The 288,358-nt window shown below is 41.3% G+C and overlaps 2 protein-coding genes and 1 non-coding gene across 4 annotated transcripts; 1 reads left to right on the top strand and 2 right to left on the bottom strand.

Annotated features, from left to right (window-relative positions):
• Window positions 1-92,062: 92,062 nt before the first annotated feature.
• LOC124775846 lies at window positions 92,063-219,518 on the top strand. The gene is made up of 7 exons (XM_047250681.1): window positions 92,063-92,458; window positions 154,937-155,095; window positions 183,757-183,853; window positions 202,920-203,125; window positions 206,681-206,788; window positions 213,310-213,497; window positions 219,044-219,518. The coding sequence occupies exons 1-7, from the start codon at window positions 92,063-92,065 to the stop codon at window positions 219,075-219,077; spliced, it is 1,188 nt and encodes a 395-aa protein (XP_047106637.1). The 3' UTR covers window positions 219,078-219,518.
• On the bottom strand, window positions 144,946-145,017 carry Trnah-gug. Its single transcript has one exon. It is a non-coding gene; the product is annotated as a tRNA-His (tRNA).
• A 13,812-nt stretch (window positions 219,519-233,330) lies between the features above and the next one.
• LOC124777876 lies at window positions 233,331-279,378 on the bottom strand. Of its 2 annotated transcripts, none has more exons than XM_047253415.1 (5): window positions 279,102-279,378; window positions 268,193-268,309; window positions 254,601-254,708; window positions 250,748-250,896; window positions 233,331-233,517 (listed from the first exon to the last, which is right to left on the bottom strand). In XM_047253415.1, the coding sequence occupies exons 2-5, from the start codon at window positions 268,241-268,243 to the stop codon at window positions 233,352-233,354; spliced, it is 474 nt and encodes a 157-aa protein (XP_047109371.1). In that variant the 5' UTR covers window positions 268,244-268,309; window positions 279,102-279,378; the 3' UTR covers window positions 233,331-233,351. The 2 variants fall into 2 exon arrangements, with proteins under 2 accessions (XP_047109371.1, XP_047109372.1); XM_047253416.1 differs by having other exon boundaries at window positions 268,193-268,299.
• Window positions 279,379-288,358: the final 8,980 nt, after the last annotated feature.

Raw genomic sequence — 288,358 nt, 5'->3', positions numbered from 1 at the left:
CCTTCTTTACCTTACATTAGCATGAAGATACAATTTCTCGTCACTAGTAACGGTACATGATAGGAATGGTTGGTGTTGTTCGCGAGTCAATTTATCACGAGCAAGCAGAGGCGCACATATTGGCCCCCCACTTAGAGTATGTGGTACCCATACACCAGATTTTTTAACCTTCCTCTTGCATGTAAATATCACATGATGACGGAATGATCACTGATCAACAAATTCGTCAGTTCTCAAGTACACGGACGTGAATCATTGTGGGTTAACGCGTTTAAACGATCTTCATCAAACCCTGAAGATCTTCCTCAACGTGGAGAATCGCTAATGTCAAAACGTTCCTTCTTAAAAGGAGAAAACCATTTTCTTGCGGTGCTCTGTCCAGTGGCGTTATCCACACACACAACGGAAATGTTTCTGGCTGCCTCCGCTGCTGTCGCCACTGTACCGAACTCAAACAGAAGAACATGTCAGAAATGTTACGATTTCCCCGCTTGGCGCTCCATTTTATAGCGTCCAAAGCTCTACTAAAACGACAAAATGGCAGTATGTAAACTCAAACAGCAACAGTGAACTACAAATAAAAATAAACCTATAGCAAGTGGAATACCAACATGTAAAACTAAAACGCTACGAACTTATGCACCAGCCTAATACGTGCAATTGAACTGATATAAGATAAAATGATATGAATCAATACAAGCAGATACATTTATGTACATGTATTTATGGGTAACGAAGTATGCTGGAGAACAGGCAGTAGATAAAAGAAGTTGAGAGATCCATTTTTCGCCATAGCTGGAAGTCTGAAGATTACTACCAGTTAACTGCTGCAGGTGCTGCGTCTACAAAGCCATTCTAGGTACCCATCTATTGTCACAAGCTGCGACATGGTCGAGAATTGAACAGTGACCGAATATAGAATAAATTTCCTGTGGTGACGTGAAGTAAAGGAAATTTAACCCAGGTATTTCCTTCTTGGGCAGTCATGCGAAACGTGCTCCAGTGTTTGTTCCGATGTTCTGCAGTCGCATTGTTCATCGTTGATTCTCCACTTTCGAAGCGTTGCTTTGGTCACGGCGTGGCCAGTTTTGATACGGTTGAGTGAGCTCCATATTTTTCTTGGTTGTTGGATAGTGGATCTCTGTTGCCTAATTTATTATGACCATGGAAGGATGTCCACTGATTTCTTCATCTTTTACATTATAGCTTTCTGTGACGAAATGGCCTGTGTTTACCCAGATCGGTTCTCTAAATTTTAATCGAGTGCATGTGTTTCTGGATCTTCTGAATTTCACCCACTCATGTGTTAAGCTTGTTGTCGTCGCAGATTTGGAGGAACAATATTGACGAGTACTGACAGCTATGGGTGTGGATTTAAGACTTCCTGTCGCGATCATCATCGCATCATTTAGATGGATACCTATTTTCTTGACATGGCTACACCCACCCCAAACAGGAGATCGGCTTTCAGCGACAGGATACGCAAATACTTGTGCTGCAACTCTTAAAGATGCTTGCTTTAGGTTCCCAGATAGCACTGGCCACTTTCCTTAGTATGTTATTTCTTGGTTTTAGCTTCTGACCTGTTAGTTCTAGGTGTTTCGTAAATGTAAGAGATCTGACGAGAGTCACACCCAAATATATGGGGTGCCGAAAAAGTCTAATGTTTTGTTTTGGAAGATTCTATTCAATTCTCTATTTGCCTTAGATGGAATAAGCCGACTTGTTTGAGTGCGGTTAGGGCAAAGTCTCCACTTTTTTAAAGACTAGTCGAGCTTTTTTAGATCGTTAGTGTTTGTTATCCTTATTCGAATGTGTTGCTTCCCGCTGCACTAGCTAGGTCGTCGCTGTAGCTAAATTCTACAAAATCAATGATGACTATGTGGCTGGTGTACAAGTTTAATAAAAGCGGGGCCACAACCGAACCCTGCGAGAGACGATGCTTTATGGTGTAGAATTTAGTTGCGATTTCTTCAATGCTAACTTTAAAAGACCGATTTTAAGCATGTTTTCCATTAGTGTTGTGAACTTTGAGCTTGGAACGGTTATTACTGCGTAGCAGCGAGGAGAGCTCCGCCTACCACCCTAAGGGAGCCATGGGTCTGATGGTTTTGTAAAAAGAACCGAAACCGGTTACCTATATCATTAAAACATAAATGGTGTGATCAAGACTGAACTTTCGTCAAAATATAATAATTAATTGATCAGTGTTTTCCAAAAATGTTTATCAAAATTGAACTGGAGATTAATGTATCATACTTATCTCCTTGTGTTCTAACGCATTACGATCAATTTCTGCAACAGCAAACGAATTTATTTGATGTACTGACTGATTCAATAAAACAAAAGATCGAAACTATTAAAATGGTGGTACTGCAGATTTTTATTTAAGTACGCAACACAATTAATAATGTTTTAGAGTGCAGTAAAACTTGTGTGAACTGGTAATCTGAGAGGTACCAGAATCACCATAGGGTGACTAAACATTATTGTTCTGTAACACAGAGGCTCTGAAACTAACTGCCATATGACACAGAAGATTAATAAGCATGATCAAAAATATTTACACTCACTTTCCATCCCGAACCCACCATTTTACCGTACCCAAAACGTCTACCCACACCTGAATATCGACACTAAGGGGCGTCACCGAAATCTACACCATGTCTCCTCTCCAGAGTCCCCACGTAGAGTGTCTTTCAAAACTGCTTCACAAATCCTTCGTAGCTCGCCAGAACTAATCAAAACACTTGAGCGTCCTCGACTGCTCATGTCAAAATGTGCATCTTCCCATCGCTACTGTATAGGTTTACTAAAACTTTAATAAATGGGCAACCACTTGATTATTAACAAATATGAAGTCCAGGGAAAAAAGGATGAGGGTCCACTTTTTATGAAAGATGACCTTGCAGTGAATTTGTATTGTTTAATCCCAACAGAATATGTTGAAGTAGGCTAAAAAGATGAATGTCTGTGGATACACAGCCAATAAAAATACGTGGTTTAGGCAAGAAAGATGAGGGTGCCATTGTATGTGAGCTACAAGGATGACGGTCCGCTTCGTTGGCTGTGCTGACTGCAGAGTGCTCTGCTTTCAATTCACCCAGCTGTTGGTGCTTTAATGTTGTGTTAACCTTTGAAGCATGTTATCCCAGTGTTGGTTTATTGGTTGTTGTGCCTTGTTTGGTCTATAACATATTAATGAAAGTGTGTGAAAATGAAGAGGATACAACCCTTGAAAATAGTTCAAGGAAAAGAAAATCCTTTGGCCACATACAAGATGTAATGAAAAAGTTGAGGTTAAGTAGCCATGAAACAGGACCAGATTGTAAGTGCTTAAAACTAGAGTGTTTTAAATACATAAGTGCAAGTGAAAGAAGTGATCTTATTTCAAAGTTTAATCAGATTTAATTACATGAAAAACAGTCGATACATGTTTGTGGATTAATACAGTGCTCTCCTGTCACTCATTGGCCTAGGAAACCAGAATCTGAGACTGACTTTCACACAAATTCACATTCTTATAAGATGAGAGTAATAAGGAATGAACAGGTTTGTGAAATCCATGTATGTTACAAATCATTTTATCACTTCATTGCATTACAGCTAAAAGGCTGCAAAATCTACAACAGAGTCTTAAAACAACAGGTTTTCCACCATTGGATATGTGAGGAAAACGCAGCTCCAAGCCTAACAGGCTTCCTGATGATGTTGTATATTCTGCAACTGAACACGTTCAGTCCTTTAAAGGAAGAAAGTCTCACTATGGTTTAGCTAAGTCTCAAAAACGCTACTTGTCAGAGGAACTTAAAGTGAGTAAAATGTTTTGTCTCTACAAAAAGGCTTCCCCAGACAGTAAAATGTCACTGGAAAAATACAAAGAAAATTTCATTTGACCTTTGGCTATCGAAGGTGTGACAACTGCAGCACCTGTGACGAATTGACTGTGAAAACATAATCTGTTCATTCGAACACTACCCACTACTACTCAGAATGAAGCTATAAAACTTAACTGTGAAATAAAGAACCTATTACAAAAAAAAAATAATTACACTTAAAGTGAGCTGATTCCTCTTTCAAACTAAAGAAAAATGCTAGGCTTGCAGCACAAAAAGACAAGACCAAAGAAGTAATTGCCATGGACTTTCAGAAGAATCTACCTCTTCTAAATATCAGCACAAACGATGTTCACTATCGACGATAACTATCATTCTACATGTTTAACATACACCAATTATCAGATTCTGAAGCTATTTTCTACATTTATCCTCAAACCTCCGGCAAAAAAGGACGAGATGAGGTTTGTTCCATGCTGTGGGATTTCATTTTTCATCTTCTTGACTCTGAAGTAAAGGCACTTTCAATTTTTTTGTGACTCATGTAGTGGTCAAAACAACAACCAATCTGCGTTTAGAATGCTACACTACATTGTACATAACGCCAGACGACTAAATACGACACAAATTGGTTTTCCAAAAAGAAGACATTCGTATTCAGAATGCTATAAAAACATGGGTTTAGTTAACCAGAAGTCTGTGGTTGAACTTCCTTCTGAGTAGAACAAGGGTCTCCAGAACTCTAGAAACAAACCAAAACCATTAAAGTCATTTCTTGTGACAATCAAGAAATATTCAGATCGTGGACCACCTTTCTTTCCCTGATATATGTAAAACAATGTCCCTTTAAAATATGGCCAGTGAGGAAACTGAAGATCATCAGTCACCATCTTAGAATGATCTTACATCGGCAAACCTACAATGGCATGGGTGATGAAAGTGTTGTCACCAAACCAAAGAGGAAAATCTTATCTCTACCTAATGGTTGCTTTCACCTTCCTGAACTAGCATATGACAGACCTATACCTGTTCCAAAAGCAAAGTTTGATGACCTTCAGTACCTGAAAAAATTTTGTTCTGTCAAACCCCAAAAATTTTGTGCATCACTGCCTCGTTTGTGAAGCATATTGTGTATTTAAGAAGGCTAGTATTAGTTTCAGGGATGACGTATGCCAATTTATATCAAGTGATATTTTAAGTGTTTCAAAAACTACCACACAAACTATATACTCATAGATTTCACTACAAATGAATGGACAGTTATCCTTTTTGCCTACATTTTTGTGACATGAGTCAATTATAATGTTATTTTTATATACTACATTAATGCAAAAAGTCTGTCTACATAATAAAAATGTGCCAGATATGTTATTTATCAGTGTAACATTATTGTTTTTTAGGATTTAGTTATTTCGTTTCAAAACTAAAACAGCTGGTTTCTCAAAACTTTGTTCACTGGACCCTCATCCTTTTTTCCCTGGACTCTTCATATACAAATTAGACATGTTTTAATTCAGAACTCATTATATTAAGATTCTATGATACCAACCCCATATACTATATATAAAAGTTTACACGCAAATACTTTATCAAGTGACTAGCACATTCGCCCTTATGCAAATGAACGTGATAAAACATTTAGAATATCTAAACAAATGATCTTGATCTGTTCCATTGGAATGTCGTCTCACTCTCAGTCTACTGACATATCATACTTTTTGCATACTTCTCTGTTTTTAAACTGCAATATTTCTTTAGCACTGACCAAACTAATTATTTGTTAAATAAATTAGATATTAACCACCAGTCTTCACAAATATAATAAGTTAATGTGTAGTATGATATGAGACTTGGCCTACTGCATTCATTTACTGTGTGACTGTGGTGGATTCGATGATGTGACACATATCATTAATAAAGATATAAAAATGGTAATAGCTCAATAAATAAAATAGATATAAATGTGAGACGTGGGGGAATGATAGCTGTAGTGTTAGGCTTCGATCCCATACTTTGTTTATTAAGATATTATGCGATATTCAGCAGTTATTAACTTACACTGATTAGTGTGATACTATTCATTGGTGTCGACATCTAACTACTACAGCTTTCTAGATACATACAATATTAATATTCCAAAAGATCCACATCAGTGACTTCACTACGACCAACCATGGAATTATTACAGAACCAGCCGAGTCCCCAGCATTGCCCAGATACATGTTTATTTCAGTTCTACTAGTCAGTCTCCTCCTTACCCCTCTCTCTGTCCATCTCCTTCTCCCTTTTCTCTCTGTCCACCTCCCCCATCCCCCATTTTCTGTCCATCTCCTTCTGTCCCTCTCCCTGTCCATCTGCTACTCACCCTTCTCTCTTTCAATCTCCTCCTCCCCATCTCTCTTTTCATCTCTTCCTCTTCTCTTTCTCTGTCTATTTCCTCACCTCTCTGTGCTGTACAGTGATATAATGTTGTATGTACATTCAGTGTGATATGTGGATATCTCTTAACTGAACCTGTTCTGATTTTGTAGATCACATTGGTTGGGTGAAATGGCCCCAAGGCAGTTAGAGAGAGGGCAGTGTTCCCGAACCATTCCTTCTTACGATCGAAACAGGCCCACTTCAGTAATGTTTCACTTTTGAGGGATGATAGCAGACGTAGCAACTACAATGTCTTTGTTTTCAGTTCCTTTATGGGAGTTATTTATTCGTATTAGGCTTCTGAAACAACTGGAAGTAAACTGCTATTTGTCAAACAAATGTTAACCGATTTATTTTTGCACTTTGGCTGCGATAAAATTGACTTTGCATCAGTGATTAAGAAAAAATACGGATTCTGACATTAGTGGTGAAAAATTGCATACCAAGTTTAGAAATTTTGTATCAACAATGAAGGCAACTGTAAAGAAGTGCTGGGAGATTCTCAGTCGTTCATAAGCGAAAAGAAGTGGATTTATTTCAAAAACGTGAGTGCATAGCACATGCTAATATTCTGAATACCATTACAATTGAATAAGACGTTTAATTTCTGATCAGTCAATGGGTGAAAGTAGGGTAGAGGTTGACGCAAGGAATCCATGTGGCTTCTGAGTGAGCAGAAACAGCCTGGAGAGGCGAGCGTGAAAATTCTGCAATTCAGTAATTTATGTATATATACACTTACATTAAAAATTACATACAGATGTATTTGAAAATAAAATAAACAAGAAAACCGAATGTACATTCAGTGGTGGTTATTTTATTTGCCAATTTATCGCTCGTTTAACTCACTGCAAGAAAGAGCAGGTAGTAGTCATCAGACTCTCGATGAAAGGGATTTGAAGTCCAGTGTTAAGGGATTTGTATTGGACACAACATTGTAACGTATTTCCCCCGGTGACTATGGTAATTTTATTCCTTTTCTGATTTGGTGAACTTTATTCTGCCACGATTTCTGCTGATAAATTAAGAGCACCCAGTGTAGATGAAAATCAAACTCTATTTATTCATATATGTACATAACCACTATCACACATACATACACTTCCAAAATACATTTTCGGTGGTAGTACTGTGTTCCAGTAATTCAAACGTGAAACATCTTTCACAGAGCCCGCCTGCAAATCATCAAACCCAGACTTGCCCTTTGTTTTCCGAGTATGCTTGTTGGCTTCAGCGATTACGTTAAATACATCATACAGTGGTGCTGTACTCTTACAAACAGTATGAAATACGAACACTTTTAGTGGTGCATGAGTTTTGATTGAAAACCTTTTTGGAAAACATCATTTTCAAAAACTGAAGAAACGACTGTTCCACTATATCAGTTTTGTTAATTTCCAAAACATTTGGAAGAAAACAGCCCATCTCGAATCCTCGAAACTTTTTAGAATTAGTTGGGATCTGTCTTAAGAAGCATCATGTCGTACGCTATCTTCCCACGATCCAGGTTGTATCCATCACGAAAGACGAAAGCGAAATTTATTTATTGTTGGAAAATATTTATGTCTCTGATGAATTTCAATAATGATCACAAGAACAAAGGATAATACTATGTCCACATTTCCCTATCACTGTATTTGTCGAAGCATAGGTTATTCTGTAGCCCTTTGAATCCAAGGAAAAGTACCTATATGAAGTATCAGGTTGTCGATCACGATTTTCTCATGTGACTTAAAAGAAACTGCTGCAAAGTAATTAATGGTTCATTCATCCTCTTCTTAGTCTTCTGAATAAAAGTTGAAAATAGTCAATGCACTGAAATGAGGCAGAACCTTCAAACGAAAGGATTGGAGGGATACAAGAAGGAATCGTTCAAAAGTTAGAAATTATCAATATGGGACTCATCAATTTGTTTTTGATAAAATGAGATTACTTTATTACATTGTTTAATTTCAGTGGAATGCTGGTTTAAATAAACCCTGGGCACTTGCATGAAAATGAAAATGTTATCAACGCTCTGCACCTACTTATTTAACTGAAAATTATCTAGCTGAGAAATGCGTCAGCACATGGAGGAAAAAAAAACAGATAATTTACAAAATTCCAGAAACAGATGCAGTATGTGCTTCATGTTGTATCTGAGTAGCCACAGCATAAAATGAGACTTTATCAGAGAACAAGAATTTTTAAAAGAAAATATGTTTTGTTATGTTTGTTTCACAAATAATGGTCATAGTAGCTTTTGTAGATTATGTTATTCAAATTAATAAAGGGTCATCAGTCATTAAGTTAGAAGTAATGAAACTGTTGATTAATCAGCTACTTCTGAACAATATTTCTGAGACAAAAAAAAAGGATTTAATTATCGGTTTTTCCTCCTCTATGGTGGCCGTGAAAACATTCTCCTATTGAAAACAAATGTTAAAAAACCCAATTTTGGCAATGGAAACAAACTGCGTGATAGGATAAGGCAAAAATTAGATTTGAAAAACGAAAGCTTGCCCTATAACATCAGAATGGCTTTTTGGTAATTCTACCATTTTTTGCTTCCCACTAAGTTTTTTATCTTACATTCATGGTTATTGCAACATTTCTTCTCTACCATTTTCATATTTGTATTAATCAGTGGTACTATATTGAATGTTTCTTTGAAAACGATTATCTCTTTACAGAGAATGTATTTTTGTGCCATCTGAGCGTACTTTTGTGCTTTGACGTGCGCATCTTACGGTTCTTGGATATTACTTTTCCTGTGGAAGCAGAGGACAACTGGCTGCTGGCCATGTAAACTGTTGGCTGGGTGGCATTTGAAAGGTTACATTACTATGTTGCATTTTAAAACTCTTGGAACGATGTTTTATGACTATAAGGTGAGGGTCTAGAGAAAGTGCAGAAGGGGCTACAGTTTCAAAGGGTGTAGGACGAACACAGAAAGAGAGTAGACATAGGAACAATCATTAATGTAGTTGTAAACCGTCGTAGCTGTGCTGGAAAACAACCAGAGCTCCAAGCGCTAGTAGAAAGCACTGAATCTCAAATCGTTATACGTACGAAAAGCCGGATAAAGCCAGAAATGAGTTCAACCAAAATTTTTACAGAGGACCAACCAGTGCCAAAAAAAGATGGATTAAACACAGTTGGTAGTAGAGCATGTATTGGTGTCAGAAGTAGAGTACCTTGTAAGGAAATTGAAGTAGATGCATTTCGTGAATTAGTATGGGTAGAGGTTATATTTAACAATAGGAATAAATTAATAATTGGTTCCTTTTCCAGACCCTCCGACTCAGATGATACAGGTGCTGAATAGTTCAAAGGAAAGTTGAGTGTCATTTCAAACATGTAGGCCTATCATCTCAGTTGCGTGACAGGACCGCGGTTGTCCATCAGAAAGGTCACAGTTCGTAATAACTGATGGAAAGCTATCGAGAGAAAGAGAAGTAACATCTGGCGTTCCGCAAGGAAGTGTTGTAGGCCCTCTGTTCTCCTTGATCTACATAAACGATTTAGGAGACAATCTGTGGAGTTCTCTTAGATTGTCTGCAGATGATGCTGGCATTTATCGTCATGTAAAGTCATCAGACGATCAAAACGAATTGCAAACTGATTTAGACGAGAGGGTACGATAGGGAACAAAAAGTGACAGTTGACTCTAAATCATGAAAAGTGTGAATTCACCCACATGAGCACTGAAAAGAATCCGCTAAATTTCAGTTGCACAATAAATCAAACAAATCTAAAGGCTGTGTATTTATACTTAGGGATTACAGTTAACAACGTAAATTTGAACTGTCACATAGCTAATGTTGTGGGCAAAGGAAAACAAAGAATGCGATTTATTGGCAGAACACCTACAAAATATAACATGCTTTAGTTTAAGTTAGGTTAAATAGTTTGTAAGCTTAGGGACCGTTGATCTCAGCAGTTTTGTCCCATAAGGCCTTACCACAAATTTCCAAATTTAGGCTGTGGGCTCCGCATCAGATAGAATAACTTAGGACATCGAAAGAGTTAAAAGAAGGACAGCTCATTTTGTGTTATCGTGAAATAGGGGAGAGATTGCCACGGATACGATATACGAAATGTAGTGGCAATCACGAAAACAAAGACGTTTTTCGCTGCAGCTGGATGTTCTTCTGACATTTCGATCACCAACTATCTCCTGAGAGGTTGAAAATATTTTGTTAGCGCCCATCTACATAGGGAGAAATGATCATTATAATAAAATATGAGAAATCAGAGCTCGCACCGAAAGATGTAAGTTTTCGATTTTCGCTCGCGCTGTTCGAGATTGGAACGGTAGAGAAGTAACTTAAATGTGGTTCGATCAGTTGTCTGCCAGGCACTCAATGTGAACTGCAGAGTAATCATGTAGATGTAGATGAATTTCGTGAAACTGTTGCAGAGTAATCATGTAGATGTAGATGAATTTCATGAAACCCTACAACTTATTTTAACCATAGTTTTATAATATGGATGTTTACTGTTGCCCAAAAAGTTGGCCACTACTTCTGTAAACGAGGCCTAAGCCCTTTTCTCCACCTTATTCATTGTAATTTCAACCAAATATACTTTCATTAAATTTATGATCTGCAGTCCCACAAATATCCGATATTCAAGTTCCTCATAAGACACTTCGAAAATCATTTTACCAAATACAGGAAGCAGTAATCTTTAGGGAGTGTTTTACTGAACTGTTTTATTAATCCACGCTTGGTGTGAAGAGGTGATATCAGTATTTTACTTGGTTGAACAATTGGTTTATTTGCTGTATTCTGTTAACCGGGCTGGAAGCTTTTTCCTTAGGGACAGCTACTTACGCTTGCCTTTGGCTTGGCTGTCCCACTCACGTTTGAAACACGGTATTTTATGTAACCAGACTGTTGACAAGGTAACATGCCAACTACTTTCAAATTCCCTCATATTGTCCAGGGATGTTCTTCATAGTTCACTTTATTATATCAACGCAGGTGTGAGGTTTTCATACGTCTCCATATGTTATATTAAAGTACACCTTTCAAGTTACGTTTTCATGAGTCTATAAACAGTCTACAAAGGCTTGGACGTACGTGACGTTAAAAAATTTCGTTGCAGTTTGATACAGAAAACAGCCAAAGTTGCGAAACTCTGTTCTATTAATTTAACTGATGACCGGTTTCGGGAATATTCCGCAATTGCACTCAAACCATCTTAATATTGACATATTTGTGTCTAGGTCAAGTTTCTCAGTGACTATTGGCAGGACAAACTGGACTTAGACTCAAGCATGTACTGTATTAAAATGGTTTGCGTGCTATCACGGAATACATCATTTTTTCTGTTTCAATGGTTTCAAAATGGGCTCTGATACCCGAAAACGGCCATCAGTTAAATAAAGACTTGGACATTCAGTATATCCTCAATATCAGAACAAAAACCCATACGACCTTCTTCAAATAATTTTATTAATTGATTTTCTCTGTTCTTGTACCAAAAGAATGATACTCCAAACAGTAGATGTTTTGCTTTAGTCTTAACCCAACCAAATCGGTGGCATCTTTTGTCAGATTCAGGTCACGAGTTAAATCATTTAATTCATTCTGACTAAATACAGGTAATTCTGGTGGAGAATCTTCTTTCAGCTTGTAATCGTCACCATCATTGCATTCATTTTCTGAGCTGTTCTCCCATAGCAAATCTTCAAGAATGATATGTGGAAATGGAACAGGAAGAGATTCCCTGTGCGTAGCTGGTCGTAAGGCCAAAGAGATGTTAGGATATTTTATATCCTACGTACTTTTTGCATTATGATCTTCAATGTTAACCGTATGAAAATAACATGATATACATGATTTTGGGGCTCCCTCCAAACCTTGGGAATTGCAAAAGGCATTGGTTTCCTCTTCCCATTTTCCACACTCTCAGTGCCTCAATACAGGTACGGCGTACCTCGCACTGTGCCCACCATTTGTCTTGATCACCAAGCCTTATACCAGTGCATGCGTAGTAGATATTTTTCACGCAACTAATAATATCCTGTATTTGCTTAGCAATCACGTACTTACCACAGATATTACAGAATATTTTTGGGTTAATTCAAATACTTGCGGAAACTCATTTCTAAGCAACTGTAAAACTACATCTAACATCTACATCTACACCATGCGCCGCAAGCCACCTAATAGTGTGTGGCGGAGGGTACTTTTATACTGAGCCCTCCAATCCTGTTCCACTCGCGGAAAGTGCGTGGGAAGAATGATTGTCGGTGAGCGTCTGTAATGGCTGTAACTTCTCGAATTTTCTCCTCGTGGTCATTATGCGAGACATATGTGGTGGGAAGTAATATGTTGCCCGACTTTCCCGGAAAGTGCTCTCTCGAAATTACAGTAGAAAATCTCTCCGTGATGCATAACGCCTCTCTTATGCGTAACGTCTGCCAACGAAATTTGTTGAGCATCTCTGTAACGCTCTCGCACCGGCAAATGATCCTGTGGCGAAACAGCACTCTTCGTTGGATTTTCTCTCTATCTTTCTTCTATCAGTTGTGGATGGTAGGGACCCAGATAGATGAATAATACCCAAGAATCTGTCGAACAACGCCTTATAAGCCACTTCATCCATTGATCAGTTAATTTCCTTATGATTCTTCCTATAAATCTGGCATCTGCTTTCCCCACGGTTTGTTTTATGTGGTCATTCCACTGCACAAATATAACCTCAAAACACTGTAGCATGTCCACAATGAACTAAAGTTTCCCGCCTAAGAGCCTGATGTGTGTGGTAAGTGTGGTAAACTATTCCATATTACTAAAATAAAATTTCCATTATTGCAATAAAATTTCTCTCTGAAGAACTTGAGTTTAAATAAAAAACAAGTTTAACTAATTAGTGAAAAACTGTATGTGACAGAATATACTAAAAAGATCTGAAATCAGCGCAAAAACTATTCCAAGAACAGTTAAAATTAAGTAAACATCAAAAACCATGTCGTACGGCGTTGAGAATTGGCCGTCGCGATGACTTAAATGTCCGTCGCTTCAGACTGTGAGGTACTGGGATTCCGCCACAGACAGATTTGGAGCCCCTTAATTCTCAATCATCGAAGTGCTACAAGCCACTCTTCTAGATTCGAAATCTTATGTTAAAATTGCTCTCTTATCAAGTTCGAATATCATGACCGCCACTACGTTCATCGTTGGTTGTCTTAGTCATGACGATTGATGCTACCTCCGCCACCGGATCGCATTACGACAAGCAAGCCACCAGAATGAGGATATCATCTGAAATCATTGCTATGACAACAGCCACGCTCTACTCGGCACCATCTGCTACCTGGTAACAACATGGGCAACAATTGCCTGTTGGACAGACAGACACACAGGACGTTCATTTACATCTACATCTACATACATACTCCGCAATCCACCACACGGTGCGTGGCGGAGGGTACCTCGTACCACAACTAGCATCTTCTGTCCCTGCTCCACTCCCAAACAGAACGAGGGAAAAATGACTGCCTATATGCCTCTGTACGAGCCCTAATCTCTCTTATCTTATCTTTGTGGTCTTTCCGGGAAATACAAGTTGGCAGCAGTAAAATTGTACTGCAGTCAGCCTCAAATGCTTGTTCTCTAAATTTCCTCAGCAGCGATTCACGAAAAGAACGCCTCCTTTCCTCTGTAGACTCCCACCCGAGTTCCTGAAGCACTTCCGTAACACTCGCGTGATGATCAAACTTACCAGTAACAAATCTAGCACCCCGCCTCTGAATTGCTTCTATGTCCTCCCTCAATCCGACCTGACAGGGATCCCAAACGCTCGAGCAGTACTCAAGAATAGGTCGTATTAGTGTTTTATAAGCGGTCTCCTTTACAGATGAACCACATCTTCCCAAAATTCTACCAATGAACCGAAGACGACTATCCGCCTTCCCCAGAACTGACATTACATGCTTGTCCCACTTCATATCGCTCTGCAATGTTACGCCCAAATATTTAATTGACGTGGCTGTGTCAAGCGCTGCACTACTAATTGAGTATTCAAACATTACAGGATTCTTTTTCCTATTCATCTGCATTAATTTACACTTATCTATATTTACAGTTAGCTGCCATTCTTTACACCAGTCACAAATCCTGACCAAGTCATCTTTTATCCTCCTACAGTCACTCAACGACGACACCTTCCCGCACACCACAGCATCATCAGCAAACAGCCGCGTTTGCTATCCACCCTATCCAAAAGATCATTTATGTATATAGAAAACAACAGCGGACCTACCACACTTCCCTGGGGCACTCCAGATGATATCCTCACCTCCGATGAACACTCACCATCGAGGACAACGTACTGGGTTCTATTACTTAAGAAGTCTTCGAGCCACTTACATACTTGGAAACCAATCCCATATGCTCGTATCTTAGTTAGGAGTCTGCAGTGGGGCACGGAGCCAAACGCTTTCCAGAAGTCAAGGAATATGGCATCCGTCTGATACCCTTCATCCATGGTTCGCAATATATCATGTGAAAAAAGGGCGAGTTGCGTTTCGCAGGAGCGATGCTTTCTAAAGCCGTGCTGATGTATGGACAGCAACTTCTCTGTCTCAAGGAAATTCATTATATTCGAACTGAGAATATGTTCGAGAATCCTGCAACAAACCGATGTTAAGGATATTGGTCTATAATTTTGAGGATCCGTCCTTCTACCCTTGTTATATACAGGCGTCACATGCGCTTTTCTCCAGTCGCTCGGGACTTTACGTTGGGCAAGAGATTCGCGATAAATGCAAGCTAAGTAAGGAGCCAATGCAGTAGAGTACTCTCTGTAAAACCGAATTGGAATCCCATCAGGACCTAGCGATTTATTTATTTTCAGCCCATTCAGGTGTTTCACAACCCCAGGGATGTCTATCACTATGTCCTCCATACGGGAATCTGTACGAGACTCAAACGGCGATATGTTTGTACGATCCTCCTGCGTGAAAGATTTCTCAAATGCTAAATTTAAAATTGCAGCTTTCGTTTTGCTGTCTTCCGTTGCGAGGCCAGACTGATCAGTGAGTGACTGGATGGAAGCCTTCGACCCGCTTACCGATTTTACATAAGACCAGATCTTCCTTGGGTTTTCAGCAAGATCTTTTGCTAAGGTATGACGGTGGTAGTGGTTGAATGCTTCGCGCATCGCTCTTTTTACAGCAGCACGAATCTCTACCAACTTTTGCCTGTCCTCATTCTCCCGATCTTTCTTGTACCGCGAGTGCAACTGCCTTTGCTTCCTCAGCATTCTCCGACTTGCGCTGTTAAACCACGGTGGGTCTTTTCCGTCCGTAACCCACTTTTTCGGCACATACTTGTCCAATGCGTGATTTACAATGTGTTTAAAATTTGCCCATAATTCTTCCATGTCCATCGTACCGGAAGTAAATGAAGTCGATTCATTTACTAAGTGGGATGCTAACAACTGCTTGTCTGCTCTTTCTAGTAAGAATACTCTCCAAGCCTTCTTGACCGACCTTTCTAACTTTCGTAACCATAGTCGTAATGACAACATCATGATCACTAATCCCTGTCTCAACAATGACACCGTCGATGAGGTCTGGTCTGTTCGTGGCTGCCAGAACTAAAATATTTCCATTACGCGTTGGCTGTCGATTTAGCTGCTCAAGACAGTTTTCGGCTAATGTGTTCAAAAGTAATTCACACGACGGCTTGTCTGTACCACCTGTAATGAATCCATAGACATCCCAGTCTATACTAGGTAGGTTGAAGTCGCCTCCGACTAATATAGCATGATCCGGGTACTTCTGTGATACAGAATGTAGAATCCCTTTGAATGATTCTAGAACTGTCACGGTGGAACCTGATGGCCGGTAATAACACCCAACAATTAACTTTATTTCCCCTAGCCCTGTTAAACGTGTCCAGATAACTTCACAATCACAGTCTACTTCGACCTCAGTAGACACAATATTTTTGTCAACTGCAATGATGACATCACCTCTTACGGTGTCTAATCTGTCTTTCCGATACATGTTCCAACCCTCACTAAATATTTCAGAACTTCCAATCTCAGGGTTCAGCCAGGACACAGGCCCGAGAATAATTTGTGCGCCACACGCTTCCTGGAGGGCAGTAAATTCAGGAACTTTATTCCGAAAAATCTGAAAATTTACTGCTAATATCTTGATAGCCGAAGTGTCTTTACACTGAGTGCGTCCTGATTTCCCTGCCTACACGTCGACTGGTGAGTGTTCATCAGGACACCTCGCACTACTGCCTAGCCTAAAACAACCCCATGTGCACACCACAAGTACTCTGCTACCCGAGTAGCCGCTTCCTTTGCGTAGTGCATCCCTGACCTATCTAGGGGCGTCCAACAATTCCCCACCCAATAGCGCAAGTCTAGAAATCTGCAGCCAAGACCGTCACAGAGTCGACGAAGCCTCTGGTTGAGACCCTCCACTCGGCTCCAAACCAAAGGACCCCGATCCACTCTGGGAAAGATGCTGCAAATAGAGAGTTCTGCTTGCACCCTGCGTGCGAGGCTAGCGGTCTTCACCAAATCTGCCAGCCGCCTGTACGAATTGAGGATCACCTCAGAACCCAAGCGACAGGCATCATTGGTGCCGACATGAGCAACTACTTGTAGACGACTGCACCCCGTACGCTCGATAGCCGCAGGCAAGGCCGCCTCCTCATCTTGGATGAGGCCCCCAGCAGACAAACCGAGTGCACGTTGGATTTCTTTCCAGCCCTGTACGCTATTTCCCTAAGGGGCTCCATCACCTGCCTAACATTGGAGCTCCCAATAAGCAGCAAGCCTTTGCCCCCGTGTGCCTGCTCGGGCCCTGCTGAAGGAGCGGCCACCTGCCCACTGACAGGATGAACAGGCGAGGCCAGCCGGCCAGCCTCCACATTGGCCCTCTGCCTCGAGCGACGCGAAGGCGTTGCAGTCCGCCACTCACCCTGAGGTGAGGGCGGCCCCAACGCGCCGGGTACACTAGAAGGTGCCTCGTCGGCTGAGCCAGCAGACACAGCAAGCGACACCTGGGGTGTTTCAAGCGACGCGCCAGACCCTCCACCGTCGCTCCTCCTGCGCCCGCACACAGCACGCACACACCCTATCCATCCTACTGCTAATATCTAACGACTCCGCGAATTTATACCCTACGGCTATCAATAAGCAATTTTACTCCTCTCAAATACGAGAATACGCAAGGATTTTATGTAATTAAATATGCAAGCGCACAAACACTCGGAAAGAAATTAAGAATCAAACTACAAAACAAATATGAAAGCTAAATATGTGACTCGCTACTGCACTGCTGCTGCATTGATACTTCACCAGCGGCTGCTCAAGGCTCACGTTATCAGGGATTTGTCCATCTCCCCTGGTGTGGCAGAATATTAGCCGCTTCTCCTTACTAATCATCTTCGTATGTGATGCAATACCTCACTTTTTGTGGTGTCAGCTCAATTCCTTTCTAAGGTTAGTTGTCTTCTCATGGTCAGCAGCACTGGCACAGACGTCTTGGGAGGCAGCTGATATCTTTGCCTGCAGATCAGGCAGTGTGGCTGTCTGAACAGTTGGCAACATGGCTTCGATGGCTCATTCCAGCATCTCGGCATGGTGGCATACACACCCTGTTGAGGGTTGGGGACAGTGAGTAGACAAGTGCAGCCAGGTTGCCACTGGTGACAGCTGCTGTTAGTGAGTGAGCGGGCGCAGCAGCTGCTATGGACTTGGTGAGGCGTTGGAAGTGACGGCAGTGTTAGCTGCTGTGTTAGCTGCTTCTGTGTGTCGGCGAGTTTCCCCCCTTGGAAGACTTTGATTTGACCGTCTGCTAACTGCCTTTAGTGCCCATGACAGCTGTATGTGTTGTACAGGGGCAGTGCACTTAGACCCACAGACGTTCCTGCACATTCTACAACACTTCTGTAAGCCATAGCTCTCTTTTTGCAGCCAGTTGTGGAGGCGCTGACCAACCTTATCATCTGGGTGGACCTGCTTGCAGGCTGTGACTCCATCCTGAGCGACTTCTCTGCTCTTTGTCGAGGTCTTCACTTCCATACCCCCACGCAGAATCTGAAATTCTATATTGGCAGAGGAAGATGGTCTTATGCTTTGTTGTAATTCTCTTCTATTTTGTCCAGTTCCATGTCTGTATTCACAGGGCATGCCATCTTGATTGGGGGATCAGATGAAGTCATCAGCAAAGCCAGCTGCTTTGCTGCACTGAGAGCCTCAAAGAACAATGTGTGCACCAACACCACTTTTGAGGTTTTAGAATGAGGGGGAGCACATACTGGTAAGCCACATGGCACTTCAGAAGAGCTCCTGTCACCTCATTTCATCGCGTACACAGCAGCAATGGTGTCCACAGTCACACGTACACCATTGTGCAATGCCATCGCACCTCAGGCTAAAAATCACCCATCAGACATTTGCAACACCTCTCCACAACACTCCAGCATAACTCACGGTGCCACTGACTGACTAGGCAACAGCACCACAGCATCAGCCACAACTATTAGCATCATCAGCTGCAGTATCATGACCAACAGTAGCAGTGATGTCATCACTAGCAGCAGCCACTATGCCACCAGCAATAACACAAGCTACAATATATGCAACAGCACCTGCAGGTAAACATTCTCTACCACCAGTCATCTCACAACTTCCTTTCAACACCCAACCTAAATCTATTACAAAAATCAACAAAAGGCGCAGTACATGTGAGTGTCTGTGTGAAACCAAAAGGGTTAAGTTAACTGTATAAAACATAGATGACATACAGATTGAAATAACTCCAGAACATCAAAACCAAGTACCTTTGTCTTCCTCTTTATATATCAAAAGTGACCCCAAATTTGTAAACCACAGGAAAGTCTTCAGTCACATTCAACGGTGTATACCAGCACTGCAAATCCAGAAACTCATTCCCTGGAAAGCCATCATCACCATCAAAACCAATGACCCACATTATCATTCGTTCATACTCAGATTTGTCTCTTATTTAGGAGGAAATTCGACCATAATAATCCTTTTAACCCTTGACCAAAACAACTACAGCCTCCAGGCTGGCGCCCAATGTTCACAGCAGTAATTAAAAATGTTGACTGAGAACACACAGACAAAGAAATTAAAAGTGAACTGAACGCACTACCAGGAATCAGTGTACATAATGCACCACATGTTCAAAATGATAACAGCCTCAAAACTTAGTAAGAGTTTTTCAGAATGACCCGACAACATAGGTAGACTTATAAAACAATAGGGCCTTATTTACTGCAGGAAACAACTTGTAGCAGCATCTAGAACAATGATGACAATGTAGTGTCACCAATATAACAGCCACCTGACCAAAAACTGCAAGAACCCACCCAACTGTCTTCACTGCAAGCAACACCACCTTTGCAAACAGTGAGTGAACCTACAATCCCCACCTACCTGTAACAGCTGTGCCCAATCTCATCATACCTCCTCCCACAAGTCTAAATCCAAACCCCTTCCCCAAAAACCTGAACTCACCTTGGCCACATACATTGCTAATATACTGCTCCATGCTAACAACTCCCTCCATCCTCCACCCACTACTGAAAACAGCTCCTTTTTTTTAACCTTAGTCCTCCACAGCATCCGCTCTTTTGAAAGACCCCATATCCTGTAATATTAATAAAACTTGTCACCTGAACCATTTTTCATCTCAATACACACATCACATATTCCCAAAATTCCCCCACTTCATTTTTGATTGCTTTTAAACACTCATTTGAACCTAAACCTCAAACATCTCCCTGCCTAACTGAAAATAGTGTAACAGACGCACATCACTCTATACCAAAATATCTGTTCCCTCTGCTCCAATGAAAATGCTCTTACCCATGCCCTCAAACAACACAAAACTGATGCTCTCTTCCTTCACAATACCTTCCTCCAATCCCAACATTGCACACATGTCTCCATATATGCCACATTGAGCTGAGAATGCTAAGCCTATTTCCCATGATAGAGTAGTCATTGCCCATCTCCCAAATAGGCATTCTACACATTAACCCCTCTTAAATGTTCCAACTGAGCATCTCACCTGCCCCAATTTTCTCCACCACAAGGATCACATCACTTATGATTTTCTAACCTACATAGACCAAACCCTTAATACACACATAATCACTGCTACCATTAACCTGTGAAAAACCTGTTGAAAACTATGATGGTATTAGTTTATTAACATCCTGAGTAATGACAAAATCCACATCCATACCCACACCCAACTCGATACCCCTGTATACTACCTCTAATGACATTATTGCTCCAAATAACCCAGTGGTTGTGTATCTGCATGCTGCAAGCTGCATGTAGAGTGAATAAAGTATTTGTGTGACTCATGGTTCTCAACCATATTTTATAATAATATCCTAAAACGTCAACTAACACTGAAAACAAAAATACTTACAGGTACGCTAATATTTTAAGATATTTTTCATTTCAATTAATGTTGATGAATCCAGCCATGGGCAAGTTTGCCACTTATCTTAGGGGCAGAAGTGCAAGTACTGCAGCTACTGGGGGTTAGGGAATGTGATGGGGAGGAACATTTGATTGTTTGTCTTCCAGCAATGATAAATCACAGGTGGGAGCCACTCATATTGATTATCTGGTATGGTATAAATATGAAACAGAAATAACCAGGATTTATGAATGGGAATTATAGAGTTGATCACCTTCAAATAAAGAATATGAGTTTAAATTAAAGCTATTGTAATACAACAAAATAGTAGAGGAAAAATGGCATTCAAAACATTTAGTGAACATTTATGATCATGTCTCATATTGCATAATGCATTTAAATATAAATCCAATTAATGATCCACTGCCACAGGCAACTCAACAACGCTTCATAGGCAATTACAGGGTCACAACTTTGTTGCTGAGGTGTTACCCCACACTGTCAGTAGCAACCCTTGAGCAAAAGAGTTTGACTAAAACTGCTCTAACCTCTTGAGATGCAGTCCAGTAGAAGTTCTAAATCCAACTGGAGGTGATCATCTATCTGAACTTCTTCAGATTTCTTATTGTGTACCAATCCCAACACAACATACTCCTAATCTTCCACCATGAGGAATCCAGGATTTTCCTATGCAGACTGGAATGGCTGCCATGACCAAATTCCTGCCTTTATCGAAAGCCACAATTCCAAACTTCAGAATCCTGATGACATCCAGCAAGAGGCTGATTTCCTGTAACAAACCATCTCAAATGCAATTTCCAATCACATCCCACTATGAGCTATATACTACAACTGTCGCACTCCACCTTCACGTGCTCTTCCTCTGCTCCAGGAAATCCATTGGTTCTGAAGAGAATTGTTTCATACCTGTGACTGAGACATGCTCATACACTACCAATAGCTCCTGCAGTCACATACACCTTCCTACACAACAAGAGACTCCTTCCTGGCAGTCTCACCAAAGCCAAGCACTTTGATTCCTACTTCGCAGATGCTTTCACCACCATAAATAGTCCAGACTTTGATAACTTTTGATGATAACTTGATGGACCCTATGTGTATGAACATAAATACATATCCAACCCCTCACACCAAACTGCCTGTACTGATACAGCATTCCACAAGCAGAATAAAACACATCACTAACAGATGATAACACAAACTCTCACAAAAAAGTGAAACACTACACCTGGTCATGATACAGTTGCTGCCACCTCAAGGAATGTCCTAAAGTCTACCACAAACTGATTGCTATGCTTTACAATACCAACCTCTACACAGGTCATTAGCAGGGCTGTGAAAAACATCCAAATTCCTGCTGTTCCCTAAAGCTAATAAACTACCACAACAGACCTCTTTCTATTGCCCATTAGCCTCACATCGGTTTGCAGCAAAATCCTTGAAGCTATTCCTACTCAATGAACCCATTATCACCTTGGACCCCACGTACCCATCTCCAACACCCAATGTGGCCTTCATACCAACTGTTTCATTGACAACCAACTTCCTTACCTTATCTGCCTTACCTTCAATCAATTAAATTAATGAAAACCTGCCATATTTTACTCCATTCATATCCAAAAAGAACTGCTCTCTAAGCTGTAAATCTATGCACTCTCAGTTAAATATATCTGTCTTATGGGCATCCTTCCTTCACCATTGTCCTACATATATCACATCCAACCACACCTACTCCCATACATTTCACCACAGTGCAGATCTGTCCCAAGGCTCTGTCCTGTCCTCCCTCCTTTACATCCTGTACATTGCAGACATTCCCAGACCTCTACCCTCTGCCTATTTCCTGCAATAAGTTGATGAATTCACCTACCTAGCCACTCGCCACACCCTTCAGTTCTCCCATACATCCCTCCACCACCACTTGAATCTCCTGCTCAAGAAATGTAATATGCCAAAACTTCAGATGAATCCACAAAAGATCCTTTGGTCACACAACTTGATATTTCTGTCATCCAGACTGCTTCCACTTCTCCATTTACAACTAACTCATCCCTCTGACTAACACATACCTCCTTACCATCCAACACGAATCCCAAAACTGACTAAAATTACTAAACAGCCACACCTGGGGTGTACATCCTTCTACCTTTACTGTCACCTATAAATCCCTCATCTGCCTCATCCTAACTGCTTGTCCCCTAAATTCTGCAAGTCCCTAGAAGTCCTGGAAAGACATGCAACCTACCTTGTCTTCTGTATGACCGCACCTTCTCCAGCTCACATGCTACACCAACTCATCCATTTCTCACTACTTTTTCTCTTCATGAGCACCTTTGATCCAATACATTAATCGTAAAACCCAGCGCCAATTAAATGTCCCATTTTATCTTTTAGCTTTTATACACTTTTATTCTCTTCTTTATGTCAAATGGTTTAGGATTACTATGAGAACTTTCTATCTTGATAAAAAAAGTAGAATAATTTTTATTTAATTTTTAGTTTCCTTTTATTTATACAGTCATCTAATACAATTTTTAGAATCAATTTACATTATGTGTAAAATTATCTACTTGCAGTGTATCCACTCTTTGAAACAGTATCTCATAAGCAATCTAATGAAACAGGTTACAGGATGTCTGTACCGTGACCAGTCCACAACTCATAAGTCAATGGTAAGGTGATTGAATTCCAAAGACAGAATGTCATTCAGAACAATGTCAATTTAATTTTTATATTACTTCCTACTTGCCTAGCGTCCATTAGCAACATCACAGTTTTGGGCATTGCAGCACATACACACAGGCTGAGACAGAAGACAGCATTTACAGTTGGTCTATCCACCCATAATTCTTGTATTTTTCAAAGTGCTGAAAATACTCTGTATTGAAATGTTAAAGTTGTATTGAATCTGAATGTTGTCATTATTGACCCTTTAGAAAGCAGAAACATTCAGTTTACTACCAGGATGGAATATTGGTGACATTATGAAAAGAATGGATTCCTACTCACCATACAGTGTATATGTTGTGCAGACAGGCACAACAAAAGGACTGATAACCAAGTACACTTTTGGCAAAAAGGCCTTCTTCATAATTAGACAACATACATACATACACAGTCATGCAAACACAACTCACACATATGTGACCACTGTCTCTGGCTGCCAAGGCCTAACTGCCCTTTGGCAGATATGATCTTCAATTCCAGCTCAAGATGCTGGAGTTGGTGGTCATGTTTGCATGAGGCATGCTTGCCTGTGTGTATAAATGGTGTGTGTCTCTCTTTTACTAATGAAGGCTGTGGCTGAAAGCTTCATGTAAGTGTCTTTTAATGGTGCCTGTCTGCAACTTAACATCTCTTCTTTATGGTAAGTAGCACTCTGTCTTTTCCTTCATTGTTGTTATTCCAATATGGAGTTTCGATTGTTCATTTAGCAGCTTGTTTGTTGTGCCTGTCTGTAACTCCATGTCTCTGCTATGTGGTGAGTAACAATCTACCCTTTTCATAATAGTATCATTATTCCACCCTGGATTTTTCATTTACTAGTGTAGATTGTGAAACTTTAATCACATGTATTGGAAATGATTCCTCATGCTTAATTAATTTTAAGTAAGATGTCAAAAAACTGCATGGTTGAAGCCCATTAATATTTTACTCAGTAAATAATAACAATAAAAGTTATCAACTTTAACAGTACATACTAAACATCACAATTTTGAAGCAGCAATGGCAATTTTGCATCTTTCTGTACTGTTAGTAAAATAAATGCTTAATGAAATTTGTTCATACACAATATGATACAAATTATAACTTCAATAACAGAGTAGTCTGCAGTCTATTAAACACATTAAGATTATAGTGAGATATATAATCAAATTCTAGAAAAATCACACTGATATAAAAATTAATTGAAAGAAGTAATAGCTTTGGCATTTTGTGGTCAATGATGCCCTGAGATTTATTATCAGTTCATTGGTGCCCAGATGTGCTGCATCATATCGTTCAGCTCTCATACCATTTGCATGTTCTTTTTTCCTGAATATCTCTTCACATTCAATTACATTCAAACAGCAGCATATCAATCCAAGGTTAATAATCATGATCTTGAACAGAATGCAGGCTTGTTTTGTCTACTCTAAGATTTTTTCTTGCATCACATGCAGAACAGTTCTGTTTTTTCAAGAGCACGTACCATAACAACTGATATGTATTGTTTTTGTGTGCATGACAATGCAATACAGCTCTACATCACAGGAGATTCCCCAGCTTGTTGCATCCAGATCAGATTTACAAATTGTGTTTCTAATCAGGGTCAGATTACAAATTCTCTTTTATAATTACAACTTCTAATTATGTAACTACTACAAATTTCTTCTGATAAAATTTACACAGACACTAGCCATGTATCATCAACAAATACAATACATAGTGTTAGGCAAAAATGACATTTCACAAAGCAGATACAAAACTGTGTTAAATGTATGTCAGATGGCAGTGTAGTTACATTATACAGGCACCCAATACCCCTCCCACTAATCATCAATTCAGGTATGTTGCTGCACCATTACATCCACATTCAACCTTCCATGCACCTTCATGCCTTACCTATCCTCCCACTTCCCAGTGATGAAATCCATCCTGAAATATAGCCGCCTTTCCAACCCTAGTCACAACATTCCATCTCTCCACTCCTCCATCTCACTGACCTTTAGTGGCTGCCTGCAGTCCCACAGGTTCCAGTTTTCACACTCAACATTCCGCCTCCATCATATCATTACCATTTTCATGCACCATCAGGATCAGCATTGTACCAAGGCATCATTAATGTTTACCACTAGTTGTCATTTCTAACTAAAATTTCAAACTGTCTAAAAAGTTTTAAACACCTATTGTTAATCAACGTACTTTTTAAAGAACACCATTTATTGTCATCTGTTGTTTTATATGTCTCTCAAAATTTGTTTTAAATATGTATAATGTTTGGTTGGATGGTTAGTGGTTCTTATCCATTGCCATCTCTCCCTTCCCCCTCCCCCTCATGGGAGTTGCAATAGTTGCAATAACAATAAAGGAAATGTAAAAAGTAGCACTCAGAAGATTTCTGGAGAGTTTATGTCTCCTCAAACGTCACAGACACACTGCTACATAGCATTTTCTTATTTTGTTAACTATCCCATGCTATGACCATGGTTTATATTACAATCAACTTTCTCTTTTCTCTACAACATTTTGTGCCTTCCTCTCCCTCATTTTATACTCTTCTCTTGCTTCTGGGGTCTTCTGTAGAAACTGTACTCCAAAAGTACCATTCTTCTTCAAACCTACTTCTTTAAATATGGATTCCACCAAAGTGTCTCCCTGTGTCTCCACCTTTTATCAGTTCATTCATACAACTCATCCCCTTCTTTTAAAAAGTGTTCTTAACACTCCTTCATTCTTATTGCACAGTTTGTAGCTCAACCAGAAACTTTTTGTTTCTTATTTTCCTCTGATATTGTTCCTTTAGCTCTGCTCCTTCTAGTTTCATAGTATCATTTACAATTTCTGCTTTTCTTCTTCTTTTTTCTACTTCATTTCCCTGATTTTCATCAGTAGCATCTGGTGGCAGCTATCTAAGCTTCTGATTGTATTCCTTTGATAATTTCTACATATCTTATCATCTGATCATCTATTGTTGCTGTTATCTTCAGTACAAATGCGTATCTAATGCAACTTCTAACACCCTTTCTTTGTTTTCGTATTTGTTAAAATCAATGGTTGAAATTCATCAGGAGACATCAGTGGCATGCTTTGGTACAGTCTGGGTATGACAAAGCACAAAGGCAATGCAAATAAATTACAATGTGATGAAAAAAGATTATTTGAAAGAGAAAAAGTTACTTGAGTTGTGTTTTCTATGTAATCTCCACAAAGTTTCTTTTATTTGGCTCAGTATCTATTTGTTTGATTCCTGCTTTAGGAAGAGAGATCCAGATTTTGTAGTTCATTTATTATATTTTAGAAATGAAATATTGCATAGCTTTGCTCATTTTCATTACTTACACAGTTTGTTGCTTGTACAATGCATCACACAATTACAAGACTTTTTCAGATAAATATCTACCTTCTTGGATTTCCAGCATAGAACTGGTAGCACTCAACAGAATGTCCAGAACACAACTCCATCAATAGCATCAAAAAGTTAGACTATTTCGCAACACAGAGACATTACAACATATCAGTCTGTGCATCAAAAGATAAACTCTTATGTAATTCATACGTTACATAATTTGCTTTACACATGTTTTCAAATTATCATCCAAAAGTGATAATAGAAATAACAAATACAATAACAGCAATTTTGAACATATTTTCCAAATAAAAGAAATAGGTTTAACATGGCTTTTTAGTGTTTTAATTCTTAGTTTGAAATAGCTATTTATTGCATGTTCTTATGACTGAAAATGAATAAAATAATCCTTTAATGTTTGTTTACTCATAAATAAAAAAACAAAATTTTGCTATCTATATGTAGTGTCAGTAGATAAGGTAGTATGTTTACTTGACTGTATTGACAATCATGTTGAAGAAAAGTGTGTCATTGATCAGTCGCATTACAAGCTCTTCTTCATCTCTGAATAGCTACTGCAATCTACACCATTTGTACCTATCTACTGTATTCAGGCCTGGGTCTCCCTCTAAGCTTTTACCCCTCCACACTTCCTTCCTTTACCAGATTGACTATTTCTTGATGACTTAGGATGTATCCTACCAACTAGTTTCAGTCAGATTCTGCCATACATTTATTTTTCTCCAATTTTATTCAGAACTTCATCATTACTTAGTTGATCCTGATGTTTGATCAGTGTGCAGATTGAATAACACTGGAGGTAGTCAACACCCCTATCTTACGCCCTTCTTAAATTACTGCTCCCCTTTCATGTCCTTTGACTTACAACTGCACTCTGGTTTCTGTACAATTTGAAAATAGCCTTTTGCTACCGAAATAGCAAAACCCATTTATTACTTTAGTGTTTCATTTACTAATCTAATTTCATTAGCCTTGCCTGAACTAATATCAGTACCTTCCATTATCATTATTTTAATTTTGTTGGTGTTCATCTTATGATCTCTTATTGAGGCACTATATATGCCATTCAGCTCCTCTTCCAAGTCTATTCCCAACTATGACAGAATTATAATACTATCATCAAACCTCAAAGATTTTATTTCTTCTCCCTGAATTTTAATTCCATTTCCAAATTTCTCCTTGGTTTCCATTACTGTTAGCTCAGTGATCAGATTGAATAATATGGGGTATAGGCTACAACACTATCTTATTCCCTCCCCAACCACTGCTTCCCATTCATCTCCTTTGGCTCTTATAACTGTTTTCTGGTTTCTGTAAAAGTTGTAAATTACCTCTTTCCCCCTGTATGTTATACTTCTGCCCTTCAAAATTTCAAAGAGTGTACAATAATTGTCTTTATTTAAAGCTTCCTTTAAATCTACAAATGCTATAAACATAGATTTCATTTTCTTTACCCTATCTGTTAAGACAAATCATAGGGACCACAGCTCGTGGTCTCATGGTTGCGTTCTCGCTTCCCGAGCACGGGGTTCCGGGTTCGATTCTCAGCGAGGTCAGGGATTTTCACTTGCGTTGAGATGACTGGGTGTTTGTGTTGTCCTCATCATTTCATTATCATTCATGAAAGTGGCGAGACTGGACTGAGCAAATGTTGGTAATTTGTACAGGCACTGATAACCGTGCTGTTGAGCGCCCCACAAAGCAAACATTATCACAAGTCATAGGATAAACATTGCCTCATAGTTTTCTACATACCTCTGAAATCTTAAAGAACCTTCCCTGTTTTTCCATTCTTCTGGTACTTATTTGTGTCATTTTTTGCAGCTGTGACATATCAAACTGATAGTTTGATAATATTGATTCCAAACAACACCTGCATTTTTTGGAATTTGAATAACTACCGTGTTCTTGGAAGCTGAGAGTATTTCCCCTGTATTGTGTCTCTCAAACTTCAGGTGGAATATTTTTGTTGTGCCTAGCTCTCTCAACAATCTCAATAACTTTGAGAGAATGTTGTCTGCTACAGGGGTCTTGTTTCGACTTATGTCTTCATGTTCCCTGGCAAGCTCTTTTCACAGTATCATATTTCTAATCTCATAGACTTCCTCTTCTTTATCTATAATATTGTTTTGAACTCTGAGAGAATGTTGTCTACTGCAGGGGTCTTGTTTTGACTTATGTCTTCGTGTTCTCTGCCAAACTCTTTTCACAGTATAATATTTCTAATCTCATATAATACTTCCTCTTCTTTATCTATAATATTGTCTTATAGTTCAGTTCTCTTGTATAACAATTCCATAATATTCCTTCCACATTTCAGATTTTCCTTGTATGCTTTGTGCTGTCGTGCCATCTAGCCTCTTGATAGTCATACAGCTGCTTCTCCTTCCTCTAAAGCTCTCTTTAATTTTCTTATAGGTGCTCTCTATCTTCTCCCTAGTTATACATGCTTCTACAGCCTCACATTAGTCCTGTAACCATTTGTGATTAGCCATTTTACACTTTCTGTCAGTTTCATTTTTAGATATCTGTATTAAGTTTCACCTGCTTCATTTGCTGCATTTTTATATTTTCTCCTTTTGTCAGTTATATTCAATATCCCCTGTTTTACCCAAGGATTTCTATTAGGCCATATCTTTTTACTTGTGTGATCCTCTACTGCTTTCATTATTTCATATCTCAAAGCTACCCATTTCTATTCTGTGGTATTCCTTGCTATTGCTTCAGTCGGACATTGCCTAATACTCACTTTGAAACTCTTAAAAATCTCACGTTCTTTCAGTTTATCCACACTCAATCTCTTTAATTTCTTAATTAGTAACATATGATCATCTACCACTTTTTACACCTGTCATTGCTATATCATTTTATCTTATGATTGTGCCTCTTATCAAAGTAGTAGATTTCCCATTTCAATCCATCCCTTTTGCAAAAACTTAATCACCTTTGACCTTCCTTGTTTCTGCTTCCCAGCCATTTGCTCCAAGTACACTTTTGTATCCATGTCTCTCTACATCAGCTAGTGTCATTATTCGGCAGTACTGAAGTATTTAAGGATTACTTTACCAAATATTTAAAAAAATCTTTAGAAATGTAGTTAATGCAGCCAAAAAACTGCAAAATGATAACCTGCTCAAATTATCAGCTAACAAAAGTAAATGCATGTGGAAAATCATTAATGCACACAGTGGCAGAAATCAACAGCTGACAAGTAATATGAACCTAAAAATAAATGTGAAATCAATCACAAATGAAAAAGAAATAGCAGATGAATTTAACTCATATTTTATTAAAAATGTTGAAAGTCTCACAGACCACCCTAAAAATAATCACCTCCAAAACTTAGAACAAAATAACTGCACCGACACACTGTTCTTATTAACAACAGCAGAGGCAGAAATAAAAGAAATTATTCATACAAAAATTAAGAAAAAATTCTCTGCAGGACAAGATCAGATCTCCTGCTTTCTTCTCCTTAACTGCAGCAACCTCATAAGTAAACCACTGTCCCACATAATAAACTCTTCATTCCTCAACGGCATATTTCCTAATAAACTCAAGACCGCAAAAATCATAGCTATTCATAAAAAAAGGAAGTAAAGATGATATCAACAATTACAGGCCAATAGCAGTACTCTCAATATTCAGCAAAATATTTGCATATACTATGGCAGACAGACCAAATTCTTTTCTGAAAAAAAGAAGAGCCATATCACCTGTTCAGTTTGGTTTCCAAGGAGGAAAAACCACAGCTGATGCAACACAGCAACTCCTAGATTACACCTTAACACTAATAGACAAGAAGCTTCCAGCCATAGGCATTTTTCTTGGCCTAAAAAAAGTATTTGATATGGTCAGTCACAATATGCTACTCCAAAAAATTTACTACCATGGAATCAGGGGCACCGGCCATGACTGGTTTGAAAGCTACCTCAAAGACAGAAACCAGTATGTCCAAATGAATGTAACCAATCGACCAGGAATTTCTAATACTGTACAGTCATCTACCCAAATCATAGAACATGGAGTTCCCCAAGGCTCAGTGTTGGGACCCTTATTATTCTTACTTTATATAAATGACCTATCCTTAAATTTACACAATAGCAGTACTTTCCTATTTGCTGATGATACCACAATTATGACATCCCACTCAAATGAACATCTTCAAGACGGGTCAACAGGAGCACAGCACAACTAAACTCATGGCATAATTCAAACAGACTACTCCTAAATATAAAAAAGACAGCTGGTATTACTTTCCACCAGTACCAAATATATCACTGAGTGATGATAAAATCAACTGTGTAAAGAAAACAAAATTTTTGGGGGTTACTATTACTGACACGCTTACATGGAAAAGTCATATTGATATAACCTGCACCAAACTGAATAAAGTATGTTTCATGATTAGACAAATAAGGAATATTGTTAATTAATACCAGGACCCTCACATCAATGTACTATGCTCTATTCCATTCTATATTAAGCAACGGAATTATCTTTTGGGGCCACAGTGCCGAAGCAGTGAGGCTGTTTAAACTCCAAAAAAAGTAGTTAGAATAATATTATTCAAACAGCAGAAAAAATCTTGTAAACCACTGTTCCAGAATCTGAACATATTACCCCTCCCAAGTCAGTACATACTGGACCTCGTACTGGACCTACTATGTATGACCAAGAAAAATATTAGCAACTTAGATATAAACTCAAACTGGCACCAACATGATACAAGGTCAAAGAACTCTCTACAAGTAATTCCCTATTCAACAAAACTATACAGTAAAGGCATCAAATATATGGGAATACAACTCTACAATCATCTCCCAATAGCAGTGAAGAACATTACACAACTGAAGGATTTTAAAGTAAAACTGTGGTCACTTTTAATTAAACTGCCTCTACAGCATACAGGAATTTCTCGAAAACAACTTGCTATAAGAAACTGCTATAAGGAACTGCTCAACAAAACCATCAGAAAATGGATCCCAAAATATTGACCTTATGTAAGGCAACTGAATGTAAGTTTTATTAGTATAAATGCTAAATTCTGGTAGAGAATAAATATAAGACCTAAGTACATTACACATGTGATATAAATATGCAATCGTTTTATGGATTCAAAGACATGTATCTCTTCTTATAAAAGACTAATATATATCAAATGACCTGTCCTATATCATGACGTGCATTTCTGTACAATGTGTGATTCAGAGGATCAAAATAAATAAATAAAACACTTTCATTATAATTGCATTCTGTTCAATGTGAGATAGAATAATAGGTTTAAATATTTTATGATGGTGGAATTAGTGATATTGTTCTATAATTTGAAACTTCTACCTTACTTTCTTTCTCAGAATCAGTATCAAAATCTTATTATCTTATTATGTGTATATATAAATCATTTACTTAATGTACAGGAGACTCATCAATATAAATAATGCAACTGACACTCACTTAATATGCCAAAAAAACTAAAATGAGCATTAATTTAAAAATATAATTACTAGTTTTTTGTGTTACTCTACAAAGAAATCTTTATAATCTTTTAAAAATTCTATTACTGATTAACAACTATTTACACTAAGGTAGCATGTCATTTTATCTTCAGTACATCTACTTCCTCACCAGGATAGTGTCTCAGTTTTAAAAAATTACTACAAATTTTCATACTTATGTACTAAGGAGCCTGTGAGAGATTTTTAATCTATGAGCTGGTAACATAGCATTATCTTCATTTCTTGTGTCACACATAGATTGAAAATAGTTTCCTATAAACAATTCTGGAGTGGAGCACATAAAGATAAATAGTTCAAAATGTAAATACATGGAATAGTTAAAATATTTAGATCCCTCAATAAAGGTTGACATCAAAGCCTAGGCATCATATGACATATATTTCTAATAACAGTTTTTTTGAAGTGTTAATATTCTCTTTACACTGCTTCCTGAAGATTATTCTGTATCTTCCAACAGACCCAAAATAACTGTGGTAAACAACTTTCCTATCATCCATGTCACTTTCACAGGCCAATATTGTGACTGTGAATGCAAGACTATTTAGTTCGTTGCCAAACAGCTTATGTGAGAAATCTAAAATAAATTTTTTACTGGAAATATCCCCAAAATTTGACAGAATCAACTTCCCTAATTTCCTAATGTTTATGTATAGTTTGGAAGTCACTTGATTTTGATTGTTTGGTTCTAAACTGCATTAGCTGGGTCTTTGTCATGTTTAATTTTAATCTATTTACATCAAACCAAAGTTGTAAACTATTTAATTTGCCAATGACTCTTTGGGGAATTTGTTCTGGAGTCACACTTTCAATGAGCATAGTAGTGTTGTCTGCAAATAAAACTGAGCAGGATGTTGTATGTAGAGTACAGCAAAATAAAATCAGGATTAGGTCTAAAAAGAAAACTTGTGGGACTCCTCATGAAATAATTTTCCAGTCTGAGAAACACTTTCCTGTATCTGACATTACAGCTACTCTCTGCTTTCTACCTGTCAAATATGATTTGAACCATTTCAAAGCACTACTATCTTTCTAATTTATGTAAGAATAGAGAGTAGTTTGAACAGTCAAAAGTCTTCATAAAGTCACAGAAAATTCCTGTGACTTTTTTGGAGTTGTGCAGAGAGGAGCAAATTTTATCAACAAATTTGTAGACAGCACATATTGTACTCTTCCCTTCCTGGAAGTCAAACTGATTTAATGTGATGACTTTAGCTTTTGCTATGAAATTTTGCATCTGGATTGCAACAACTTTTTCCAAATACTTTTGAGAATATTGTTAGAAGACTTACTGGTTGTAATACTCTACACCTTCCAAATGCTCAAAGCATTTCTTGAAGACTGTTTTTATTACTGCAGGCTTTAGAGCAGCCTCTTTGGAATGACTTGTAAATTATTTGTGTTAGGGGCCCTGATGCTATACTATAAATTGTGTTAAATACCATAGTGGCTATTTCAGACATTTGCTTACTCACCCTTACTTTTATGTTTCCTGCAATACTAAAATTAACGAGTTGTGTAAGGGATTACTGATAGGCCTATTGTTTATATGGTTTTTACTATCACATTAAAGATACCTGCCTAAATAGGATTTCCATAATTAAGTTCCAATTTCAAAACACTGTAGAATGATGATGACACCTCAGAATGACATTAAATGTAAACGACTTATTATTGCCACACAGAGAAATATAAGAACATTTAAGCATAAGAATATGCACAACAACAGACATGCAGCACATGGCTATTCCTCAGTTTGTGTCCACATGACTGTTTTGATGAAGGATTGCATGATGGTGATGAAGCTCTTTTATAAGAATGGTGATTGTGTGTCAGTTGGCCTGCAGAAAACCTAGACACTCAAGTGCATGAAAAAGGCTAGGGGTCTGGAGGAAATGACAACAAAATGTGAAAAGACAGGTTGTCTTGAAGTGCAGTAAATGGCACAGGGAGGAAAGCAGTTGGTCTGACATCTGCTGGAGATGTGACCACAGCATTCCAGGAGGGATCAAGTGATGGTGTGCAAACATGCTGTGCATTGAGAGTTGCCTGAACATGGAAATGCCTGTGAGCATGATGCATAAAATCCTATGAAACATCTTGCATGGCTATTCATATAAAATCACCCATGTTCAGGAGTTGGTCCCTGCTGACCTGCCAGCAAGATAAAAGTTCATTCTAGAATTTCTTGCTCATGTAGAAGTGGAGTGTGAATAACTATGGAATGTTCTATGGCCAGACAAAGCTCATTTCCATATCCAAGGACATATCAATACACAGAATTGCAATATGGGCAATGGGAAATTTGCATACACATCAACCAGTACCACATCTACCTGCAAAGATAATAGTGGTGTGGGTTGATAGCATTATTTATCAAAGGACCATATTTTTTCAAGGAGATGAGTTCTGTGGGTCATGTCACCTGTACTATAAGTGGGAAACACATGAGACTCTTTTGCACACCAGTGTCATTCCCACCCTTCAACAGTGTGGAAGGTTGGTGTTTCTCAACACATTGCACAGCCAGTGAAGCAGCTGCTGCAGAATCATTTCAGAATTGCTAGAATTATCAGCCATCATTTCCCTACAGCCTGGATATCCAGGTCATCTGATCTTAATCTGTGTGACTTCTGGCTGTGGTGTTATCCAAAAGGTGTTGGATTCAGTGCACCAATTAAGAACATAGATGAATTGAAGGCATGCATTGTGCAGCAAATTTTGAACATGACCCCCAAGACACTCCAATCTCAATTTCAACTTGTGGCAGAAAATGGTGGTCAGCATATCGAATATGTCTTGTGCCAGTCTCACTACAACTAGAAACATGTCATTTTTCTTTTTATGTGGCTTTTGGCCCCAGGACAATTAAAACTGATGTCATTTTCTGTAAACTGAAGGTCAAGCTATGAGAAATGAAAGGAAAAGGAATAACTGCAGATGTAAGCTGCATTGGGTCCTTACGTAGAATCATTGGCGATGAGTTAAAATATGTGCCAGACCAGGACTTTCATGCAGGATCTCCTGCTTATTACACAGTAGTGTTAACAACTGCATCACCCAAACACAGTGTTTATCACAATTATTTGGATTATCTCAGCACACTTCTCTACTTAAGTATTCTAACAGTTAATGATAGTGACGAAAGTAAATAAAAGGATACTTCTGTAATAATGACCATCTTTTACATATCTCTTAATCTATTCTAAAGGTATTGATGCAGTTTCTCTAGTATCAGAGGTAACTATATTTCTGAATTCATATGAATGTAATGTATTTGTCAGATTCATGTAAATTATACTACATTCCAATAACTTTCTGTTTAGTTAACCCACTTGAGTGAAATTTTGTGTGGAGCATGGCACCAACCATTTCAATTTCTCCTTTATTGCTGTTCTGTTCAAGAAATGAAACTCTTTTAAATGGAATATGTTTACTAACAAATATGCCACCCCACCTCTTTTGTAGTGTAGCCTGCAGTAACTAATTGCTAATGGATAACCACCTTATTTATGATATATAAATTCACTATCCATCAGTTTAGGGTCTGTTATTACTAATAGGTGTAGTCAGTTCTCATCCACAGACAGTTTTACCAACTAAGTTTTTTTTAGATGCTGACATTTAGGTGCTTTAATCTAAGGGGGACAGATTTTTTACCATATTCTGTTCTCTACAAATCACGGCAATAGGTAAGGGATCTTGAATCATGAAATGCATCCATATTTAAGAGTATGGATAACCATCAGCTGTATAATGTAATGACGACAATGAAAATTTGTGCCAGATCAGGACTCAAATCCAGATTTCCCGCTTTAGGAGAGTGTTTGTCTTAACCACTTTGGCTATCCATGTACAACTCATGGTCAGAACCATACTCCTATATGTTATCATTCATAGATTACAACCTGCACTTGTGCACATTATGTAATTTCCATATAGAGGGGGGAGATTTTAATTGAAAGTAACTGCCTCGTATCAGTGGATAAATATGATATTGTGCAGTGCAGTACAGTGCAATATCCATTCAGACATGCATGCAAGCTGACAAACCAAGCAGTGACTTTCAATTGAAATATCCTCCCCTGAATACATGATGCATATGAGTGCAGGATGCAATGCATGAATGATCACACATGGAAGTTCAGGTCTGGCTATGAGTTGTGCATGGAGAGCCAAAGTGGTTAAGGCAATCCCTCATGTAAAGTGGGAAATCCAGGTTTGAGTCCCAGTTTGGCACAAATTTTCATTGTTGTCATTCCACTATACAGCTGATGGCTATTGATATTTTCAACTGCAAATATGTGATGGCTGAAGTCACTGTAGTGTCTGCATTACATCATACTTCTTAACAGCACAATCACTGAAATGTTGTATTTGGAATCTTTTGACTTATTACACAGATCATTCAAGCTGCACTACAATCACAAGTTACTCACTTCTAAGCCTTCCTTTTAGCCAGGAGAACAAGGTTCACTTACACTCAAGATTTTTAATTTAATAGTGTTATGTTACTTCTTGCTTCCAAAAGAAAACTTTAGGATGACCGGGTATTTCCTTTCATACATTTCATCACAGGGTCCTGTTTACTGGTTAAATGAGTGTAGCTTTCCATTCCTGTTTGAGTGAAATCCATGACTACTGTAACTTAACTCTTTTTTTAACATATTCCTACAGAATTTGAGTCTTATATTTTGCTAAAATAAAAACAGTAAAATTCCAGAATGAATCTTTGACTCTGCATTACAGCTTGTTCTCTGGATTTGATAAAACATTTTAAGCCCAGCAGTTACTGATCCCCTGTTTCTGCTTCTATTTGATTTTACCTCTGAAACTTCTTGGCAGATTAAAACTCTGTGCCATAACATGAGGGGAAGGGTACTGGATTTGTGTTTCTTCCTGGTATTGTTTTAATCTGTCAATTAGTTTCATTGGTAAAATTAAACAGTAGATGGAACAAGGGATCAATTAAAGTAGCAGTACATTCCACCTAAGTCAGAAGATCATCTATAGTCAAGAGTTAGTACCAGTATTGTAAATTCCCCCAGTCTGTTATTAAGTAGCTAAACACAAGTAGCATGTACATAACATTAAAAAAATCAATAATACAGCCAAAATAATTTGGAATGTTATTAAAAAAAGAACAAAAATAGTGGTATAAATGAAGTTTCATTTCTGGAAAATAGAAAAAGAGGACATATTGAAATCATTGACCACAAAATTCAATAATTACTTTCCTTAAAGTGGCAACAAATGTTAAACTGTTAATAAACAACCAATACAAATGCAACAGATTTACTTTGGTGGGTACTCTACCACCAAAAGATACTGATTTCTAGAATATAACCGCTAAGGTTGTTAAAAAGTAGTAATTATTTTAAGTTAAATGGTTTTTCCAGCATAATATCATAATCTAGGACTATTCTTAAACTATTTTTTAATCTGTCAATGAATCACAGCATATTTATTGGCAGGCTTCAATATGCTGCAGTAATACACACCTATAAAACTGAAGCTAAATGAAAGATCACTGATTACAAACACATTTCACTCCTCCTAGCATTTTCAAAAGTTTTTCAGAAAGTAGCCTGTAATATGTGTTGACTCATTTTTGTGAGTTTATCTTGTTAACTACCTTCGAGTTTGACTGCCACAAAGGATTCTCCACAGTGAAAGTCATAGAAGATCCATAAATGAGACTCTAGAAGAGCCAACAAAATAATAACAGAATGCTAATAGTAATAATAATACTACTGCCTACTATTTGAGTTTCCCAAAGCCTTTAATTCTGTAGACCCCAAAATTATATGTATGAACTAAAATGTTTTGGCACTGAAGTCATCCTCCTTACATGGATGAAATATTACTTTCACAGCATAAAAGAAGAGGGCCACACTGGCAGACTGTGTCACAGGAATAAAATTAAACTCAGAATGGCCAACATCATGCATGGAGTCCCAAATAATGGCATGACAAAATGGGTCTGGTAGATGACTAAAGAATGACATGATATGGTGGATCAGGCAGGTTACTAGAGAGTTTTGGTGTTTCGAGAACTCTGACAGCCAAATGGAGAGGAGTCGTCAGCACCCAGACCCGACAGTATCTGGAGCGGGATCCGGATATAGATAGATAGATAGATAGATAGAACTCTGACAGTGTCTAAAAGGGGCATCATTGTGAGTTCCCATTGGACCAGCTGGTCAAATCATGTAATATCCAGATCAGTGGTGCATTTGGATGTGACAGAGGCCTGATAGTGGACTGCTTGAGTACATAAGGGGAGGCACACTCATTGTCAAAACTCCAGCAGAACCCTCTGACCATGACAAGGGAGAATCACTATGTTGTGCATCAAGCACACTCCAAACCCTTCACATCTGTGACTGCCATCACAGAACACGTAATGGACTCCCTGAAACATTCTGTGACATCCTGAACCATTGGTTGGAGCCTAGCAGCAGCTGGACTAGCTGTAATATAATGGACTACTGAAACTACCGATACCACTGGCTAGCAAGGTGTGCAGTGCCGTCAATCAACTTGAAGGAGCAAGTGAACTTTAACTATGTAAACATAAACATATTATTACTTTGTTACAAACTGTTAATATGAGGATAATCATGAGGTATATTGCCACAGAACTATATTATAAACACTTTTCATTTTTCATACTATGTGTTTCATATATGTATACATGCGATGTGTAAAATATCGATATACAACCAAGGTTGGCAGTATTACACAGTTTGTAAGCTCTGTGAACAGGGGCCGGTTGTTGGCGGGTGTAGAGACAATGGGCAGTTGGTGTTGAGACGTCTTGTGATATGCCTGCTTTGAGAAGGTCAAGGATAGAGGGAACAAAATGATGTATTGGAAAAGCTGTTACATTGAAACTTATTGAATATCATCATGATCAGCATTTATAAAATAAAAGTTGGAAGTTTAAATATGTGTCAGTTCTTACGCAGCAAAATACACACCCTGGACCTCAAATTGATTTAACTAACAGCCGATGGCGAGATTCATCACTGGACCACGAGCATGCAACGACTAATAAAGGTAAGAAAATTATATTATTCTAAATTCAAATTGTGATGATACCTTTCTTTCTTCATGTCTTCAACCCTGTATGTACTCTGTTGTTAGAGTGAACAGCGTGATGGGGACTTGCGGTCGACTAGGCACACAAGGGAGACCACACAGGTTTAAAATGATAATTTGTAACTTAAAGTACTACTACTGATAATAATTAATATATGTCCCCTGGAGAAAGAGGTGTATTACATAGGGAATTACCATTTCATCCATAAGGTTACAGTTACCACCACAACACAAATGACTGTGTTTGAAGTGATGTAATAACTAGGAAACATGGACTGCTGATGAATGGTGTCGCATTGTGTTCAGTGATGAATTGCACTTTTGACTACCCCAAATGACCACCACTGATGAGTATGGCAGCAATATGGGGAGAAATCTCCTAGTTCCAATGTTCTGGAGAAGCATGGTGTTAAATTCCTGGTATCATGGTGAAGGGAGCCACTGGGTATGACTTCAAGTCACGACTGGTGGTATGAGAGAATACTAATGGCACTGTAGTACATCATGGACATCTCAATCCTCATGTATTTCTTCTCATGTGATAGTATCAAGGTGCCACTTTTCAACAGAACATTTGTCCACATGTGTCACATGTTTTTATGAACTGTCTGCATTCTTGGTTCCTAAATAACCATTGCTGTCTTGGTGGTTTATGTTATTGCCACTTTTCATATAACTGTAAAATGTCAAATACTCATAAATTCTTCATTACACATATTCTATTAAATTGACAGAGGACTATGTAACCTGCACTTTTGCTTAGAACATTACAACTTACATTTAACTTACACAGCATGACTATCATTTTACAATATATCACATGTTTTGACATACAATTTAAGCTCAACATTTGTTATTAGTAATGGAAAACTGTCCTAAATGATGGCAATGCATTTTCCTGTTAATTTTAGATTGCATCTGGCCATCACTGATTCTATAATGTCAGTGATTATAACAATATTTATTGATTCAGTTTTTCTTAGGTAGCATCCTGTGAGCCATCTTTGGGCTACTTGTAGCTGTTGCTATCTCCTACAGAGGGCAGGCCATGTTGAAATACTTTCTTCCTTTCAATTCTCTATCACAAATAAAAATTCTTTTCATTGCATAATTTATACATCATCTCATAATTATATTTTTGCTATTATGTTAATAGCAATTAAACTTTACTGCAATCTTATTATGAAATTACATCATACTCTGTAACCATTGGCTGTAAATGGTATTATGCTGAAGACAGTGGATGAAGCCTCCACTTCTGAAAAGCAGGTGGCCATACATTGGTCAGTAGCATGTGTTTATCATCACTATATAGCATACTGCTCCTTGCCACTCTCTCCAGCCATCATCATGGGTAGGTGTGGAATCATGGTTTAAATTAGTTATGTTATTTACATTTATACCTAGGTCTTGTTTTCTAAAACTTTGTATTGCTCTTTTCTCAGAGTTTTAATGGTCTGATGATTATCATATCATGATCAAAACTGGTCACCTGAATAATAAATTTATAATTATAATAATTTACATGTGGTCCTAGACAGTTTTTGTTTTAAGAAACAGTCAGCAGAAAGCAGTCAGTACCGTTTTGGTTAATCTACGTTCACTCATCATTATCACTGATTAAGGGAAATGTTGATTAATTTTAGCTGTTCCTCCAACTGTAGTATCAGAGCACTAACCCTAAAAAAATCAAACTACCACTCTCAAATCTCCTATGTAATGTATAACACTGCAAAACAAGTACTACAAAAATGATGATGAAAAAGAATATTTCAGATGAGTTTCTAATAGTTCTACACATATTCATGGAACAAGAACCAGTTTGGACTTCATTTACTTAGGAAAAACAAATAAAAATCCCAAAACAGCATTTTTATCAGGGAATAAAATTGTATAATAAATTCACAAAGAAAAGAGAAAGATTACTAAAAGGCATCTGTTTAAAAAGGCATCTAAAACATTATTCATAGGTAACACACCTACAAAATTTAAGATCCCTTTGAGGATTCAGAGTAGTGGGTAGCAATGAAAAAAGGGTAACTACAACACCCCATTGCATTTCAGTACACCTACATAATTGCAGTTTACTGCTTTCACAAGAAAATCATGTGTCAGGAAGTAAAACGCATTATAGTAATGTCTTGTCATTCTCCAGGGTTCAACATCTCACTCATCATGGACGGATGCTGACTCAGTTTTTCATTTGGGCTGAGGAACATAGCTGAATATGTGCAGGCATGAAATCTGCTTTCTGAACAGGCTAGAGTTGGCGCAAGGAGCACAGTAGCACCTTCACAGTACAAAAACCTCCAGTGGGTGTCCTTAGTGTGCTCAGAGATAAAGAATGGGACTATATCTTAAGTTACGAGTTACGTGAAATAAATTGTGTGTAATCAGGGAACATTGTACAACAGGGATGAGCTGAATGTGGCAATGCAGCTGTTAAGACACTGACATCATGTTCAGGAGATGGAGTTGCTCTGTCTGGCCATCCTGATTTGGGTTTACTGTGGTTCCCCTACATCACTAAAGCAAATGCTGAGATGGTTCCTTAATCAAGCCCATGGCCAACCACCTGTACTATCCTCAAGGACTACTTATCCTATCCTGATGAAGCAAATTATGTATTCTTTGTGTTGTATATGTTGAGTTATTGATCTGTATTGTATTACGTTCATAAATCCTACATCATTGTGAAAGTATTAAATGATCCTTGGATGAATAAAGATAATAATAATAATAATAATAATAATAATAATAGTAATAATAATACAAGGTCCTCTTTAATCAAAAAGTATCTTCCATGCTAGTAACTACAATTTCCAGCCTTACTAGTTGACTGTGATAAACTCTCATGTTGTCAGCAGAGCTCAGTGACTTCAAATATGGACTGATCAGCGGATATCACCTTTGTAACAAATCCATCAGGAACATTTAAACGCTTCTAAAGTCGCTTGAGTTGACTACTGGGGATGTGATTGTCCAGTGGAAATGCAAAGGAACAACCATAGCAACACCAAGACCAGAAAGACCACATGCACTGACAGTAAGGGACTGTCAAGAATTGTGGAGACTGGCTATAAAAAGTCACATTATATCAGTGGAAGGAATCACTTGTGAGTTCCAAAAGTGCTACAAGAAGTCCAGCTAGCACAAGGACTGTAGGGTGTAGGGAACTAAAAAATAATTGTGTACAATGGTCAAGCAGCTCCTCCCAAGCCATATATTTCTGTATTCAGTGCTAAGTAACACTTGAGGTGGCATAAATTGCAATGCTATTGAACAGTGGATGACTGGGAATGGGTGATTTGGAGTTATGAATTATGTAATACCCTGTAACAATCCAATGAAAGGGTTTGGGGTTGGTGAATTCGTAGATAATGTTACCTGCCATCATTTGTAGTGCTGTCAGTGCTTTTTGTAGTAAGGGTTTGGTCCCTTTATTGCACTTAAGAAAACACTAGGTGAGGAGGGATATGAACACATTTTACAGCTTTGTGCAGTAGAAGAACAGTTCAAAGATGATGATTGTTTGCATCATGGTGACAATGCACCCTGTCATAAAGCAGCAATATATGGACAATAACATTCCTGAAATGGACTGGCCTGCCCAGACTCCTAATCTGAAACCAGTGGATCACCTTTGAGATGAGTCAGAATGCCTATTCCACTCCACACACCAGCATCTAACATCACTATCTTCTCTGGTTTCAGCTGTTGAGGAAGAGTGGGCTACAATTCCTCCACAGACATTCAGACACCTCATTGAAAGTGTTCCCAGCAGAATTCAAGTCATCATAAAGGTAAAGGGTGGGCACAACCCATATTAATGTCTCCTAATGGGTATCTGGATATTTGTGATCAGATAGTGTACGTATGAAATATGTAGGCTCTCACTTTGAGGAAACAATCATTGATTTTGTGGCCAATAATTTCAATGTATCAACTTTTCTGTTGCAGCTATTTTATGGGAACTCCATGTATCACATTTTTTGTTTCTTTTTTGCTTTAATAATGTCCCAAGTTGTTTTTGCTGTATTCTTATAGTGTTTTACTTTTTGAGCATAGCACTTGAGTTTTACTTTTTAATAAACCTGGAAGAGTTTTAGAATACTGGAAATAATAGTGTTTCAGTTCTGATTATAGCTCTGAATTAGGTAGAACACTCTCCTACTAGTACACAGCCCTTTTATCAAAAGTTATCCATCCCTTGTCTTCATTTCTATTCTGTTTTACATTTGTTTGGTAAGGAGAAAACAAGACTTAAAGTGTTCAGCACTAAAAATATGAGTTATAAGGGTATAGCTTTGGTTTCTACAGCTTTCTGAAAGCAGCACTTTATTTTGGGAGTTGTTGCAATCTGTAATAGTCATAATTTACCATGATAACTTACAGTGCATCCATGGACTTGCACACTGATAGTTCATTCATGAATGAAATAAACCCTTTAACATTTCAGATTTGTTTCGATGCCTGAATGCAATCAGTGGTATAAATATAATTGCTTTCTGATGATTCTTTTGTAGTACTACACTTTAATGCATGTTTAATTCATATCAGAGTGACCAGATTATTATACAGGAAAGGTAAAAAAACTTCTTGAAAACTTTTACCAGTTGCTGACACACTTGGACTACGTATGCATGATAGGAGACATAACTACCAGAGCTTGCAAGCTTCCAGAGCCAGTGATTCCTTCTTCTGGAAGAACAATTGGAAGGGAAGGAAGAGAGGTGAAGGGAAAGGAACTGGAGTGCTTTAGGAAAAGGACTAGAGTTTGGAAAAGTCACCCAGAACCCTGGGTCAGGGGAGACCTAGCAGACAGGTAAGTTTCCCCTGAGCCAGGTTTCTGGCTCAATTGCTCATCGTGTTTTGTGAGACATGCAGCGACTTCCCTAGCAAGCACAATCTCTGAATATGTCTCCAACAGAGCACATTTGAGATATGATTGGATGAGATATGACTTGTGCAATGTTTGAATCAACAACTCTTGCAGGACTACATGAACAGTTTGAGCAGGTGTGGCATAACATATCCCAGGACAGTATTCACCAAATTGATCTGTACCTTCCCAGTTTAAATAGTGTTTTAAGAGTGGTTGGTCAAAACATTACTATCATCTGGTTAGTAGCTTGTTGGCCCAATTTTGGAACTCGGTATAGCAGCAGTTCTGCAAGGCATAGAGTCAGCAAGTCCTTTGTAGGTTTCTGAAGGTATGTGATAACCTGATGTATGTATATAGATAATGCAATGCTTGTAAATTATGGGCTGATGGATCACTGGGACAGAACTGGCACCTGATAACATCTCAGATATGTTCCTTTGAGTTCAGATCAAGTAAATTTGGTGGCCAAAACATCAACTTGAGTTCATTATCACAAACCTCAAACCACTGTTGAACAATTCTGGCCTTGTAACATGGACAGCTATCTTGCTAGAAGCTTCCATTGCTCTCAGCAAAGACATCAAGCATGAAGGAAAGCAATTGGTTCACAATAACGTTCAAAAAGTCCACATGTGATGAAGCAAGCTGGTATCTCTTTACTTCCTCTTGTTTTGTCATTTGCCTCCTCCAATTCATTTTATTTTCATTTTTGCCCGATTACCATTAACATACATGAGTATAATCTGCATTTTCATAAAAGAGAAAGGTTGGTCCTCAGTACAAAGGAATATAGCAACAGGTCTAATGTTACGCTTAGTTTTGTGTGTTTCCTAATTTATTTTGTTATAGGGAGAAATTAGTAATTGTTTCATGACTTAGATTCTATTGTTGACTAATAAACCTATATAATTTCTATACTAATTATAAGCATTTGGAAGAAGAACTACTAGGATTCTTAAAGTATTTATTTGGCACTATTCAAAAACTTATTAGCAAAACCAGCCCTTAATTAATTCCAAAATAATTACTATATTTGTCAAAAGTATTGTTTGTATTGCTATATCGGTTAATTTCATTATTTAAACAAATAATTTGGCCTAACTTCATGGTCAAAGTACCTGTTAAGAAGAAGGATTTTTTTGATAGATTCAGTTAAATGAATGAGTTATATTTTAATTGTAATTTCTATTACTTAAACATCAAACAACATATAGTTTTACTACCTATTATTGTGAGGTTATATAAAGGCCCAATTTTTGGTCCCAAGACAGTCAGTCCACACCCGATTTTCAGACAGGAGGTCTGTATCAATTACATTAACAACAACGCATCAACTGAGCAGTGGAATTAGTGTAACATAAATAGGCTATGTGTTAAAACAATGACAGTCTCTGTTCAATTTATATGAGAAATAGTGAACTATGTGGTTAGGTATTTCCTGTTCATAGACGTTCAACAGCAAAGTATTGTAGCAGTATGCTGATGTTTGACTGCAGACTATTAGTGAGGCTTTTAAAAAGTTAACCAATAGTGAATTGTCATACAACTGTGTAACTTCGAGGGTTGTGAACAGTGAAAGTAAAGAATTCTAAAATGCAACTGTGCAGCTGTCAGCTACTTACTCATTTACAGTAGTCAGTGTTGAACTTCCACCCCCCATTTTTCAGCCATTATAATATTGCTGTATGTTGACATCAATGAAGAAATAAAGCAGTTGAATGTCACATATGGAGCCCTTTTGGGTGAGGACTATTGTATTTTGCCACAATAAACTAGGACTTGCAAACTTTTAAAAGTGAACTCAAGAATGGTTTACAGTACAATGATTTTAACGAAGGAAATGCAACACCAAATGAGTGCATGGGTTTCATGGCCACAGTATGACAGCAGCCAATCAGCAAGTGGCTTCTATGAAAGCAGCCATTGAGTACAGGAGCAACCAATCAGCATGCAGTTGGACACAGCCAACTGGGATAAACAATTCGCCTTACTCAGAAAATTACACTTGCAGCAGCGGTGCAGACGACAAATCGAGATGACAACCGCAGCAGTGGCAGCAGCAGCAGGAGGCAAGTGAATAAAAATAAGGTAATTCATTGCAAAAGCCATTTTATATCAAGTGATGCATAATGAGTGGTCTTAATGAACAAGACAGTGTGATGGGGGAGAAGGCTCAATAGTGGAGTGATGTGATTGATAACAAAGCTGTAGAGGTTAAGTTTTCAAATGAACAGAAAGACATAATGGGGACTGGTTCTGTAGACGATAGTGGTTATAATCAGACATGAACGTAACTTTGATTGATGGGGATGAAAGTGCTATTGTAGATGAGATGATAAAAGTATCATCTACACTGTGTGGTGATGTGAGTGAAATGGACAAAAACAGTACTAAAGTGGGTGAAATCATTAAGACTAAGGGGGGAGGAAACTAGCAGCAAAAGTCAGCAAGGGCAAAAGTTTGTGGCAGACAGAAAATTGTAAGTGATGTTAAGGCAAATTATGAGTCATTTGAGTAGTATATGTATGAAAGAAGATATTAATAGGGTGGAAAAGAAAACTGGTAGCATTAAAACTGGCATGACTAGCTTAAAGGATGAACTGAAGAAAGAAATTGAAAAGGAAATTACGGTAATCAGCTCTAATATTTCAGAATTAAATAAGAAGGTTGAGGCAGTAGAGAAAGATCGTGATGAGAAGATAAAGAAAGTCATGCAGAATACTAATGAGACATTAACATGAATCAGTAGTAAATGTGTAGAAGAGAGAAAGAAACTTTGTGATGATTATAGTAGGAGGGCGGAGGCTTCCGAGAAACAGTGTAAAGATGAAGTTAGAGCAGCCAGGAAATTTTGTACTGAAAATAGGGTCAAACTTTAGAACCAAATCGATCAGATTAAAAATGATTTAGAAATAGAGGTAAAAAACCTAGTTTGCAGTACTGTTAGAGGAAAAACTGATAAAAATAAATAAAAATATAGATTCAAAATTGGCTGAAATGGAGAAAAACATGGGAGAGGTGAAAAATCAAAAGCATAGAATATGCAGTGTCCCGAACTGTCCTTCATTTGTTAGTTGTAAGAAATTTAATAATTTTGAATCATATGGGGAAGTGAATTCACTGGATTTCATTAGGGAATTTAATGATTTTCCTGAAACATGGAATGACAAAGAGAAAATGTCATTTGTGAGAGGTTTTTTGAAAGATGATGCTTATGGATGGGCAGCTCAGGTAGCTGTTAGTTGTGCTTCATGGCATAGCTTTAAGAAAGCATTTTTAGAAGCATATTGGTCCAAAGAGAAGCTGCAGAGAATTTTGAGTAAATTTTGGGATGGAATGAGATTTGACTCTAGGAAGGGTACTGTAAAATGTTTCTGTCAGCTTTGGATAAATAAACTGAAACATTTGGACAAAGAGCTAGGCAGTGAATCAATAATTATGGGTTTAGAAACTAAGTTACATCAGAAAATTGGAGAATTGCTTGTACCTGCCCCTAGGGGTAATATTAGTGATTTTTTTCAATTATGTTGCTAAAATGGTGAGGGTAAAGCCCTCAGTGGAATATCGTAGGCGGAATTTTGATGACAATAATCAATCAGGGAGAGGGTTTCAGGTAAACAGGATGAACAGAAATAATTATAGTACAAATTCATGGAATGGTTGGGTGGAGGATGCCAGAATAGGCACAGAAATGGTAGGAGAAATTCAAGTAACAGAAATGGAGGAGATGATTTTAATTCTGGATCAAACCATTTAAACAAGATAATGCTCCAGTTTTGGCTCACACTAGAGCAAGTAGTGATGAAGAGCCATGTGTATATAAATGTGCTGTAATCACAGGTAAGGGTAATGATAGTAGTAAGACAAGTGTAAATTCTAATTCTAGTCAGATGTTGACTGATGGTATGTGTAGCAATGTTTATCCTGTAAAAAGGGAAGAGGAAGTTACTATAATAAAACTAAGTGATGAAACAGTGTGTGTTGCTGTTGCTCAGGATGCCCTGAGTGTCAAAATGGATGGTAAATTTTTAAGAGAACATAGGGAATTCAGGTGTTTTGCTATGTGGTCTAATAATGGAAACAAGGATCAACTAATTATCCAAGTATTTGAGGAGAATGAAATTGACAGTGGTTCTGATTATGACAGTAGTTGTAATGGTGATAGCAGTTGTGAATCCAGTAGTGATGAGGACAAGGTATTTGAATTTATAATTGATAATGCTGGCAATGTGTTAAGTAAAGAAAGAATAAAAGAGGAGAATGCTAGGCCGAATGAAGAGCTATATTTTAATGAGAATGGTAATGAGGAACAGGACCATTCTGTCTGTCATTTAAGTGTGTCTGATAATTGTTTTGGTAACTAGGGTGATAGTTTTCCAGGGAAAGGATTATCAAAGATTTGTAGTTTCAAGAAGATCACATGGTAAGCAAAAAGGAAGTGTGGCACCCTGTAATAATAGCAAGTGTACAAGGTATACGTGTTAAGTGTTTACTGAACAGTGATAGTGATTTTAGTGGCATTTCACAAGCATTTTTTGAATCTATTAAGATCACAGAGGGTACAGTAGTAATGCATGTTACTGGAATAAAAATTATTGGTGCTACTGGTAAGCTATCAAAGAGTGAGAAACAGGAGCTACTGTTAACTGTGGGGTTAGCAGCATGGCTATTGGAGTGCAATTTCTTGGTGATTGATGTAATATTTGGGACTAATTTCTTGTGCAATTAGCAAGTAGGGGGTTCAACATTCTGTGTTGGATTCAATATGTGGCAATAATACTTATCCCAGTGGTCTGTCTCATTTTTTGTGCTTCCTGAGACAGTGAAACTCTTCTCCTATCCTATCTGTAGTTTATAAGTGAATCAGAAACATTCTCTCTTTGATGTGCATGTGATTTTGTACAGCAAGATACTTTAGTATAGGAATATTTTAGAAAAAGTTTCTCCAGTTATATCTATATATATATTACATTGTGTTAATGATAAGTAATCATAAGAGGATGGAAGAAAAGGCAAGAGAACAGCACTGGTATTTGGTTGAAATCTATGAGATACTGTATTTACTCTAGTTTTGTGAAATATGATGAAAGTAAATTGGTATCATGGTTAAAGAATTTCTATCAGACAAAGAGGTAAGGTAAACAGAAAATGAAAGGTGGCAGCATATGTGGAGGAGAAGGTGCAGATTATCTGAAAACTATAGTTAACATACGAAGTAATGAGCTCATGGGTGCAGCAGCAGAGACAGTATGCAGTAAACACCATCATGAATACTAGGTATTAATATTAATTGTGGTATAATAGAAGTGTTTGTGTTCAGTGCAATCAGTATATGGAGATAACAATCTACCTATAAAGTGTGTCATGGTACAGCCTCTTCTAACATTAAGGAGATAAAACTTTAAATATAGTTGTGTGGAGTAATGTGTGTGGAAAGAATAAGCAAGATTTGCATGTATATTGCCCTTCAGGCTATAATCTCAAGTAATTTGATGGAATAAAGTGAAATAATAGTTTTTCTAAGTGATAATTTTGTCTGATCAGTAATGAGAGTTATATTTGTGTTAGCACAAGGATCCATTACTGTGGAGTGTTTTTCAACAGAATCAATTCTGCATTGGATAAGCGGAGCTGGTGTTTATTTATTAGATGATGAAGCAATAATGAAATAATAAAATAATGTATAATGTTAGGGTCTTAATGGTTAAGGAGCCTGTCTCTGCAGTAGGGATGTTTTTTGAGAATGGACTCCACTAGCTAATGAGGTAAGAAATGTAAGTAAATGGTGGAGGTGACAGACAAGATGAGTAATGAAAAAGATAGCTGTATACAAACAAATGTGGTACAACTATATTGATGATCTGTTTTTGAACTAGGCAACATTGGGTACTATATATATTGTGCAATCCATGACAATGCGGCTGGGAAAGAGAGTTTGACAGAAAGAGCAATAATTTAGTTAGGTCCAAGTCATATAATGCTGCATTATTGAATTTGTAGGTTATCTGAAAGATACTAACACGAATTCTTTACAGATGAATGGAAAAACTGGTAGAAGCCAACCTCGGGGAAGATCAGTTTGGATTCCATAGAAATGTTGGAACACGTGAGGCAATACTGACCCTACGACTTATCTTAGAAAATAGATTAAGGAAAGGTAAACCCACATTTCTCGCATTTGTAGACTTAGAGGAAGCTTTTGACAATGTTGACTGGAATACTCTCTTTCAAATTCTGAAAGTGACAGGGGTAAAATACAGGGAGTGAAAGGCTATTTACAATTTGTACAGAAACCAGATGGCAGTTATAAGAGTCGAGGGGCATGAAAAGGAAGCAGTGGTTGGGAAGGGAGTGGGACAGGGTTGTAGCCTATCCCCGATGTTATTCAATCTGTATATTGAGCAAGCAGTAAAGGAAACAAAAGAAAAATTTGGAGTAGGAATTAAAATCCATGGAGAAGAAATAAAAACTTTGAGGTCCGCCAATGACACTGTAATTCTGCCAGAGACAGCAAAGGACCTAGAAGAGCAGCTGAACAGAATGGGCAGTGTCTTAAAAGGAGGATATAAGATGAACATCAAAAAAATCAAAACGAGGATAATGGACTGTAGTCGAATTAAATTGGGTGATGCTGCAGGAATTAGATTAGGAAATGAGACACTTAAAGTAGTAAATGAGTTTTGCTATTTGGGTAGCAAAATAACTGATGATGGTTGAAGAAGAGAGGATATAAAATGTAGACTGGCAATGGCAAGGAAAGCGTTTCTGAAGAAGAGAAATTTGTTAACATCGAGTATAGATTTAAGTGTCAGGAAGTCATTTCTGAAAGTATTTGTATGGAGTGTAGCCATGTATGGAAGTGAAACGTGGACGATAAATAGTTTAGACAAGAAGAGAATAGAAGCTTTCAAAATGTGGTGCTACAGAAGAATGCCGAAGATTAGATGGGTAGATCACATAACTAATGAGGAGGTATTGAATAGAATTGGAGTGAAGAGAAATTTGTGGTACATCTTGACTAGAAGAAGGGATTGGTTGATAGTGTTTGTTCTGAGGCATCAAGGGATCACCAATTTAGTATTGGAGGGCAGCGTGGAGGGTAAAAATCGTAGAGGGAGACCAAGAGATGAATACACTAAACAGATTCAGAAGGATGTAGGTTGCAGTAAGTACTGGGAGATGAAGAAGCTTGCACAGGAGAGAGTAGCATGGAGAGATGCATCAAACCAGTCTCTGGACTGAAAACCACAACAACAACAGGTTATCTGAAAACTTCTATTTGTGTTCTGAGGAATTATGAGCTTAAAATGGTAACACTGGAATGAAGAAAAGTAATTTTACTGATTAACTGATAAATGAGGTGCTAGAGTGATGTGAATATTTTGACAGGTCAATTATTTGGTAACATTTTGTGATCTTTTAATTTTATGGTTGAATGAAAGTAGTACTCAGAGCTGAGTGGAGAAGTAGGGCAATGATTTGGTACAACTACCATCTCCTTAATTTTGATTTGAGTAGTAATTAAGTTATGTGATGGTGACATTTTTTTGCATAATGTAATGGTTAGTAAATCTATGCTACTGCACATCTTGAGTTTTTACTGTTTTGCAAATGGAAAATAAATCCAAATCTTTCAAGTTGAGCCAGTTTGAGACAGAACTGTGACATAGTGTAATGTCTTGCAGTGTAATGTGCACTTCATTTTAAATTTTTATGCTAGTTTCCACCTTTCATACTATAGTCAATTTTAGTGCTGATTATTGTGATGTTATGAGAACTAGGGAATGTGTTTATTCATGAAGTAATGACTATTATTTGCCATTAGTGTGAAACATTTTTTCCTTATACTTAGTTAGAAATAGAAGTGAGTGTACTAAAGTAGGGTATTTTGTTTAACTTTTTCATGTATTGTGGTGGAGGAGAACCACCTCCATATTTCCATATTTCAGTTACCTACTTTATAGTGAAATTCTGTTGGTAATTTCTACCAGGTTTCTTCATGTTTTTCTGTCTACTCACATAAATTATCTATAGACAGTTTCTCCATTGTTAGTTATGAGTTGAAATTATCAGTACAAAAGACATTAATAAGCAAATTGCATTATACAGGAGATAAGCACATCAGTAATTTGAAAACAATTTTGCAGGAGTATACAACTAATGAACTTTTATATAATTTAAGATTTCATTCAGCAATTTCAATTACCCCTAACTTCTTTGGACTCTTGATACTACCATTTCCTTTCAAAGTTAACCAAACAATTTCTTAACTGTAATACCATAATCCTTAAATCAGTTAGCAAAGTTTTGTGTCAAACCACATAGACGTTTTACCACAACAAAAACTGCCTCTTGTACATATTCCTATATTGACATTTAAAATATTGGTTGTTTCAGTTACTTTTTTATTTACATCTTGTTATTTGAAGAGGTGAATTCACAAAAATTAGCTGCCACACAATTGGGTTCCTAATACATTCTCTCACCAAGACTGCATTAAGTAGTACCTTTAATATTCTCCACAATCGACACCATTATTACTTCATATACTTCATGAACACTAGTAATGGCAGCTGAGGACTTCCAGCATAAGAAGCTACCCTCATTCAACCAACAGTTTTGTCAAAGAGGACAGAGGAGTGGATAGAGATCCAGGGCATTCTCTTGTGTTGGCGTGAGAAACTGCCCCTGAAGCCAGAAGAAACACCAATACTTGACAGCATGAGGATGCAGAAGGCAATGGAAACCACTGCTTTAAAGACACGTAATGTGTACCGTATTTACTCGAATATAAGCTGCACTCGAATCTAAGTCACACTTGAAAAATGAGACTCGAAATCAAGGAAAAAGAATTTCCCGAATCTAAGCCGCACCTGAAATTTGAGACTCGAAATTCAAGGGGAGAGAAAAGTTTTAGGCCGCACCTCCAAATCGAAACAAAGTTGGTCTATTGTAATATGAGACACAATTTAGGTAGAATAAATGACGATACAGCTACAGTAGTTTGGTTCGAGTCGTAAGCTTAGCAGTTAAGCTTTACCAGGTAGCCATTGCTATGCGTCAGGCGTGCTTCGTCTGGTTTGAATTGGTTGCTTATTTTTCTTTGATCTGATAAGTGCCGTTCTCTTTGTTATAGGTGTTTACGTCACTCTAGGCTGAAAATGCATTATTGTACTGTGTCATGCATTGTTTGTCGCATTCTGATAATAAGTGTTTACGACCTGTCGCTGTTCATGGCATGGCTTGCTTTTGTGCGCTCTACCGCCACTTACAATAAAAAAAAAAAGAGAGGAACTGTCTCATTAGCGAAACAATGGGAAGAGACTGTTATTTGTTGTTACTTTCACTACTGCTTTCTTTGCTAATGATCAACAAGAACCAAATAATAGACTGCGTATGATAGATGTTCCGAACGAGAGTTTAGCTAAAATTTTTCTCTGTTTGAAAATCTTTGCAGACGCCTCTTTTGTACATTACATTCTGCACAGAAATTAGAGTCAAATTAGATTTAAAAATCTAGTCAATTGCCGTGCTTCGTTTCTGATTGTATCACTATTAGACATAAGAATAATACGAATATAAACATAACATGAAATGTATATTCTTCCGCATTTGCTGCTGTCTCACACTAGTTTCGTAGGTTATTAAGCAGACAGGATTTAAATGAGATAGCAGCAAACACGAAAGAATACATGGCAAAATGTTTATATTTGTATTATTCTTATCTTGAAGAGAATACTGCATGTGATTCACAATTCATAAAAGTTCCTATTAGCAACCATCTCTTCTCACAGGTAGGAAAAAATTCAGAACGTAGAGTTGGCCATATTGACAAACATCCCAAATAGTCTTGCCAGTCGGATTTTCGTAGTACATTGAAATGCTGCTACATTCGAAGATGAACAACACGGAATTTATATTAACTTCGTTGGACAATGTGTGAAAATGCAGTGGTCGAAACTCAGGGTGGAGAAAAAAGCTCGCCTTACACTTTTTTTTTTAATTTATTTACTGGCGCAGAGGTTTTGGCGCCTGTATTTATCTTTGTGCCTGCAAAGCATGCCTGTGTAGCGCTACATATATTCGATGGCAGAAGTTAGTTGTGGCGGCACCTACCACCATTTTTCAGAACTTCCGCTTACTTTGCACTCGATTCTAAGCCGCAGGCGGTTTTTTGGATTACAAAAACCGGAAATAAAGTGCGGCTTAGATTCGAGTAAATACGGTATCCACTAGACATGCGGCCTGCAATTGAAGATGTGTCATGATGACCTCTCCATTGGTAAAAGATTCCAGAATAGTTCCCCATTTAGATCTCTGGGATGGGACTGCCAAAAGTGAAGTGACCATGAGAAAAGATTGAATAACCAATTAAAGGATAACATTCTACAATTCAGGCCTTGGAATGTCAAAAATTTGAACAGGTTGGGAAGCTAGAAAATGTGAAAAGGGAAATGCTCAGCCTCAGTCTATATATTGTGGTGGACAGTGCAGCGAAATGGAAAGAAGAGAAGGATTTATGATCAGATGAGTATAGGGTAGTATCAGCAGCAGCAGAAAATGGTATAACAGGAGAAGGATTAGTTATGAATAGAAAGGTAGGGTGGAGAGTTAGTTACTGTGAACAGTTCAGTGATAGGATTGTTGTCATCAGAAACAACAGCAAACGAATACTGACAACAATAGTTCAGGTACAGATGGCAACATTGCAAAAATATGTGAGAATGTTGAACGGGTAATTCAGAACATAGAGGGAGATGAAAATCTAAGTCATGGAGGACTGGAATGTGGTTGCAGTGGAAGGAATAAAAGAATGGGTTGTGGAAGAATATGGGCTTTGTATTATGAATGAGAGAGGAGAAAGACTAACTGAGTTCTGCTGTAAATTTCAGCTAATAATAGTGAATACTCTGCGAGGAGGCTGGGAGATATGGGAAGATTTAAATTAGATTACATCACGGTCAGGCAGAGATCCCAAAATCAGATGCTGGATTGTGAGGCATAGACAGAAACAGATATAGACTCAGATCACAATTTAGCAGTAATGAAGAGCAGGCCGAAGTTTAAGAGACTAGACAGGAAGAATTAATGGGCAAAGAATTGTGATACAGGAGGACTAAGAAATCAAGAGATACAGGAGACATTATCTGGAGTTATAGACATTGTGATAAGGATAGCTCAGTAGGGAGTTCAGCTTAAGAGGAACGGACATCTCAAAATAGGGCATTCACAGAAGTTAGAAAGAAAAACTAGTTAAAAGAAGGCAACTGCAAAGAAACAATTGGTAACAGAAGAAATTCTTCAGTTGATTGGTGAAAGAAGAAAGTACAAAAATGTTCAGGGAGATTCAGGAATACAGAAATACAAGGCAGGCCCCTACGTAGGAGTGAAATTAATAGGAAATGTAGGGAAGCTGAGGTGAAATGGCTGTATGAAAAATGTGAAGAAATAGAAATAGAAATGATTGTTGGAAGGACAGACTCAGCATACAGAAAAGTCAAAAATCCTTCATTGAAATTAAAAAAAACGGTGGTACCATTAACAGTGCAATGGGAATTCTACTGTTAAATGCAGAGGAGAGAGCTAATAGGAGAAACAGTACATTAAAGGCTTCCATAAGGCTGAAGACTTGCCTGATGTAACAGAAGATGAAACAAAGTTGATACAGAAGAGATAGGGGATCCAGTATTAGAAACAGAATTTCAAAGAGCTTTGGAAGACTTAAAATCAAATAAGACAGAAGAGATAGACAACATTCCGTCAGAGTTTCTAAAATCATGGGGGACCGCGGGGGAAGGGGGGGGGGATGGCAACAAAACAACTATTCACTCTGGTATGTAAAATAAAGGAGTCTGTTGACATAGCATCTGTCTTCCATAAAAATATCATCCACTCAATTCCGAAGTTACAAGAACTAACAAGTGCGATAATTATTGCATAGTCAGCTTAACATCTCATGCATACAAGTTGATGGCAAGAATAACATACAGAAGAAGGGAAAAGAAAATTGAGAATCTGTTAGATAATAATCAGTTTGGCTTTAAGAAAGGTAAAGCCAGCAGAGACGCAGTTCTGACATTGCGGTTGATAACGGAAGAAAGACAAAAGAAAAATCCAGGCATGTATATAGGGTTTGTCGACCTGGAAAAAGCATACAATGGTATAAGATGATGCAAGATGTTCGAAATGCTGAGAAAAATAGGAGTAAGCTATAGGGTGAGACAGATAGTATACAATACCTACATACATACTTCACCCAGTTTAAATATAGATGTACAAAAAATACGTACAAGAGTCAAGAGGGAAAAATAAGACTGGAGAACCAAGAACAAAGTGCTCAGATTAAAAATGGTGTAAGACAAGGATGTGGTCTTTTGCCCCTACTGTTCAATCAATATATTGAGGAAGCAATGAAGGAAATAAAAGAATGGTTCTAAAGTGGAACTAAAATTCAGGATGAAAGGATATCAATGATAAATTCGCTGATGACATTGTTACCCTCGATGGAAGTGAAGAAGAATTACAGGATTTACTGAGTGGTTAAACAGTCCAATGAGTACAAAATATGGATTGCAAGTAAACTGAAGAATGACAAAAGTAATGAGAAGTAGCAGAAATGAAACAATGTGAAACTTCATATCAGGATTGATCATCATGAAGTTGATGAAGTTAAGAAATTTTGCTACCTTGTCAGCAAAATAACTTATGGCAGATGGAGCAAGGAGGACAGTATCAAACGTAGGCCTTAATTTGAGGAAGAAATTTCTGAGAATGTAAGTTTCATGCACAGCTTCATATGGTGGTAAGACATGGGCTGGGGAAAACAATAACAGAAGAGTGCCAAAGTGTTTGAGATGTGGTGCTACAGAACAATACTGAAAATTAGGAGGACTAATAAGTTAAGGAATGAGGAGGTTCTCCGCAGAATTGCCTGAAGGGTTACACTGCGATAAACTTTACTGGAAACACCCTTAATAATATGCAACAGCACTTACTTTCATTTTAACATGAAGACGTGAAGCATGTAAGTGGAAAAGGTCCTAACTGCCAAATCTCACATGTTGGTAAAATTATAAAACAATGTATATCTTTTTGTACATAACTTATTTGTAACCAAAAACTGAGAAGGTGTTCTGGTAACATGGAATTATGTTTCTATCTTGTAACTGCAAAAAAGAGTAAGACAATGGAGAAATATAAGTGATTGATTAAAAACATTCTAAGTGCTATACCAGGAAACTAACTGATTCTAAGTGCCAGTAAGGAAGTTTTTGTTATTGTTTTCCCACAGCCCATGTCTTACTACCATATGAAACTGCGCACAAAACTTACATTCTCAGAAATTTCTTCCTCAAATTAAGGCCTATGTTTGATACTGGTAGATTTTTCTTGGCCAGGACCACCCTTTTCGCCAGTGCTAGTATGCTTTTGATGTCCTCCTTGCTTCGTCTGACACAAGTTATTTTGCTGACTAGGTACCAGAATTCCTTAACTTCATCACCTTCATTAATACAGATGCACTACGCTTCATTTGTCATACCACAAGGACAGAAATACAGCAGTAAAATTTCGAATAGTAGAACTGCAGTCAACAAAAACTATTTCACATTTCTTTCAAATTCGATAGAAAAGAATAACATAATTAAATTCAAGAAAAAAAATCTCTCAGTATTGACTTCTGTTACTTACACAACACCACTCCTGAGATCAGCTGCTGTGAAGTTTATTGTGAAACTCCCTGTACTCTTCAGGAAGAATTGGCAACATAATCAACTGGTCTTTCTGTTTTTTATGACTGGTTATTCGCATGAAGTATGGCATGGCATATATCTGTCATGGTTCTCCTCTTTTGAATATATTGACATTTTTCACTCTTCCACTTCAGTGTAGCTATTTCATATGGATGAATATGAAGCAGTTTGATGATACTGCATTTGGAGAGATTACACACCACCACTGAGAACAAAATTTTCAGCAGCATATTTAAACTCAAGGAAATCAGTTGTACACAAGGGAGTTACATGGAAGGGGTTCATAGCGTTAGCTAATTGTAACAGTCTTGAGTAAATATTTCTTCATTTCTCTGTAACTGCAAAATCTCTGTTGCAGCTCCAAAATCTGTGCAACTTTAATAGTCTTAATGTGAACTGGAATAGACAAAATATACACTTAAAAAATGCACCACAAAGGAACTATCCAAATGAGATGAAAATCAGTAAATGTGATGTACACCTACAGACAAACAAATGATTACAATTTCAGAAAAACTGAATGATTTATTCAGGAGATAGAGCTCCACAAACTGTACAAGTGAATAAGGCATTGGTCCACTTGTGGCCCTTATGGAAGCAGTTATTTATCTTGGCAGTGGGTGATACAGCTGTTTGTCCTCCTGAGGGATTTCATGCCAAATTCATTAGATCATCAGAATCCCGAGATGGTTGGCTAATGCTCCAAATGTTCTCTATTGGAAAGGTATGTGATGACCTTGCTGGCCATGTTAGGGTTTGACAAACATGAAAAAAGCAATAAAACGCTCATTAAATGAGGGCAGGCATTATTTTGATGAAATGTAAGCCCAGGATGGCTAACCATGATGACAAAACAAAACAGGGCATAGAATGTTGTCAGTGTATCGTTGCTATAAAATCTGTGCTCTGGAGGACAACCAAAGGGGTCTTCCTTTGAAATGAAGGCATCCCAGACTATCACTCCTGGTTGTCAGGCTATATGGAAGGCAACAGTCAGGTTGGTATTCCACCACTGTCCAGGTCCTCTCAAGACACGTCTTCAGCCTGGAATCTCATTAACAGGAGTATAACCCTCTTCATGTTGTTGTTGTGGGCTTCAGTCTGAAGACTGGTTTTATTCAGCTTTCCATGTTACTCTACCTGGTGCAAGCCTCTTCATCTCCTATATTCATCTCTTGGTCTTCCTTTATGATTTTTACCCCCCACGCTTCCCTTCAGCACTAAATTGATGATCCCTTGATGTCTCAGAATGTGTCTTCCCACAATCCCTTCTTCTAGTCAGGTTGTGTCAAAAATTTCTTTCCTCCCCAATTCTACTCAGTATCTCCTCCACCCATCTAATCTTCAGCATTCTTCTGTAGCACCTCATTTCAAAATCTTCCAGTCTCTTCTTGTCTAAACTGTTTATCATCCATGTCTCACTCTCCATACAAATACTTTCAGAAAAGACTTCCTGAGGCATTAATCTATACTCTTTGTAAACAAATCTCTCTTCTTCATAAATGCTTTCTTTGTCATTGCTAGTCTACATTATAAATATCCTCTCTACTTCAATCATCATCAGTTATTTTTCTATCCAAATATCAAAGCTCATCTACTGCCTAAGTGTCTTATTTCCTAATCTAATTCCCCTAGCATCACCTGATTTAATTTGACTACATCCCTTTATCCTCATTTTGCTTTTGTTGATATTTTTCTTATATTCTCCTTTCTTCTTGAAGTTTGAGGGTATTTTGCCTGTTTCATACATTTTGACCAACTGATAGAAGAGTTTTGTCATGGCTGGCTCTCCCAAGGCTATCAGTAGTTCGAAAGGAATGTTGTCTACTCCTGGTGCCTTGTTTCAACTTAGGTCTTTTAGTGTTCTGTCAAATTCTTCATGTAGTATCATGTCTCCCATCTCATCAGCATCTACATCCTCTTCCAGTTCCATAATATTGCCATCAAGTACATCTCCCTTGTATATACCCTCTATATATGGTGAGTCACTACTATTGACACCTAGAATAACTCTGGAAGTATGACAGTAGCTGAATAGTTCGTGGGACAAATGTTGCATGGGACAACGGGGGCCATAATATGTTGTTTTTTCTTTTTGTTGGTAGGTGGGGTTGCGTCAGAGATATGGAGGTCAACTTTGTTTTTTTAAATGGGATGCTATAGTTTGGTACTCACTTTTTGATAGCGGCTATCGAGACAAATCCAATGATGTGTAGCAGTAAGGTCTTTGAAGGTCAACGAAGGTCAAAAAGGTAGCATGAACAGAATGTGTTGGAAGTGATGACCATTGGTATCAATGCAGTGCTGCAATCTTCTTATCATGGATTGAGTGGTATGCCTTATCACTTCGGCACTTATTGAAGCACATGCCCTGAAAATTCTCTCTCATATATGATGCAAATAGTAAATGGTCACTGAATACGGCATATCCATCTAACGTGCCATTGACATGTAAACATCATTTGACAGTAGCACAATACAACAATAATAAGACTGGTAAGACTAGTATCGTCAAATTAAGTGAATGTGAATGAAGTATTCCTTTGAAGAACAAGTCGATATGCTTCTCACTTATGGAGAATGCCAACGAAATTCAATGAGAGCTAGAGCCTCATACGCTGAAAGATATCCTCAACGTACTCACCATACACATCATACATTTATATTTGTGTATAATAAATTGAGAACAACTGGATCTTTAATGCATCAGAAACATATCCAGCAAAGAAAAGTTACTAACGAGGAAACAGAAATTGGTACTCTTGCCACTGTGGTTCGAGATCCTTGTGTTAGTTCACGTGAAATCGCAAGAGAATCTGGCATGAGCCAGAGTAGTATTGTTTGTGTTCTGCATTGCCATAAATGTCATCCTTACCATATCAGTCTCTACCATGAATTAACTGGAAAAGATTGTATGCATCGCATTGAATTCTGCTGATGGGCTAAACTTCAGATTCAGAAGGCTGACACATTTATTAATTTGAGTATATTTACTGATGAGGCTACATTCACGATCCATGGAAATGTTGAGTCGCATAACATGCATTATTGGGCAACTGAAAATCCATGTTGGTTGCGGCAAGTTGCACACCAAAACCCATGGATGGTGAATGTATGGTGTGGGATTCTGGAGGACAGAATTATAGGCCCCTATTTCATCGAAGGAAATCTTAATGGTACAAATTACACCATATTCCTGCAAGAAACATTGCATCCTTTACTGGAATAAATACCTTTAGGAACAAGGAACAGAATGTGGTATCAACATGGTGAGTGTCTGGCACATTTTTCGCTTATGGCTAGAAATGAAATGCAAATAGAATTCCCAAATCATTGGATTGAACATGGAAGAGATGTGTTGTGGCTGGCTCATTCAACAGACTTGAGTTGTGGAGATTGGTAAAAGACATTGTTTATAAAGGCAATCCAACTACACCTGAAGATGTGCGAGAGAGAATTGTCAGAGCATGTGCTTCAATAAGTGCCAATGTGTTAAGAAATACCACTCAATCCATGATAAGAAGACTGCAGCTCTGCATTGATGCCAATGGTCATCACTTCAAACACATTCTATAAATGGATGTTTAAGCCACCTTTGTGACCTTCGTTGACCTTCAAAGACCTTACTGTTACACATCACTGGATTCGTCTAGATGGCCACCATCAGAAAATAAATACCAAACTATAGCATCCCATTAAAAAAAGGAAGTTGACCTCCATATCTCTGAAGCAACAAAAAACCAACATTATATTATGGCCCCCGTTGTCCCACGCAACTTTTGTCCCACAAACTTTTCAGCCCCTATCATACTTTCAGAGTTATTCTTGATGGCAATAGTTAGTGACTCACCCTGTATACTCTTTTCACTTTTCTGCTTTCCATTCTTTGCTTAGGACTGGTTTTCTGTCTGAGCTCTTGATATTCATACAGATAATTCCCTTTTCTCCAAAGGTCTCTTTAATTTTTCTGTAGGTAGCAGCTATCTTTCCCCTAGTGATATGTGCTTCTAAATCCTTACATTTGTCGTTTAGACATTCCTGATCAGCCATTATACAGTTCCTGTCAGTCTCATGTTTTAGATGTTTGTAATCCCATCTGCCTGCTTCATTCACCGCATATTTATATTTTCTCCTTCCATCAGTTAAATTCAATATCTCTCATGTTAGCCAAGGATTACTACTAGCCCTTGTCTTTTTATGTAGTTAATCCTCTGCTGCCTTCACTATTTTATCTCTCAAAGCTACCCATTCCTTTCCCCTGCTCTTGTCAATCATTCCCTGATGATCCCTCTGAAACTCTCTACAACCTCTGGTTCTTTCAGTTTATCCAGATCCAAGCTCATTAATTTTCTACCTTTTTGTAGTTTCTTTGCTTTTAATTACAGTTTGTGGTGGATCCACGTGTCGAGTAATGTGAAATATATGAACTAAGATATGGGGCACGTGCTGAGCAGTCAGCTAGTCTCTTGATTACAGGTGTCATCTGGTAATGAATGTCTGAAACATTTGCCCCATGATTTGACACTTGCAATGAGGCTATAGATATGCAACAGAGTGCCAAGAATGCACTATCAATGCAAACATGCTTTGTGAAAACCTGCCACTGAGAATGTTTTCCATATCCACTCTTCAAATGATTTATACTAATGGCGCTAGATTTATTTGAAACATTTGCTCTACTGCTGCCGTTGTATACATCTCTAGTGCTTTAAAATACTTACAGTTTTCTATAGTTTTCCAATAATGCTTCCCAAGAATTTTACATTCTCTCATATTTTTGGCTTATCTCAACACTTATATTTGTTTTAGCTGAAAGAAATTCACTAATTTGAGCAACACTTCAACATTAGATTCATTGATGAAATACAACATTTTCCACTTAATTTTGTTGACATTTAAATATTACTTTCATCCTCTTAAACATTAATAATAATTTCTGTGATGAGAAGTTTAATTTGCATTTAAACTGAGGATAGTAGAAAATTATTACATTTCTTCTATAGTCTACAGAGATGATAACAGAATGGAATGAACCAAGGAAGGACTAATAGATTACCCAGCTGGGGAGGCATACTCACCAAGTAGTGTATTCACTAATGAACTCTTAATCCCTCCCTATTTACTTCTGGCAGTTTTTTCAAAGCTGCTTAAAAAATTATTTCTCCCTACTTCAAAAATAATTCAGAGTCCTGCTCTTGTACTTGAAACATTTCACAGATAGTATATATGGTTACAGATAAATAATATTCTTTACACAATGTACTCTTTTAGATTTTAGATGTGTTAGATTGTATGCATTATCATGGGCAGTCATGGCTATTGCAAACGGACCATTACATAGATGTAGAAATTTACTCATTTCTTCATTTACTCTTCTGGACTTTTCCTTGGTTTTAACTAAAATGAAATCTTACCACGATGCATTGTTTTTTTCCAATATCTTTATTTTTTTAGATAAACTTTTTTTCCATACTATTTTTCTTCTTTAGTTATTTCACCTAACATTGGAAATTATATTTCTTCACCAGTAATATTATTAGGCTTTTTTCCCAAACATTAATTCACAAGGATGAAAACCAACAGAATCATTTCATCTATTGTTTATTAAGTTTTCATTTTCAAAATCTTGTATATGATTTTCACCAAGCAATGTTTCTTTTTACTACAAAAGATGTGGCATAGTCCATTAGTTTCCTTCATTAGACTCTCACTCATATTTCCTTATGGAAAGCAGGTTTAAATCCTTATAAGCCTGATTTTATACATACCCATCCATTGCACAAACCTTTCTGAAATGAATTGTGGCCCAATGTCTGATAATAATGCTTTTTAGGAACCCCAGACTTGAAAATAGTCAGTTTTCATTTTTTCTACATTTGTTCTCATGGTGTTTTTTTATAGGATGTAATTTTAGATGTGTACAGAAGGTATCCAGTAAAACCAACATGGATTTTCACTACCACCTCCTCCTCCCCCACCAGGTAGAAGTAGCTAATAGCCCTAATACATAAACTACAAGTAATTCTTTTGGGACAGTGGAAATTAGAGAATTCATCAAGCCTTTTGATGGGACAGCTATTTTTACCCTCTGACATTTTTGACATTTAGCCACTCTTTGCTTAATGTTTCTCCACAAATTATTAAATATTACTGTTTCTTGTAACCTCGCTCCTGTTTTTGTAGTACCATAATGCCCATAGCTCTCATGTAAATAATCAGTCAGTTTGTCAACATGAAATTCAGTAAAACTTACCTTGCAGTCCTGATTATCCAATGACTTTCTTTGAATACCAACCCTTTGTGAATTATGTAATACTGTTTTATGTTCTGAAAATTATCAGAATTGTAATATTGTTTAATTTTTCTTAAGTTTGCATCCTCATTTTGTTTCCTATGCATGTATTTACAATTTATTCTAATTAATTTTTCATCTTACACCCCCTTTAAGCAAAATAATCTTACATAATCCACGTTTTCATTCTGATCACTTCCTTCCCTTTTTGCCATAGGCATTCCCGATAAAGTATTTGCTTTACCCGATCTCAATATCAAACTGTTGTAAGAACAAGGCCCATTTCGCCAGTCTTGGATATTCCAGTCTACACTTTGTTGAAAGAAAGTTAAATTTTATGATCAGTTTTTACATTTCTTTGTTTCAAACAAATACCCTTCATATTTCTGAAATCCATGTACCTTGGTAAATGCTCTAATTCTGAGATATGATAATGTTTTTCTGCATTCATGCACAGTTCTCCTCACAAATGCAATTGTTTTGTGTATCAACACTTATTTTGTTTGTAACAACTCAAATACCTCAGCCCCAGACCACAAAAATTGAATCTGTGCCCAAACAAAAAGGTAGAGAAAAGGAATGTTACAATAAATTATTGTTAATTAGAGGAGGAGGAGGAGGAGGTTAATGTTTAACATCCCATTCGTAATGAGGTCATTAGAGACAGAACACAAGCTCAGATTAGTGAAGGATGGAGAAGGAAATTGGCCATGTCCTTTCAAAGGAACCATCCTGGCTTTTTCTTCAGAGATTTAGAAAATCACAGAAGACGTGAATCAGGATGGTCAGACATGGGTTTGAGCAGTCATCATCCTGAATGTGAGACCAGTGTGCTACCCACTGTTCTACCTTGCTCAGTTTATTGTTAATTAATTCGCTTTTCAATTTTTGGAAGGTATCTTCATATTCTTTTGGCCAATTCCATACTATATTTTTCTTCAACAAATTGCTCAAATGTGAGCTGTTAAAAGACTAGTCAACAACAGATGTCCTGTAAAATCCAAATAGTTCAGTTTTTAGCAGCAAGAAAGCTCTCAACTACTTTATTTTTCTTTGGGTCTGATTGTATTCTCTTTGCATTAATTATATGGCCTAAAAATTATATTTCCTTTTTTACAAATTCTGATTCACTTAGTTTTGACTTCATTCCTTCACTCTGAAGTGCCCCTAGTACCTCATTTAAAATTTTGCAATTTTCTCCCCACAATATTGTTAATAGCCCTTACTAACACACAGACAGAAAGATTTAGCCCAAAAGAAAAGATATCAGACAATAATAGTAGCACTTTTCTTCATGTAAAATGCTCTCTATGGTGTGGATTCTTTAACTAAATTAATACTCCAATAACCAAATGTTACATTATAAAAGGTGAGAAATTTATAATCGTGAAATATTTGTAAGATTTTATCAATACTGACAGCCCAATCGTTTTCTCTTTTTACTACTTCATTTAATTTTCTAGCATCAAAAACCACTGTGACACCTCTATTCTTTTTACCAGTTATTAATAAGGAATTGTTGTATCTACTATTAGAGCTTTTATTTGTACTCCTTTCTACCATTTTATCTGTTTCTTTTCTAATAGCTTCTTTTCTAGAAAAATTAATGATATATGGTTTAAAGAAAAAAAATGTTCATGTGGTTTTAATCCCAATTTGCATTCAAAATCTCATACCAGCCCTGTTTTGTCTGAAAATACAGAACTATTTTCATCATAATTTCTCTAAATCTTGCCTTTGACTGTTTGCTGTAAGACTACCCTTTGTAATCCAAGGACTTTATTCTTGATCTTACAGTCTAATTTTTTCTTTTGGTTCTCATACATATTGTATATTACTCATCTTTCCCTATATCTAACATATATTTTCTTGAGAATTTCAGACATGTTGCTACATTTTACATTGTTGAGCCACACATCTTCTACCCTAGAGAATTTCGTTAACTAATCAAACAAATGAATCAGTGTATCAAGCATACATGACAACAAAGATGTCTCATAAAGGTACATGTAAGCATTAAATGCAATGAGAGAAATCTCACCAAGTATAAAGTGGCTGTAGCTAATAATTAGGGCAGTCATTTCAAGTCTCTACTATTGAAGGTAACAGATGTACACTGGCAGCAGAAATGTGTGGTGACTGTAATGCATTGACATCTTTGGTGGTGACTCATAAAGGGGAGAAAAAATGTAGCCAGCACAAGTACACTACCATGAGGACCAAAGGTTCCTTGTGAACTGGCTGAGAACTAAGAGCAAGACTACTATGACCTCATCAATGGATAGGTCTGATCAGCTCAGACTCCAAGTCTCACTGGATGCTTGAGATGCACCACGTACAAATGGTTCCCAGTGGAAATGCTTGGAAGCGGATAAAAAAAACCTGCTCTTCAGAGTGTTTTTTCCTTATTAGTTTCCAAGATAGAGTGTGGAAGCGGTAGTAGGAAGCCTAGAGTTGACTGCTCGCAAACTGAGTGACCACTAGTTGGAAACGACTGTTGTTGACGACAGGGTGTTGAGCTCCGATATACATTTCAGGACAAACCAGGTCCCTGTGACAATTGTTGGCACTGTTTCTTATTTCTTTCCATCTATTGTTGCTTATTACTAATTTTCCTGGGTAGTTAGGTACTGGTAATAATTTAAAAGAGGAAAAACAGTGTACTGGCTAAATGGATATGTGTAATACTGTTTCAAAAAGACAAAAATGAAGAACAATGAGGAAATAAACAAGCTGCCAGAAAATAACAAATATGTAAACAAAAAACTCTGACAACTATGAAAAATTAACATCAGAATTTGCATTAAGTAAAACAAAATTTTCTTGTTCATGACTATAGGAGCCTAGTTATTGTTACAGCATGCATACTGTATCCACATAGCTTTCAGAGCTTCTTTCTCTGAATACCAGCTCATCAATATATTTGACAAAACAACAATGTGGACATCCTGGTACCATGCAATGTTAAATAGAAACTCTCCTAGCCTTGGTTTCAATGCACCTGACTATATCCCTGAACTTATAGCAACGGCATATCATTTGTGGAATGGTAAATGTGAAAAACCACATTGCCACAGAAGTTGTCAGTACTAAAATCTGTGACCTACTGCTCCAAAAAGATATTTATTTATGCACTGAACATGCGGTCCCCATTGTTGTTGTTGTGGTCTTCAGTCCTGAGACTGGTTCGATGCAGCTCTCCATGCTACCCTATCCTGTGCAAGCTTCTTCATCTCCTAGTACTTACTGCATCCTGCATCCTTCTGAATCTGCTTAGTGTATTCATCTCTTGGTCTCCCTCTATGATTTTTACCCTCCACACTGCCCTCCAATGCTAAATTTGTGATCCCTTGATGCCTCAGAACATGTCCTACCAACCGATCCCTTCTTCTTGTCAAGTTGTGCCACAAACTCCTCTTCTCCCCAATTCTATTCAATACCTCCTCATTAGTTATGTGAACTACCCATCTTCTGTAGCACCACATTTCGAAAGCTTCTATTCTCTTCTTCTCCAAACTATTTATCGTCCATGTTTCACTTCCATACATGGCTACACTCCATACAAATACTTTCAGAAATGACTTCCTGAAACTTAAATCTATACTCGATGTATATACGGTTCCAAATAAGCTACAAATCAGAAAGTGGTGCAAATCACTTACTCTTTTCATGTGGAAACTATCTGTAACCTCATAGACCAGAAAAATATTATGCAAGAGTATTTATGACTCTAAGAAAGACTTTTGAAGGTACAGGCCACAAAACAATAGCAGAAATGTTAGGTGTATATAGTATAAGAGGGAAGGCAAAAGATTGGCTCATATAATACCTGAAAAACAGGAGCTAATATACAGAAGCTACAAAAATGGCAGGTGAGATAATAAGACCTGAAGCAAGAATTCCTATACTGCTCTGTCCCACAGGGTTCAACATTTAGCCCACTGGTCTTCATTTTATACACAAGTCAGAACCATATCGTAAACACTGCTAATTACAAGGGTGGTTTGAAAAGTTCTCAGAATCAACATGAGAGGTCAGCGGTCTCATACTGAGTTGTTCATGTGATGTTCATTGGACTATTGACTGTAAACATGTACCACACAAGTGCTCTTGAAAGAGAGCTGTGGTGGAGATGTGGCTCTGTCGTTCCAGCGTAGTGATTTGTGAAGTGGGAAAGATCGAGATTCGAGCAGCGATTAAATACTTCATAAAGGAAGGTATGTAAAACAAAGGACATTCACGCCAATTTCCAGAATAGACTGAGGGACTCTGCTCCTTCTTATTCAATTGTTGCCAAGTGGATAAATGAATTTAAATCTGGTCAGGAGAGCTTAGATGATGATCCGAGCAGTGCTCGGCCAAGATGTGTCACTATTCGAGAAATCATTGCAAAAGTGCACACAATGGTCATGGCTGATCACTGACTGAAATTGTGTGAAACTGCTCATGCTTGCCAGATATTATCTGAAATGGTATATCAAATTTTAATTGAAGAATTAGAAATGAAAAAATTATCTGCAGGATGGGTGCAGTGACATTTGATGCTGGAGCAAAAATAAGAGCCGTTGCCATGGCAAAATTACGTGAACTAAAGTATGAATTGTTGCCACACTCACCTTATTCACTTGATATGGCAATTTCAGGCTTCCATCTCTTCCCAAAACTGAAAATGTTTCTTGATGGATGAAGATTCTCCTCAAACAAAGAATTGATAGCCAGAGTTGACAACTATTTTGCAGCCTTAGACGAAACTCAATTTCAAGATGGGATCAAGGCACTGGAACATTGTTGGACCAAGTGCATTAATCTATAAGCAGACTACATTGAAAAATTAAAAAAAAAGTTTCAGTGGTGTAAGTACTTGTTTTCTATTCCATTCCAAGAACTTTTCATACCACCCTCATATTAAAATATAGCTACTTATGCAGATGACACAATGCCACTAATAAATGATAATGAGAGAGAAGATCTGGAAATAACACTTAAATGGAAGCAAATAATTCTATTCAAGGGTTGCTGAAATAAGTTTGCATAGACCCAATGCCAATGTGGAAGTAATTTGTTAAAATACCATAATAAAAGACCAATAAATGGAGATATCAATATTTGCAGAGATGAGTGCAGAGAAGAACCCCCCCACCTGCTCAAAAATTCCTTGGGGGAATAATTGATAAATAATAAAAATGTAAGTTGGGATAAGCATGTGGAACATATAAGAGGAAAACTCAGCTCAAACCTTTATGTCAACAAACTATGCTAACTAAGCACATAAGCACTATTAAAATGACTTACTATGCTCTAATTTATTGTATGTTACATTATGGCACAATTTTATGTAGAGGCTCCTCGAAAACATATACTAAGACTACTCAAAATACACAAAAAAGAATAGTAAGAATGATGTTGCCTTTGGGTCTTCAGTCGAGAGACTGGTTTCTTGTAGCTCTCCATGTTTCTCTATCCTATGCATGCCTCTTCATCTTTGAAAAACTACTGCAATCTAAATCCTTTTGAATCTGTTTAGTGTATTCATCTCTTGGTCCCCCTCTATGATTTTTTACCCTTCATGCTTCCCTCTAATACTAAATTGGTGATCCCTTAATGCCTCAGAACATGTCCTATCAACCCATCCCTTCTTCTAGTCATGCTGTGCCACAAAATCCTCTTCTCCCGAATTCTATTCAGTACCTCGTCATTAGTTATGTGATGTACCCAACTAATCTTCAGCATTCTTCTATTGCACTACACTTTGAAAGCTTATATTCTCTTCTTGTCTAAACTAGTTATCATCAATGTTTCACTTACATACATGGCTACACTCCATACAACTCCTGGTCCCCCTCTATGATTTTTACCCTACATGCTTCCCTCTAATACTAAATTGGTGATCCCTTAATGCCTCAGAACATGTCCTATCAACCCATCCCTTCTTCTAGTCATGCTGTGCCACAAAATTCTCTTCTCCCCAATTCTATTCAGTACGTCCTCATTAGTTATGTGATCTACCCATCTAATCTTCAGCATTCTTCTGTAGCACTACACTTTGAAAGCTTATATTCTCTTCTTGTCTAAACTAGTTATCATCAATGTTTCACTTACATACATGGCTACACTCCATACAAATACTTTCCGAAAAGACTCCTGACACTTAAATCTATACTCAATGTTAAAAAATTTCTCTTCTTCAGAAACGCTTTCCTTGCCATGACCAGTCTACATTTTATATCCTCCCTATTTTGACAATCATCAGTTATTTTGTTTCCTAAATAGAAAAACTCGTTTTCTACTTTAAATGTCTCATTTCCTAATTTAATTCCATCAGCATCACCTGATTTAATTTGACTACATTCCATTATCTTCATTTTGCTTTTGTTGGTGTTCATCTTATACCCTCCATTCTTCCAGGTCCTTTACTGTATCTGACAGAATTATGATGTCATCGGTAAACCTCAAATTTTTTATTCCTTCTCCATGGATTTTAATTCCTACTCCAAATTGTTTTCTTTTTTTTGTTTCCTTTACTGCTTGCTCAATATACAGACTGATAACATTGGAGATATGCTACAACCCTGTCTCACTCCATTCTCAACCACTGCTTCCCTTTCATGTCCCTTGACTCTTATAACTGCCATCTGGTTTCTGTTCAAATTGTAAATAGCCTTTCACTCCCTGCATTTTACACCTGCCAGCGTCAGAATTTGAAAGAGAGTATTTCAGTCATCATTGTCGAAAGCTTTCTGTAAGTCTACAAATGCTAGAAACATAGGTTTGCTTTTCCTTAACCTATGTACTAAGATAAGTTGTAAGGTCAGTATTGCCTTGCATGTTCCAACATTTCTATGGAATCAAAACTGATCCTCCTTGAGGTCAGCTTCTACCAGTTTTTCCAATCATCTGTAAAGAATTCATGTTAGTATTTTGCTGCCGTGACTTATTAAACTGATAGTATGGTAATTTTCACACCTGTCTGTACCTGCTTTCTTTGGGATTGGTATTACTGTATTTTTCTTAAAGTCTGAGGGTATTCACTTGTCTCATATTTCTTGCTCACCAATTGGTAAAGTTTTGTTATGGCTGGCTCTCCCAAGGCTATCAGTAGTTCTAATGGAATGTTGTCTACTCCCAGGGCCTAGTTTCAACATTGGTCTTTCAGTGCTCTGTCAAATTCTTCATGCAGTGTCATACCTCCTATTTCGTCTTCATCTATATTCTTTTCCATTTCTATAATATTACCCTCAAGTACATTGCCCTTGTACAGACCCTCTATACTCTCCTTTCACCTTTCTGCTCTCTCTTCTCTGCTTAGGACTGATTTCAATCTCAGCTCTTTATATTCATACAGGCGGTTCTCTTTTCTCCAAAGGTCTCTTTAATTTTCCTGTAGGCAGTATCTATCTTAGCCCTAGTGATACATGCTTCTACATTCTTACATTTGTCCTCGAGCCATCCCTGCTTAGCCATTTTTCACTTCCTGTTGATCTCATTTTTGAGATGTTTGTATTCCTTTTTGCCTGGTTAATTTACTGAATTTTTATATTTTCTCTTTTCATCAATTAAATTCAATATTTCTTCTGTTACCCAAGGAATGCTACTAGCCCCCATTTTTTTACCTACTTGATCCTCTGCTGCCTTCACTATTTCATCTCTCAAAGCTACCCATTCTTCTTCTACTGTATCTCTTTCCCCTGTTCTTGGAAATCATTCCCTAATGCTCTCTCTGAAACTCTCTACAGCCTCTAGTTCTTTCAGTTTATCTAGGTCCCATCTCCTTAAATTTCTACCTTTTTGCAGTTTCTTCAGTTTTAGTCTACAGTTCACAACTGGTAAATTGTGGTCAGAGTCCACATCTACCCCTGGAAATGTCTTATAATTTAAAACCTGGCTCCTAAATCTCTGTCTTACCATTATAAAATCTATCTGAAACCTTCCAGTGTCTCCAGGCCTCTTCCAAGTATACAGCCTTCCTTCATGACTCTTAAACCAAGTGTTAGCTATGATTAAGTTATGCTCTGTGCAAAGCTCTACCAGGTGGCTTCCTCTTTCATTCTTTATCCCCATTCTGTATTCACCTACTACATTTCCTTCTCTTCCTTTTCCTATTATTGAATTCTAGCCCCCCCAATTTCGACTCCCGTAACTATCTGAATAATTTCTTTGATCGCATCATACATTTCTTCAATCTCTTCATCATCTGTGGAGCTGGTTGGCATACAAACTTGTCTACTGTGGTAGGCATCAGCTTTGTGTCTATCTTGGCTACAATAATGCATTCACTATGCTGTTCGTAGTAGCTTATCCACATTACTGTCCGCCCCCGGTAGCTGAGTGGTCGGCGCGGCAATCCTAAGGGCCCGGGTTCGATTCCCGGCAGGGTCAGAGATTTTCTCCGCTCAGGACTTGCGTGTTGTGTTGTCCTAATCATCATCATTTCATCCCCATCGGTGCGCAAGTTGCCGAAGTGGTGTTAAATCGAAAGACTTGCACCAGGCGAGCGGTCTACCCGACGGGAGGCCCTCGTCACACGACTTTTTTTTTTTTTTTTATCCACATTACTATTTTTTTATTCATTATTAAATATACCCCTGCCTTACCCTTATTTTATTTTGTGTTTATAATGCTGTATTCTACTGAGCAGAAGTCTTATTCCTCCTGCCCCTGAACTTCTCTGAGTCCCACTTTAACTTATCCATTTCTCCTTTTAAATTTACTAACCTACCTGCCCGATTAAGGGATCTGACATTCCACGATCCAATCCATAGAACGCCAATTTTGTTTCTGTTGATGACGACAGCCTCCTGAGTAGTTCCTGCCTGGAGATCCAAATGGGGGGACTATTTTACCTCTGGAATATTTTACCCAACAGGATGCCATCATCATTAACCATACACTAAAGCTGCACGTCCTCAAGAAAAATTACGGCTGTAGTTGCCCCTTGCTTTCAGCTGTTCACAGTACCATCACAGCAAGACCGTCTTGGCTGATGTTACAAGAACAGATCAGTCAATCATACAAGCTGTTGCTTTTGAAACTATTGGAAAGGCTGCTGCCCCTCTTCAGGAACCATATGTTTGTCTGCCCTCTCAAAAGGTACACCTCCATTGTGGTTGCACCTACGGTATGGCTGTCTGTATCACTGAGTCACGCAAACCACCCCACCAATGGCAAGGGGGTCAATGATAAGAATGATAGTCAATATGAAATGAAGAGAATCGTGTATGTCAGCATTTAAAGCACTTAGGATCATAACACTACCAGGAAAGTCATATGCTGGACAGAGTTCAGGTATTTTCCTGATATTCACGATATTGAGACATGATGCAACCATGACACAATGTAATTAACTTCCTCCATGCACCCAGACACATCAACATGAAATTCAAAACAAAGTCATTCTATGGAAGACCAAAAGCTCTCAAAAAAAACTCCCTTCAAACTCGAGAGAGGCAAGAAATAAAATTATTTTCAAAAAAATCTCTCCAATCATTTTTGATAGAAAACTGCCCTATAGTACAAATGATTTCAGGTACACTATATTGTAAGATAAATTAAAATGTAATACTGTGTAAAAAATGAGACATAGCTTACATAATGTACAAGCTATGTTCTTAAACCATATGCAGTAGTAACATATACGCATATAGCACAGATTGTGAAAACAAAATTGTAGTTTAATATGTTGTAGTCCAATAATATTGGTGTATGCCATTATAATTTGCTGAAGACTGGTTATTAGAAATTTGTATACTTTTCTATGATTGTGATACAAATTTGACTCGATCCATACAATGTATGTTGTTTACACATTACAGCAGGTCACTTTGTGCAAGAGAGTAAGCAAGCTAAAACACCTATTGTCCACCAGTATCTCTGTTACCCATGCATCAGAAAACAACTTACGGCATCATCACAGACTATTTAGGAGGTTGTAACCTGCTCATATAATCGAATGCACATGCCTATGGAATGATTCTGTACCATTTCATGGACTGTCAAGCAGTATCAAAAAAATTCTTTACTCCTGACCTTACGTATACAATTGTCTAGTGAGAGAACTGTGAAGAAAATTCTGCTCAGAAGTAATCAATGAATTCTTACTGATCCTTACCCTTTTTTACCTTTGATAATCTAGATAAAAATGTGTTTGGTGGCAATTAATATGATGTGTCATTATTATCAGCTATTATATGCTTTTTATATCCTTAAACAATTTTAATCATATGATTTACTACCTTTGTAACGCCACATCAGATCTGAGCTCTGAATATATTCTAACATCATAGGTAACATGGTTTGTGTGCAATCTCCTTCTTAGACTGATTCCAGTTTCTCAGTTTCCTGACAACAAACTGAAGCCTGCCACCTGCTGCACTTATTACTGAGCCCATGAGATCATTCCATTCCATATCCCTCCAAAACTGTTACGTCCAAGTAGCCCTATTTGTATATATCAACAAATTCCTGTTATGACTCATTAATATTGTAGTCATAGGATACAATGTTTTTAAATGATTAATGGAAAAACCTCAACTCCTTTTCGAATCTGAATTTCACTTGGTCCTTCTCCAAAACCCAAGCCACCTTCCTGGATGTCGACCTTCACCTTGTTGAAGCTCACATCCACACCTCTGTCCACATCAATCCCACAAACAAACAACAGTACCTTCACTTTGATAGCTGCCATCCATTCCACATCAAACGCTCCCTTCCCTACAGCCTAGATATTAGTGGCAAACGGATCTGCTCCAGTGATGAATCCCTCAACAATTACACCAATAACCTGATCAGTACTTTCCTCTCCCGCAACTATCCCACAGACCTTGCCCACAAACAGATCTCCTGAGCAATACATTGCTCCCCATCCAACAACAATGTTCCTACCCCCAGACCACACAGAAGCATCCCCCTTGTCACCCAATATTATCCTGGCATCGAATACATCAACAAATTACTCCGCCAGGGATATGACTTTCTCAAGTCAAGCCCCACTCCACCCAGAGTTGCCTTTCGTCACCCCCCTAACCTCCGTAACATCCTTGTCAAACCCTACAATATTTCCAGACCACCTTCTCTACCCAGAGGTTCCTACCCCTGCAACCGACTCCGCTGCAAAACCTGCCCCATGCATCCCCCCCACAACCACCTACTCCAGCCCTGCTACTGGTAAAACATACACAATTCAAGGCAGGGCCACATGTGAAACAACACATGTCATTTATCAGCTGACATGCCTGCACTGCACAGCCTTTTACATCGGTATGATAACAACTAAACTGGCTGAGCGCATGAACAGGCACAGACGAACTGTCCGCCTATGAGATGTTCAATACCCAGTAGCAGAGCATGCCGTCCAGCATAATTCTAGGGACCTAGCAACCTGCTACAACGTACGTGCCATTTGGCTTCTCCCACCCAACACCAATCCCTCAGAACTGTGGAGATGGGAACTTGCACTCCAACACATCCTTTTATCCCGCCATCCCCCTGGACTGAACCTACGTTAACCAACCTCACTCCCATTTACTCTTCAGTCTTCTCCTTTTCCCTCTCCTCTTTAGCCATTCACGCATCTTTTCATCCTACATAGTTGTGTTTATCTTTATACTACATACCTCTTTACTTCAGTACGCAACCTCTTTGCTTTGAAGCTGGCACAGTACTTAACAGTAGAATATCTTTGGCTCCCCTCTGACAACCATGCCTCCATCTTTGCTACCCTCTCTGTTTACCTTTCCCTGTTGCTTCATAACCTGTGTTGTGAGTAACTGAATCCACTTTCCCTTCTTCCCTTTTTCCCCCTCTCTCCTCCCTGATGAAGGAACAAAGTTCCGAAAGCTAGGAATTTAAATTTTCTGTTCTGTTTTGTGTATCTATTGGCTGAAGTGAGCTGAGGTAAGTACTGGCCAGCCCCTCTATCTCTTTGTTAGTATTTGATACAATGTTTTTGAGTTTTGTGAAATGCATAATTTTACATTTCTGAACATTTGAAATAAGTTGCCAACATCTGCAGCAATTTGAATCTTAGAAGTTCTGTCTTGATAATTGTGCCACTTTTTTGAGATGGTTATTCATTATATATAACTGCATCATCTGCAAAATTCTGGGGTTGGTAGGCCTATCATCTGTCATGTCTTTCATATAACATGACTCACAAGAACATAAGAATTTTTAACATTGTGCAGCCCTGTCAGCAACTGTGATAATTGAACATGTAACAAGTCAGCCTCAGCTTCAAATAGAAACCAAACTTTATCCAGCTTTCAGCCAAAATAATTTGACCTTCTTCAGAAGCGAGTGACACTAAACTACTGCATGCAATAGTTTGGCCATGTTAAGTATAGAACTGTAGCACAGTAGTAACCAGTCATAATCTACATTACTTGGGCTGAAGAGAAACAGCAGGCCCCACTGGGTGGACGATGTCGGTAGGTCGCGAGAGCTGCACAGGAACTAAACACAGCGAGCAGCTGTGTACTGAGCAGTGCTGATAGCCATGCGCATGCACGTGTGGAAATATAGATCCATAACAGTAGCTATCTTTACATTAGGAATTAGATTAATATAACCATTAAAACCTTTAATGGCATAATATGTAAAAGAACTTACTTCTGAGGAAACTGATACCCCTATAACAGATTCTGAGCCCATGAGAAAGAATAGCTGTTACTCGGAAAAATTATTTCTCAATTCTGAATACATTGCTCAATCTTTATGTGGTTAATTAATAAACATATGTGTGGCTATTTACAGGAATTATCTGTAATATTGCGGAGAGTACATCAGTATGACTAAGCATCAATAAAGGCAACAGTGCCTAAAAATTTAAAAGTAGATGAATTTGAATTAATGTAGCATTAGTAGCAGTAATGGCAATAGCATTAACAAAAATTGCATAGGGTAGTTAGAAACTGGGTAGGCCTGGCAGAACATTAGGTAGTAACATAAGATGATGTAACATGTTAATCGTGGTACTGCAAAAGTATAACGCTAAGTGTTAAGTTTCCGAGGACCTTTTTATAAATTTGGCATATAAGGCCATAAATACAATGGAACAATGTACATGCAAGTATATTGTATCAAATTACATATCCTTAGTAAAACGTAATGGTTGAGAGAAAGAAAGGCAGCAGTGCCTTAATATTTTGTACTTAAAAATAAGTTAGTATACAGGTGTGTTAAACTGACATTGTCTAACACTGATTAATGAAAGAACAGAAGTTAACCATCAGTATCAGTAAGACTGGGTGTTCAACGCCACAGTCCTCAATTACATAAAAAAAAAAAAATTAACTGTCATTAGGTCAAATTTGCATTTAGACATTTAAACATGCATTTCTGCTTACGAATAATATTTAACATCAGTGTGATATTATTTGTAAGCAGATATTCATGTTTCAATGCCTAAATGCAAAATTGGCTTAATGTCAGTTGAAAAAAAAATCCAGTAGTTTTGTGGATCACTTACATTTTCTTCTTGTAGATGGATGTATTTTGTCCTTTCTTCCAACTATCAAGCACATTATTTTGTTCAAGGGACATTATGGTTAGAACTGTGGCTAACTCAGCCCCAGACTCCATATAGAATGTGCAGCTGGTTTGAGAACATTGTTCCATATGAGCAAACACCACTTGAGCAAACGCCTCCTTTCCATCAATCAGACATTACCTGACTGACTTTCCTTGCACTTCTTAAAAAATAAATCTAAATCTAGTGATGGTGGAAATAGGTCATTTTTCTCTTTTAAAGTAAGTACTACAGTGACATTCCATTGTAACATATATAAGTTTCTGAAGCTAATTCCAGGGCTAAAGATTAAAAGAAGAAACATTTCAATTTAAGGTAATTTGTGAGATGTTTAAAGGTCTTTAGTGAAAGCAGAAAGATGTAGATGTACTGTATTGTTGTAGCTTAAATAAAAATGTGCTAGCTATTAAACCAAGTTCAAAGACTAAAAATATAAAATTTCTGGGATTTTTTAGTTTAACAATAGAACTTTATAATTCTATAGGGTGTTCCATTCGAAAGAGGCCCCACAAATGTGTGTAATAATGCTGTTGAAATTGCACCATGTAATTTGTGACATTTGATGTAGCAACACTGCACTCTGCAACACTGTTTGACACAACAATGTGTTTTTGCGTATCACTATGGCTGGATCCCAGTGTTGAGTGTTTGATCACAATGTGTCACTATTCTGTCAAAGACCATGTGTTTCTTGTGAAACAGTATTGAATTACAGTTTCCATTAAGACATGTCAGTGAATGTTTATTTATCGGTTTGGTGACCAGCATATACCATATAAATGCTGCATACAAAAGTTACTGAACAAGATGAGGAGCAGTGGAACTGTGTTGGATCTTCATTGAAAAGGGGGAGGGGGGGGGGGGGGGTTCCACCATTATTGGAAGAAAAATTGATGTTAAACAACAATTATTGGCCTCTCTCCTGCAAAGTCTGTTTGACGTTTATCTCAGGAATGTGGAATGTCACAGAGCACATGTCACTGAGCTGCAAAGAAAGTTGGCATGTATCCATACAAGTTTACAAGTGTTCAGGAACTGAATGTCAATGACGAATATACATACACATTACATTTTGCAGTTGGTGTCAGCAATTTATTGCTCAGGGAGAAGAATATTGCAGTACACATGGTTCAGTGATGAGGCATGGTTCCACCTCTCTGTCTATTTAAAATCTCAGAATATGTATCTGTAGTGTAATGAAAATCCACATGATATGTACAGGTTGAGCAAATCCCCCATTCACAAAAGATTGGCATGTTCTGCGTAATATCACAGCATTGCATCATCAGACCGGTTTTTTCGAGTCTACTGTGACAAGTGCAGTTTACATTGAAATGTTTCAGGAAGTTGTGAACCAGTTGAATGATGAAGAACTTACCCCTGGCTGGTACCAACAGGATGGTGCCACATGCCACAGGTCTCGATTGACCATGGATGAGCTAAAATAATTTTTCACCACAAGAATGATTTCGAAAGGACTGTGGCCCCCAAGATCACCTGATTCAACACCGTCTGCCTTCCCCCACTTGGGTGGTCTAAAAGACAAGGTTTACAGGAACAAACCACACAACTTGTAAGATTTATGAGAGAATACCATCTGTGAAATCCAGGCAGTGAAAGCAGAGGTTCTGCCAGCAACATTCGAGAATCTACAGCATCATGTTCAGCTTTGTTTACAAGTTGAGGATGGTCACTTATAGCATCATTTGTGAGTCACCTTTATTTCCCCATGAACGAGGTGTGACATGTTCATTTCATTTGCTTTCCTGATTTTAATGCAAAGCTTTTGAGTGTAATTTAAGCAAATGTTTGCTTGTGGAACCTCTTCAAGTGAGATGCCCTGTATAATTTAGCCTACAAATTATTTCGCTTTCCACTTGCGAAAATGGGACACTAATATAAAAAATGTAACTTAATTTCATATTGACATGTGAAGCATCAGATAGTGTTTTGATGCATTATTTGTACAAAGTGTGTCTGAAAATTCAGTGAATGGCCTCATAAAATCAAGGAAACTAGGAATTAAGGCAACAAATTCCTTTACTAGCCTTCACAGTAATTACCATGGCTGCAAAGACTTCTGATATCAACTGTAAAGGTGCTGAAAACCATCAGCAAACACTTCTTATGAAATCACTCGAAGAAGCATGGTTACAACGAAGCTGGACACACGCAACATCTGCAAGTGTTCATGAACACCAACGCATACACTCCCTTCGCTTACCTTCAGCTCTTCTGCTCTAACTCTCATAGACAGGTGCCGATTATCCACAAGCATCCGTTGCGCTCATCTCATTGCAAAATGGAGCAACGTTTTAACATGAAGTTTTGCTTCCAGTCACGGGAAATGGCAATGGAGATTCATAGAATGTTAGTACACTAATAGGGTGTCAAAGCAGCAAGTAAAATGTATGTGTTCGAGTACTTTAAAAACTTTAAAGACAAACAGGATGGTGTCATGGATGAGCCGCATTTGGGTCAACATGCAAAGTTCCAGACAACATCGAACGAGTACGACAGATGCTTACGGATGAGTGGCGGCTGTCTTTGAGAATGAGTTGAAGAAGGCATTATTGTTTATGAACGTTGTGGATATCCAAAAACATGTGACCACAGTGCTACAAGCGATTCCACAAGAAGTGTTTGCTGACAATTTTCAACAACTTTACAACAGATGCCGGAAGTTCACTGTACATAAATTGTGATTTCTTTGAAGAATAGTAAAGGTATTTTGTCTGTAACTCTTGTTTCCTTTATTTTGCGAGACCATTCACCTAACTTTTCAGAAGCATCATGTATATTACATGTGCAGAAAACTCGTCACTGTATCAAAATTACAAATAAATTAGCCTCTGACTGCAACAGTAATTTATTTGAAATTTCAGCTCATCACACAACTGCACTCCTACTTTCATCTTGATGGAAAGTATAAATATCATCAATAAATAGTTAAATTTCAGAAAATTTCGCATGAAAGTAATTGAAAATTGGAAAATGTTATGTTGTCTCATTGTCACTGTAAGTTTGTGTCATGGCAAGCCAGAAGAGGATGTTGTTGGTGACCAGTATTGTCTTCCTGTAATACAACAGCATGCATATATTAACAGCGTTCTTAGGGTTCTTTACTAACCAGAACAAGAAGCTACTTATCTTAAGCTGGTTGTTGTGGTACAAGCTGTTCTGTAATCATCCACGTTAGCCTCTGCTGGTGAAGTACAAGTCCCACTATGTACACTACTCTGGTCGTTAGGTACTGACTGAGCTACAAGCTGAGCTAACTGTGATTGCGACTCCCACTGGGCTGTAACTGAAGACTCAACTGGGTGATTCACTGGATGACTGACTGGCTGGGTCCTCCGGTCTGTGACGGTAATCTATATACTGGCGGTGCATTTCTTGCGAGTCTCTCTTTATCCTCTCTTCTGATAGGCTCGTTGCTTGCGCCTACTATCAATCTTCTCACAACCTCTTTGCCACCCGGTGTGCTGGCGAAAGCTTACGCCAGCACAGAAAATATGGACAAAATTTGTATGTATACAAATGAAAAGAAAAATACAAATTTGTGTGTGATATGAAATAAAAATACTCTATTACAAGGGCCATTCAATAATTAATGCAACGATTTTATTTCTCAACCAGTTTAAGTTGGAAAAAATATGGAATTTGTTGTGGGACATCATGAAATATTCCCATTTCAGCCCCTTTAGTTTCAAGAGTTCCGATACGTGGCTGCACTATATGTAGCCTTCAAAATAGCCTCTGTAATGGAGGTGCATTCCAATCAGAGAGCTGTTATTGAATTCCTTTTGACCAAATAGCAGAGTATCACATATACAGGGTGGCAATTATTGAACTATATGAAATGAAATCGTTATAACTTCTAAATGGTTTGTGTTAGGACATTCAAATTGCACTGTTGGCTGTGGGCCATGTTGGGAATTAGTATGCAAATGCATGGTTTGACTTAGTGATGAAGCGCCCTTTCATATGGATGGGTTCATCAATAAGCAAAACTGGCGCATTTGGGGGACTGAAAATCAGCATTTCGCAATCGAGAAGTCTCTTCACCCTCAGTGGGTGACTGTTCAGTGTGCAAGGTCCAGTCAAGGAAAAATCAGTGCAATATTCCTTGATGGCACGGTGACTACTGAATGGTGCGTGAATGTTTTGGAAGAAGATTTCATCCCCATTATCCAAAGTGACCTTGATTTCGACAAGATGTGGTTTATCCAAGATGGAGCTCGACCCCACCAAAGCAGGAGAGTGTTTGATGTCCCGGAGGAAGACATTGGGGTCCATATTCTGGCTCTGGGGTACCCATAGGCCACTGGTATGGGCCCCGATTGGTCGCCATATTCTCCAAATCTGAACACAGCTGACTCCTTTTTGTGGGGCTATATTAAAGACAAGGTGTCCAGGAGTACAGCAATAATGCCAAAACCATTGCTGAGCTGAAACCAAACATTCAACAGCATCGATGCTCCAACATTTCAGCAGGTCACGCTCAATTTCGCTATTCGTCTGCACTCCATTATCGCCAATGGTGGCAGACATATTGAACATGTCATAACCTAAATCCAAATATCTGTAGTGACATTTACATGATGAATAAAGTTTGTACAGGGCGTAGTTTGTAAGTAATTTACGTTTTTTTTCATATAGTTCAATAATTGTCACCCTGTATTCAGGACACTTGCAGAATGTCTGCAGATACCTGACAGTGAACAAAAGCACGGTGAGTCGTAAGGTGAGGAGTTTGTCATCATCACAACAAGGTCGCGCAAATCTGTCCGATCTTCCACAAGCCAACTGGCGGCACACAGCTGTGACTCTTGCAATGTTGGAAAGTGCGGACACTCTCATTCAAGAAGATCGACTGATCACAATTAAACACCTCGCTGCTCAATTGGACGTCCCTTTTGGTAGTCCTGACACGCTAGTCGACCAATTGGGGTGGTCAAGATTGTGTGCCCACTGTGTTCCTCACTGTATAACAGGAGACCATAAAGATCAACAAAGGACCATCTGTGAGGAATTGCTTGTGCGTTACGGGGCCGATTGTGACGTTTTTTTTCAAACATCGTCATAGGCGATGAAACATGGGTTCATCACATCGAATCTGAATCAAAACAGAAATCGATTGGGTGGCGCCATACCATCTCTCCTTCGAAGGAAAGGTACAAAGTTGCATCCCAGCCGGGAAAGTCATGACGACGGTCTTCTCGGACTCTGAAGGGATTATCCTGTTTGATGTCTTTCCCCATGATGCAATGATCAACCATGAAGCTACTGTGTTGCCCTCTGGAAATTGAAAAAAGAACTTCAACGTGCTCGTCGCCACAAAAAGGCAAACGAACTTTTCATTCTCCATGAAAACTCACGCCTTCACACAAGTCTGCTTAGTCGAGAGGAGCTCGTCAAGCTTCATTGGACTGTTTTGCTTCATCCATCACACAGCCTGGTTGTCGCACCTTCCGATTTCCATCTGTCTGGGCCAAGGGAGGATGCATTTCGCTGGAAGCAGTACGTGTATGTGGGGGAGGTTATTGACGTTGGCTCCAACGTCGACAAGTGGAGTGGTACCACGCGGGCATACAGGCCCTCCCAGTAAGGTGGCGTAAAGCCGTCAAACTGAACGGAGATTATGTTGAAAAATAGGGTTTAGTAGCCAAAAGAGTGTGGAATAATATAGTGTATTGGAATCATGGGTGAAACCAACCTGCTTTCAGAAAAAAATGTGTTGCATTACTTATTGAACACCCCTCGCAACAAAGTGATGTGAGGATGACACCTTACTCACAAATGTAACATGTAATGTGCTCAAGTAGTATTGTATTTCTTGTTAAGGTGGATCTTAGGTGAAATGGTTCACATTTCAAATACGTCTGCGCTAACTAGGACAATATTTGACAGTGAAGTAAAGGCTCGTCTGAGGACACAGATTTACTTGGACGTTTTGGCTTCTATTATGGTAACTTTCACCCGTGTCAGTTTTCGCTACTAATTATGATCCTTCCCGTATACAAATTTTACACATGAGCGCCCCTCTTAGCTTGGCACCTCAAGCGGCCATTTGTATTGCTAGGGCCTTATAAGTTCCGAGACAGAACGTGGTAGGAATTCTATAGGGCCCTGACGCGCTGCTCAGTTTTATCTGTTTGTGGTGATGTGTAGTCCGCCGCGATAGCTGAGTGGTCAGCGCGATGGTCTGTCGCCCCCAGGGGCCCGGGTTCGAGTCCCCGCTTGGTCGGAGATTTTTCTCCGTTCAGGGACTGGGTGTTGTGTTGTCCTCATTATCACTTCATCATCACCATTGGAAGGCAACGGGAAACCACCACTGGAATCACTTCCCTAGACGCTCATACGGAGGGTCTCCCTGACGAGACTTCCCCATGACAAGACCTGCCATAAGGCAGAACACAAAGTTATTAAGTATGTGGTGTGTATTCGATCCATTTTGAATGAAAAACGCACGATACAGGTGTAATATTGCACAATATTTATTATTTTACAGACCAATTTTCGGCTGTTACGCCACCGTCACGTACGAAGACAAGTATTCGTGGCTGTGAAATTTTTGTCCGATCAAAGGTTTTAACATTGTGTATCTACAGCATAAGCAAGGGAGCCGAAGTATTTGGTGTTTCAAGAGGCACTGCATCGCAGATTTATACCCCATGGTTGGAAAGTGGAGTAACGTCACCCGCAAAGTCGCAATGCTAGCGGAAGTATATGTTGACTGCTCATGACAGACCGTCATTGAAGAGAATTGTGATGAAAAATAAAGAGGATGACAGTTCTAAAGGTCAATGCAGGACTGAATGTCGCAGTCGGGAAGCCTGTTAGCACCAAAACAACGGGAAGGGAGCTCCATAACCTGGGAATTGGAGGACGAGATGGAATTACTAAGCCACACATCAATTATGCAAACGCCCATAGCATCAACAACAGGTGTCGACGCCATAAACCCTGGACTAGAGCTAAGAAAGAACGTTATTTGGTCGGATGACTCTTGCTTCGTACTGTTTCCTACTTCTGGCCGAGTTTATGTACCCAAGAGTGAAACATGGCAAGGGTGCGCTGATGTTTGGACACCCATGTGCTGGTGTTCCATGGGCCCGATGGTTACCCTGCGAAGTCACATTGCTGCCAAGGATTTCGTGACAATTTTGGCTGATCAGGTCCATCTCTTGGTTCTCGTATAGTATTTGTTCTCCAGTGGTGACGCCTTGTTCCAAGACGACGTGCCAGACTGGTTTTATGAGCACGGAGATGAAATGGAGCAATTACTCTGGCCATCGGAGCCATTATTGAGCCCTATTGGTCTGCTTTGGAAAGAAGGGTCCGTGATCTCTATCCACCTCCATCATCTGAACGTGCCACTATTTAGCAGGAAGGATAATAACTTACAAGATTGGCTTGAAAACGATATAAGACTTGTATTTATCCATTCCGAGACGATTGAGCGCTGTTCTGAACGCCAACTTGTTTCTTACACCGTATCCGGAATGATAATGCGGTTGTGGGTGTTACCGTATCTTTGTCCACCCCCTGTATTTTATTAAAGTTAAATAGTTCCACACCGCATTTTTACTGAAATGGTAGCTCTCGTTGTAGTGCTAATCAAACATTAACAACTACCGTCTTTGGAAAGCAACTGAGGGAGATATACTGTAGATGCACTATTTTAAAATCTTTGATCCAAAACAAATATTTTACAGCCTCATATATTTATCTTTGGAACTGTTGACGGAGTAAAAGCTTTAAACCGGGTTGTAAATATTGTAGAATACTACACAAGTGTCAGGTGTTTCTTGATTCATAATGTATACAATACAAGGGGCGTTAAATAAATAATGCAAGACATTTTTTTTCTGAGAGCAGGTTGGTTCTATTCAACTCTTTGGCTATAAACCCCCTATTTTTCAAGTACTCTCCGTTCAATGTGACGGCCTTAATCCACCTTACTCGGAGAACCTGTGTCCCCGCACGGTACCCACTCTATTGTTCACTACTGGTCGACGTCGGGGCCAGCGTCTTACTACATCAATAACCTCCCCTTCACCCATGTACTGCTTCCCATGGACTGTATTCTTCATTAGACCAAACAGATCGGAAGAAATCGGAAGGTGGATGAGAAAGAATAGTCCGATGAAGTTTTGTTAGCGCCTCTCAGGTATGCAGACTTTTGTTAGGCTTTGCATTGTCATGGAGAAGTTCGTTTGCATTTTTGGGGCGACAAGCACGCTGATGTATGTGTATACCAGTCAGATTCCTCTCAGAGTATGCTGATAAAATAGCTCCAGATGGAAAGTCATCGAGTAAAACAGAAGTAATATCCGGCGTTCCCCAAGGAAGTGTTATAGGCCCTATATTGTTCCTGATGTATTCAGGGTGTTACAAAAAGGTACGGCCAAACTTTCAGGAAACATTCCTCACACACAAATAAAGAAAAGATGTTATGCAACAATTATATACAACCACTCGCTCACAGAACGATCCGTGCCCAAAGACTGGAAAATTGCTCAAGTCACACCAATACCCAAAAAGGGAAGTAGGAGTAATCCGCTGAATTACAAGCCTATATCACTAACGTCGATTTGCAGTAGGGTTTTGGAACATATACTGTATTCTAACATTATGAAGTACCTCGAAGAAAGCGACTTATTGCCACATTGTCAGCACGGATTCAGAAAATATCGCTCTTGTGAAACACAACTAGCACTTTATACTCATGAAGTAATGAATGTTATCGACAGGGGATGTCAAATTGACTCCATATTTTTAGATTTCCAGAAGGCTTTCGACACCGTTCCTCACAAGCGTATTCTAACCAAACTGCGTGACTAAGGAATATCGCCTCAGTTGTGCTACTGGATTCGTGATTTCCTGTCAGGAAGGTCACAGTTCGTAGTAACAGACGGAAAGTCATCGAGTAAAACAGAAGTAATATCCGGCGTTCCCCAAGGAAGTGTTATAGGCCCTATATTGTTCCTGATCTATTCAGGGTGTTACAAAAAGGTACGGCCAAACTTTCAGGAAACGTTCCTCACACACAAATAAAGAAAAGATGTTATGTGGACATGTGTCCGGAAACGCTTAATTTCCATGTTAGAGCTCATTTTAGTTTCGTCAGTGTGTACTGTACTTCCTCGATTCACCGCCAGTTGGCCCAATTGAAGGAAGGTAATGTTGACTTCGGTGCTTGTGTTGACATGTGACTCATTGCTCTACAGTACTAGCATCAAGCACATCAGTACGTAGCATCAGCAGGTTAGTGTTCATCACGAACGTGGTTTTGCAGTCAGTGCAATGTTTACAAATGCGGAGTTGGCAGATGCCCATTTGATGTATGGATTAGCACGAGGCAATAGCCGTGGCGCGGTACGTTTGTATCGAGACAGATTTCCAGAACGAAGGTGTGCCGACAGGAAGACGTTCGAAGCAATTGATCGGCGTCTTAGGGAGCACGGAACATTCCAGCCTATGACTCGCGACTGGGGAAGACCTAGAACGACGAGGACACCTGCAATGGACGAGGCAATTCTTCGTGCAGTTGACGATAACCCTAATGTCAGCGTCGGAGAAGTTGCTGCTGTACAAGGTAACGTTGACCACGTCACTGTATGGAGAGTGCTACTGGAGAACCAGTTGTTTCCGTACCATGTACAGCGTGTGCAGGCACTATCAACAGCTGATTGGCCTCCACGGGTACACTTCTGCGAATGGTTCATCCAACAATGTGTCAAGCCTCATTTCAGTGCAAATGTTCTCTTTACGGATGAGGCTTCAGTCCAACGTGATCAAATTGTAAATTTTCACGATCAACATGTGTGGGCTGACGAGAATCCGTACGCAATTGTGCAATCAACGTCATCGACACAGATGTTCTGTGAACGTTTGGGCAGGCATTGTAGGTGATGTCTTGATTGGGTCCCGTGTTCTTCCACCTACGCTCAATGGAGCACGTTATCATGATTTCATACGGGATACTCTACCTGTGCTGCTAGAACATGTGCCTTTACAAGTACGACACAACATGTGGTTCATGCACGATGGAGCTCCTGCACATTTCAGTCGAAGTGTTCGTACGCTTCTCAACAACAGATTCGGTGACCAATGGATTGGTAGAGGCGGACCAATTCCATGGCCTCCACGCTCTCCTGACCTCAACCCTCTTCACTTTCATTTATGGGAGCATTTAAAAGTTCTTGTCTACGCAAGCCCGGTACCAAATGTAGAGACTCTTCGTGCTCGTATTGTGAACGGCTGTGATACAATACGCCATTCTCCAGGCCTGCATCAGTGCATCAGGGATTCCATGGGACGGAGGGTGGATGCATATATCCTCGCTAACAGAGGACATTTTGAACATTTCCTGTAACAAAGTGTTTGAAGTCACGCTGGTACGTTCTGCCGCTGTGTGTTTCCATTCCATGATTAAAGTGATTTGAAGAGAAGTAATAAAATGAGCTCTTAAAAACAGGGAAAGTAAGCGTTTCCGGACACATGTCCACATAACATATTTTCTTTCTTTGTGTGTGAGGAATGTTTCCTGAAAGTCTGGCCGTACCTTTTTGTAACACCTTGTATAAACGACATAGGAGACGATCTGACTATGATGCTGTCATTTATCGTCTTGTAAAGTCATCAGATGATAAAAACGACTTGCAAAATGATTTAGATAAGAAATCTGTATTGTGCGAAAGGGGACAATTGACCCTGAATAACGAAAAGTGTGAAGTTATTCACATGAGTACTAAAAGAAATCAGCTAAATTTCGATTACGCGATAAGTCACACAAATTTGAAGGCTGTAAAATCAGCTAAATACCTAGGAATTACAGTTACAAATAACATAAATTGGAACGATCACATAGATAATATTGTGGGTAGAACAAATCAAAGACTGCGATTCATTGGCAGAACACTTAGAAGGTGCAACAGATCTACCAAAGAGACTGCTTACACCACGCTTGTCCGCCCTATTCTGGAGTATTGCTGTGCGGTGTGGGATTCGCATCAGGTGGGACTGATTGGATGACATCGAAAAAGTACAGAGGAGGGCAGCTCGTTTCGTATTATCGCGAAATAGAGGAGCTGGTGTCACAGACATGATACGTGAATTGGAGTGGCAATCATTAAAACAAAGGCGTTTTTCGTTGCGACAGGATCTTCTCATGAAATTTGAATCACCAGTTTTCTCTTCCGATTGCGAAAACATTCTGTTGCTACCCACCTACATAGGAAGAAATTATCATCACGATAAAATAAGAGAAATCAGGGCTCGTTTTTCCCGCGTGCCGTTCGAGAGTGGAACGGTAGGGAGACAGCTTGAAAGTGGTTCATTGAACCCTCTGCTAGGCACTTTATTGTGAATAGCACAGTAATCACATAGATGTAGATGACGTCGTTCTTCAATTTCCTGAGAGTAGCACAGTACACTTTAAAGTTGGTCGTTGGATCACGAGGGAGGACCTAAAACGGAATAACACTTTCAGAGTTCCAGAAGACCGGCTGAGGATGCGACTTTGAACTTTTCCTTCGAAAGAGAAGTGGTCTGGCGCCACTCTCTGGATTTCCGTTTTGATCCCGATTCGAAGTGATGAACCCATCTTTCATCGCCTGTGACGAGGTTTGACAAAATGGTTCAAATGGCTCTGAGCACTATGGGACTTAACTTCTGAGGTCATCAGTCCCCTAGAACTTAGAACTACTTAAACTTAACTAACCTAAAGACATCACACACATCCATGCCCGAGGCAGGATTCGAACCTGCGCCCGTAGTGGTCGCGCGGTTCCAGGTTGTAGCGCCTAGAATCGCTCGGCCACTCCTGCCGGCTGAGGTTTGACAAAAATTTGTCACAATCAGCCTCGTAACACGTAAGCAATTCCTCACAAATGGTCCTTTGTTGATCTTTATGGTCTTCTTTTGGGTGGTGAGGAACCCAGTGGGTACACAACCTCGACCACCCCAACTGATCGACTAGTGAGTCAGCACTACCAAAAGGGACGGTCTAATTGAACAGCAAGGTGTTTAATTGTGATCAGTTGTTCTAATGTGTGTGAAATCTTATGGGACTTAACTGCTAAGGTCATCAGTCCCTAAGCTTACAGACTAGTTAACCTAAATTATCCTAAGGACAAACACACACACCCATGTCCGAGGGAGGACTCGAACCTCCGCCGGGACCAGCCGCACAGTGCATGACTGCAGCGCCAAAGACCGCTCGGCTAATCCCGCGCGGCTCGAATGACAGTGTCCGCACGTTCCAAAAAATGGCTCAAATGGCTCTGAGCACTATGGGACTCAACTTCTGAGGTCATTAGTCCCCTAGAACTTAGAACTAGTTAAACCTAACTAACCTAAGGACATCACACACATCCATGCCCGAGGCAGGATTCAAACCTGTGGCCGTAGCGGTCTCGCGGTTCCAGACTGCAGCGCCTAGAACCGCACGTCCACTGCGGCCGGCGCACGTTCCAACATTGCGAGAGTCACAACTAGTCTGCGGCCGGTCGGTACGCGGAAGATCGGACAGATTTGCGCCACCATGTTGCGCTGATGACAGACGCCTCACTCAGCGACTCTCCGTGCTTTTGTTCACTGCCAGGTCTCTGTAGAGATTCTGCAAGCGCATACGAATATTTGCTATACTTTCATTTTTCACCAAACGAAATTCAGTGACAGCTGAACGCACCTCCGTTACAGAAGCCATTTTCAGGGTTTCGTATAGCACCGCCACCTATAGAAACTTAATGAAAATACATGTGCTGAAACGTGAATATTCCATGATGTCCAAGGACAAATTCTACATTTTTTTCAACGGAAATTGGCCGAGAAAAAAGTGTTTCGTTACTCATTTTTTTAATTTTTTGTTAATTTTTCGTTTTTTCTTTTCTTCATTTCTTTTTTCTTTTTCTTTTTTGTCTTTTTTATTTTTTCTTTTCTTTCTTTTGTTCTTTTTTTCTGTTTTTACTTTTTACTTTTTTCTTTTTTTTCTTATTTATCCGATGTTTGTTAACTTCGGTGATCGGACGAGAACCGGTGTATTTTTTTAATTTTTTTGTTTTTTTCTCTTTTTTCATTTTTTTTTTTACATACTCTCCAAGTGGAACCGCATCCTATTACTCAGTTACTCTCTCTCTGACTTTCCTTCTTTTTTTCCCCTAACACGCACACACGCGCACACACACACACACATATATATATATATATATATATATATATATATATATATAGAGAGAGAGAGAGAGAGAGAGAGAGAGAGAGAGAGAGAGAGAGAGAGAGAGAGGTGAGAGAGGTAGACATATAACAAATGTACACAGATACGTGGAGACTGATTCTATTTCACCACCTTATGCTAACTATATATCAAGACTTATCTTTGCTACAACAACACATAAGACGGAAGAATGAGATCGGTGTGTGAATCGTCGAACCTCGATTGCAAGACTAAATGTACAATTTAGGGAAATAAGAGGAGCTCGCACACGTCTTCACAAGGGAAATTAAGTGTAAAGTAGTTTCGCATATGCATGATGCAATGTAGCTGATAAGAAATTGGCAAAATATTCATGGTGTTTTTCACTGTTTTGATCTTAGAATATTGTTCCCAAATGTAAGTCAAAAAGGCGAGTCCATCATGAATTTGCCGATCGATGAGGGCGTAGACAATATGGCCCAACAACCACACAGCAGTATTGTGTTTTGCACGTGGGAAATATTTAAAGTCCGGTACAATGACACTGTCAACAGAGACGTGGACCGGCGTAGTTCGAGTAATGAGAGTTATCATTGACTGGCAAGTCCTCCACACATCGGAAACATGACATAGGAGGCTGTGTTCTTTGGTGTCAGGCACGCCACACCTGCCACAGTTGGTGGAGGCGAGAACCTGAATATCGGCTAAACGCTGATCGGTGGGCAGTGTGTTGTTAACAAGTTTGTACCACAACGCAGACACATCGGACGACAGAACACTGTTATTGATATTTGACCACACTTGCTTCCAGTTTACAGTAGGTAGGCGAACTTCCAGTTTATTAAGCGGAGGTTGTCCCATCAATTCGAAATAGTGTTGCTGTGCTGTCCTGGTTGGTTGAACGCCCGTCGTATTCTACCAGTAACCAACGGAACAGACGATTCGTTTTGGTTCTAGAAGACGAAAGTGATCGATATCGTGAAGTTTTCGACTTAGCCTATCGAGGAATTGATGTATGAGGAGAGCGCCGAGGTCGGTCCGGCCGAGGCCGGAAGATTGCCGAGGAGCCGCGACCGCAGCAGCGGGCAGCTCTGGCCTCGGCGTCGTCGCCGGCCCGGCCGCGTCTTTCCTGCGGCGCGCGCTCGCTTCCTGCGACAGCGCCCAGCGCCCACCGCCGTCGCCTTCCGCTTCCCGGGGCAGTCACTCGCGCGCGTCGCCTCACACGCTCAACCTGGCTGGCGCTGCACCGGCGCCCGCGCTTCACCTCACCCTCACCGCAGCTCTGCACACCTCCACCGTCGGCGACGCCATGCCGTCCTCTGCCTTGCCGCTGCTCTTGCTGCTCCACATACTGACGGTCGCCGTCTCGCCGTCCGGACACTTGCACAGAAAGGACTCTCATCGGAGCAAGGTAAGGGACCACGATACCCAGCGTGCTTGCCGGTTTATACAGGTTGGCGCACGAAAAATACCTTCTCTGCACGATAGCAATGGAGATATTATCGAAGACAGCGCTGCCAAAGCAGAGTTACTAAAGACAGCCTTCCGAAATGCCTTCACAAAAGAAGACGAAGTAAATATTCCAGAATTCGAATCGAGAACAGCTGCCAACATGAGTGACGTAGAAGTAAATATCCTCAGAGTGGTGAAGCAACTTAAATCACTTTTAAAAGCAAGTCTTCTGGTCAAGACTGTATACCAATTAGGTTCCTTTCGGAGTATGCTGATGCATTAGCTCCATACTTAATAAACATATACAACCGTTCGCTTGATGAAAGATCCGTACCCAAAGTCTGGAAAGTTGCACAGGTCACACCAATATTCAATTAGGTAGTAGGAGTAATCCACTAAATTACAGGCCCATATAGTTAACGTCGATACGCAGCAGGATTTTAGAACATATATTGTGTTCGAACATTATGAATTACCTGCCGGCCGGAGTGGCCGTGCTGTTCTAAGCGCTACAGTCTGGAATCGCGTGACCGCTACGGTTGCAGGTTCGAATCCTGCCTCGGGCATGCATGTGTGTGATGTCCTTAGGTTAGTTAGGTTTAAGTAGTTCTAAGTTCTAGGGGACTGATGACCACTGCAGTTAAGTCCCAAAGTGCTCAGAGCCATTTGAACCATTTGAACCATGAATTGCCTCGAAGAAAACGGTTTATTGACACACGGTCTACATGGGTTTAGAAAACATAGTTCCTGTGGAACACGACTAGCTCTTTGTTCACATGAAGTGTTCAGTGCTATTGACAAGGGATTTCAGATCGATTCCGTATTCCTGGATTTCCGGAAGGCTTTTGACACTGTACCACACAAGCGGCTCGTTGTGAAATTGCGTGATTATGGAATATCGTCTCAGTTATGTGACTGGATTTGTGATTTCCTATCAGTTCGTGGTAACTGACGGAAAGTCATCGAGTAAAACAGAAGTGATTTCTGGCGTTCCCCAAGGTAGTGTTATAGGTCCTTTGCTGTTCCTTATCCATATTAACGATTTTGGAGACAATCTGAGCAGCCGTCTTCGGTTGTTTGCAGGTGACGCTATCGTTTATCGACTAGTAAAGTCATCAGAAGACCAAAACAAACTGCAAAACCATTTAGAAAAAAACATCTGAATGATGCGAAAAGTGGCAGTTGACCCTAAATAACGAAAAGTGTGAGGTCATCCGCATGAGTGCTAAGAGGAACTCGTTAAACTTCGGTTACACGATAAATCAGTCTAATCTAAAAGCAATAAATTCAACTAAATACCTAGGTATTACAATTATGAGCAACTTCAGTTGGATGGAACACATAGTAAATATTGTGGGGAAGACTAACCGAAGACTGCGTTTTATTGGCAGGACACTTAGAAAATGTAAAAGGCCTACTAAGGAGACTGCCTACACTACGCTTGTCCGTCCTCTTTTGGAATAATGCTGGACGGTGTGGGATCCTTACCAGATAGGACTGGCAGAGTACATCGAAAAAGTTCAAAGAAAGGCAGCACGTTTTGTATTATCGCGAAATATTGGAGAGAGTGTTACAGAAATGATACAGGATTTGGGCTGGACATCATTAAAAGAAAGGCGTTTTTCGTTGTGACGGAATCTTCTCACGAAATTCCAATCACCAACTTTCTCCTCCGAATGCAAAAATGCTTTGTTGACACCGACCTTGATAGGGAGGAACGATCACCAAGATAAAATAAGGGAAATCAGAGCTCGTACGGAAAGATATAGGTGTTCATTCTTTCCGCGCGCTATACGAGATTGGAATAATACAGAATTGTGAAGGTGGTTCGATGAAACCTCTGCCAGGCACTTAAATGTGATTTGCACAGTATCTATGTAGATGTAGACATGTAGGTGTAGAAAAACAGGCCCTTAAATACACACGGCTCGCCAGTTACGCACGAATCAATTCGCAAAGATGACTCGAGTAAAGTTGATAGGTCGCATCATTTTGTTGAACCACAGCATACGCCATACGCATGTTCATTGGTGCGGCTCAGGGAGAAAGCAGGGGGGGGGGGGCAACTGTGCGTAAAATTCCTCAAAGATTCTCTTATATATACCAGAGTTTACTGTTGCTTCAAAAACTATGGGACCCACAATCATAGTAGTTGACAAGGCACAGAACACTCCGATTTTTTCACCGTGAAGACGTTGCTCGTTAATTGTATAGGGAAGGGATCAGAAATTGTAGATGGGGTCCGGATACTTTTGAAAATTTTTCTCGAGTCCAGAAGAAAAAGCTCGTATTCCTTACTAGTTTTTTTATTTTCACTCACAAAATACGAAATACAATAGATAGGCATATTTGTATTAAAAAATCAATGGGAGAAATTACATCTGCGGTCTTGAGCCAGTTTCTTAAATTTAGATTCACGTGGGGAGCAGCGTAAGCGAGCAGTGACTTCAAAGTGGGCGGCCGTTATCCATGAGCGAAACTTGTTTTCCAAAAAAATCCATTTTTGAAACTGGAATTTCATAAATATATGTGTAGCCAAACGTAGCAGCCAGGTATATGGCTAATCTTTTGCAACGTTCTTATTTTTCTGGGACATGTCTACTTCAAAATTCTTCAGGGGACATGGTTCATACGTTTGCAAGGAATGTCTTCCTGCCAGTCTGTTATCTCCATTTGGAGTAAAGGCTTTGAAAGGTAGAACAACTACGTAGCCACATCCGTCCATTCTGCCGCTGAAGAAATTTCAAAAGGCGATTTTAAGAACTGCGACAGCTTCTCTGTCTCCAAAATGTCTTGGAATCTTGCTGCAGATTCCTTCTTAATATTCGACATAAAATTTGAGAATTCTGAAATGTCTGTTTCAGATTTACTTTTGTATTCAAAGATTCAGCTTGCAACGGAAAGAGGAGACACTTTTGTCGGATCACACATTAATTTCCCATTTCCTTGTAGCGCGGTATTCAGCGCATTTAAATGTTTCAGAATCTCTTTCAAGAAAGCCACAGGTGGCGTACTGCGTTCTTTTGATAGGAACTCCAAATGGTTTCTCGGTTACTGTGAATCCTAATTTTATAAGGACGTTACATCTTCTTTTATTAGCATGAAACGGTCAATCACTTGACTTTTACATAGCCAACGAACATTACTGTACTGCAGTAAGTCAGAATGCGCCGAATCGCACTCAGAAAGAAACTCTTTGAACTGTCTGCGCTGCAGAGCAGAACGGGACCTTATAAAATTAATCAACTTGGTCAATCTGTCCATTACTTCTTTCAGAACCACACTAAGTTTTCCACAAAGGGCTGCCTGGTGAATTATGCACTGATAAGATATTAGCTCACCATTCTTATCTATGATTCTCTTTAGTAGTTCTTCTTCAGTTAAAAAAGAGACCATTTTAATATAACTAATGTTTCATAAATCATAAAACGTTTTGCATAAATCTTATCCGCGAGTCTTGCCTCTCAACGGCAAAATTGTTAACTGTTCTTCTCTAAATTTTTTGCTTTCAATATCCAAAAATCGCACGAAAATTGACATTTGTTCTTCATCAACGACGTCGCATGGTACAGCTAGTGCTATGGCGTAGCAAGGGGGCTTCTACAGAAGTTCGAGCTACTTTTATTGTCAGCAGCCAAAATTTCGATTCTTCTTGTATTACTCCTAGCCGACAGTGGAATACCTCGAATTGCGGCAGCAACATCCTGTTTCTCTTCAAAAAGTGCCACGGTCACTTCCGACATACACTTTTTTACTACATCAGAGTATGAAAATGGCTTCTGGTGTTTACTAATAGTCCAACATACACGCATCGCAGCTTGTGCAGATTTTTCTTGCTCGCAAACAGAGCGAGCTAGGAAGGCCGTGATTTTTTTGTAAGAAGCTAGATATGCCTCGAGTTTTTCTTGACGAGCTTCATGCCCACAGCAAAATTTTTATGGAACTGCTGATGAGTTGTTTGACAGTGTCGTTTTAAATCGACACTTTTAACAAGTGCGACAGTTCTGTTGGATATGAGGCAGACTGGAACAGCTCCAGGCCTATCACGCAGCGTATGTTCAATCTACTTAGCAAAAAACTTCCAATTTTCACTAGCAACTTTACGCTTCTTAGGGTTCATATCACTGCAGAAGAGAAGTTGCTCCTACTATATCGCAACAATTACTGAGAAGTCGCGATAAAATTTGTATACTTTATTTATATTCGTTCTTTATAAAAATACCAGCGCCCGGCACACAGCACGTGCCAACGCACCGCAAAGGAGCCACTTCCGTGTAAGATGTATGCTGTCGCACACCCAAGGAGTCGCACCGTAAAGGAGCCGCACTGCGAAGGAGGCGCTTTGTTGTGAAAGATCAGCCGCCGTCGAGTGAACTCGACTGAAGTTTCATAAAGTAACTTTAAACTCGTTCGAGTTACGAGCATAAAAAATGGTGTTTAAATGAATGTGCTTTCTCTGATTTAATGTAGATTTCAGAGGTTACCAGAGTGTGAAATCGATGTATAAAATTTTCTTGTTGCCGGCCGGAGTGGCCAAGCGGTTCTAGGCGCTTCAGTCTGGAACCGCGCGACCGCTACGGTCGCAGGTTCGAATCCTGCCTCGGGCATGGATGTGTGTGATGTCCTTAGGTTAGTTAGGTTTAAGTAGTTCTAAGTTCTAGGGGACTGATGACCTCAGAAGTTAAGTCCCATTGTGCTCAGAGCCATTTGAAACATTTTCTTGTTCATTAAATAAAATTCCTGTGTTTGCATTCGTTTGTTCAGATCTTTTATGTGGATCGACATAACACGTTGCGCCGGCCTACCAGCTTGCTCCCTTCCGCCCCCGCTCTTCAGCCCACTCCCCTGCGTAGCTACTATGTATTTAATCTACCTAAAACTAACCTTTAAAAATTCTAATTATTCAGAAGTTAATTGTACAGTACTAAATACGCTCAAACGAAGACTTATCTACAGAAAAGTATTTTTTAAAATAACTTGAGTACATAATTTATAATTTCAAAATATTTTTGGAAGGCCAGTTTTTGATCGATCGCGGTTCGGACCTGGACCGCGGTCCGCCAGTTGCCGACCGCTGGTATAGGGATTGTTTGTTGACCAGTATCTGGTGTTTTGGGAGTTCACGTGTCCTGTCGGATGGAACCAGGTTTCATCACTACAGAAGTGAATCCAACATTCCACTCTCAATTGTTTGACATAATATTTCACACGTTTTGCGTTACCTTCATCCATCACTTCTTGAATACATGCCATTTTGTAGAGCTTCATCCCTATGTGGTGTAAAACACGTTGTCAAGATCTACGCACAATGTTCACTTGTGACAATTTACGGGTCGATTTCTTTGGAGTCTGGGCCATTCTTTCTCTGATATCCACGATCACTGCAGTATTCCTTTTTGCGTTTGCAACTGACCCTGTAGCGCGGCACTTTGTCACCAGATCCTGAATACCGCTCTTCGTTGGTATTGAAACGCCAGGAAACTTGTTTGCAAAACCGTTCCGCGTTTCCTTAAAGGAACCGGTAGACACGCACGCCTCCACTACTGCGAATACTTTCTGGAAGAGCATAAATTTAGCTGAGACATTTACTTCACAAGTGTCAACCAAGTCGCAACGGCTTTCGAACTAACAAAGCAAAACTTAGTGGCAACAACTTGGAAACAACAGATTACTATTGGCGGGCGACAGTGTGTTGTCTGTCACTCGCGGCCGGATCTTCGTGTGCCACCCATCATAACAGCGTGAAACAGAACTCCACTGACAAACTTACCGAGGCTGATTACCTTGTGAGTATTTTAGTATACACGGTCCACAGTTACCAGCGGCTCGTTACAGAGCAATAATGTAACTGTGATTTATTCAGTTTGTTACCGCAATCTTGACAGCCATGAAGAAGTCTGTAATATGCGATAACACCGAGTAACCTAACAGCCTTGAAATGCCAAACTATGGTGATGGGGTTGCCGTCGGTGTGGCAACAATTCAGCGTAGCATCGTTGTCCCGCTCCCCATTGCATTCAGTGAACCCGTACACGAGGTGCCTATCGGTGTGTACTACTGGTAACTCACAACTGAAACTACCGAAAAACAAAACCCTACACTAAACCGAGCACTACTAAATGCAAACTTGAGGGCAACGAGTTAAAGAAGGCGTTACTGTTTCCAGAATGAGATTTTCACTCTGCCGGTGGAGTGTGCGCTGATGTGAAACCTCTTGGCAGATGGAAACTGTGTGCCCGTCCGGGACTCGAAGTCGGGGCCTTTGCCTTTCGCAGGCAAGCCATTTACTAGCAGAGCTGCCGAAGCATGACTCATGACCCGTCCACACAGATTTTCTTCTGCCAGTACCTCGTCTCCTGGCTTCAATTCGCGAGTCGTGCTTCAGGAGCTCAGTCTAGCAGGCACGGTAGCTCAGCGTGTTCGGTCAGAGAGCTGGTTGGCCTCTGTAACAAAAAAACTGAGTGGAAGAATCAACAAACGAACTTGAACGGATGTCTTGTGTCGTCCGCAACGACAAAAAATGGTTCAAATGGCTCTGAGCACTATGGGACTTAACATCTGTGGTCATCAGTCCCCTAGAACTTAGAACTACTTAAACCTGACTAACCTAAGGACATCACACACATCCATGCCCGAGGCAGGATTGGAACCTGCGACGGTAGCAGTCGCGCGGTTACGGACTGAGCGCCTAGAACCGCTAGACCACCGCGGCCGGCAACGACCAAAAACAACGATCAACAACGAACAAAATGAAATAAACAAAAAAGGTCGGTAGACTACTTGCCTGCGAAAGGCAAAGGTCCAGCATATAGTTTTAATCTTCCTGGAAGTTTTGGCATTACTGTAGTCAACAACATATACCGTGAATGTATAGAAACAAGACAAGTAGACACCCAAATTACCATCAACATTTCCACTGCCGGCACTATTTCTGGGCGGCCGGAGTGGCCGAGCGGTTCTAGGCGCTACAGTATGGAACCGCGAGACCGCTACGGTCGCAGGTTCGAATCCTGCCTCGGGCATGGATGTGTGTGATGTCCTTAGGTTAGTTAGGTTTAAGTAGTTCTAAGTTCTAGGGGACTGATGACCTCAGCAGTTAAGTTCCATAGTGCTCAGAGCCATCTGAACCACTATTTCTGTCCAGTATAAATACAAAGCTAATTACGGTAAGAAACCAAACGAAATGTTGTAATTGTGTAACGAGCCGCCGGAGACAATGGGTCTCTTATACCAAAATATTCAGAAAACATCCCCGAACTACCCCTGAAAGTTTGTTGATCGCATTCTGTATCACCCAGGTGTCTCTCCCAGACGGAGCATTTTCTCTGCCGTTTCGGCTGATACTTGCGGTTTAGTTTCTGGAATGTGTATCTAGTGTTAGCCCAAACAAATGCTGTTATATTTATTGGACGCCGGTCTCTGTTTACTCTTTTCACGATCAAATTCCTGAACGCTGCATACGTGCTACTACACCTAACGGGCGCGATGATCTGTGTAAAGTAACATTCCTCACGAAACATTGAAAGCATTTAAACGACCAAGCAATTGAAGAACGATGGCAATTACCCACTTTTTGCACCTTATTTTCTCAGCATACATTTCGGGCTTATTTTCCTATCTTCCGATCACTCAGAACCAATACAGTCTTTTCTTTCCATTCTACAGACCGATCCACGAACGATGGCGGTTCGCCCATGTTGAGGCACGGCCTGGGATTGCATTGTTGACGACTCCAAGCGACAGTTGCGCTTCTGGAAATCGTTTATCCTGCAAATTATGTCTCTCGCTTGCTTATCCAGAATTTATTACTTACCACCACAATCAGCGATGACAACTTGCAACAAATGGAATCGAAATTCACTAAACAACTCCCTACTATCACGTTTAATGCTCACATTAGCTACGGTATTTACAGCAGAGCGCTCGGAGTACTACTGAGCGCTTATTGGCTGTCGGAGAATACGTATCGTGGGCGTGCACAACAAGCCTAAACTCGACCGCCACGGCTGTTTTTAGCGGTTTGTAGCGCAGTAGTTCATTCTTCGATTGTTAAGCAGTTTCCGCTCATGCCTAATTGTTACATTGGTACCGGCATGCACCCTGTTAGAAACTCTACATTGCTAGAGCGATACATTCGCCATCCGGCCAGTTGCCACCTTCTCGTGGTCGCAAAACTAACATTTAATAAATGGGACAAATTGAAAATTGACAAATATTGGCGTCGTTGGCGGTCGTGGAGAAATGAGAAATGACCAGAGTTGGGGGAGGGGAGCGGGAGAATGTGTTATTACGCAGGGGAAAAGGGAGAAAAGGAGAGGAAAGGTCATTGGACACGGAGCTCTTGCTGGATGTGGTGGACAAGGACAGACGAGGAAATCGACCGTGTCTTATCAGAGGAATTATTCCGGCAACAGGCTTAAGCGTTTTAAGGAAACTACAGAGTCTCTAAAGCCGGTTATCTCGAAGGGGCACAGACCTCACTTCTTCCAAATGCGGGTCCAGTGTCTCACCACTACCCACCTTTCTTTGTACCTGTGTTCATAGTCGCTATTACTTTTTTCATAACTCCGTAGTACCGGCAATTGTTAAATTTTATTCTATTTTCGTACTGTTGCACAATTTTGGCCTATACCGTTTTCAAGTACTTGAGCAAATTTCTTACCTCTTTGATCACGATGGCAAATACTGACATTTTCGTGGAGGGTAATATTACAAAGAAATTCTGTCAAATTCTGTACACTGCAACATATACCAACACATGTACTTTATAAACATAAAAATGTATCTAGGTGCTTGAAAATTGTCTAAGGCTGAAATTCAACAATAACACGAAAGTAAAATAAAAACTTACTGTTGCAGGAATGGAGTTATTAAACAAAACTTTACAATTTACATGGGTGAGCCTGACCATCGTTTATCCCTTCCATCAGTGCCACCTCTGCATCGCGTCTTTCATTTTGTGTCTTAGTTTTTCATCATCTTTCCGCAGTACCTGTTCCGTTTCACAGCTCCGTACCTCGTTCTGCCCAGTAAGGTGGGCAGTGGTAAGATAAATTTTGAGGAGTGAGGTTCAATTCCCATTCGAGTTAACTAGTCTTAGAGTCGATGTGGTTTCCTAATGCTTAAGGGAAGGTTTACTATCTTTGGCCCGAAAAAAACATGTTCTTTGAGAATTTGTTTTCTCGGGATGTGTTATAGATATCAATGTCAAACTTGGTCCAAATGTTTATTGGTATTTCCTCTACAAACTGGAATTTTTTCGACCGGAAATGTCGAAGAGCAAAGGCGGAAGTGCCGTTGGAACGAAACAAAATTTTGATGTAGACTTCCACGCGGAGTATGTCACAGGTCAGCCGGCTCGTCTGAAATCCAAATTGAGTTGACGTTAGCGAAGTATATAAGATTCTTTAGGAATTGTACCTCGCTTAAGTTATTTGGACCATAGGAAACAAAATGGTGGCCATTTGAAACAAAATAGGGCTTTTTCATCGATTTTGATGGATCGGAATATAAGTGGTACAAGTGCTAAACAATTTATTTACCTTCATCGGAAACAAAGAATCATGCCAATGGGTTCAGTAGATGTGAAGTTACCATACCGCGCGATGAAAAAAAAAAGTCATTTCGAGAAAAAGGCGTTTGAAGTTTTAACTACATATAAATCCAATATTATGCAACTTCTATCTGCTATTCCGGGTCCATAAACTAGTCCATCCTCTTCCTCATAGAGGGCGTTCTGCTCGATCTGGGCCATCCTGCGATGGTCCAGAGCAGCTCGTACGGCCGGTGACAAGCAGTTTTCGACCGTTTGAATCCGGTGGTCGTCCGAATGCTTGGCGAACTGCGTCAAATAGTGTCCCAGGGTGAAGTCCATCATTGTCATGGTCTTCAGAATTGCTGAATACCCTTCACTGAAGCTGCTCACTGCCAGGAAAGTCGCAATCTCCACAGTCTTCTCACCAGAATGCAAATGCTTGGGGGCTAACTTCCAAACACACGCGTTCAAACTTTCATTTGAGTTCTGTGTGTTTCCTCCCAAGCACCGGTACAATAACTCGTCCTCCGAAAGGGCCTCGTAGATTGGATGAATCACTTTTTGAACTTTCTTGGAGAGCGGCTGGTCGTGTTGATATTCGTCCAGATGTCCGGTAGCCTCTTCAATGCGCCACTTGCACCAACTAGTTTCCCCAGCCGGACAATTTTGGTGTTGTGGGTGGTTATCCGTCGAACACTTGTGGAAATACATTGCCCAAGTTGCCTTCTTCATCTGTTCCACCGAATTGGAATGCCGTCGGATTGCCAAGCCGTAATACGTCATAAGCTCCTTGATCACTTGATCAATTGATCCTTGGGAAAGCACATAGAATAATTTTTCGCAGCTAAAAAGTCGAAATTCCCGAAAAAACTGTTGCGTGAAAAAGGCCGACTTCAGGCAGGTGCATTTTTTTGTTCAACCGCGAATAACAAACATTTCCCTTCCGTATTCGGAAAAATCGTTTCAGGGGTGGATCCTAAACACTTTTATTGATCCAAAAATGCAATTTTTAAAAAAATCGATTTTTTGAACCAAAAGATAGCAAACCTTTCTTTAAGGCGGATACCGGAATAATTACTTTGAAAAGACATAGCCGATTTCCTTCTCTGCCCTAGTCCATACCGACTTATTGCTCCGTGGTCATCTCGTCGTCTGCACGACATTAAGATCTCATCCTGCTGCTCCTTTTTCCTCACCTCCTTCCCCCTTTTCCCCGCCCGCGTAATCGCACATCCCCCCCCCCCCCCCCCCCACCCTTCGTTCGCTCCCACCAATGGCGTCAACATTTGTCACTTCGCAGTTGCCCCATTTATGAAGTAATTTTGCTGTCGAAAGAAGCAAGTGTACTGACCCGATGACAAATGTGTCACTGTAATAAGTGTACGGTTCGTAACAGTGCTCATAAAGGCCACTTGATCATAATCTAGGCCAAAATTTTACAAGAGTGCGAAATTGTAAAAAAAAAATTAACAGTCGCAGGCACCGTGGAGTTATTAAAAAACCGTACACCTGTGCTACTGTCACTTGCCTCTTTTTACCATACAGAAAATGATCGCTCTTCACCTTTTTGTCTCAGCAGTGTAGTAACACCATATCCACACTCAGGTCTACTTTTAACACACAGCAGCGCTAAAATTATGAGACTTCTGTACGTGTACGTGTTTTACCGATTACGGAAAACAATAGATTTAATACACACACATGACAGTCATTTACGTTGGTTAGCTACGCTCATAACATAACTCTCACATCTCCATAGGAAAGATGACAGTCGGAATAGAGAGGAAAACCTTTCCATGATTTTGTTTGCTATTCTGATAAAATAGTTAACTAACGTATCCAGGTACCTAGGGCCAAAATTGTAAAACAGTGAGAAAATAAAATAAAAATTAATATTTGCAGCATTATGGAGTTATTGGAGCGTTCACAGCGACTACGAGCACGATAATTATGAAAGAAAATCATGAAACGGTTTTCTCTCATCATTCCGACTGATATCGTTGCTTTGGAGATGTGAATGTTGTGTTTCGAGAGTAGCTAGTTAGCGTAAATAGCTGTCAAGTGTGACTATTAAATTCATTGTTTTTTGTAATTGGTGACACAGGTATAAATGCCTCCCAAATTTAGTGTTACAGTGTATGAAAAATAGACCTGAGTTTGGGTATAGTGTCGCTGTACATTGGGGAAATACAGTAATCAGTTTCTGTAACATAAAACAAAGCAAGTGACAGTAGTACAAGTGTACGTGTTAGCAGCATAATATAGAATACGCAGTATGTATTTAATGTAAAAATATACAACAGGTAACGTAAAACGAAATAAGTAGCAATAGTGAAAGTGCAAAGATTAGCAGAAAATCTCGAGCACCAATAACGTTCACTTAAACTGACGATGTGAATGAGCCTTCATAAAATTAAAAATATTACACACATCAAAAAAAGTTTTGCGTCACCCCAGTTCCCAGAACTCCTGAAGAAAGACGTTGACTTCGGATATTGTATCACAGACACAGTCCCTTTGACTATTCAGAGATGTCACTTAATCCACCCAAGGATGTAAATAACCATGCATGAGCAGCGCCTATTAGACGGAGGGGGTCCGACAGCCGATCAAGTCCAGTCATTCCAACAGGAAGGAGGTACACGGCTCGCGTTGCCTGTAGTTCAACCATGCCTAGTCGGTCAATACCGCGGTCCGATCGCGTCCGCATTGTTACTTTGTGGCACCAGGAAGAGCTCTCAACAAGGGAACTGATGCCGTGCTTCAACATGGATGGCGTCTCTAAGTGAACCAAAGCGATGTTGTTCGGACATGGAGGAGATACAGATAGACGGGAACTGTGGATGACACGCCTCGCTTAGGCCGCCCAAGGGCTACTACTGCAATAGATGACCGCTACCTACGGATTATGGCTCGGTGGAACCCTGACAGCAACGCCACTATGTTGAATAATGCTTTTCGTACAGCCACAGTTCATCGTGTTACGTCTCAAAATGTGCGCATTAGGCTGCATGATGCGCAACTTCACTCCAGACGTCCATGGCGAGGTCCATCTTTGCAACCACGACACCATGCAGCGTGTTACAGATGGGCCCAACAACATGCCGAATGGACCGCTCAGGATTGGCATCAAGTTCTCTTCAGCGATGAGTGTCGCGTATGCCTTCAAACAGACAATCGTCGGAGACGTGTTTGGAGGCAACCCGGTCAGGCTGAAAGCCATAGACACATTGTTCAGCGAGTGCAGCAAAGTAGAGGTTCCCTGCTGTTTCGGGGGGGAGGGGGGGGGGCATGATGTGAGGCCGACATAAGCCGCCGGTGCTCATGGAAGGCGCCGTAACGGCTGTACAATACGTGAATGCCATCCTCCGACCGATAATGCAACCATATCGGCAGCGTATTGGCGAGGCATTCGTCTTCATGGACAACAATTCGCGCCCCTATCGTGTACATCTTGTGAATGACGTCATTCAGGATAACTACATCGCTCGACTAGAATTGTCAGCATGTTCTCCAGACATGAACCCTATCGAGCATGCCTGGGATAAATTGAAAAGGGCTGTTCATGGACGACGTGACTCACCAACCATTCTGAGGGATCTACGCCGAATCGCGAGGTAGGTCACGGCCAAAGGCGCAGGTACAGCAGGAGCACAAAAGCTGACCAACCAAATAGAAGAAAGAAATACCGTGTAAGAAATTACCCGGAGAAGTCAGTTCTCCCACTACCCCTTGTTCCTATCTTCTGCCTGTGAGAATAAGGCATTCCCCCGGCCCGCAATCATATGCGCCCCCTGTTGTGACAGTGTCAGTGTCATTTCGGCCAAACAACATCGTGTAAAGAAGCGGCTTCTATCGGACGGACGTTACCGCTTATAAGTAACATTATTTATCCACAGTGAGTTTGGAGATGCAGCTCCTCCTACACAGCTGGCTCATGTCCTACTGTAGTCGCTACATCGCTACGTTATTGTATACTGCTTGACAGTTGCTAAGGAACGGAGATATTGTTGGACAGGAACAATCACAGGCATTACTGGGCCGCATGAGACACTAAATACGTAACAGAGGTGGAGTGGCAGGTTTATAACGAAAAACATGGAAAAGCACTGTAAGACGTAAATAACTTGTTTGACACAGGTCAGACTCCCAACAATAGAGATCGATATGGACTCTCAGTAAGGAACATCCCCTTCTCGGGCATTCATGCACATTTTGCACCTGGCTATCAGACTATTGAGCAGTCCTTTGGGGAAGTTGTCCGACTGCTCTCTCAAGGCGGTTATCAGGCTCTGCACAATTCAGAGAGGGGTATGTCCCAGGCATGCACTATAGGGTTTAGGTCCGGGGAGTAAGCAGGCGTTCAATATCTTCGCTTTCGAGTGTGTCCGACACCTCAGCTGTCCTGCGTGAGCGGGCATTGTCGTCCGTTAACAGGAAGTCGGATCTACAGTACCGCACCCACAAACGGATGGAAATGTCGCAGACTAATCTCCGTGCAATGCGGCAGTGCTGTGACGGTGCCTCGTGCAAAGATACGCAGCGGTCTTAGGCCGTTGTGCATAATCCTTGTCCACACCACAACGCCTAGGCCATTTCGATGACGTTCATGAACATTTTGTTGTGCCTAACGTGTTCAGCTCTCTCTCCATACGAACTGGCGGCCAGAATCACTTGCCACAGTGAAGCCGGTTTCTTCAGAGAACATCACTATAGACCGCTGTTGCTGACCCGAACCAACAAGCTTTCTACACCAACGAACTATTTTTCGACGATAGTGTGATAGAAGGGGGATGCAGAGTACTACTTATCGATCCTTTTGGGGTGTGGTTGTCCGTCTAGGTCCACCAGCATGCTTTCGCTTAGCATCTACATCTTCAGTGGCCTTTTTAAATCTCGAGATGACAATTTTGAACACGCCCACTACTGTGGCCACAGTGGTGATACTTTGGCTCCAGTCCGTCCAACTGCTCGTCCACAATTGTCTTGCAAACGTTTTACCGTACCACGCGGAATGTCGCACTAATCGGTTCCCCAGTAGCTTTCGTCAAACACCGTACTGCATGAAATATCGAATGGACACAGAGCGTTCGTGCACAGGCTTCGCTGCAGTAAACACGTCCCGCCATCTAAATTTCCTTTTATTATCATTGGCCGGGAGTTCTGTACAATTATCGATTGTTCCCTAGCAGTTGACAGGTGTTCCTTAGCAAGCGTCAGGTGTTACCTAGTAACTGTCAAGCAGTGTAGGATCTCAAAGACCGATTTTCGGAGAAGGGTGCTAAAGTAAATATGCTATTTGACCGAAGGCTTCCATTTTTGCCGAAATCTGTCGACAGGACTGGAGCGAGAAGCGACTGTGAAGGAAGTAAGCAAAAATGTACTGGAGATAAGTAATTCAGTTGCCCTTCAAGACAGTGCCTTTGCAGCTCCCAAGTCTTTTTGGTACGATCCGCTGTTTGAATCAAAAAGAATTCTAGAATAGACCTTCTGTGGCTGATTAATAACATTATAGGTAAATTCCAAGTCCGTGACCGGACCATCGGCCTGACTGCAGGTAGAGTGCGGGCATCTTATGCACTGCTACGGCCGCCTTTCACCTCCGAGAAAGCTCCCACATACTCATCATGGCAGCGTGATGAATGCACCTGGGACCATCCTGATGGGATTGGAACGAGGAAAACTCCTCGCCTGGATTGAACACGGGACCTCTAGAGCCGGATTCCAGTGATGTACTCACTAGACAACGACGGTAACGATTAATAGCACTGTAGGAGTTGCCTTTCGTTGTCTCTACAGACAGATGTACTCTGTTCATCTGAGCTGAACCCTCTTGTAAAGGTATGCTCTGCTTTTGGTCATCGGCTACAATGCTGATGCATTTGTTGTCGTAAAACCACTGGAAGTTGGCCTTACTTATGTATTAGATATTTTATTGCTATTCTAGTGCGAGTGAAACTATACACGCCAAAGCGTTGAGAGTCTACGTTTCTTTGCTAATAACTGTGATAAACGTTTAAATCATGTACTTCTTGTATCAGATCTCGCTGGTGAGTCGATTTCAGAGTGCTTCATTTAAATTAAAACTACTCACAAAGTTATTACACTTTCTAAGTTTCTCTAGAAACGGTAGTTTTATAAGGGCAGGGGGGGGGGGGGGGGTGCTTTAGAAGTTCTGCCAGGGCTGCAGGTAGGAAAAATTCGGTACGTTAGCCTTTGCAGCTCTCACTCGAAGGTAGGTTACGGAGCACACATGGACTCCGAGATGGGCTCTCTGGCGGCTGGCAGAAGCTCAGAGGCGCGATGGGTCAGCATGTATTTATGGTAGCCCATTCAGTGCCGCTCCATTGCGTGTCGCCCTCGTTTAGCACGAGGCCAGCCGTACGAGTGAGTAACGTGGAATGTCTGGGGCCGGACGTGCGGGCGCGTGGGTCGCCCTTATGACGCACTGTGACGGAAGTGCGCGCTGTCGCGTGTCACGTGCCGCAGGTGCACTTTATCGCGCGGCGGCGACTGTTCAGACACGGCCACTACCGTCTCGTCACGTCGAGCCTGCCCGCGCCAGACATGACGTCGTCCGGATGCAGGGTGATGAGCCAACAAAGAACCTCGCAATGCAAGGGATACTAGTCTACTGATGCGCTGCACAGTGAAAACCCCTCTCCTTCTCCTTCTTCTTCTGCCAGGCCAGGATTACGCGTGGCCTGTTCCGGCCTCACCTTCTCGTTCTCGGCCTTCCCACACGGCTTCTTCCAAGAAGATTGTTTTTCATCGCTTGTCGATGGATTCTAACTAAAGCGCCAAGAAACTGGTATAGGAAGGCGTATTCAACAACATCGATGTGTAAACAGGCAGAATACTGCGCTGCGGTCGGCAACGCCTATATAAGACAAAAAGAGTCTGGCGCAGTTGTTAGATCGGCTACTGTTGCTACAATGACAAGTATCAAGATTTAGGTGAGTTTCAACTTGGTGTTACACGACGCACGAGCGATGTAACACAACATCTCCGAGGTACCGATGAAGTGGGGATTTTCCCGTACGACCATTTCGCGAGCGTACCGTGAATATCGGGAATCCCGTAAAACACCAAATCTCCGACATTGCTGCGACTGGAAAAACATTCTGCAAGAACGGGACCAATGAGGACTGAAGAGGATCGTTCAACATGACAGAAGTGCAACCCTTCCGTAAATTGCTGCGTGCTGGGCCATCAGCAACTGTCAGAGTGCGAACCATCCAACGAAACATCAGCTATATACGCTTTCGGAGGCTGAGGCCCACTCGTGTACCTTTAATGACTGCACGACACGAAGCTTTAGGACTCGCCTGGGGCCCGTCAACACCGACATTGGACTGTTGATGACTGGAAACATGTTGCCTGCTAGAACGAGTCTCGTTTCAAATTGTATCGAGCGGATGGACGTGTACGAGTATAGAGACAATCTCATGAATCCATGTACCTTGCATGACAGCAGGAGACTGTTCAAGCTGGTGGAGGCTCTGTAATGGTATGAGACGTGTGCTGTTGGAGTGATATGGGACCCCTGATACGTCTAGATAGGACTCTGACAGGTGACACGTACGTAAGCGTCCTGTCTGATCACCTCCATCCATTCATGTCCATTGTGCATTCCGACGGACTTGGGCAAGTCCAGAAGGATAATGCTACACCCCACACGTCCAGAATTGCTACAGAGTGGCTCCAGGCACACTCTTCTGAGTTTAAACATTTCCGTTGGCCACCATAGTCCCCAGACAGAACATTATTGAGCATATCTGGGATACCTTGCAACGTGCTGTTCAAAAGAAATCTTCACCCCCTCGTACTCTTACGGAATTACGGCCAGCCCTGCACTATTCATGGTGTCAGTTCCCTCCAGCACTACTTCAGACATTAGTCGAGTCCATGCCACGTCGTGTTGCGGCACTTTTATGTGCTCGTGGGGACCCTACACGATATTAGGTAGGTGTACCAGTTTATTTGGCTCTTCAGTTTATGAAGTGACGTACGCAATACATGCTATTTCCAACCCTGCATTCGTTGTACTACTTTTTTAGTTAATGGCTGTAATCCCAATTATTTTCTTGTTTCTTGCTCTGTCTTTTCTTGTACACTCTTTCGCAAATCTAAGAAACTTCATTTCTGATGTTTCAAGCTGTGTTCCGTCTTTCGTATCTTAACTCCAACTTTCTGTTGCATACACTATTGTGGGTAGTGCCATGAATTCATAAAATTTCATTTGGGTCTCCCCGTTTTGCCCTTCCTGTTCTTCTTATTGTGCCACATTCTCAGTATGTCCCAGTTCAGTTAGGACTGCCTGTGTGCAGTTCTAAACTGCGATGCTATTTCATGGAAATTTGCAGCGTTACGATGCTTGAAGTTTCAAAAACAGCTGTGTAGAAAGTCAAAGCGCTAGCATCCAAGCAGCAGGAATCCTGGCTGCGAATGTAACAGCATGTGTCTGATACTCGGGGAAACATCAGTGGAGCTGCGAGATAACACACAGTTTTTTCCCCAGTGTTTGTGGGCGAATATTTGTCGAATTCTACCCGAATACCGACAGGCAGATTAATGGTTACTCCTCCAAGACGACACCCCAGACAGCAAAGATTGTGCACCACCCGACTTCTGTTTGTTCCTCAAATTGAAGTTTACAGTGAAACGAGACCGTTATGAGGCAGTTATGGATATACAAGAAAATTGTGCTACAGGACTAAATGCAACCGCAAAAACGGACTGCAGGGACTGTTTTAAAAATTTTTTAAACGATTTCAGGTGTCTTTTGAATCAGGGGAAGGCTGTATTAAATAAATACAGTGATTTTGCGAACATAATGTGTGACCTTTATTTTTCATAGCCACAGTCCTAACGGAACTGGGACACACTGCGTATGTATTGATAGGTATCAGTTTTCTTATTTATGTTTCCTGTTCTTAAAAAGTTATGTCACATCCTAGATACTAGAAATGGGACACCGTTTCTATTATTAAATTACCGATGGTTATCTTAGTTGTCACTGGGGTTTCCTAAAAAGTTGATCGTTTATGTTAGCTGATGGTAGCGTCTCATCAGGTTATAATTTAGGCTTTTATTGTTTAATCTAAGTATCATTATTTGCAGTTTATCTTCACTGTCCTATAAGATTACTTGGTAGTCAGCAAAAAGCATTATGTTTAGAAATTTTCCTGGCCCGGTTCTTATGCGTTGAGGTATTCTGTCCTCCATCGATTCCCTGACCAGGTCGTCGACGTAGATGTTGAACAGTGCTGGTGACATGCTACAACCTTGTCTTACCCCTGGTTTATCTGCATTTCTGCTGTCAGCACTTTGCCACTATCTACTCTTACTTTTGTATTCTTACGTAAAACGTAGTACACTTATATCAGGTGATTAGAGAAACCTCTGTTCTCTGTTACTGACCAGGACTTTTTTCTGTGGATGCCGGCAATTATGTTTTTCGTGGTCAATGAATGTTAGGTGTGTTTCCAAATTATATTCTCGTCCTTTTTGTGTAATATATTTGAGAGAAAAAAACCTCGTCGTTACGAGATCTTCCTTTACGGAAGCCCACTGAGTCGTCAGTCTTCTGACTGGTTTGATGCGGCCTGCCACAAATACCTCTCCTGTGGCGATCTTTTCATCTCAGAATAGCAATTGCAACCTATGTCCTCAGTTATTTTCTGGATGTATTCCATCTCTGTCTTCCTCTTCAGTTTTTACCCTCTTCAGCTTCCTCGAGTACCATGGAAGTTATTCCCTGGTGCCTTAACAAATGTCTTATCATATTGTCCAGTCTTCGTGTTAGTGTTTTCCATATACTCCTTTCCCTGTCGTTTCAACAGAGAACCTCCCCATTCCTAACCTCATCAGTCCACCTAATTTTCAAAGTTCTTCTGCAGCACCGCATCTCAAAGGCGTTGATTCTCTTTTGTTACGGTTCTCCCACAATCCATGTCTCACTACCATACAATAATGTGCCACAAACGTACATTAAGAGAAATTTCTTCCTCAAATTAAGACCTGTGTTTGATACTAGTAGACTGCAGCTGGCCAGAACGCCCTGTTTGCCAGTGCTACTTTTCTTTTTATGCCCTCCGTGCGCCGTCCGTCGTGTGTTATTTCGCTACCTACATATCAGAATTTCTTAACTTCATCTACTCCGATCTCCAATTCTGATGTTCAGTTTCTCTTTACTTTCGTCTTTCTTCAATTTACTCTCAATCCATATTCTATACACATTAGACTGTTCATTCCGTTCAGCAAATCTAATAATTCTTCTTCAGTTTCACTAAGGTTAGCGATGTCATCATCAAATCTTATCCTTTCATCTTGAGTTTTAATTCCACTCTCGAAACTTTCTTTTATTTATGTTCAAATGCGTGTGAAATCTTATGGGACTTAACTGCTAAGGTAATCAGTCCCTAAGCTTACACACTACTTAACCTAAATTATCCTAAGGACAAACACTCACCCATGCCCGAGGGAGGACTCGAACCTCCTCCGGGACCAGCCGCACAGTGCATGACTGCAGCGCCATAGACCGCTCGGCTAATCCCGCGCGGCTTTTGTTTATGTCATTGGTTCTTCGATGTATAGCTTGAACAGCAGGGGCGAAAGACTACATCTCTGTCTATGTTCATTTTAATCCTAGTGCTTCGTTCTCGGTCTTACCCTCTTATTGCTCCTTGTTGACTCTTGTACATATTGTGTATTACCCATATTTCCCTATAGCTTACACCTATTTTTCTCAGAATTTCGAATATCTTTGCCGGCCGCCGTGGCCGAGCGGTTCTAGGCGCCTCAACCGGGAACCGAGCTGCTGCTACGGTCGCAGGTTTGAATCCTGCCTCGGCCATGGATGTGTGTGATGTCCTTAGGTTAGTTAGGTTTAAGTAGTTCTAAGTTCCAGGGGACTGATGACCGCAGATGTTAAGTCCCATTGTGCTAAGAACCATTTGAACCATTTTCGAATATCTTAAATCATTTGGCATTGTCGAACGCTTTTTCCGTATCGACAAATCCTATGAATCTGCTTTGATTTTTATTTACCTTGCTTCTATTAAAACCGCAACTGCAGAACTGCCTCTCTGGTGCCTTTACCTCCCCTAAAGCCAAACTGATCGTCATCTAACACATCCTCGATCTGCTTTTCCATCGGCTCTTGCTATCCTCGGAATTGTGAGGATGATTTAGGGATGTTCATCTTATTGCATGAAGACAACGAGGGGTCAAGTTCAGACTCCTGATGAAAGCTAGCCCATGTGTGCTAGTAAAAAGGATCCCACAGTAAATGCGCCAAGGAAATCAAACATTCTTTTGGCAGTGGTGGGGCCAGATAGCGGTAATGTGCCGCCGAAAGAAGTCGTGTGATGGGATAAAGACATTTTCAAGATACAGTTGTGGTAGTACTTTTTCTCATACGTGCCGATGAATGTTATCTATCCCTTTTGCCTTCTTGGTTCTTCAGTCTCACAAAGCTCTATTAGATTTTGATTCTAATACTGCATCCCCTCTCTCTTCCCTGTCGCCTCCTGTTTCCCCTTGTATCACGTCATCAGACAAGTCTTCAACTTCGTAGAAGCCTGCTTGCTACTAAGAACTTAACTGAATCAGCGATGTTTCGAAGCCTTTCTTCAGTTATTTTTCTGTAGATTTTATAAGAAAACCGATACCCCTGTTGTTACTTGTGTTACTTCTGTGTCTTTTTTCAAACAATGAAATAAAGAAAATTAAACCACATACCTGTGTAAAAATAACTACTGCCACTATTGTGTACAACATTTAAAGGCCGCTAGCTACAGGCAGAGGGTACTTCTGGTACCACTGTCATTTCTCCCCTTTCCTGTACTATTCGCGAAGGGTGCGCCTAAAGAATGACTGGAAGTAAAAATCACATCGAATTTTATTGATTTTTCGTGTAAGGGTCTTTTGGCGAGATGTGTATTGCAGGACGCGATATGCTGCCTCACTTTCTTCGAAAGTACGCTCTCAGAATTCCAACAATAATCCTCTCCATAATGCACATTAGCTCTTTTGTAGCGTCTGCCACTGGAATCAGCATCTCTGTAACGCTCTCCCGATAACTAAATGCGCCGTCCTCCCTGTAGTATTAGTTAAAACTGCGTAGATGGAAAGTTCCTATAATTATATATGTGGGAGCCAATCCCTGTTGAGATATGAACCGCTTTACTTGTGACGAGTAAATTGTAGATAATATTCGGTGGTACAGATGAGACAGGATTCACAAGAGATGGGATAACAAATTACCACAATACTGACCAGTGAGCAGAGCAAATCGTCGAACAATTGTGGAGATGAGGCATCAGGGTCGCTTCAGTATCAATGTAGAGGCAGGAATTGTCGGTGACAGAGCCATACGGTCATATACTTTAACAAACGAATTGACAGGTGCTGCGTATCACTGATTGGACAACGCTACTTTTGCAGAAAGACAACGACTGCAATTTATTCATGATGGAACACCACCTTACCGCAAGGTGTCATGGGCGAAGGATTGGTTAAGGAAGACCGGCAGCATGGCCTGAATCCGTTGAATTTCTGACTAAGTGGACATTTAAAGCCATTGGTGCATGCCCAGCCTATCGGCAATCTGCAGACGATCCAGGTGCATGTGCTCAATACATGTGACACAATACGATAAACTAGGTCTATTTGAAACAGTGTGTTATTCACTGCGAAGAAAGGCTGAAGGATTTGTCGGGATGCATGGTAACGGCACGCATCACTGCCTATAATGTCTGCTTCTACGTAACAGGCAGATGGAAATGAGAGGACAGATTGGTCCATATCTCATTGGTTTCCAGACATATCAGTATAGTCTTGGCCAGTAAAAGTGTTCAAATGTGTGTGAAATGTTATGGGACTTAACTGCTAAGGTCATCAGTCCCTAAGCTTACACACTATTCAACCTAAATTATCCTAAGGACAAACACACACACCCATGCCCGAGGGAGGACTCGAACCTCCGCCGGAACCAGCCGCACAGTCCATGACTGCAGCGCCCTAGACGGCTCGGCTAATCCCTCGCGGCTCTTGGCCAGTACTACTCTCTGTTTAGTGTACAGTATCGGCCCTATAACAGCTCTTGAGATACTCTCGATTTTTTACATCTGACAGGTTCAGACCGTTAAGAATGAAGTGTTGACTTCTGTGTACTAAGAAGTCCTTAATCCAATCACCAACCTCATCCAACATTCCGTAATGTGTTGTATTCGTTGTGTAACATGTTGTAGTGAATGCCTTCAAGAAGTCAAGGAGCCTGACATCAACTTGGAAGCTGTTTCCTATGCACTCTGGATGGCAAGAACGAACAGAGTGCGTTGAAATTCGCAAGATCGTTGTTTTCGGGGTTCATGTTAATGCTACAGAGGATTATAAAGCGTGTTTCAAATTCCACAGTGGAATTACGTAGCGATATTGACCTATAATTATTTGCATCTTTCCTACGCTGTTTCTTGAAAACGAGCCGCACCGACGCCTGATTTCCAACGGTTCATTGCTCCAGAGACCTACGGTAAACTGCTGCTGGGAAGAAGAAGATGTCTCTCCGTTAAGAACGACCTGATGTCTTCTGTTTACTAGAAACTCTTCCAAACCTATTGTGGGAGTTAGGGCGTTACAGCACTGCAGCTACTAGTAGAGTTCAAGAAATCTGCTTCAGACACCGTAGCATAATTGTCTGAGACTTTGGTTTAGCCCTCTACTTGTCTCAAGAGTTAAAGTCCAAGATCAATTGTGGGTACTACTGCTGCAAATCGCAAACTATGGTTCCACCCCACTGGCGAGGATCACTATCATCTCCAATTCAACCAGCTGTCTAAAGGAACCTAGGTTTTCGTCAGAAGCAAGGCACTAGGTGTCTTTCGTGCCCACATGAATCACAGTGTGCAGATGACGGCATCTGTTAGTTCAACAACTGTTGGCTGAGCCTGTTTCAGGTCTTGGAATAGGTCTCCAGGGGAACAAACAGAACGTGCACTGACCTTCCGCCTGATTTACCGACTATTCCGTCAAGTGGCTCCATTCCCCGCCAAACTCTGGATCTCCTAGTGAACAGCATATTCACCCTCTGAACTTGTCTGGCCTATGCAGGCAGGCCGTGCATACCCCCATTCTGCTCTGATTCAGATGTGCTCACAACGGTGGACCTGTAGCTCAGAGATTCTCGGACTGCCAGTGGGTCACACTTTCAGAAGTCCACCAGTTTGCAGCGAGCTTTACCTAGAGATTAAACAATCCACAGTCAAAAGGCCTTTTACGTCGGGCATGTTTCGTTAGCTCCACAAACCATCTCGAAAATTAACCTAAAATAATCTGTGTTGGAGGAATGGTTCTCTCAAAGAAAGGCACCATTACCCAGTGGTCAGTGGTGAGAACTACCAACCAGTGCCCACAGAGAATCCCGTGGACGCGGTGCTGCCAAATCATTTATGCATAGTGTGTGAACCCAAGGGCTAGGGTTGGCTAAGCCCATCACTTGTCAAGCCCTGAATATTGCAGGTTCCCAACGAGATAGGTCTGATGTGGACGACATTGCACCAAACCCATAGTAGTCATTCTACAGCTCCCATGTAAGCGAGATTTCATTCACAGCGTTTTCTGAGAACGTGTAGTACACTTATGCATTACATCTACCACACATGCTGTCAGTGCACGACCGTTTCCAACATATGTAGGATTCGGTAGGCGTAACACGGATTTTTGGGTAAATGCCTGGAAGATCCCTCGGACATTAGTGACGGCCACAGCATGTGTGACCAGACATCTCGAACGATTGCCGCAGTGCGTTCCCACGATATCAAAAACTCTTAGCGTAAGCCCACCGGACGGAATACTAGTGACGCCAAGAGACATCAAGCTAAGGAGGTGAACACCAAATCTTTCTTAATGGCCTCCATTCGGCAAGGAAGACAATCCACAAGTTTCTTCAGGCATACTCATTGTAGATTATATTCCGTAGAGGTATCAACGTGTACGGATGTTGAGAGCTACACTTCAGCCGCTGTTCTAAATAGTGTCATACGTTTTCTATGACATTAAAACTGGTAACTTTAGTGGGCCAGTCAGGGTGTGATAGGTTGTCTGAGACAAAGTGTTCGTCTAGCCTGGAACTTGTGTGTGTGTGTGTGTGTGTGTGTGTGTGTGTGTGTGTGTGTGTATGTGTGTGTATTATGTATGTGTGTGTGTGTGGGGGGGGGGGGGGGGGGGAGCTGTCTGTGAATACAGTTGGTTTTCGTCTTGGAAAATGTGAGTGTACCAGTGTAATGTTATGTACATTAAGAAAATATTTCTACTTAGTGCTTTTGACGGGAAAAAGATAGCAGATTATGTGCTTCATTCATTTATGATAAAGGAAATGTCGAAAATCGTGCATAAAATTCTGTAGTTTTGCTAAATACGCTTTAGACATGTAAGCGCCGAGCAGTTTCGTGAGGAATGGGAAACACCCGTTGTGGTTCCTTAGCCACGTTAGAAGTGGCTACGAAGCAAAGAGGATCTTTATCACACATTTAAATGAAGTCATAACTGTGCACATAAATGTTAAACTAAATCGAAATAAGAGTACAGAGAACAACGCGGTAATCGTTGAGTGAACTAGAAAGTAATATTTTGTCGGCTGATCGGTTGAACTGGGCCAGACGACCCAGTTCATCCCATGTAATCACAGTCCACACCATTATGGAACCACTACTAGCTTGCATACCGCCTTGTTGACAGTCTGGGTCCATGACTTCGTGGGGTCTGTGCCACACTCGAACCCTACCATCAGTTCTTACCAGCTGAAACCGGGACTCATCTGACCAGTTCACGGTTTTTCAGTCGTCTAGAGTCCAACCGATATGATCACGAGCCAAGGAGAGGCGCTGCGGGCTATGTCGTGCTGTTAGCAACGTCACTCGCGTCTGTCGTCTGCGGCCATAGGCCATTAACGCCAAATTTCACCGCGCTGTCTTAACGGGTACGTTTGTCGTACGTCCCACATTGACTTACGCGGGTATTTCACGCAGTGCTTCTTGTCTGTTAGTATTGATAGCTCTACGCAAACACCGCTGCTCTCTGACGTTAAGTGAAGGCCGTAGTGGGAGGTAATGCCTGAAGTTTGGTATTCTCAGCTCACTGTTGACGCTATGGGTCTCGGAATACTGAATTTCCTGATGATTTTTGAAATGAAATGTTCTATACGTCTAGCTCCAACTATCATTCCGCCTTCAAAATCTGCTAATTCCAGTCGTTCGGCCAAACTCACGTCGAAAAACCTTTCGCATGAATCACCTGACTACAAATGACAGCTCCGCCAATACACTGCTTTTTTTATACCTTGTGTACACGACACTACCGCCATCTGTATGTGTGCATACCGCTATCCCATGACTTTAGTCTTGTCACTGTATGATGTGGTCACGGGCACGCCCAATACAGCTCATTTATAACGTGTTGACATGTCTCCAAGTCGACTCATTCTTTTGCGCTGATTCCATACAACCGACTTTCACATATACACCACTCCATTGCCATGTCTTACATTAGCGGTGGGGGGTCACATAACCACCTGGTATCATTCTACGCCATTTAAAGCTCTCCAAAGTGACCAATGTGCTCATTTTAGGGGAAACAAATATTTTTTTCCGGTTAGCTTATATCAGTCCCCATCAGATGTACCGGTCAGACAACACGTTGCCAGTCTGCAGCGGCACCCATTGTCGTGCGGTGACTCAACGCAATCGAAGAAGACTATTCCGAGGCGCTGATTGTAGAAGACATTACGCAGTCGTGTCACATCTGATGGTAGTGTGAAGCCCTTGGAGAATGGCGCGTGCACGAGCTGCCGTGTGAACGCGCAGGGTGTCTGATAGACTGGCGGCATACATATCACTCATTACTTTGATACGCATGCACCCAGTGCGTCCCAAACAGAGCTGAATAAAATGGGCTTCGAAACCAGGCAGGAATACTTGCACTAGCGAACTGACCACGCCACATAATCCGAGAGCAACTTGGTTGTGTATTGTCTTGCTGAACATACATGGGCTGGACAAAATAAAATGAAGATATACTTACTATGACGTGTGGCCACCTTAAGCATCCTTAACGGTGTGAAACGTTTAGAGATCGATGTATGTAAATCATCACTTTTGGTAATTTAAACTGTATATCACTCATCGTAAAGAAACTGTTATAATTCTTTGAGATATACTGGTGTAAAGCAACGAGCAGCAGTTGTTTTGCAATACAGACCACAATGGAGGCTTTAATTAGAGTTATCTGTGATCGCTAAGTCTATTCAAATATTACTGGTTTGATTAACGGATAATCCATCATCATGTCTGCCCAAAAACAGAAAAGTAGAGCATTTGTATCAATTTACCTACTACAGAAACTTAATACATAATAAAAATAGTGGAACTTTACACGAGTAAGGAATTTAAACGTAAAGTGCAGGTACTGTGAACCGGAGAATATCAGTCAACTGCCATACAACATAGCAGGATTGAAGAAGGAAGAACAATTATGAAAGCTGTGACAAATCGAACATAGGACAAATTGCCAGGAGTGTGTTATTGGAAACATGCAAATGACAGCAATAAGATGGCTCTCAGGACTCCTTTTATTCTCAAGGTGAATGAATTAAGAAAGGTTAACGGACACATGAAAGTACTGAATGAAGCCCCGAAAGGATGCTACCCGAAGGTTTTGGAAGAGTTCGAAATACACTCACGTTACTGAAAGAAACTGAACAGATTATTTGATGGGCAGAGTAAGTTTCAGTACGATATTAATTATTATCTATTTATCTTATTTGCCATCAAGTATCTCGTTTGCTACTTAGAAACAAAAGCAAACCGTACAACCAGAAGAAAAAATTTCATTAATTCCAGAGTGAAACAGATTCTAGCAATAAACTGATTATCTTGCAAAATTTTCTAATTAACCTACCTAAATGAAAACTGTCATTTGCTCTGGCATCATTCGCAGTATCTTCCTTTTACCAAACATATTCTCATACTCTGGTTCCCTGATGCTCTACCCACACCACTTATATTGTTTCTCTATAATACATTTAATTTGGTTTTTAGTTATGGTAGTACGAAATACATCGCAATGGTTGACTTGCACGTTAGATGGAGTGTCGTGTCCTAGTATTAGCTCGTACACTGCGTCCACTAAGAGGAACCCTTAGGGGACTCTCGTTTCCCATAACTTTTGCATGCGGTTTGCAGAACGTAACACCACTCTTGTACCCGAAACGTGACCTGATGTGGCCGGCAATAAGTACTCCATTTGCCTGAATCTAAAAACTTCATTTTCCTGCATCTACGAGGGTTGGAACTTAAATAGTGGCAACCACTTATTCACAACCGATACAAGAGAGTTACATGTTTGCATCTGTTACTGTCCTTCATAGCAGTCACCAGCGTTGTGTATAACCCGTTGCCAGCGATGTGGAAGCCGTAGTATTCCGTTAGCAGAGCCTGTTCTGTTGATGGTGCGAATGGAACGGTCTAAAGTTATGATGAATCTCGAGTACGATTGTGATGGTGTTATCCTGACGCATTACGTTCCTCCACGGCAGACCGTCAATGCACAGTATTACTGTTTGTTTTTGGAGCATCACCTGCGACCAGCTTTGCGAAAGAAGCGGCGACACTTTCTACGCAATCCACCCATCATTTTCGTCAACAATGTGCGGGTCTGGGAAGCACTGTACCATCCACCATACTCCCCGGACTTAAGTCCTTGTGACTTTGATTTGATTCTGAAGATGAAGGAACCACTTCGTGGCATTCGCTTCAGAACTGTTCCAGAGATTCGACAGGCAGTAGACCGCTCTAGTCACACCATCGTCAGGACAGGCTCTGCTAACGGTATACTACGTCTTCCACATCACTGGCAACGGATTCTACACAACGCTGGTGACTACTTTGAAGGACAGTAACAGGTGCAAACATGTAACTCTTTTGTATCGGTTGTGAATAAATAGTTGTTACTGTTTAAGTCCCAACCCTCGTATAAGCACTGTGAATATTTGCCACTTGTTGCACATTATTTCTTAAACATTATATACTACATTGAATTAATGAAATACATATTTTTAAGTGCAGTGTACTCATTATTACATAAAATTTATGTACTACAGTAGATTAAAACTGATGATTTTTTTGTCTTCTGTCTTCTGACTGGTTTGATTTGGCCCTCTACGAATTCATCTTGTGCTAACATTTTCGTCTCAAAGTAGCACTTGCTACATACGTCCTCAACTATTTGCTGAATGTATTCAAATCTCTGGCTTCCGCTACAGTTTTACCCTTAACAGCTCCCTTTAGTACCATGGCAGTTATTCCCAAATGTCTTACAGATTTACTATCGACCTGTCACTTCTTATTGTCAGTTTATGCCTAATATTCCATTCCTCATTGATTCTGCGGAGGATGTCCTCATTTCTTAGATTGTGAGTCACCTAAGTTTCAACATTCTTCTGTAGGACCACATTTCAAACGCTTTGAAACTCTTCTGTTTATCTCAAATGCTTCGATCCTCTTCTGTTCTGGTTTTCCCATAGTGCTTGTTTCAGTGACGAATTGTACAGATAATACCATTCTTTGATGCTCTTGAGTAGCATGTTCAACTCACTGTGATGTGTTACTTAACCTGCTGCTCCTGCCATGAAGTGTAACTTATAAGCAACGTCTGTAGTTTTGGATGTTTAGTTGTTTCTGCTAGTCTTGAACGGTATTCAGGTTGTTCCCAAGAACCACTGATGCTGCTCTTCCTACTTTAGGGGCATCTTCATGTCGTTTCATTTGTGCTGCCTGTTGTGCCTGGTATATTCTTGAGGCTAGATCTCTTCTTGACAAATACAGTTCTAATTCACCTTGCGACACCTTTTCAGATAATCTGTTTGGTGCTTGATATACTCCGCTATCCCCTAACTATATTAAAAACATTATTATTTCTAAAAAGTTGTCTCTCTCGCCCCATCTTTGATATTTGTGCCGGCCGGGGTGGCCGAGCGGTTCTAGGCGCTACAGTCCGGAACCGCGCGACCGCTACGGTCGCAGGTTCGAATCCTGCCTCGGGCATGGCTGTGTGTGATGTCCTTAGGTTAGTTAGGTTTGAGTAGTTCTAAGTTCTAGGGGACTGATGACCTCAGAAGTTAAGTTCCATAGGTCTCAGAGCCATTTGAACCATTTGATATTTGTACGTAGATTACACTCAAGAACGTGCCCATGAGTCCCTGTTGTAATGGATCTGGGAGATGTTATTTTTTTACCGTATTTGTCGATACTGAATTGAAAATGTTTTCTTATATTTTTGTCAGAATTTATTATAATTTGTCTTATTATATGTTAATTTACTTCTGTTTTTGAGAGTAAAAGCATATTGATTACTATTAGAAAATGTATCGAAGAATAGCAAAGAAACTGATTGTGTAAAATATCTTTGACGTTGGAGTAGTCTTTGACTATAGTCAGTCCGAGTCGGAAGCTAACTCTTGGTGTGTGTTGACGGAAGAACAATGTGAAGGTCACAGTCATAAATAATTTTGAATTATGTTACTATTATTTTTGTATTATCTGAAAAGAAGAAACTACATTTGAAGAAACTGTATTTGAAACACCAAAATGAGAGAAACACGCTGAACCACGTCATTTTCTGCAGCCGACAACGATGCATTGTGGAATCATACTTAGACAACTGAAGTCAAGACTTATATTTGCTTGCAAACGTCAAATGGAAAAGGTACTGTCACGAAATATGGCAAATTTAAGTTTATAAAAAAATAGTGACCATATTTTCAACTTGTGTAATAGCCGGGATGCCATATTTCAACTGGGGGCTCAGCTGGGATATTGTGTTCACGAGATATTCAACAGTGCTACGAGGAAGAAAATTTTTGTGTGTTAATACCAGTTTCTTCAGAATGTGTGTTACAGTGTTTGTGTTCATCGGGGAGTAAAAGTTTTGGAGAAGAAATGTTTCGGCAAAAAATATAATTTTCGACAGAAGAAAATACTTCAAGAATTTTGGTCAACAATCGCATGGATGTAAAACGTGGTTTTGCGACAGAAGAAGAGTGTTCCAGATAAGTCACGAAACCCTCGTATTTTGTTAAAACAATATTTTTATCTTGTTTTGTATTGTTGTGTATAAATTTTTGTTCTTCACAATGACTTATGAGATTTTCGAGAGTATTGTGCCTAAAGTAGAAAGTAGTAATTTAATAGACTTCGAACATCAGGACAGGTCAAATGAAAGAGAAAGAACCGATCAATTTGATTTAAAAAGTTTTCTTGTAAATTTCACCAAAGAAATTAAACAATCAGTTGACGACAATAAGACATACTGGGATGAAAAAACTGATAACATTTTGTTGCAAGTCCAAGCAGTCAATACCCAAGTGGGTGAACTTTCGAACAGAGTTGGCAGTGTTGAGGAAAAAATTGAATCTGTGGAAGCAAAAGTAAATGAAATTGATGCTAAATTGAGCGGTGAAATTAATACTGTAAAAAATGAGTTGCTGGTAGATAGGGAAAGAAATTTAGTTGATTTTAATGAGATAAAAGGGGAAATTAAAAATTTGGATGAGAATACAAAAGTTTTAGTAAAAAATGTAGAACAAAAAACTGACAATCGTTTGGTTACTCTAGAAGAAAAAGTAGAATGCAATGATTTGGAAAACAAAAAATCTGTCAAAGAACTTAGCAAAAAAATTGAAAGTTTTGACATTGAATTTCAAAGCAAAAATTACAATGTCAACACATGTAATCTTGTATCTAATATTCCAGTGAAGCACTTTTCGGTAGATGGACCCTTACATCCCATTGATTTTATGCAGTATTGTAAGGATTGTTTTTTTTTACCTCACTCACCAGATGAAATAAAAATTAAATTTGTGAAAAAATTCTTGGAAGGGGAAGCTTTGACTTGGGCAAACCAGATTGTAACTTTGGGGATGACCTTTTCAGAATTTGAATCAAAATTTTTGGAAAAATTTTGGAATGATCTTAAACAAACTAGAATCAAAAGTGAATTTTTGAATGGGCGAAACTATAGGGAATCAGATGGGAACATGAAACAATTTTGCAAAAGTGAACTTCAAAAACTTATTCATTTAACAAAACCTTTGGATGACTTGATCAAAATTGACACCTTAAAGAGAAGATTGCCATCAGCAATGCAGTTGAGTTTAGTTCATTGTCCTGATAGTAATGTAGAGCAGTTTCTCAATTATATTGAAAAGTTGGATAGGGTAACAACAAGAACACACAGTGGGTTTACTCAGAAAGGTAATGGTCAAAATTGGGGAAATGATCACTTTCAAAAAAGGGAACAAAACAATTATCATGGTGTCAGTCAAAATTCAGGGGGATATAGCAATTTTGAAATGAAGAACCATAAATTTTATCCAGAACAAGAACAACATTTTCGCGTTAATAATCAACAAAATAGAGAACACTTTAGGGATCAAAATCACAGAAATTTTGATAGAGGTCAGTACAATAGAAACTACCAACAATCAGGTAATGTTTGGCATAGGAATGGGATCAGAAATGTTGATCAGAGACATTGGCAGAACCACAATCAGCAGTTCAAACAGGAACTGGAAATAAAAAACGAGTAGACGCCCCCTTGAAGGTCCGCAAGGTTGAGGCAGAAGGTGAGCATGATGAAAGGACCAATGGATGTGACTATCATAAACCCAAACAGGTCAGTTCCAAACCTAAGCTATCACATGAGGTCATTAGTTGTTACTTATTGAAGAAATTTCAAGAGGAAAATAATAATGATAAAGATAATATTTTCAATACACAAGAACATACAGTAGATGAAAGTAATTGTGATTCATTTAATTTAACAGAGTTTTACACTTGGGCAGAAAAGAAAAACACTTTGTCGGATGATGTAATTTTCAGTAGTTCAGAAATGTGTGTGAATGAAAGAGAGAATGCATGCTGTGAGAATGAAAATGTTGGTGAAAGGGATCTGGTAACTTTAGAAAGGGGAAATAATATTTTGGGGAATAATTTGAATGTGTATGACCTGAATATGTGTAATGATAATGATGTTGTTGATTAAGTTGATAATGATGGTAATGGTATTGATGATGATGTTGAGGAAAGGTATTTCATTAGTTTAAATAGGGAGTTGGGTATACACATGGTTGAAAATGGATTAAATAGTGAGAATATTATAGAAATTCCCAGGGATGTTACCAGGATGAATAATACTCACAATCTGGGTGTATGTAAAAGTGTGAATTTAAATGTTGCTGGTAAAGAACCTGACTACACAAATAACGATGACACATGTATAACTTCTTACCTAAGTGAAACTTTTATAGATACTAATGATACACACACATTTCTTATGAATATATGGCTGAACAGTGAAACTATTTCTTTTGACAAGAACTTTAGAAAGATGCTTATTAATGTATGTGAAACTGTATGTCCTGAGTGGTGGAAAAAGATGAGATATTTTATTTTTGAAAAGCTGAAGGATAAGTACTTCAATAGTATACAATGGGATTTGGATGAAAATTCTTGGCTATTTGAGATAATAGAGAGTACTAATGACAATTTTGTATCTTGTGCAAATTTTATAACTGTGACAAATAATACGTGTAATGGTATACCATATGATTCTGATAAGTATAGGTTTGGGGAAATTGAAAGTGATTTATTACATGAGGATACAGGTTCTGAGAAAAGTGGTCAATTTTGCAGTCCTTATATAAAAGTTCAAATTGGGTCATGGATTGGTAAATGTTTAATTGATACAGGAAGTGAGATCTCGGGAATATCTGAAAGATTAAGCAAAAAATTGAAAGTGGGGAAAGATTATGTTGAAATGCCAGTTGTTGGGGTAAAGATAAAAGGTGCTACTGGGAAGAGCAGTAAATTGGTAAAAAGCCAGGCTTTAGTGACATTTTTAATTGAAGGCAAGTTGTTCACACATGAATGTTTTGTAATTCAGGAATTTAATGAGGATTTTCTTTTGGGTATGAATTGGATAGTAAAAGTAAATACAGCATTTGATTGGGTTGGAATAAAACTTTTGATAGAAATTAGTGAAAGGGAATACATTCAGACAAATTTTGTGAACACACTTGGTGATCAGAGTAATGGAAATTTTGACAGTATTAATTTACTAAAAGAAAATAGATTGGAGAATATTGAAATTCATAGATTTGATACTGATGAAGTTGAATTTGGGAATTTAGTAAATTTGAAAATTTCAGAAACACAAAATTTATCTGGGGAGCAAAAACAACAGTTAGAAAATCTGCTGTGGGAATACAGTGATGTTTTCAGTGACATACCTGGCAGGGTAAAGGGTTACCAGTGTGAGCTTCAGGTAAAACCTCATGAACCATTTTTCATAAAACCATACAGTATTGCAATATCAAAAAGACCTGCTGTTGAGAAAGAGCTGAAAAAGATGGAAGGATGTGATATAATAGAAAGGAGTATCAGTGCATATAATAATCCTCTAGTAGTAGTTTCGAAAAAAGATGGTGGAGTAAGATTGGTTTTGGACTCTAGACACTTAAACAAAATTTTGTTCAGACAGACAGACCATCCTGAAAATATTGATGAGTTACTCTATAAATTTACAGATATAAAATATATGTCAAGTTTGGATCTAACTTCGGGTTTTCATCACGTACCACTTTCGGTTAATTCTAGAAAATATACTGCTTTCTTGTACAATGGTAAGAGTTACCAATATTGTGTTGTGCCATTTGGGTTAAATTCTTCTGTTTCCAAATTTATAAGAGCTTTGGATCATGTACTGGGGCAAGAACTTGCGCCTAAACTGATAATCTATGTAGATGACATTTTGGTTACAGGGAAAAATTGGGAGGAACATTTTTTGATTTTGAAGTCAGTTTGTGAAAAACTTAGAAAAGGGGGGATGACATTGAAATTAGAGAAATGTAAATTTGCAGTTTCTGAATTAAAATTTTTGGGTCATGTTGTCACAGACAAGGGAATTTTGGCAGATCCAGAAAAAATTAAAGCAATTTCAGAAATTCCTATTCCTAAGACTAAAAAACAATTAAAGTCGTTCTTTGGGTTATGCGGTTATTACCGAAAACATACAACTGATCAGAGTCTGAATGCACCATGTTTAAGTCAGTTACTTAAGAAAAACACTGTTTGGGTTTGGGATAAAAGTTGTCAGGAAGAGTTTGATAAAATTAAGCAAGAGTTGAGGAAGCAACACTTATTACACAGACCTGATTTTAATTTACCATTTTGTTTGAACACTGATAGCAGTAATTATGGGCTTGGAGCAGAGTTATTTCAAGAAAGAGTAGAGAATGGAGTTAAGATACATTGTACCATAGCATTTGCAAGCAGAATGTTGCTCAAGCATGAGAAAAATTATACAGTCACAGAGAAGGAACTTTTGGCAATTAATTGGGCTTTTACAAAATTTAGAATTTACCTTATTGGACATAAAACCATAGTATTTTCGGATCACAAAGCTTTGAGTTACTTACAAGAGTGCAAATTATACCACAGTAGATTGACCAGATGGGCAATTTTTCTGCAACAGTTTGACTTTGAAATCAAACACATAAAAGGTTCTGAGAATGTAGTAGCTGATTCACTTTCGAGGTTACCAATTGGGGGAGAAAAGGAGATTTCTGAACAAGAGGAGGAAAAGAAATTTAAAATTAGATACTTGAAAGGGGTGGAAAATGAGAAAACAATTAGAGCTATGTGTAACAAAATTAGAAAAAATCAAAATTTGGATCAGAGTTGGAAATTAATCAAAGAATGTTTAGGCAAGAAGGGGTATGAGAAACTTGATAAATTTTACAAATTGCATAAGGGGATTTTATTTCGGAGAACAGATGTAGATTCTGATAATTGGAAACTGTGTTGGCCAGAGGCAGATGCTGAAAAGCTGATCATTTACATACATGAAAGCTTTGGTCATTATGGGATACAGAAGTGCGTTCAAAAGATACAAGAAAATGTTTATTTTTACAATATTGGAAAGAAGGTAAGAAAAGAATTGGCAACCTGTGACAAATGTCAGAGAGTTAAAGTGAGCAATCAAAGATGTGGTGGAGAGATGCAAAACATTATTCCGGAAAAACCTTTAGATCTGATCACAGTGGACTTATATGGAATGTTACCAAAGAGTAAAGGTGGACACTGTTACATATTTGTTATGGTAGATGTATTTTCAAAATTAATTAAACTATATCCAGTGAAAAAATCTACTAGCCATGAAATTATAATAAAAATTGAAAGAGATTATTTCGCACAGGTGGGTAAACCAAAAGCTATATTATCAGATAATGGTTCACAGTTCACCTCAAAAATTTGGAAAAAGTTTATTGAAAGATCAAAATTGAAGCATATACTTCTATCTGTGTATTCTCCGTCGACCAATCCTGCAGAAAGATATATGAGGGAAATTGGGAGACTTTGTAGAACCTATTGTAGCCATAAACATCCAACTTGGTTTGAGCACATTAGAAATTTTGAAGATATTATGAATAGCCTACAACATAGTTCCACAGGATTTTCACCATATGAGATTATGTTTAATATTAGACCTCCAAATCTTATATCAGAACTTATTGAATTTCCTAAATGTACACCTTTAACTATGCAAGAGAGAGAAGACATTGTCAGGGAAACTATGAGGAAACAAGGGGAAAAGAGGAATAAAAGACATAACAATAGGGTAAGATTAACCACTTTTAAAATTGGGGATCTTGTTCTGGTCAAATCTCATGAAAAATCAAAAATGTTAACTTCAGAAATTAAGAAATTCTTTGATATCTATATTGGGCCTTTTGAAGTCATAGGAAATCCACACCCTGATGCTTATCGTTTGGTGTATCCTAAGTCAAAGAAATTATTTGGTCATAGGAATGTCGTCTCTTTAAAACTGTATAAACAGAAATCATAATTTCAAAAATTTAAATAATCTATTATCATCTAAAACAAAAGTCCTCCACTGGAATACGCTTGTTAGAACAAAACTGCTTGTACAACCAAGTATGTATATTTGCATGTATAAATTAATAATTTAAAGTCAGATGTTAATTGAAACTGATGAAAAAAACACTGTTGTAGCAAAGAATGAGAGAAAGATTTATTTTTACTTTAAAAAAAAGTCTCCATAGTGAGCATTTCTGAATTTTTCTAATTTTGGAAGCTAATTCTTCCCTGTGGGTGAAGGCATGCATGTGAGGACATGCATGCAAAGGTATAAGTTTCAAAACCAATTTTAGATAAAACCTCATGATATATGAGCAGTTTATTGTTGTTTCTACTGATGTTGTGGGGAGCAAAAGTACTCTTCATAAAAATGTGACTTGTAGTAATATTGTAGTAGAGAGGCAAGTGATATATAAACAATTGCAAAAATTTAGATAATACTGATGTATCTTTAGCTGTACTAAAAAAAAAGAAAATCATAAGCAAAAAAAATACAAAAACAAAAAAACCATGACTAATAAAAAAATATAAGAAAAAAAATCAGAATTAAAAAAAATATATATATAAGGCAAATATAGAGAAAAACACATTACACTATATATGTCCAGTATCATTTTACTGTTACAATATGTAAGCATAATGAAATTAACATTAATATAAAAAAATTAATTAAATCTTATTCTAGGAAATGAGTTTTACCTTCCTATTATTTTCAATCTGTATGTTAGAATATTTCTCATGTATGTTTTATACCATGTATATTTGTCATGTTAAATAATTTCTTTACTTGAAATTTTTGTGTATGGGATTGAGGGGGAAGTATCATTGCAACAACAGCCAGTAACAAGTCCACAGATTGAAAGAGTCCAAATTTGGAAGAGGTTATCAGACTGCATCATTAATGTACTAATTGTGTAATACAGATCCATCACTGAGTGTTGTCGGGATTTTGTTGTATATGTCCATAACAACAAAAGCCCTGGGGAGCTGTTGTAATGGATCTGGGAGATGTTATTTTTTTACCGTATTTGTCGATACTGAATTGAAAATGTTTTCTTATATTTTTGTCAGAATTTATTATAATTTGTCTTATTATATGTTAATTTACTTCTGTTTTTGAGAGTAAAAGCATATTGATTACTATTAGAAAATGTATCGAAGAATAGCAAAGAAACTGATTGTGTAAAATATCTTTGACGTTGGAGTAGTCTTTGCCTATAGTCAGTCCGAGTCGGAAGCTAACTCTTGGTGTGTGTTGACGGAAGAACAATGTGAAGGTCGCAGTCATAAATAATTTTGAATTATGTTACTATTATTTTTGTATTATCTGAAAAGAAGAAACTACATTTGAAGAAACTGTATTTGAAACACCAAAATGAGAGAAACACGCTGAACCACGTCATTTTCTGCAGCCGACAACGATGCATTGTGGAATCATACTTAGACAACTGAAGCCAAGACTTATATTTGCTTGCAAACGTCAAATGGAAAAGGTACTGTCACGAAATATGGCAAATTTAAGTTTATAAAAAAATAGTGACCATATTTTCAACTTGTGTAATAGCCGGGATGCCATATTTCACTGTCAGCCCACAAGCACAAACGTAGCTCTCCCACCGTTTACGATTTTCAGGTAGGTGGGATATGGGCTTATAAAGTGAACCAAACCTCTTGACGGATAAAAATCGCCCATTAGCTACCTTTCTTCAAGATTAGGGAATATTTCATACATTTGTCTCCGACTAACGCAGCTTTCTCAGGTTTTTTGCCACTCTGTATTGATTTCCAGCGTACTGTTAACAAATCTCCTATGGATTTAAATTTCTCTCTGTCTCTTTTTCAGAATCACAACACTGCAGCTCTGTAACGTATGATCTAATCCACTGGACAGATTCCAAGAATAATAAAAAGTTCATCTGTTGGTATCGTTCGATATGCTCCTGGTAATCTTATCAGTAGTATTACTCAGAGAAGTGTTATTGTCCTCAGGCTGTGAGACCATACACTTGCTCCATGTCACACGATAACTGATCAAAAGTAGTCATGATATATCTTATTAACTGCATTGTCACCATACTGATAGTGTTTTATACTACTGTAGCTACTTTATTATTGGTTTTATCTTTATGGGCTGGAAAATTTTGTCTTTCATAAAAAATAATCCCTGCAAGCCGATTAGTAAATACTCTGCATATTGATCCATTACTGGTTTTTGGTCAAATGATAAGTGCCGTTTAACAACATACGATCTGTTTATTTCGCTAGGAACAATCATATAAAGTTTGCATTGCATTTCTTCCTCTTTTTTCCGATATGTGCCCTAGTCTCCCCCCCCCTCCCCTCCCTCTCCCCCCCCCCCCTCCCCACACACACACGCACACAATTAATAGGATGTCTCTACAAGCGAAGTCCGTGGTTTCATTTGAATCCTGACCAAGACTGATTGTCTAATTGATGACATTTTCGGTCGAACGTGCCTGTCTGAATTCGTATTAATCGTAGCTCACAAACCTTAACTCTCTTAGGTCCATGAACCTCTTATGTAAAGGGCGATCCTATATTTTCGAAAAATTCTTTTATCAGGGAAGTAGGCCAATTTGGCTTTGGGAGAGCAGCATCTATATCTTCCACTTTTTGAAGACAGGAACTTCAACTTTTTTGCATGTCGTCGAAATTCTTCGGTGACGCAAGCAATCCTTGATTACACTTGTCAAAAATGGTGTTACGTTATCTTCCACTGCCCGAAGAACCTCGGCCAATATACCGTCAGATATCACCGTCGTGCTTTAGCAACAGGTCTTGAAGAGAACCCGACAAAATACTGGTACATCGTAAACATGCTAAGTAGGTCTAGGGCTTCTATCCAGTTACTCGTTGAACATTCTGGTGTGGAAGTAGAAGATAGCAAAAATAAAGTTGAAGTTTCAAATACAGCATTTAAGAAATCGTTCACAAAGGAGAATCGTAGAATCATACCGTCGACTCGCCATTGCACAGACTTCCGTATGCGGGACATAATAATAAGCATCGCTGATATAGAGAAACAACTGAAAGAGTTGACAGCAAATAACTCGCCAAGTCCTAATGGAATCCCAATTCGGTTTTACAAAGAGTACTCTATGGCACTGGCTCATACTTATAGTGAATCTCTCGTCCAGCGCAAGGTCTCAGGCGATTGGAAAAAAGCGCAGGCGACTCCTCTATATAAGAAGGGTAAAAGAACGGACCCACAAAATTACAAACCAACATCTTTAACATCGGTTTGCTGCAGAATCGTTTAACAATTCTCAGCTCGAGTGTAATAATTTCATTGAAAGGGAGAACGCTTGTGTCCACAAATCAGCACGGTTTTAGAAAGTACTGCTCTTGCGAGACTCAGCTTGCCCTTTTCTGACATGAGATCCTGCGAACCATGGATGAAGGGCAACAGGAGGATTTCACGTTCCTAGATTTCTATAAAGCATTTGACACGGTGCCACACTGAAGACTGTTAACGAAGGAGTAAGCATCCGAAATAAATTCCCAGGTATGCGAGTGGCTCGAAGACTTCTTAAATAACAGAATCCAGTACGTTGTCTTCGACGGAGAGTGTTCATCAGAGACGAGAGTATAGCTTGAAGTACCCCAGAGAAGTGTGATAGGACCGCTTTTACTTTCTACGTACATAAATGATCAGGCGGACAGGGAAAGCAGCAACCTGCGGCTGTTTGCTGATGATGCTGTGGTTTATGGGAAGGTTCGCCGTTGAGGGCTGTAGGAGGATGCAAGGTGATTTAGACAAAATTTCTATTTGGTGTTATGAATCGCAGCTAACCTTAAATGTAGAAAAATGTAAGTTAATGAGGAAGATTGAGAAAAACAAACCCATAATGTTCAGATACAGCGTTAGTAGTGTCCTGCTTGACACAGTCACGTCGTTTAAATACCTGGGCCTAACGCTGCAAAGCGGCATGACATGGAACGAGCGTGTGAGGAGTGTGGTAGGGAAGGCGAATGGTCGATTCCGGTTTATTGGGAGAAATTTAGAAAAGTGTGGTTCATCTGTAAAGACGGCCGCATACGGGACACATGTGCGATATATTGTTGAATATTGTTCCAGTGTTACACACCAAGTCGGATTAAAGGGAGACATCGAAGTAATTCAGAGGCGGGCTGCTACGTTTGTTACCTGTAGGATCAAGCAACACGCAAGTATGCTTCGGGAACTCAAAAGGGATTCACTGGAGGGAAGGTGACAATTCTTTTTGGGGAGCACTGTTGAGGAAATTTAGAAACCCGGCATTTGAGGCAGAAATGGTTCAAATGGTTCTAAGCAGTATGGGACCTAACATCTGAGGTCATCAATCCCCTAGACTTAGAACTACTTAAACCTAACTAAGCTAAGGACATCACACACATCCATGTCCGAGGCAGGATTCGAAACTGCGACCGTAGCAACAGCGTGGTCCCGGACTGAAGCGCCTAGAACCGCTCGGCCACAGCGGCCGGATTTTGAGCCAGACTGCAGAACGATTCTACGGCAACCAACGTACATTTCACTTAAATACCATGAAGATAAGATTAGAGAGATTAGGGCTCATACGAAGTGCTTACAGACAGTCGTATCTCCCTCCCCCTGTTTGCAAGTGGAACAGTAAAGTAAATGACCAGCAAAATTAGAGCAGTGTACCCTCCGCCACGCACCATACAGTGATTTGCAGAGTACGTATGTAGTGTAGATGCAGGTCCCGAAGAGTTTCATTCTTCCAGCTGCCTGATGACTACTCTTACTTGTTTCTTAATGAGGTCACTGCTGTATGCCTATGGTACGCGTCATCCTTCTTTATCGGATGTTGAATTCGATTAACATTTTCATCCTCTAACGTGTCTTTCGTTAATAACACTTGCGTCAACAGACTCTTGTCAGTCTTTGGTCATTTCTCTATTTTCTCTTTTTAGAATTGTCAGTAGTGTAGGCACCCTTAGTTTGCTTTACCTTGTAGATACACCCTAAGGATATGAGGCCAGTTCTTAGTCAATAGTAATAAATGCAACAGTTATCTCGAAACATTTGGGGATATTCTCGTTATTAGTGGTTCTATTCACTTGATGTGGCTTATTAAATGCGTATAGAGATGGTCTCCAGTTATTCCGTGATGTACACTCCTGGAAATGGAAAAAAGAACACATTGACACCGGTGTGTCAGACCCACCATACTTGCTCCGGACACTGCGAGAGGGCTGTACAAGCAATGATCACACGCACGGCACAGCGGACACACCAGGAACCGCGGTGTTGGCCGTCGAATGGCGCTAGCTGCGCAGCATTTGTGCACCGCCGCCGTCAGTGTCAGCCAGTTTGCCGTGGCATACGGAGCTCCATCGCAGTCTTTAACACTGGTAGCATGCCGCGACAGCGTGGACGTGCACCGTATGTGCAGTTGACGGACTTTGAGCGAGGGCGTATAGTGGGCATGCGGGAGGCCGGGTGGACGTACCGCCGAATTGCTCAACACGTGGGGCGTGAGGTCTCCACAGTACATCGATGTTGTCGCCAGTGGTCGGCGGAAGGTGCACGTGCCCGTCGACCTGGGACCGGACCGCAGCGACGCACGGATGCACGCCAAGACCGTTGGATCCTACGCAGTGCCGCAGGGGACCGCACCGCCACTTCCCAGCAAATTAGGGACACTGTTGCTCCTGGGGTATCGGCGAGGACCATTCGCAACCGTCTCCATGAAGCTGGGCTACGGTCCCGCACACCGTTAGGCCGTCTTCCGCTCACGCCCCAACATCGTGCAGCCCGCCTCCAGTGGTGTCGCGACAGGCGTGAATGGAGGGACGAATGGAGACGTGTTGTCTTCAGCGATGAGAGTCGCTTCTGCCTTGGTGCCAATGATGGTCGTATGCGTGTTTGGCGCCGTGCAGGTGAGCGCCACAATCAGGACTGCGTACGACCGAGGCACACAGGGCCAACACCCGGCATCATGGTGTGGGGAGCGATCTCCTACACTGGCCGTACACCACTGGTGATCGTCGAGGGGACACTGAATAGTGCACGGTACATCCAAACCGTCATCGAACCCATCGTTCTACCATTCCTAGACCGGCAAGGGAACTTGCTGTTCCAACAGGACAATGCACGTCCGCATGTATCCCGTGCCACCCAACGTGCTCTAGAAGGTGTAAGTCAACTACCCTGGCCAGCAAGATCTCCGGATCTGTCCCCCATTGAGCATGTTTGGGACTGGATGAAGCGTCGTCTCACGCGGTCTGCACGTCCAGGACGAACGCTGGTCCAACTGAGGCGCCAGGTGGAAATGGCATGGCAAGCCGTTCCACAGGACTACATCCAGCATCTCTAGGATCGTCTCCATGGGAAAATAGCAGCCTGCATTGCTGCGAAAGGTGGATATACACTGTACTAGTGCCGACATTGTGCATGCTCTGTTGCCTGTGTCTATGTGCCTGTGGTTCTGTCAGTGTGATCATGTGATGTATCTGACCCCAGGAATGTGTCAATAAAATTTCCCCTTCATGGGACAATGAATTCACGGTGTTCTTATTTCAATTTCCAGGAGTGTATTAACAGATGTCCTACCATTCTGTCCCTTCTTCTCGTCAGTGTTCTCTATATATTCAAATGTTCAAATGTACGTGAAATCTTATGGGACTTAACTGCTAAGCTCATCAGTCCCTAAGCCTACACACTACTTAACCTAAATTATCCTAAGGACAAACACACACACCCATGCCCGAGGGAGGACTCGTACCTCCGCCGGGACCAGCCGCACAGTCCATGACTGCAGCGCCTTAGACCGCTCTATGTATTCCTTTCCTCGCCAGTTCGCCGGAGAACTTCCTCATTCCTTACCTTACCAGTCCCTCTAATTTTCAACATTCTTCTACAGCACCACATCTCAAATGCTTCGATTCTCTTCTGTTTCGGTTTTCCTACAGTCCAAGTTTCACTTCCATTCTCAGAAATTTCGTCCTCAAATTAATGCCTATGATTCATACTAGCAGAACTCTCTTGGCCACGAATACCCTTTATGCCAGTGCTAGTCTGCTTTTAATGTGCTCCTTGCTCATTCGATCATGGGTTATTTAGAGGCCTAGGTAGTAGAATTCCTTCGCTTCATCTACTTCGTGACCATCAATCCTGATGTTACGTTTCTCGCTATTCTCATTTCTGCTAGTTCTCCTTACTTTCGTCTTTCTTTGATTTATGCTCTATTCATATTCTGAACTCCATTCAGCAGGTCATGTAATTCCTCTTCACTTTCACTGAGCATGTCAATGTCATCAGCGAATCGTGTCATTGATATCCTTCACCTTGAATTTTAATTCCACTCCTGAACGGTTTTACTCTAAGTGAGTCGGTCTCTTTTCTCGGTGCCTAATTGTCCTCTGCCACAAAAAGATACAGAAGATGGAAGAAAAGGAACCCCTATAAACACATAACATTACCAAGCACAAACCGTAATATGAAAACCTTTGGCATTAAAAACAACTTCCATTCGTCTCGGAATGGATAAATACAGGTCCGGTATGGTTGTCAAGGGAATCTTACACCGCTCTTCCTTCAAGCTGCCAAGTTCAGGTAACGATCATGAGTGGGTAGCCATCATGCTCCCTTCTCTCCACAATAGACGGCAGAGGATCAATAATATTGAAATATGGTGAATGTGGAGATCGGGTGACATGCGACATTGCATGATTTTGGAATTCCAGCTTGCTTTGCAATTCCCTGCTTCTGGAGCTCCCTAGCTTCCTTCGAGTTGTTTTTATGCTGACAGAATTCGCGAGTGGGACATTCAATTCTTCAGTGTCTTTCTTTTGCAGCCGTAACCCTCTTTTCTTTATTTTATTTTATTTGTTACAGTCTCCTTTGGTGACCATTGATCACCATCACTCAAAAGACACTTTCATTCTCGTTGTGACTTAGCGCATGTTGTTTTTCCGCTTTCCTTGAATGCGTAATAAGTATTCGATTTGGTGCCTCTTGAAACACCGAATATTTTGACTAGCTTGCTTCCAATGGTTCTAAGCACTATGGGACTTAACATCTGAGATCATCAGTCCCCTAGACTTAGAACCACTTAAACCTAACTAACCTAAGGACATCAGACACATCCACGCCCGAGGCAGGATTCGAACCTGTGACCGTAGCAGCAGCGCGGTTGCGGGCTGAAGCGCCTAGAACCACTCGGCCACAAAGGCCGGCGGCTGCCTTGGTCACTGAAACCCACATCATTCGAATTCACTTAGCTCCGACATCATGCACTCACAAACATATAACACTGTTCTGACCGCGATTGACGCTTTCAACATATTGAGAGCCAGCGTGACTAGCAGCTGCATTTCTGTTCAAACATCCATTTCTCGCGGTGTTTACAAATTTTTGTCCAACTTCTGTATACTCACAAGGCACCGACGTAGCTGGAATAAACAATCTTTTCAGATCAAACTGGATTTCCACAAGTTTAAGAAATCACTGCATCTAGTGAGACAATCGTCGCGGGTCCTGAGTCGTGACTTCCTTGGAGCAAGATTGCTTAAGGGCACTCGACTCTTTTTGAAAAACATAACAGCTCTTTTGATCTCATCAGCAGTTTTGTGTTGCATGTCGCACAACGAGGTTTAATGAATGTGAAAAACCATAGAACATGTGAAATGTTCAAAAGTATGTCAGCTAATTTCACGTTTGAAGCATTGTCCGCTATTTTGGCGGTGATTTTAAACCTGAAGTTATATTTGGTGGCGACAGTCTTTACCCAGTTTAACAAATTTTTTGCAGTGTGTCTATCTTCACATTGGAAGCATTCTAGAAGATACAACTGTAACTGAGTCTTCTCATCTATAAAATGTGCCGTTAGTACATAAAAACTAACGTTCTCCCCCTATCGTTGACTTTGCAGCAATCAAATTATTTTTAATTTTACCAGTTTGATAACTGTTTCGAGTTTGTAGATTATAATTTTGGCATAATATATTTGTGAACTTTTTTAAATGTTCCGTCTCTAATGTCATATTTTTGTGAGATCGGCTTTATAACATGGACAAATTTGATTATAGGTTGTTGCAAACGAAAATTGGCCACAGGTGAGAATGTCACAAAATAAAATAAATCAGGATGTGATCGAGAACCAAATGACAGTGACAAATTGGCAACAGGTTGAGACCCACTTTGACTTCCTGGTAGAACTTCGTCTGAAGTGGAAGCAGAAAACCATGAGGATCGGTTAAAAACACGATTACTAGAATTTCTGGAGAGTAAAAATTGGTTAATTGAGATCTTGATCAGCTATCTCACACCGAGCCAGAGTTACTGTTTGATGATGCGTACTTAAGGCGCGTCTTCAGGACCTATATCGAGTGAGAATAACAGGATGTTATGTGCTGGCAGTAATGGTATTTTCCTTTTTTTATCCAGTTTGGTGTAATGATATCATATGTCGAGATACATTATACTGAAAAACTGAAATACTATTAAGATGCACTGTTTTAAATTCTAGAAAGTCAGAGTGTGAACAAGTATACACACAGTGTGCTCTATATTAGATATAAGCAGTGATATACATGTAAAATTTAATACTGCAATATAGATGCCATTATTATTATAATGAACACTATCTGTGATGAAATGAACTCAAATGGAGACTGCTGGACAAGAAAGAATCCAGTGCAACTGCGAGTTGAATCAGTGAACAAGCATATAGTGCCGCAAGCTGTATCAGTGATTAGCTAAGAGCGCAAAGAGCAGGGGTGTAAAAAAGGAAACTAGTTTTTCGACTTATCTGGCAGCTTCAAAGACATTTAAATCAAAACTTCTTGATATATTTGTGCTTTTTTATGAGTTGAACATACTTCTCAAGCACAGTGAGACGCACCCAATGTTACATGTGTGTTGAGGGATGTGAGAACAAATAGACACAAATTTATGTGCTGCTAGAGATTGGGATGGATTTACAATAGGTGCGGTAGAGGAAAGGTGAGTGGCTACACTGAAGAGCCAAAGAAACTGGTACACCTGCCTAATATAGTGTAGAGCCTGCGTAAGAACCCAGAAGTACCGCAGTACGAAGTGTCATGGACTCGAGTAATCTCTGAAGTAGTGCTGGAGTGAATTGACACCATGAATCCTGCAGGGCTGTCCATAAATCTGTACCAGTACGAGGGGGTGGAGATCTCTTCTGAGCAGCACGTTGCAAGGCATCCCAGATACGCTCAATAATGTTCATGTCTGGGGACTTTGCTGGCCAGCGGAAGTGTTTAAACTCAGAAGAGTGTTCCTGAAACCACTCTGTAGCAATTCTGGACTTGTGAGGTGTCGCATTTTCCTGCTGGAATTGCCCAAGTCCGTCGGAATGGATGCAATGGACTGAATGGATGCAGGTGATCAGACAAGATGCTTACATCGTATCTAGACGTATCAGGGGTCCCATATCACTCCAACTGCACACGCCCCACACCGTTACATAGCCTTCACCAACTTGAACCGTCCTCTGCTGACATGCAGGGTCCATATATTCAGGAGGTTGGCTCCATACCCCTATATGTCCATCCGCTCGGTACAATTTGAAACGAAACTCGTCCGACCAGGCAACATGTTTCCAGTCATCAACAGTCCAATGTCGGTGTTGACGGGCCCAGGCGAGGTGTAAACTTTGTGTCTTGCAGTCATCAAGGGTACACGAATGAGCCTTCGGCTCCGAAAGCCCATATCGATGATGTTTCGTAGAATGGTTCGCACTCTGACACTTGTTGAAGGCCCAGCATTGAAATCTGCGTCAATTTGCGGAAGGGCTCCACTTCTGTCCAGTTGAACGATACTGTTCAGTCGTCATTGGTCCCGTTCTTGCAGGGTCTTTTTCCGACAGCAACTATGTCGGAGATTTGATGTTTTACCGGATTCCAATATTCACGGTACACTTCTGAAATTATCGTACGGGAAAATCCCCATCTCATCGCTACCTCGGAGACGCTGTGACCCATCGCTCTTGCGCCGACTATAACACCACGTTCAAACTCACTTAAATTTTGAAAAACCTGCCATTGTAGCAGCAGTAACCGGTGGAACAACTGCGCCAGACACTTGTTGCCTTATATAGTCGTTGCCGGCCGCAGCGCCGTATTCTGCCTGTTTACATATCTCTCTGTATTTGAATAAGCATGCCTGTACTAGTTTATTTGGTTCCTTAGTGTAGGTCTGCTTCACGCTGAGTCAGGATCTATAGGCGAGCAGCGAGTGGAGTGACTGGTCACGATTCCTGTAAGTCAGTTTCTTGCAACTCCTTCGCTCGCATGTGAGCTTCCATGTGCTTCCCACTCCACCGAGCTAGTTTCTTATAGTGAAGTGCTGAACTGGTCAGAACAATTGTTCCTTGCAAGCTGTTCTTTTCAAATCAAGAGCGGCAATAAAGGGGAGAAAGTGTTTGCTATGCTTATTCTGTGATCTTACTTCACATTCTATTCTTTTGATGGCTGATAAAAGTCCCTTACAGGAGTAAGGTATGTAGACACATTCATATGCATTGTCCATAGTGTATCTTTCTGCAGTCTGGAAGATGTTTCTCACTATAATGGTCTATGCTATAGTTACTAATTCAGCATGTTGTGTGGGAGGTTGTTGCTAGAGTCATGCCCAGAAACTTCATTCCATTCACTGCCGTTCCTGGAGCGACATTTTGGATCTGAAGACCTACCTCTCGTTTCCTCCGAGTTACTGACTGCTTATTCCATAGTGGGATCTAGCTCTTTGAATCAAGTTCAGGAGCGGATAGCCATCTCTGTCCGTGAAAGGTGAGGCACAATGGGGGAATAAAATACTTAGGTGGCTCACTTTTCAAGAGTAGTCGATGGAAGCAAGAAATTCGCCCTTGTTAAAGGGGTTTAAGCCTTGTTCCACCGTAGACAAGAACTAGTTCACACTCATTTGCTTACAGAACTAGTAATCCTATGCAACACTTGTATTCTGTGAAACCATAGTATGTCGCTCTGAGAGATTTAGATGTAGATGAAGAGAATTTTGCCTATGAGCAGCTCGACGTGTTTGCTTTTCTAAGTGATCCATTTAAGGTTGTTTCTTATGGTCATTTGCAATGTTTCAATACATTTATTTACTAGTTGTAATGTTTGATTATCTGATATTCAGATTTGCAGATCATATTCCTATCCCCTCTCTCTTACGACAGTATGCACACTGAAGCACATCTTAACTGACTTAGAGTGAGTAGCTCTGGACACCGCTCAACGAACCAATTGCACCCTTTCAGCTCAGCAGGCCAATCGAAGCCCATGCCAGTGGCCTCTGGTTACCACAGAGACAGAATACTCCTCCAGGCCATCAAACACTGTCCTGCTTCGATGGGGTCGAGCTCCGTCTTGCATGAACCACACTTTGGCAGAGAAAGGGGTGAAATATGCGGACACAAAGGTCTTTTAGTCATTTATCAAATAGCGTTAAAAGTCTGACACATAGCCAATCAGCATTTAAAAACAAATTAAAAGAATTTCTGAATGACAACTCCTTCTTCTCAACAGATGAATTTTTAGATATGAAGTAGTAATTGTAAAAAATTAATTATATTGTGTAAAGAAACCTTACGTTAAACTGAGTCATTCCACATCATTACGAAATGTAGTACTCATGATCTATGGAACAAGTATTAATGTAATATGTCATATCCCTGTCTCACCTTCATCTACATTCTCTTTCGTTTCCATAATGTTGCCTTCAAGTTCATCTCCCTTGTACAGCCCCTCTATATACTCCTTCCACCTTTGAGCTTTCCTTGCTTTGCTTAGTACCGGTTTTCCATTTGAACTCTTTGATTTTCATACAGCTGCTCCTCTTTCCTTCAAACACCTCTTTAATTTTCCTTTAGGCGGCATCTATCTTTCCCCTTTTTATATATGCTTCTATAGCCTTGCATTTGTCTTCTAACCATTCCTGTTCAACCATTTTGCACTTTAGGTCAGTTTCATTTTTTAAATGTCAGTAGTCCCTTTTGCCTGCTTTTTGCGCAACATTTTCTCTTTTCATCAATTAAACTCAATATCTTTTGTGATGTCTAAGGATTTCTACTAGGGAATATCTTTTTACTTATTTGATCGTCTGCTGTCATAACTATTTCATGTCTCAAATCTACGCATTCTGCTTCTATTGTATTCCTTTCCCCTGTTGTGGTCAATCGTTGCCGAATGCTCCCTCTGAAACTCTCAATTACGTCTTGTTTTTTAACTTTTCCATGAGCTATCTTCTTACTTTCCCATCTTTTAGCAGTTCCTTCAGATTTGATCTACAATTCATAACCAATAAATTGCGATCAGAGTCCACATCCGTTGTTGGAAATGTCATACAGTTTAAAATCTGGTTCTGAAATCTCTGTATTACCATTCTGTAATCGATCTGAAAACTCCGAGGTCTCCAGTTCTCTTCCACACATGCAACCATCTTCCATTATTGTTAAAACAAGTATGCTCTGTGCAAAATTTTACCAGGCAGCTTCCTCTTTTATTCGTTTCTCACAGTCCATATTCAGCTTCCGTCTCCAATTTATTCCTACTATCGCAATCCAGACCCTAATCATAACTAAATTTTCATCTCCCTTAACCATCTGACTATTTTTTATCTTATTATAAATTTCCTGAATCCATTTTCCTCAATCCATTTCATAAAAACGTAAAAATCCGGGCCCTAGTAATGACAGTTGCCTGAATTAAATTGAACCGCGTTTGCTACCGCTAGCACCTCCATAGAATGCAAGGCCTAAGATTACTGAACTGCGACTGTGAGGAAATTCAGGACGTCGATGAAAAATACCTTGTTTGCGCTAGACACAGAAAGGAATTAGAATGGCTATTTATGGAGCAGTTTGAAATAAATAAAGAACTTCCCTTGAATGTCTTGACTCTCTTGGCGTTAGTGAACATAAACATTTATAAATAAGTCGTGGACATTTCGTTTTTTTTGTTTAACTAACTGACTAACTAACTAACTCACTGTCGACGAACCACTAAATTCTTGTCTTCGTTTTCAATCTCCTTTAAAAATCCACTGGAAACCCCAAATAAGTGATTTATTTGATGTTTTCCTTCGGTTAAGGAGATCAATGTCTATAGTTCATTTTTCAAGCAGCCAAGTTACGTATTTGATTTACTGCGTTTTCAAAATTTTCGTGAGAAAGGTAAACGTCTATATACATAACCCCCGCTACTGCTAAGGTTATTTCTGTCTTCAAATTATTATCACCTTCGGAATCATACTGAAGCAATAGTTCTCACGCTGTTATAGGATATTATCTTATAAATGATGATGATGAGTCCCAAACTCCTTTACAGAGCGTAGGGGAACGACGCGGGAGACCCGCGCCGCCGTACCAGGCAAGTTCCTAGTGGAGGTGGTTTGCCGTTGCCCTCCTCCGACCGTAATGGGGATGAATGATGATGATGAAGACGACACAACAACACCCAGTCATCTCGAGGCAGGAAAAATCCCTGACCCTGCCGGGAATAGAACCCGGGACCCCGTGCTCGGGAAGCGAGAATGCTACCGCGAGACCACGAGCTGCGGACTATCTTATAAATATGGAAGTCATTTTTGTAATCAAAGATGTAATTTTTGCTTGATCGTAACCGAGGAATCTCTTACAAAGTTTTCTATGTCGAAAGTCAACATTAGATCTGAGGTATGAGTAGCCAAATTAGTACTTGACAAGAAGCTTCTATAATTACTAGGATTATTTCGTCGCATAATTCATCAACAGCTGTTTGGTATCACCCCGTATGACCACAATGACAGCTCTAGAACTTCTTATTGTTTACATTCGGAGTTCGCCAATTGCTTGCGAAGGTGCAAAATATTTGATCAGGTGAACATTAGCAACTCAGGAACACATTTACAGAATAAAAATCCGCTTCAACTGCTAGCAATTTTCTTAATTTATTCTACCACCGGTTTCGAAGCTTGAAACTTCATCTTCAGGTGCCACCAAATAATTATGAAAACATGAATGTGTGGTGGTCGAGCCAGTTAGTCGCTGGGGTTGCTGGTCCTACGTTCCCATATGTTTGACGCCGATGTAATCCCCAGTGACTGACTGGCAGGACCGCCGCACATTCATGTTTTCATAATTATTTGGTGGCACCTGAAGATGAAGTTTTAAACTTCAAAACCGGTCGTGGAATAGATCTAGAAAAATGAAGCGAATTTTTATTCTGTCAACACTTGCCAAAATCTTCCACTGGTACATTAATTCTCTTTTGCTTGTTTTTGTCACGTGTGGATTTCTCACTTTCTCCATGATATTTACCGGAAGTGTCGGCTTAAATGTCAGTTTTTAAAATAATAAAGTTTGTAATGACATTACTCACTCTACGTAAACCATACATTTTCGTCTCTCTCGTTTCCCTTGTGCTATTCCCATTTCGTAAGTCTACAAAAGGACAAGTCCCCATTTTGAGGCTTCTGTAGTTAATACTTTATTATGTATCTGTATTTCCGTCTTGTTACTACTACTTCATTTGCCCTAAGATGTGGGAAAAAACATGTACGGCATACGTCTGCGAATAGTGTGAACTTATATACATGCACTTTAATATTTTAACAGTTGACTTATTGTGTTTGTGAGGTAGAAAGAAAGAAACATCGCCACCCGTGCCTTCGCGGATGTGAGAGACCAACAAAAAAATTAAATATTTCCTGTTGGGTGTTTTGGACCAACTGCCTGTTATCCCTTGCATAGAATAGTATGTTTTCTCTTAAATGCTGTGTCTTCGATGTTCGGCAATGCATGTGCGGGATTGTCGTTCTTTGTCTATTCACGTAACTTTGTGTTTAGATATTACACGGCGTGAACGTCAAGTTTATCTTTAAGAATCTGTATCACAGCCTTAAATGTGTTGCCCACTATTAGTTAAAAATAATGCTTCTGCCGTGACCAGGATTCGAACCTGGGTTCTTGCGGCCACAACGCAATGTCCTAACCACTAGACTATCACGGCTGGCGAGCGGCGAGGCTCAGTAACAGGAACACCCGTGGTCGACTGTGCAGGCATAATCGCTGACGTGTCTGTGACGTCATTGAGTTGTGTGCAGGCAGCACAATGCCGACAGTAAAGTGAGTGAGCGATGGTTGACCTAGAGGCGTAGTTTGTTGTGTGTTTTATGTGCGTGCCTCTTTTTCCAGGTCGGAAAAAGGCAATTGGCAAAGAACATTTCACATCCTACACGTTCATGCATAATAAAACAATGTAGGTAAGGTTACCAGATACTCCGTTGCACGTATTCTTCCGTTTTTTCGCCCAAATTTTCTTCCTCCGTTTGGTTTTAGGCGGAGTGAATAATTCTACGTTTTTGTTTTGAAGACTATTACTGATTACAATTTATGGAATAAATATAATCTTAATGTCGTTAACTTCTTGAAAAATGACGTTTTTGTAGCTGTTATAGTTTCTTTGGTATGATGAACATCATGAACTTTGGCTTCCAGACCGAAGCAACAACAACGAAACTAATTTAAACTACTTTCTCCACCGCCTGTAGTCTGAATCAGATGTGGTTCGGAGCGTCTTCTTCTTTCGCTACTTTTCGTTAGAAAATTAATTTCAAGTTAAAAATATTTGAGAATGAAGGACATTCGTCAAAGTTCCTTCGCGAAAGAAGTTTAAATTTCGAGGCAAACATAAGCAAATATATCTCATGAAGTGAGAACATGCCTTCTAACGGGTTAAGCCAGGACCAGACGAAAAGCAGGCGTTTTTTACTTTGTACTTTGCACAATACAAGGGATATCTCAGTAAAGAAAAGTGTAATTCTGGAAGTTCAAATAAACTATCGAGTTCCTTTTCAACTTAAACTGTAACTTCAAAGAAGAGCATGATAAAAGCACGGTGTGTGAACTTAGTCAAGCACTGAAGTATAACCTGTAACTCGAATGTTGACTGCGGAAACAACATTGTGTCCCACATTTCTACTGTGTCTGCAATTATTGCTAGCAAACTTTCACGTGGACGCATTAACGTGGAAAAGATTGTGAAGAAGGTTCTTGCACCTGGAAGTGTTAATGACTACGTGTCTATTTTAAAATGTCCAGAAAAGCTTTGTCAACCAAAGCATCAAACGAATGCAATCGGAAGGTGTTTCCAGGCTGCATCTGGTACTTCATTGAAACTTTTGAGAAAATATCTATTGCAGTTACCTATACGTCACTCCAAAAATTAAAAAAACAACATTTCGATTTGATTTATGTGTCTTCTTACCGTGCAAGAAAAATACATTTCATACGGATGCTGAGAAATAAAAACCCTAACCCAATGGGAGGTAATTTTTGCACGTAACAGAGTTAAGTTTGCTATTGATACATTAGATACTGATGTTGAAAATGTAGTCTTAAAGACGTTCAATCACTTCCCTGTATCAGCCAAAAAAGAAAAGAACGAAAATCATTATTTGAATTCGTGGATTTGGATTAGATTAGATTACATTACATGTACTCTTCATTCCTGTTGATTCATAGTGAGGAGATCCTTTGGTGTGTGAAACAAGTCAAAAACAACATAGAATTAAACAGCCAATCTGTTGCACATAAACGGTAGATACGTTTATCTAGGTTTCGACACCCACTAGGGGGTGCCTAAATCAGAAAGAACTGTTGCTAAATCCTATAAAAATAATACAAAGAAAGTAACGTACTAGAAAAAAAACCACATTAACCAAGATGATAATTTTCATGACGCACAAGGTTACTTACGTAAAAGTCCATTTGCTAAACAGCAATAGCATTTGGAGCAACTACGCTCAAGTCAAAAGTAAAATAAAATGTTCCAACCTTTGCCTCGTGTGTCCAGCTGGGAACATCAGACTAATCGGTCCCGTAGCTTACATTGCTGACACGAAAACAATACGAGTTGCGCCGCCTATCAGACGCAGATAGTAACATGTACCCATTTGAAACATTATAACAGAAATACGTGAAAAAAAGACAGTTAATTTGAAAAACAAAATATAAAGAGAGCTTATTGTCTTTTTGAAAATACATAGTACCCAAGCACATTAAGTGTAATAGTGCCATCTGTTAGGCTTTACAGAAATTACTATTACGTAAAGGACAGAATCACATAGATTTGTTTTTTTTTTTTTTTTTACTAACAGCTGTGCAATCCAGAAAGTATTTGCATGAAGGTAACTTCAGCAGCACATATCTATGAGGTTAGAAGAAAATAATGTTTCGAAACCAGAAGCAGGGAAAATATAGTAAAAATTAAAGGAATCAAAATTCCGCGAGCAGGGGATTGACACCATTGAAAAAATTTTTGTTGCGTAGTTGTAACTGTTCATTGAGAATGAGGCCATCGTTCTTAGAAATACGCTTGAAAATCTCTAGCTCTTCTAGTACATCGAGTCTGTAACATTTCTTTTTTCTGTGTAAAATGGAAATGTCTTCAACACGTTTCGGTTTGCGTCCGGAAATTAATAGATATCAGCAAAAGTGGAAAAAAAGGAAAAAAATTTCAGATAAGCTAGAGTTTGATTGAAAGCAAATTGTAATACTTGCGTACATACACTATGTGATCAGAAGTATCCGGACCCCCCCCCCCCCCCAAAAGCATACGTTTTTCATATTAGGTGCACTGTGCTGCCGCCTACTGCCAGGTACTCCATATCAGCGACTTCAGTAGTCATTAGACATCGTGAGAGAGCAGAATCGGGCGCTCAGCGGAACTCACGGACTTCGAAATTGGTCAGGTGACTGGGTGTCACTTGTGTCATATGTCTGTACACGAGATTTTCACACTCCTAAACATCCCTAGGTCCACTGCTTCCGATGTGATAGCGAAATGGAAACTTGAAGGGACACGTACAGCACAAAAGCGTACAGGCTGACGTCGTCTGTTAACTGACAGAGACCGCCGACAGTTGAAGAGGGTCTTAATGTGTAATAGGCACACATCTATCCAGACCATCACAGGAATTCCAAACTGAATCAGAATCCACTGAAAGTACTAAGGCAGTTAGACGGGAGGTGAGAAAACTTCGATTTGATGGTCGAGCGGCGCCGGTAAATGCCAAACGACGCCTCGCTTGATGTAAGGAGCGTAAACATTCGACGATCGAACGGTGGAAAAACGTTGTGTGGAGTGACGAATCACGGTACACAATGTGGCGATCCGATGGCAGGGTGTGGGAATGGCGAATGCCCGTGAACGTCATCTGCCAGCGTGTGTAGTGACAACAGTTAGATTCGGAGGCGGTGGGGTTATGGCGTGGTAGTGTTTTTCATGGAGGGGGCTTGCACCCCTTGTTGTTTTGCGTGGGACTATCACAGCACAGGCCTACATTAATGTCTTAAGCATCGTCTTGCTTCCCACTGTTGGAGAGCAATTCGGGGATGGCTATTGCATATTTCAACACGATCGAGCACCTTTTCATAATGCACGGCCTGTGGCGGAGTGGTTACACGACAATAACATCCCTGTAATGGACTGGCCTGCACAGAGTCCTGACATGAATCATATAGAACACCTTTGGCATGTTTCGGAACGCCGACTTCGTACCAGGTCTCACCGACCGACATCGATACCTCTCCTTAGTGCCACACTTCGTGAAGAATGGGCTGCCATTCCCCAAGAAACCTTCCACCACCTGAATTAACGGATGCCTGCGAGAGTGGAAGCTGTCATCAAGGCTAAGCGTGGGCCAACACCATACTGAATTCCAGCCTTGCCGACAGAGGGTGCCATGAATTTGTAAGTCATTTTCAGCCAGGCGTCCGGATACGTTTGATCACATAGTGTATTATGTACATTCAGCTTTATTTTAATAATGTGCAAAATTATAGTATATGTGGAAACCACACCAGTGAAATCTTACATGTCATTTCTGAGGAATAGCTAGTGATTTTCGTCTGAGAGAGTGACTTCCATCTAGCTCTGATCAGCGATTTTTCGATGGTGATGAGAGCTATGACAAAATAACCACTCGCGTCCGTTCTGAGGGCGCAGGAGCGAAGGGCATGGACAGATGAGCTTGCTCCGCTCGGTGTGACTCGAGTTGGTGGTTGTTCTTCGTGGTCTTCCTCGTCCTCATCCTGACAGGCATACAGCTAAGCATCGCAGACATACATCATCGTCAACATGAACGAAATCCTCAGAGGCACAACAACGGAGTAGAAGTTCCCACCGTCAGTCTGGCGGGACTGAATTAATTACTTCTCGGAACTTTGGTGGCTGTTCCGCGTTTTCTCTTTACGTATCACCAGCATTGTCTGAAGCAGTTATAATGAGTATTAGGGCTGACGTTTTCCCAGGCCTTATCAATCATTGTTGTCAAAACTGCTATGTTCCACTTCTCACCTTTATCAGTGCTATCCAGCACAACTGAAGCAATTTCTCTTCGGTAGAGAGCATTAAACTTTTGTATTACGCCCTGGTCTAATGTTTGCAATCTTCATGTCGTGTTGGATGAGAAGAAAATTAAATTTGCATGGTCTAATGGTGGTGGGTTGTTATGTACGGCACAGTTGTCCAAAAACAGCAAAATTTTGCGTTTCTCCTTTTTCACATTACTATTAACCGTGGTCCGCTATTCATAAAGCAATTCTTTTGTCATCCATGATTTTATGTTTGAGCGAAAAGTTATGTGAAGCGATTTCATTCACTTGAAACAACGTCATTTCGCAGATTTTATAATTATGACTGTATTCAGCTTCTGAGATCTGTCCATGTTACAAGATAGAATGACAGTTATTCTGTAGTTGTTCAGTTTTCCTCCATGCTATTTTTCGTCCGACCAGGAAGGCATTTATTTTAAAAAAGCCCGATTTCGTCTGTGTCGAATACGTTGCGTGCGTACATTTTTTTCGTTCAATACAAAAATGAAATGAAATGATCGTATGGCATAATTGCCCGGGAGACCCCAACTGGACTTGTACGGCCGTCTAATGCAAGTCTTATTTCACAAAAGAGCCAAGGAAACTGGTATACCTGTCTAATATTGTGTAGAGCCTCCGCGAGCACGCAGAAGTGCCGCAACACGACGTAGCATGGACTCGACTAATGTCTGAACTGGTGCCATGAATCCTCCAGGGTTGTCCACAAATTCCTAAGAGTACGAGGGGGTGGATATCTCTTCTGAACAGCACGTTGCAAGGCGTCCCAGATATGCTCACTAATGTTCATGTCTGGGGAGTTTTGTGACCAGCGGAAGTGTTTAAACTCAGCAAAGTGTTCCTGGAGCCACTGTGCTGCAATTCTGGACGTGCAGGTGTCGGATATTGCCCAAGTCCGTCGAAATTCACAATCGACATGAAGGGATGCAGGTGATCACACAGGATTCTTACGCACGTGTCACCTGTCAGAGCCGTATCACTCCAACTGCGTACGCCTCGCACCATTACAGAACCTCCACCACCATGAACAGTCACGTGCTGACAAGCAGGGTCCATGGATTCATGAGGTTGTCTCCATACCTGTACACGTCCATCTGCTCGATATAATTTGAAACGACACTCGTCCAACCAGGCAACATGTTTCCAATCAACAGTCCAGTGTCGGTGTTGGCGATTCTCTTCAGTCGTCTTGGTCCCGTTATTGGAAGATCTTTTTCCGGTCGCAGTGATGTTGGAGATTGATGTTTTACCGGATTCCTGATATTCATGGCACACTCGTGAAATGGTCGTAAGGGATAATCCCCACTTCATCACTACGGAGATGCTGTGTTCCATCGCTCGTGCGCCGTCTATAACACCACGTTCAATCTCACTTAAATCTTGATAACCTGCCATTGTAGTAACCGATCTAACAACTGCGCCAGACAGTTGTTATCTTATATAGGTGTTACCGACTGCAGCGCCGTATTCTGCCTGTTTACGTATCTCTGTATTTGAATACGCATGACTGTACCAGTTTCTTTGACGGTTCAGTGTATATTCGATGTTAATAAATCTGTCTTCCTCAGAAATGCATTTCTTGCCGTTGCTAGTATACATTTTACATCCTCTCTACTTTGGCCGTCATCAGTTATTTTACTGCCGAAATAGAAAAAAATAATCTACTACTTTTAGTGTCTCATTTCCTAATCTAATTACCTCAGCATCGCCTGTCAGAATTACAGTATCATCGGCAAACCTCAAAGTTTTTATTTCTTCTCCCTGAACTTTCATCCTTTCTCCAAATTTCTCTTTGGTTTCATTTACTGCTTATTCACTGTACAGATTGAATAATGTCGGGGATAGGCTTCAACACTGTGTCACTCCCTTCTCAACTACTACTCCCCTTTCATGTTCCTTGACTCGTATAACTGCTGTCTGGTTTCTGCACAAGTTGTAAATAACTTTTCACTCCCTGTGTTTCGCTCCTGATACCTTCAGAATTTCAAAGAGCGTATTCCCATCAACATTGTCAAAAAGCCGGCCGTGGTGGCCGAGCGGTTCTAGGCGCTTCAGTCTGGAACCGCGCGACCGCTACGGTCGCAGGTTCGAATCCTGCCTCGGGGATGAATGTGTGTAATGTCCTTAGGTTACTTAGGTTTAAGTAGTTCTAAGTTCTAGGGGACTGACGGCCTCAGATCTTAAGTCCCATAGTGCTCAGAGCCATTTGAACCATTATCAAAAGCTTTCTCTGAACCTACAAATGCTATAAACGTAGATTTGCCTTTCCTTATCATACCTTCTAGGAGACGTCATGGGGTTAGTATTAGAGTCGCCGCAGGATATGCTGGCCGACGTGTAGTGACCAATTTTCGCCCAAGGTGCTAGGCGAGTTCATTCGTTTGTTGGAAAGGAGAGGCCGACAAGTGTTGCCACTTTTCGGCCGGTCGGCGATGACATAAACGAGGCGCACTCCATGCACTCTTTCTCAAAAGATTTTACAGAAACCTATAGCTTTATACAATAAGTTCACAATGATGTGTCCATCATTTCGTTGGTGGTCATAGTTATTGTAATAACTACGTGAAAGTAAGACATTGCGTGAAATTCGGAAATGTTTGCAATGAAAAATAGAGGTCGCTATGACTTTCGTCCAAAGTGCTAGGCGAGTTCATTCGTTTGTTCGAAAGGAGAGGCCGATGCATATTACATAATATGTTGCTGTGTATGAATTTTTCATTAGACTTGGGTAGAAGTGTCTATGTGTCACTAATCTCGAGAAAACCGATCTGACGTAGAACAGTCAGTTGCGATCGCGCCCCTCTATCGATAAAGCTAGAGTGAAATATTCACAACATTCCTCAAATTTCATAAACGGTTTCAGATATCGAAATGAGATTTCAACAAATGATACCAGGCAAAGACGAAAGTATTTCGCCATATCATTATTATGCAAAACTTCATTATCTACCGTGTTATTCCACTAACTAGTTTTTTTCGATGAAAGAATTTTCAAGGGTCGTCGATAGGTGGCGAAATGAGAAATTCCATGGGTTTTGGAACAAAATTAGTGAAGATAGTCTTTTGACCGAGGATATGCTTTTTCACAAGCTGGTAACCTCATAAACTTCCTCATCTCTGTTATTATTAATAATATTATTATTATTGTCGTTATTATCGTTATTAGTGACAATAGAAGCACTAATAAGAGTACTGCGAGTATTAACTTTATTAGTTCTTAGTCAGTATTATTTACTCACTTTGTCTCTATACAGTGTGCCCCAGAAATGTTGCGACAAATTTCGAGGGGCTGTAGAGTGTATCTTGAAGAACAAATCAACGGTAGGAATCCGTGCCCAGAAACGTCATCCGACGACGCTACAGAGCGTCGAAGCTGCGGGGCGCGGCACCTGCCACTAGACCACCCCTTCGGTAGCAAATGTGACTTTGTATGCCGACTGACTGTAGGCCGAACGTGTCGCAATGTTGTTTGTTATTCAGTATTCAGTAATCGCGACTGATTGCCACGATCGCCAGTGGAGAAGATGGAGCTATCTGCTGCTTAGAAAGGCCTTGTCTCCTATGATTGCGATACTTCGTTGCCTCCGTGGATGACGGTTTCAGACCGGGTTTCCATCTGCAGTTTATTTTTCCCCTGAAACTCTCAAAAATCTCCAATGTTTCTCAGTATACAGGAGAAAAATAAACTGCATATGGAAACCCAAGTCCAAAAGCGTCAACCACCAAGACAAGAAAGCCTCATATTCATAAGAGGCAGGTCTCTCTAAGCAGCTAGTAGTTCCATCTTCTCCACTGGCGATCGAGGCAGTCAGTGGCGATCATTAAATAATTAAGAACATAGCGAGAGACGTTCCGCCTATGGTCCGTCAGCGTACAAAGACACGTTTCCTGTCGAAGGGGTGGCCTAGTGGCAGGGGCCAAGACCTACAACTTCGACTCTCTTCAGCGTTGTTGTATGACCTTTTTAGATACTAGTTCCTATCCTCAGTTTGTTCCTCAAGACACCCTCTACAATCTCTCGAAGTTTGTTGCAATATTTCTGGGACACCCTACTGACACTCAAATCATTTTAATAGTATTTGTCATATTAAAATTGTTATTTCTTGGGTAACTATGATGTAAAAAAGGTACTACAAGGTGAAAAGTAATTAAACCGACAAACTCTGGGAGATTGTAGGGGACATCAAAACAAATATTTTTCCCTAACGTCATGTTTTCCGGTAGAGAAAGATTTCTCTGGCGACAAATTAATTAAACCAACAAAAAAGTCCAGAGGGGCATATCTGTGGATCGAGCAGGCCATGGTACAGGACCACCTCCGTCAATCCACGTTTCTGGGAACCGTCGGTCCAGGAATTGACGCACACGACGACTGAAATGTGCCGGCGCCCCGTCATGTTGGAACCACATGCGTTGTCTTGTAGGGAGCGGGACGTTTTCCAACAATTCTGGCAATGCTCTGGCTAGAAAATTGTAATAGTTCCTGGCATTTAATGGCCTAGGTAGCAGATACGGCCCAGTTAAACAGTCCCCAACAACACTGACCCACACATTAACGAATAACCGCACTTGATGAGCGCTAGTAACTGAGGCATGTGGGTTATCCTCACTCCAAACATGCGAATTGTGCATGTTGAAGACTCCATCACGACCGAACGTTGCTTCATCGGTAAACAACACAGAGGATGGAAATGTAGGATGCATTTTACAGTGTCCCAGGTACCACTGTGAAAACTGTGCGCTGGGTGGATAATCAACTGGTTCCAGGTTGTGGACACGCTGTAAGTGAAATGGACGTAACAGTTGCTCTCGAAGGACTGTTCTTACATTCGTCTGATTCGTCCCCATGTTATGTGCATTTGCACGAGTGCTGATTGAAGGATCCCGCTCCACATGCTGCAAGACAGCTTCCTCAAATTGCAACGTTCTTGCCGTGCGACGGCGTCCCTGTCCACGTAATCTGCTAAATGACCCGGTCTCACGCAGACGTTGGTACACAGCAGCAAAGGTCGCATGATGCGGGATACTGTGATTAGGATATTGTTGTTGATAAACCCGCTGTGCAGCTCGCCCGTTGTGGTGCGCTACGTAGTACGCACCAAGCATGTCAGTGTACTCACCCCAGGTGTATCGCTCCATTAGTAAACAGAGACAATGCACTACTACACTGGTGGACAGCAGTTGCCTACAACTGAAGATCGTAATACGGCCTCTAACAACTAAAGAGCGTAATACGGCCTCCACCGGTTTAAATACTCCTCATAGGAAAATGACATTATGGAATAATATTTGTTTTGATGTCCCCTACAACCTCCCAGAGTTTGTCGGTTTAAATACTTTTCACTCTGTATATGCGTGAAACCCTGGTCCGATGTAAGAGAGGGTTTGATGGCCGTAATCAGATCTGGTTAAATAAATGAAAAATATTTCTGACAACAGTGAGTTAAATAAATAAAAAATATTTCTGACTACAGTGAATCGATGATACTTGTGTGTGAGCAGTAAGGTGACCTGACGGAAGGATCTGTGGACAGGAGCGGCTGCAGCAGCTGTCGCTTCGCCTGCACCGGTCGGCGTCGGCCGTGGAGTTGGCGTCGGTGCTGGCCGCGCACGACCCGGCCGCCTTCTGTGACAAGGACATGTTGCGCTGGTTCCGCAGGCAAGCGCACGCCGCCAGGTCGCCGGAAGCCATGGTGAGCGCCTCACTCCCCTGCTGCGCAGCTGACGCCAAGTGACTGGCAGGGGTGCTGCACACTACATGTCATTACCGCACGCACTCCAACGTCTGTCCTGTCTGCTCCCTAGAAACAGTATGGATCCTGTCAGGATGAGCAAATGAAACGGTGGGGATGCGCAGCAGCAAGTAGCACAGAGCAGTGAACCACGTGAACATGCGAGCCGAACCAGTTTCGCAGGTACTTATTTCGCGTTCAGGATTCACTTTTTTGGTGTTTTTCTTGAATAACTCTAAAACTGCGGCGTCTAGCGAAAATGATTCCCAGTACAAAATGAAACTACATCAAATTTTCTAGAAAGAAGGCGACATAAATTTTTTGTCTAGGACTAAGTTTTCGTGTTGCAGGGAATGGAAAAATCGCATTGGTTTAAAATAGTGCTTTAATGATGCAAAATTGATATTTATGTTTACATAAACTAGGTTAAGAAGAAATATAAAATGAGCATACCACATCTATTAAAGTAGAACTGTATTAAGGGATACATTGTGTTCTGGTCTGTATTACTTTAGAAGGCGTGGGAGGGGGGGGGGGCTAAAAGCAAATAATGAGTTTTTGTGCCATATCTAAGTGCCGTAGATGTGCAGTAAGAGATTGATTGTGTTCTGGGCTGTAACATGATGGAAAGGGAGAGGGTCGGGGGAAAGGTAGGGGGCATGGAGATTGTCATGTCTTCCTTTGCACGTTGTGAGGTTCTTTAGTGGATACAGGAGTGAGGAACAGATGCTGTTCATGAACTGAGAACTCAGATATTAATTTATTATACATCTAATATCAAATAGTAAAAATAAGACATACATTTTTGCTGAAGTACCAGTGTCAGCTGCAAACAGTAAATTCTTTCTTTCTTTCTTTTGGCCTTTGTCCCGCGCCAACGCGGGGTCGGCTGTGTCATTACGGATTTGGCAGTGTTAGTTGCAAAGGGTGGCCAGATGCCCTTCGTGATGCCACCCCAAACCCCGCCGGGACATAAGTACTGTACCCCAGCTGTGTGCATCTAGTGTAAGCCATGAAATAGCGCGAACGTCTGTAAATGTCTGCGAGTCGTGGAACTGAGGCGGAACGTGGGGACCAGCTCGGTATTCACCAAGCGGGATGAGGAAAACCGCCTAAAAACCACATCCAGCTGGCCAGCTTACTGGCCCTCGTCGTTAGTCTGCCGGGCGGATCTGATGCAGGTCCGGCGCGCCTACCCGAGTCCAGGAAGCAGTGCATTAGCGCTCTTGACTATCCTGACAGGTAGTTGCTAACAATAAATCTGAATGTAAAAATATACAGAGACAAAAGATTAATAAATCTGTCGCTTTTCAATAAAATGTCTATTCAGAAGACGTTGAGCCCTGCTCACTATGGAAGTTTGTAAACGCTATTCAACTTACAAACACACAAAATAGGCTCAGAACATGAATGTTTGAACTTTATACCCGCCGCTGAATTTCCGGAGATGGAATGCTTGCAACTAATTGGCAGCAGCTTGATCGTTCGTGGCAGCGCCCTCATGCCGCGATGGCGGTTGGAGGAAATGTGGCAGCGTCCTGGCGGCGCGCGTATGTGAAAGTGCGGTCGACCAGATAGGGGCCGATACCGCACCCCTTCCCACCCAACTTTGGTGGTACGGGGGGAAGCCTATGCCGTAGTTCGTGATGAGGCTGGTTGCTTGCCTGGGGGACATTGCGTCTTGTGAGCGCCAGGGAAACTGCGCTGGAAAACCAGGCGCAGAACATCCTACGGCCCAGTTAGGAGCATGGAGGGTGCTGCAGAGGGTGCCGGGGACTAGCCGACGATGACGGCGTGGATGTCCATGGGAGAGGTGACCTGCGACGTTGGCGGCGACGTCTCAGGTGGGCAGACGTAGACTTCCATCGGCAAGACGGCCGGGGAAGGAGACACCCGCTTGGTAAGCTGCACAGGAGGCTGTGTTGCGGCGGATGGAAGTGGCAGCGTCACGGCGGCTAGACGTCGTGCAGTGAAGACATCTGAACAGTTTGATCTACGGCACGATCACTGTCACGGAGCCGTAGATGATTTTGGTGGCGCTGACGCGTGCCTTCGCTGCCGCGAATACTATAATGCGCTCTGCCAGCCGAACTGAGAACGACGCCGGATACCCTTAAATATGGCTTGTTGTACACTCGATATTGAATTCTGATGTTCGGGTGAAACTTCGTGTTGAAGTCTGAAGCTGGAGCAGAGCGGTAAGAACGAAGCAAATGCAGCAAGGTCCGACGGCGTCGCCCACACAAGCTTTCTGCCGGCGAAATGTGAGGAGCAGTCAAAATATGATATGAACTCAGAAACATCAGTAAGACAACTTCACTTGAATGTGAAGCTCGAAATTCTGACTTTTGCGTCTTGAACGTTCGAAGGAAACGTTCGGCCTCGCCGTTAGACTATGGCCAGAATGGCCTTGTCCTGACATACTGTAGTTCATTGTGTTTGCAAAATTGTGCAAATTCATTAGAACGAAAAAAAGAGGTCCATTGTCAGGAACAAACTGTTTGTGGCAAGCCATCGAGAAAAAATACAGAAGCGAGTAGCCTTGATGGTGCTGGCGGCATTCGCCAAATGTATTGGGATAACAATAGGGTATTTGCTGTAGACATCGACAATAATCAACCAATGTGTTAGCCAAAAGGGACCAGCAAAGTCTATACGGAGGCGTTGCCATGGAGTATCAGAATGTGGCCAGGAGCGTCCTGATAGTCTGCTGAAGTGCGACATTGTGCCGCCACACTTTCTATTTTCTTATGTAAACCAAGCCACGCACAATGTTGGTGTTTAGGAATCCTGAATACTCGGTTTGCTAGACAAACAATCAAACAACTCATATTAATGAGTTTTATTACAACAAGACAAGTACAAATACTTAACTTTGTCTGAGAATTCTTGTAGTCCTTTATTCATGATCTTCCACAACTGCAATTACATAGATGTGTTGCAAGCAAAGGGCGATATACAAAATAATTAATCTTCTTCAGGATAGACAAACACAAGGAAAACTTCTGCTCCTAGCGACCGCTTCTAACAAAAGTCTGTCACCTGAACTGCAGTGACTGCTGATCTCTGACTGAGCTACGTAGAGACTGATAATGAAGAGGCTACGACACATCGACTAACGAAGTGGCTAACGTTGAAGCTGCTGTCTAAGTGTGCTGCCACCAGTTGGGCACGGCGCTTATGTCGTCTTCACCTAGGGGCCGCTGCTGTCACGTTGTCGTCCTGGAAGGAGATGGGTCAGCATACGATTGGCGACTTCTTCTCACAACCTTCTCTCCTCTGTCGTCCCCGACTGGCGCGCCGGCGCTAACTTTACGCCGTAACAGTTGGCACGCCAGCTCCTTAGTGCGACCTGTTCCCCTATGACCTCTATACAGAAAACTTAACAGCTGCTGTTGCAACAAGGAGAATATTAACACTCTTGTTTGTTTTTTAGGCGTGTGAAGCAGAAGCACATCAATCAGAAGAGATAAACTGCTGCAGTGCACAAAATATCTTCTTACTATGGGATAGAGAATACATTTCTGAGACCGCAGCCAGCCTTGGTGAATGTAACTTTTTAGGAATCGTAGTGATTGGTCATCCTCCATGGCTTGTGCGATCCAACGTGAATCAATTGGAAAATAATACAGTGCTTGCGAATCAGAACAATCAACATGTGAACAAGAAGCTTCCTGTGCGTCGAATGCTGCATTTGTGTCGACAGGTAAACGAGGCAGTATGTTGGCCTTTGCGTGTTGTAGACTTTCGTACTGGAAATTTGACAATAATAGCGTCCAATGTTTAAGCTTGTGCACTCTGCAGTCGGGAACTTGTTTCAATAGATGAAACAGTGCAGTCAAAGGCTTATGGTCTGTGACCAGGAAAAATTTTCTGCCATACAGGTAATGAAACTTGGTGACACCATGTATAGTATAGCCAGGGGTTCCTTCTCCAGCTGATTATAATTAATCTGAGCACTATTCAAAGTTTTGAAAGCAAACATGATGGGATGTTCTATTTTGCCAAGAGCCGTGGGCGAATCATCAGTGAAAGCACAAGTGGTTTGAGCAGGTAGGTCATAGTGCATAAGGCAGTGTTGACAAATCAGTGAATTTTTCAGTCTCTAAAAAGCTTGATCACTGTCTTTTGTCCAATGGAACGGAACATTTTTACGTCTAAGCCGGTTCAGAGGCTCGGCAATTTGCACCGCATTAGGAAAGAACTTTACGTAACAAGTCAATTATCTAAGAACAGCTTGCAGTTCATGTAAAATCTTTAGAGATGGCAGTTGCTGAATTGCCTGCAAGGACTAGAGCCATTGGCGTCTATGATCTGTCCTAAGTATTCAGTCGTTTTGTTGAGAAAAAGAACATTTCTACGGATTATGTTCAAATGTATGTGAAATCTTATGGGACTTCACTGCTAAGGTCATCAGTCCTTAAGCTTACACACTACTTAACCTAAATTATTCTAAGGACAAACACATACACCCATGCCCGAGGGAGGACTCGAACCTCCACCGGGACCAGCCGCACAGTACATGACTGCAGCGCCTTAGATCTGCATATTTCATTTGAGGCCCACCTCAGTTAAAACTTGAAAAAGACAGTCAATATTTTGGAGGTGTTAGTCCAGAGACGATTATGTCGTCAAGGTAATTAAAACAAGAAAGCACCCTCTGCCAGACACTTAAATGTGATTTGCAGAGTATCCATGTATATGTAGATGTAGATCTTGGACGTTATTCATTCGAGAAATTTTTGAAACAACACAGATGCAGAAGCGCTTCTGAAAGGTAGGCATTGATATTCAAACAAGACAACATGACTATTCACGGCAAAAATTTTCTTTGTCTCTTCGTCCAATGTAATCAAAAATAGGGTTCTGCAAGATCAATTTTTTAGAATAGCTGTTCTCCCGCTAGGCGATCCAAAATTTCCTCTTTACCTAGGAGTGAGAAGGAATCAATGACTGTTGGTAAATTTAATGTGTACTTGAAATCTGCAGAAAGATGAATCTTCCTATTTGGTTTACAAGTGATGACTAAGGATGACGCCCACTAACTTGCTGAAACAGGTTTTAAGAGAGCAACGGATTCCAGTCTCTGAATTTCACAGTAGTAGTGTTAATGGCGTTCTTGGTGCAATTTTGATATCAAATTGATATGCAAATTAATAAAATTGATCAATTAATACCCCAACACCCGCCCATCCCCACCCCCACCTCAGGATGCTCGCAAAACTCTTCCAGTTTCCGCATGTTGCCACTGACTTTTATTTAAAATCATCCAGCGTGTGTGTGTTGTGGTAGTAGTAGCAATAACATGATTCACACCATGCGATATCTAGTTTTCTGTGAGAGCCAATGAATCAAAACGTGTTAATGTCAGTTTAAAACCTGACACAGACCTCGAAGTCGTGGCAGAAAATGCAAAATGTAAGGCAGTGTACAAAGCATGGCACAGCAGAAAAAGCAGTGTATCAAACAACAAAACAGGGACCCTCTCTTGCGACTACAGTCTGTGGGATATGGTCCTCATACAGTACATGCAGTTAAACTTTACACTGGTCTGTGCAAGTGACTTCGATGACTGGACGCCTGCTCCAGTGGATCAATACCTGTATATTTAATAGGACTGCTGCACATGCTTGAGTCCAGCATGTAGACAGTATTTGTTTTCGTTATATCGGAGGAGAGAAGCAGTAAAAATCTTATCGAGTTATCTACCAGATGAAGTTCTCGGAGCTTTTACAGTTCGTAATTTTTCTCTGTTGGATGATATAGAATAACGCTAATAGACTGGATAGATGTGATAGATGTGAATGGACCCTGAGGAACGCAGATCTGCTTTTGACTGCAGTACCTGTATGATGTTGAGTCTTCCTAATTTTCCCGATTAGAAACATCACCGTAACTGTTCGTACTGTCTTTTATACTACCTCATGTTGCACGAGTATGCTTTGTCTGGCGCACATGGTACACGGTTGGCAGAGCTACGACAACATGTCCCCATTTCCACCGAATGGTCAAAACACGGTCCTGTTGCATTAACTCAACTCACTCTGTTTCTACATGGGTAGCAGAATGTGGTGGGTATAACTCTCTCTGATGTCTGCTCAGTTCCGACTTAAATTGGAACGATCACATGCGCAAGGCTGCAGGAATAGTGGGGCAGAGTCTGAGGTTCAAAATGGTTCAAATGGCACTGAGCACTATGGGACTTAACGTCTTAGGTCATCAGTCCCCTAGAACTTAGAACTACTTAAACCTAACTAACCTAAGGACATCACACACATCCATGCCCGAGGCAGGATTCGAACCTGCGGCCGTAGTGGACGCGCGGTTCCAGACTGAAGCGCCTAGAACCGCTCGGCCACAATGGCCGGCGAGAGTCTGAGGAGCAGTTACAAAATGCATAGGGACTATCTAAAACCACATTGGAATTTTATTCTAACAGATAGGTTCGAAAAAGGTGACTCATTTCAAGATATGAGACTGCTCTCTCTGATGTCTGCTCAGTTCCGACTTAAATTGGAACGATCACATGCGCAAGGCTGCGGGGATAGTGGGGCAGAGTCTGAGGTTCAAAATGGTTCAAATGGCACTGAGCACTATGGGACTTAACGTCTTAGGTCATCAGTCCCCTAGAACTTAGAACTACTTAAACCTAACTAACCTAAGGACATCACACACATCCATGCCCGAGGCAGGATTCGAACCTGCGGCCGTAGTGGACGCGCGGTTCCAGACTGAAGCGCCTAGAACCGCTCAGCCACATTGGCCGGCGAGAGTCTGAGGAGCAGTTACAAAATGCATAGGGACTGTCTAAAATCACATTGGAATTTTATTCTAACAGATAGGTTCGAAAAAGGTGACTCATTTCAAGATATGAGACTGCTCTCTCTGATGTCTGCTCAGTTCCGACTTAAATTGGAACGATCACATGCGCAAGGCTGCAGGGATAGTGGGGCAGAGTCTGAGGTTCAAAATGGTTCAAATGGCTCTGAGCACTATGGGACTTAACGTCTTAGGTCATCAGTCCCCTAGAACTTAGAACTGCTTAAACCTAACTAACCTAAGGACATCACACACATCCATGCCCGAGGCAGGATTCGAACCTGCGGCCGTAGTGGACGCGCGGTTCCAGACTGAAGCGCCTAGAACCGCTCGGCCACAATGGCCGGCGAGAGTCTGAGGGGCAGTTACAAAATGCATAGGGACTATCTAAAACCACATTGGAATTTTATTCTAACAGATAGGTTCGAAAAAGGTGACTCATTTCAAGATATAAGACTGCCACGAATATGATTCACCAGTGGCTGTAATAATTAAATCTCCACAGGATTCAACGCAGGTATTTTGTTGAATGGAAAGACTTCATTCCAAATCGCAGACAGAATTTCTATTGGAAAGTAACACTAGGGATCCGAAAAGCCAGTGTACATTTATTAAGACCTCAATCAGCACACCAACTACTGTATGTGATCATTCTCAATCAACCATCGCCTACAACCCAGTGCACATATCGCAGAACCACTGACGTGGCATCGAGACAGAATATGTTACAAATACTAGAGAAATATCTAGCGGCAGCATGAGGGAGTTGCAAATACTGGTTTCATACCATATTCCTTAGCCGAATCATTTTCTAAATTCGGTGATTTTATTTCGAGCTTACACCTTGGGCGACGTGTAACCACACTGACGCTCTGTTAATACACACTCCAGCGATCACCATCTATATTCAGTGTCGCGGTATTTGTGTGGAAAAATCACTTCAATTGGAAGTACTGCCAACATAGATTTATAAGGCTTGTATAGTTTTTAACGTGGATATCGTTAGCGATAATTGTGAGCACCTGTAGAACCAAGAGTGCTTGTGACAGTAAAATGACCGTTGCGATCTTGTTTTTAACAACTGGGGTCTTGCAAGATGATTACGCCTCTCTTTCTAAGACACAGCGGTACCACTCGCAAGGAAAAAAACTTGTGAGACATGACCACCCATCTCCGACTTTCGCTCAGTATTGTTTCGTATTGTCAGCATTCAGTTATAGGTGAAGTATGATACTTAGTAGTAGGCGATACGTGTTAGTTTCGCCTTGAGCAGCAGGATTATAAAGTATGTGAGTGTTGTGACATGTGCAAAGAAAATGACTATGTCCTATCATAGTGTTTCAAATTGCTTACAAAACTAGAACGCGAGAATCTTCTGCTGTATGTTAGAACCTTTACTGACATGGAGGTCAGTTATGTATCAAAACTATCAAATGTAAGCACGCAGGCGGTAATTGGTTTCGATGTAACGGAAGAGAGAGACATGTGATAAAATTTTATAGAAGTTCCTATTACAAGACAGGCTCTCACAGTTTGTTTCGTAAAAGCTAGTGTGATATGACATCGAATTGGAAAAACGGGACATGCCATAGTGTATTCTCTTGAATTATAGCTTGTTGTTGTCGAACGTAAAATGATTGTTTTTTTCCGACAGGTGAGCCAATGGCGTAAAGCATTGTATTCTCTAATATTATTTCACATGTGTGAAATGTTTTTAATACACACGTGCTGATTTGAAGGCGAGAGACGCTCTCAGGTCGTGTAATTTGTCCAACAAGCTGAAAGAAAACCTTAACATAAATGTTTTTCTTAAGAGTTTAAATTCTCGTGTTTTATTTACTCCAATGTCGGTTTTGAAATAATGAGGACATTCTGCGGTGATCTGTAGTTTTCGCATCAAAATAGTGGAAGCTTTTTCCTGATTCTACGCAGGGTGGGTCATGTCTCTGCTGATCATATGTAATCTGCGGCGATGAACTTTGTTGGATGTCGCAAAATAATGAGATGCGAATTGTATCCGACTGTTGAACATTAAAACTATACCGATTTTGCTTATAAAACTAAAAGAAAATGGACTGCGCCTAGTTTTGTCGAAATAGGACATTACTTATCATCCTGATTATGTTTTCTTTTTTAATAGGATCTTGATTACAGGGGATACGTTAATGTTAAATACAAATGTTACAGTCCAGTGCTCAGAATGATGTGGTGACCGAGTTCCATATAAGGTCGCGGCTGTCCCTTTAGACACACAACCTGTGGCTGGGGTAGGCCTCAGTTTCGTTCTGAGGGATGCAGGTGACATGCTCTGTTGTATGTGTAGCTTTTGTTGGCGTCGATGATGCTGGCAGCCGAGTCGCATGCTTGCGGTGACGTACTGAGGACACTGTGGACCATCTCAACCATTCTCCGAAATTTCGTTGTAGTTCCAGAGGGGTCCAGTCTTTCCGAGAAATACGTTTAACAGATTGCAAGAAAGAGTTGTGTTGACGTTAAATAAAAGTGTTATTCTATCGCAAAACTACAGGCCTACCGGAGGTGTTGGAGGGCCTTTCTAGTCTGTGTCAATTTGCTGCCGCAGATGCGTCCCCTGACCATTAGGGGCGGCATTTGGGGGCGGGGCTGTGTCGCTATACTTTAGACGAACAAGTTGCATTTGGAACGGCCGTGCCGGCCAGTGTCGCCGAGTGGTTCTAGGCGCTTCAGTCTGGACCCACACTACCGCTACGTTCGCAGGTTCGACTCCTGCCTCGGTCATGGATGTGTGTGATGTCCTTAGGTTAGTTAGGTTTAAGTAGCTCTAAGTACTAGGGGACTGATGAACTCAGATGTTAAGTCCCATAGTGCTCAGAGCCATTTGAACCATTTTGAGACCCCAGTTGTATGGCATCTCCAATTTTTGAGCTGTTTTGCGATTCTAGGCGTTTTGGATATAGTTATGTAATTAGGGCCGATCTTTACGTTAGTTTCCAAGTCAAAATAAATAAAGTACACTAACCTAACTTCCTCTCCCGCATTTAGGCATTTTCCATGTGTTCGGGATGCGCTTGGGCTTTCCTTCCAGAAGGACCAGGTTTCGAATCCCGCAAAGAGTACCGCCATTTTTAATTTCCCGCCAGTTCCCGGTTGGGGGGCGGGGGGGGGGGGGTGGAGTGCGACGTCAGCACAGCCCTTGGACAAAGAAATTCCCAACAAAATTCGAAATTCCCGCCAAAATTCGAAATTCCTTCCAAAATTCGAAATTCCCACGAATAGGATTGTTTGGGTTAGTGGTAGGGTGGGGAGGGGGGAGGAGGCTGGGGCTCATGTGTCGGCTCAGAACAACACTTAACGTCATCCGGAGGTAGGGTTGAGAGTGGGCAGGGGTAATTGATCAATTTAATTAATTTTCGTATCAATTTGATAACAAAACTGCACGGAGTTCCCCATTACCCTAGTACTAGCGACGTCGTCGCATAATGCATGCGGCACAGGATGTGCACGGTAAAATTATGGTTGCGCCTTAGCTTGCAGCGTAATGTGAGCGTGAAAATCTTTTGCACATCCTAGAGTATCTTCGAATAAATGTTAATACTTGTCACAAAGTTGCTGAATTGCGGTACGGGAAGGTTTTGTGTCAATGGAATACACATTGTCCCGTACATCTAATCCGAAGGAATCAAATGCATGCATACCGAAAATATGTGGGCTTGTGCTTGAGCGGAATACAGTGGAAGGGACTGCCTTGGTTGTGTTTTTGTATTTTGCAGGTAAGTGGTACGTTCCAAGCAATGAAATGCTGTCGCCGTTGCAGGCGGTGAGAAGCAGACTTGATGTTTGCAAAGGTGGTTGGCCAATTTTTTTCATACGTAGCTAGGTTAATCAACGTGGCAGAACTTCTGGTATCTGGTGGAGAAGGCACTGACTGGCCACAAATTTGCAGTGTAATCCACAATCTGCGGTGTGTTTTCTGAATACGGTTATCCGTTTCGTGTTGTGAAAAACTGTTCTCTGTTTCCACCCACGCACTAGAGCACTTTCGTGAATTGGGAGAGCCTTTTTGAAGTGTGTGGTATTCGCATTCAATGCGCTCGAGTGCGTTTTCTGCACCGTTTCGCTTGTCTGGTCGTTAAGCAGGAGGCGGCGCAGAATCCGAACATGAAATGACGTTGATTTCCATCTGTACCTGCTTAGCTTTATTCCCGTGTGAAACAGAGGAGAGCTTTCTAGTGTTTCGCTGGCAGTCCGGTTTTGGACGTCTCATGTAATGACAAAAATTGCATTCAGCTTGTCTGAAGGAGCAATTCTTCCGATTTGGGTGACATAACATTTTACACAATACTTCACTTTGCGCGGAGCTGGGGTAGTGTAATTAGCGTTGCGACGGCACGGCAAACGCTGTGTGCAGTGTGCCCGGCCTTGTTTACACGTTATTGACTTGTGAGTGCTGCGGCCCGGTCTGTGGCTGGGGCACGGGTTGTCTGTCTCAAGGGAAGCGATAACTGCCAGAAAGAAATCTTGCTCGACTAAATCTTTAACTTCGCGTTCATCGATAACTTTAAGCACTTGACTGAAGCTAGAGTTGCGATGCTTCCGAATTTCGGCCCTCAATCTCTGACCTGATAGATTCTGAACAACAGCATCACGAAGCGTTTCATCCTGATACGTTGCGCCACAGACACAATTGAATTTAGAGTCTATAGATATGCCCTGTAATTCCACAATGTATTCTGTATAGGACTGATGACTATGACGTTGCGTGCGGAAAAATTTATACTGTACAGCAGCAACATGTATTTGACTCTCAATAAATTCGTCTAATCTTGCAATTATGACCTCTTAGGGCTGGGTTTGGGGCTCACTGAGGGGAAGCCATTTCACTAGGTGATGGTCGGTGTACGCTTGTACACATGAATGAAAAATGTACGACGTGATTCACCTGTGATTTTGTACCGTCGAGCCCGCATCTCGTGGTCGTGCGGTAGCGTTCTCGCTTCCCACGCCCGGGTTCCCGGGTTCGATTCCCGGCGGGGTCAGGGATTTTCTCTGCCTCGTGATGGCTGGGTGTTGTGTGCTGTCCTTAGGTTAGTTAGGTTTAAGTAGTTTTAAGTTCTAGGGGACTGATGACCATAGATGTTGGGTCCCATAGTGCTCAGAGCCATTTGAACCATTTTGTACCGTCGAAATGTTGATGCAGCTGTGCCATGTATTATTTCCATGTTTCCTTCTTCTCGTCGAAATGTCGGAAGGGCGGTGGTGGTAGCTGAACTCCTTCTGCAGCTTCAGGCACTTTTTGCTGCTGGGCTGCTTGCGCTTGTACGAGGCAGAGACTGCTAACTTAAGTTCTAATAGTTGTTGACTCTGAAACTAAACAAGAGATGTTAGACGCTCTCAGCACTTAGACGTTGCTCCCTCTACCAGATTCGCCGTGATTCCTTAAATATCTCAACTTAAATATTTCAACATATGTCTTAGAACTGAATACACACACACACACACACACACACACACACACACACACACACACAGGAATTCAATATAAAGGAAAACATTGTCCTGCTCTAGTGTTCAAAGTTCCTTGTTCCACTTTCCTTTTGCTTGTCGCCAGTCGGTTATGTCCTTATTTGCATGCATTGTGGATCCTTAGTGGATATACGAATTAGGAACATATGCTGCTTATGAACAGAGAATTCAGATATTAATTCATTCCCAATTAATATCAAATAGAAAAAATAATGCATAGCTTTGTTGCTGAAGTGGCAGCGTCGGTTGCTAACAGTATACAGGGTGTTTTTAAACGAATATCGGGGTTTTAACACTTTATAATATTTATTAAATTAAACTTACAGTTATAAATGATATGTCAAATGAAAGAGCAACTCAAACAGTTTTACCAAGAACCTTATTAATGTTCAATGTGAGCACCATTTGTCACGCGGAACACATTAAGTCTATAGCCGAGTTCTTCCCAAACGTTGATAAGTGTGCCTTCAGTGTTTGTAGCAACAGCTGCTTCAGTCCGGTTTCTTAATTCAGGGAGGTCTGCTGGTAGCGGACGCACTTACATACGATCCTTGCTGAAGCCCCAAAGGAAAAAATCGCATGACGTTAGGTCGGGTGAACGTGGAGGCCATGCAAAGCAAGCCCTGTCATTGGGCCCCTTGCGGCCTGTCCAGCGCTTAGGCTATAGAATTGATGTGTGCCGTGTGACAAATGGTGCTCACATTGAACATTTATAAGGTTCTTGGTAAAACTGTTTGAGTTGCTCTTTCATTTGACATATCATTTATAACTGTAAGTTAAATATAATAAATATTATAAAGCGTTAAAACCCCGATATTCATTTATAAACACTCTGTATTTGAATGAAGAAATATTTACAGACACCTAGATTTATAAATCTGTCACTTTTCAGTAAAATATTTATTCAGAAATTGTCGATCCCTAGTCACTATGAAAGTCTGTAGGTGCTATTCGACTGACAGCCACACAAAATGGACCCAGTACATGAATATTCGAACTGACATACACTTGCCGCTGGTGTTCCGGAGAACAAATGCTTGCATCTTATTGGCAGCGGCGTAACAGTTCGTGGCAGCCCCCTCGTGCCGTGGTGGCGGCTGTAGGAAACGCGTTGGCATAACAGGGGGCGCGTATTTCAAAGTGCAGCCGACCGGATAGGTGCCGACAGTTCAGAGGATAGAAGCGCTAGGGAAGGTAGGTCGCCAGATTGTGGTCATGCACTTCCCTCCTTGATAGCTCTGCAAACTGAAGAGCAAGCAGGCGGTTCTCCACTCTCTCAACCACACTACATCACAAAAAGCAACTACAGGGTCTTTCACAAGGTCATACGAACCATGTCACATCTTGCGTTATGAATTAATACCGATTCAGTGTGCAGTGTGCACACGTGCTCGGAAGTGTTCATTTTCCACCAATTTCGTTGACACTACTTACAGTACTGATATGGCTTACTAATAGAAGGAAACTGCCTCGTAATCATCCTCTACGGAAGTTGTAGCATTCATCCAGGAAAGGCAACTTCCCTACCATGAGACTGCTCGCTTTACAATTTACAGACGGGCTATACCTCTTTAGGATTTCCAATCCAGTTTTCTCAAGTGAGTAGCCAAAATAGCTCCGCTGACGTCTGTTTCTATAGTGAGTGACACTGAAGCGCCAAAGACACTGGTATATACAGGGTATTACAGAAAGGTACGTCCAAACTTTCAGGAAACATTCCTCATACACAAAGAAAGAAAATATGTTATGTGGATATGTGTCCGGAAACGCTTACTTTCCATGTTAGAGCTCATTTTATTACTTCTCTTCAAATCACATTAATCATGGAATGGAAACACACAGCAACAGAACGTACCAGCGCGACTTCAAACACTTTGTTACAGGAAATGTTCAAAATGTCCTCCGTTAGCGAGGATACATGCATCCACCCTCCGTCGCATGGAATCCCTGATGGCCTCGTGATGACTGGGTGTTGTGTGCTGTCCTTAGGTTAGTTAGGTTTGAGTAGTTCTAAGTTCTAGGGGACTGATGAACGTAGCTGTTAAGTTCCATAGTGCTCAGAGCCAATCCCTGATGCGCTGATGCAGCCCTGGAGAATGGTGCATTGTATCACAGCCGTCCACAATACGAGCACGAAGAGTCTCTACATTTGAAACCGGGATTGCATAGACAAGAGCTTTCAAATGCCCCCATAAATGAAAGTCAAGAGGGTTGAGGTCAGGAGAGCGTGGAGGCCATGGAATTGGTCCGCCTCTACCAATCCATCGGTCACCGAATCTGTTGTTGAGAAGCGTACGAACACTTCAACTGAAATGTTCAGGAGCTCCATCGTACATGAACCACATGTTGTGTCGTACTTGTAAAGGCACATGTTCTAGCAGCACAGGTAGAGTCTCCCGTATGAAATCATGATAACGTGCTCCATTGAGCGTAGGTGGAAGAACATGGGGCCCAATCAAGACATCACCAACAATGCCTGCCCAAACGTTCACAGAAAAACTGTGTTGATGACGTGATTGCACAATTGCGTGCGGATTCTCGTCAAGTCAAGAAAAGTATTACAGCAGATTATTGTTTAAGTTTTTAACATAATCGCCCTGTTTCATCAGACATATTGAGACATACCTTGCAAGATATTCTGAGAGAGTGAGGTAAGAGGTTCCACTGAGTGCAGCCCATTGTACAAGTGTCAGAAAGTCCTGAATGGAAGAGATTTATGCAGTCTACTAGCAACACAATTAATGATGACAGAAGTGCAATAACTATCTGGTTCATTAATTCACCACGATGTGAATACAGCACGGTTACAATGACTTTACAATTTGCTGTCAACGACAGACAGAAAGCCAGATGGAACATTTATTAATACGATCCTTTTCCCACCAACACTACATAGGTTGCTGACATCACACTTACAAATTAAGCACTTCTCAGCCATTCTTTATAGCAACGTATTTTACATGAAAGCTCACTTAACAACTTTAAATAAGAACGCACTCAATAAACCGAAAATAACTCCACTATACAAACACGAGCTCAGTGGAGTTCAAATAGTTCAAATGGCTCTGAGGACTACGGAACTTAACATCTGAGGTCATCAGTCCGCTAGAACTTATAACTACTTAAACCTAATTAGCCTAAGGACATCACACACATCCATGCCCGAGGCAGGTTTCGAAACCGAGCGAGGTGGCGCAGTGGTTAGCACACTGGACTCGCATTCGGGAGGACGACGGTTCAATCCCGTCTCTAGCCATCCTGATTTAGGTTTTCCGTGATTTCCCTAAACCGTTTCAGGCAAATGCCGGGATGGTTCCTTTGAAAGGGCACGGCCGATTTCCTTCCCCATCCATCCCTAACCCGAGCTTGCGCTACGTCTCTAATGACCTCGTTGTCGACGGGACGTTAAAAACACTAACCTAACCAGGATTCGAACCTGTGACCGTAGCGGTCGCACGGTTTCAGACTGAGGGCACCTAGAACCGCTCAGCCACAGCGGCCGGCTCAGTGGAGGATTTTATCTATATATACAGGGTGGTCCATTGATAGTGACGGGCCAAATATCTCACGAAATAAGCATCAAACGAAAAAACTACAAAGAACGGAACTCGTCTAGCTTGAAGGGGGAAACCAGATGGCGCAATGCTTGGCCCGCTAGATGGCGCTGCCATAGGTCAAATGGATATCAACTTCGTTTTTTTAAATAGGAACCCCCATTTTTATTACATATTCGTGTAGTACGTAAAGAAATATGAATGTTTTAGTGGGACCACTTTTTTCGCTTTGTGATAGATGGCGCTGTAATAGTGACAAACGTTTAAGTACGTGGTATCACGTAACATTCCGCCAGTGCGGACGGTATTTGCTTCGTGATACATTACCCGTGTTAAAATGGACCGTTTGCCAATTGCGGGGAAGGTCGATATCGTATTGATGTATGGCTATTGTGATCAAAATGCACAACGGGCGTGTGCTATGTATGCTGCTCGGTATCCTGGACATCATCCAAGTGTCCGGACCGTTCGCCGGATAGTTACGTTATTTAAGGAAACAGGAAGTGTTCAGCCACATGTGAAACGTCAACCACGACCTGCAACAAATGATGATGCCCAAGTAGGTGTTTTAGCTGCTGCCGCGGCTAATCCGCACATCAGTAGCAGACAAACTGCGCTAGAATCGGGAATCTCAAAAACGTTGGTGTTTATAATGCTACATCTACATCGATTGCACCAGTACCATATTTCTATGCACCAGGAATTGCATGGCGACGACTTTGAACGTCGTGTACAGTTCTGCCACTGGGCACAAGAGAAATTACGGGACGATGACAGATTTTTTGCACGCGTTCTATTTAGGGACGAAGCGTCATTCAGCAACAGCGGTAACGTAAACCGGCATAATGTGCACTACTGGGCAACGGAAAATCCATGATGGCTGCGACAAGTGGAACATCAGCGACCTTGGCGGGTTAATGTATGGTGCGGCATTATGGGAGGAAGGATAATTGGCCCCCATTTTATCGATGGCAATCTAAATGGTGCAGTGTATGCTGATTTCCTACGTGATGTTCTACCGATGTTACTACAAGATGTTTCACTGCACGACAGAATGGCGATGTACTTCCAACATGATGGATGTCCGGCACATAGCTCGCGTGTGGTTGAAGCGGTATTGAATAGCATATTTCATGACAGGTGGATTGGTCGTCGAAGCACCATACCGTGGCCCGCACGTTCACAGGATCTGACGTCCCGGATTTCTTTCTGTGGGGAAAGTTGAAGGATATTTTCTATCGTCATCCACCGACAACGGCTGACAACATGCGTCAGCGCGTTGTCAATACATGTGGGAACGTTTCGGAAGGCGAACTACTCGCTGTTGAGGGGAATGTCGTTACACGTATTGCCAAATGCATTGAGGTTGACGGACATAATTTTGAGCATTTATTGCATTAATGTGGTATTTACAGGTAATCACGCTGTAACAGCATGCTTTCTCAGAAATGATAAGTTCACAAAGGTACATATATCACAATGGAATAACCGAAATAAAATGTTCAAACGTACCTAATTTCTGTATTTTAATTTAAAAAACCTACCTGTTACCAACTGTTCGTCTAAAATTGTGAGCCATATGTTTGTGACTATTACAGCGCCATCTATCACAAAGCGAAAATAGTGGTCCAACTAAAACATTCATATGTCTTTACGTACTACACGAATATGTAATAAAAATTGGGGGTTCCTATTTGAAAACAAAGCAGCTGATATCCGTTTGACCTATGGCAGCGCCATCTAGCGGGCCAACCATTGCGCCATCTGGTTTCCCCCTTCAAGCTAGACAAGTTTAGTTCTTTGTAGTTTTTTCGTTTGACCCGGTCACGATCAATGGACCACCCTGTATAAGAGAACTGGACAGGAAATGCCTTGGTTTCGGGGGCTGGGTTTATAGTCTGTTGTCCGTTTGTAAACCGTAAAGCGAGCAGCGTTCATGATGGAGGAAGTCGCCTTTCCCGGAAGAACGTTACAATTGCCGCACAGGATGACTAAGAATCAGTTTCCTCTCTAGTAGTGTAAAACAGTGTGCAGATATTTACGTGGAATCAGTCCACATGTTTCCCTTCTTTCAGTGTAATTTGCAGCTCATATCAGTATTCAATGTAGCGTTAACAGATAGTATAGAAAATAAACACCCCCTCCCATGAGTGTCTCCTGACTGTGTTGCCATTCATAAGAAGAGACGCGGAAGAGTCGATATAGCTTTCTGAAATACCCTTAGTGGCTTTTTGTAATGAAATGGGGTAGAGAGAGTGGGGAATCGCCTGGTCGCCCCTCATTTTGCAGACCTATGCAGGAGGGAAGTGCATGACCATTATCTGGCGACGTACCTCTCTTAGCGCTAATAACCTCCACGCCTCCCCTCCCCCTTCCCAACCTGTTACAGCCCAGAACACGATTTACCTCTTCATGCGGTTCCACGGCACTTAGAGATGGCACAAAAATTTTATATTTGTTTCTAACCTACTTTATTTAACAATATAAGTTAATTTTATACCATTAAAACATTTTTAATAGTACGCGATTTTTCCATGCCCTACAACGTGAAAACTGTTAGTCCTAGAGAAAAAAAATGAATGGAGCCCTTTCGCAGGAAATTTAATGTAGTTTAATTTTTTACGGGGAAATATTTTAACTAAAAGCCCCGGATTCTGAGTTATTCAAGAGAAACATACAGAGTGAGCACTAAATGCCCCACACTCACACCCCGTCGGTCAGGATTTTTAGTATATTGTTCATGACAATCCCGCTACCACTGTACAAAGATTGTGAATGCATGAGTTTTTTTCCTCTATTCGACGTGTTTGGGTCTTCGTTGGCTGGGTTAATTTAGCTTTAGAGTCCGCTCGATGATGAGGAAATAGTGGAACCTAGCTGCAACAGTTTTATGATGATACATGAAAAAAATGTTTTATCAAAGTTGTGGAGCACAGCTTGAAGAAGATTATGGTTGAACATTTCGTCAATAACCAGATCATTAGAGACAGAGCAAATGATCGACTTGGAGACTAGATTGGAAGGAAATCGGCCGAGTTCTTTCACTTGAACTATCGAGGCATTTACCTTGAACAGTTGAAAGAAGCCCATTGAAACCTTAAATCCTAACGGCCAGATGGGGATTTGCATTGCCGACATCACTAGTGAGAGGCCTTTGTCTTACCACTCAATCACTTGACTCGATTCTATGTAATAGCGACACACAAATCGATCGAGGAAGAAGCATTTCTACGTGTGTTGTTTAACAATCAAAATTAGTCTCTCCTGGTTCAAATGGCTCTGAGCTCTATGCGACTTAACTTCTGGGGTCATCAGTCGCCTAGAACTTAGAACTAATTAAACCTAACTAACCTAAGGACATCACACACATCCATGCCCGAGACAGGATTCGAACCTGCGACCGTAGCGGTCGCTCGGCTCCAGACTGTAGCGCCTAGAACCGTACGGCCACTCCAGCCGGATTAGTCTCTCTCTTACGTATCTCTGTGCATGGTGCTGTGTATTCGACCGGAGAGCTTTTCGTCATGCCAATAAATTCCGCTTTATACGATACGCAGTGGTCTGAGCAGTTAGCGGGCGCTACTGTGTATATGTTCTACCCGGAAATAGTAGTTTCGGATCCTGGGTGTGAAGGAAATTTTCACGAGTAGTACTTAGCTGCAATATGTGGATATACAGAGTGTTTCAGAAGTGGTGGTCAATAATCAGGGATATGACAGAAATGACCATTCGTAACAAAAAAGGAAACACGGGCTCTAAAGCAGATACCTTAAGGGCTATGAACAATTCTTGATCTTCGATACTGTGAATCAAATCTCTTCTACTGCAAGTGCTTTGCTTTCCATATTTTTCGAAGTGGTAGTATGGACAAAAACTAGAAAAAACTCACCAGTTAACATGGCCTCTAAAATGCGTACCTTAAGAGCTATAGGCGCTTGTTTATCTTCGCTACTTTGAAATACAACTTTTCAAATGAACAAGTGCTCGTAACCTTTAACGTATGCATTTTAGATCACATGTTCACTGGACTTTTTTCCTTGTTTTGGTCCATACTATCGCTTCTCAAAATATAGAAAGCAAAGAGCTTCCAGTACAAGAGATTTGTTTCATAGCAGAAGAGATTTGTTTCGTAGTAGCCACGGCCAGATTCGACGTTAACCTGTAGATCTTCCTACAGCGGGCCAGGTGGACGTTAAACGTCACGGGAGGCAATGAAATGGTACCGGACCTTGCCATTAAAAGGCTCTGAAGCCCTGTAATCCAAACATTATGCTACGAAGGTACTGGATACTTAGACCTACCTGAAATGGAGCGTGCATCTAACCCAACGGCAATCAGAAAGCAAGCAAGCATGGATATTTCAAATTTCATGTGTAAGTTATGATGTAGTATGATAAATATTCTTCACAGACAGCAACGAGCAGAAAATGTATCGACGTGGGTCATTGTCGCTTGACACGATGTCAGCGCTGCGAAACATCGAGGCACCAGTCATCCTCTGACTGAAGTGCTTCCTGGTAGTCATGATTGCAGAAACATGGTAACTACTGTGTTTCGTTTATTTTAGTAAAACACAAATACTTTCTCATTTCCTTTGCCCATAGATATTTCACCACACCTGTGTCATGTTTAGTATATGCACGATAGTAGAAACTTAGGACTAAATATATTTGTAGTTACTGTTTGGGTGTTTCTCTTTTAGCTTAATTCTAGTACCCCTGGGTTTGTACAACATCCTTTCCTTCTACTTCGGGTTCGTGTCAACTGCAATAACACGGTGTTTTTAACGAAGTTGTGATAATTAGGATAAAACCTTCTGCTGTATAGGTTGTTAATTTTTTTGTATAAGATGAGGGTCTTCTTCTTTTGCGAAAATGATTTGTCCTATATTCAGCTTAAAAGAAAAAATTGCACAGCCTACGCAGATACAATGATTTTCACAAGTTCCCACCATCTTCCTAAAAACATGATCTAGCATCAGACGACAGGCGTCCATGGAAAATGAATTAATATTCAAAAAAACAAAACAAACTAGTAACTGAGGCAAAACAAAAATTGCAATTGCAACAACAATATTTATTTAATTTCAAATCATCGTTGTTATTGTTAAAACATCCAGGCATTTGCAGGTAGGTGAAGCAGAGGAACTGAGAAAAAAACGATTTTATTAAAGTAGGGAGAACTCATAAATACAGTGATCCAGGCGGTGTTTTCTTTCATTATATCCAGTCCTCTAATCACTAGTAGATATTCAGATGGACTCAAGTGTGGATTTCTCCTTTATTCTTTTATCTTTACATCATCTGCTGTCAACAGCACAATAACGGCTGCTTTTCGGTCAAGTTTTCCAATACGATAAAAATGCAGAAATTAATATTTTAAACAAAAATAAGATAATATTAAATGTATAAAATACATTTTCAACTAAACTATTTATGTGAAGTTTTACTGTACCAGGATGAATTGATGATACGTAGTTGCGATGATAGTTAATCATCGAAAGTAGTGATTTTATATGAATGAGTCTCAGGGAGGGGGGGGGGGGGGGGCGGGGGAGATTATGGAGAATTTCAAAGGAAAGTACAGTGTGTATTGAAATAGTATTATATGTGAATGTTACGAACGGTCAGGTAGGGAAGGGACGCGATGGACTGGATATGGATCCCAGCATGAGATTAGAATGGAATAGAAAGGATTCTTAAACTCGAGAGGGAAGAAAACAATTTCTAATATTTGATAGGGTGCCTTGTGTTAGCAGGGGATTCTTTGGTTGGTAGTGGGAGCTGATTGGCTTCGTTAGAAGATCATGAAGTACTTGTTTATTTGTATTGGTGGAAGGATGTGTTAGTGTGTGTGTCAGTGTGCCAATCAGGGAGAAAATGATTGGGTGCTTGATGTCAATTTTATGTTGAATGTAAGGTATCGTTGGTAAACGCTGTTGGTTAGAAGAAAGGAGAAGCTCGATAACTGTTAAAAGGATGCGTTTTAGGAAGATACATTCTTAAGATGCTAGAGAACAGGTTGGGAGAGTGGAATATTCTTGTAGCGCTATGATGTGGAAATGTCTTAACTATCTCCACTAACAACACAATCACAATTTAATGTGCCTATCTCCGAATTTCGTTGTATTTACATCCCGGCAGATGACCTGCTTTTCTAGTGTATGGACAGACCAAGCAAAATGCGCACCTTGCGACATTACAATGTGTTGTGCCTTTGAGGTAATTAACGACTTTCGTAGTATACTCGTACGAAATTGAAAGTGGAGTGGAAAACAGAAATAGAATCTATACCAAATTGACCGAATTTGTCTTTCCTCTGGATGAGAAATACAAAAGAAAAAGAAACAATAACGCCCTTGATATTTTGTGCCTCGAGCAGGATGGACTGTTTCGCTTCCGGGCGGACGGTTCGGGAGGTAGGATTGTGGTCTTGTCTGGGTGCTTCTGTTGTTAGTTTGGAAGTTAAAGGGAAGAAGAGGATCGCACTCAGTACAAGAACATAGCCTGGCCATTTTCGGTAACAGCAAGACTTCCACCGAACTTAACTTACCCATTCGACCGTCGGGTCATCATCATAGGCTGACGTGCTCTCACTCCATGAGACACTAGGGTGAAGTTCTAGACAAGGGTTTAAGACAAACTAATGGCGTATAGTCTCGTAATTTGCAACTGCACTCCACCATTTTTTCAACCCTTACCGGCCATATACTGCTGTTGACGGAAATACCTTCGACCACATGGTTGATATCGGTTACATAAATTGCAGTTATTATGATCGCACTAGCAGTACTTTTTTTATTGGTGTAGCCTGCTAGGGACCATATGAATAATTTGTCTCCCTTTTTTGCTCCTTTTTTACAATACTTCTTCATTCTTTCCGTATGTTTTTTTTTTCTTCTGTCCGTATTGCAGCTGTCTTTTTGCTCTCTCCTGGAAGCCCTTGAACTTTTTTACTTTTGTACTGAGCTTTTCGCTTTCTCTTATTTCTTCCTCCGTTATTTCCATTTCCCGTAGGCATAGTGTAATTTCTTTGATCCACGTCATTGATGTTTTTGGCTTTCTTTCAAAAAAGAAAAAATTGCTGAGTAAAAATTTCTCGGTGTACATGCCGCGTCAAATCAGGATAAATCTCCAAGCTTTCGACCACTACCTCCATGGTCGTCGTCAGGGCTAAAACTGACTGTCGTGAACTAGCGAGGTTCCCACTTTTATATGCAAAGGACGGCTTCTTATTGGCTGGGATACGTCAGCGATATGGCGCTTAGCGAAGTGGTGCCCTCTACTTCCATAGATGTAGTTGCAAGCAACGCGGGATAGCAACTACATCTATGGAAGTATAGGGCACCACTTCGCTACGCGCCATATCGCTGACGTATCCCAGCCAATAAGAAGCCGTCCTTTGCATATAAAAGTGGGAACCTCGCTAGTTCACGACAGTCAGTTTTAGCCCTGGTCGAAAGCTTGGAGATTTATCCTGATTTGACGCGGCATGTACACCGAGAAATTTTTACTCAGGAAATACGTCGCGAAAGACTTCGTAGCCATGTAAGAAAAAATTGCTATTTGTTGTACATTTTTCATCTAGTCTTTTTAGGTGGTCGTAGAATACGACTCTTGTCTTCCTCACTGTTTCTAGTATTCGTTCTATTTTTTCATTGACTTCCTAATTTTCATTTTCCACTGTCATATATTTACATCCCAAGACTTTTCTGATTAAAAGGAAGGTGGTATTTTCCGCTTTTGCTAAATTAATTTTATTTGTTCAATAAATAAAATTAATATGGCAGAAGTGGAAAAGTCACCTTCTTTTTTTGTAAATTAATTTCTGTAATACCCGCTATAAAGAAAAGCTCCTCATTGTTATTCCTTTCCTTCTTTTCTATTTCATCTAACTGTTTCGCTGTATTTAACGAAATCCATTCTGAAATATAAAGGCATTCTGATATGATGATAGTTTTGTAGTGCTGCTGTAGTTTTGTATTGATGGTAATAGATTTCTTGCCGTACACTGCTTTTTTTGTCCAGAGTATTTCATTGTATCATTTACATACATTATACATTATTGTATAGCTATTACTGGATTCATCCAGTTATATCTTCAGATCCCCCATCCACTCTATTTTTTAATTATACTCGTCCGTCTTCTACATCTACGTCTATACTCTGCAAACCACTGCCTGGTGCATAGCAGAAGGTACGTCCCATTGTACCAGTTATTAGGGTTTCTTCCCGTTCCATCCACGTGCGAAGCACGGGAAGAATGGTTGTTTGCATGCCTCTCTGCGTGCAGTAATAATTCAGATCTTATCCTCACGATCCCTGTGTGACCGATACAAAGGGGTTTGTAGTATATCCCTAGAGTAAAAATTTAAAGCTGGTTCTTGAAACTTTGTTAACAGACTTTCTCGGGATAATTTACGTCTGTCTTCAAGAGTCAGTCATTTCAGTTCCTTTAGTCCTTTTTTGTGATTTTCTCCCATGGATTAAACAAACCTATTACCATGTATGTGTTCAATATTCCCTGTTTGTCCTATCTTGTACGGGTCCCACACACTTAAGCAATATTCTAGGGTGATTTGTAAGCAATCTCTTTAGTAGACTGATTGCACTTGCCCAGTATTCTATCAATAAACCAAAGTCTACCGCCTGCTTTACCCATTACTGAACCTATGTGATCATTCAATTTCATATCCCTACAAAGTGTTACACCAAGGTATTTGTATGAGTTGGCCGATTCAAACAGTGACTCACTGATATTATAGTCATAGGATACTACATTTTTACGTTTTTTGAAATGCACAATTTTACATATCTGAGCATTTAGAGCAAGTTACCAGTCTCTGCACCATGTTGAAATCTTATCAAATCTGACTGAATATTTATGAGATTATAGACAACTGTATCATCTGCAAAAAGCCTGATTTTACTATTAATATCAAGTTCATTAGTATACAACATCAACAGCAAGGGTCCCAAGTTGCTTCTACATGTGACGATGACTTCCATCCAAGATAACATGCTGTGTCCTCCCTACCAAAAAGTCCTCAGTCCAGTCTCAAATTTCACTTGCTGCCCCATATGATCGTACTTTTGACTATATGCATAGGGTCGGTGCTGAATCAAATGCCTATCGGAAACACTTTGTTGCCTTGATCCAAAGCTTTCAGTATGCCATATCAGAAAAGTGCGAGTTGGGGTTCACATGATCAATGTTTTCGAAAACCATACTGGTTGGCATTGAGGATACCTCATTATGTTTGAGCTCGGAATATGTTCTAAGGTTCTGCAACAAATCGATATCAGGGAAGTTGGACGGTAGTTCTGTGGATTACTTCTACTACCCTTCTTATATACGGGTGTGACTCGTGCCTTTTCCCAAGAACTGGGCACGGATTTTTGTTTGAGGGATCTACGATAGATTATAGCGAGAAGGGAGGCTAACTGAGCCAAAAATTCAGTATAGAATTTGACAGGGATAACGCCGAGCCTGGAGCTTTTTTCGAGTAATGGTTTCAGCTGCTTCTCAACACCACTGACACTAACACTTATTTCATTCGTCTTATCAGACCCTCAGTCGCCGTCTCTTTCGATAGGGATTGGACATTAAATTTGGTGCCTTTAACAGTCTTTACATCTGGCAATATTCTGATACAGCAGTAAGTGAAGGTATCACGCATTGGTCTCTTGACAGCCAAATGCGTTTCTACAGCATCTCTCTGTCTATAGCCCAGGTTCCCTCCCATTATTAACTATTCTGCTGGATACATATTCTATCCAGTGTGTGGTCAACTATTCTTTTAAACTTGAGCCAGAGTTTCTCTACATGCTCCTAACCTGTGCTGAAAGTTTCAAGTTCCGCATTGAGACATGGCACTACTGATTTTGTATCTAGTTTACTGAACATATATATCTTTCTGCTAGTTTTAATTGTTCTTTGTACTTTGGTAATCATTACTGCCACGACCGCGCCATGGTCACTAATATCAGTTTCGGGGTGGACATCATCAAAGAGGTCAGGTCTGTTTGTCGCCATTAGATCCAATATATGAGGGTTGAATGAAAAGTAATGCCTCCACCTTCGTAAATTGGGTTTGTATGGGAATATTTTAATAAATCAAACGCATAAATAATCCTTAGAATGTGATCTTTAATTACCAATATTCACTTTTCCACATAATCACCAGCCAGTTGGATACATCTCTGCCAACGATGCACAAGTTTTCTGAAGCCGTCACGGAAGAAGTCGACACTGTTTCCGCAACCTCAGTCTCACAGTTCTCTCAGCGTCTTCAGCAAAAGCACAATTATGTCCCCGCAGATCGTTTTTCATTATCGGGAACAGATGGAAGCTAGACGGTGCTAAATCTGGACTGTATGGAGTTTGCCGTACGGTGGTGAGATTCAGTCTCTGAAGTTCTGCTGTGGTGGCATTTGAAGTGTGTTGTTTGGCATTGTCATGCCGCAGGAAAACATTTCGCGTTTCCTTTCGGACCCTTGTTAACCGTCGTTTCACAGTTCGCAGCGTTGTGGTGTAACGCTTTGAATTTATTGTTGTTCCACGACTAAGGAAATAAACATGGATAACACCATCTGCGGCCAGAACACTGTGGCCATGATTTTTGCAGCTGAGGGCTGCGTCTTGAATGTCTTTTTCTGGGGCGAGTCTTTGTGTCGATATTCCATTGACGTTTCGTCTCCGGGTCGTAACGGTGTACCCACGTTCCGTCCCCTGACACAATTGAATGGAGAAAGGCGTCACTTTCATTCTCGTAACGCGAGAGGAGTTCCTGGCAAATTTCAAGTCTGTGCGCTTTCATTTCAGGAGTCGGCATCCGGGGTACCCATCGTGCACATATCTTCCGATGGCCAAGTAAAGCAATAATGTGTCCCACACGTTCTTGTGAAATGTCGATTGTACTAGGAATTTCTCTTTGAGTGATACGACGATCGTCCTGAATCAATCTGCCAACATTTTGCTTGTGAAACTCGGTTGTTGCTGTCACAGGACGTCCAGCTCTTTATTTGTCACGCAGGTCAGATGTTCCCGCCTCAACATCTTTAAAATCACTCGCCCAACGACGCACAGTAATCACATCAACACGATCACCATAAACTGCTTTCATTCTCTGACGAATATCCTTTGGGTTGTCACCTTCTGCTGTCAAGAATTCAATGACTGTGCACGTTGCTTAAATCGCATTGACCAACCGTCTGCGCAAGGTTCCATACTTTACATTGTAACAACACAACTATTCAATGCTAAGGCTTCCCGCCAACTGGTGCTGTAGAGGAGAAGCTACAGAACAAACCAGTTCCTGCCACGTACCAATGCTGCCAACTGTTGAACAGTTACGAAGGTGGAGGCATTACTTTTCAGTCAACCCTCGTGTCTCTATCTAATGAGTGGGATTCCTAACTATCTGTTCTAGGCAGTTTTCAGAGAAGGCATTTAGTAAAGTTTCACAGGATGTCTTATCACGCCCCTAGCAAAACTGTGGATTGAGAGTCATCCAATCTAAAAAAACCTTGTGTACACTCCACGCACAGTCAGCTACCTGAGAAGCAATCTCTAATGTGTAGTGCGCACCTGACCTATTTAGGGGACCCTACAGTTCTCAACTCCATGGCGCAAGTCCAGTAAGTCGCAGCCTAGGTTGTCACAGAATTTTCGAAGTCTCTGGTTCAATCCGTCCACTCGACTTAGAACCAAAGGGCCACGGTCAGTTCTGAGGACAATGCAGCAAATTGTTAAAAGTCCACATGCAAGGCTGGTGTACTCAGCCTTCTCTGCCAGTCGCTAGAATGACCCAGGAATGCCTTCGTAGCGCAGACGACAGACATCATTCGTTCCAACGATTGCACACAATCTGCAGCTAGTGGCATCCTGTTCCCTCAGTGGCTGCTGGAATAGCCTCTTCAGCATGTTCAATGAGACCCCAAGGCGTACACACTGGTGTCCTTTCCTGTCCCTTGCTGTCATTTCCCTAACGGTCTTCGGTCAGAGACATCGTCACATTATCTTTATAATTGTAGAAATGACACGTAGTGATAGGCTCTGAGCACTACGGGATTTAACTTAGAACTACTTAAACCTAACTAACCTAAGGACATCACACACATCCATGCCCGAGGCAGGATTCGAACCTGCGACCGTAGCGGTCGCTCAGTTCCACACCGAAGCGCCTAGAACCGCTCGGCCACACTGGCTGGCCGTCGTGATAGTTAACACTGAGCCTCTGCTGTGCTCTCCGCCAACAGTAGTTAATACGGATGGGATGGGTACCTTCCCCAGACCAGGTGCCAGAACTCTGTTGTGCTTTAGCGTCATTGGTGAGTGCCAGGATGCCACTTAGAAAGCAGGTCACGTTAAGCAGGCAAAATAGTGTATGCTGAACTTGAAGATGCACGCTGATCATAAAATTATCTGCTCATTCTACAGCAGCAGTAATGTGACTCAATCTACATCTCACTGAATCTGACTCAAACAGTTACACAACACAACAAGGGACGATTCTTTATCAATGATGAAAAATACGCATATTCATGTAGAGATGTATTACACTCATAGACATTTAGCATGTCTACAATTTAAGAAATATGCTCGGCTAATGAAACAATTAATTTTATTGAGAATTATGGTAGAAATTTTCATGTTTCTATAAATATTGATACGACTAAGGAAATCGTATGCTTATAGTATATTCCCGAATATGTCCTTAAGTTGTTTTTTATTATTTTATTTAAGGCTTCCTTCGAGGATCTTAAGCAAAAGTGCAGACGCATCAAAGTCAGACGACACCCCAGAAGGCTGTTAGGTCCGAAGAGAGGAGCATCTTCTAAAGGTAAATAGCTGCATCAACATCTCCTGTAGCCGGCCGGAGTGGCCGAGCGGTTAAAGGCGCTACAGTCTGGAACCGCACGACCGCTGCGGTTGCAGGTTCGAATCTTGCCTCGAGCATGGATGTGTGTGATGTCCTTAGGTTAGTTAGGTTTAAGTAGTTCTAAGTTCTAGGGGACTTACGACCACAGCAGTTGAGTCCCATAGTGCTCAGAGCCATTTGAATCATTTTTTTTTAACATCTCCTGTCTCGGAGTCAAAATTTAAAGTATCTAAATCTTTTTTCTCTAAATGGCTAGTGTTTCGTCTTCAGCGAAATATTGTCCAGTAATTTAACCACTTTTTACAATTCATAGAAACTTTGATATTGTTTATGAGATCGGTACTGACTGAATGAATAGAAAAGGAAATAGGTGTATGAAGTTTCTGTGCCGCGATAGAAATATTCACATTTTATTATACTTACCGTTCTCAGTGTACTACAATTGTACGTTACTTGAGCGAGGCTCGATAAAGCGGTGATATGTGAGATATCGTCATAAAAGGCTTTAGTAAAATAGTTTGTGTAAAATATTATAGAAAGTTTCCTACCGTTTGTAATGGCCTCTTAAGAGCTTCAGAATGTTGTTGTTGTTGTGGTCTTCAGTCCTGAGACTGGTCTGATGCAGCTCTCCATGCTACTCTTTCCTGTGCAAGCTTCTTCATCTCCCAGTACCTACTGCAACCTACATCCTTCTGAATCTGCTTAGTGTATTCATCTCTTGGTCTCCCTCTACGATTTTTACCCTCCACGCTGCCCTCCAATACTACACTCCTGGAAATTGAAATAAGAACACCGTGAATTCATTGTCCCAGGAAGGGGAAACTTTATTGACACATTCCTGGGGTCAGATACATCACATGATCACACTGACAGAACCACAGGCACATAGACACAGGCAAAAGAGCATGCACAATGTCGGCACTAGTACAGTGTATATCCACCTTTCGCAGCAATGCAGGCTGCTATTCTCCCATGGAGACGATCGTAGAGAAGCTGGATGTAGTCCTGTGGAACGGCTTGCCATGCCATTTCCACCTAGCGCCTCAGTTGGACCAGCGTTCGTGCTGGACGTGCAGACCGCGTGAGACGACGCTTCATCCAGTCCCCAACATGCTCAATGGGGGACAGATCCGGAGATCTTGCTGGCCAGGGTAGTTGACTTACACCTTCTAGAGCACGTTGGGTGGCACGGGATACATGCGGACGTGCATTGTCCTGTTGGAACAGTAAGTTCCCTTGCCGGTCTAGGAATGGTAGAACGATGGGTTCGATGACGGTTTGGGTGTACCGTGCACTATTCAGTGTCCCCTCGACGATCACCAGTGGTGTACGGCCAGTGTAGGAGATCGCTCCCCACACCATGATGCCGGGTGTTGGCCCTGTGTGCCTCGGTCGTATGCAGTCCTGATTGTGGCGCTCACCTGCACGGCGCCAAACACGCATACGACCATCATTGGCACCAAGGCAGAAGCGACTCTCATCGCTGAAGACGACACGTCTCCATTCGTCCCTCCATTCGCGCCTGTCGCGACACCACTGGAGGCGGGCTGCACGATGTTGGGGCGTGAGCGGAAGACGGCCTAACGGTGTGCGGGACCGTAGCCCAGCTTCATGGAGACGGTTGCGAATGGTCCTCGCCGATACCCCAGGAGCAACAGTGTCCCTAATTTGCTGGGAAGTGGCGGTGCGGTCCCCTACGGCACTGCGTAGGATCCTACGGTCTTGGCGTGCATCCGTGCGTCGCTGCGGTCCGGTCCCAGGTCGACGGGCACGTGCACCTTCCGCCGACCACTGGCAACAACATCGATGTACTGTGGAGACCTCATGCCCCACGTGTTGAGCAATTCGGCGGTACGTCCACCCGGCCTCCCGCATGCCCACTATACGCCCTCGCTCAAAGTCCGTCAACTGCACATACGGTTCACGTCCACGCTGTCTCGGCATGCTACCAGTGTTAAAGACTGCGATGGAGCTCCGTATGCCACGGCAAACTGGCTGACACTGACGGCGGCGGTGCACAAATGCTGGTGTACGGCCAGTGTAGGAGATCGCTCCCCACACCATGATGCCGGGTGTTGGCCCAACACCGCGGTTCCTGGTGTGTCCGCTGTGCCGTGCGTGTGATCATTGCTTGTACAGCCCTCTCGCAGTGTCCGGAGCAAGTATGGTGGGTCTGACACACCGGTGTCAATGTGTTCTTTTTTCCATTTCCAGGAGTGTATATTGGTGATCCCTCGATGTCTCAGAACATGTCCTACCAACCGATCCCTTCTTCTAGTCAAGTTGTGCCACAAACTTCTCTTCTCCCCAATCCTATTCAACACCTCCTCATTAGTTATGTGATCGACCCATCTAATCTTCAGCATTCTTCTGTTGCACCACATTTCGAAAGCATCTATTCTCTTCTTGTCTAAACTATTTATCGTCCATTTTTCACTTCCATACATGGCTACACTCCATACAATTACTTTCGGAAACGACTTCCTGACACTTAAATCTATACTCGATGTTAACAAATTTCTCTTCTTCAGAAACGCTTTCCTTCCCATTGCCAGTCTACATTTTATATCCTCTCTACTTCGACCATCATCAGTTATTCTGCTCCCCAAATAACAAAACTCCTTTACTACTTTAAGTGTCTCATTTCCTAATATAATTCCCGCGTCATCACCCGACTTAATTCGACTACTTTCCATTATCTTCGTTTTTCTTTTGTTGATGTTCATCTTATATCCTCCTTTCAAGACACTATCCATTCCATTCAACTGCTCTTCCAAGTCCTTTGCTGTCTCTGACAGAATTACAATGTCATCAGCGAACCTCAAAGTTTTTATTTCTTCTCCATGGATTTTAGTACCTGCTCCGAATTTTTCTTTTGTTTCCTTCACTGCTTGCTCAATATACAGATTGAATAACATCGGGAACAGGCTACAACCCTGTCTCACTCCCTTCCCAACCACTGCTTCCCTTTCATGCCCCTAAACTCTTATAACTGCCATTTGGTTTCTATACAAATTGTAAATAGCCTTTCGCTCCCTATATTTTACCCCTGACACCTTCAGAATTTTAAAGACAGTATTCCAGTCAACATTGTCAAAAGCTTTCTCTAAGTCTACAAATGCTAGAAACGTAGGTTTGCCTTTCCATAATCTAGCTTCTAAGATAAGTCGTAGGGTCAGTATTGCCTCACGTGTTCCAATATTGCTTCGGAATCCAAACTGATCTTCCCCGACGTCAGCTTCTTCTAGTTTTTCCATTCGTCTGTAAAGAATTCTCGTTAGTATTTTGCAGCTGTGGCTTATTAAACTGATAGTTCGGTAATTTTCACATCTGTCAACACCTGCTTTCTGTGGGATTGGAATTATTATGTTCTTCTTGAAGTCTTAGGGTATTTCGCCTGTTTCATACATCTTGCTCACCAGATGGTAGAGTTTTGTCAGGACTGGCTCTCCCAAGGCCATCAGTAGTTCTAATGGAATGCTGTCTACTCCCGGGGCCTTGTTTCGACTCAGGTCTTTCAGTGCTCTGTCAAACTCTTCACACAGTATCATATCTCCCATTTCATCTTCATCTACATCCTCTTCCATTTCCATAATATTGTCCTCAAGTACATCGCCCTTGTATAGACCCTCTATATACTCCTTCCACCTTTCTGCTTTCCCTTCTTTGTTTAGAACTGGGTTGCCATCTCAGCTCTTGATGTTCATGCAAGTGGTTGTCTTATCTCCAAAGGTCTCTTTAATTTTCCTGTAGGCAGTATCTATCTTACCCCTAGTGAGATAAGCCTCTACATCCTTACATTTGTTCTCTAGCCATCCCTGCTTAGCCATTTTGCACTTCCTGTCGATCTCATTTTTGAGACGTTTGTATTCCTTTTTGCCTGCTTCATTTACTGCATTTTTATATTTTCTCCTTTCATCAATTAAATTCAATATTTCTTCTGTTACCCAAGGATTTCTACTAGCCCTCGTCTTTTTACCTACTTGGTCCTCTGCTACCTTCACTACTTTATCGCTCAAAGCTACCCATTCTTCTTCTACTGTATTTCTTTCCCCCATTCCTGCCATTTGTTCCCTTACGCTCTCCCTGAAACTCTGTACAACCTCTGGTTTAGTCAGTTTATCCAGATCCCATCTCCTTAAATTCCCACCTTTTTGCAGTTTCTTCAGTTTTAATCTACAGTTCATAACCAATAGATTGTGGTCAGAGTCCACATCTGAACCTGGTAATGTCTTACAATTTAAAACCTGGTTCCTCAATCTCTGTCTTACCATTATATAACCTATCTGAAATCTGTCAGTATCTCCAGGCTTCTTCCATGTATACAACCTTCAGAATTGGAGACCATTTATATAAATGGAAGCTACTACGGTTCACTGGGTGCATCTAGTAAAATATCGTGTTAACATTATAGTTTATCGGGGACGGCCAAGAATTCCGTAGTCCTCAGTCTGGCCGCACATTTCCCCCACCATCACCCCACGCTATCTGAGAGGGAGGAGGGGGATGAGGGGCAAACTGCGATCCCGCCGTAATTAGATGGAAATGATGTCGCACTGCATGCGACTTAATTTCGTATTTCATCTTTCTCAACAACAGATATCACAACTGAAATAAATTTTCAGTATTAACTGTTTATTTTTGGTGCTGTGAATACATAATATGTGGTGCAAAATGTTGGCTTACAGATAGACGCTGACGATTTCACTGATTTTCGCACTCAGGTTCCCGCATAATTGTTACTTATTTAGTTTCGTAACCGAAACAAAGTTCTCTCACAGACATGTGTTGATCAAAATACGGTAACACTTTTGCAGCCTCGTTATGGAGACATGGATACTCTACCTGAAGAAAATGGCGTACAACATTAGTTTTAACGCAGAAAGATTCGTCTTTAAAACGGGACTCACACTGCAGATCGATCAGTTACATCTGGACGTGCACGGAGGTCTTTTCGACCGAAACGACAAACGGTCTCGAAATCAGCTCTAAAACAGATGTGAGATTGACAATGTCCCCAAAACGTTTAGGAAACTGCCCCTATACTTCTGCCTAGGCCACAATAAATTCTACAGACCTCGCAATTTGTTTAACGTCAGTGAACTTAGGGAACTGGACTGTGTTTGTCAAAATTTGTCTCTTTTACAATGTGAATTTTTTTTAATGCATTCACATCAAATCAGAAATAAGTTGTTCCTCACCTTGCAAAGTCTTACTGCAGGCAGTGGGCAGTTAAGTCCACTTAAGATGCAAGGTCTGCAGTCCATTCCGGATGGTCTAATTTGTTGCACTCAATTTTCGTCATGAAAGCAACAATAGCGAGTTATAAATCGAGAAATCTTCCCATGCATGCACCGTCACTTAACCAACATACTCTGCAGTAATACATAAAATCTCTAAGGTCTTCGTTCATTTCCATCGAAAACTGTTGCAGCTGATTGTGTAATAATGTAAGCGACTTCTGAAATCTTACTATTCGTATCACCAACTTCTTCATGTGCTCCATGCCTCCAAATATGGCACAAAATGTTTCTTGACGTTTTGAAGGGATGTATAAACCAGGCCATTATATAGTTAACTGAATTGTCAGTAACATTTTATAGTGAGCTTCATTTACGTTACTTTCTCTTAACGGCCATAGCACATAGTTCACATGACTGTATTATGTAGAGTGTTAGCATGTTTTTGGTGTTTCATACGAGACATTGTAAAATAAGTTAAGAATAAAAATAATAATTATGATTTGCTTACACCAAGGTCTCAAGTAAAAGTTTATAAAAAAAAGGTTTAACAATAGTTTTAAGCCCCATATTTCACATGAGGATGACTGGGTTGTTCCAGTACGTATTTATCTCGGTCTTACTTTAGCGTGCCATCTGTTTAACGCAAAACTTGTATTCTACTATAACTGTTATTTGTCTACTTTTATTTTAATACCAAATTTGTTTGAACTGTTAGTCTTAAACAGATGTAATTGGCATAGCGAACGTTCTTCATCCTCTATGTCGTATACTGCGGCTGGTTGTATAGGTCTGTAGACAGCAGACTTAGTTGTATTCAAGAAATGTTTGTGAATTTAAAAGCCTGTTGAGGCTATATGACTCACTTCATAAGGAATGTTACTTACTATGGAGTCTCCAGTTCTGCGCAAGTGTGACATAGATCTACTTTGATGACATTCCTTTGTATTTCTTACATATCTGGGACTGATAATAGCTACACTATAGCTGAAATCTAGATCAGTAATAAATTATAAATTGAATCACAACTGACTGCTGATTTCCTTCCTATTTTAATTACAATACAGTCGCTGTGCACAACAGTTCCAATGGAATCCAGCCTGATTCTAAAGACTGTTCACAGGTCCTCCATTTTGTCATAAACCCCGCTCAGTACCTCGTGTGCCTTCCACAGACTGTAATTCAGTTATTTACACATCCAGGTTTTACAGTCAGTGCTACTCAGATTGTCTCCTAAATCGTTTATGTGGGTCAGAAACAGCAGAGGGCCTACAACACTTTCTTGGGGAACGCCAGATATTACTTAGTTTTAGTCGATGACTGTCCGTCAGATGGTATGAATTGTGACCTTTCTGGTAGGAAATCACGAATCCAGTCACACAACTGAAACGATGCTCCATAGAAAAGCAAATTAAGTTACAAGTCTCTTGTGTGGTATGGTGTCAAAAGCCTTCTGGAAATCTAAAACTATGGAATCAATTTTACATCCCTTGTCAGTAGCACTCATCAGTTCGTGAGAACAAAGAGTTAGCTGTGTTCCACAAAAACGATACTTTCTGAATACGCTTGAGCACGTGTCTTCGAGATAACTCATAGTGTTCGAGCACAGTATATATTCCAAAGTCATACTGCAAATCGATCTTAGTATTTCCTTTTTTCGGTATTGGTGTGCCTTGTGCAACTGTTCAGTCTTTAGGTAGGGTTCGGTTGTATATGAGATATACGGAGCTTTCGTATCAGCATACTTTGAGAGGAACCTGACTGGTAAACAGTCAGGACCGGAGGCTTTGCCATTATTAAGTGATTTAAGATGCTTTGCTACACTGAGCATATCTACTTGAAAATTACTCAAGTTGGCAGTTGTTCTTTGTTCGAATTCTGGAATATTTACTTCGTCTTCTTTGGGTGAAAGAATTTTAGTAAACCGTATTTAGAATCTCTGCTTTAGTGGCACTTCAAATGGTTCAAATGGCTCTGAGCACTATGGGGCTTAACATCTGTGGTCATCAGTCCCCTAGAACTTAGAACTATTTAAACCTAACCAACCTAAGGACATCACATACATCCGTGCCCAAGGCAGGATTCGAACCTGCGACCGTAGCAGTCGCGCGGTTCCGGACTGAGCGCCTAGAACCGTTCGGCCACCGCGGCCGGCCTTTAGTGGCACTGTCATCAGTAACATCACCATTGCTGCGCGCAGTGAAGATATTGATTGTGGCTTTCCGCTGGTGTACGTAACATAGGACCAAAATCTCTTTGGATTTTCTACCAGATGTCGAGGCAGCTTGGTTGTGGGAAATATTAAAAGCATCTCGCACTGAAGTTCGCGCTACATTTCGAGCTTCTGTAAAACTTCTCCAATCTTGAGGGCTTTGCGTGCTTTTAAATTTGGCGCGCTTTTCTTGTTGCGTGCAACAATGTGCTGACATGTTTAGTGTACCATGGAGGATCAGTGCCACCTCTTATTCATTTATATTGTATATGTCTCTCAATAGGCGTCGATACTGTTTCTTTGAATTTAAACCATATTAGGACTGCTCTTACATATTCAGATTGGAAGGAGTGGAGATTATCTCTTAGTTACTGAACTGACTGTCTCGCCAGCCAGATTTGTATTTTCTCCATCGACTGAACGTATGAAATTAAAATTCTAAGGCTTTTTGTCCAAGATAAACTCGTAGAAGAACTTTGAGCATTGCATGAAACAGTCACTGAGTAGGCATTGTCTGCGTTGACTCCATCTACGCATCACAGAAAAAAATTGTTAATGTTTTCAGAGCTGGAATAAAATACTCTGAACTTTGCAGTTGCGGGGGCAGCATTTCAAGGGTTCAGCCAGCTATTCTTTACGAGGCTCTCCGGGTACCCACGGAATAGGTATCGCGGCGAACACATGGCTCTCGAGAGCGAACTACTATTGTAGTGGTTCCCAACCTGGAGGTAAATGAAATTTCCTGAGGTGTAAAGACTAAACCGTTCGATTGTGTTTCAGTCACGAAACCAAATTATTTTCAAAATATGATCGCTATTATCACAGTTTTGTAAGAATCTAATACTGATTACATCATTTATCAATAATTACTTTTTTCTCAGTTAGCAGAATTAATGCGGTGGAGGTTACAGGTTCCTCACGCAGTGCACCCACTACACACATATGTCGTGCTTTATCCCGTATATCGCTGATGATAAAAGTGAGACATATACGTAACAGTTTATACATATCTCAAGAAAATGTCTTCTTAAAATTGTAGATAGTACCTGCAGCAGCCCGGAAATTTTTTCATTTCCCCCTTCGAAACAGATAAACGAATTAATTGACAGCACGACGCAGCCTAACTACATGTGGGCTACTATTATGCTGTATACAGTTTATTATAATAATGAAACAATTATTACTATTAGACTGGTGAGACAGAAAGTATTAACAGCCTGAAGTTTCTGCGAGTTCAGAACTAAGGAGTGCAATAATGAAGTGATTTACGAACAGTAAGTATAGAGCACACGTCTGAAGGTGTTTGATTTTAAATGGGAATGCAGTGTGCAGGTCGAGCAAGTTCCGTAATGGAGAGCAGTAATGCAGGGAAAGCAGGTTTTGTAACAAGTGTGTAGCCTCACTGTGGGCAGTTAGCTTTCCTCTCTGGGAAGTAGTTGTGAGTACCACTTGCGATGCACCACGAATTCCTTTGTCATTCATTCTAACACACACACGCGCGAGCGCACACGCACACGCACGCAACCTAAATATCATTCATCTTTCGTCATTTTAAAAATAAAAGTGTTCCGAGAAAAGTCCTTCATTCTACAGTTTAGTTAGGTGCTAAAGTTGGTGTTAATATGAGGGGGAGGGGGGGGGGGGGGGAGAGGGCCAACTGATGGCAGGGTGGACGAGGGTACTTGTTACTGTCTGTAATGTCTGATTGCACTCAGGGGAACTGGTCTAAAAAAACCGCTGTACTAGTGGCTGCTGGCTGTTTCCTACTGCATGACTTGCTTAATCGTGATGATGATGATGATGATGATGATGATGATGATGTTTGGTTTGTGGGGCGCTCAACTGCGCGGTCATCAGCGCCCGTACACGGTCCCAATTTTTACACAGTCCAATTTTTTCCACAGTCCAATCTAACTTTGCTTAATCGTGAATCACAAAATAATTTTAATCGAAGTGGAGGAGCAGTATCATGGGCATGGCGTCTGGCGAGTCTTATGGGGGACACCTTATATAGCAAGGACTTTCTTGACGCACACAGACCTTCGCCCGTGTCTCATGATTGGAGTCGCACGCAGGGCAGTCAGGCTGGTTCGTCGGACTGTGGAGCCGAACTGGAGTCTGCCGAATACTGAGCCTATGACGAGTGACTGGTAGCCCACGGGACGTCACGAACCCAGGGACAGAACAGGGAGATCCCACTGTGATACAGAAAATGTTAGTTGACGGCCGAGTCATACCACTACGGGCTCCATACTGATGATCTTGCCGGTATTCGTTATATTAGAAACTTTGTGAAGTTTTTAATCAACTCAAATATTTACCACTGCCTGTACCTTCCTCTAAACATACTGGTAAACTTACATATGACACCTATTTGTTGTTAATTTATTTATTTATTGCTACATTCAACAACCACAATCACACATGTAACGGAACGTATTTAGCACATATGTGCGCTGTTAATTTTTGTTACTGGGTAAAATTCAAACAGATACACTAGACAATAAGTTTGTTCGCTATAGACAAATGTGAGATACATGTTGCCACGTGGAGGTTTCGCAAGTCTTACAAGGAAACATCACCAACTTGACCTTATATTTTAAGGAAAAAAAACAATAGCAAGATTTGAGGCCCAGCAATCGATCCCGCTCGGAACTTTGTGCCTTAGTTCTGAGAGCACGCATTTATGATCTTCAGAAAGTACAGCTTTTAAACTTTATTCGCGCGCACCGTTTGTCTGTCACTCGCTCTGCCCCACTGCATTAACTGACTGTCCGAGCACGAAGTACTGTACAGTGGAGTGAGTAAGACGTCTCTCAAATACTGTTTTGAAATTGGTAACATACTCTGTTCATTATGGCGAAGTGCACGCTTTCTCACCTGCAGCTGGTACCTGGGATTCCTCTACTTTGAACAATTTTATGTTGCCATACACAAATAGAGGTAAACGAATGTGTGTGTCATTAAACACGTAGAGTAGCGCTATTTAATTATTAACATCACTGTCGTGCGTTGTATTCTTTGACTTTTAAAGCTGGAACTGTTAAAGTGAAGAACATTTGCACAGGATGCACTATTCTTCAACGTGATTGGTATGATTAAACTGTAAACCGAAAATCGTTAACTTGATTTTGTAATAATCTTTCAGCTGCTTAGGTTCATTCATTTTGACTTTGAGACATGTATATAAAATAGGAATAATAATTGATCAGTTGCTTAGGTCCATTCATTTTCACTTTGAGGCATGTATATAGGGTGTTACAAAAAGGTACGGCCAAACTTTCAGGAAACATTCCTCACACACAAAGAAAGAAAATATGTTATGTGGGCATGTGTCCGGAAACGCTTACTTTCCATGTTAGAGCTCATTTTATTACTTCTCTTCAAATCACATTAATCATGGAATGGAAACACACAGCAACAGAACGTACCAGCGTGACGTCAAACACTTTGTTACAGGAAATGTTCAAAATGTCCTCCATTAGCGAGGATACATGCATCCACCCTCCGTCGCATGGAATCCCTGATACGCTGATGCAGCCCTGGAGAATGGCGTATTGTACCACAGCCGTCCACAATACGAGCACGAAGAGTCTCTACATTGGTACCGGCGTTGCGTACACAAGAGCTTTCAAATGCCCCCATAAATGAAAGTCAAGAGGGTTGAGGTCAGGACAGCGTGGAGGCGATGGAAATGGTCCGCCTCTACCAATCCATCGGTCACCGAATCTGTTGTTGAGAAGCGTACGAACACTTCCACTGAAATGTGCAGGAGCTCCATCGTGCATGAACCACATGTTGTGTCGTACTTGTAAAGGCACATGTTCTAGCACCACAGGTAGAGTATCCCGTATGAAATCATGATAACGTGCTCCATTGAGCGTAGGTGGAAGAACAAACTAAAATGAGCTCTAACATGGAAATTAAGCGTTTCCGGACACATGTCCACATAACATCTTTTCTTTATTTGTGTGTGAGGAATGTTTCCTGAAAGTTTGGCCGTACCTTTTTGTAACACCCTGTATAAATCCAGAATGTCAGTACGAGAATTCTCATAATTAACACTGAACTGATAAGAGCTTATATTATTTAATATTTTTCGCAAAATAACATGTGTTCTCGTACAAGATACCAAAATACGTTGGGCAGATATGTCCACTTTCCCTCTCACATTCTCTAGTTTTCGGCATCTCTGTAATAGTGGAGCTCTGGTTGTCATTCGCGTTTGGGTATGAAGCAGATGATGTGAGATGAATGAGTGACAAACGGGGCATACGGAAGTTTAAAAGCTGTACTTTCGGAAGATCATGACTGCTTACTGTAAGAATTATGGCGCAAATTTTCGCGTGAGATCGATTTCTGGGACTGATGTCTTGCTAGATTGCTTTCTTTCTCCTTAAAATATGAGGTCAAGTTGGTGATGGTCAGTGGACTTCCTTGGCGTGTTGTTCTTAACCTTACCGGCATCTGCTGCATTATTTGTGGCTCTTATTATATCCTTAATGTATGTGTGCTTAAGTGATTATCCTAAGTTATGCCTTTCTGCGGTAAGCGTAATTCTTTATCATCAAATGTAATGTCAGTTCCACTTATAACTCTAGAATAAAAATCATGTTGATGCCCATTGCTAAATCTGGTATAGCTAGGCGCATTAACGTCGCTGGATATGCTCTTGACAACACAGATAACCCCCCCATGAACCATGGACCTTGCCGTTGGTGGGGAGGCTTGCGTGCATCAGCGATACAGATAGCCGTACCGTAGGTGGAACCACAACGGAGGGGTATCTGTTGAGAGGCCAGACAAACGTGTGGTTCCTGAAGAGGGGCAGCAGCCTTTTCAGTAGTTGCAAGGGCAACAGTCTGGATGATTGACTGATCTGGCCTTGTAACAATAACCAAAACGGCCTTGCTGTGCTGGTACTGCGAACGGCTGAAAGCAAGGGGAAACTACAGCCGTAATTTTTCCTGAGGGCATGCAGCTTTACTGTATGATTACATGATGATGGCGTCCTCTTGGGTAAAATATTCCGGAGGTTAAATAGTCCCCCATTCGGATCTCCGGGCGGGGACTACTCAAGAGGATGTCGTTATCAGGAGAAAGAAAACTGGCGTTCTACGGATCGGAGCGTGGAATGTCAGATCCCTTAATCGGGCAGGTAGGTTAGAAAATTTAAAAAGGGAAATGGATAGGTTGAAGTTAGATATAGTGGGAATTAGTGAAGTTCGGTGGCAGGAGGAACAAGACTTCTGGTCAGGTGACTACAGGGTTATAAACACAAAATCAAATAGGGGTAATGCAGGAGTAGGTTTAATAATGAATAGGAAAATAGGAATGCGGGTAAGCTACTACAAACAGCATAGTGAACGCATTATTGTGGCCAAGATAGATACGAAGCCCACACCTACTACAGTAGTACAAGTTTATATGCCAACTAGCTCTGCAGATGACGAAGAAATTGAAGAAATGTGTGATGAAATAAAAGAAATTATTCAGATTGTGAAGAGAGACGAAAATTTAATAGTCATGGGTGACTGGAATTCGAGTGTAGGAAAAGGGAGAGAAGGAAACATAGTAGGTGAATATGGATTGGGGGACAGAAATGAAAGAGGAAGCCGCCTGGTCGAATTTTGCACAGAGCACAACATAATCATAACTAACACTTGGTTTAAGAATCATGAAAGAAGGTTGTATACATGGAAGAACCCTGGAGATACTAAAAGGTTTCAGATAGATTATATAATGGTAAGACAGAGATTTAGGAACCAGGTTTTAAATTGTAAGACATTTCCAGGGGCAGATGTGGACTCTGACCACAATCTATTGGTTATGACCTGTAGATTAAAACTGAAGAAACTGCAAAAAGGTGGGAATTTAAGGAGATGGGACCTGGATAAACTAAAAGAACCAGAGGTTGTACAGAGATTCAGGGAGAGCATAAGGGAGCAATTGACAGGAATGGGGGAAATAAATACAGTAGAAGAAGAATGGGTAGCTTTGAGGGATGAAGTAGTGAAGGCAGCAGAGGATCAAGTAGGTAAAAAGACGAGGGCTAGTAGAAATCCTTGGGTAACAGAAGAAATATTGAATTTAATTGATGAAAGGAGAAAATATAAAAATGCAGTAAGTGAAACAGGCAAAAAGGAATACAAACGTCTGAAAAATGAGATCGACAGGAAGTGCAAAATGGCTAAGCAGGGATGGCTAGAGGACAAATGTAAGGATGTAGAGGCCTATCTCACTAGGGGTAAGATAGATACCGCCTACAGGAAAATTAAAGAGACCTTTGGAGATAAGAGAACAACTTGTATGAATATCAAGAGCTCAGATGGAAACCCAGTTCTAAGCAAAGAAGGGAAAGCAGAAAGGTGGAAGGAGTATATAGAGGGTCTATACAAGGGCGATGTACTTGAGGACAATATTATGGAAATGGAAGAGGATGTAGATGAAGATGAAATGGGAGATATGATACTGCGTGAAGAGTTTGACGGAGCACTGAAAGACCTGAGTCGAAACAAGGCCCCCGGAGTAGACAATATTCCATTGGAACTACTGACGGCCGTGGGAGAGCCAGTCCTGACAAAACTCTACCATCTGGTGAGCAAGATGTATGAAACAGGCGAAATACCCTCAGACTTCAAGAAGAATATAATAATTCCAATCCCAAAGAAAGCAGGTGTTGACAGATGTGAAAATTACCGAACTATCAGCTTAATAAGTCACAGCTGCAAAATACTAACACGAATTCTTTACAGACGAATGAAAAAACTAGTAGAAGCCAACCTCGGGGAAGATCAGTTTGGATTCCGTAGAAACACTGGAACACGTGAGGCAATATTGACCTTACGACATATCTTAGAAGAAAGATTAAGGAAAGGCAAACCTACGTTTCTAGCATTTGTAGACTTAGAGAAAGCTTTTGATAATGTTGACTGGAATACTCTCTTTCAAATTCTAAAGGTGGCAGGGGTAAAATACAGGGAGCGAAAGGCTATTTACAATTTGTACAGAAACCAGATGGCAGTTATAAGAGTCGAGGGACATGAAAGGGAAGCAGTGGTTGGGAAGGGAGTAAGACAGGGTTGTAGCCTCTCCCCGATGTTGTTCAATCTGTATATTGAGCAAGCAGTAAAGGAAACAAAAGAAAAATTAGGAGTAGGTATTTAAATTCATGGAGAAGAAATAAAAACTTTGAGGTTCGCCGATGACTTTGTAATTCTGTCAGAGACAGCAAAGGACTTGGAAGAGCAGTTGAATGGAATGGACAGTGTCTTAAAAGGAGGATATAAGATGAACATCAACAAAAGCGAAACAAGGATAATGGAATGTAGTCAAATTAAGTCGGGTGATGCTGAGGGAATTAGATTAGGAAATAAGGCACTTAAAGTAGTAAAGGAGTTTTGCTATTTGGGGAGCAAAATAACTGATGATGGTCGAAGTAGAGAGGATATAAAATGTAGGCTGGCAATGGCAAGGAAAGCGTTTCTGAAGAAGAGAAATTTGTTAACATCCAGTATTGATTTAAGTGTCAGGAAGTCATTTCTGAAAGTATTCGTATGGAGTGTAGCCATGTATGGAAGTGAAACATGGACGATAAATAGTTTGGACAAGAAGAGAATAGAAGCTTTCGAAATGTGGTGCAACAGAAGAATGCTGAAGATTAGATGGGTAGATCACATAACTAATGAGGAAGTATTGAATAGGATTGGGGAGAAGAGAAGTTTGTGGCACAACTTGACCAGAAGAAGGGATCGGTTGGTAGGACATGTTCTGAGGCATCAAGGGATCACCAATTTAGTATTGGAGGGCAGCGTGGAGGGTAAAAATCGTAGAGGGAGACCAAGAGATGAATACACTAAGCGGATTCAGAAGGATGTAGGTTGCAGTAGGTACTGGGAGATGAAGAAGCTTGCACAGGATAGAGTAGCATGGAGAGCTGCATCAAACCAGTCTCAGGACTGAAGACCACAACAACAACAACACAGATAAAACTAATAACCAAACAAAAAATGTCAGAAATTGAACCTCTATGAAGAACTTGAAATTTTATCCGCAAACAGAAAAGGTGGATTAAACATCTTCAATGACAAAGCTGTGACAGTGGCAATGGACTATTTTTGGAACCTTCCCAAATATATTAGACGATAGACATCAACTTGTATTGTCATTTGGTTCTTATTGATCTAAATCTTGAAAACAACTCCCAGATCACCAATCAGTACATTAACAAATAAGGTTCCTTGTCCCAATTAGTTCTGTATGTGTATTGCACTGAAAATAGTGCAAAACACTGCGAAATGTGGACAGTATATTTATGGACAGATTTGCTGATGAAGCGTTGGCCAATGTGCACCTCATGTATGCGTTCATTGGATGTAATGGAAGACAAGCATAACGATGCTTTGCTGATCTGCTCCCACATCACGGACCACCCCATCACAATACAGTGTTTTGTCTGAGGACTGTTGAATTACCCTATGTGTTGTATTGTATGTTGTACGTTTTGGTTTTTATATGTTAGAATCACTTTGCTGGTGTGAAGATATTTTCACAGAAGCAAACCAAATAAATCATAATTGCTTAATTACTCTGTAATGATCCACGCATTCCGTGGGTCCCTCGTATCAAAATGCTTACAAGATTTCTCTAAACAATGACTGGAAATTTGTCGGTGGAGTTCTAGTTCATGCTACACACGCAGGGTATTAGGTGTATAAGGGAAGACATTTCTGTTGATGACAGGACATTGTTTTGAACAACATTATATCGCTACTTACTTCATTTGATAGCTCTTAGGAATATTATGTTTTTAGGTCGGTTAGTACCTCCAAGTATGCATTGCTTAATGTCCATTGGGCAGAAGGTTAGGCACTGAAGTGTGGACGCATCGACGCAGAATGAATTGTCTTTGCTGTCAAGCGCATACTTCGTTGTGGAGTTACAAGCGTGCAGAAAACATCAGGTAGTACATTATGTGATCTGTTTGTGTGAAAGACCATTAAACGCTGAGAAAAAACAACTAACACACGCGAGTTGGTACACATTAAGGTACCAATTATCAGAATATCTGTACCTATGCCTACAACACCCTGTACACACAGGGTATTCCACCTAATAGCTGTCAGGCGCGTTTTCTCTGGCGTTTCGGCAGATACCGGGTGACCAAAAAGTCAGTATAAATTTGAAAACGGAATAAATCACGGAGTAATGTAGATAGAGAGGTAGAAATTGACACACATGCTTGGAATGACATGGGGTCTTATTAGAACAAAAAAAAAAAAAATACAAAAGTTCAAAAAACGTCCGACAGATGGCGCTTCATCTGATCAGAATAGCAATAATTAGCATAACAAAGTAAGACAAAGCAAAGATGATGTTCTTTACAGGAAATGCTCAATATGTCCACCATCATTCCTCAACAATAGCTTTAGCCGAGGAATAATGTTGTGAACAACGCTGTAAAGCATGTCCGGAGTTATGGCGAGGCATTGGCATCGGATGTTGTCTTTCAGCATCCCTAGAGATGTCGGTCGATCACGATACACTTGCGACTTCAGGTAACCCCAAAGCAAATAATCGCACGGACTGAGGTTTGGGACCTGGGAGGCCAAGCATGACGTAAGTGGCGGCTGAGCACACAATCATCACTAAACGACGCGCGCAAGAGATCTTTCACGCGTCTGATAATACAGCTTCACTAACAGCGCCTTTTTAGGTAACGTCAACATGCTGCAACTGCTGGCGCATCTGATTCTCTCTCTCATTACAGCTCCTTTTATACATGATTGTCATGCGCAGTCACTGACGTTTTGCTGTCCAGCGCCATCTGTCGGACATTTTTTTTTTTTTTTTGTTCTAATAAAACGCCATGTCATTCCAAACATGTGTGTCAATTTTTACCTCTCTATATACATTATTCCGTGGTTTATTTAGTTTTCAAATTTATACTGACTTTTTGATCACCCGGTACTTGTAATTTCGTTTTCTGAATGTGTACCTGGAGTGGCCCCAAACAAATACTGTTAGTCACGTCTTTCATACGACTCCCAGTGTAGATGGAAAATGCTGGTTTGTTTCCCGTTTCAAACAAAATGATTTTTAAAGAGGATTCTAATCGCCCATTCAAGAGAGCGGTCCAGAATTAGTCCTGCCCGATATTCGTTTTATCGATGAACATCGGATGTAAGAATAAACAGCACTCCTGCAACGACAGCACTGTCCTGGCACGTGCTGAGTGATACCGGCGTGCAATGGTGCTGCTCAATCACTACTGGAGTACTGATTATTCTTAGTGTCCCTGCTAAACTGTCACGGTAAGACGAATATTGCAGTGGTCTAATTTTGGATCGCTCTCTAGAATGGGTTCGTAAAACAGCGCTTTAGAAATCATTATCTTTATAACAGGGAACAAACTAATGCTGACTGTCGACACTAGGTGTCGAATTAAAGACGTGACGCCGGTCGCTGTGGCCGAGCGGTTCTAGGCGCTTCAGTCCGGAACCGCGCGACCGCTACGGTCGCAGGTTCAAATCCTGCCTCGGGCATGGATGTGTGTGATGTACTTAGGTTAGTTAGGTTTAAGTACTTCTTAGTTCTAGGGGACTGATGACCTCAGATGTTAAGTCCTATAGTGCTCAGAGCCATTTGAACCATTTTTATTTGGGCTGACTCCAGCTACACACTGCAAAAACGGAATAGCAAATATATGTCGAAACATCAGAAGAAATGCCCCTGACGACTCTTAGGGGCAATTCGCAATGGAAGCTGATAATGCTCTTTGACTTAGAAGACGCTTCATTTCTACTATATGTGCACAATCTCTGGACTTTTTGTGCTTCTGTTTCGTGTTAGTGTGCCACATGATGATGAAAATGTATATGAATAATAAATCTCGTGGTTCTTTCAGCTGTAACATCTTGAAAGTAGCTTTACTATTATTAAAAATTTACAAATCCAGTGTCATATTACGATAACTAGTGCAGATTATACCTGATTTGCAGCGAAACTATGTACAGAACAGACAGCTGGGTACATCCAGCAAACAAAAGGTCAATGTATTCCGCTGTTGTACCTTAAGATGAGGGTGCAAACCCTCGAAACGCGTCGTGAGAAAGAAAGTGATCGACACAGCTAATTGTTTTAACTTTTTAAAACCCAACATGAACAGTCACTACCACAAGAAACTTCTTTTTTATGAGGTTACGGGTTTCTGTCCGTTGTAGACCATCTTCAGACCTCACACCATGATGATAGACGGTGGCTGCGAACGGAACAGGCGTGACAACTCCACGAACGCTAGCATTCGTGCAGTCGTCGCGCCTGCTCTGTTCGCAGCCACCGTCTACCATCATGGTGTGAGGTCTGCAGATGGTCTACAACGGACCTAAACTGGTAACCTCATAAAAAAGAAGTTTCTTGCTCTAGTGACTGTTCATGTTCATTTTCAACTAGAGAAATCTTCTCAAAAATCATTGTTTTAATTTGTCTTTTATGCCATAGAGAACCGTAGTCTCGTAAACCCAGTCTAGCACGGACTCGATAGCATTACTGCAGAAGCGGTGTGTGGTGCCCGCAGTGTCGCCGGAACAGCTGGTGTCGCTGCACCGGCGCCTGACGGGCCTGCGCTGCCAGCCGCGGCGCGCCATGGTGACGCTGAACGTGACGCAGCACGACGCCATCACGTTCCCCAGCTGCGTGGCCGTCAGGCGCTGCGCCGGCTGCGACTGCCCGGGAGACGGCGAGCACTGCGCGCCCACCAAGACCGCCACCGTCAAGCGCAAGGCGAGTACCGTCCAACACTACCGCACAGCCCTGCTGCCAACTGCAAACAGTCCTCTCAGGACATTCCCGGAGCCTGCGTCGTTCGAGCCAAGGGAGCTGAGAGTGTGAAGGCGACTATGCGCTGGCGGAGCGTGTAACGTGTCTTTGCAACTCCGACAGGGGCTGTCTGCCCGTGAAGTAATTCCCCGAGTCCATTATTTCAGTTGCTACAGGCTCTACGGCAAACACAGACGCTGAATAGTAACAGTATCTATACCAGCCACTGGATGGGTTAAATTATATCTTTGGTTTCGTTATTGCGCACTTACAGCAGTCAAATGTTTGCAGAGCACAAAAAAATCGACGCATCAGGAAGGAATTATGCGAATGGCACGGAAATGGTTAGATGTGATGTAAATTACAGACAAACAAATGATTACAGTTTCAGAAAACTTGGAGGTTTTATTCAAGAGAAAGAGCTTCACAAATTGAGCAATAACGCGTTGGACCACCTCTGGTCCCTATGCAAGGTTCGGGATGGCACGGGTTGATGTAGTTGCTGGATGTCGTCTGAAGGTTATCGTGCCAAATTCTGTCCAAGTGGCGCGTTAGATGATTGTTGAAATCCTCAGCTGATTGGAGAGCCCTAACCATAATGATCTAAATGGTCTCACTGGGAAAGATCTTTCGAGCTTGCTGGCCACGATATTGTTTGGCAAACACGAAGACTAATCAATAACACAGGCCATTGATGGTGGTCTAGGTATCGCTGTGCTGTAAGAGTACTGTAGATAGGAATCAAAGGGTCCTGCTGTGAAATGAAATGACACCCAGACCATCACTGCTAGTTGACAGGCCGTATGTCGGGCGACAGTCTGATTGGCGTCCTCCTAGTGTTCGGGGCGTCTCCAGACTTGTCTCCGCTACTCAGCACTGAAGACAATTCGACTCCAGTCAATGACATTCCGGGCCGAAAACGTGTCTGCAGACGCCCTGGACAGCAGTGGGATACCATCCTTACCGTCGCCCGCCATAGAGCCAGACAACCAGAACTGACGGTCTGTGGTGCTAGTTCTTTTCATAGCAGTCGGATCCCTTTGGTCGTCATCGGCGGCAGCCTTACAGCAAAGCGCTACCTTCATGGCAAACCATCGCGGACTTTCATTTCAGCAAGATAATGCTGGCCCACACACGGTGAGAGTTTCTACTGCTTATCTTCGTGCTTGCCAAACCGTATCTCGGTCAGCAAGGTCGCCGGATATCTCCAAAATTGAAAACATTTGGAGCATTATAGGCAGAGCCCTCCAATCAGCTCGTGATGTTGGCCATCTAACGTGCCAGTTGGATAGAATTTCGTACGGTATCCCCAGGAGAGCATCCAACAACTCGATCAATTAATGCCAAGCCGAATAACTGCTTGTATAATGAACAGAGTTGGAGCAACGAGAGCTTTTTCTATTGAATAAACCATCCAATGTTTTCTGTACGTGTACACCGTATCTAGCAATTTCCGCCCCGTTCAGATAACTCCTTTGAGGTGCGTCTTTTTTTTTTCTTAGTGTGTATTTATCAGTCAGCCCGACATTTCGATTTTCGTCGTCATCAGATAAAAACTAACAACGCGGAAAAAAAGTCTCTTGCAGTACGGAGAAGACGTGCCTAAGACGGCCTCCCATAGGCGTAGCTACACCCCACCATGTTCACTCCAAAAACCCTTCTGCAAATAACACCAGAGTAAGTGGAACTAGTGAAAGTATAACAGTTCTGGGGTGTATCGTGATATACATCCATTCCTGGGTCTAACGTAAACATTTTCTCCTTTTTCTGACAGAGACAACCTCGAAGTCAACAGGTTTGTATGGCTGTTGTTGTGAACGCCTGTCTTTAACAATTTGAATCATTGATTCTCTCTGTAAGCGAGATCACAGTAATTACCTCTGCGCTCACCTACTTTGCGCAGACCTCAGTCGATCCTAACATAATCACGTAACACCTGAGTTTCAGTGGATGGGTGAAGGATGTATCGAACTTGTCAGAAACTCAGGACTCTTTCCAGTTGTGACGAAATATCTCTCAAATACTTTTTCGTCGTATCCGTCCAATTATGGACAATGTGCAACAGTCACTTATGATTTATTATTTCCGGAAGACTTTCTTTTTCCAAAAAATGTTCAAATGTGTGTGAAATCTTATGGGACTTAACTGCTAAGGTCAACAGTCCCTAAGCTTACACACTACTTAACATAAATCATTCTAAGGACAAACACACACACCCACACCCGAGGGTGGACTCGAACCTCCGCCGGGACCAGCCGCACAGTCCATGGCTGCTGCGTCTATGACCGATCGGTTTCTTTTTCCTTTCTTCACAATTTTTTTTTTTTTCATTCTTTCATACTGCTGTTTCCTGTGTTCCTCAGTTACGATTCCTTTGCGCTCTTTTTTCCTTTTCCTTAACTTAGGTCATGAAGTTTCCTCTGTATTAGATATCTTCTTCAGAAATATTTCTTTCTTCTAAGTCTTTTGACTTTCCTCGATCTACTTATTTTTTCCTCTTTTTGTTGTTGAAGTATTGAAATATTTGTGTAGTTAGCCTACTTTCCTCACTTCTTTTTATATGACCACATAAAGTGACAATTTTTTCCGAATTGTGTAAAATCTTCTTCAGTTTCGTTCTTTGTTACTCGCTATATTTGCAATTTCCATCTGTTTCCGACCCCAGAATTTTTAAGGATTTTTATCTCCTTCTCAGTTCCTCTCCATTTCTTCTAATCTGAGTGAAGCAATGCATTCTGCTACGAAAAGTGCTTGATGTCTTGTTACAATGGAATAGTTCCTGATTTTTGTTTTTATGGGAAATGACTCTTTTTATTGTATGTAGCATTGGAGAGTTCGTACACAGTCACTGTCAATCAGGCTCTCGTGTCATTAGCTTATATATTATCCCATTTATTTGTATACTTTTTCCAAGATTTTGAGCTTCTGAATTTTGTTTATTCTTCTGAAGTCTGTTTTTAGTGATTTCGGAGTATATAAGACATTAGTCGTGTACTTCTTTTTGGTTGTATACGTATGTGCATACATTGATTTTTCTTTCAGCAAGAGATTTATCTGAATTATGGCTGAATGTACGTCTTTGTAGAAGGTGCTTAGGTCATCTGCGGAAGCCACATAACGGATTTTGACTCCTTTACTTTTTACATGATATGTATTCACAGTTGCGAGTGCAAACAACCATCAGCATGCATGCTGGAAGGAACATTACATTTTTATTTTACGGCACTGAGTAACACATCACTTCCTCTCACAAACGTCTCACGAAATGTCCGCAGCGAGATAATCCAAGAAAGTAGTGCTAACACAGAGTGTTACCGATAGTAACTTTTCCAACGCGTCATTCCCGAATGGAACAGGAAGTGACAAACAGATAGTGGTACCTGAAGTAATCTCCGCCACACTCCATAATGTGGCTTGCGGAGTATATATTACATGCAGACTAGATGCTTATTTCTCTAGTTTTACTCACCCTTTCGTATGATGTCGAGTTTTTGATTTGTGGCTGTTGTTTATCCGCAGGTGCTGTCTGTAACCAGCCGGTTGCTAGCCAATGGGACATTGAAGGAGAGCGTTCACGTCAAGGTTATCCCGGTGGAGAGCCACGTAGAGTGCGGTTGTGTCTGCAAGGTACCGTAGCCTATTCTAACATCTGCTTTCTTCTTCTTACCTTACGGCCTCTGTAGGACCCTTCATGAATTGAATTTTCTTCTTCTCCAGAACCTCTTCATCCTCTCTGGTCTCTTCTTGCGCTCATGTTCCGCGATCATCAGTACCCTTCTCTCTTGTTTGCACCACTGGTGAGTCATTGACATTTTTCTATCCTTCTCTGTCGTTGATCTATGGTGTATTGGTCGTTGTATACTTGCTTCTCCACTTTTCCTGCCCTTCCACGTTGATTCCCAGTCCTTTCTGAGTTAAACAATCCACTTGGTCCCTGTCTTCTCTCTTGTGTAGCGGTTGTTTATCTTCAATAAATGTACCACAAATCTTTCCCTTTTCTGGTGTATCCTGATATTGTCTTCAGGCCCCTGTACAATTCTCCCCTAGGTCTTCGCATTTATCTCTCATCACTTCTTTTAGGGCCCAAAAGTTTCTTCAGTATTTTTCCCTTTTCGTTTAGTTGTTCTGCATCATGTGTTTCCAGTTTAAACGTCTCAGCTGCAAATTGTAGCGCACTGCACTGTACATGCTTTGCGATGTTCCTACAGTTTACCGAGAGCAAATACTGTAGCTTTACCAACTGTTCCATCCTCAGGAACAACATAAAAATTATGTGATCACGTGTTCACAATAAAGCATTCCTGAAGTCAGAAGGTAAGACATCATACTGAACCAAGACATTAGTACGGCAGTCATATCCAACGTCACTAAGGGTTCTCTGATTACTCCCCTGTCACCGTTTCCAAGACTTTCGGGAATACTTCTTTAGTAAGGAATTACCCTATCTGGATTTCAATTCGGGTAGAAACTTTACACTGCTTAAGCTGGCGTGATAGATTGCCCTCACGGACACACATTTTCTGTCACTGAGACTGTAGCTAGCTGTAAATAGAAAGAATGTTTTCGAACCGTTTCAGGAGACATTTCCATTTACTTGCATCTAGCAGAGAATGTATATAATTAAGATGAAGTGTAGCTGGCATTTTGGAAGGTTCCCGGTACACGCTGAGTGCCTCTGCATAACTTTGTGGACGACTCTAAGCGTCAGATGATTTCCCATGACGTTAGTAGAATAGTTTATGGACTGTATGAGACGCTTAATATGAACATTTCGGAGAGGTTTCACAAAGAAACAGGAGCGAGCAGAGAGGTGTCAAAAGAAAAGAAAGGGCAGCATCGATTCGAGTGATCTTTATGGAGGCAAAACTAATCAGTACGGACTCGCTGAAAGACTGAATTTTGAAAACTTTCTGTGACCTGCTCTGGACAAGGGAAATCGAGAAGCCATACACGAAATTTGATAGAAGGAAGTGGGGTGCTTTCGCTGCAAATCAAGAGCAATAGTTTGTCAGGTGCTTCGGTTTTTCGAAGGTCGGATATGTGGTCAAGGAGGTCCGACTGCATTTTATTTGTCATTACGTTTAGCTTGCTTTTATTTCCTCCCTTGGAAACATTTTAGTAGAGGTAGTGCGAACCGGGAACCAACGCATAGCACGTTATTCTCGAGAAGCCGCCTCTCAAATGATTTCGTGGTCAACGGGGCATTATACCAAAATCGGCCGTTCATCCGTTCTTCGAAAAACACCAACGCGCAAATTAAGCTTAACGTCCCCAGCCTACGGACGGAACCCAACCAACAATGTCACAATCACTACTGTAAAGACGTCTGACATTTATTTAATCAAGAACATTGGGGCAAAGCCGAGGTATCAGATCTCCTCATCATTCCAGTCAACTGAACATGAACCTACGGAGCGAGCACCTCCATACTGTTGGATGAATGTCGCGCACTACTAAAAATAATATGCGATTTCACAGTTGCGTTTCATTGAAGAGATATATGACTGCTTCTTAAGGGTACAGTTACTTTTGGCATCTGATATACATGATTATTTATTGTTGTACTTTACGTATATCACATGATCACGTCTTGTTTAAGTTTCGTATCACAGTGCCCCATTAGTGACGACGATGTTATCGACGTAATGTTAAACTCTAATCTTTCTTTCTTTTTTCCTTCCTTATACGATGGCATCAACTACTGTCAGCTTTTCTTTCGTATAAAACTACAGGTCTGTTGTGGCGGTGGAGAGAGGAGCGTTGTAGTGTATGAAAAGGTGAAAAATGATGACGGAATTCTTCTCCTTTATTCGTACGATAAGCTATTTCTGCTGCGGAATGTGTACTCAAATAAGTGCGGAATTATCGTCCTCTGAGGCTTCGTATTGCAATGAGCACCATGAGTGCACTTGGAGTCTCCAGAGTTCAAATTGTCTCGCCCTTTTCGCTCTTGTTTTCGGCATTCCATGAATCAGGCACGATGTTCTGTACGATCTCGAGAGATCAAGGGATAACAATCACGAGCACATGACGTTTTGATTGAAGACTGCAGTAACTGATGGCACTAACTTCTTACAGAGGCCTGAAGAACTGGATAGAAAGAGGGACGGCAGAGTCTTTTTGCATGAACTACAACTATTCGATAATCTCAGACAAAGAAATTATCCGAAAGGTGCGGAAATAGGCAGACGTTTCGTACATGTGCAGACAAACAAATGATTACAATTTCAGAAATATTGAATGATATATTCAAGAGAAAGAGCGTCACAAACTGAGCAAGTCAGTAAAGCGTTGGTCCGCTTCTTGCTCTCATGCAAGCAGATATTCTGCTTGGCATTGACTGCCAGATTTGTTGTGTGTCATCTTGAGGTATATCGTGCCAAATTCTATCCAATTGGTGCGTTGGTTCGACCAAACGCCCAGCTGGTAGAAGGACCGTGCCCATTCTTAACTGGGGAGAGATTCGGCGACCTTACTGCCAAAGTCATGGTTTTACAAGCACGAATACAAGCAGTAGACACTCTCACCATGTGCTGGTGTGCTGGCGGGCATTGTCTTCGTGAAATGTAAGCTCGGGATGGCTTTCCGTTCAAAAATGGTTCAAATGGCTCTGAGCACTGTGGGACTTAACATCTGTGGTCATCAGTCCCCTAGAACTTAGAACTACTTAAACATAACTAACCTAAGGACATCACACACATCCATACCCGAGGCAGGATTGGAACCTGCGACCGTAGCGGTCGCGCGGTTCCAGACTGAAGCGCCTAGAACCGCACGGCCACACCGGCCGGCTGGCTTTCCGTGAAGGACAACAAAACCGAGCATAGAAGATCGTCGACGTATCGCTGTGCTGTAAGGGTGCCGCGGATTATAACCAAAGGGGTCCTAGTATGAAATGAAATAGCACCCCAGACCGTCAGCTCTGAATGAGATTACAGGCCGCGATGATCAGCGAAGACGTGTCTGCAGACGCCCCGGACAGCGGTGGGATACCAACTTGACTGCCGCCCGCCATGCGGCCCGACACCCAAAAGTACTGGTATGGGGTACCATTTCATTTCGTACCAGGACGCCTTACCCTACCTTGGCCTCCGCGTCTGAGAAACACGTTTGGGGCATTACGGGCGGTGCCCTCCAACCAGCTCGGGATTTTGACAGTCTAAGGCGCCAGTTGGACACAATTTGGCATTTTTCCACGCTGGAGGACATCCGACAACTCTATTAGTCAATCCAAAACCGAATAATTGTTTGCATAAGGACCACAGGTGGAACAACACGTTATTAAGCTGTTCTTTCTCTTGAGTAAATCACTCAATTTTTCTGAAATTGTAATCATTTGTTTATATACACATGTATATCACATTTACCGATTTTCGTCCCATTCGGATAATTCCTTCGTGGTGCGACGGTTTGTTTGTGTACACTGCGACAGATGTGGCGATGGAACTTTTGTGTAGCGATTTGGTTTATGTGAGGTGTGACGCCCGTGAGAGGTCTGTTACTCTAATGGAAAACGACAAATGAACACTCTAAAGTAACTGTCACAAATGAAGACCTGTTCACGTAGTGCACACATCTACATCGATATCAAGGATTGGACTTCTTCGTCTGTTCCGTTTCCTTCAAAACTGGTCAAGCCATCTCTTCATTGATCTTCCTAAAAACCTTTTGCCTCTTCGTCTATATCGTTCTATGGCTTTAGTGATTCTTGAATTTAGCATACGGTCTATCTGTTCTTTCCATCTTAACTGATACTGATCGAGCGAGGTGGCGCAGTGGCTAGCACTCGGGAGGACGGCGGTTCAAGCCCGCGTCCGGCCATCGTGATTTAGATTTTCCGTGATTTCTCTAAATCTCTTCAGGCAAATGGCGGGATGGCTCCTTCGAAAGGCCGACTTCCTTGCCTAATCCGGTGGGACCGATGTCCTCGCTGTTTGGTCTCTTCCCCCCAAATCAATCAACCAACCTGATATTGTTTTATTACGTCAGTTACGCTCAGTTCAGTTCAGATCGGATGTCATGATTTCTCTTTTTATCCATCAAAGTGTATCCAGCGCTGTGTGTTGTATGTAGTCATAATCACATGGCCACAAATCAGTTAAAAATAATGTTCGGCAATAATTTCAATTTCGTGTCAGGCCTGCTTGAGTTAGAAAATGTCCTGAAATAATGCAGGGGGACGATCATAGAGATATCGGATGTCTTCGTTAGAGGTAGTGTTCAGTGCTACATCCATCTCCTGTCACAACAGCTCAAGGGGCCCAATCGCTAATGTTGTTCAGACGAGTCGTCATCCCATCATGTCCATCATTTGACGAATGGTAGAGAGTGCTGGTGATATGGCTGCCTAGTAAAGTTAATGCACACGGTGCGCAGACTGCAAGTCAAGAAAAAGACTCTGTTAGAATTACTACATTACTGTTGGATTCCATGGAGCGATTGGACTGTACCGCAAACCCAGGATGGTTCATGTCCATTGAGGCTTTAAAATAAATAAAATCATTAAGATCAGATCAATAACACAGTTACCGTGATACCAATTATCTATCAGGAGGTCTGAAATTCTTCCCACAGTGATGCTGTTCCCAAATCCCACGTTAGATAACTTTTGCTTGCAGTGTTTGGGAGTAACAGGAGGGAAACATCAGTGAGGCTGGGAGTATGAGTCCGTCCTAGAGGCGTGCATGCAGGACCTAGTAGGTTAAGTCGACTGCTTTCTTTAAGCAGGTCTGCAGTTGAAACTCACTCTGGCACAAATTTTAAACAGACACAGCAGACGAATACGGATGGGGTGTTCTATAAAAGGGTGTGAATGATGTGGACAATCTGGGTTGAAAATGGACGGGTTAATTTACTAACTGATGCTAATTGGGGATTTAGAAATGACAAGGAGATGGAACGAGCAATGTGACGGACGAAAGGAAGAGTTTCCTAAACGCACAGATGAGTGGCTCAGTATTTATTTCGTGGATTTGTAGTGGGAACTGTTGGAGCATTATAAGCAAAGGACGTGGAAAGTGTTTGTTTGATTAAGGGGACGAGCTAACATTGTTTTTAAAGGGTTCCAGAACTGCACATGGATGAGAAAATAGGTGGTGGTTACTTTCATGTCTGCAGCTGGTGCAAGATAATTTGTAAAATTATGAAAAGTGCATGATGAGAAGTATAGGCAGATACGGAAAGTAGTGCATAGTGTATGCTGTTTAAAGTTTGGACGGACATGTGAAATTTTTTATGTGCAGGATTTCTGGTAATATTGTCAAACATATGGAGGTTCAAATGGTTCAAATGGCTCGGAGCACTATGGGACTCAACATCTGAGGTCATCAGTCCACTAGAATTGAGAACTACTTAAGCCTAACTAACCTAAGCACATCACACACATTCATGCCCGAGGCAGTATTCGAACCTGCGACCGTAGCCGTCGCGCGGTTCCAGACTGAAGCACCTAGAAACATATGGAGGGATCAGGCAAGTGTTTTGTTGGGTCTCAGAGTGTTGGAAGTCTACAGTCTCACTTTTGAACTTCAGTCCATTGTTGCCTTTGTTCTGGATAGCGAGTACATGAAACTTCTATTTTCGTATTGAGTCAAGACTAGGAGAATGGTATCTTAGAGTGCGAGTCAGTGACAGAGTTTAAGTAAATGCCTGGTCAGCAGTAGTGGAGAGTGATGCATCCTGTAATTCATGAATCAGTGTTGAATCGTAGACTCAACCACTTTTCACAATGCAAAAGTAGTGGTAGCTAAACATTTGTTGGTCTTATGTTGAAGAGACATTGGTTACATTGGGGAGTTGAACCGGCGAGATCTCTGTGGTGTTTGACAGATGCCAAAGAGAGCAGTATTGTCGATACGCTGAAGGAGGAGTATGGGAATTGCTGAGGAGATACAATAGTGATTTAGCAGCTGAACGCCACAGCAGACATTATGAATCTGTGTCTCTTCATAGGTCTGGACTCATTTCTATAGCTCGTGTTGTTGCAGTGAGGGAAAGTTCCACCACCTAGTACCTCAGCGCGGATGCGCTGCCTCTTGAGACCTGTAATTTTGTGAGCACTTGCTGCGGCCGCAGTTCGAAGCTGTATTACGACTTCAACTCACGCAGCTGCAAGTGCGCCACACTACTGTACTTGTGAATGGTGACAGGTGCAGCCAGAGGACTGCAGCCCGTGGCAGTGGTACGACGAGAACTCCTGCAGCTGCCAGTGCCGGCACGCCGCGGCGCAGGCGCACTGCAGAGGGGTGCGGCGCTGGAACCACAGGCGCTGCCTCTGCGAGTGCCGCTCGCCGCCTTTCTGCAGCACCGGTTTCCACGTCGACCCCCTCTCCTGCCGGTACGTAACTCCGGGACTCTTCTCAATTCATCGTACATGTTGTTGTGCAGTCACTATTCATGTTATATTAAATATCGTCTTCTATGCTGGGCCCGCAGCTTGCATAACGTCGTAATTAGTGTTGTCGACAAGATATCGGTGTACCGGCGCATCGATATTTCTACAAAACACACTGACATATGTCGAATGCGTCTTTCTCACCTATATATCGATACCAAAATGGCAATATCGGGGACCGATATCCTTACTTTATATTACCTTTTTTTTCGAAATTTACGGTAAATATTTGAAATTGTTCTTCTGAAACTGTAGTAGACATAATTCTACTTTTACTGTATGAAGCATTCTTACTACTTTTTGTGCTTTCATGACGTCCAGTCTTTCTCATTGGCTGTGTGAAGCAAGTACAGGTGGCACAAAGTAAAGTCCGATTACACTGGGGGTGGCGGTGTGAATGTAATAACAAGATTTCCGATGTGAAGATATAGTACACAAGTTGCGTTAAAGACCAATTTTTAACGCCTTGCCCGCGAAAGGCAAAGGTCCCGAGTTCGAGTCTCGGTCCGGCACACAGTTTCAATCTGCCAGGAAGTTTCATATCAGCGCACACTCCGCTGCAGAGTGAAAATCTCATTCTGGAAACATCCCCCAGGCTGTGGCTAAGCCATGTCTCCGCTATATCCTTCCTTTCTGGAGTGCTAGTTCTGAAAGGTTCGCAGGAGAGCTTCTGTTAACTTGGGAAGGTAGGAGACGAGGTACTGGCAGAAGTGAAGCTGTGAGGACGGGGCGTGAGTCGTGCTTGGGTAGCTCAGTTGGTAGAGCACCTGCCCGCAAAAGGCAAAGGTCCCGAGTTCGAGTCTCGGTCCGGCACACAGTTTTAATCTGCCAGGAAGTTTCATATCAGCGCACACTCCGCTGCAGACTGAAAATCTCATTCTGGAATCAGCAAAGTGGTTATCACCAAGCTTGGCCGTGCATTGTTTTCCTTTCAGTTCTTCCTCTAAGAGAGTAGGCAGGCTACTCTTGATGTACCTGTATCGGGTTCGCGCTACGTTTCGTGTACACTGCAGCAACGCGTTCAGATGGAAACTTTGATCGTCCCGTATACAAAAGGGTGACGAGAAATAAGAGATAGCGAATTTATTCTTGACACATTCATTCCGACAGAAAAACAACGATCCAACTAATGAGCTACAAAGCTAAGAATAGGGTCAATAATTGAACAGGGAGCCAACAAGTGGCCTGTTACAAAATGAAAAGAGAAATTGTTGGAATTAATTACGCTACTCCCCTTTAAAATTGCTACACCAAGAAGAAATGAGGACGATAAATGGGTATTTATTGGACAAATATATTATTCTAGAACTGATATGTTTCACGCAACTTGGGTGCATAGATCCTGAGAAACCAGTACCGAGAACAACCACCTCTGGCCGTAATAACGGCCATGATACGCCTGGGCATTGAGTCAAACAGAGCTTGGATATGATGTACATGTACATCTGCCCATGCAGCTTCAACATGATACCACAGTTCATCAAGAGTAGTGACTGGCGTATTGTGACGAGCCGGTTGCTCGGCCACCATTGACCAGACGTTTTCAATTGGTGAGAGATCTGGAGAGTGTACTGGTCAGGGCACCAGTCAAACATTTTCTGTACCCAGAAAGGCCCGCACAGGACCTGCAACATGCGGTCGTGTATTATCCTGCTGAAAAGTACGGTTTCGCAGGGATCAAATGAAGGGTAGAGCCACGGGTCGTAACACATCGGAAATGTAACGTCCACTGTTCAAAGTGCCGTCAGTGCGAACAAGAGGTGACCGAGACGTGTAACCAATGGCATCCCCTACCATCACGCAGGGTGATACGCCAGTATGGCGATGACGAATACACGCTTCCAATGTGCGTTCACCACGATGTCGCCAAACACGGATGCGACGATTATGATGCAGTAAACAGAACCTGGATTCATCCGAAAAAAATGACGTTTCGCCATTCGTGCACTCAGGTTCGTCGCTGACTACACCATCGCAGGCGCTCTTGTCTGTGATCAGCATCAAGGGTAACCGCAGCCATGGTCTCCGAGCTGATAGTCCATGCTGCTGCAAACGTCGTCGAACTGTTCGTGCAGATGGTTGTTGTCTTGCATAACGTCCCCATCTGTTGACTGGGGGATCGAGACGTGGCTGCACGATCCGTTAGAGCCATGCGGATAAGGTGCCTGTCATCTCGACTGCTAGTGATACGAGGCCGTTGGGTTCCAGCACGGCGTTCCGTATTACCCTCCCGAATCCACCGATTCCATATTCTGCTAACAGTCATTGGATCTCGACAAACGCGAGCAGCAATGTCGTGATACGATAAACCGCAATCGCGATAGGCTACAATCCGACGTTTATTAAAGTCGGAAACGTGATGGTGCGCATTTCTCCTCCTTACACGGGGCATCACAACAACGTTTCACCAGGCAACGCCGGTCAACTGCTGTTTGTGTATGAGAAATCGGTTGGAAACTTTCCTCATGTCAGCACGTTGTAGGTGTCGCCACCGGCGCTAACCTTGTATGAATGCTCTGAAAAGCTAATCATTTGCATATCATAGCATCTTCTTCCTGTCGGTTAAATTTCGGTTCTGTAGCACGTCATCTTCGTGGTGTAGCAATTTTAATGACCAGTAGTGTAGAGTGCGTATCGCTCGTAAACAGACGTAATGAGAGAAGACATTCGTGAGTAAAGTGATAATCTATGCTGCAAACAGCTGTTGTGCTCATCTGTCAGGAGCGAGGAGCGAGCTGTGTGGCGGATGCGGCGACCGCATCTCCATCCGGCTGTGGCGGCGACCGCGTGCTGGCGGTTTCCGCCCGGCTTCCGTACGTGGCTCACCAAAAACGTTTACGAAAGTGCTCCCCGTGAGAGATAACATTGCTGTGTGCTGGAAATACGCTTAATTATAACTTTTTAAGCACTGAACAGTCTCGAAATTTCCTGACGGGTTAAAAGTGTATGGCGAAGTGGCATTCGGATCCTGTTCCTTGCCTTCATGGCCAACATCCTTCCCGATCTAAACACGTTATACCCCCTTTTCTCGTAACGCTTTTAGTCATCTGTCTTACGTTAAAGGAGCTCTGGTCAGCCGCTGTGGCCGAGCGGTTCTAGATGATTCAGTTTGGAACCGCGCGACCGCTGCGGTCGCAGGTTCGAATCCTGACTCGGGCATGGATGTGTGTGATGCCCTTAGGTTAGTTAGGTTTAAGTAGTTCTAAGTTCTAGGGGACTGATGACCTCAGGAGTTAAGTCCCATAGTGCTCAGAGCCATTTGAACCATTTTCAAAGGAGCTCTCCTATATACCTTGCTGATTGTCGCTCCTGGAAGAAAAGACATCTCTGAGAAATGGCAACGGCTTCATTAGAACATAGGGATTGTTTCCAGAATTGTTACGCATGCGACATCATTCGCTATCAGTATGTTCAAATGGTTCAAATGGCTCTAAGCACTATGGGACTTAACATATGAGGTCATCAGTCCCCTGACTCAGAACTACTTAAACCTAACTAACCTAAGGACATCACACACATCCAAGTCCAAGGCAGGATTCGGACGTGCGACCGCAGCAGCAGCGCGTATCAGTATGTTCCAAAACGCTGTGCATAAAACGGGATTCTTCATGGGTTCATGCTTCGGTTCTCGCTGGTGACAGAAAGGTAGGGTGAAGTGTTTTTGGATAGTCTTGGACTAGGAAACAAATGCGTACCGAACGGAAGGATCGTCTTAGTGTCCTACAGGACAGAGTCAAAGTATGAATATTACACACTTCCTCCTGCTGAGGCAAATGGAGCAAATCGGTTGGTTCTTACTTATGGAATCCACACTGCGATGTGCTAAGTAAATAGTTTCTACTTAAATGTGACACTATTCTAGACATAAGGGAACTGGACGGTAATTATTTGTCTTTCTTGTCGCCTTTCTTTTTAAAGAGGTTTAACAACTGCATATTTTAATCTGTCTGGAAAAATTCCCTGTGCTAGTGATGCATTACAGATGTCACTAAGGACATTACTCATTAAAGTAGAATCACTTTTCAAAATTTGTTTGAAATTCCATCTCATTTGAGCTTCAGCTTTTTGGAATGGTCATAATTCTATTAATTTCAATGAAGGATATTGCTCCTACCTCTAAGTGATTAAAAGTGTTGTGGAATGATATTTTTAATTTTTTCTCTTGCTTCTTCAACTGAACCATTTAACCATCTTGGGTATTAAAAAACCACTTCAACTATATTTAGTCCTTTGTTTTTAGATAATTACTGATTTCTTGGCACTAAATGCCGCATCTTCAGGGGAACATCTATATAACGATAAATTCAGAAATAATAACAACCTTGAGACGTCCAATAATGTGATAATTTTCTGAAGTGATTATAAGATTTTAAAAATTTAAAAATAAATATTAGAAACTCTTATATGATAATATTAAAATATGTGTACTCACATAACTAAAACGTTAGAGCTAAAAAGCTCGAAACTTTGTACCTAACAGTCGTTGTCCGTCAGAACAAAACACCGCTAAAAGGCGATATGTCAAGCAGTAAAACACCCGGTTTCGAATTGAGTATGGGGGACCGGCCCTAAACAAATTATACCATAGTGACCTATTCTCATGTAAAAGTTTCCAATAGCTTCTTTAAAAAAATTTAAATCTTAAAATAATTTTAGAAAATTATCAAATAGTTGGATGTTTCAGAGCTGTTATTACTTCTTGATTTATTGTTATACAGACGTTCACCTGAAGATGTGGCTTTTAGTGCCATGAAATCTGCAGTGATCTAATAATAAAGGACTAAATACAACTGAAGCGGTTTAGTAATACCCAACATGATTACTCTTAGCTGAGGTTCCCCTACCTACAAGGTTGCATGCTGAACCATTTATTTCAATTTTTGCTGCTAAATTTAGAAAGTGGTTGTTAAAGAGACTTGTAGATTGTGAATTATCAGTCACAACATTGTCATTTAGTTCAATCACTGTGGTATCTTGTTCACTGACTGTTTGTCTTGTCTCACATTTCACAATATCCCGTACAGTTTTAATCTTATTATTTGCGTTATTAATTTCTGACAGGACATACATATTTCTCGGCATTTTAAGAAGTTTCTATAAAATAGTAGAGCATTTTTTGTACTATGTGAAATTTTAGTCTGGCTTACTTGCTTTTTTGTTAATGGACTTTCTGGATAATTCTTTTTAGGAAACCTACTATCAAATGACGACACAAATTTACTATGGAATATATTGAATTCCAGATTAGCATCTCTTTATACATCTTCATCTCACCTCCTCTTTTAACTTATTCTTTAAACATTGTATACTGTTCTCATCAGTAATACGTAAGTTAACAGTCTGCCTCAGGGAGCCATAATGGCAATTCATAGTCAGTATCACCAAATTTTGAGCTAAATTTCATGTATACATACTGAATACATTTTCGAACGAAATTTTTATGTGTCAGATGCTACAAAACCTTTGACATTTTATTTATCTTTTTAAAGGTGCGTTGCAGATCCTGACAACAACGTGGTCTGACGAAAAAGACAACTTACAACAACACTGATTCTCTCGACCGACGCCAAAGGCATGGAGATGGTACAACGGCTGCAGCGTACTCACTCTGCCAATAAACTAAACTTCGGAGGATACAGAGGAAGCTCTCTGTGGCTAAAGTAAATGCAAGATTAAACGTACATGGTATTCTGATAACTTGAGAGCCTGACAACAATACTTTCTCCTCGACGAATAACGTTGGAACTTCTCACAGTGGTCCATCGCTGAGAAAGACAGCGAAAAGGAAGCTTATGTTATACGTCTGCACAAATCGCGGATCTGATATTGCCATTTCTTCGATGTGTAAAAACAATCTTGGAACGTGGTTCAAAAATTTTATCATTGACTTTCCTTGAAATGAACGCCATCCATCACCTGTACAATATTTTTGTAATACATTCATATAATATAACGTGAAAGTTACACTTTCTTAGCCTTATAGCAAAACTGTATTATACACTATGTGATCAAACGTATCCGGATACCTGGCTGGAAATGACTTAAAAGTTCGCGGCACCCTCCATCTGTAATGCAGGAATTCATTATAGTGTTGGCCCACCCTTAGGCTTGATGACAGCTTCCACTCTCGCAGGCATACGTTCAATCAGGCGCTGGAAGGTTTCTTGGGGAATGGCAGCCCATTATTCACGGAGTGCTGCACTGAGGAGAGGTATAGATGTCGGTCAGTGAGGCTTGGTACGAAGTCGGCGTTCCAAAACATCCCAAAGGTGTTCTGTAAGACTCAGGTCAGGACTCCGTGCAGGCAAGTCTACTATAGGGATGCTATTGTGTAACCACTCCGCCACAGGCCGTGCATTATTAACAGGTGCTCGATCGTGTTGAAAGATGCAATCGCCATCCCCGAATTGCTCTCCAACAGTGGGAGGCAAGAAGTTGTTTAAAACATCAGTGTAGCCCTGTGATGTGATAGTGCTACGCTAAACAACAAGGGGTGCAAGCCCCCTCCATGAAAAACACGACCACACCATAACACCACCACTTCCGAATTTTACAGTTGACACTAGACACGCTGGCAGATGACGTTCACCGGGAATTAGCCATACCCACATCCTCCCATCGGGTCGCCACATTGTGTACCGTGATTCGTCGCTCCACACAACGTTCTTCCAATGTTCAATCGACCAACGTGTACGCTCCTTACACCAAGCGAGGCGTCATTTGTCATTTACCGGCGTGATGTGTGGCTTATGAGCAGTCGCTACACCATGAAATCCAAGTTTTCCCACCTGCCACCTATCACAGTACTTGCAGTGGATCCTTATGCAGTTTGGAATTCCTGTGTGGTGGTCTGGATAGATGTCTGCCTCTTACACATTACGACCCTCTTCAACTGTCGGCGGTGTCTGTCAGTCAACAGACGAGGACAGCCTGTACGCTTTTGTGCTGTACGTGTCCCTTCACGTTTACACTTCACTATCACATCGGAAACAGTGGACCTAGGGATGTTTAGGAGTGTGGAAATCTCACGTACAGACGTATGACACAAGTGACACCCAATCACCTGACCATATTCGAAGTCCGTGAGTTCCGCGGATCGTTCCATGCTGCTCTCTCACGATGTCTAATGACTATTGAGGTTTCTGATAAGGAGTTCCTGGCAGTAGGTGGCAGCACAATGCACTTAATATGAGAAAATGAGAAACTTGTTTTCGGGGGGGGGGGGGGGGGTGTCCGGACACTTTTAATCACGTAGTGTACATTTGGGTGTTTAATGTTCAATGCGGTACACGCCGACTGTGTTATCTTACGCTTCGTTTCAGAGAGTTTTTTTCTGATTTTTATCGGTGAACATACACACTAACAAATGACAAACGAATTATGCTTTTTCTGTATAGAAGAATGAAAACAGAACAAGACACCATTTCCAATCACGAAACTGATAAGATATAACCTCTGGTGTTCGCTTCGTAAAACCTTGTATTTGAAAGAAGAGAATTTTAACTCCTAACTTGCACAGTTTCCCACCAACTAACGCTTTAAGTTACTGATTCACACATTTTCTATCGAGAAACGCGATTACCGTTTCACTGAAGGTTAGCTTCTTCAATCTGTGTGATCTGTACACAATGACCATCGTATTCGTCGATACAACAATTAAGAATTAGTGGCTGCTGAAAAACATCCCATGGACGTGTATCTTATTTACCGCTAGTTGGAAAACTCTGATGAATGTACTTTATGATTATGAAATAACCATTTAACTTTGTGTTGCATTGAATAACATTACGGCCATTACAAAATATTTCTTCATTGGAACATTATTGATCAGTGTTGGATCTAACACAACAGAACGATGCTGCGAGAGAATTATGTTCAGAAAGTAGAATACTAATAAGTAGATATTTCCCTGATGTGAACCAGAGCGGCAGGGTACGGTTGTGTTCCGGACCACGATCGGAACTGGACACATGTCGACCAAAACTCACTCAGCTAAACTGTCTTACCTCACCTACCAGACCAACTGAAGCCTTTGGTCTACGTCTACTTAACAGGATCAGGCGCCGTAGAACCTCTCCTATTGGATGAGGAGCGTTCGGAAAGGAATACAACACATTTTTTTTTTCCGAAAGAAGGTTGGTTTTCTTCAGGATTCCAGTACACCATATTATTCCCCATTTTGTTGGGTACAAAACCCTATTATTCATCATAATTTCCGTTTACTGCGACGACCTTACGCCGCCTTATTGGGAGGGCCTGTATGTCCGCATGGTACCACCCTACTGGCCGACGTCGGAGCGAACTTCTTTGCTTAGGATGACCGTTCCTGACAAACACTTTAATGGTGATCATTCCTACTGGGACACACTGTATACCCTACGATGCCGGCCTGGGTGGCCGAGCGTTTCTAGGCGCTACAGTCTGAAACCGTGTTACCGCTACGGTCGCAGGTTCGAATCCTGCCTCGAGCATGGATGTGTGTGATGTCCTTAGGTTAGTTAGGTTTAAGTAGTTCTAAGTTCTAGGGGACTGATGACCTCCGATGTTAAGTCCCATAGTGCTCAGAGCCATTTGAGCCATCCCCTAAGATGCCTGTTAACAGTAATAAACACGAACAACACTAATGCACTCTGCTGGCCATTCTATCGGTTACAGAAAATTGCAGTTCTAATCATTTACATACGCAGCGATGGTGTGTACAGGAACGAAGATACAGCTACATCCGACTTTGTCTTCTGGATGCTTTACTTTTTTGTCAGGTAATGTATATACTTGTGATAATCAAATTTTCCATAAAAATTTGAGAAGAGTAGTAGTGTCAATGTAAGAGAAATAACCACTATTGCCCATTTTTCAAGTTGTCAGTGGCCGAAAAAGGACTTCAATATGCTTCAGAAAGAATTTTTGATCATTTGCCCAAGAATATGAAACGCCTGGCAGGCAATAAAATAAATTTTAAATCTATACTAAAATCATTTCTTCTGCTCAAATCCTATTACCCTGGCGATTTAAAAGAAAAAAAAACAGGTACCCCATAAAAAGTAATTTTTCTGTGAAGTTGCGTCTGTAGGACTAGAAAAAATATGATGTACGTTAGTACTGAAACTAACCATACGTACTTATCCTTTAAACTGATTCGTTTCACATCATTTCGATAAAAAAATTGTTTAAAATGATCTATGAAACAGGGTAACTAACTATCTACCTAACTAACTAAATCGTCCAAAACGGAATTACTCCATTGCTTGGAAGAAGTCTCGATGCATTTATTGATGCTGCCTGTACAACATCACTGACAAGGCAATAGTATTTACTGCGATCGTTTGCATTTTGTTCAATTATTCTTACCTGAGTTGTAGGCATTTCTTTGTTCATTTGTTTTCTTTTAGGAAACTGAGAGGAAGAGATCTAGAGATTTGAGTGTCATCATGGTGGAACCACATAATTCGACATGTCGAAATTGAAATAGCCGCAATCAGGCACTGAAACAAATTCAATGGCAACAAGCAAACACCTGCGCTCAAACAGGACTCGAACCCGGATTCCCGCCAGAGGTCGGACGAAGAGAGCATCTTTGGTGTATGCTCTTTAATTAGCGTCAGGGCGCATGTATTTGCACACATCAAAAAAAGTTTTGCATTACCTCTGTTCCTAGAGTTCCGTAACCTGTACAGAAGCTGGAATAGAGATCAACATAAACATCATTTCCGCCCTTTTTATTGCTCATGAAAACCACACATTGCATGTTGTACCACCATACAGCGAGACCTTCAGATGTGGTGGTCCAGATTGCTGTACACACCGGTACCTCTAATACCCAGTAGCACGCCCTCTTGCATTGATGCAAGCATATTATCCACAACTTCATCAAGGTACTGTTGGTCCAGATTGTCCGACTCCTCAACCGCGATTCGGCGTAGATCCCTCAGAGTGGTTGGTGGGTCACATCGTTCAAAAACAGCCCTTTTCAATCCATCCCAGGCATGTTCGTTAGTGTCTGGAGAACATGTTGGCCGCTCTAGTCGAAGGATGTCGTTATCCTGAAAGAAGTTATTCACAAGATGTGCACGATGGGGGCGCGGATAGTCGTCCATGTAGACGAATGCCTCGCCAATAAGCTGCCGATATGGTTGCACTATCGGTCGGAGGATGGCACTCACGTATCGTACAGACTTAACGACGCCTTCCATGACCACCAGTGGCGTACGTCGGCTCCACATAATGCCACCCCAGACAGAAGGGAACCTGCACCTTGATGCACTCGATGGACAGTGTGTCTAAGGCGTTCAGCCTGACCGGGTTGTCTTCAAACACGTCTCCGCTTATTGTCTGGTTGACGGCATAAGCGACACTCATCAGTGAAGAGAACATGATGCCAATCCCGAGAGGTCCTTTCGGCATGTTGCTGGGCCCATCTGTACCGCGCTGCTTGGTGGTCATGGTTCCAAAGATGGACTTCGCCATTGATGTCTGGAGTGAAGTTGCGCATCATGCAACCTATTGCGCACAGTTTGAGTCGTAACACGACGTCCTGTGGCTGCACGAAAAGTATCATTCAACATGGTGGCGTTGCTGTCATTGCTCCTCCGAGCCATAATCCGTAAGTAGCAGTCATCCACTGTAGTAGTAGCCCTCGGGCGGCCTGAGCGAGGCATGTCATCGACAGTTCCTGTCTCTCTGTATCTCCTCCATGTCCGAACAAAATCGCTTTGGTTCACTCCGAGACGCCTGGACACTTCCCTCATTGAGAGCCCTTCCTGGCACAAAGTAACAATGCGGACGCCATCGAACCGCGGTATTGACCGTCTAGGCATGGTTGAACTACGGACAACACGAGCCGTTACCTTCTTCCTGGTGGAATGACTGGAACTGATCGGCTGTCAAACCCCGTCCGTCTAATAGGCGTTGCTCATGCATGGTCGTTTACATCTTTGGGCGGGTTTAGTGACACCTCTGAACAGTCAAAGGGACTGTGTCTGTGATACAATATCCACCGTCAACGTCTATCTTCAGGAGTTCTGGGAACCGGAGTGATGCAAAACTTTTTTTGATGTGTCTATATGTGCGATGTCCGAACGAACGAACAAACGAACGGACATCGTACCTATAAACGTAAACGCCTTGGCGCCAAATTAAAGACATTCAGTGCAGATCCACTCTTTGCCCGACTTCTTGCGGGCATCTGGACTCGAGTCCGGGCCCGACACAAATGGTTCAAATGGCTCTGAGCACTATGGGACTCAACTTCTGAGGTCATTAGTCCCCTAGAACTTAGAACTAGTTAAACCTAACTAACCTAAGGACATCATACACATCCATGCCCGAGGCAGGATTCGAACCTGCGACCGTAGCGGTCTCGCGGTTCCAGACTGCAGCGCCCAGAACCGCACGGCCACTTCGGCCGGCGGCCCGACATAGGTTTTCACTTGTCACTGAATTTATTTCGATTCACGAGTGCATCTAATGCCGGAATTTCGAAATATGTACGGCTGCAGGATCAAAAGCAAATGTCGTCTGTTCTTTCGGGTATGTCTGAAGGAAGATAATAAAAACGTAAATCTAAACATAATTCGACGTTCATAAGAATGAGCCTGTTCAAGCAATAAAGGTTGTACGGTTTATCAGACTCCGGTGATACATTTTGTCATTTGAACTGACTGTGATGGATAGGATTTGATTTTTTTGAGAACAATACATGGTAAAAAAATGTGGATTTTTTACTGTTTTATCAGAAACCCACTTACAGAACATGAGGTGATTATGAAAGGAATAATGTCTGCCGTATGATGGTCTGCTATAACACAGGTTGAAGGTAAGAGAGAGAACTGCTTTCTTTACTTGTAGCATTTATAGCAGAAGGGCCTTCAGTGAATGACTGTCTAGAACATGATACTGCTCCACAAGACTAAATGAACATGATTTCTGTAGGACTAAAACTCAGTAACGTTCTGTCCGGTACTGATATATGTGTAAACACAGCCCCCTCCCGATGGATAGTGGTGGAACAGCTTGTATGACCTTCCGCTTAAATTCCGTCGTACGTACATGCTAATAACGATTTCGTGAATTCGTGAACGGTTTCAGTACAAAGTACATTTTCTCTTGGAAAATGAGCATGCAATTAAAAGTAGGAGTCTCTACTTTATAAAAATGAATTTGCTGTTTGTTTCATCGACAACAGCGCCATGGCAGAAACTAGATAGGGGCGCCTGTCATTCATGTTACTTTTGTTTTTGCTGTTTTCTCGGATGATTCGTGCTCTCGACTTACTTTGATATTTCAAGTGGCTAATTCTGCATGTGGTATGGGCACAAGGTGGTTTCAAAAGTGTTTGCAGAATATTTTGTAGTAATAATAAAAAAGAAAAAACCTACGCATGAAGGTTTAATTCGTATCAGTGCACAGTGTTTAAGCACGCATTGTCCTCCAGTGTGAGGTCTTCCTATGACCCAAATAGGGCTTACGCAGCCAGTTACTCGAGTAGCTCTACATTTTGCATGGATTCTCGACATTTTTAACAGCACCAGCGCCAGCGTCGCTCCTGCTCTTACAGTATATACTTCGATAATAGCTTGCTCGCTAATTCAGTTCCCGTCTGTTTCTCGGTCTTCCGTGCGCTCATCTCTATCAGTTTTACGGACGTTCGTCGTGCTGTGGGACAAATATAAAAATAACTACCCAACTGCCCCACATTCTCTGCATTTTTTCTTTGTTCATGTATTCACAAGCATAATGAATTAGTTATGTAAGTCATTTTTCCTTCAATGCTGTACTTTATTGGAGAACCTTGTTACTGTCATTCTAATTTTCAAGTGCATCAGTATTCAGTCGAGTAAATGATCAAGTACGCAGTCTTAATTGATCATATACACTCTCAGACAAAAAAAGCAAAACAAAACAAACAAAATACACCTAACTCGAAGAAATTACCCGAATGGGACGGAAATCGGTAGATGTGATGTACACTTGACAACAAAAAATGAGGCCACTGCTGAATGCAACCAACATAACGTAGCTGGCTCGCAGGTCCTTTAAACGCCGTAACACTGTGGAGTACAGTCGTTCGACTATACACAATGGTTACAAGAGGCCACTAGAGAACATTGCTCAATATGGCAGTCAGTCCAGATGTAAACTAATACCGTGATACAACAAATATTAGAAAACACGTTATTAGAGATGAGACAGTCCCCATCGCTTGTAATTTAAACTTAATTGCAATAAGTGACACTTCAGATGTCTTATCACGCCCATTAAATGAAATAACGAGTTTTTGTTCGTGATCTGAATTTGAGGACACTGTTAACCAAACAAAGCTTGCGTCTCTGATCGAGAGTCAACTAGGCATAAATAAACATAAAAAGTCAAAATTTCACCAGTATCACTTTACAAGAGCGAATGTTCAAGCCTGGAAATAAATGACAATATGTTTAGCCTAGCACAGGGAACCCCTTGAAGCCTATGCTGCCCCTGAGAAGTAACACGAAAAGTATGTAATAAAGTGCAACGCACAAGTGTGAAACACCACGAACTAAAGTTGTGGTGTTGGAGAGTGGAACACAGTACCTATATGAGTTGTTAACTAATTTTAGCCAGACGCCACATATTAAATACGTTCACCAATGGCGTGATATTGGAATCTGAAACGACGATACAAATGATATTTTCCTGCCAGGCATTCGAACCCGGCACCTTTCCCAACTGTCTTATATCTAAGAATAGTCACGAAATATGTGTTTCTTCACCAGTAGCCCAACGTGCACATAGACATAACGCAACGAATAGTTCTCTGCTGCCAGTCCTACGCATATCGTCGTTGTTCACCCCACACGAAGAGGTGTCAACTATCAAATTCCCTATGGCTACTAGTTTTCGTCGCTCCGTTTGTAGATACCTGGAGGAGTTTGGCATGGTGAGGAAACGACGAAATGATCTCGAAGAGTTCAAATGCAGAGAAGGATTGGAATCGGAGCTCGAATCCCATTCCAGTGCCAATATTTTCAGAATCTCAGAGTCACTTAGGATAAGAAATGAAGGTCCTATGACCATACATGATGATTGGTTTGTGAACTAAAATAACATTACTAGTGTAAGAAAGCTTACTACAGACAGTTTTTGCAAGCAGCGACTTCCGCCTCTGACAGCCAAAACTAATTCAACTCTGTTCCAGTCAGTTGTAAACTAATACATGCTTGAATATTGATTTGAAACCACGGCACAGTCCTGCCTTCTTTACTTGGTGTTACTGGAGTTGAAGGGGATAAGTTTGTGGCTGCTAAAAACAAGAACCCCCCGCGGGACTCTAACCCACACCTTAGCCATTAAAAGCTATTTCAGTCCAACCAACTACCGAATTTCATATTTGTTAGCATCATGGCTTTGTCATAAAGGGATACGCAACACACGGTACGAGAAGTGTTGATTTCCACTTGAGCTATCGTTGCGAATAACCTAATCGTGGTCTAGTAGTCAACGTCATGCAGCTCGAACCCAGATCTGTGATATCAAACCCAATCTTTTCCTTTCTTTTTTAAGCCGTATTTCGTCTGTCGGCTAACAGCATCAATCTGACAGAAGTTTAGAGTCAGTTTCGTTCATTTTCTATCCAACCATTAACAGTAAAATATTGCGGAAAGATGTCTGTGAAATGGCTCGTGGGTGTCTGCCATAGTAAGACCAATTTCAGCGCCAGTAACCCTGGGTTCGGTGTGGGGCGGTGGAGGGGTGAAGTGGACTCTGGTATTCGTCGTGAGGTTGTGGACCACTGCGGCTGCGGCGGGGACGGAGCCTCTCCGTCGTTTCTAGATCCCCGGTTAACATAATATAACATAATGTTGCATATGATATACTTGTAATAATGTTTCTGCATGCTCCGTGGCGACTTTGTATGGAATGTTGCTATAAACATATTTAACTATGTCTTAGTTTGTTCACAGCTAGTGCCATGACTACTTGCATATTTCTCATTTTTGACGTTATGAGTACCGTCGTTTATGCATTAAAAAACTGAGTCTAAATTTACTACATTGTGTTCTGTTTGAGTATAATGGAAGGGTGAAAGCAGTGAAGGCAATTCGAAACACTTGTCCCCTATATGGAGTGAGTGCTACCGAGAATGTCAAGTTGCACCGTTTCAAATACGATCATTTTGAGATAAATTAATCACCACATTCAGGAAGACAAACAAGCATTCATGGAGGACTTTCTGCAATTTACTACGAGGATCAATGACAGTGCATCAGGTAACTGGCATGTGTGACGATCAATTAAACATCAAGCGACACTTGCCTTCAGTAGTCATATAGAGGTTAAAAGAAAGGAAGGTGGTTTACGGTACGATGTCTCGTTGAAAACGAGATTGATGCGAAGTAGAATCTCGAACTGGAAAGGATGGAGGTCGGTGTCCTTTTAAAGAATGACTGATCCTGGCATTTGCCGTAATGGATTTAATGAGGTCACCGTAAATCTAAATCAGTGCAGCGCACATCCGCCCGGCGGATTAGTGCCGAGGTCCGGTGTGCCGGCCAGCCTGTACATGGTTTTTAAGGCGGTTTTCTATGTGCCTCGGCGAATGCGGGCTGGTTACCTTATTCCACCTCAGTTACACTGTGTCGGCGATTGCTGCTCAAACACTGTCTCCACATACGCGCACACCATAATTACTCTATCACGCAAAACATTTGGGACTACACTGGTCTGGTATGAGACGGTCCCGGGGAAAGGGGGGGGGGGGGGGGGAAGAGGGTCCACTGGGGGCCGAACCACACAATAACCCTGGGTTCGGTGTGGGGCGGCGGTGCGGTGGGATACTGAGGGCTACGGCAGGATTAAGCCTCTCCGTCGTTTCTAGGTCCCCAGTTTAATACACACACATATACATACACACACCCTACCCAAGTCTGTATTATAAACGAACGCAGCCTTTTTGCTGTAACATGAGCAGGCGCTTTTGACGTTCCATTCAAATACTTAACGAAAAATAAGTTAAGGAATACACTCATGATAAACGTATCTACCACAATACATTTCAACTATCTATCAATTGCACCTTAGATCTCACCTTAAGGAAACGTGTATTCTACCAAGATAACTAAGCGAAATGTAAAAGCAAGCAGTTTTGGTGGCAATCTTGCAAACCAACTGCGCGCAAGCAGTATGTCATCCACAGTTTGAGCTCTCGCAAAGTGTACTCAGTGTCTCTCAAATAATATGTGCTGCACGATAGGAATTACGTTCTGCTGATGCTCTTCATTTACATCGCAATGATACACGATTATTCTGTAACTCACAGTTATGTGTTTCTAAAGGGTTCACAAAATCGTTTCAATCTCTCGACTGTTCCAATTACGTACGAAGCTCGAGGAAAAAGAACACCGAAATCTTTATGTGCAAGCTCTAATTTCTCTTATATGCTACAGTTGTAATATCATACTTTGTACGGCGCTGGCAACAAAAACTGTTGCATTCAGAGGAGAAAGATGACTGTTGAAATGTCGTGAAAATAACGTGCCGCAATGAAAAAGCGTTTGTTTCCATACTGTGTCCCCAACTCGCGCCCCATGACCACTTCCCCCGCCACCCTCAAGGAAAAAAAGGAAAACATTCGCGACACTATCTCCCCTACTTCGATATACTACAAAATCAGCTGCCTTGTTACAACGTTTTCGATATCCAGGTAATGATCACACAGTGCTCAGTAATATCCTAGAAGAGATCGAACAACTGTAGTACTGGCAATCTCCTTAGTAGATTTCTTGGATCTTCTAAAGGGTGTATCAATAACCTAACATTTGTTTCACCTTCACCACAAAATTTGATGTGTCGCAGTTACGTTTTTTGTGCTTGTAACACTTAAGACTTTCGTTAGATCGATAACGCTCAGATTTATATTACTTATCGATTTCTCGAAGCTTGACGAAACCTTCTTAGTAATCACGTAGAGAACCTCACACATTTTATTGTTTAGGGTCAATTGTCACGTTTTGCATCCCGTAGATAAATTTTCAACATCATTTTGCAATTCGCTTAGCTCTTCTGAGGAGTTTATTGACGGTAGCATTACCTGTCGCAAATCTAAGAGAAATGTTCTGATTGTCTGCTATAGCAGAAAGTCTACATCACTGTTCTTGCGAAACCACACTCACCACTTCCGTTTCACTAGGTGACGTCCCATCAGTTCCTGTGAACTGTGACCTTTCAGACAGGAAATCACGCACCCAGTCGCACCACTGAGTCGATAGTCCATAGGAAACCAATGTGGTTGGAAGCCGCTTATGAGGAATGATATCAAAACCTTTTTCGAACTCTACAAATACGGAATTAATTTTAAAGCCCCTGTACACAGTTCGTCGTGTGAATAAAGTTCCAGCTGTGCCTTACAACAGTGATGCTTTTCAAAAGCACGCTGGTTTGATGGCAACAGGTAATATATTTCGGGGTGTTTACAACGTAGAGACAAATTATTTGTTCACATGTCCTACTACATTTCGATGTCAATGAAATGGATATGTTTTATAACTCGGTGGATTACGTTTATTGTCTTCCATATATATATATTACGGCGGTCTGTGAAACTTTCCATTGTTCTCCCTCATCATAAATGCCACACAGTCATTTCATTTCGTACTGGAATACTCCTCGAGACGTTGTAGGAAAAGTAATTAAGCCACTGCATCATTGCTACACAAGACACACTCCTGAATTGTTTGACCATTCAAGAAAGACATTGTCTGTAGAAACAAAATCATCCTGCTATGCCTACGTGAGTTTCAAGACAACGTAATGGAACATGTCTGCTGACGCTGTGATAGTATTGTTACTTCCTGGAAAGAGAGAGAATTATCCTGCATGATTTACTTGATATATTCGTGGTATACCAATCAAAGATTCTGAATGAATTCCACTTAAGTGTGTCATTGACATATCAAACACATGTTTACAGTCATAGGAGATTAATTACACACAGCAGTCACAGATAATCTCGTTATCTACATTGCGGAGGGCAATGGCAATGACAAGGCTGCAGTTGGTCGCATGTTCCCTGAGAATATCGACGCGCTGTAAGGACTAAGAAGCACTAACTCTCAGTTCCAAACTCGCGTAAGAGTAACACTAACTTCTCTGTGACAGAGTTACAAACAACTATATCGAACTTAGAACGACAGCTTAATAAATTTTGTCATCATAAGACGTCTCGCTACCTTCAGTAACCAGTAGATATAGACACAAGAAACATAAAATACAGCAGAAATCCTAATGAAAGCACACAAATCTGTAAATGAAATCGTATCACTGGATACTCTGTTAATTGTATTTCATTCCGCAACTACTCTCACAGCCACGCACGCGGCAACCTGCTGATTCTGAGTTAAGCCAAGTATAAAGCACAATCACCAAGATGAAACAAAAACTTATTTTCAAGGTAGTTGATCGATTAGGGGCGAGAAAGGTAAACACATGCGGGCACCAGATCATAATATTTGCGGTATGCATGTTTACCAACGAAACTCTTTGGTGCTGTGTTCTAGGTTGCATTTGTTACTTTGCGACTGCAAGGCATTTCATTTGTTAGTAACAAATGTCAGTTGTGAAGGACGCATCCCTGTGAAGCAATTCATAACACGAAACACTTTGTACCACCAATTGTATATCAATAACAATACTTTTTGTGGACATATACAGGCCATCGTTTAAAATGTTTTTTATGGCGTAACCACTATTTTCTCCTCATGAAGTTACCATACAGTACTTCAAATCGCCAACGGGCTACACTGATTTAGATTTACGATAATCTCCTTAAATCCATTACATCAAATGCGAGGATCAGTCATCCTTGGAAAGGGCACATATGAATTTCTTCCCCATCCTTTACAGCTCGAGATTCTGCTTCGGATCTAATCTCGTTTTCGACGAGACATCGTATCATAATCGTCCCTCCTTTCGTTTAACCTCTATACGACTACTGAAGGCAAGTGCCGCATGAAGGTTAACTGCTCGTCACACTTACCTGTGATCGGATGCACTATCGTTGATCCTAGTAGCAAATCCCAAAAACGCCCTGCATCAATGCCTGTTTGTCTTCCTGAATATGGTGATTAATTTATCTCAATATCACAGTATTTGAAATGATACAACTTGACATTCTCGATAGCACCCACTCCACACAGGGCACAAGTGTTTCGAATTCTCTTATCACAAATTTTAGGCTCCGTTTTCCAATGCGTAAACGACGGTACTAATCACGTCAAAAGTGAGAAATATCTAATTGTCACGGGACTAGCTATACTACAAACTTGAACAAAATAAGACCATAGTTAAATATGCTTATAGCAACATGCCATACAAATTCGCCACGGGTTCCTCGAAACTGGTGTTCCAGGTGTTAATTGTATCACGTGGATTTTTGCGAAGAGTGCTTGTCAGTATTGTGCCATAAGAACTACAAACGAATGTAATGAAAGGAGGCAGCGAAATCTTTGCCAGTACCTAGCTTACTACTTTCGTCGAACACCAATGATGTCGCCAACTATAACATCCCAAGCCGCTTAGTGGATCTCCATCAACAGAGTCACATGGACAGGTTTGGAGTAACTAAGGACGACGGACTTTAGTTGTCTTGACACGAAAAGGTGGCGATAATATTATTTTACACCAGCAGCATTAATATCGATCGGACGTATGACTGAGGTATCAGTGTCTTGACGTTGTTGGATAACAATTTATGAATATTTTTTATTAAATAATGTTATATAACAGACAATACACAGTAAACTAACTAAATGTTTCACAGAAATGAGATTACTGTCCACTCGGTTTCTTGTCCATCTTCTGCTGGGCAGCGACTCTGGTACCTTCTATCGCCGCCGCCAGCGGAGACACGCGAGCTGATCTCGTCAGTGCTGCCAACCACAGGAACAGCCGGTTCTGCAGACTGCGGTGCCTTCTGCGGCCGCTCTCAGCCACCCTGTGGAAACGTGAACATCTCATCATGGACGAATAGTTCAGAAGAAACTGCAGGCTTTCTTGAAAACCTTTTTCTCCGGAATAAATCTTTCACTTCACACCTTGACGCAAGTTACTGACTTTTGAAAAATGTTTGCCACACTTTGACACGATTCCAGACCGATGCTCTTACCAAGGAAATACCTCCATCAAATCTTGAGTCTACCAGTATTGGACTTGCACAACGTCGTGGATCACTCCTAGGATATCCCACTGGATATTATTTTTACTCATTTCCTTGTGTTGCTAAGATAGCTATAAATTTCAGTTGGAAATGGAAATGCCGTGTGGCTAGGGCCTCCTGTCGTGTAGACTGTTCGCCTGGTGCAAGCCTTTCGAGTTGACGCCACTTTGGCGACTTGCGTGTCGATAGCGATGAAACGATGATAAGGACAACACAACAGCCGTGAATCGAACCCGGGCCGTTAGGTATGACATTCCGTCGCGCTGACCACTCAGCTACCATGGGCGGACTAATTGGAGCTCTTCGATTGGCATTGTTTTGCTGAAGACATAGGTATTCTTGAGTGCTGTAGGTGGTGGCGTGAGATTTCCGACCTTGGACTTCGCGACCCATAACTTCAACATGGTGTTTACGATAACAGATACACTAGAGAAGAATTTTACGAATGGGACGTGAATCGGTAAATTTGGTATATATGTACGGACAAATGACTCATCACAATTTCGGAAAAGTTGGACGATTCATTTAAGAGATAGAGCTTCAGAAATTAAACAAGTTATTAAAGCGTTGGTCCAATTCTGACCATTCTACAAGCTGTTACTCGGCTTGGCATTGATTGATAGAGTTGCTGGTCATCGTCCTGAGTGATTTTGTGCCAAATTCTGCCCAACTGGAGCTTTAGATCGTCAACATCAAGAATTTGTTCAAATGGCTCTGAGCACTATGGGACTAAACTTCTGAGGTCATCAGTCCCCTAGAACTTAGAACTACTTAAACCTAACTTACCTAAGGACACCACAGACATCCATGCCCGAGGCAGGATTCGAACCTGCGACCGTAGCGGTCGCGCGGTTCCAGACTGAAGTGCCTAGAACCGCTCGACCACATCGGCCGGCAATTGGTTTGGGGACCCTTCCCATAACGCTCCAAATGTTATTAATTGAGGGGAGACCCGGCTATCTTGTTGATCATGGTAGGGCTTGGTAAGCACGGAGATAAGAAGAAGAAACTCTCACCGTGTGCGAATGGACATTATCTTGCTGCAATGGAAGCCCAGGATGGCTTGCCATGAATAGCAAGAAACGGAGCGTAGAATATCGTTGACGTACCACTGCCTGTAAGTGCGTCACGGATACTGACGATCTAACGCGTCAGTGGGACAGAATTAGGCACCATATCGCTCAGGAGGGCATGCGACAACTATCATTCAACGTCAAGCCGAATAAGAGCCAGAGGTAGACCAACGCGTTATTAAATTGCTCGATTTGTGAAACTCTTTCTCTTTAATACAGCATCCAATTTTTCTGAAATTGTAATCATATGTATGTATTTACATCTATGTCACAATTATCAATTTCCGTCTCATTCTGATAATTCCTTCGCGGTGGTGCTTTCTTTTTTCTTAGATTGTATTTTAGCCGTGGGTTTTCCGCCGTCAAAGGAAGCAACAACAGTGGGGCAGACTCTGCAGACTGTCGAGTAAAAAGAATATCGCTTCACATTTTATCCAGCCGTAGGACTGGCTAAGCACACAGTACATAGGCATGTTTAATTTATATATTTTTTTAATTTTAACATTTTATTTTTAATATTTACCTTTTTTCTACAGCGGTAGTGCAACAAATGATGAAACTTCTTATTTTATGAATTTTAGTTTCGCACGCAATTCTGTAAGAAAGCTAAAGATTTAAATGAGCATCGTAATTCCCCGTGACGCTGTATATTGTTATAACACCTTTTAACCTTTTGTCAACATCTGTGTCATTTTTCTTCTTTTTTTAAGAGACAGGGCGATAGAATCTTTTTTAATTTAAAATATAGCATTTACTGCCTACTCCTCCAGCTTATCAGAAAATATATATTCCGATTTCTTTGATTTATTGGGGAATTTAGTATCCCACGCCAGCCTTAGATAACATTCGTGTTCCTGTGCCGATGGTTAAAAATATTCTATTGTCATATGGTATATAAGGATGCTCCAACCATTGATTTAGTATATAGTCTATGAATTTCATGACCCCGCCTCCACTGGCCAATTCCTCCATTATTACTATCCACTTTTCATGGTCACTGGTGGAAGATGTGCCACTGCAACAGGTATGCGGCGCAGCAACTCGACTACTACTCTATCCCTGTATTCCTCTGTTAAGCAAAGTTCTCACTTTTTCTTCCAAAAACATTGATTGATGTGAAAACTGCAACCAAAAGGGATCTTTCGGGGAATGTTGTTCTCAAACCTTTAATTGTACTCATTTCAAAGTCTAGCACTGCAGTTTTCGGTGACGACCTAGGCATCTTACTTTTCAATCCAGAAAGAAGTATTTCATATGTATTTTGACTTCTGTCTGGGAGCAAAGCAAATAAAACAGGAACTAACATCGTCTCTTCCTGCGTTGTTCTGATGTCAGCGTGTGTGGTATACAGTTGTTTGAAGTGTTTCGAACTACTGTCAGATTTCCCGTCCATGAGAACCGTTCCTGTTTCTCCGCTTTTTTCAGAATCGAACACCAGGATTCTTTTGTCAGGAACAGAACCGTTGTCGATTTTCAAGAAGCTATTGCCTTCAATTAACTTCAAACGCTCTGCGCCAAAGTTCTGGGTCATCTAATAGCTTCCTTCTTGCTGTACACATTGCAGTCTTGAAGTTATCACAATTTGGAATATCTGCTACGAAATCTTAAACTTTATCTTTAAAAATCTTGAAACTGCTCTTTAAAACTCTAGAAAACGTGCTCTGTTTTTTCTTCGTGAACTGTCTTTCTGCAGTTATGAATTTGTTTCTTTTTCTGCGTGTCTCCTTCGTCAGGTGGGCGAGAAAGTTTCTGTTCAGTTATGATTCTGCCATTTGCAGTTTTTATACGGCGTCAGCATTTATTCCTTTCGGAATTCACACACAGCCAGTCCGTGTACTCGTCACTTTTTCTGTCCACCTGGTATCGGTGACTATCCTTGGGCTGATACTCGTTCCCTTTCGTTGTTGTAATTGGTTCCGTTACTCAAAGTGTATGGAACTCAAGTGGCTTAGGCCTAGATACTGTACGAAATTAAGGCTGTCGACGAGGGCACTGCCTGATTGAAAGTAAGACCACATCCGCTGCTGATGAACGACTGGCATAAATCAGCAGTGGGGCAGACTCTGGCGCAATTGACCGTCAGCCTCTCGCAGGAGGAATTCGCAAATCTGTTAAGTCAAACTTTCTAATCATGTTCTTCCACCTTGGAGTAGATATAGGACCTCTCCGTTTACCTTTAATGCGTGGATAATCGCGAAGAGCAGCAGCACTTTTGCTGTTGTGTTGACAAAACAGCTCTACGAGTAAAGCCCTGCCCACATTGTCCAGACTACGTTTGTCTGCAACTGTAATACACACTGATGCTTGTGTTTCGACCCGACGCCACCTACCAGTATTGGCGCCTAACGGTAAGCCACGACACTAGCATTACTAACAGTGCAAAGCCTGTAGCACAGCCTCTGAACATCATTTCTATGAAGCTGACTGCCCGTACTGCAAATAGTTTTGCGTCTGCTCTGGATCAAGTAGTGAACGTTTAATTACAACTACCCTGCACTCGTACCCTATCTGAAGTGTTGGTCTCTCGTTAACTCGTGTGAGAATTGGAGGTGCTTCGAGTGTCCAACGGCGACGTTCCAGCTCCCTTGTTAATCTGCGTGCACTGCGACATACAGTGGGGAAAGGTAGAGCTCGCCAAAATAACGTCGCATTGGCATAGAAACGCGTTCTCATCTCTAGTGTTGAGCGATCCCAGCCAGTTGTTCTGGTGCGGGGGCTGTCTCTGTTGATTGTCGCTTGCCGACCTGCACACATCAAGCGCTCTCGTTGCTATATCTTTACTACATAGCATAGTACCGCGGTCTTCGAGCACCATAGACGCAGGGACGTTCTTCATCATCAGTCATGTGTGACTATATGCAATACCATTAATTTTTTGTAGGAAAAGGCAAACGTGGAAATAAGTCTCACTAAGAACTATGCTTGAGAGGCTTACAGAAACAGTTAGCTCCTCCAATCGCTCAGTAAAAACAATAAAGAAGGAAGTGTGAAAAATAGCTAAAAGTACTTTCCAAGGTTTCACTATTTCGGAATAATGTAAAAGGAGAACTTTTTTTTAGATAATATGGCTAATCAGTCTACAAGAGAAGTGTCGCATGATGTCCAAGTGGCATTTTCTTTATCTTACTTTGTTAGTACGTAACAAGCAATATTGTCCGCTAAGCTACATATTTTATCTCTTTGTTTTGTGAAATTTCTTTCTGGTAGCACACAGTCTATCTTGTTTTGCTCTGGTTGATCCGTCGTTTATTCTTTTTCGGTACTCTATGCAGAAACTGTTAGCTTCGAATGTTTATATCTGTCCAGTTATTGGTGGTACTGACATAACCTGTTGATACCTGTAATACCTTACAAGTTTTACAAAATGTACATTTGTGCCAAGATAGGTAGAAATCTAACATTTGGGCATAGGTTTTAGGTGCACAACAGCACCTTCAATTCCGTGTTGCGGATGCTCACAACAGAGGCCTCACCACACAACCCCACCATTGCCACAGCAATGCGGCAAGCTATTTTGAGCACCCTGTATGTGTGGGGCCGCAGCGTGTGTATCCCACAAGAACCATGTGGTTCTGCTCGGTGTTACTGTTCACCATTTATTATTTTCCAGCGTTGATTTGCGACACGGTGTTACGACTGTTCGTTGTTACAATCCACTATATGCGATGTTGACCTTTGTCATCAACATGTTTCTGGTTCCAGATGGTAGCGCCTTTCCCGGAACGAAGGTACTCTCTGTATGCCGTTGTCATAGTGGTGCGCGATAAGCCCATTTCCGGCACGACCTCTGAGACTGTCTCTTGCATCGGGCATACAAGTTGTGGCAGCGTTCGTATGCACTGAAGTCATTCACATTGTTCATCCCGTGCTTCAACGTCCCATCGACGGCCAGTACAAGCTCTGGTGTGTTCTTAGTCTTTTGCCTCTCCCGTTCCTTCTATGGGGTCGACATTGTTGCATGGGCTGAGGCGGTACGTGACCAGATGCCGTTCCCGAAGCCATCATTTCCTCCTGGAAAAAATTTGTGTTCACCGTATGTCTGTGTCTAGAGTAATCATTTTTCACGTGTAAGAACATTTTCTAAATGTATGGGTAGCTTTTGTCTGAAGCGGGGCGTGGATCCCAGCCCAGTATTTGCCTACATGGATTTGTGAAACCGCCTAAAATCTACAGACAGGCTCGGTACAAAGTATGAAACGTAGAGTAACTTGCAAGTATCTCACAAGGGGAGGTCACGACATTTGAAACACGGATTTACTGCAAACTTCGCACACTCGTAGTACTCCATGAGGACAACAAAATGTGTAAGCAGTAGCGCGTACTTCTCAAGTGTTATTGAGAAAATCGCAAGATAATTTCGGTCGTCAAATATATACCTGTGCGTGGCCATTTTACCATGAAGCTGTGGCAGCCGAGTGGTTAGCATTCAAGCCCGGTAATCGCTGGACCGATGAGTCGAGTCCCGTTCGTAAGTTTTTTTTTATTTCTAACACCGTAATTTTCTTTACTATTTATATTACAATTGATATAATGGGAAAAATACGTGTAATCGGATGACCTCTTATTACATTTACAGTGTTATTTGGCAGTCTACAAATTTTTATTATCACAAATAATACAGTCTGACTTCGGCGGTGCTACGGCACGGACGTCTGTTTACGTCCCTGCCGGAGAAGTTCGCGTTCGCGCAGTTGTTTACCTCTTCGGCGTACTCGTGCGTTTAGACGACTCGATATAGAAAGGCACATGCATACCGAAAGTCGACTCTCAAGATTAGTTTTTCGAATGAATATGCGAGACCGAAAGCCTACGAAATAGAAAGGTTCCTACGAGACGAAGTTAAACTTGACTACAACGAACTTATCGGAATCCACCTCTCCATAGTGAGCAGTGTCGTTTACGTCAAGCTGATTAACGATGCAGTATGTGACAGAATCATCCGAGATACTAAACATGGACTCAAATTTCGTCACTTTGATGGACATGTTGGAGAAGTAACTATTGATCACGCAGGACTGGGCTTACGAAACATACGTATTTTCGAACTTCCCTTCGAGGTTCCGTCTGACTTGGTCGTTGACGCCTTACGCCCGTATGGAAGAGTGCTTAGCCACGTTGAGGAAAAATGGTCCAACTTCACGACTTACCCCGTTCTCAATGGGGTGCGTCAAATCAGAATAGAACTGACACAACATGTACCCTCGTACTTGTTCATCGGCGGATGCAGAGCTATAGTCATCGACGATGGACAACCCAAAACATGCTCAGGCTGCGGGAAAGAGGGCCACGTCCGTTCCGAATGTATGCAGCGGAGGATAGTGCAAGTTCCAAACGGCGAACCCGTACCTCCGTCCACGTTGACGCCGCTGCCACTACCGTATGCGGACGCATTGCGAACAGATCCCATCCCGAAGAATGACCAGCTACAGAATCCTGACAGTTTACGGCAACCGACTGCAGCAGAGACCGCCTCCAGAGACGAAACGACGCACACCTCTGCCGCTCCGGCGCCACGACGCCCTTAACCGAGCGGAAAGGATCGGTTGGAGGTATGGAAATTGATCCCGCGGTTGTGCCGACAGCTGCTTTCGTCCCTGAGCACCGGGAGTCACTTCCGCACTCGGATACGGAGGCGCACACGCGCAAACAACGATCGCCGAAGCGCCACAAGAAACGACGGCTAGCGCCGTCGGATACCTGCTTACTGCAGTCCACGTCAGATGGACATGGTTGTAACGTCGATACAGTGCATCCGGTTGCGCAAAGGGAGGTTCTACCTCCCACACAGCAGTACGACGCGAATCATGCTAGACAGGGTTTGAATACAGACACACCGGACGGAAAGCCGACGGAATGAGTCCCTCCACCTTCCGCAGCAACGCACCGCCTTCGGTCAGCCCGGCCGGAGAGACACGACGGGAGCTGGACATCCAGCACAGGAACTGGGCCGACGAATCCGATACTGACCCACACACCGACGACGCACCCGCAATGGCGAGTGCTGCGTCCACCGGATGTTAACCGCGCAGAAGATGCAGACTGCCGCACAGACAGCATGTCGCCGAGCAGCGGCACACAAATTAACGTAAGCGTTCATGTGCGCTTTACGCACTGAGGAACACCGGCAGGCATATCGAACAGCCTCTATTAATATTAATACGATCAGAACGACTGTCAAATTGCAATTATTACGAGACATGTTGCATGCGTCAGACGTCGATATCGTTCTGCTGCAAGAAGTACGTGTTGAGAGCTTCCCCGACCTCTATGAGTACGATACGTACATTACACCTACTACCGACGGCGGCAGCGGAACAGCGATACAGCTACGTAGCGGCATAAGTAGCCGAGGACGTGGTGTACCTGCCGTCAGCGCGTGGTCTGGCGATCACAGTGCTGGGAGTATGGGTCGTTAACATTTACGCACCGTCGGCGCGACCGATCCCGATTTTACGCAGAGGAGATTGCAACACTATTCTTAGGTCGGTATGAACATGTCTTATTTGGAGGCGACTTCAACTGCGTGCTCGCACCAAAAGATCAACATCCACGTTATACTTCATGCCCGGAGCTGCGGCAACTTATACAGGACATGAATCTCATTGATACATGGGAGAAGATACATGGCGACAGACGTGGATGCACCTACGCCACGAGTCACTCTACAAGTCGTCTCGATCGCATTTACGTAACACGTCGTCTCGAACCTGCGATCCTCGATGCGGAATTGTGGCCTGTCGTCTTTTCAGATCACGGTCTCCCTGAGTCGTCAACAAGTGTGGAGGAGTCGCAGTGTTTGGAAACTGAATACAGCACACCTCAGGGAACCTGAGTGCAGACGCTTAGTCGAAGACACTTGGCACGTGTGTGAACGACGCCTCCCGACATATCCGACGACGTTGCAGTGGCGGCTGGAATGCGTTAAGCCTGCATTGCGCCGAGCGTTAATTGCATACGGAAGAGAGCAGATGATGTGGAGGCGACACACGACGGAATTTTATTTCACGATGCTCAGCGAACTTTCTGTACAAGCACCTTCACAGGAGCGTCGTGCCGGTATAAAACGAGCACAGGCCTAAATAATTTCCATAACGCGCCGCCGTCTGGAGGGTGTCGCAATCCGTGCAAGGGCCTTTGACAGAATCCGTAGAGAATCACCGTCGATGTATCACGTTATCAGAGAAAAACAACGTAGCCGCAGAACCATAATACAGACGGTCGTACTGCCAGATGGTCGCCGCATGACAACGCAAAAAGATATTGCCAACGCTTTCGCGGAACACTACGGTCATCTCTATGAAGAAGCGGAACACGATCAGGCAGCCTTTCATGAGGTCCGACGAACGCTCTCCGCGTGTCTCGACGAGTCGGCCAACCTGGAGTTCACAGGTGAAATCACAGTTGACGACGTAATTGAAGCGATTGATAAGGGATCGTCGCACAAATCGCCGGGGCCCGACGGGTTTCCGTTAGAGTTCTATCGTACATTTAAAGATCTCATGATTCCACGATGGACTACCATGTACTGCGAATTGATGTCTCTCAACGTGCCTCTTCCACCCTCCTTCGTGGAAGGAATGATCATCCCCATCCACAAACCATCTGGCGTCACAGGGATACAGGCCTACCGGCCACTGACCCTTCTTAATTGCGACTACACGATCTACGCCAGGATACTTGCAGCACGCTTTAAACGCGTAATACGCCAAGTGATTTCACTCGACCAAACCCAGCTAGGAGGAGATAGCAATATTCAAACGGCACTCAGCGACTACCGCGATGTTATCGCACTGGCATCAACATGTCGTCTCCGGGGTGTATTGGTATCGATAGACTTCGATCGCGCATTTGACAGGCTGAGTCATGCTTATCTCACGGACGTGATGACGAAAATGAAGTTTCCGGAAAGTTTTGCCACCGTCGTCATGAGAGTACTCCACGGTGCCGCATCCAAAGTGCTCATCAATGGACGCTTGGTGGGGCCCATCACCATCTCACGATCGGTCAGACAAGGGTGCCCGCTGTCAACGATATTGAATGCCATCGCTGTCGAGCCGCTGCTCTGCGGGCTCCGGAATCGACTCCAAGGAATGACGATAAGGCACAACAAGTTTATATGCCGAACATACGCAGATGACCTAGTGTTTTTAGCACGATCTGGCGACGAGGCAAGAGCGGCCTTGCATTGGATTAATTTGTATTGTATGGCTACGGGAAGTCGCCTGAACATGGCAAAGTCGGGAGCGATGAACATTGGTAGAGGACTCCCGACAGGAAGTGTAGCACCGTTACAGCCGATCAACAAGATGAAATGCCTAGGAATTATCTTCACTACAGACGTTCGACGCACGGCGGCACTGAGTTACAGACATCTTCTGTTACAGACATCTTCTGCAAACAATTCGTGCGAGCGTCCGAAGTCACAGGTTAATGGCACTGGATATGATACAATGGGTCACCTATGCCAACACTTATCTAGCCTCTCGCATCCCCCACCTGGCACAAGTTCTTCCTATGCCGGTGGTGTTGGCCCGCCGAATCCTGGCGGCACCAGGATATTTTGTGAGCACAGGTCTGCTTTTTAAGGTAGGATACGAAACCCTCACCCTTCCTCGTAGTCGTGGAGGTCTTGGACTAGTCCACGTACGCGACCGAGCAGTGGCTATTTATGTAACCACAATGATAAAGATGTGGACACGACACCAGACAAGTCTGACGGGCACCTTGATAAACGAACTCGCTCCACCTTCTCGTTCGGCTCCGGTAGCGGTGGCTCACATCTCAACATCGCTTGCCCATATGCGAACCTTTTTTGTGGAACACAGTTATGTACATATGGAACTACCGACTACCAGGACGGCAACGGCACGTGATATATATCACATCTTGGCTCGACGACAGCCGAATAATGCCGTAGAGCGCCGCCAACCAACAGTTACGTGGTCAGTGGTATGGCGTACAGTGCACCACCCACACCTTGATACGTGAACGCGCGCACTTTGGTATCAGGTGGTAAATGGGAAATACGTGACTCGATCCAGGTTGCATACAATTCATATGGCGGACGAGCCACTGTGTCAACAGTGCAATGTTACAGACACAGAGAAGCATCGCCTGATATGCGGACCTTCGGCGGACGTGTGGTGTTTGGTCAAAAAAATGATCGCCTTCCTCCTTCGGGTGGGGCCGCAAACAATAGAACCACGCACACTACTTCTCCCAGATAGGACATATTATCCCCGAACAAAGACAAACGCAGTGACCTGGATTCGAGGTTTGACTGTGCATTATCTTTTCCGAGACGGCAGTAAGAATGTGCTTCACTTCTGGGCCTTACTACAGGAACATCACGCACAGCTTATGAGACATCCGAGATATCGAACATATTACGCAAATTTTTTAGGGAGTGCCTTGCTTGATTCCCCACCCAGTTGGGGTGTCCCGAGTAGGATAATGTAATTATTGCCTATAAGTATCAGAACAAGAAAGGACCAGGACGGTGTAGAGGATCCACAAACACACGTGAAGACGTACCCGACACCAACGCGAGGTATGATGGGATAAGCGAGGTACGCGCCTAAAAGAGGAACGTAGACCGTTATTGTTTTGTACTGACAGAAGCAGGATTTTTTTTCACTATTATGTAAAAAAAAGTCCACTTATTTACGTTTCCCAGAAAAATTTTATTTTATAAAGTCATCGTCTTATATATTTTTAAAAAAATGCTAGAAGCATACGTGTGATCGGATGACCTTTTATTACATTTACAGTGTTATTTGGCAGTCTACAAATTTTTATTATCACAAATAATACAGTCTGACTTCGGCGGTGCTACGGCACGGACGTCTGTTTACGTCCCTGCCGGAGAAGTTCGCGCTCGCGCAGTTGTTTACCTCTTCGGCGTACTCGTGCGTTTAGACGACTCGATATAGAAAGGCACATGCATACCGAAAGTCGACTCTCAAGATTAGTTTTTCGAATGAATATGCGAGACCGAAAGCCTACGAAATAGAAAGGTTCCTACGAGACGAAGTTAAACTTGACTACAACGAACTTATCGGAATCCACCTCTCCATAGTGAGCAGTGTCGTTTACGTCAAGCTGATTAACGATGCAGTATGTGACAGAATCATCCGAGATACTAAACATGGACTCAAATTTCGTCACTCTGATGGACATGTTGGAGAAGTAACTATTGATCACGCAGGACTGGGCTTACGAAACATACGTATTTTCGAACTTCCGTTCGAGGTTCCGTCTGACTTGGTCGTTGACGCCTTACGCCCGTATGGAAGAGTGCTTAGCCACGTTGAGGAAAAATGGTCCAACTTCACGACTTACCCCGTTCTCAATGGGGTGCGTCAAATCAGAATAGAACTGACACAACATGTACCCTCGTACTTGTTCATCGGCGGATGCAGAGCTATAGTCATCTACGATGGACAACCCAAAACATGCTCAGGCTGCGGGAAAGAGGGCCACGTCCGTTCCGAATGTATGCAGCGGAGGATAGTGCAAGTTCCAAACGGCGAATTATTTGGCAGTCTACAAATTTTTATTATCACAAATAATATAATATTCATAATTATCGACTTGTAAACGACCAAACGCATAAAGTGATACTGAAAATGTATGCTTGTCCGTGTCTTCAAAATTGCTCGTATTTAATCGAAAGAGAATCAGAAATTGCTTCTCGTCAAGACGCTATGAAAATACAGTCGATACTGCATGACCAATTGTCAGCGCCGATATTTAAGGAAACGCTGCGTTATGCATTGTTTACTTCCAGATTATCGTCTGAAAGAGAGATTTTGAAAATGTTAGCGGGGTTTGTTTTTCCAAGGAAAACCTCAAAAGACCTTGCGTACGTGGAAAAATATAATTTATTCAGCTGGTGTCGTTTAACTTTGTTTTCCATGTTTATACGAAAAATACCATCCTGAAACTTGTACTCGTAACGTCGAAAGCGACGATTAATTGTACATCTTTCGAAAGCAGTCTGTGCCGGTCAAAACTTGGAGGTAACAAGTCGTTTAGGGCTCCTTCCAGGTATAAGGGATTTCTCAAATCACGGACAGGCATACATTTTCAGTATCACTTTATGCGTTTGGTCGTTTACTAGTCGATAGTTATGAATATTATATTATTTGTGACGATAAAAATTTTTAGACTGCCAAATAAAATTGTAAATTTAATAAAAGTTTATCCGATTACACGTATTTTTCCCATTATATCAATTGTAATATAAATAGTAAAGAAAATTACTGTGTTAGAAATTTAAAAAAAGCTGACGAACGGGATTGGATCCATCACTCCAGTGACTACGGGGCTTGAACGCTAACCACTTTTTTTTTTTCGTTATGGTTCGTTGTATTTGATCGTAGCGGACGTCACATGACATCCGTTGAAGTTCGTTGTTGATCCTTTCACTCAGTTTTTTTTTTTTTTTTTTTTTTTTTTTTTTTTTTTTTTTTTTTTTTTTTTTTTTTTTTTTTTTACAGAGGCGTGTTAGCTCTCTGACCGAACACGCTGAGCTACCGTGCCGGCGTGATTATGAAATGATGATGAAAGACACACAACACCCAGTCATCTCGAGGCAGAGAAAAAAATTAACTAGTGAAGGAATGTGATCACTATATGAATAAGGCGGTGGCGTAATACTAAGGAGTGGGTTGGGTTGTTTTGGGAAGGAGACCAGACAGCGAGGTCATCGGTCTCATCGGATTAGGGAAGAAAGTCGGCCGTGCCCTTTGAAAGGAACCATCGCAGCATTCACCTGGAGCGATTTAGGGAAATAACGGGATACCTAAATCAGGATGGCCGGTCGCGGGATTGAACCGTCGTCGTCCCGAATGCGAGTCCAGTGTCTAAACTCTGCGCCACCTCGCTCGGTGACCACTCGGCTGCCGCCGCTTCGTGGTAAAAATGGCCACGTACAGGTATATATTTGACGACCGAGATTATCTTGCGATTTCCTCAATAACGCTTGAGAAGTACGCGCTGCTGCTTACACATTATGTTGTCCTCATGGAGTACTACGAGTGTGCGAAGTTTGCAGTAAATCCGCGTTCCAGACGTCGTGACCTCCTCTTGTCAGATCTTCAACTAAATTACCACTTTGATAAACTGTTGCAGAGTAGTGCAGACAAAGTGTGTTCTTCGGCAAAAGACATCTACTGATATCAAATACAGGCCACAATTTGAGAAACATGGATGATAACGTACGTTCATGGTATGCCATTGTATGGACGTGAGTCTGAACAGTGGGAAAAACGGAAAAGTAGAGAATTGAAGAAGCAGAGATGTTTTACAGGCAGATGCTGAAAATGAACCATACTGACAAGAAATGAGGACGTTATCCACAGAATCGGAGAGGAAAAAAATGTATTGAAAACACCACTTTCATGGCACTAGAGAGCATAGAAGGCCAAAAATTGTAGGAGGAAGCTCATTGGAATATATATAAAAATATTTCGTTGTAATTGCTTCTCTGAAATTCTGAAATGTTGAGACATGTCACAAGAGAGGAAACTGGTGGGATGAATCAAACCAGTCAAGGACTGATGATCTCCTCCATTCTCTGCCCCCCCCCCCCCCAACACACACACAAAAGTTGCATGATTATTTGGTGTGCCGCCATACCGTGGAACTATGTGGGAAAGGAGAAAGCAGTCGGGTGTTCAAAAGGCCAGATTGATGTGCGCTAATTCATTTCTGCTCTGGCTAATAAGAAAATAGTCTTGTCTTACGAAATCTGTTTTGAATTTTTTTCACTGGTATTCAGTCATCTGTACAAAAACTCATTCTACAGAATTTCAGCCGCCGTTCTGAACCGTAAGTAACTCAAAATTAATTATGAAGTACGACATTTTTCAATGGGTTTCCGCGCATGAAATTACCTGGCATGGAGCCTGAATTCTCCCGTTGCACGGACGGGGTACTCTCGTGTCGGTGTTGCCAAGCGATGCGTGCGCGTAATCATCGATTGAAAGCGATAGAAACTTAATTCGACACTCATTGGGAAATACAAAGTATGTTTTATCCATAGCGTTCTCTCCAATTTGTTGTGGAATATACACAAATGACTGTAGTATCTCCTACACGTCAAAATTAATTTTATATGTCGTAAATAGGGATAAAAGTAGGTCTGTGTAGCAATCCCGTGACTGGACTATTGGCGGACTACAGGTGGAGTGCAACCTTGCTTCGCCAGGGCGCTAAGAGGGGGAAGGTGTCGAGACCATAGTCCTAGCCGTCTTTTACCCCCAGGAAAAATTCCCGGTACTCATTTGAATGCAAGATGTCTGGACCTGGAGGGAGCTGGAACGAAGAAAAATGTCCACTCCTATCCAGGATTAAACGTGGTTCTTCCAGGGCCAGAGTCTACTGCTTTACCAGCTCGACCAACACGCCCAGATTTCTTGTAATTATCGCAAGGAAATTAAATATTGATACAATGCTCCAACCGTATATTACTCGTACTCCACAAATACAAATTAATGAGGATATTAACTGCCCTTCGTTCATTCAATACCCCAGCGCTCTTTCTTAGATAAGAAAATATTAGTTCATTATTTTCTTTCGGAGAGAGCTGTACGTCAAATGTGTCACTGTCAGTAGCAAATTTTTCATGAAAATAATTATCTTCAGTTCCTTACGGCAGTGAACTTGCACTCCGTCTTATCGAGTTTTTAAGTCATTACTAACCACCTACTTAAACTATTTAAACGTTCGTTTAAAAACTCAACTAGAATTTCACACGTCACAATCTTCACGACTGTTTCCTGTTGACGGAATCAGTTGGTATCTGTTGTACTCTTCCACAGCAAGTAGCTAAACATTTATGTGATTCCCCCTGGCCTTTGCGGTGGAACAGAATGTATAGAATAATTTTTGGAACCCGAATTACGTTTATTACGATGTGTTCGCAAACTTTTACCAGAAAGTAAACGAAAGAGCTGCAAAAAATTAATGTTAACTTCTGTTTTTAACAAAGCCTTGATTAAAAACTTCAATTGTCGCTGCACCATGACAAAACGGCCATATTTCCCCAATCATGGGCGCTATGCTATGTACAGGGTGCGTCAAAAAAATGTATACACACTTTGAACTGTCACAGACAATTTATTTCCCGTTCTACAAGGTTAAATATCTGTGAGGAAGTAATGTTATGTTTCTTCAACAAGTGGCACCAGTGACAAGGAAGTAACTGCAACATGGCGGACGTGCGTTTGAGCTTTGAAGCGCGGAAGCAGATAATTAAGTGGTACTGGAAGTTTGAGAATGTAGCTGCGGTTCGAAGACAGTGCAGAAGTGAGTATGGTACAGAACCACCTTCAAGGTTAACAATTACACGTCTACGAGACAAATTCGAAATTCATGGAACAGTGTGTGCAGTTCATAAAGGTCAATCAGGGCGACCTCGTACAGCTACAAGTGATGATTCCACAATTGCGGTCTTGGAACTGTTTCAGCGTTCGCCTCAAAAATCTTCAAGGCAAGCGGCACGTGAGAGTAATGTAAGTGCTAGTAGTGTGCTACGCATTCTGAAGAAAGGCAAGTTTCGTGTGTACATTCCAAGGCTGGTGCAACAGCTAAGTGACGACGATCCAGATCGAAGGTTAGAATTTTGTGAATGGGTTCAGGAGATGGTGAGACGTGAACCGGGATTTATGGGTAGCATAATTTGGTCGGATGAAGCCCAGTTCAAACTCCATGGAACCGTCAATAGGAACAATTGTATGTACTAGGCTGAAGATAATCCTCACATTACAGTTGAAAAGGCTGTGAATTTGCGCCGGCCGGAGTGACCGTGCGGTTCTAGGCGCTACAGTCTGGAGCCGAGCCACCGCTACGGTCGCAGGTTCGAATCCTGCCTCGGGCATGGATGTGTGTGATGTCCTTAGGTTAGTTAGGTTTAATTAGTTCTAAGTTCTAGGCGACTAATGACCTCAGAAGTTAAGTCGCATAGTGCTCAGAGCCATTTTTGTGAATTTGCCTGGTGTAAATGTGTGGTGTGGTTTGTCTGCAAGGGGACTCATTGGGTCTTTCCGCTTTGAAGGTACTGTTACTGGAGAAACGTACCTAACAATGCTTGCTGACTCCATATTCTTTGCCATTCGTGGATTATACGGTAATGATGAGTTTTGTTTACAACAAGATGGCGCCCCGCCGCACTATCATAGGGACGTATAAGCATACCTGGATCACAATGTGCCAGGTCAGTGGATAGGACGCAAGGGATCAATCGAGTTTCCTGCACGCTCTCCAGAAGTCACGCCACTGGATTTCTTCTTATGGGCACAGTAAAAGATGAGGTGTACAAACGTAAACCACGTAACCTGGACACACTTTGGAATGAGATTCAGGCTGCGTGCGCAGAAATCTCATTGAACACTTTGGTACTATGTACGGGACCAGTGGTGACTCGTACTCAGAAATGTATTGATGCTGAAGGCCACCAGTTTGAACACTAATCACATTTACAAAGTACATTTATTTTTCGAATTGGACTTTAAGCTTTCCATTTACAGAAATTTAACATTGTAGAACGGGAAATAAATTTTCTATGACGCTTCAAATTGCGTATACATTTTTTGACGCACCCTGTGTAAAAACGAATAGTGAATCCAGGGGTATCCATCTTTAGTTACAAGCACCAAGCCAGGAATATGCGATCTTGTGATTTTTTTAGCCGACTTCCGGGATGTATCGGCAGCTGAAATTTGGCATGGGGATTTTAAGTGACGCTAACTACGAGTCGTAAAAAAATCATGGCGAATTTCGACATGATAAGTCCTATAGTCTCCTTGTACGTAAGGTACCCCATCTGAAGCCCTAGGGCTACAGACGTCACACTATATGAGCGAGTCTGTAACTTCGCTATGTGCAATAACCATCTTGTCTAGTGGAAGGATTCACTGCGAATCGCTAACCTGCGCAGCACGACGCTGCTCTCGTGTTCCCTGGCGTGGGACCGCAGCACGGCGTCGATGACCGCAGCCGCTGTGAAGACGTCCAGCGTGTCGGCTGCGGCTGCCCCCTTCACAGACGCCAGGGCGTCCCTCAGCGCTTCCTCCGGCATCTGCAACAGCCAGCAGACACCACGAGGAACTCCCCTGCACGACGTTTCCCTTGGGTTTTATTCTAAAATTTTCATTGTCTCAATTAGGTTTTTGCCTTGCTGTAAATATCTGACTTATATTAAGCCAATTTACGAGAGCAACTATTTGACCCAGTCGACCACTTTTATTCTTGTGTCTAGTGCAGCGCCCCTAGCGTATTATTCCTGTACTGCAAGGGGAGCTTACGAACTGCTCTTCCCTCTTCATACTAAAGCAGTACGATGCAGATCTCATAAAAACTCAAAAATCTTCCTTGAAAGTTAGAAAACTTCCGTGACTCGTGAAGTACAAAATATTACGAGAGTGGTCAGTACGCAGCTATGTCCACCCTCACCCCCCACCCCCAGCTGGAAATCTTTTAAATTCTTTTTATCATCACGTTCTTATTTGGTCTTTTTCTCGTCTGGCTGTCTGTTCAGTAGAAATTCTGCAGTTGATTTTAGCCTTCATAGTGAGCTAGAGACTTGAAATTTTTTTAAAAAGTCAGAATTAGATTACAATGCAATATTAACTCCCTTCCTGTGTGGTGTGTGGTGGAGGGTGGTGTGTGTACCAATTCCACTTCCCTCTTTTCCTGTTCCAGTCGTGAATGAGTCATGGGAAGAACGACTACCGTGTGAGCTCGAATGTCGCTCATTTTTACCTTCACGGTCTTTTCGCAAGATATACGTAGAAGGAAGCAAAATATTAGCTGTGTCATGTGAAGTGAACTCCGCTGTTATCTCATCAAGATGTTTGAAATCGATTGAAAAATTTCACGCACGAGACTAATAATCAGAAAATAATTATTGAAATTAAAATGAATTTTAATATACCAAGTTTTTAAGCCCCATACAGATTCCTAATCCCACTGTAGGTGGCCCTGAAAATTTGTGATCATGAATTTTTAATAGTCAAGAAAATATTTTTTAAATTTAAAACGAAAAACATGGGGGACATGTATCTTAACTTATGCCTGATAGTCCACTTCCTTATTAATACACTACTTAACTACTAAGGCATCAATAGTTCCTCTCCTTACTATTCTCTGTTGCATGTCACCACGTTTTTCGTTTTAAATATTAGAAATATTTCCATAGCTGTTAAAATCACTATTATAAATTTATATGGGGACACCAGTCTGTATGGTGCTAGTAGAAATTATTTTGTGCCAATCAACCCAATTTAAAAATTGGTAAATTAAAAATCAATGTATTTAAAACTTACATTTATTTTTAAACAGAAATGTTAACAAATATTGATTTATATTTTAGTACAATTGTCAATACAATAATATTAAATAAAATACCTTTTTATTTCTACTGATTTAACTGTATTAGTATGTATATATTTTTTTAATAATAAGGCATTTTTCATGTTTGTGTCAAATTTTAATTTACTTTCATCTAATTGGTAATTAAAAATAGAAACCATATTACCTTTTATTAAAAAGTACGGTACCATATCATTTAACTGACATTAAAATTTGATAATAAATATAAAATTTAAATAAAAGTTTAAAAAACTGGCACTTACAAGAACTGAACCGGAGACCTTGTGATTATCAGACACTGACACTAGGTGACCCTTGTAATCATATAGAAAAATTTTGTACTTACCAACACTCTGAAATTTTCTTTTCTCCAAAAACGACGTTTTTCTGGTTAGTGTTTTATTCAAATGGCAAGTCCGTAAGATACCCTTGTGAAACTGGCTTGCCACAAGTGTATGTTATCACAAGACGGCGCTAAAATCGCATGTCTGCAGAGAGTGCGAGCTGTGCGATTTGGCACCCACATTTTTTAGTGAAGAACGATTCATATTGGACGTCGGTAGAAAGAAAGGGAACGACACCGTCAGATGGTGTTTTGCTCACACTAGACAAAACGTCAATATAACGTTACATCACTTAGTCCGGTACTGAATGGTGAAAGGAAAGGTTATGGGGGTCTGTCCGCCTTACTAAAAGCCGGAATACAAAATGGTTCAAATGGCTCTGAGCACTATGGGACTCAACATCTGAGGTCATCAGTCCCCTAGAACTTAGAACTACTTAAACCTATCTAACCTAAGGACATCACCCACATCCAGGCCCGAGGCAGGATTCGAACCTGCGGCCGTAGCGGTCACGCGGTTCCAGACTGATGCGTCTTAGAACCGCTTGGACGCAGGGGCCATGCAATCGTCATCCCCGAATTGCTCTTCAACAGTAGGAAGCAAGAAGGTGCTTAAAACATCAGTGTAGGTCTGTGCTGTGATATTGCAACGCAGAACAAGGGGTGGAAGCTCCCTCCATGAAAAACACGACCACACCATAACACCACCGCCTCCGAATTTTATCGTTGGCACTACACACTCTGGCAGATGGCGTTCATCGGGAATTCACCATATCCACACCCTGCCATCGGATCGCCACATTGTGTACCGTGATTCGTCACTCCACACAACATTTTTCCACTGTTCAATCGTCCAATATTCACGCTGCTTCCACCTAGCGAGGCGTCGTTTGGCATTTACCGGCGTGATGTGTGGCTCATGAGCAGCCGCTTGACCATGAAATCCAAGTTTTCTCACTTCCTGCTAAACTGTCACAGTACTTGCAGTGGATCCTGATGCAGTGTGCAATTCCTGTGTGATGGTCCGGATAGATGTCTGCCCCTTACACATTATGAACCTCTTCAACTGTCGGCGGTCTCTGTCAGTCAACAGACTTGGTCGGCCTGTACGCTTTTGTGCGGTACGTGTCCCTTCACGTTTCCACTTCAGTATCACATCGAAAACAGTGGGCCTAGGGATGTTTAGAAGTGTGGAAATCTCGCGTACAGACGTATGACACAAGTGACATCCAATCACCTGACCACGTTCGAAGTCCGTGAGTTCGGCGGAGCGCCCCATTCTGCTCTTTCTTGATGTCTAATGACTACTGAGGTCGCTGATATGGAGTACCTGGCAGCAGGTGGCAGCACAATGCACCTAATAGGAAAAACGTATGTTTTTCGGGGTGGCCGGATACTTTTGAACACATAGTGCAGGTCTGGTGCCGCAGAGTGCAGTTTATCAACAGTTGTGTAAAAACTGTTTTAAACAACTGTTGACAAACTGCAATTTGCGGTGTCAAACCTAAAGACGTTCTGCAACGGAGATTGAAGTCGGTAGTCTAAAAATAAAAAGTTGTGATCCAGACGATTTTTGTTTATTATAAGAAGTTACTAGTTCATGTCGGCAGTTATGAAATTTTCAGTAATTACTTTTCTCCGTTACTACGTACATGGTCAGAATTATATCTAATTTACGGTAACCTTTTTTTTTTGCAAACAAAGTGATTTTTAACATGTCTGCACAACTGTCAAATTTTAACCACCGTGATGGCTCATTTTTGGCCCTCTCCATCGCCACTCCGTCCTACATTTGTAGCGTAAAGGTGTTATAATCTGTATTCACAGTTCGGTCGTCATCACTGCGAATCCTCTGCCCACTAATAGACGAAGCGATGTGGTCACGGTTCCTCCTGTGTATCTCGACTCCTAATCTGTTTTGGCCTTAGTTGACCTAGGAGGCACACAAGACGAATCAACACCACAGAAGTCTCCTCGACATGTATTATTTACTCCACAACAGAAAGTGTGTACACCTGGTGGGAGTTTGCGAGCATTACCCGGTACAGAGTACTTTGGTCAACACTTACCTTGCTGGCGACTTCGCGCAGGCGCGCCGTGTCGCTTGCTGAGAACCTCTGGCGGCGGGCCAGCCATGCGTACCTCGGGTCCCGAGAACGGCGCACCATCGCCTCACCCTGGACAAGGAGGACACTCAGAGCACCAACACGGTTCTGCACTGATAGTAATGGAAAGAATTACGCCAAGAAACACCAGTCCGATATCAAACCTTGTGGAGCTGTTCATGAAAAAAAAAAAAAAACGAGTGCTAAATAATCTACCTTTTACCCCATTTTTAACTGATGTCCATTAGCATGACGTGTGACCCACCACGGGCATCAGTACGCTTTTATATTCGATGTGGCATGAAAGCAAACAGCCCCCTTATGTGACCTTGAGGCCTGAAACATAGCTTCATTAAGATCGATGGCTGTAGGCTGGTATGAAAGTATACCTCTTCCCATTCTATGGCTGACAAATGAGGGGGCTGGGTTTCATTCCTCACGGCGCTAGTCATGCAAACTGTAGTGTAGCGGCTTGCATTACCCTGCCGGAATAGAAAAAAAAAAATGGCATCCTGGTCACGAAAGGTGTGACAGCAAAGTCTATCACTCTTGCCACATACTGGCGAGCGTTTAGCTTTCCTTCCAAAATTACCAGAGTATTTCCAATAGCTCCATATACAATGATTACAGGAGTTTTCGAGCTATGGATCACGAGAACTGCTGCTTCCTGAGATCTTCCACCTCATCGTCTGCGGATTTATTGACTTCGAACTGACGGCCACGATCAGAAGCGATATTCATCTGTGAACACTGCGTAATGCCATTCAGTATCCCAGTTCACTCTGGCTCTATGTCACGTAAGTCTCTGTTGACTACGGCGCTGTGTCAGCGGTAGATGACGCAGAGTATCTCGAAATATCCATGTAGTTTCCAGTAATCTGTTCCCTACGGATCGTGGTGACACCCGGCCTCTAACCTCAGCTCAGATTTCAACTGTCGCCATCCATATAGTCGTCAGAGCCGGTCGACCAATCCTACGGCTCCTGGAACGACCCGTTTGCAGTCTTCGCGCCACACTGTTGTCCTGATTTCATCTCGCCACAACTCGCTCTGCAGTCATTACACTGCAGCCAATGGTCTGTGTAGTCTTTCGGACTGATGCTTTCATGTCCCTCATGCCAATGATTCGATGTTCGTTGAAGACAGAAGAATTTCTGTAAGCTGCTCGTACACCTACTTATAGGCGTGCTGTAATGCTACCACTGGTAAAGTCGCAATAACGTCAGACTTACCGAATGGCCATCACGTACTCACGCCATTATTCATGTGTAGGAATAACTTTTGTACCACTCAAAATAAACTCGTACAGGTATTAAATTTTAATCAACAGATCCCAAATGAATGTAGTAGACTGGCGTATCAGTTTTGTGGCGTTTGCTCAAGGTGTTAAACACGGCTACTTATCGTTGCGATAGAGGGAAGCTAGATTATAAGCCGTACAACCTGTGAGACTGTGAGCAAATCTCAAAAATACCAGAACGAGCGATGAAATGATTAAATGGTAAAATCAGGGGCACATGAGGTGCCAAGAAGTTGGCAGACAGTTGTTATTGATGCCAACGACGTGTCGTTTGGACAGATCGACTTGGGTCCTAAGAAACCACGTCTAGAGTTATGGACGGATTCTGTTAAGGTTATAGAACGCATTATGCACCAATTAATTAGAGATTGATTTTAGTTAGGCCATTCGTTAGGAACCAACTTAATGTCGATATCATTATCTGTTTACATACTAATAATAAAACTGTAAAACTTATGTCTGTATTTGTTGAACAAGCTGATCCGAAAAACCAAAAGACGTATTTTCATGGGGTTTTTACAAGTAACTTGAGTGTAGCTTGGAGTAACGTTTCATCAAAATCGGGACACAGCAAAAAGATATCGAAATTTAAAGTTTTATCTGAAATCGTCTGGTCAACTTACTAATTCGGATATTTAATCATCACAGTGTAGTGCACCAAAGAACCAACAGATGGCGCTGTTAGTTTAATTATCTCAGTCACAGACGTATTTTTGGAAGTTTACGTCAGTCACAGAACTAAGCGCCGCAGTCCTTTCTTTATGAATGCAAACTAACAGCGAATTTACTTTGCTGTATTAAAAACTCATTGACATTGCTTTGTTTCTTTCGATAGGTTCGTTGCTAGGAAAAACGAATATTAAGTTTGCTTTGTGATTTTTGTGCCTGCTCATTACATTTTGAATTAGTTTCGTTTACGCATAAGAAGCTTACCTTTTTGAATAAATCATAACGGCTAAAAGGCTGAGGACTATACGCTTTTAAAAATCCATTGAATATCATGAGGTGAGACTTACTGTGGTTCGAGAACAACAGGCTGTAACTCGTTCTTTGGAAATTCCTTCGGAAAGGAAAGTGCGGCGTAACTCTGATCGAAAGCGTCGTATAGAAGCGGAAATTTTGCTTGCAAGTGTCACATGCCGGAGTGTTTTTATACCCTGAATACCACTTGTGCCTGACCATTTACCATTTCCCTTTAAACGCGCACAGTTCATGGTGAGCTTATGTTAGGCCTTGATCATAAACAAAGCACGAGACCAGACGCTGCATATTGCGGACGTGCGCCTCATCGTCAGTTGCTTTTCGCAGTCACCTCCACATTGCTCTCTCCCGTGTTAGCGAAGCAAACAAGCTCTTCACGTCCCCAATCATACTACTTCAAACGTTGTAAACAAACTAACTTTGTAAGTCTATCGACAATACAACACTGCGCCGCGACAGCTCAAAGCATTCGAAGAGTGTATCTGGCGTTTTCAAGGCACGATTCGTTTATGTATTCCCGCAGAAGTGCCCCATGTGCCCGTTCAAGATGTAGACCGTATCCAACAGTTCTGCAGGTACTCCATAGACGACTACTCTTTGTGCCAGCCGAAAATTAGCCATTCTTCACGTCTGTATGCGGCGTGTTTTGTGGCGACGTTTGAGTTTCGAATAATACAGGGCTCAATTGAAACAGAGAATTTATTCTCGCTGTGGACATCCAGCACAATACACTGAAGAGCCAAAGAAACTGGTAAACCTACTTAGTATCGTGTAGGTCCCCAGCGAGCACGCAGAATTCCCGCAACACGACGTGCCATGGACTCGACTAAGTCTAAAGTAGCGCTGGACGTAACTGACTTCAGGAATCCTGCAGGACTGTCCATAAATCCGTAAGAGTACGAGGTGTGGAGAACTCTTCTGAACAGCACGTTGCAAAGCATTCCAGATATTCTCAATAATGTTCATGTCTGGGGAGTTTGGTGGACAGTGGAAGAGTTTAAACTCAGAACAGTGTTCCTGGAGCCACTCTGTAGAAATTCTGGATATGTGGGATGTTACAATGTCCTGCTGGAATTGCCCAAGTTCGTCGAAATGCACATTGGACATGAACTGAGGCAGGTGATCAGACAGGATGCTTACGTACGTGTCACCTACACGTATCAGAGGTCTCACATCACTCCAGCTGCACACGCCCCACACCATTGCAGAGCCTCCACCAGCTTGAACAGTCCCCTGCTGACATATAGAGTCCATGGATTGATGAGGTTGTCTCCATACCCGTACACGTCCATTCGCTCGATACAATTTGAAATGAGATTTGTCCGATCACGCAACATATTTCCAGTCATCAGTATCGGTGTTGACGGGCCCAGGCGAGGGGTAAAGCTTTGTGTCGTGCAGGCATCAAGGGTACATCGATGATGTTTTGTTGAACGGTTCGCACACTGACATTTGTTGATGGCCCAGCATTGAAATCTGCAGGAATTTGCGGAAGGGCTGAACGATCCTCTTCAGTAGTCGTTGATCCCCTTCTTGCAATATTTTTTTCCGGCCGCAGCGATGTCGGAGATTTAATGTTTTACCGTATTCCTGATATTCATGGTGCATTCGTGAAATGGTCATACGGGAAAACCCCCACTTCATCGTTACCTCGCAGATGCTGTGTCCCATAGCTCGTGCGCTAATTATGACACCACGTGATCTTGATAACCTGCCATTGTAGCACAGTAACTGATCTAACTGCGCCAGACACTTGTTATATAGGCGTTGCTGACTGCAGTGCCGTCTTCTACCTGTTTACATATCTCTGTATTTGATTACGCGTGCCTATATCAGTTTCTTTGGCTCTTCAGTGTAGTTGCCTTTCACCTTTGGTGTTTAGTAGTACGGCTACGTTTCATTTAAGTGGAAAAATGAAAAAAACATAATAGGGGGAACACAGCGGCCACATATCACTGTAAAACAAAAACCTCTCCAAAACTTCATGTGTTTTGCGCCGCTTCTCGTGGAACGTTTCCAGTCTATTCTATTTTGCGGAAGAGATGGTTACAAGATGGTTACAGGAATGATATATGCACAAGATCTGGCATCTTCTACAATTGTGGGAACATGTTGACAATTTTATTTTTTAACAGGTCGGGGAACTACCGCAGTGACACCTACATGTAAGAGCATTTCTTAACCACGAGCTGCTTCAACGGCGCATCGCCGGTAAGGTGTGTACAGATATCACATTCCACCATTGTCTTCCAGTGTCCCCTAATTTTACGATATAGGATTTTTATGGACTCCCCTCCATCAGTTCTGAGTGCACTGCGGCGCTTCATAGGGTGGTTGTATAAAATCGCATGTATTAGAGGAAGGAATCAATCTTGAGTTCCAAAATGCCACGAGCAGCCCAGCTAGCACAATGACTGTGCATATGGAGCTAAAAAGAATGGCGTTCAGTGATCGAGAAGCTCCTCATAATCCTCACAAATGTCTAGTCAATGCTAAGCGACGCTTGAGGTGGTGTAAAGAGCGAAGCGGCTGGACAGTTGATGACTGGGAACGCATGATTTGAAATGATTAACCACGCTATACGCTGTGGCAATCCGATGGAAGGGTTTGGGTTTGCCGATTGCCTGTGTAGTACATTACTTGCCACCATGTGTAATGCTGACACTGAAGTACAAGGGATGTGTTGGAGGGTGTTTATCGTGGTTAGGGTGAGATCCCCTTACAGCAGTTTATAAAACACAGCATTGTGTGGTTAGTTGGCTGGTTGATTTGGAGGAGTGTGTAACACTTATATCGTTTAGAAGTAGGTTTATGTTACGTAACTGTGTATCTGCAATTTTGGAGTGTGTATTCTTTGTTATTTAAAGTCGTTGAGCTATGGCAAGAAAATTAGAGTTTTGTAATGCATATATGAAAAAAGCGAAAGGATATGTTAAAATGATAAATTATTATAATATGTGTATGTTCATAAAAAGAAAATGTTTATTGAAAGCTGGTTCATACTTGTAAGATGTAAAAGCTGTAGGGAAGACCCCCCTCTCCCCTCTCCCCTCTCCCCCCTCCCCTCCCCCCTCCCCGCTCCCCTCCCACCCCTCGCAATGGAAGTGGAATGGCGCGATGTTAAAGGTGGTTTTGGCGGTCGAACTCAGCGGCTCCTTTGTGTGAACGGTACACAGTGTGTGGCTAGCCGTAGTTCGGTACACTTCAACGGTGCTAAGAGAGGCAATTGGAAGCTGCTTTACAAAGGATCTGCCTCGGATGTGGATCTGGCTATTATTGGATTGGGTATTCTCGGCAGAAAGGAATGGCTCTAATATGTTGAAAATCCGACCCCAAGAAGAGATTTTATAGAGCATTCGAACATCAAGAGCAGTGATTACAGTTAGCTTCCATGTCGCTTGCCACCAATCTTCGCCACTGCTTCACTAACTTCATACTTTCAGTAATGTATAAGTGAATGGACCAGTTTATTTGTGTGTCGTTTTAACAATAATAACAACATTAAAAATTAAATTTTCTATCCTGATCACGAACCTATGCAGGGTCTTCACCTAAGTGCTACTAAAACCGGGTTTCCTGATTTAAATGAACAATTCTCGCATTCACGTGTTTAAAAGCGATTTTTTGGTCTAGTGTAAAAGGAGTAGTAGAAGTTAAAGTTAAAAACCACAAAAGTGAAATTGGATAGGCTTTTGCTAAAGTATCCTTAGTTTATTACAAAATATTGTTTTGTAGAATTACTGTGCAAGATTTTGTAAATACTATTGTCTAGAATACCTGCTTCACAGGTGATAAAAAGGCAAATAACTTAAGCTCGTTTTAAAAATAGTGTGGTTTTGATTTCTTTCATGAATGGTTCCTTTTCTGAAGTTAATTAAGCCCACTGCTATATTTTATTGTCTTGCAAAGTAAATTATAGTCAGAGAGCGTTGACTAGTGAAACTATACTAGTTTATGGGTCCCCATCATATTCTCCACTTTTTAGAAAGAAAATTGAACTATTACTGTTGCTAAGGAAAACTGACATATGTAGAGGAGCATAAACAGTGTATCTATGACATTATTCATCTTTATTTGCTTCTATTTTTTTTCGTGTCAGTTAAGATAAAGGCGTCTGAAGTCCAAATTTAGTTCTGCATTTCATGCAGTAATACTTCAGTATTTTATTGAGCAACGATCTTGAGTGTAGCTGTAATTAGTATGAGCTTGGTGCAAATTTGCTTCCTATAATTCACTGGTGTGTGCGTTGTTGGTAACTGCTGCTACACACAATTCAGAGTGCACTGTGTCAGTTTGTATCCTGTGTAATATTCAAAGGGAAATATCAACGAAAGTAGCTTCAATAACCAATATTCAATTTTCTTAAACATATATTTCTAAATTAATGTGCCTAATTGGGCTGGCGAACGTTCATTTTTTTTTCATTTACTTATGATTTTACCACTTTCATTAACTCCCTAGGTTAAAGTCCGTTTAAATTTTCTGTTAACTTCTTATTCAAAATTATAGTCCGATGTCTTTGTCCATTAGACATCCGCACGGTCAAAATTCGAAATATTTTCAGAGGGTAACATTAGCGCGTTTCACGACACGTTAGTGCTATAAGGTGACCAAACCGCGACGTCATTGGTCCCTTCAGATTAGGGAAGGATTGGGAAGGAAGTCGACCGTGCCCTTTCAAAGGAGCCGTCCCGGCATTTTAGGGAAATCACTGGAAACCTAAATCAGGATGGCTCGAGGCGGGTTTGAACCGTCGTCTTCCCCAATGCAAGTCCAGTGCGCCACCTCGCCCGGTAGTTATGTGCGCTACTTCCAGTGGACGAACAGTTAGGAGATATGACAATGCATCTTACGATAAAGTGGTTTGTAGACAGTAATATTCCTGAAACGGAATGGTATATCCAGAGTCCCGAGTTGAACCCAATGGAACACCTTTTGGACTACTTAGAACGTAGATTTCACACCAGACCTCTACGTCCAACATCAGTACCTTCTCTGGTTTTGTCCACCAATAGACATCTCATTGAAAGTGCCCCCAGCAAAGACCAAGGCATCATGAGGGCGAAGGGTGGACAGAACACACATTAATGCCCCTTTTTAGGCGTCCAAATACTTTTGATCAAGTAGTGTATACAAACGCAAGCAACTCCAGACTGTTGACATTACTGTGGATGTGTTTGATGTCAGGAATTACTGTGCCCTTACACTGTGATAATTTTCGCATAATCTATCAACTCAGGACCAGTGATCGAGCAGTTTACTACAGACGCATTCATGCATGCCACAGTGGAAATGTAACCGATGCTACAGGTTTGTGTAGTTATCAGTTCTGATTAATTAGTTGTTGTCACCTTCGAAGTAGGACTGCTTTGAGTTCACACACATCTATATTCGTACATCCCCCCCCCCCTCCCCACCTCCAACAACTCGACACAGATACGTGTTTCGTTTTCAGGAGACTGTGCAGGAGCGCCACTGTTTTTGCCTTCTCACAAAGTGCAAGAGATTTCCACCAAAGGGAGGACGACTAGGCTGTCGGAGACAAATTAATACCTCTGGTTAGAGAAGGATAGGAAAGGAAACTGGACTAGTCATTTTGGAATGAACAATGGCGGAATTTATCTTAAGCGATTTAGGAAGAACTATGGAAAAGCAAAGTCTGCCGTCGGAACAAACGAGATTCAAATCCTCGTTAGGGCTATCCTTTAGGACAGTTGGGATGAATGGCAGGATGGTAACCTAAAGGAAGCAATGGTCGGTAGTCTTCTCAAATCAGCCTTGCCCAAATCAGATCCTGGACTCATATCCAATGTACAACTTATCGAATTTGAGAAGACACTGTAAGTAGCCTGTTTGTATGTTGGCAGCGCTATTGACATTGTTAATATCGCTGACAGCGCTCTGCGCCATCAGCAACAGATTCTGTGGTTGGACGGACCAGCGGTTAGCGAGTGGATAGGGAAGTGTATGGACATGACATTCTTAGTGGAGACTCTATGTTGGCAGGACATGCATTGTAAAGTGAGACAAAATGATGTGTTTATAAGAAAATATGCAAGGAAATGTATGATGATGTATGTTTGTTTGATAATGTTTGGGCAGTGGAATTATTGACAACTACATAATTTTTGGAACCGGATGTCACATGAATAAGGTAAAATTCTCTAAATGAATTGTCTGCTCTTCAACAAAATCTTTCTTTCGCAAACCATAAGCCTCCTAGTAGTTGGAGTCCATAGTACTTAGAATCTTTTTATTTAGCTGGCTCTAGGTGCTACTTGCTGTAATTACTGTAATTCTTGTTATGAGGATTTTATGTGAGGTAAGTAACTTATGAAAAAGAAACGGGTTTGTACTATTGGGATTCGTGATTGGAATGAGTTTAGTTAATTAACAGAGCTGGAGGTAGTTTCATATTTCACTAATTTCATATGTTTTGGATTTGTATTATTGTTAAGATTTCTTGCAATTCACGGGCATTCTTTTATGATAATTATTGGAAGTCATGTTGTTAATGTATAGCAGTCAGACTGCGTTGAACTTGTATATTGTGGTTATTAAATGAATAGGTTAAGTCTGAGTTGTCGTTGTTAGGGAAAATTCTGTAGGTCTGTGTTTAATAAAAAAATAATAAAACAGGTAGTTTTAACGTACAATTATAATCTTCTCCATTTTTCTGTTTCCTGTTGGAATATGACAGTGCCTACAATGAGAACACCCATGAACTAATTTTCCCATCCAAGCCCTACAAATTGAAGACATTAATTGGTGAAATCTTTGCTGAATATCCCGCATTAAACTAAAAACATTTCCTCCTGATGAAGTTTCAGATATACTAAACTATGATAAGTGGATCCATAACAAAAAGAGAAAGATAACAGGTGCTGTCATAATAACTTATTGCTGTCCTATGTGACATGACGGATGATGATAATGAAGGCAAATGCTCTCAGACGAGAACAACCACGTGAGACTATACGGATAACAAATGATGGATAGAGAATCAAAAACTTGTTGTTTTCACAAAATAATTGTTCTGCCAATAGCTCATGAGCCACCACCAGCCAGTGAGCAAATGACGGATTGAAATCAAAAAGCCACTGTTTACATGACCTCTGAATTGCTTGGTTTTTAAGTGTAGGCTACACTAGAATCTAGGGACAACCAACACATCTGTCGCATTAACTCTAAAAAATGCAGACAAGGTCGTATAAACACGAACAGCAACTTGTAATGAAAATAGTGTTCACTACTCGTTTTAAATTTTAACAAAACTGAGTTTATTTCAAAGTAGAACTTATCATGGTTAATAATTGTTCATCACTGAAATGATGATGACCTGAGTGAGGATTTAAATGAAACAGAACAGCACCTCACGTTTGCATAAACTACAGGAAAAATCGTGGAAAAATAATCTTTCAGCAAAGTCTATAATTAAAGCTCTATAACTGCAAAATAACTAAACTCCAGGCGCAGATCACACTAAAAATGACCGCAGTGATGTTTTTAAAATTGAGACTAGATCATCTAACGTGAAATATTCTATAGCACCCCATGGATAGTTTTCACAACAAAATATAAAATATACAAACTATGTGGATTTTAGTTAAAAGTAAAATATTATTCTGATACTAGAAACAGTGATGAAATCTGTATTTATGTACGTTCAGTAAATATTTCGTTCGTTACTGCTAAAGACTATGACAAGAATGTATATAGAAGAAGCCAACATGTAATCGCTGGCTGTTATCATTTAATATATATATAATCATGCGATAAGATTATCGCTCGCGGTTCTGTTCGTTTTGCGCTCTCTTTGCTATTGCCTTGTGGTTTTGTTCGCTTGCTACCGATCTGATGCACTCGATGTGAGTAATAGCGAATTGCTGTACTTACGTCTGTTATTCCTAAATTTGATTTATTCTGAAACAGACTTAGCAGTAATTCAGGTTACATGTTTTCATTTACGCAAATGTAATTACAATTTGCCTCATTCTTTAGTTTTCCGCATTTTTAGCACACGCTGCTGCGGAGACAAACGTAACATTGCTATGTCCTTGTTGTCCGCCATTACGGGGAAATTTTAATTTTCAGTAATTATTTATGAAATGGCGCAACCTAAAGCACACATACAGTTATATTATTATTCCACAAGAGTTATGAGATCAGACTTTCTACAGAAGGTATATATGTAAGTAAAAAGTTCAGAATCAGTAACGGTCTGGCTCAAGGCTTAAGGTACCGTAAAATAATTAATTCTCAGTTTATGCTGGTATAAAAGTGAAAGATATTAAACCTTGACAACATTACTGACTTACGGGGGATATTTTGCAGTATTTAAATAGTATTTTTGTGGTGTTTAATTTATTCATTATACGCACGCAAGTACAGACGTTTAACGTTGCGAGACTGTTTTTCTTGCATACACAGACTAAATTATTTTCACTTGTACCGGAATACTTTAAAAGACTTAAGCTCCAATTACTTTCAGTATGTAAAGTACTGAGTAAAAGATATTATTTCTGTACATACTAACAAGAACCCACGCAATTACTTTCACGTTTATAGACGAAGTATTAAACTTTCTGATCTTAAATAGTGTACAGCCTTTAAACATTTTAACGTACACCACTTGCAAAAACACATTGTGTTCATAACAATAATAATTTCTTCTTACAAAAGACACTAGCTAACTAAAAAATAGTAATATTTTCGAATAAAATATTAAAATTCGAATATCACACGTTGAAAATATTTTAGAGTATTCTCCAGCTTTTGAGTCCACGACTAAGCCAGTTCACCTGATGCAAAATGTTCTAAGTCCCAAGTTGAAAATATTTCAGAGTGTTCACTATCGACTCACACGAATATCATAAGTTCATTCGACTCACTCAAGCACAACCTACTGTCACTCATACAAGCATTCTGTTCCGGATCTCAAAACCAACGACCACGCGAACGAAATGTAAAGTCTTCCTCAGCCAGAAAGCCTCTCGCAAAGCTGGCAGCTAGTATTTAAACCCTCGCATCGACGTCAATGAACCACACACAATTTCGACTTCCTTAACATACTTAAAACTACGAGTATAAGTTTAATGTTAAAACACTTGTATCATATATGAATTTGCACGTAAATTTCCTCAGCTTTCTAAAGATGTTCTCAGTTTTTCTCTAACTTAAATAGTTTGTTCGCAAATAATTATTCTGCCCATGCAAACTTTCCTTAGAGTTATGTTACTAATAAATACATATAACTAAGACTAAGTACACTCGAACATCGCTAACTATGTCTGCTTAGTAATATTGCCGCTACATTCGAAGTCTCATTTATGCCAAAATTCAGGTATTTACGAGCGGAATGTACATTACGGTCTCTAATTCAAAATGGGTAATGTTTATAAAGAAATCTATAACAGTCCAATAGTACTCAATGAGGCCTATGCGTAGACATTGCATTTGAAAAATCTCTTGGGACCTTGTCGAGATATTAACTCTTTCAAGTTCATTTTATACATAAAAAATTTACCGAGAAGCCACTTAAAACCTACTTTTCATATCTATGACTTGTCTTCACCCCCGTACTCGTCTTAATTTTGCCTTTGTAATCATGTTACTGGGTCCTCCGCTACTATTTGGGTCTAGTTTTTATTACATTTAGTCTTATTTGGTAATCGTTCCGGACAGTCAAGTCTGCCGTGGCGGTTGCCCCACGACGTTGCACGCCAATGGCCTGGTTTTCCCAACCACACGGCCAGAGCCTGCGTTTATCTGACCTGCTGACTAAAATTCTCATACTCATGAGAAGAACATGACAGGCAGCATAACGAGACTTCCCAGAAACTTCGCTCAGTGGAAGGCGAGCCAAGGTAAGTGAAAACGCGGCTCCACTTATTCCTAGATATTCGACCGTTTTTGAGAAAGCGACTTTCAAAGTTTTCGAGGTAATTTATGTGCGTCATAGTCCATAAGCAGTCCAACCGAAGCGGTAGCTAGCTCGAATCGCGAGTTCACAATTTTGTGCTCCATATTCTAAACCCCGTTATTTTTATTTTCGTTTTTCATTTATCCACCCATGTCCATAGACGGTTACTACACAAATATTTTCCAACATATATTTAAATAACTTCTTCCTTGTTCGTCTACCACTTCTACGTCTGGTGAATGAATTTAAAAAAAATGAAAGAAAAACAAGAAATGAGTGGAAAAGCTGTTTGAAATTGTTTGCTGTGAATTTCCTATAATGTATCTTGATTTATAATCAACTGTAAGCCCTAGTTTTCGGAAAAGTGATTCGTTAAGTGTGGTTTGCCCTGAAATTATTGCCAACGTGTGAAATCTTCAGTAATGTCAATGGCGTTCCTTTCGCGAGTGAGATTCATACGGAGAAATGTTGCGTGATGCTCCTGGCGTTCGGAGTTTCTATGTCTGTGTTGTTTCTACGATTGGCATCATCCAAGGAAATGCACCAAATCTTCCTGAAGAATAAACGTAAGACTAAAACATAAGAATGAAGAATTGATATAAGAATGAAATTTAAGAATATGAGAATTTAAAACGATTTTAACCTCAAAATACCATAAAAATACATTATATAAATATATGACACTTACTGTAAAAACCAGTTGTAATTTTACAGTTAATATAAGGTCCTTATATCCCCTAACCAGATAAACATTTGTGTAGTAACCTTCTATGGACATGGGTAGATAAATGAAAATAAAGGTTTTGAACATAAGACGCAAAAATGAGGCACCGCGACGCTGGCCACTATGGAACCTACGTAGACGACTTACCGCACTCTACAAGGCCTCTAAATCGTGTTGAAAACTTTGACGTGCGTTTTCTCTGAAACTGTCGAGTATTTATAGACAAACCAAGATACGTTTCGCTTATTTGGGCTCCTCTACGACTGAGTGAAGCTCCTGGGAAATTAGACTACGGCACTGGTTTTCTTCTTCAGAGCATAAGCCAATCACTGCTCCTCAAGGGTGCCACCATCTATTGATGACAGTCGTGAGTCTCTGGCAGTCTCCACACCTCCACACCCTTCTGCGTGTCACGCATCTGTTAATGTTTCTCGCCACAGTACCGGGTTGTAGTGTCTCACACACTTTTACTCAGTATCATCACCACTGCTGTCAGAAAATATTTTTCTGTTTTTTGCCGTGCAGAAGTATCAGAGTTTAAGCCAGAGATTATAAGTTCATTATGAAAGAACTAAAGTTTTTTAGCCATTTTAGAAGCCGTTGTCGTTAAATTTACTAAGAAGACATACCTCAGAGATAATGGCGTCGAAGATCTCCCGATGAGCAGCATCCCACACCATGACGGAGCCACAGCCTCCTAGAAACAGTTAGCTGTACAATCCTCTTTCCTGGCGGTCTGTGGTGCCCTGAAAGAGGACTACACGTTATTTTCAGCGAAATAGCTTTCACAGACGTTTCAAATGTTGCTGTCGCGGCAAGGAAAGGTGCAGTAACTTCAATCACTACTGATCGAAAATAATCTCGGAACTGTGATTTCTGCATAGAGTATCCAACAATGGTCGTTGCAGACGCTGACTTAATCTCAAATTGATATCTCGGTATGTTCTTAGAGTGTTTTATTGATGAAACACTAAACAGTCAGAAGTATCCAAGCTACTAAAAGATATGCTGCTACAGTTACTGGAAGACATCTTACTGGATATGAGGTAGTCCATGTGGTACCAGCATGACAAAGTGGAAATTTTTGGGAAGGACTATGGACCCAAATTACTGAGGCCAGCGGTCCCTAGGCTTACACACTAGTTAAACTAGCTGATGCTAAGGACAACACACACACCCATGCCCGAGGGAGGACTCGAACCTCCGACGGGGTGAACCAGCATGACTGATGTCTCACACTTTCTACACAGACAATAACTACAGACCTTAACAGAACAGTTGGAGATTGTTGAATCGGGCGTTCGGGAAACTCAGAATGGTGTTCACACTCAGAGGGCTTGGCACCTCTGGTCTTTTTATCTGTGCAGAAGATTTATATAAAAGGCCTAGGAGGAAACACCGACGATCCCCGAAGACATGGATTGCCGTATATCGCGGAACTGTTCTGCGATAAGCTCGGATGAAATTTAACGTGCAGTGCTGTCAGTCTATAACTGGTTTATAGCATATACCAGGCTTCAAGATCAACATTATGATCACTTGCTAATACAGTTATGATAATAAATACACGATTCGTACCTGAGTTTCGTGTTTACTGATAGCTGGTGTTGTAGATCAGCATCCAAGTTGCTGGTAATAATGTGTACAAAAGAATAGAAAATAAACCTGAGGATCTGTTAGAAGACAATCAGTTTGAAATAGGGAAGTAAGGGCAATAAAGTCCATTCTGATGTAATGGAAGCAATAGTGAAGAAAAAAATCAAGACACACTAATAGGGTTTCTCGACCTTGAAAAATGGTGCAAGATTTTCGATATTCTGAGACACATTGGAGTAAGCTATAGGGAAAGCCACGTTGTATACAATACGTATAAGAACCAACATGGAACAATGAAACTGGGAGACCAAGAACGAAGTGGGTTGCAGTCTTTTGCCCATACTGTTCAATCTATACCTCGAAGAAGCAATGACAGAAATAAAAGAAAGGTTTAAGAATGGGATTAATATTCAGTGTGAAAGGATATCAATTATAAGATTCGTTGATGACGCTTCTGTCCTCTATGAACGTGAAGAAGAATTACACTATCTGCAGAATGGAATGAACAGTCTAATGAGTACAGAGTATGTACAGAGTAGACCGAAGAAAGACGAAAGTAATGAGAAGCAGCAGAAATAAGGGAAGCAAGAAACTTATCAGAATTGAGGATCACGAAGTAGACGAAGTTAACGAATTCTGCCACCTAGAAAGTAAAATAATCCATCACGGCTGGAGCAAGGAGTACATAAAAAGCAGAGTGCCTCAGAGAAAGAGGGCATCCCTGGTAAAGAGAAGTCTGCTGGCACCAAACACAGGCCATCACCTGAGGAAGAAATTTCTGAAAACCTGCGTTTGGAGCATAGTATTGTATAGAAGTGAATCACTGACAGTGGGAAAAACAGATGAGAATCGAAGTGTTTGAGATGTGGTGAGAAGAACGGTGAAAATCAGGTGGACAGATAAGGAATGACGAGATTCTCCGCAGAATCGCCGAATAAAGGAACAGGATGATAATATACATGTTACGACTTCAGGAAATAACCTTCATGATACCAGAGGAAGCTGTAGAGCATAAAAACTGTAGAGAAAGACAGAGATTGCAATACATCCAATAAATACCTGAGGACGTAACGTTAAAGTGCTACTCGCAGATGAAGAGGTTGGCTCAGGAAAAGAATTTGTGTCGGGTGGCATCAAACCAGACACAAGACTGATGGAAAGAAAGTTCCACCCGCATTATGTCTGAAGTCTCTAGAACGGGCTCTTTCCAATCTCCCAGAAAAATTAGAGTGTTCCATTAAAAAATGCCGGTGTCATAATTAGGTAGCTACACACGTTAAAAATTACTTGCATACGTCAGAAAATTTGACATATTGTCCACTATAAGTTGAGATATCCGTGCTACTCATCCTGCATATTTTGTGTGTGGCTTGTCTTAGCTGCTCACCCTGTAGATACAGTCTACTATGCTGTGTAGAATGAAACACGAATTCGTACCATTTTAATTTTCAGCAATTCGCCTCGGTTGCGTAAAATCATAGCGAACGTATCTTCTGCTTGCAAACAAACGACTTATGTAGCTTACAACGAAAAGCTGATGAACTTTTGACACCATAAGTGAAAGGCCCCGGGAGTAGACAACATTCCATTAGAACTACTGATAGCCTTGGGAGATCCAGCCCTGACAAAACTCTACAATCTGGTGAGCAAGATGTATGAGACAGGCGAAATACCCTCAGACTTCAAGAAGAATATAATAATTCCAATTCCAAAGAAAGCAGGTGTTGACAGATGTAAAAATTACCGAACTATCAGTTTAATAAGTCACGGCTGCAAAATACTAACACGATTTCCTTACAGACGAATGGAAAAACTGTTAGAAGCCGACCTCGGGGAAGATCAGTTTGGATTCCGTAGAAATGTTGGAACGCGTGAGGCAATACTGACCCTACGACTTACCTTAGAAGACAGACTAAGGAAAGGCAAACCTAGCATTTGTAGACTTAGAGAAAGCTTTTGACAATGTTGACTGGAATACTCTCTTTCAAATTCTGAAGGTGGCAGGGGTAAAATACATGGGACGAAAGGCTATTTACAATTTGTACAGAAATCAGATGGCAGATATAAGAGTCGAGGGGCATGAAAGGGAAGCAGTGGTTGGGAAGGGAGTGAGACAGGGTTGTAGCCTATCCCCGATGTTATTCAATCTGTACATTGAGCAAGCAGTAAAGGAAACAAAAGAAAAATTCGGAGTAGGAATTAAAATCCATGGAGAAGAAATAAAAACTTTGAGGTTCGCCGATGACATTGTAATTCCGTCAGAGACAGCAAGGGACTTGGAAGAGCAGTTGAACGGAATAGGCAGTGTCTTGAATGAAGGATATAAGATGAACATCAACAAAAGCAAAACGAGGATAATGGAATGTAGTCGAATTAAATCGGGTGATGCCGAGGGAATTAGATTATGAAATGAGACAATTAAATTAGCAGATGAGTTTTACTATATGGGGAGCAAAATAAGTGATGATGATCAAAGTAGAGAGGATATAAAATGTAGACTGGCAATGGCAAGGAAAGCGTTTTTGAAGAAGAGAAATTTGTTTACATCGAGTATAGATTTGTCAGGAAGTCGTTTCTGAAAGTATTTGTATAGAGTGTAGCCATGTATGTAAGTGAAATATGTTTAGAAATAGATTAGACAAGACGAGAATAGAAGCTTTCGAAATGTGGTGCTACAGAAGAATGCTGAAGATTAGATGGGTAGATCGCATAACTAATGAGGAGGTACTGAATATAATTGGGGAGAAGAGAAATTTGTGGCACAACTTGACTAGAAGAAGGGATCGGTTGGTAGCACATGTTCTGAGGCATCAAGGGATCACCAATTTAATACTGGAGGGCAGCGTGGTGGGTAAAAATCGTAGAGGGAGACCAAGAGATGAATACACTAAGCAGATTCAGAAGGATGTAGGTTGCAGTAGGCAGTAGGTACTGGGAGATGAAGAAGCGTGCACAGGATAGAGTAGCATGGAGAGCTGCATCAAACCAGTCTCTTGACTGAAGACCAAAACAACAAGTTGAAAACACCTCTCCCTCCCTCCCCCCTCCACCGAGAAGAAGGTTGCTTTGCGACTATTGTAACATGAACGAACTGGTGTGCCATTTACTCGTATATTATTAAACGGCTAACCCAATTTACGCACCAAACTAAGGTTGCCTATCTAATGGCTTCCAGGGCAACAAAAATTTTATTTTCAGTATTTCATATATTAGTGACTGGATTTAAAAATTTAAAATGCTATTACAATCTACTCATTAACAGGTATAATCTTATGTTAAAGGTTAACACGGTAAGAAAAATATTACAATTATACAGGGTGTTACAAAAAGGTACGGCTAAACTTTCAGGGAACATTCCTCACACACAAAGAAAGAAAATATGTTATGTGGACATGTGTCCGGAAACGCTTACTTTCCATGTTAGAGCTCATTTTATTACTTCTCTTCAAATCACATTAATCATGGAATGGAAACACACAGCAACAGAACGTACCAGCGTGACGTCAAACACTTTGTTACAGGAAATGTTCAAAATGTCCTCCGTTAGCGACAATACATGCATCCACCCTCCGACGCATGGAATCGCTGATGTGCTGATGCAGCCCTGGAGAACGGCGTATTGTATCACAGCCGTCCACAATACGAGCACGAAGAGTCTCTACATTTGGTACCGGGGTTGAGTAGACAAGAGCTTTCAAATGCCCCCATAAATGAAAGTCAAGAGGGTTGAGGTCAGGAGAACGTGGAGGCCATGGAATTGGTCCGCCTCTACCAATCCATCGGTCACCGAATCTGTTGTTGAGAAGCGTACGAACACTTCCACTGAAATGTGCAGGAGCTACATCGTGCATGAACCACATGTTGTGTCGTACTTGTAAAGGCACATGTTCTAGCAGCACAAGTAGAGTATCCCGTATGAAATCATGATAACGTGCTCCATTGAGCATAGGTGGGAGAACATGGGGCCCAATCAAGACATCACCAACAATGCCTGCCCAAACGTTCACAGAAAATCTGTGTTGATGACGTGAAGTCAACATTACCTTCCTTCAATTGGGCCAACTGGCGGTGAATCGAGGAAGTACAGTACATACTGGCGAAACTAAAATGAGCTCTAACATGGAAATTAAGCGTTTCCGGACATATTTCCACATAACAGCTTTTCTTTTTTGTGTAGCCGGCCGCGGTGGCTGAGCGGTTCTAGGCGCTTCAGTCCGGAACCGCGCGACTGCTACGGTCGCAGGTTCGAATCCTGCCTCGGGCATGGATGTGTGTGATGTTCTTCGGTTAGTTAGGTGTAAGTAGTTCTAAGTTCTAGGGGACTGATGACCTCAGATGTTAAGTCCCATTGTGCTCAGAGCCATTTGTGTGCGAGGAATGTTTCCTGAAAGTTTGGCCACACCCTTTTGTAACACCCTGTGTATTGTGCATACCGTATTTTATGGACTATAAGACGCACTTTTTCTTCGAAAAATTGCCTCCAAAATTCAGGTGCTTTTTGTACTCTAATGAAAAATGTCCATTGTTTGATTAAAATTCCCGCCAGTTTTAAAAATGGCTATATATTCGATGCCGCGGGAGATCTTTCTCTATGTGGCAACATAGGGTTCGACTGGCAGCAGCAGTGCACCGATGTGACGATCATGAATTTCGGGGACTTACAAGCTTACTAATATTGTCTCCCTCCCGCCCCGCCATCACAAACCCAGAACACTGTCTAACCTACGAGGCGCCATTGCAGTCTACGGCGCCAGTGAACTTCAACTGAAAGTGATTTGTGTCATCGGTAAGAGTACAATATTTTCCTTACGACTAGTAGCTAATTTCGTAATGGAAAAAAATAAGAGGTATCCATACGATGCGGGCTATAAGTTGAAAGTAATAGTATGTGCAGAAGAACATGGAAACAGAGTAGCTGAGCAGCATTTCGGTCCTCCACCAACACGTGCGGTTCTAGGCGCTACAGTCTGGAACCGCAAGACTGCTACGGTCGCAGGTTCGAATCCTGCCTCGGGCATGGATGTGTTTGATGTCCTTAGATTAGTTAGGTTTAATTAGTTCTAACTTCTAGGCGACTGATGACCTCAGAAGCTAAGTCGCATAGTGCTCAGAGCCATTTGAACCCTCCACCAACAGAAAAAACCATTCGCGATTGGTTGCCTAGTAAAGAAGAACTGAAGAAAATAAGGGAAACTAAACGTGCAGTTAGAGCGCTGAATGCTAAACGGCCAAAAGTAGAAGATGACGTATTGAAATGAGTTCAAGGGCACTGTCAAAATGGCACTGGATTTAAGACAATAATGATTCAAATACACGCTCATAAGCTACCGCTGCTGTGGAAATTTATAAAGCGTCATGGACTTAACATGCGAACCAAAACCAAAATCTCAGAAAATGCTACAAGTACATGAAGAGAAAATATCTTTCCATCGCTTTGTCATCCATCATCGAAAGGAAACCAGTGTGGAACTAAGCCAAATAGTGAATATGGACGAAACACTCTGACATTTGATGTGCCGCATTATAGAACTGTTGCCATGAAAGGTGCTAAAACAGTGACTGTAAAAAGAAGTGGACATGGAAAAATGCATTACACTGTTGTCCTGTCAAGTTGAGCTGAAGGTACCAAACCTAATCCAATGATCATTTTCAAGCGCAAAACAGTGTCAAAACCTTCTGAAATATCGCCTGTTGACGGTGTTCACGTACATGACATGGGTTGGAAGGACGAGGTTGGTATGAAGTTGTGGATTAACATAGTGCGAGAAAGAAGGAAAAGTGCTTTATTGAAGAAGAACTCTCTTGTGCTACAACAATTTAGTAGTCAACAGTATCTCGTCTCCTACCTTCCAAACTTTACAGAAGCTCTCCTGCGAACCTTGCAGAACTAGCAGTCCTTGATATTGCGATAGTGCGGAGACAATCCTTTCTTTCAGGAGTGCTAGTTCTGCAAGGTTCGCAGGAGAGCTTCTGTAAAGTTTGGAAGGTAGGAGACGAGGTACTGGCAGAAATGAAGCTGTGAAGACGGGGCGTGAGTCGTGCTTGGGTAGCTTAGATTGTGGAGCACTTGCCCGCGAAAGGTAAAGGTCCCGAGTTCGAGTCTCGGTCCGGCACACAGTTTTAAATGGTTCAAATGGTTCTGGTCACTAGGGGAATTAACTTTTGAGGTCATCAGTCCCTTAGAACTTAGAACTACTTAAACCTAACCAACCTAAGGACATCACACACATCCATGCCCGAGGCGGGATTCGAACCCGCGACCGTAGCGGTCGCGCGGTTCCAGACTGAAGCGCCTAGAACCTCTCGGCCACTCTGGCCGGCCACACTTTTAATCTGTCAGGAAGTTTCATATCAGCGCACACTCCGCTGCAGAGTGAAAATCTCATTCTGGGATTTAGTAGTTTGATAAATGCTGTGAAAGATAAATTGAGACCGGGAAATACAGGGCCTGCTGTTATTCTGGGATGACTTACTTCAAAATTACAACCTCTCGATGTCTCGATAAATAAATTATTTAAAGTTTATGAGGGAAGAATGGAACAAATGCATGATGGATGAAACCCAACATGAAGTTATGCCGAAACGATCTTTAAATCAACTTACAATGAAGTGTGTCAGTGGATAAAACTGTCGTGGTCTAGAGTGAGAAAAGATATCACTGTTAAATCGTTCAAGAAGTGCGGCGTAAGAAACGCTCTCGATGGCAGTTAAGTTCATCTTATATATGAAGAGACAATGATGATGACGAAGAAGAAGAAGAAAGTTAAAGTTCAGACGACGATTTTCAGGGATTTTAAAGGTTAGTGCGGTTTTATATACCAATAATTTTCTTTAGTCTGGCTTTTCAGTCTAATAATAAAAATGGTAAAAATGTAATTTTTTAAAATGCCTATAAATTAAGGTGTGTCTTATAGTCCGTAGCGTCTTATAGTCAATAAACTACGTTATGTATTGAGGCGGAATAACTCACAGTGCACAATTTACTCAAAGTATGATCATCGAGTACTTGAGAATGTGAGCACTTAGCTACTTCTAACATACTCTAAACACAACCGTAAACCTTTTCGAAAATTATTCCCGCTGGCACCCTCCGCAAATTAAATGAAAGGAAAAAAGTTTATCGTTTGCGCATTTTCACTGCTCATGCAGTAAGACTTCAGCATCAACTATGACGTTTTAACTTACATTTATTTACTACTAACTCTACTGGCAACGCTGCTTGTACACAGTATCCACATATACCACTGAATGTACTAGCAAAATTATATCATTGTGCGACATATAGTTCGGGAGGTATGGGTCATAAACACTGAGATGCGTGAAAAACTAGTTTTTGCTTAAAACGGAGCTCAAATTACCCAGATTGTACTCAGCCTCTGTTTGATAATGAGGGAACTTTGCGACTTCCACAAACTTTAAACAATATTTCAAGCCTTTTCTAAACTTTTTCCTCTTACATGCTTAACGATAAATGTTTAACACAGAAACTGATTTGTAGAGTAATGAGACGTTTGAAGCTTTATACATGAGAGTTCGATTCTTTAAAAAATCGACTTTGGGAATTATGCGGGTAGTTTAAGGAGCAAGTAAAGAACCGAAGCTAGTAGTAGCGATATAGCAGTACGCAACGAGCAACACCGATATGATTTCGTTATTTTTTGTGTGGCTGACTGTACTTGGACAATCTTTTTCTCTTTAAGCACATTTACACAGCTTCTTATTATTTCACGAATGACACTGTCAACCACAAAAAACCGCTGAAAGGATACTTTCTCACTGTCGGGACGAGTTTCGATCAAAAGATCATCTTCAGTCGACCTAAACATAAACACAAATTGTAAGTTAATCTTACCTGAAGGCTCTAAAAATAATTTTTGAAAGTAAAGAATACTTACGGATATTATTGTTGCAACAGACTCTCACAAGAAATGTTCTTTAGAGTCAAAAATCATGAAAAACATACTCTGTGAACATGAAACCTTGTCATATCTTATGTTATAGGTTTCCCTCATAGCGTCAGCAGTTGCAAACGTCATCACAGTAATAAATGTGTTAAGTGTGTACTGACACTAGCCGCTGTCACAAGGAAACTAACGGCTCGATCAGCTGATCTCAGTTTACACAATACATCCAGCGATAATCATTCAGGGATGTCAAAGAAATCAGGTAATCGATCATAACGGAAGATGGAAGTCAGCGTAAACACATACATGTTACATCTGTGTACGATATTGTAGATATTTAGCAGAATTCTTGTAAATTGCTGTATTCCCATATGGGTCTTTAAAAACTGTGCGTAATAATCAAGGTCACTTGTCAGAGCATATTAGCTGAAAAATAATTTATAAAAGTGAAACTTTTTACGCGTTTTAATACAAATGAGAATTTGTATGTACCGTCTTTTAGATAACGCAGTAGCTCTCTGGAGGTTCATAATGAGATTTTAAATGAATGGACCGATAGGCCTATCTCAAAATATCGAGACATACAAAGATGGACCACATAATTCCTGACGTTTCATAAATGGATCGACGGTTACAAATGACACTACAGTCAAATGGAAAATGTGAATAAAATGACGGAAGTCTACCATTCGTAACTTTTTACCTGTGAGGATTAAAGCAGTTATGCGTGAAATATAAAACAACTTAATTCCTCTATGGTATTTGATAATTTCTGAAAGAAAAGGCACAGAGATAGCACACTGGTGGAAATCATGCCAGATATATGTAAGGTATCTCCTAAAGCATCGGAAAGTGTGCTTAACAGCGGTACTGTCGTACTGTGTTATCTGTTATTTCTGACTGTAGCATGCATACAAAAGTTTGAAACTCCAATTCTGTAGATTTCGACATCACCTAACGACGATATCTATTTAGTTAACAAGAAAGTTTTGTCGGGCTAAGGAATTTGGCGTATAACCATTTCCATCTACAGGGCTTTTCATTCAGCCCACTCCGTAACGTTTAACAATGTTTCCCATAAAGACAACAATCTTTTTTTCACAAGATACAGTGGCCACTCTAGGGTTTGGTGAATGATAAGTTTACGTTATGGCTTGGTATTTCTAACGACTGGTTTCTGTCACACGCATGTTGAAGCGACCCTCTACCTATTAGAGGTCCCAAGTTAAGAATGCAGTAATTACTTCATCAACCAAATGTCTGTCAGAAATTTCCTATCACTGAATACATATTCCTTTAGAGTAGGGGTAGTGTGGGACTTTAAACATCACGTGTCACACTGTTACATAATCATCCAAGAAAAAAATTGTGTGTATACAAGAAAATTGACTATCGTACACCTGATGGGCAATGTCCCACTAGACAGTTGGTTTTATGCAAGGCCTGAATTTGTACTTCAATTTACTTATGAGGTGATGGTGTTGGTTAAAATTCTATAAAAATCTGAAAAGTGTTCTACCTCCATAACAGGTTCATTACACGGAGTCTAGTGTTGTAACACACGACCTGTAGATGCCTGGTTCGAATTGATATGGACTAAATTTTTGTTTCCAGTATTTTCCTAGCAAGGGAGAAGAAGTAGTAGCGTTATATTCCTTATCATTAGAAAGGCCAACAATGTCCCGCCTTAAATCGCAAAACTGTGCCACACAGTGATGACGTGCGACATTGTCGGTAGTAGGATTGGGTGTCCTTAGTTGTAGCCGAGAAGAATGAACTGTGTATCGGCCCCGATTTTTGCCCTCTCACTTCTTTCCCTGTCACAAGCATTAGTAACAGTGCAAACTCAAGACAACGTTTCACAAGAACTCATCATTCACACGACACAGATGGACACTTATCACAGTAAGCTTACAAGGGAATATGGACTCTAGCTCAATGTTTCACTGTGACACTAAAACACTCGTGAAAATAGATGAACGCGTTCGGGTTCTAACTAATGACATTCCATTGAGGTCAGAAATACAGAAATACTTACGCAATGTGTACCGATGATGTGGAATTTTATTTCTCAGAACCGTGGTCCCTGGAGCGAAGAGCCAGAAATAGAATCAGTTTGAAGCGGACTACTTTACATGATATAGGATAGACCTATCAACGTAAGTGCATATCGGTGCCGAATGTCAGAACACTTGGGGCACAAATACTATCAACGCAAGGTCCCCACGTTGTACACCAGATGGAAAGAAAGAAGGCTGTTTGCCTTAGGACTCGCTTTACCGCCGTCCTCTGCTCTAGCCACGCGGGAAACTACACGCGCGCGACCCATCTGATCCCGAATCTCCGCTGCCCGATGCCCATGACCGCTCAATTTAATCACAACGGCGCCTTCCCCTCTTCTGCTCCCCCTCTTTCCGGCAGAGCCATATGGCACCAGTCGATATATTGCTTTAATTTACACATCTAGTTCATTCGCGTATTTGTTCAGCTAGAGATAACTGCGTTTGTCAATGCACCCGTCAGAGAACAAAATTAAAGTCTGATTGAGTCGTCGAAATGCGGAAATGAGTACTGTGACGTTTCAGTTGTGTACCGTATTCTACAACACCGTCAAAAATAAAAGCTTTTACTTGTAAGATCGTGGCGATATTGAGAGGTAATAGCATTATCGAAAATACACTACTGGCCATTAAAATTGCTACTCCAAGAAGAAATGCAGATGAGAAACGGGTATTCATTGGAGAAATATATTATACCAGAACTGACATGTGATTACATTTTCACGCAATTTGGATGCATAGATGCTGAGAAATCAGTACCCAGAACAACCACCTGTGGCTGTTCAAAAATGGTTCAAATGGCTCTGAGCACTATGGGACTTAACTACTGTGGTCATCAGTCCCTTAGAACTTAGAACTACTTAAACCTAACTAACCTAAGGACATCACACACATCCATGCCCGAGGCAGGATTCGAACCTGCGACCGTAGCAGTCGCGCGGTTCCGGACTGCGCGCCTAGAACCGCTAGACCACCTGTGGCTGTAATAACGGCCTTGATACGCCTGGGCATTGAGTCAAACAGAGCTTGGATGGCGTGTACAGGTACAGCTGCCCATGTAGCTTCAACACAATACCACAGTTCATCAAGAGTAGTGACTGGGGTATTGTGACGAGCCAGTTGCTCGGCCACCATTGGCCAGACGTTTTCAATTGGTGAGAGATCTGGAGAATGTGCTGGCCAGTGCAGCAGTCGAACATTTTCTGTATCCAGAAAGGCCCGTACAGGACCTGCAATATGCGGTCGTGCATTGTCCTGCTGAATTGTATGGTTTCGCAGGGATCGAATGAATGGTAGAGCCACGGGTCGGAACACATCTGGAATGTAACGTCCACTATTCAAAGTGCCGTCAATGCGAACAAGAGGTGACCGAGATGTGTAACCAATGGCACCCCATACCATCACGCCGGGTGATACGGCAGTATGGCGATGACGAATACATGCTTCCAATGTGCGTTCACCGCGTTGTCGCCAAACACGGTTGCGACCATCACGATGCTGTAAACAGAACCTGGATTCAACCGAAAAAATGATGTTTTGCCATTCGTGCACCCACGTTCGTCGTTGAGTTCACCATCGCATGCAGCGTGAAGAGTAACCGCAGCCATGGTCCTCCGAGCTGATAGTCCATGCTGCTGCAAACGTCATCGAACTGTTCGTGCAGATGGTTGTTGTCTTGCAAACGTCCCCATCTGTTGACTCAGGGATCGAGACGTGGCTGCACGATCCGTTACAGTCATGCGGATAAGATGCCTGTCATCTCGACTGCTAGTGATACGAGGCCGTTGGGATCCAGCACGGCGTTCCGTATTACCCTCCTGAACCCACCGACTCCATATTCTGCTAACATTCATTGATCTCGACCGACGCGAGCAGCAATGTCGCGATACGATAAACCGCTATCGCGATAGACTACAATCCGACCTTTATCAAAGTCGGAAACGTGATGGTTCGCATTTCTCCTCCTTACAGAGGCATCACAACAACGTTTCACCAGGCAACGCCGGTCAACTGCTGTTTGTGTATGAGAAATCGGTTGGAAACTTTCCTCATGTCAGCACGTTGTAGGTGTCGCCACCGGCGCCAACCTTGTGTGAATGCTCTGAAAAGCTAATCATTTGCATATCACAGCATCTTCTTCCTGTCGGTTAAATTTCGAGTCTGTAGCAAGTAATCTTCGTGGTTTAGCAATTATACTGGCCAGTAGTGTATAAGAAACCTTGCAAAAGATAAAAATCGATGTAGTTGATAGGTTAAATCCAGTCACCAGAAGAGGTTATTAGTAGGTTGAGTCTAAACGCGAGATGTGGCTATAAGATAACTAAACTGTTGCTGTAAAACATTTCATCTCAATATTTAGTTATTCACCCTCAGTATACTCACCTCATCTGTTCCTACAACGCTCCGTGCGAGTTTACCATTAATGGAAACAGTGCTGGAACTCATGTGTGAGCTGCTTGATGATGAGAGCTGCTTTTTCTTTGACTGCCTCAACAGATCGTAAACTTGTTCCTTTTAGTGCAAATTTGACCTTGGGTAACGGACAAGAGTCACATGGTGCTACAGGTCAGGCGAATAAGGTGGCTAATCTAACACTGGGATGCTGTACTTCACCAGAAACCTCTATCACACAATGCAGTATCAGTCGGGGCGTAATATTTGTGCAGAATCCATGACTTATTCTTCCACAATTCATGTCTTTGCTTTTTCTTATTTTCTGACGCTTTTGAGCAAGAACCACAAAGTAATAACGGTGCTTAATAGTCTGGCCTACAGGAACCCAGTGAAGATACACAGTTTCACGAATACTGAAAACGACGATCATGATTTTGAATCTTGATTTGCTCGTTGGAGCTTTTTTCGCTCTTGGAGAACTTCGGCCATTCCAAAGCATTGATTGCTGCTTAGTTTCTGGATCAGAAGTGAAAAAGCAAGACTCATCACATTTTACCATGCTTTTAGTAGTATTCGAAATGTCAGTACAAACATTTTCACGAACTTCTTTTTATTCGTGAGGATTTTCGGCACCAGTTTCGTACCCACTTTCGTTAAATCGGGAGTGTCAAATTAGCCTCAAGCATTCTTTGTAAATTTCTACTGTTTCAGGAATTGACCTGATACTCAAGCGATGGTCAGACCGAATCAGATTACCTACTCTTTCGATATCTTCATCCAATTTTTGTGTCGAAGGGTGTCGCGAGTGTGAGTCATCTTCAACGTCATCTTCTGGAGCATCTCTGACACGCTTGAACCACTCAAAAACTAGCGTACGTGATAAACTGTCTTCGCCATTCACTTCTTTTATTAACAGATAGGTTTCAGCAGCAGTTTTTCCAGGTTTCATGAGGAACTTCACAACAATTCGTCGCTCCATCATTTTTCCGAGAAAACAAAGTAACAGCTCTCACACAAACTAAGGCCAAGGCCACACTGATTTGTCTGCAGACACCAGAGACGCCATATACGAGTGAGAAGGCTTCACACTTAACGCAGTTGGTCGTTCATCTTTGCGCCATGCGTACTTACTCTGTGACAGCACCAGTTTTATAGCCACATCTCGTATCTCAGATTAATACAGCACATTAACACACTTCATTTCCTGGTATAATTTATGACTTCTCGAGATAAAACCACCCCAACCGTGGAAAGAATTATAAATCATATCAGCTGCCACTTCCACTGCCGTGGATTTTATCCTCCTGTTTATGAATAATCCACCACAATATCTCATACTTTGACACTAAACTTACCCGCATCCTAGCACTTACCAAACACAAGATCGTCTGCAACAGACTGAAACTACTACCTGACTGAACTTGAGAATTACGTTAGTTCATCATCTATAGCTGTAAAACCATAAACTATTTTGTTCATATTTTTGTCAACGTCAGCGGGACATCTACAGCAAATCTATAAATTTCATCTCAAATTTGAATGCTTAACATTATGTTTTGTTTTCTGCGTGCAGTTACTCACTGCAACACGAGGCCACCGGCAGCTCATCAGATTCCTCCGTCTCCTCACCCACGTGGCACGCGTATGTGTTTTCCTTACTATTCGGCTTCCTAAAGCTTAATCCTAGTACTTAGCTGCACTGTATCACCACAACCCTCCCACTAGCATCCTCACAATCCCACGAACTGTCATGACATTTACTCACACTACCAGATATAACGGAACCTCCATTCCTTTTTCCCCATTATGCCAGACACTGCTTCCCTCTTTAAAAAAGCCATTGCTGAACTTTGTGTCACTGCAGAACTATCCAATCCCATTCATACGTAACTCTGCGTAGCATCCACACCTCCATCCGATACACTCACTCTACTTTTATTCCATACCTTAGCCTCCAAATTATTGTAAACTATCTCTCTGGTGCCGACTGTCCATATAAAAAGGAAAGGAGCTCCTTTCCTGACTGTAGGTTGGAGGCAGCCGCGGTACTAGGAGGGGGAAGGGGACGAACCGATTGCTCCGGCCGCCTTTTACCCTCGGGAAAAATCCCCAGTACTCAATGCTATAGCAAGACAAGTGGACCTGGGGCCGCCCTGGAGGGACTGTAACGAGGAAAATTGGACGTTCCTTCCTGGGACTGAACCAGGTATCTCCAGAGCATGGGTCTAACGTTCTAACTGCTAGAACACCACGACCACGGGTTTTCCATATAATAACAAAAAGCCCCGGATAAGTGAGAGTAAGACTCGTGCACCAAGGGTTCTTTACAAAGTCCATTATGTGTGTATATAGTTCACCCAGCCCGGGAATCGAGAATTTCAACTTTTGCGTGTTATCGAAATCGGTATTGGCAAGATATCAAAATATGTGACGTAAATGGGCGTATCTTTTGATTTCGTTGATATAGAAGCTTATATGTTTTACATCGTCAAGAGATGGTGGACTTTAGTGACATAAATTTCAACTTGATATGTCCACCCAATTCTGCGAAAAGGGGGCTTCAATAGACAGACAGGTTGTAGTTGTTGTTGTGGTCTTCAGTCCTGAGACTGGTTTGATGCAGCTCTCCATGCTACTCTATCCTGTGCAAGCCTCTTCATCTCCCAGTACCTACTGCAGCCTACATGCTTCTGAATCTGCTTAGTGTATTCATCTCTTGCTCTTCCTCTACGATTTTTACCCTCCACGCTGGCCTTCAGTACTAAATTGGTGATCCCGTGATGCCTCAGAACATGTCCTACCAACCGATCGCTTCTTCTAGTCAAGTTGTACTACAAACTCCTCTTCTCCCCAATTCTATTCAATACCTCCTCATTAGTTATGTGATCTACCCACCTAATCTTCAGCATTCTTCTGTAGCACCACATTTCGAAAGCTTCTATTCTCTTCTTGTCTAAGCTATTTATCGTCCATGTTTCACTTCCATACATGGCTTGACTTCTAGTCAAGTTGTGCTACAAACTCCTCTTCTCCCCAATTCGATTCAATACCTCCTCATTAGTTATGTGATCTACCCACCTAATCTTCAGCATTCTTCTGTAGCACCACATTTCGAAAGCTTCTATTCTCTTCTTGTGTAAGCTATTTATCGACCATGTTTCACTTCCATACATGGCTACACTCCACACAAATACTTTCAGAAACGAATTCCTGACACTTAAATCAATACTCGATGTTAACAAATTTCTCTTCTTCAGAAACGCTTTCCTTACCATTGCCAGTCTACATTTTATATCCTCTCTACTTCGACCATCATCAGTTATTTTGCTCCCCAAATAGCAAAACTCCTTTACTACTTTAAGTGTCTCATTTCCTAATCTAATTCCCGCGTCACTACCCGACTTAATTCGACTACTTTCCATTATCCTCGTTTTGCTTATGTTGATGTTCATCTTATATCCTCCTTTCAAGACACAGTCCATTTCGTTCAACTGCTCCTCCAAGTCCTTTGCTGTCTCTGACAGAATTACAATGTCATCGGCGAAACTCAAAGTTTTTATTTCTTCTCCACGGATTTTAATACCTACTCCAAATATATCTTTCGTTTCCTTTACTGCTTGCTCAATATACAGATTGAATAGCATCGGGGAGAGGCTACAACCCTGTCTCACTCCCTTCCCAACCACTGCTTCCCTTTCATATCCCTCGACTCTTATAACTGCCATTTGCTTTCTTTACAAATTGTAAATAGCCTTTCGCTCCCTGTATTTTACCCCTGCCACCTTCAGAATTTGAAAGAGAGTATTCCAGTCAACATTGTCAAAGGCTTTCTCTAAGTCTACAAATGCTAGAAATGTAGGTTTGCCTTTCCTTAATCTTTCTTCTAAGATAAGTCGTAAGGTCAGTATTGCCTCACGCGTTCCAACATTTCTACGGAATCCAAACTGATCTTCCCCGAAGTCGGCTTCTACCAGTTTTTCCATTCGTCTGTAAAGAATTCGCGTTAGTATTTTGCAGCTGTGACTTATTAAACTGATAGTTCGGTAATTTTCACATCTGTCAACACCTGCTTTCTTTGGGATTGGAATTAGTATATTCTTCTTGAAGTCTGAGGGAATTTCGCCTGTCTCATACATCTTGCTCACCAGATGGTAGAGTTTTTTCAGGACTGGCTCTCTCAAGGCTGTCAGTAGTGCTAATGGAATGTTGTCTACTCCCGGGGCCTTGTTTCGACTTAGGTCTTTCAGTGCTCTGTCAAACTCTTCACGCAGTATCATATCTCCCATTTCATCTTCATCTACCTCCTGTCTTACAGACAGGTTGTAAGACGGATAAAATGACAAAAAATGATATAATTACAAATTAACAAATTTCTGGTTTTTTTCTTTACTTATGCTCTAAAGCCTTGTTTCTTCCCCGATTTCACGATTCTAGTTCAACGGGAAGTGTCCTGTAGGTTTTGATGACTGAGTTTACAGGTGTCAAAATATGTGACGTAAACTATCGTATCTTTCGACAACATTGACGCAGAAGCTTAAAGTTTTACATCGCAAACGGACCGTAGACGTTAGTCTGTGACATAAATTTCAGTTTGATACGTCTATCCGTTCCTGAGAAAGATTGTTCTTAACAGTCTAACAGATAGATAGACGACAACAAATGATCCTGTAAGAGTTCCTTTTTTACGTACTGACGTACGGAGACCTAAAAAGGAGACATTTCCTTCTTTTTCTGCGGATCAGATATCAAGGAAGGGTTTACTTTTTTGTTATTATTATCATATCCTGCCAGAAACTAACGTAGAATTCAGCTGATTTTCCATACAAAACAAACAAATCAACGTATCAAGTCTTAATTCTACACAGAAGCATGATAACTACCATCGTCTAATAATATAGCCCTTTAGGTAAATGTTTTCATCTGACATTTAAATAAGACGTACATAATTAATTGTGTTTACATTAGTAAAAAGACGTACAGTGAAAAATTTTAAATTTTTAGCACTTTTATGTTTTTGGTAAAACGCTTTAGTCAAAATCCGGTGTCATATTATCACTAACACGTCTATTTTACTCAAATACCAGCCCATATTGGTTTGGACACTTATCTTCTTAGGCTTCGTTTACGGCATCGAATTGCGGATACAACACACTGTAGATATTATAAAAATGATACTGCTTGAATTGGAGCGCTAGAGGAGAAATCTCAAAACTCCTATAGGCCAGGTATCCGTTTACAGAAACTAACATCAGGTTTCATCGCCAAACATTTGTAACACTGCAGCCAGAGAGCAATCAGGCGAATAGAATTCTAGTGAAATCATTCTACTGATAAGGTCTTGACAGATCTTAACAGATTACAAACTATGACAAACTACATTAGAATCCGACTGATTCTATGCCACGGAGACCGTGGGAATCGTAGTATTCACATGTACAGAATTTATTTATTGATGAAGATAAATCTTCAAACCCTACTATGAACGTTGCTGAGGAGAGGTGGCTCGCGTGCATTAACGATACATGTAGCTGTACCGCTGGTGCAACCACACTGGAGAGATCAGACAAACCTGTGGTTCCTGAGTTGGAGCAGCAGCCTTTTCAGTAGTTGCAGGAGCAATAGGGAGGATGACGATTCTTTCATTTGTCCTTGTACTTTAGCTTTTCCTATGTTTGTACTGTAAATGGCTGGAAGCAGGTGCAAACTGTATTCATTCTATTTCCTGATGACTTGTAACTCTACTGTATGGGTTAAAGATGATGAAATCCTCTTGGGCGCGGAATGTTAGATGTTTTAATCGGGTAGGTAGATCAGAGAATTTAAAGAGGGAAGTGGAAAGATTGTAGTTAGATGTTGAAGGAATTAGTGAATTGCGGTGGAAGGAAGAACATGACTTCTGTTCAAGTCAGCACAGGGTTATTAACACAAAATCGAGCAGGGTCAATGCAAAATTAATTCTAATAATGAATTAGGAAATAGGAGGGCTGGTAAGTTACCATTAACAGCACAGGGAACGCATTATCGTTTCCAGGATAGACACGAAGCAAACACTCACCACAGCAGCACAAGTTTATACACTGTCGGCAAGTGATGAAGAGAAAAATATGTGATGACATAAACTATTAAAATACTAAGAGAGACGGAAATTTTATTGTGATAGTGAGCTGGAACGCGATAATAGGGAAACGAAGAGACCAAAATATAGGAGGAGAACCTGAACTGCGGGAAAGGAGTAAAAAGGGAAGCTGTGTGCTAGAACTTCGCACTAATCGTAGTTTAATCATTGCTATTACTTGGTTTAAGAATCATGAAAGCAGGATGTTTACGTCGAAGAGATCTGGAGACAACTGCAAGCTTCAAAGATATTATACAGGACGCTTGAATATTTTCGGTACAAAGGAAAAAAGCGAGTGGAGAACAATGAAACAAGCAAAGAATCTTAAAAAACATTTCCCCGGAAGCCAATTGTTTCCCCGATACGACGTATTACGACTGAGCACATGAACACCTTGTAACAGAGTTCCCTAGGATCCAAAGTGCAGATATGCACCTGAGGACAAATACATTACAACAAATGTTCCACATGCCACTGTTCATGTGAAAGCTGATTTCAGCACGTTTCCTCATCGATACTTGGACACGTTCAAGAAACCCAATCTGGTTCTGAATGCTTTGACAGCCATCCGCACATCCGCAGTGTGTTTCCGGAGTTCATCGACCCTTTCATCAGGGCTGGAAATCACACAAACTTTTAAATATTCTCACAAAGAAAAATTCCAACAGTTCAAGTCCAGTGTCCTGGGAAGCTATGCTGTTGGCGATCCATGACCGATTCACGTGT

This window comes from Schistocerca piceifrons, chromosome 2 (assembly GCF_021461385.2).
Source record: "Schistocerca piceifrons isolate TAMUIC-IGC-003096 chromosome 2, iqSchPice1.1, whole genome shotgun sequence".
NCBI lineage: Eukaryota > Metazoa > Arthropoda > Insecta > Orthoptera > Acrididae > Schistocerca > Schistocerca piceifrons.
This window is presented reverse-complemented; position numbering and strand designations above follow the sequence as displayed.

Bases quoted from the DNA above. Each gene is read 5' to 3' on its own strand.
- LOC124777876 (XM_047253415.1), bottom strand. From the start codon at position 268,243: ATGGTGTGGGATGCTGCTCATCGGGAGATCTTCGACGCCATTATCTCT. The intron at 254,709-268,192 runs GTATGTCTTCTT...CTCCTTGTCCAG, and splicing joins TCGACGCCATTATCTCTGAG to GGTGAGGCGATGGTGCGCCG. The intron at 233,518-250,747 runs GTTAGCGATTCG...ACGTTTCCACAG, and splicing joins AGCAGCGTCGTGCTGCGCAG to GGTGGCTGAGAGCGGCCGCA.
- LOC124775846 (XM_047250681.1), top strand. From the start codon at position 92,063: ATGAGGAGAGCGCCGAGGTCGGTCCGGCCGAGGCCGGAAGATTGCCGA. The intron at 183,854-202,919 runs GTAAATAGCTGC...TGGTGCCCGCAG, and splicing joins GAGAGGAGCATCTTCTAAAG to TGTCGCCGGAACAGCTGGTG. The intron at 203,126-206,680 runs GCGAGTACCGTC...GTTTATCCGCAG, and splicing joins CCGCCACCGTCAAGCGCAAG to GTGCTGTCTGTAACCAGCCG.